The following is a 288,358-nucleotide window of genomic DNA, read 5'->3' as shown; positions in this document are numbered from 1 at the left end:
ATATCTCATTTCACGAAAAGAAAAGCTGCATTAAAATATTAGGTGATATACATTTATATTCCATCAATGTTTGATATATTTTATTAATTATATGCAAAAATTTTAAAAGAATTAATGACATAATACAATATATTATTCTAAATTACAAGAATAATTCTTAAATTTTTTACATAATTATAAGAAATAAAAAATTCAAAGATATATAAAAAAAATGTAGAAAAATTTGATTCAACCTCAAGAAATATGTGACTGTATTTTATTCTAAGTATTCCAAATTTATTTGCTGCACTTAAACTTTCTCATAGATAGGGTTTTGCAAATCATCACTATAAATTATAATGTTCTTTCTATGTTTCTCGGTATAAGACAATGTTCCATGGGTTGTGGAGGTAGTTAACACATCATGTTTATGATTAATATAAGATTTTAATGCTTTCAAAGTTTAGAAAGAAAAAAAAATAAAAGCATAAGAGATTAAAGGAAAAGAAAAAAAAAGTTAAAAACAAGAGATTGAAAGAATTTATAAACTTTTCATTTTTAATTTAAAAATTTGCGAACAAAAATATTTATTGATGACAATCACAAATCGTGTCGCTGAATTAAACGATCTTGAATTGTATTTCACACAATAAAAACGAAGTTATTAGAGCACAAGTAGGAATTGAAATAAGAAGAAAAATAATAAAAAGTGAAAATAGAATAGAGATGAAAAATGGCACTATATTCGCAAGATTGATAAGCTAAGGAACGATTGTCACAAGAGTTTTGGCTTACTCAAGAACCTAGAGTCACACGCTCTCATAAGAGTGTTCAATTTCAAATTGTATTCAAAACTTATTAAAAGTGTGTATACAAGAGCTTATATATCCCTAATGCTTGTAAACTAATACTAAAGAAAACCCTAATGAGCTTCTTTTACCAACAAGCCTAAATTCAAATAAACTAAATAAAATAACAAGATTTTATCCTAAATAAAAACTTAAAATAAGTAATGACTAATATTAAAATAAATAAACTAAACATAATAATTAAATCCTAATAAAACTCGTAAAGTTCAAATTCTCTAAGCATATGTAATTGACCATCTTGGACTTTTCTAACTTCAAATTAAGTTCTCTTTCAATTAGAATAGCAACAATCTTTTTTAAGTCTTCATTTATTCTCTTTACCCTTGTCCTTGTCATTGGTCCTTGAAATCATTCTAATGTCTTCAAGTCTTTGTCTTTGATGGGTCTTCCTTGATTTTCATCAATCCTTCCTTCTTCAAGAAAGTTTGTCCTCAAATTTGACTATTTATTACCTACATCAACGAGAGATAAATCAAATACATTAAAAGTAACATTAACACCATACTTACCTAATAAGTCCATTTTGTATGCATTATCTCCAATCCTCTCTAAGACTTAGAATAATTCATCCCCTCTTGTTTGAAGCTTTGAATTTCCTTGCATGGGAAACTTTTTTTTGCCCATATGTATCCAAACCCAATCTCCAGGTTCAAATTTTACTTTCTTCCTTCCCTTATTGATATACTTTGCTTGTTGCTCCACTTTCTTTTCAATTTAATGTTTTATCTTTCTAATTTAAGGTAGGCAGTAATATACTTTTTTAGGGAAGACATCTTCAAAATCTTGTAGAAGAAAAGAAACACCACTAGGTAAAATATTATTAGCAAAGGAATCCATAATTTTATTATGAGGACTTTCTTTATACAAAGGTAGACTCATAGGGCGAGAGGCCAACAAAACTTTCTTTACTTCTTTTTCTCTCACAAACAAATTTTCTCTCCTTTCATATTAATTTTTCTCTTCACCTTTCTTTTCACTCTCATATTTCTCACTTGTAAGTGTCTTCACTTTTTTCCCTTTCTTTTTAAGTTTGCCCTCAAAGTCACTCTTTTTCTTTTCATTTCTTCTCTCATCTTTTTTTTCTTGCTCTCTTCTTAACTTCATGACTTTTTGATCTTCATGTACTTGACCAAGAGTCATGGGCACTAAAGTGATTGTGCACCTTTTATATACAAAAGTAAACTTGTTGGAATGACCATCATGAATAACTTTCCTGTCAAATTGCCAAGGTCTTCCCAAGAGGATATGACTTGTTTCCATAGGTATTACATCACATAAGACTTTATCCTCATACTTGTCAATAGAAAAAGTAATCAAAATCTGTCTATTAAGAACCAATTCTCCTTCATCACTCAACTATTGTAACTTATAGGGCTTAGGGTGAGGAGTAGTAGTAAGATTTAATTTTTTAATAAGCTTAACACTAGCCACATTGGTACAACTACCACCATCAATAATAAGAAAACAAATATTTCCATGTACCAAGCATCTTGAATGAAAAATATTTTCTCTTTGTGTAATGTCATCCTCTTTAGCTATACTACTCAAGAGATGCCTTACCATAAGCAAATCTTCTTCGTGACATAAAGCTTCAAATTCATTATCTTCTTCACTTGAAGCATGTGATAATTGAGATGAACTTGCACTTGAGATTTCACCATTTTTCTTCAAAATCATAGTTTTCTTGTTTGGACATTGGGATGCAATATGACATTTTTCAAGACATTTGAAGCATTTGATTGCTCTATGCTGAGAAGTACGAGAAACATAAGTATTAGTAGAATTAAAAAAAGTTTTAGAGGAAGGTTTACCACTTTACACAATTATATCCTTAATTGATATTTTCTCCTTTTTTTACTTCTTCCTTCCATCCTTTTGAGTTGTAGAAAGAGACACTCGTCCCCAAAGTACTCTTTCTTTTTAGTTGTGCTTATACTTTAATAGCTTGGTGAACCAAATCTTCAAGTTCTACATAGGGATGAAGTTTCACTATGTCACGGATGTCATGGTTCAACACATTCAAGAAATGAGTCATTGTCGCTTCTCTTTCTTCAAATACATTAGCTCTTATCATGTCAACTTCCATTTCTTTATAATAGTCATCGACACTTTTGCCACCTTGCCTCAAACCTTGAAGTTTTGTATGAAGCTCTCTATTGTAGTATGTAGGAACAAATCTCCTGCGCATTAGGTTCTTCATTTCAATCTATGTATCTACAGGCTTCTCATCATATCTCCTTCGGTTCCTTTGAATTTGATCCCACCACCCCAAAGCATAGTCATGAAATTCTAGGGAAGCCACCTTTACTTTCTTTTCTTCACTATAATTATAGCATGAGAATACTTGATCTATCTTCAATTTCCACTCTAAGTATACTTCAACATCATTCATTCCATGAAAACTAGAAATCTTTATTTTAACTCCACCAATTCTCTCATTTTCTCTTATTCTTATATCTTCTCTTCTCCTTCTTTGATTTCTTCTGTCTCTATTATCTCTCCACCTATCATACCTCTTTTCTTCATCATCTCTCCTATTTCTTCTTATTTCTCTTGAATAATTACTAGAGTCTTTATCGGCATGTGAGGAACGATCATGTGACCGCCTTCTTGCATTATTTGCCAACGTCTCTTGAACATTCCTTATTGCTTCATTTTGCCTCTCACACATGCTTTAAATCTTTGACCAAGTCTTTTAATTTGCGAAGCAGGAGTGCTCTCTCTACTTGATCCTCTTTCTTAAGACATTCTACAAAACAATAAAAGTTAATGCAAAAAGAAAAGGTTCTCTCCACTCGCTAAGTGTTTTCACTCAGTAGATATTCACTCGTGTTTCACTCTAAATTGACTTTTGTGTAAGAATTTCTCTCTTGTCTTTTCCCCCTCAAGTGCTCTCAAGAGTTCTTAAGGAAGTCAACCTCCAATCCACACAATCAATCAAAACCAAGAGACGATCAATCAACGAGTAACAAGTGAAGCCAATAAAAGAAAAATCTATGACAAAACTAAAGAAGCCAACAAGACAATAGAAAAAAAAAGGACTAAATAAGAAATAAGCACACTAAAAAATAGATTGCAAATAAGACAAAATCGAAGAATTTAACGAAGATTATGTAACGTTAAATAACAACTATTTTTTTTTTGGTATAGAATCAAGCAAAATAAATGAAAGATTGAAAGAAATATATCAAAAACACACTTTTGTGTGTTGCAATTTTTTTTGTAGTATATATTTTTTTCTCTTTTTTTTCAATGAGCATTACGTTAACAGTATACGATGAACAGTACCTTTCAATCCAATTCTAATCAAAGCTCTTGATACCAATTGATGACAACCACAAACTGTATCGCCAAATTAAACGATCTTGAATTGTATTTCACACAATAAAAACGAAGTTATTAGGGCACAAATAGGAATTGAAATAAGAAGAAAATTAATAAAAAGTAAAAATAAAATAGAGATGGAAAATGGCGCCACAATCGCAAGATTGATAAGCTAAGGAACCGATCGCCACAAGAGTTTTGGCCTCTTGATAAGATCAAAGAAAATTGACTCACTCAAAAACCTAGAGTCACACGCTCTCACAAGAGTGTTCAATCTCAAATTATATTTAAAACTTATTAAAAGTGTGTATACAAGAGCTTATATATCTCTAATGCTTGTAAACTAATACTAAAGAAAACCCTAATGAGCTTCTTTTACCAACAAGCCTAAATTCAAATAAATTAAATAAAATAACAATATTTTATCCTAAATAAAAACTCAAAATAAGTAATGACTAATATTAAAATAAATAAACTAAACATAATAATTAAATCTTAATAAAACTCGTAGAGTTCAAATCTTCTAAACATATGTAATTGATCATCTTAGACTTTTCTAACTTCAAATTAAGTTCTCTTTCAATTAGAATAGCAACGATATTTTTTAAGTCTCCATTTATTCTCTTTACCCTTATTCTTATCATTGGTCCTTCTTCAAGTCTTTGTCTTCAATGGGCATTCCTTGATTTTCATCATTTATCATATAAAAAAATTTCTTCTCTTATCTTCTCTTCAAAAATCAGCTCAAACCAAATATAATAAGCAGCGATAGTGTCTATGAACGAAAGAACATTGAATATGTTCGAATCTTTGTCACCAAAAACGATATCGTTGAAGCGGGAGCTAAAGTTGTTAGTACCTAAATCTAGATAGAATGATAACTTCACTTTTTTTAAAATTAAGCTTAAAATAATAATAATAATAATAATAATAATAATAATAATAATAATTTATTAGAAATATTTAATAATCTTTTTATATTTTCAATCTAATAAATATTTTTTCATTTTGATTTTTTATTTTTTAATATTTTAATTTAATCTTAAAATTTGAAGTCGATAATTTTTTTAATTTATAACATTTTTTTCCTCGCTTTCAAGTCAAGTGGATGGTTAGTATTTTGGAAAATTATTTCCATTTTCTGACGCATGGAAAGCAAAGAATAAATTATCTTTTTGTCTGTGATTAGTACCTTGTTTGTGTGAACATTGTTGAATGATGATGTTGAAGAGGTGTGAATTCATCACTTTTCTTAGCGCTTGGCTTGAATTTTCTGACTCGTAACATTTTTACGCAAAAACAAATAACGCACAATACAAAGGGTGTTACAATAAAATTCACTGCATATCAATTGATAGATGACATGAAATTTGTTATTCTGTGCATTTGCTCATCAAACAACCGACAATATGAAAATTTATCTTGCATGGTATATTATTTTGCTTGTATTGTTTGTCAATTAACATTCATCAAACGCACTTATATGTATATAAGATATTTCATCATTTTAAATATCAAGCTCAGCCACACAATTATTCTAAAAACGTATCGTCTCTTGTGACCTACGCTTTACATTTGCATCTAATTATATTGCATGCACCATATTGATATGGCCTTGGAATCAAATTAATCGATTGAAAAAAGTCACTGTCAGTTTTGTCACTTTTTTCGGTGAGAAATTGATGCGTCTGAATCCAAATATCCGTTGTTGATGTTGAATATTTGTGATCTACGTGACGCTGCAAATCTTTGGATCTAATAGTTCATGTCGAGCCATTAATTTTTGGCCTAGATAATAAAGGTACAATACGAAACAATAAATAAAATAACGTGGTAAGCAGAGTGCACTACATTTGGGTATTTATGTTGGCATTTCTCTTACAAAAAGCACTTGATTTGCAATTTTCTTTAAGTGCTATTATTATATGATATTAAAAATACATATTTAATCATGATTTTTATCTATGAATTATGAATAAATATAGTTAATAATCGACTTATTAATTAATTTTAAAAAAACTATCTTATAATTTTTTTTTACTTACATTTACGTTGGACCGACCTTGGTTATGACAAAATTGTCTTCGTATATCTTTTAACAGACTATTAATATCATGAGTTTCACTGTTTGAAATACTTTAAATTATTGATAATCTATATGTGTGTGTATTAGTGAAAAAGATAAAAAAAAAATATATTAGAAAGAAAATAGCAGATAAACGATTGTGCTTTATTTGTTTAATTCAGAGTTGAGTAAACTTGATCTTGAGTATGTTGTTATTGAAAAGCATAAGAATTGATTTTTCAACTAAAAAATAAATAAACCGTAAATAAATGTTTTTATACGGGTGTTACATTAAAATATGCATGAATAAAATTTGAATGAAAAAATACGCGAACAAAACTTATTAAGGATAATATCAAATGAGTAGCATTAATATATAAATAAAAATGTCTTATGAATAAATATAAAATTAAGAACATGATTGACGAGGTAGAGTTTTTTATATATGTGTGCTGAGAACTGGTTAGTGAATTAAATAATTAATTAATATTAAAGCAACTTGCAGGTGGTGTGACCATTAAGGATGGAGGTGAAGGCGTGAACAACGTGCGCCTTAGGGTTTGGGTCCCTGTGTCTAACTGCAGACCACACACATCCATTATTGAATCATCTTGACTCTGGTCCGCAGACATCCCTTTCATATCTGCTTCTTAACTTTTTGGTTGACCCAACCTTCCAATTCACACACTCCTCTTCACTCATTCATTCTAATCACCCATTTCCCAAACAGTTTACTCCCAAATCTCAATCTTTTTCTTTATACAATAACTACATATACAAAAGTTTATAGCTAACCGGAGAGGGAGTTTGATTGATGGATTATATTGATATGCAAAAGTGGAGTCTTTATAAAGGATATGTATATGTATGATTTGAAAATGTTATATATACTTAAATATGGAATTCAAAGAAGAATTACGAAATATGGGATTTTTTTAATTTTATAGAATTAACTAGTTTTATATAAAATTTGTCAATAGTAATATTTAAATTTAATTATTTTTCATTTTTGTCATTTTTGAATTTTCATACTTTAGTGATTTTTCTTCAAAATTAATATTTTGATATATAAATTTTTAAACATCATATAAAAAACTTTGTCAAGATGCATATTAAAAGTTTAATATTTAAAGATAAAATTACTACTTTAGTTTCTAAATTTTATGATTTTTATTTTGATATTTAAATTTTGTATTTTATTTTATTTTTTAACTTTCAAACATTAATAAAAAAATATTTGTTTATTAAATACATTTAATTATATCAATCAAATTAGTAAATATAAAACAAGACAATAATGATGATGATGATGATAATCAATAGAATTGCATACAAATAATGAAAATAGATGTTTAAAAATTAGTGGGTGAAAAATAAAAATGTCCAAGTAATGGTTATTTAGTGCTTTAATTTTAAATAATAAGAATAACTTAGGAACAGCATGGCAGTTGTTTATTACAACTTCACAAGTTTTCGCGGGGATTCATTCATATAATAAAACTATACAATAATTTATATAACATTTTTTTCTTAATTATACTATCTATTTTATTTCTCTTTTATAAGAATGAATCATTATATGAATAATATGTGGAACGTTATTGACTCACACCAAACACTGGTACGTACGCGGGGTCGTGGTACTGTAGCGTACCTGTATGTGGTCGGAATTTGCTCTTACGCTGGATAGCTTAATTGTTGGGACATTGAAGTTTTGGGGACCTTCTGAACTTTCAACGGCACATTTTGAGCATTTTGTATGTAGCGAATCACTAACACCCTTCACGTGCTTCCCTCTTTGTCTCGTTCCCCGTACTATTCTAAGCCTCCTCTACTCTTCCCCTCTTCCGTTTAGTTTGGCCAAATGTTGGTAACAACCAAACGTGGGAGACATATTCCAAAATCCATCGTCTCACCTCAAACAACTTTTTCATCTACTCACTCTATATCCACTATATATGCACAGTATTTCTCTTTATTTTATATAGTTTCACTCTTAATATAAAAACAAATTAAGGAAATCACAGAGCTACAAAAATTCAAACACTTGCTTTCAACTCTACTATAGCTTGCTAGCCTCAACCCCACTGTGATAACAACAAACACAGCTAAGCCATTTAAGACTGAAAACAACAAAGAAGGCGCTAGAGGGACATGTGTACGGGCAACAGTACCTGAGCAAGAAGAAGCAATTAAATGCTGTTTTTATTTTATCATATTTTCACTTATAGTTGGATACATATTCAAATATTTATGAATCTGTATTTATTTTAACGATATTAGTTATAATTGTGGGTTAGATTTATGTTTACAAATCTTTTAACATCAACACATACTTAATTAGCATAGTTTTATTATTTGAGTAAGAGAAACTTGATATTACATGTAATATTATATAAATATTTTTTATCTTTTATATTTACACATTTTAAAAATATATTAAAAAATTTAAAAGACATTTTTGTTGTTATGAATTTTGCTCATAAAACATTTTTGTTGTTATGAATTTTGATGTAGTTTTGAATTTAAACACAAAAAGAATACCAATTTAGTATTAACATTTAATTTTAATATTTTTATTTTCGTACCGTATTAATAATCCGTTCTCATAGTCACAGTCAGAGACAAACTGGCACCATTAATGGCGATGCCCAATGATACTACCGTACAATATGCAATGGTGTCTAATACATGACACCGAAGAGTTCTGTTAAGGCAAATTAGAAACAATTTTTATATTTTTATAATTTTTTTATCATATCACTAATTCCATTTTTGTCTCTTTGTTCTACCCGTTTCATCTTAAACAGGCGGTCTAGACCATAAATTTTCAATCTTAGCCTTTTTTCGCGTTAAGAGAAATAAAGGAAGGTTCATGAATGAGGCTGACAATGTTATGATATTACATGAGCTCAAATTATTATTACAGTGATGTAAGTTGAGACTCAACAAATATTATTTAATTATAAATTTGCATTCAAGTATGTTTGATTTTCATGAAATATTCAATATTAGTGATTTGCTGCAAAGTCACGAGTAATACGAGAAATAAAGACTACAAGCACTCCATTTGAATTTAAAAAAAAAAAAGAAGCAAGAGAACAGGGAAATAGGGCATTTGCTTGGGTGTCCGATAAAGAAAGGAAAAACTAGGAAAAAGAGTACGGAGTCCACATGATTGGGCACCGCCAAGTTAGAACACTTTGATTTTTGGCTGTGGAAGACACGCGGCGGCTAAAATAAAAAAGGGAAGAGGGCATGAAAATATGAATCACGTGGAGCTGCAACTTTGTTGCGTGCGAGTAAAAGCAAGAAATGATTGGCTTCTTTAAGCCACTATAGGACTGTAGCTCACACTGTGCGTCACGCTTCCATGCCATTGCCAGCTTCAGTCTTCATCGTCATCAAACCTATATTCGCTGCATCCATTTTTGTGCCTACTCGTTGCCATATTCGGATCTCAATTGCGATTCTCCCTTCGTTTCTTCTTCTTATTATTAAATGCACTATTTTAATGCACAGACTACAGAGAAAATAAATTTAACATATCTAGTTTTAAAAAAATATATTTATTATATTTATTTTTCTAAAACACTAAAAAAATCAATAACAAATTGAAAGTTGTAGCGAGAAGAAAAATATGTTTGATACGTACGTTTGTAAAAATATACATCACTATTAATAGATTTGTTTATGTTAAAAATATTAAAGGCTTATAATACATTCATTAACGTATAATTTATATTTGCAAAAGATAAAAAATATTTAAATATTTTTTTATACAATAACACGTGTGTGATAAATAATGTTTTGTGAGTTTATTTATAGAGATTTAGGTAAATAATTAATTATTTGATTATATTAATTAATTTTTTGATTAATTTTCCATTTTTACTGAAAAAAAAAAGGTAAAGAGACTAACATGTACTGCCAGGAGTAGAAAAATTCAAACCCGAATTATTTTTGAGGAATTTAGAGCTTCCATAGTCATGTCGACACGAGCACCCTCATGCTCCTAATTGTCATGCTTATATGTTTCATTGCAGAATAGTTCTTGACAGAGTCATGCTAAACTAAGCATGACCGCGCTGACGGTAGGCTTCATTATGCTCCTCTTATCACGTCAACGCTTCGTGGAGCAAAGTGTGCTAAATGAGCATGAGCATGACCATTTTTAGTTTAGAATTAAAAAAATTTCAAATTGAAAGTTTGGATCAGCCCTAATGAAAAGTATATTTAAAATTAAAAACACAATATGAAAAAACATCTTATACGTGTCATCACGCTTTTTTTTCTCAAAAGGACTTAGAGTTTCTTAACAATCGAACAATAATAATATTGATTATCTCTAACACTACAATACTTAAATAAAAGAGTTTTTCTTTTTAGTTTTCTTTTAAATATAATTATAAATTATCATCATAATTTGTTTATATTTTTATGAATATGATGAGTAACTAAATTCATAATTATTATGACAAATCTTATAATATCAATTGTGTTTTGACTTCTTTTTTTTTCATTAATTGTAGTTTTTTCCCTACTCTTATTTTATTATTAAGATTTGATTAACTTTAACAACTTTTAATTATTTGAATAAAACTAAGTCATACTGTTCTTTTAGTTACCAAGTATGTGAGATAAATTATTAGATGATAAATCGAAATTCTAGATTTTTAATTAATAAATTCATTAAATCTTTGTGATTTTTTCATTAGTTGTTTTGTACGGTCATTAATGATAGTAATAATAATAATAAAATATTGTTATCAAATGATTCAATAAAAATAGAATTTAAATTAGTGATAAGTAATTGATTAAGAAACAATTCATGAAAATATAAGGTAGAGAAAGTAAACAAAATTATGAATTAAACTAGAGTTATAGGCATAATTAGCTTTTCAGTATTGTTTTTTTTACTTGTTTACTTTTAATTTTATATTATAAATTAAAATTTCATAATATTTGTTTGTCTCAATAATTATAAATTGGATAGATAAAAAATGTTAAAATAAATTTACATAATGATATTAAAAATTTCAAATACTTACGTTTACTTTTTTGTTTTTTTACAAATATACTTATCGTCCGAAAGTTAAAACGTACTACAATGTGTAAATAGATTTTTACACATGAACAACATTTACTTCTCAACAAAATCTTTCTTTTATTTCTCTACATCTAAGAATAAAAAAAAAAAAAGTTTGACAGGCAAAACATTTGATTTTTATTTTTCTTTTTCTTTTCAACACATAGTAGACAAAGTATCATTTTGATGTCAAGCAAACAAACAAAAGCTATGATTAATGATTTTTTTATTTTAATATTAAAATATGTAATGAGTTAATTTACGTATGATTCAGTTCTTTATTTAAATAGTTACTTTTTAAACTTTTCTTAAAATTGGCAAGAGAGGCAAATAATTTTCAAAATAAATCAAATACATTATGCAATTAAATTTTTCTTGCCAAAATAAAAATAAAAATAATTTAAAAAAACTAAAAACACGAGTTATCACTAAATATTGATTCACTTGAACAAATATTACTACGCAAATGTATAGTAAATACGTGAAAACAAATAAATAAATTTTCAGAGTAGTCTTTTCAACAATGATAAGAGTCATGAGTTAAATTTTCAACAGTTGTAAGATATCAATATTTTACGTATACGTTAAATGTCTCACGTTTAAATTTAAGATTGTTAATCATATCATATAAGTTTCTATCATTCTTTGTTTTCAAGGCAAAGCCCTAGCTAGCTTGTGCCCTTTAGTTAGGAAAGCAACTCAATTATTTGTGTAAACAATTTCCAACAGGTCTCAATGTGGATTGATCAGCTAACAAGATTCAATCACCTAATTTGTAGTTTTGTTTCTAAGTCAATTAAACTGGTAAAATAAAATAAAATAAAATATAGATCAAACATTTTACAAAATATCAATTCTTTACAAATTTTTTTGGGGGGTTAAATATGTAAAGTAACTGATCCTACTAAATAAATTATGTATACTGACGATTTAACATTAAAACATTTTTTAATGAATTGAATTATTAATATAAATTTTATAAATTTTATAATCATAATAATAATATTTTAATATAAAATATTAACGTATACTGTCAATATGGCAAATATTAATATTTGATAATTATATTGTTAGACTAAATTAGCTTAACGAAGGTTGAACATAAAGTTTCAATTTATATTTATAAAAAATATCTCAATATTCAACTTTTTTTTCTGGTAAAATCCTATGCTAACAAAGATTAATTATTTTGTGATAAAGACAAAATTTAATATTTGGAATAAGATTAGTTAAAAAAATACATCATTAAATTGGATAAATTATTTTATTTTAATTTTATATACTTTAGAAAAATGATATTATAATAACAACATATGAAACACATAAAAAATATCTATTCACAAGATTAATTTTTTTATGTGAAATTATATTAATATCTAGGTTGTAAAGTAAATATTAAATATCAAACATATTCTAATTATTTTTATAATTAAATATTTTTATATTATTAATATTATTTATTGATAATATATTAGTTTTAATTTATTTTTAATACTTTTATGTGCGATACACATATCTCTTATATGTGTGTATATATATATATATATATATATATATATACATATACATATATATAATATCCTTATATTTTATTTATAACATTTTTAAGGACTGGTATAACGCTAGTCATTAGTAATTTTGTCAAAAATTAAATTATACAACATACATAATTATATTTTTTAAAAATAATAATGTCTTAAAAAAATAACTTAACCATTAAAACATTTCACGATTGAAACATTTTAAAACGAAATATTAGTTATTGTTGCGGACCAGTGTTTTTCTCAATTTTTTAGAAATTAATTTGTATATTTGCTCTTTTATTTTTTTTTAATGAAAAATGTTTGATGACCATATTGTCCATTGGGTTCGTTGGATTGTGTTATTCAGCAATAGTCTAACTTGGACTTTGTGGTCCATGTGACGTCATAAGTTATAATCATTGGGGATTAAACGAAACCTTCATAAAATGCATGATCGTCTTTGTACAAACATCCAATCTGACCAAACATTTTTCTTTTTTTCCTTCTATTTTTCTCACTCTTATATACGCAAATGATTGCATGCAAGCAAATTACTAAACCAATGAATGGATAGCGATCGCTAATTACATACGACAGACAAACTAATTAAGAGCACGCTTTATAAGACCAAAGGTGTTAACACGCCTTTTTTAACATTAAAATAAAATGTCATATGTAAGTATTTTTATAAATATTATTTAAATTTGAAACATGTTATAACACCTTAGTGATTTTTTAAAATTTAATATTTAAACTTTTTTCATAAATAGTGTAAACACTTTATTAGGAAATGACAAATTATAATATAGTATAAAATAAAAAATTAACATAATTATTCACCAGATGTTAATCTTGAAATTGATATTAGTTGAGAGACAATAGACTATATAATTTTAATTAATGCTATAGCTATTCGTATATGATTATATATTTTAAATTTATTCTTATAATTATTGTGTAAAAATAGCCTTATAATTAAACACACCTTATACATATGTGCTTCAAGTCTAAGGTTTTTAAAAATAATAAATTAATTGAATCACAAATAGTACATATAGACACTGGTGTCAGATTTGCACAAGCCATTCAGTTGATTTAATATTATTTAGAGAAAGAGAGTTTAAATGGTAAACAAAATTGAGTTTTGTAGTAAAATAATTAATTTTTACAAATTTGCTGAACAATACTTATTCATAAGAAATATTTGTTCTGAATGTAAGAAATAATCTAACAAAACTTCAAGGAAAAATATAATAAACCTTCTTAATTTATACGTGAAATCACTTTGAGTAATTAAAAAAAATCACAACTTAGAAAGAAAAGGGGGAAGAGAAACACGGTTTGTCGATTTATTTGTTTATTATTTAATTTTAATTTAGATAGCTTTTATATAATTTTAAAAAATATTTGTTTATTATTTAAAAGATATTATAAGCCAAAGTTTGTTATTTTGGGATTAATTTTTTTATTACAAATAAATTTGTAATACAATTTTATTTTTTTTAATTTTCTCTTCTTTATTTTAATCTATTCAAATAATAGTTTTATTGTATAATTTATTTATTTCTTAACCTTATACTGTTTTTCTCCTTATTTCATCCAAACATAGCATAATAAAATCCCATGCATGAAGTGATAACACGTTAATATTACGATGTATGATACTCTGTTATGGTCATTGGAATACTCCAAAATCAATTAGTGGGGGAGTATATTATGGATACCACGTAAGAAGTGAGAAGGTAAGAGCGGTTTTCACATGGGAAGATGGTATTATACTATTGGATAAAATTTAGTTACAGTAAATATTTTTATGTTATTTTATAATTAAAGTTACAATTTTTTTAATAATATGTATTAATTTTTGTTGTCCATATTATTGAAGTAAAATATTAATTAAAATATAATAATAAAAATTGTATATATGCTTCAATTTTGTCTTTCGTTATTATACACACGTGAATAAGAGAAAAAAACAAAACAAAATTAGCAGTTTATATACACGACTCGCATCAAGCAAAACGTGACACAATAATGGTTAGCAATATTCTAAGACAAAAAACAAAATAAAAAGTAGGTTCGTTTTCACGCAAGTGGCAGGTATTTTCTTTTTCTTTTTTTAATCAAAAGTTGCAGAGATCTTATTAAATCAGAACGACCCCTTTATATGGGAGTTAGACGTGAAAGCGAGCTCAGAGGAGTAGAAAGAAAACATGAATGCTGAGAGAGTGTCTAAAAAAAATATATTATGTGAGGCTCGTCATACATTTGAGAACATTTTTGGATCAGAATCATAAGAATCCTCCATTTGAGGCAGCATGCTTGCTCTAATTTAAAAAATTATAACATAATTCAGTTTTTTCTATTAATATATATTTTTTCATAAGATCTGAATCTAAAATTTTACGTAAAGAAAATAAATTTTATATGTGATAACATGTTTAATATTATATTTTATGCATTTATATATTATGAGTTAATTTAATACATGAAAGAATAATCAAGTGACTGGTATATTTGTCTGTAGCCTGGTCTAATGGTTTCCCTGTTGAGAAGCCAGGAATAAATTCTTATATATGCTATTTATTTATGTGTGTATATATATAATCATAACAAGGATACTGGGTAGACTAGTTTTATTTCTCTGTGTTGATTCTGATATTTAAGAATGGGACACTTCTGTTATAATTTGTTAGATATAAAGTTTAAGGTTTATCATTTGAAAAAAATACTTTCATTTGATCGCTGCATAAGTAAAATTACAGGCAACAAAAGTTTCAGCTCATCTATCTGAGAGAGAAAATGAATGAGGTTAAGGGAAAAAAAATGATCTCGTTAAACTTTAAAAGATATAACATCCATGATAGACCTTACGAATCTCTAAAATTTTATCTTTTGTTTTGTTTATCTTTTTTTTTTCTCTTCTACCAAAAAAAAAATCGTCTTTAGTTTTAGTAATTGTCAATTATGTTGATATTTAAATTAATTTTTAATGTTATTAAATCAATCAATTCAGTCTTCAATTTGATGATAATTCTTAATTTGGTCGTTGAATTCAACAACCATTAATCTTTTTTAGGAAAATATCAGTTAATTTAATTGTTATTAGTTACTTATTTTACGCATTGATGTTAGGGATAAATAAAAGACTAGCAATTCTAAATGGATAATCATTAGTCTTAAAAAATAATTCTTTTATTGTTTTAAATATTAAAATTACTAATAATTATAGTTTCTCATATTAAATTAATGTTTATTCTATAAAAAAAATTCAAGCTCAAATTATGTTTGGTCCAATGATACGGCGATTATTTGAAACGCGTAGTGCGATTTTTGGAGCGATTTCAGCGTGGGGACTTTTTCGTGGAAACCCACTCGAGGTAAGCTTCGATTCCGCTACTTTAGTGTGAGAAGTGAGAAGTGACTTGGCTAGAGTGTTATGTGATTAAAACCCAATTAACTAAAATAGTTTTAATCATATGACTAATTAATGCTTATGTATATATACATATTTAATAGTTCAAAATTGTTTCCTGATACTATTTTGCAATTTCTAATCTCTAGTTATTAAATAAATGCAAAGGATTTTAAAAATGGAATTCAAAATTTAGAGTCCTGCCATGATACGAAAGTGGCTTTACACATTATACCGATAATGCATTAAAATTAATATTTTTCAGTTGCATATTTCGAGATTATATAATGATGTTTTTATTTTGTACTGTATTAATACAAATAAGACAATTGAGATTCTAAACTATCCATATTATGGATATTAAGGTGGTAAAAATTTATTATGTTTAAAATTAATTAAATTAAACAGTATTTTACATTATTAATTTATTATTATTGGATATCATGATATAAAATAAGGCGTCCGTGTGTCACGTTATAGGTCACCTGTTAGGATTGAGGTTCTTTAAAGTTAAACTTTAAAGAAGATCTAAAATGAGAAACTGAAATTTTATCCGCTACTGATTGAAATATAAGTATTACTAACTTTTGAAACTATGTCGGAAATAAATTTTCAATTTACCTCGTTTTTTATTTTAGAGGAATACCTCTTAATCTCTATTTTCCTTCTAAATTGAAGTTTATATCGTTAAAATAATAAAAGCATTATAATAACTGTTATAATTATTTATTTGTGATTTTATGTACACCCTATCTAATCGTTGTATTACTTTTAATGTCAAAATTTAGATATTAATAAATTATTTGTTAAGAGCACAAATAATTATGACGCCGAGAATCTAGGGAATTAAAAATAAAGAAATTGAGAAATATAGACTACATATTTATACGCCTTACATATGTACACCTCATCTTAAAGATATAACATTGGACAAATCTATATATTGATAAGTGAGTTTCATAAATAGGTAATTTTACAGATAAGTATTCAGAGAAAAAAAGGTGAAATATTTTTTTTATATATTATTAAAATTTTATGACCAGAATTTTATTATTTCATAAATACAATATTTTAGATAAATTAAATAAAATATATTATAAAAAAGTATAATAAAAAAATATTTTTATTTATAAAAGAATTATAATTTCTTTTATTTTTATTCTTTTTGCTATTTTTATTTTTATCTCTTACAAATATTTAATGAAAATTTTATAAATTTAGACTATAATGTATCACCTTCTTAATTGTTTAAATTATATTTTACCTTACCTTATTATAAAATATTGATAAAAAAAATTAAAAGACTTTTTAGCGAATATAATTTCGTACAAAAGAAATAATAAACTAACAAATATTTATATAGTATACAAGAACCTTACTAATCATAACAAGGTGAGGTTTATTGTTATTTTTGTTTCTCGTTGCTTTTGCTTTTTGTAACAATAATGCAATGATTTTTTAGCGTTATAAAGCGACACTGGTCCTCATTTGTTGAGGGCCGTGTTAAATTTGGTGCAGTCTTCGATAATTGTCCCACGCCGCACCAGGGCAAGACAATTGCAGGTGCAAATTTTTCTGTCTTCCATATAATTATAAGAAAGAAAAAGATATTTAAACGAAGGTCCCAGATTCCCAGTGCCCAACTAACACTTGTTTAAAGCCAAGTGTCATCAGTGCGTTTATAATATATCAATTATTAAAATAAAAGATTTTTAATAATTTTTATAATAAATATTTTTATTATATTCATGAACACAACTTCTATTTAAAAATATATTTTTAATTTAAAAAATATTCTGACATAAAATTGTTATGGAAGTCAAATCCGTTGTATATGTATTTTTTATTTTTATAATAACAACCCCCCGGCAAATTGTTATCAAACGAAAGTTTATTCACTTAACAATAACAAAGCTAACGAAAGTTTATTGAGTTAATAAAATTGAATTTATATTCAACTAAATTGAACTTTTACTTATATGCATACATATTTTTTAGCCTTAAAAGATACCTTAACTACGATCATATCCAACTCACCAAAACATTTACTAAAAAAGCAATAACAGAAGAAACAAAACAAAGACGAGCACAGAAGTTGGATTCCTAAACTGAAGAGCCAAACACATTGCGATACAACGCCGTGTAATTGTGAATAACTCGGCGTGGCCATTTTGGTTTCGTGGAAGCCTCGCACTCACTCTCTCACTCTCCCCTCTCTTGCGTAACCTAAAATTAAATTAAAATTCAACCTAAATGCACTCCAAATAAATTCCAAACCCAAATGCACCTTGTTCTGAACAAAAAACTATCTTCCCCTTCAAATTTTCTCTCTTTCTCTTTCTTCTCAGAGTTCAAACCCCCATTACCAGCGCCACTGCAACTTCGCTTGTAAACTCCGAAACACCAACCTTTAACTCAGCGGGGGAATGAATCTGTGGACGGACGATAACTCCTCCGTCATGGAGGCATTCATGTCCTCCTCCGATCTCTCCTCCATATGGCCAGCGCCGGCGCCGCCACAATCCACCGCTGTCTTCAACCAGGACACTCTCCAGCAGCGTCTCCAGGCCCTCATGGAGGGCGCCAGAGAGAGCTGGACCTATGCCATCTTCTGGCAATCCTCCTACGACTACGCCGGCTCCTCACTCCTCGGTTGGGGCGACGGTTACTACAAAGGCGACGACGACAAAGCCAAAGCCAAAGCCAAGGCCAAGGCCACCTCCTACGCCGACCAAGACTACCGTAAAAAGGTCCTCCGCGAACTCAATTCCCTCATCTCTGGCTCCTCCGCCGCCTCCTCCGACGACGTCGACGAAGAGGTCACTGACACCGAGTGGTTTTTCCTCGTTTCCATGACCCAGTCCTTCGTCAATGGCGGCGGGTTGCCCGGTCAGGCCTTCTTCAATTCCGCCCCCGTTTGGGTCACCGGCGCCGACCGTCTCTCCGCCTCGCCGTGCGAGAGGGCGCGGCAGGGACAGGTGTTCGGGCTGCAGACTCTGGTATGCATACCTTCAGCCAATGGCGTCGTTGAACTAGGTTCCACGGAGCTGATTTATCAGAATTCGGATCTGATGAACAAGGTGAAGGTTCTCTTCAATTTCAACAGTAATCTTGATGTGGGTTCGTCGTGGCCGTTAACTGCTAGCACCGCCGATCAAGGCGAGAACGACCCTTCCTCGCTCTGGCTCAGCGATCCCGAAGTTAGGGATTCCGTTAACACCGTTGCTGCTACCCCTTCCGTTTCAGTTTCCGTTTCAATTCCTACCAATCAAGGAATTTCAAAGACGATGCAGTTTGAAACCCCAGGTTCAAGTACTTTAACCGAAACCCCAAGTTCTGTTCACACGATTCACCAACCCTCGCAGAACCAGAGCATCTTCTCCAGGGAATTGAACTTCTCCGAGTACGGTTTCGACGGCAAGAATGGGAACAGTAACCAGCATTCTCTGAAACCAGAATCCGGCGAGATTCTGAGCTTCGGTGAGAGCAAAAGGAATTCTTTCGGCGGCGTGAACGGAAATTCTCATTTCTTCTCCGGCCAGTCGCAGTTCGTTGCGGCTGCTGAAGAGAATAACACCAACACCAACAACGGGAAGAAGAGGTCGCCAAATTCGAGGGGCAGCAACGACGACGGGATGCTCTCCTTCACCTCCGGCGTGATTCTTCCGGCCACGAATTTGAAGTCCACCGGCGGCGGAGGCGGTGATTCCGATCATTCGGATCTCGAAGCTTCTGTGGTGAAGGATCCTGATATCAGCACAGTGGTGGAACCGGAAAAGCGTCCCAGGAAGAGGGGGAGGAAGCCGGCGAACGGAAGAGAGGAACCGTTGAACCACGTGGAAGCAGAGAGGCAGAGGAGAGAGAAGCTGAACCAGAGGTTCTACGCGCTTCGCGCGGTGGTTCCGAACGTGTCAAAGATGGACAAAGCTTCCCTTCTTGGGGACGCAATATCTTACATTACGGAGCTGAAATCGAAGCTTCAAAGCCTGGAATCGGATAAAGATGGGTTGCAGAAGCAACTTGACGCAGTGAAGCAAGAACTTGAGAAAACCACTGAGAACTCTTCTTCTCCTAATCCTACTCCTAATAAGTCATCGAATACCGCCTTAATTGACTTGGATATCGACGTGAAGATTATTGGGTGGGACGCGATGATAAGGATCCAATGCAGCAAGAAGAACCACCCTGCAGCGAGGTTGATGGCAGCGTTGATGGAGTTGGATTTGGACGTGCACCACGCGAGTGTGTCGGTGGTGAATGATTTGATGATCCAACAAGCGACAGTGAAGATGGGGAGTAGGTTTTACACGCAGGAACAGCTTCGGTCGGCACTGTCGTCCAAAGTTGGGGATGTTCGATAGGTCTTGAGTTTGGTGCATTGGGTGGGAATGGGAGTAATTAATATGTATTTGTATGTGTCTGTCTCGTTAGCTCTTAAGTTTCATGCAGTTGTGGAGCTCTGGGATATTTTAAGCCTTCCCGGTAGCTGTTTCTGTATAATAACCTCTTTCTTTTTTGGTAGCTTAGTCTTCATGAATTTTGAGGTAGTTTCAGTTGGGAAGCTCCAGGGACTAGATCAACTAGCTAGGGACAGTTTTCGTGGGCGGAGGAGATAGGCATAATCAAGAATAGGGGTATTTTTATGTGTCTAGATTGTGTATATATTATATAGCTTTCATAAATGTGATCATCATAAAATTTCTCGATGTTCTTCTTCAGCTTATAATCAGTTATTAATTGCATTCCGTTTATGCCAATCAAGCCATGGTTGGTTCTGCTTTTCTTTTCTTTTCTTTTTCTCTTTTTTTGGGTTATTTTTGGTTCGAGCATGACGACATGCAAAATGAGTCTTCTTATTGGATTTTCTTGTTAATTTGTTACAAAATCGTAGAAGAAAACGTTTTTGAATTCTTGTTGATAAAGTTCATTATGTGTTTTGGTTGTCTGATCTGTCATGGGAAAAGTTTGATTTTTTTGTGATTGAGTTGAACCCTTGGTGGTTGTCTGTCAACAACAATTTTCTATCTGCTTCGAGTTGTTTCTTTTTAGCCATGTGAAAAATGCATACCAACAGAAAATCCTTCATCCTTCTCCATCTTTAGGTTGACGGTAATTCTTTTTGAGCGTGTCTACATCTTTGCTATGTTTTCAAGTTTTTTACTTGCTCGTCCTCTGGGTAATTTTTTCCCATCTGGTAAGCCACTTTCCTGTTCAGGTATTCTGGTAACTAAGTAATGTTCTGACCCTACCAACTTTGACAATGAAAATGTCTTCCGACATGCATGGTAGGATTAAGGGAAAAAAAGAGGGTGTTGAATACAACTGTAGTCCAAAGTTGTCTCTGTACGAGGCTATGGCATGTATGTGTTTGTGGAATCTGAAGCGCCAACATGCACAGGAATGGCCATCACCCCACCATTAGAAAGAGACCGAAAAGGGTGTGGTTCTTTCTCTTTAACTACATTAAAAACAACGTGGAATTGGAATCTGGTTTTGATGCGTTTACCAACTATTTATGCTATGTTAAATTGTTATACATGGAGCCTATTTTATCGATGTATGGCTTTGCGTACTTTACTAGCAACACGCTTGACTTTTTGGCATTTTAGGAATCACGGAATAGAGCTGATTTGGACTAAAAAAATTATGTTCAAGTTATGTTAACATCTTCTAAATATATTATTGCTCACTGAAAGACAAGAGTTCAATCCAGCCATGTGTGTTGTAATGATGGAATTTTCCACTTAAATAAATAAATAATTTCATTACTAACTTATCTCAACAAACCGAAGATGCATTGCCACGATTAATGAAGGCTTTTACTATGTTAATGCTCTTCACAGTTTTCCCCGTGTGGGCGTCTTTAACTGCCTTCAGCAATAATCCTTCGGATTTGTTACCAAAAGTGATGGGTTCCCCTTTCTCTGTTGAGGGTGAGCTGTAAAATCCACTTTCTCCTTTAAGGTCGTAGCAAAGGCACAGGCTGTTCTATGCTTTCCAGTGAAAGCATAATGCATGGCGACAATTATAGAAGGCGTTCAAGCAAAAAGTACCCATCTGGCTTTGACAAAACTGACGCAGGATGCATGATACAAGTCCATCTAGAGACGGAAGAAACATAACAAAGGAACCGCTATATCCTAACGTCCATGATAAGAATTGTGCACTTGGTAAGAATTGGTGGAATAGCAACTCAGCATATGTTTGTTTTATGTTTATGCCCCCTTATTGTTATTTTTCTAAAAAATCTTATATACACTTTTGGTTCCATCTTGACTTTTACCAAACTTAGAAGTTTTAAGCCCTTTACTTCTAACAACCTAAAGTTAAATTCTTTACTTTTGAAGTGAAGCGAGTAAAATCTACCTATCTATATCATTTCCCCCGCATTACTTTGTTTCATCTATAAAATTCAGTGATGACTTTTATGATGATTTGTGCTAGGCCGCCAAGGGAAAATAATGCTTGGTTTGTAAAAGATTATATAAATGTTTCAGATGTCTAAAATTCAAAGGGTCATGTCCCCGCATAATAATGGTATACATATATAGAGTGAACAGAGATGTGATGAAGGGGCAAATAATTAATGGCAAGTAGATAGCCGTAGCTATCGGTAGATGACTGAAAAGATAAGCGATCCCCATCGTTGTTAAGTAAAATATGTAGAAAAATATAAAATTTTCCCACAATTTGTTTAGTAAATTAATTAATCTTTCAGGATCATAGATGAGTACATGCCATTTCCAAGCAACGGGAAATCCCATACAGATGAAAAAAGATTGCGTGCTCTGGAGAAAATTGGGGAGCGTCATGTTTTATCTCCTTTTTGTTCACTTAATCTGATGCGATTGAGATGTATCATATTTAATCTTACGTGGGGTTTGTTTATGCTTTATGTTCATCCAAGCTTAATAATGAAGGCGTTTTGATAAAGTTAGTTGAACAGCTTTCTAGATGTTTATTATATAATCGAATTGGACCTTTGTATGTTTCACGCGTACAAATATGAGTAATCGGGTACATACAACAAAATACGTGAATACAGTACTTTTTTAAAATTATTATATATTTATTTTAATATAGCTGATATTTGTATTAGTTTGTTATCATTATCGTTCTATTGCTAGCTTTTGCCTCTAAAAAGTATTAAAAAAAATCATGATTGAATATAAATAAAAAAAGAGAAATAAGTCATACTTAGTTTTACATGGTCAATAATTTAATATTAAATAAATTTTTTATCACTGTTAAATTATAATTATATATTATCAAGTTTCATTAAAATTGAATAAATGTAATAATGTAATAAAATTTTTCTTATTTTTATATATTTTTAAAGTATACATTACATTAATTTTGATATATATATATATATATATATGAATAAAATATTAAATAATTTTAAATTAACTATTTTTTATGAAAGATTTATGTGATTGGAATTTTTAATCTAAATAGTTGATTTTATGAATAAATTATTAAATAAAAATTTATTAAATAGTGTAAAGTGAGTGTATACTAGTATAATTTAATTTATCTTTGAATAAAAATATTATCGTAAGTTATCAATATCTTTGTTATTTATACAAAATTTAATATTGATATAATTTTATAATAACTATATCAAGTATCTAAGACTTATAATTTTTAAAAGTTAAATATTTCTTTAAATGTAATAAAAAATTATTAGTAGCTAGTTTTTAAAATTAACTATTTATTTATATAAAAAAACAGCTTATTTAAGATAAGGAAAATTTAGAGTTTATAATTAAGAATTATTAGTTTTCTTATTGATAATTAGTTATTTAATTATAAAATTAATTATTAGACTTGATATTATAACTTTTTAAAACAATTTGAACCTAGAAGAATAATTATTCTATATAATCCAAATATAATAAATTTGTTTCATATAATTAATTATCAAAATAGCTTTTTAAACAAATTCAAACATATAACAAATTATATAACCTATGTAATTTTACATCACATCGAAGTTACTTTTATTGAATGATTGATTCAAAATTGAAGAAGTGGACCACAGAATATAAGCCACCATATGTAGCACAACTACACAAAATCCACGTCAAGTTGGCTTTATTATTAGACCACTAACATCCAATGTACCCAATGATAGGGATTAATATCTTCTTGTCTTCTTCATACAATTGATTTCTATTCCTTTAATAACAAAATTAAGTATTTGGCACATGTTTTTCAATTACATAATGGTTATACACAATAAAAAATAAAATCAACTACCCAAAAAAAGTTAGATAATGATATTTTAGCTATGTATAAATATTATATTTATAACTTTCCAAGTTCACTCTATATATAAACTTTTTTTTTCTTTTTCTTTTTAATCTGCTATTGAAAAACATTCAAAAATATAAATCTTACATGAATTCATACGGGTATGGCTGTCTAAAGTGAGCAATAAATGCACGTTTGAAATGTGCATAATGAATACAAGGAACTCTTTTTTTGTTCTTCTTTTAATACGAATACCGACGCATAATTATAAACATTGAACATTTATACATTCATCGTGATTCTCTTGTCAAAACGAAACAATTTTGTAAAGAAAAATAGCAGAATTAGGTGATAAGCCATGCGTAATTGAAGTCATATTGTCGAGGGTACTTGTCATTATATATTGCTGAAATAAAATACACAGTGTCAATGATTGTGACAATCGATCGCTAGGTTAATAGCATTTAGAAAAAAGAAAAAGAAAAATGAAAACACGATACTGTATTGTTAAAAATAGAGTAAAATACCAACTATTGAATTGTATTTGCAAGTGCAATGATAAATTATTAAAATGCATTTTATAAAAAAATATTTTTTAATGGGAGAGTTCAAATTTTAGCAAATTACAAATATATTTTTAATATTAAAAAAATGTCATACAAGAAGCATTGTTACATTTTCAACTCTAAGGTATACGAGGAAATTCTTTTTTCCCCTTTCAAGTGTAAAAATTTCAACCTTCGTACTCTCTCGAATCTTATTAATTCAAGAGAGAATACCCTTAATTTGCTTGGTGGTTTTTATTAAGATTCATGCATTAACAACGACACATGATGAATCCCAAGATTCTGAGAATTCAAAAAATTCTCTGAAGTTTCAAGTTGTTGTCGAAATTCGTTGATTAAGCAGAAAGCAGGATATTTGCTTACAGAAAAATCTAGGCTGGTGGGGTTAAGAGAACTGTATAGATCTTAAGAATGATTTTGAGCACTTTTGTCATAGAGTTATTTTTTTTTCATTTTTTATTTTAAAATTTAAATTAAATATTTTTTGTAAAATATATATTATTAAAAAAATTTTAAAGAAAATTCAAAATTTATATATACAGAGCAAAAAAACTAATACTTATTTAAAAAAATAAGAAATAAAAATATACTTATACATAATTAAAACAAAATCAATTTTGTGGGTTCAAATTAAACATTTTACTTTGTGAGTACATAAAGTTTTGCTCAGTTATTTATGTATTTATTCTTTAGTGTTTGCTGTTTTAATTAAAATGCTTTAACATAATTATGAAATATATACAATAATTACAATTTTAACTTGTAAATCGTACCAAATAATAATATTTTTATTTGAAATATATATATATATATTGTTTTAAATATCTACAATACAGTTAACTTAGGATTTTTAGCAAAGGATTTCTATTACAAATAAGATTCGAAAATGAGACATTATCTGAAAGGAATTAGTCTTATATTATTTAAATCAAGTCCAATTAAGATACACTATTGCCTGTGTGTGTACTTGCATAAATTTAAATGTAGTAATAAATAAACTTAAGGTCAGAGCAGATCACGAAATATTTTACAATTTCACAGGTTCAAGCCTACACGATTCTTTGACAAAAAAAAGAAAAAAAAGAAAAAATATACGAAACACTTGTAGGAAGAAACGATCTCATTACCTTAAAAAACATTATTCTCTCGTCATCAAGGTTGTGGAAAAACCTCGAAGGAGGAAAAAATAATAGTTGTACTAAATAATCATAAAACGCTTCATCGTCTTTATATGTCATACAAGGTGGAACCAAAATCTTTTTTTTTTTTTTACTTGAACTGGCCCAAATGGTTATGTAGTGTCTAACAACCATGTACATTTAATATGCATATTTTCTTACAAAAATTTGATGGGTTTGGACAATAATCTGTTTTATTAGATTAAAAATCTCACTTTGACAAAAGAGAAAGATTAAAAAACTCAAATGAAGCTAGATATTGCCAAAAAAATTTCAAGCTCGCTGAGTGAAAATACACTAGGCCATTGACAATGAGGGTCAAGCCTTTCTACACTACAGGTTGAATAAATTGCGTAGCTAAATATATCAATTATAATAACCTTTTTTCTCTTTTTTCTGAAAAAAATAAAAGAAAAACGAAAAACTGACTAATAGGAGCCTAGGATAACATGAAAGAAACCCACAAAAAAGCCCTCAAGAAAGGGAAAGGAAAGGAGAAAAAAAATACCGTCCATAATAATTTCTCTGGTAGTATTCTAACAGTCAATTTTCGTTATATTAATTTTGGTATTGAGTATATTGGAGTGAGTAAAAGTATTTAAATTTTATAAAAAATATAAAGTAAATAGGTATAGGTTATTAATATGACAAGGGAGTGGACGAATGAGCAATCCAATTTTAGCAAGTTTGTTTGTAATCTGAATTATGTGAGCAAAGAATAAATAATCAATTTTATTTCGTCAACAAAAAAAGTTTTATAATAATAATATTTTGCTTTAGTAAAGTATAAATTTATAAATATATAGATTTATTTTCATTACCCTTATATTAAAAAGCTGTTACTCCAGATTAGACAAACAATTAGAATTGCTATATTGATCTGTAGTACTTTACATTAAGCCACAAACCTGTGTTAATTTTAAAAGCAGCTAAAATAGAGGGAGTTTTGCCAGCACAAATACAAATCCGATTTTGGGGTAGTATAAGTGAAAACGCAAGCCCATTCTCTACCATGGTTAGGACTTGAGTTGGTACCAAGCTGCCAACAAGCTAATTCTAAAATTTATAACTGCAAAAGATCTTAAATTTGGCGTACACCCCGGAAATTGTATGATAAGAAAACCGAAATAATCCCTCAAAAGCCTAAACTTTGTCAACGCAACTTCCAGTATCAAGTGAAAGATCATAAAAAGATAACGAGTTGCATGACAAGGGTGAATGATGTGGCTCTGCTAATAAATCATCATTGACAAAATGACTTGTCATAGAATCTAGATTGTAGAAGATAGTAAAAACAAATCCAAGTGGAATCAAAGGGTCATTGGTCAATAGTAAATGCAACCAACCATATACCCCAATTAGAAATGCATGGCTAAGCTATGTTCACGGATTAGAAATGCATGCTAAAATATAGCAACAACTTGTTCTCTTCAGTTTTCATGATGAAATCCTCCCTTATACAACCCATAACTTGATTAATCCCTTAGGCCTAATTTTATATAAACTCAATCCCTGCCCACATCATCCACCACCAATCAACAAACACAAGGAAGAGGTGGGTTTGGTTACTTGGGACGGGACACAAGAAACACCATAATGAGTCTCAATTGCCTTACCTGCAGCCAAATGCTTCAAAGGACAGACTCATTCACGGAGTTATTCCCAGAAAAGGAATATATGGAAGTGAGCAAAAGGGTTGATAGAACCTGGTCAGGGACTATATCACCACCACCCCAACAATGTGAGCTACCAAAAAGTGGTGCTGTGGGCAAGATTAAAGCCGATCATCGCCGCGCTCATAGTACAGGAAATGCTCCCTTTCCTGGCAGCTCAGAACCAAAATTGGTGAGGAGCAGTGGAATGAGAAGAAATTGGAGTTTTGAGAATGTGGCTTAAAAAGCAAGACCAAATCCATGACATTATTGTTCTATACCTTCATTCATTGTTTCATATTTGGCCTCTTTCTGCATTGTGTATACTTTCTTTCTGGGGGATGTAAAGATTGGGGACCAGGGATAGAGTGGATGGGTGTTATGAAATATGGTGTTTCATGCGCCTTGTGAAAATCATGAGCGCTTTTTTTGCACCATACCATGTATAATTCATGTCCCTTGTAATTTTTGTTTTTCTTTTCTCCAATTTCATTGTAATTCATGATTCAATTTATTAATTTCATTCAAACTGATTATCAATCTCTCTGCTGTGTACATTGGAATACTATGTCTGAATTTTTTGGTGCTTTAAGGTGAGGGATAATGTTTTGTTAAACAATTAAATGGGTCAACAAAAAGATTTTTTTAAATGTATTTTTTATATGTATGTAAATAAAAAGATTGATAGGCACCACGACACATTAAAAACACAACTGTTCATTAGGTTTCTAGCTCGATCTCGTAAATCGATACCCAAATTTTAAACATTATTTTGTTAACTCTAAAACTTCAAAGTTGAGTTTAAACATATAAAAATAGTAACTTAAAAAAAAAAATTATGCCGCAAGCCTAAGGATTTAGAAGATATTTTACAAGCATTCTTGCCTTTTACATGAGAAAGAACACAAGACACTCAACAAGAACGAAGAAGATAGGTAGCTTGTCTGTGAAACATGCATTGCACAAGGGAACATTTGAAAACTCCATGAACACATAGCATGTCATACAATTCACTGGAGAAGATCTTCTGATTCAGTTCTAAGCCAAAGATCAAGCAATGATCTAGGTAAGTTCTTTAATGCCCATTCTACATCTGCAAAGAAAAGTTAGTATGAACGAGTAAGAGAAAATTAGATTTTCATCGGTGCTTATAATTTCAAAGCCTGCCAAGTAATGAAACAGCAGTTATCCAACATACTTTATATTATATAAAGTCTATTATACAACAGAAAAAGTCCACTAGGGTAGATATCATTTAGAAGAAGAAAGGGAAAAAACTAGTTTTTCTTTCTTCTAGCTTCTGCTTTCCAATCTCTACGACCCAACACAACTCTAGGAGTTTCATTATTAACAACACTGGAAGATCCAAACTGAATTTTCCTCTGTAGCATGGTTTCTGATTTGTTTACAACGGCTAAGCATGTCACCTCAGGTATACTAGTTAGGGTCGAAGAGAGACCAATAGATACATTCTTTTCTTGTTGCTTTAAAACATGAGCCCTTCTTGCATCCTTTTTCCAATCGCGTTTACAATATATGCGGGACATGAAACTGTTGTGATTCCCATCAGGTTGTAGTTCTACTTTCACAGCTGCTGTTTCTTCTACAGCAAAAGACTTCTTGGTTTCAGCTTCTAGTCGCTTACGTGCCCGGTATCTACGTTGTCTCTCTCGATTCTTCAGACGTCGTGTCAATATGTCATTACGCCCTTTGCGTACTCTTTGATCAACAGACTTCATGACAGAATTCTCAAGCGTTACACTGGCACTTTGCTTGTTTTCCATTTTCAAAATAGAGCTAGCATCTGCATAATCAAGTTAGCTTAGGATGAAATTGAAAAAACCATTCCAAGTAATTCTCATGCAAGTATCTCATATTTTCATTAGAGCAAGTTATCCTTTTAGTCTGTATTACATCCCTTTAGGCTTTAGTACCCTTTCCAGAATCACAATCATATTATATAATAACCAATAAACAAAGATTCAGCAAACGGTGCACGGAGATAAAATTAAGAGACCACTTTTTGGACTATGCTCCATCCACATCCCCAAAGAAAAATGGACAAGTCAAAATTTAAAATGAATGCACATGTTGTGGAAGGAAAAAAAAAATTGGAGATAACAAATATGGTTTTTGGAAACCTGGAATAAAAGAAAGTCAAAATTAAATAAACAATCATAAAACTAGAAAACATAATTCTATAGTAATCCAGCAAAATGTAAAAAACTATCCTGCTCATGGTGCAAATGGTGATTCTCTTCTCTTAGTTTTTTATCCCTCTTCTTTTTGTATTATTTTCCCTAAAATCTTGTAGAAGGATAGTCAAAGGCAAGCAGTGCCTAAAGAGGCCAGCACCTATCCAGTTCAAGCAAGACGTGCCTCTAGCATCTTATTGATAAAAGTAACAAGCCACAGAAAGCCAGCCATCTAACTTGCTATTTGATAGTCTTTGAGATTCTTAGCAGCAAGAAGCTTTACGATTTTGTAAAATGGTATCATTTTCCAATATGAATTTTATCCTTGGTTGTTAATTTTTATATAAAATCAATGCAAAATTTAACTGTTTCTTTATCTATTGTAATTGTCTTTCTTTAGTATGGCATGCCCTTTCTACCACTCCTCGCCTCAAGGATTTAAAGCCTGTATCACCTTAAGTATGCCTTTGTATTTGACTATCGTCTAATCATGCACTTAGGAATGTGGTTTCTTGTCATGGAATCATATTGGCTCATCCCAAACATGTATTTTGAGTTCATATGGAGCAACATAAAGTTTCTTGTATTGAATGCTGTTTCATTTACCAAAAACGAGCATTATAAAACAAAAGGCACGCATGACTTAAAGAACAGAAACTTAACAACAGATGTAAATGGAATCTCCTGCAAAATGAAGCTGCCACAAATCAAACTTAATAAATCTCGTGCAAAATGAGCTTCCTTTTGAAGTGCCAAGCAAATGAAACACTAAAATGAGCATTATAAAACAAAGGCATGCATGACTTAAAGAACAGAAACTTAAGAACAGATGTAAATGGAATCTCCAGCAAAATGAAGCTGCCACAAATCAAACCCTAACATGCTAGTTAACCATATAAATGGTTTCTTTGCCATGAGCTTCCTTTTGAAGTGCCAAGCAAATGAAACACTAAAATGAAAAATTCGTAAACTAGCTGCCATTGAGACTGGAGACAGTCACTATTCAGATAAGCTTAACCTCCTCAGATGATTAGTCTTATGAAAGCATGGCAAGATGGAACCTACAATTGGCAAATTTACTGCATAAGGTGTGAAGAGGATCACGGCTAGATGCAGGACAGAATGGGTACAAGGTCTGTAAAAAATGATAAATCCCTCTATTGTATTGGACAGTGTATGAGCTAAATGTGGCCTGATGTTCCTCAACTTCAATGCTCCTATTATCCTACTTAATACAACTCATTACGTGGGATTATTGATTAAGAACGTTAGGTGTAATCATGAGAAAGTTGAAATACTTCCAAGAGCTTGCATTAGATGAGAACAGACTAGGGCTAATTCAGCCCCCAAAAGCTAGTTCAAGGAGGGAGGATTGCCGAAGTTATTAATAAAGGAAATTTTGGTAATATAGTCAGGTTGATGCGGGATCTTGACAACTAATCAACCACTCATCTTGTCCATCAAAGCTCTATTAGCTAGAAAGCATGGATAAGGCATGAGACACGGACATGACACATTTTTCTTTTTAAAAAAAGAACACCACATGGTTAGGATGCATTATGTCAAGAAATAAATTATTTCCATGACAAAACAAAATATCTCAAACATAAAAACTCAAATCTTCAACAGAAAAAAGATCATAATGTACTAAAAATATTAAAGAAGATAATATATTATCTTATCTTCATTATTCACTATAATTACTGTAATTAATAGGACTAGTGTCGAAGTATGTCGCTGACATGTGTCGGTCAAAGACGTGTCTAATACAACCTTGTAACCATGTCCGTGTTTCTTAGTCTATTGGAACATAAAGTGCAAACTAGTAAGTAATAAATGCAGGCACTGTAACTGAAAATTCATCCGAATGTTTATCTTCGATCAGCAAGTAGATTCCTTTTTATACTCTCTTCCAAACAAAAGAGAGAAAGACCGAACGACAGACACACTTGGATACGTAAATAAGGACAACTACAGACACAACTTGGATAAATTCTAAGATGCATTTTCCCCTTTCGATTACAAAGAAGCTCAACAACTTGGTGTCTGAAGGGAGAAAGTGGGTTAACTAAAGTACATTTCAGAAACTCCCCATTGGGATTTGGACAAGACCGTCCCTAAGACTCAGTGCCAATTGAAATGCAGCTCCTGTGTGGGTCAGTTCTTAAAAATTTTAACAGAATGCATTCCCTATCCCTACATTTCAACAAGCAATAATTAAATTATGACAAAAACTCAGATCATAGAAAAAGGAACAATCTGTGGCAAAGGGTGTGAGCTATGAAGTGATCCTAGCAACAGTACATAATGTGGCACTGGGAAGAAACCAGACAAGAAAAATGGGAACTATAATTAATGACAACGCGGGCACGGTCACAGTGATATGGTTATGCTACAAAACAAATAACAATTGAAGCGTGGAAAATTAGCTACCAAAAGGGGTTCAAGTAAGAAGGGGTTTCTATCCTCAAATCAGATTAAAAAAGCAAAATCATGGGTGTGCAAAAGAGAAGCTTTGAGGTTCCGAGGTAAAACGGTTGTAGATAAGTTTGATGAGTGGTTGAAAGGTGGAGAAATGCAGTTACCTTGGTGGGTGCTGCAGATCCGCACAGAAAGAAACGGAAACTTGAGGTGTTTGAAACTGTAACGAATGATGAGAGACGGTGTTTGTGTGTCACAGTGTTTGTCTGGTTCGTCAAACACACACAGAGTTGGACTAGTACTTGTACAGGACACAGTTATCTAGCAAATGAAATCACATATCAGATTTATACTTAAATCTTATATCGTCTACAGAGCAAGCATGGGGTGGTGGCGCAGTTGGCTAGCGCGTAGGTCTCATAGCTTCTGAGTAATCCTGAGGTCGAGAGTTCGAGCCTCTCTCACCCCAATTTTTTTAATCGATAATATTTGTTGATATATCGATTTATATTTTGAAGTTGATAAATTATATATATACTTCCTGAAAGTCACTATTTAAGGTCATAAATTGGCTCTAATTCAAGGTGAAAAATAATGTTCTTACCTTGACTTCCTAACTTACAAATGCCTCTAGCACCTCGAAAACATAAAATAGGGAGAAAATATGTAGTTTTGTATTATACTATGAATACGATTCATAAGTTTTTTAGAGACACAATTCATAAATTGTTCATTTATATTTTTATCTCAATTAATTATTTTAAATTAAAAAAATACCTTTTAGAAGATAACATATTATTATACTTCTTAAAGAATAAGGAATATCTAAAATTTAAACAAATTTCTGATTTAATATCTATATTTTTATTAATTTTTCATTTTGTTTTTTCTTAATTTTTTATAATTAATTTTATATATCATAATATATTTTAACATAAAATTTATTTATATATTTATTTTTTAATAAATTTAAATTAATTATATAAACTTATCACAACTTAATACTTTATTATGTTATAATAATGTTGAGGCATTGAAGGGGAACGGGGAAGTCACACCGCCATGTTACCATCAGCATGAAGCAGCATGGACCCCTCCAATTGCAACCGCAGATAATACCTAAAATGCCCTTATCATTCATTCCCCCATTGACCCATTGCTCTTTTCTCTTCTCTTCTCTTCTCTTCTCTTCACCACCGTTAGGTTAGGGTTTTCTTGCTCCTTCTTTGTCTTTCCCTCTTTCCCACTTGCAAAGATCCCGCTCCACTCTCTTTCCAATACCCCTTTTCAAAATCTCTTACTCCCTCCAAAGCTTCAATCTTTCTTGATAACCCTTTCTGGGACCTTCTCTTTCCTATTACTCCCTTTTTCTTTTTTCTCAGCTCCCACTTCCATAGTTTCGATTGTTGATCTGATCCGGTTGCATTCTTGCTTAATTTTACGAATCTGGTTCTTCCAATCCGTGAGTGCGCTTTTGAATTTCTTGTGAAGCTTCGAAAAGGGTATGTTTTCTGCCTCTTACCTCGGCTCTAGGGTTAATTTCGGTGATGTTGGTGGGATTGATTTGTATTTGTGATAAAGGGATGCGGATTCGAATGGGGATTTTCGGGTGTTGATTGCGCGTTTAAAATTCAGGGATGCTTAGATTACAGCTCAAGTTTGGTTTGTTAAGGTAGTGCATAAGAATTGTTTCTTTAGGTTGGTTTATGAGATTAGTGGTGTTTCAGTTTGGATTTTGAAGCTTTGGGTATCTTTTGGAAGCTTATGAGCATTGGTTTGTTTTCTTGGAAGGCTAAAACAAGTGGTGATTTTTCACTGGAGTGTGGTTTTGGATTTGTTTTTGCAAATGGATAACTCCAAAAACAGGCATAATGATAATTTGGGTGTGAACAAAATGGGGAAAAATATAAGGAAGAGTCCTTTACATCAGCCAAATTTTGGTAATAATGCTGCTAGACAACAGCCTCAGCCTCAGGTTTACAACATCAGCAAGAACGATTTTCGGGATATTGTTCAGCAGCTTACTGGATCACCCTCCCAGGATCCTTCACCTAGACCTCCACACAATCCACCAAAGCCGCAGAGTATGCGACTACAGAAAATTAGACCTCCGCCGTTATCGCCCATCAATCGAGCTCGAATGCCCTCACCAATGCCAATGCCTGCTGCCCCTCCACCAATTCCTTACAATAATGCTTTGCCTAGAGCTGCCCAGTTTGGACACCCATCACCAACTCCTTTGCAACCGTTAACACCGGGTGATATATGGTCTAATACAACTGAGTCACCTATCTCTGCTTATATGCGTTATCTTCAGAATTCAATAATGGATCCAGGTCCGAGGGGTAACCAAGTTCAGCCTCAACCATATCCATACCCTCAACCTCAAGTACCAGGCAATGTTCAGCCTCAACATCCTTCTTCATCTGCCTTGCTTCCTAATCCTCCCATGCTCATGTTCCCTTCTCCAAGATTAAATGGCCCTGTTCCTCCAATGAATGCTACTAACCCTCCAGTGCCAGGTATGCCTTCACCACAAGCAAATGGCCCTCCCCTTTTACCTTCTCCAACCTCTCAATTCCTTCTGCCTTCTCCCACTGGTTACGTGAATTTGCTGTCCCCTCGGTCACCTTATCCTCTACTGTCACCTGGCATTCAGTTTCCATCTCCACTTACACCCAATTTTCCATTCTCAACCTTGGGACAGTCTGGTATTTTAGGCCCTGGCCCCCAACCACCTCCTTCTCCAGGCCTTGCGTTTCCATTATCTCCTTCAGGCTTTTTTCCCATCTCAAGTCCTAGGTGGAGAGATCACTAGTCTTCTCAATTTGTGCTTACATGTTTTGTTGGGGTTGCTTCCTTCTAACTGGAGAGGTCTAGTCTTGTTTGTTCGAATGTAATGTACAATCAAGTTGTAGGAGATCTTTTTGGCTGCTTGTAGTGTTCATCTCTCATTTCTTTGTTTCTCTTTTGTGGACAACCGTAATGGTTGCAATCCTTTTACTTTGACAAGTTTTACATTAGGCAATATATTGAAGATCAGACAAAACTCAATTGGACAGTTGGACAGGAGCTGTATGATGAAGGACTGAACTATAACTTGAAGGGAAGTAGGATTATAGACAATATTTGTTGTGTATTTTAGTTCATGTTCTTTTGTAATATAGTGGATTACATCTTAAAATGCATACCTAATTTCATGTTATCTTTCCTATCGAAGGTGTTTTGAAGTACTGATCCTATGGTTATTACCATGTGATTTGCAGTGAACAATGTTGACGTCTTTTGCATAATTTGTTTTTCGTATGTCAAGTAGTTCTGTATTTTCATTTAATAGCTCTTTTGGTATATTTCTTTAGCTGCCTCTTTTGGGGGATAAAGAGGACAAAGCTAAAAAAGAGAAGGAAACACAGCTTATATGCTGATTTTGAGTAGTTTTAGTAATCTTTCTTTGGAAAAATATTCTGGTAAATGATTTTGCTTGGGATCAGTTGTTTATGTTGCAACAGTAGATTGTGTCATTTGGTATAAAGAAATAAATCTTCAATTTGATTTCTGCTTTTAAAGGGGGCAGCAGCTGGTGAGAGATTAATATAGCTACTTCACTAACTATTATGTTGAATTTGTTGCTCTCTCATGAAGCGTTCTAAAATCATCATGTGTAATTTTCACCATTAGGCATTTGTCATCTGGTTTTGACCATCTCATGGACCCTCCTTATGATCTGATTCTTTTGGCTGTCAAATTAATTTAGTGTTTACAACCGAATATGCTTCTTCCCTTCAAACTAGTGAGCATGTGCAATTGTGAATGCTATCCAGTACATGGGCCTGAAGATGACTCAGTTCTACTTGTGTCATACACTGATAAATGCCTTTCAGGTGTTTAACTGTCAAATGACTTTCTTCTATCTGATTTTTGGGATTTATTTATTGTTTTTTCACTATCCATACATTCCTTATTTTGCTCTATCTTCTCTGACGGAAAAAAGAAGAAAAAAAGAACAAAGGAGCTGTGTATTTATTTTATTTGAACTTATTTTATTTAAATGGGTGGAGAAAAACACATGATGCGAAGAACTTAATGGACAGGAAATGTTGTTGCAAGGATATATTGGTAACTTGAAATATTATATAATTTAATAAAAATATTTTTAATTCTTTAAATATTGCAGTGAAGTTGATGTTTTTATGAAGTGCATTTATTGATACATTCAACCGATTAGTTGGTTTTAAATTCGCTGTGAAGTTTGTTTTCAACTCTCCAGACATCAAATTGCATTTTTGCCTTTTGATGTGAGTCGCTTATTGCTGGGAAGGCGGGGTTGGACGTGAATGGTATGAAATCGAGAATGAAGCTGTGTTTCCATAACGTATCAAATTTGGCTTGGAGAAATAATCATTTCACGCACACCTGAAGTGCTGTTTTCTAAGAAAGATTTATTCTTTAAAAACAAATATAATGTTGACTTTTATTGTATTGATTATTAAGATAAAATTTCAATCTTAATTACGTGATAATATTAAAAATATTTACGAAACTGTACCTAAGATTTATATTTTAAGAATACGGTTTGTTTAACTTGAATAATGTTGCATATAATAACAACTTATATATAGCATATTTTTATTAATATTTAATAATGTTAATGTATTAAATTATATGGAATTCTATAATAGTTTAGTCTTACAGGAGATAGTGATACATGCCCCAAAAAAAAAAGTTTCCTTACAAAAGTCAACTTATATACGTAGGCATCATATTAGTAAATTGTTTGTATAAGATAGATAATTTCGAGTTCTGGTATGAAAAGGAAGCAGCGCCGGTATCGTAGCTTGTGCCGATTGATTACGTTGCTAATACTTTTATCATAACTACTCTTATTATGTTGTCCTTTTGTCCAAATCAAACATTTCTTTAATGAGATAATCTTACTCGAATATAAAATATTCACACATTAATTTTATTTTATTTTTGTGAATTTTTATATCTCACTAATGAGATAATCTTAATTCTTAATCCAGCTTCATCTAATTTTTAATTAAGGGAAATTATAGTTTAGTGTCCCAATGGTTGATTTAAAAGCACTGCTTCCCATTATTTGCGTGTGTTCTATTTCCCCGTTGTTATTTATTATTTAGTTCAAATCGTTATTCAATATTTTTTTTATACAATGAATTAATTCTATATAAAATTATATATAATAAAAGTGCTTTGTACATTATAAATAATAATGTGTAATTTTAATACATACATCAGGATTGCTAACAAATATATATACTTTTACCAAATATTTAATAAAACTGTTCCGTTGCAAAAAAAAAAATGCTTCAAAATTAATTTTTAGCATTTATTTATTATAAAACTTGAAGTCAGTTAAAAAAACATATCATTTGTAATTAAAATAATATGTCATGCTATTAACCGATTAATAACATATTATATATATATATAAGTCTATTATTAAGCGCGTAGATTAATTAATATGCAGTTATTTTAACTTAATTAGTATTTTTGAATTTGATCTCAAATATTATTGTCTTACTTAAAAAATCCGTGTTTTAAATATAAAAAGTCTTATTATAATTTTTAAAGTATAATAACTTATCTAAATTTTTAAATAGACATTTACATAGCTTTAATCGTAATTAACCTTTTTATATTTATAAATTTATAGATAATTAAATCATTATATTAAAAAAAATATTGAATATACTATTGAACTAAGCAATGTGAAGATAAAATAATAATTTTACTATTTTTAATGTGTATTTATCATTAAAAATAAATGACAAATATATCAAAGGTCACAACTTGGTAAAAATGTTAAATTTCATAGCAGAGCGGGGCAAACTGTTTTTGAGGTAAACCACGCTGGACTAAATTAAATTTTTAAAAATTTAGGTGTCATATTTTAGATAATTTGATATTTTTATTCAAATTAATTTTTTTAATAACTAACTCAAGAAAACCAAAGTTTTAACTAAAAAGCAATGCAATTTTTTTTTAAGTATTATACATAAATATTTTGGGGGCAAAATTATACATATTTAAAGAAATATTTGTTATTACTAAAATTTAAAAAACTAAATTTAAATGAATGAAAAATTGAAAAAAAAAAACTAAAATTACACGTTAATGATAAGAGACCCATAAGAGTATCTTTTCAATTCATACCCTGCCATCCCAAATATCTAGTTGAAACCTTCCATCTCCCTCTAAAAAAAACTGAAAATTATAATTAAGTCAAATATTAAGGCTCTATTTGATGACTAATTTGGAATCTGTCAAGTATGTTACCAACGGAAAAAAAATAATTTTAAATTTTAAAGTTACATTCAAATAATTAATGACAATAAAATCCTGTTAAGGATTGTTTATTATATTTTTATATTTTTTTTTGTTATTAAGGACTGTTTATTATATTTTTATATTTAACATTACAAAATCAATAAAACATATTATTTTTAATACTTAAACTCAAATTTATAAATTAAGATTAACAAAATTATACATCCATTAAAAAACTATTTCTACTATATATTTATTATTTTTTTCACATTTTTTTAAAAAACATATTTAAATTTACATTTTTATGACTATAAACTTATTTTTATTTTAATATTATTAATTACTATATATTTTTTAAAATTTGTTACAATCTATAATATAAGATGTTGTGTAAAACAAGCATGCGATTGGGCTCATTCAAGGGGAATGGGATAATGCTGCCACTCTTGCATGTTGTAAGCACGTTACAATAACACGATAAGATTCAACTTTAAAGGACGCATGTTACAAAAACCAACACATCCTATTTTAGAGGGAAACAATTTTATTAACATTTTTTAAATTTATATATCTAAGAAAAAATAATTAATATGATAAATAATACAATGTAATGAAAAACAAATGGGTATTACATAAATATTAATTTTATTAGAGTATTTATCTGAGAGCTTATCAACAAATGACTGAAAAGACTAAAATAGGCTCTTTTGATAGCGCACAGTGTTCAATTTGCGAAAAAAGGATGTCTCTGTATAGTCAGAACTCAATAGAGAAGAGAGGGCCCCATTGCATGTTTAGTTATTTTATTATTTAATATTCAACGGTTAACTTATTTACTATATAGTTAATGATGCATTACAAACCATTTTTAAAAGAATTAATTTTTTAAAGTGATTTCGATAAGGGCTATTTATTTGAGATTAATCGAATTGCACATTATTTAATTTAATATAAAAATTTTAGTGGATTTTTTAGTATGCTTTGAAGTGCTTGTAATTAATTTAAAACACATCAATAGATGGTTGGGATTTTACATTCATGAAAATTAAAGCACGCTCACAGGTGATGAAAAATTATTTTACTTCTGCTAAAATAGATTCTTATATTTATACAAAGAGACCCTTAATCTTATTATGACAAGGCTAAAATAAAAAGAAATTATAAAAAATTAAAAGAATGAGCTTATAAAACTTGAAAGATTAAACCCCCACAAATTATTTCCTTAAGTGCTGCTTTTGCTTTAATCTTTCCCAATTGTATTGATGTTTTAATATAAAAAATAAATTTAATAAGGGCTATAATATTATTTAATCTGTCTCCCTTAAATTTGCAACAGCGGCATCTACAAACAGCAAAGAATTATGATTGGACTTCCATTTTACTTTATTGGCCCTACATTTTGATTTCATTGGCTTTTGGGGGTCTTTTACTTGTGATTGTGGCCACTACTTTTCCCTTACAGAAGAGCCAATAATGAACTAGCAAAATGAAAAGAAAAAGTAAATGCTTGAATTTGGACTAAAAAGATTCTTCAGACACAGCAGCATTTGAGCATTTCCCTCATCTAAAGCTAGTCTTTGTAGCTTCTATTCCTCCTTGTCGCTCTCCATCTCCAAAATTTTCCCCTTTCTTTAGTACCAACTTGGCAACTTGTATCCACCCCAACACCCCAATTGGATTATCTCAAAAGGGGCAAGGTCGCTTTCTTCGCCCTTTCTTATCATGCGGTTTAGTGCTCTTCACGTGCTTATGTTTACTAGAAAGAATTTTGGTGAAAAAAAGAAAAAGAAAAATATTGCTATAAATTTAAGAATTAGATATTTCATATTATTGTTGGCTAACGACATATAATTATGTTAAAGAGACAAAATATATTTAATAAAAAATATTTAAATTATATGTTACTCAAAATGATCAAAGGATATCTAATTTTTTTAAAACATTTTCTTCATCGAAGTTCCTTCTATCTACTAATAATGATTATTATATTTTAAAGATTTTTTTTTATATATATATCTTGTCAAATATTGAAGACATGAAAATTATTGATTGCATATCTATGGAGTTAAGAAATTAAACTGATAAGCATCATGATCTAAAAGAAAGTTTGGCATTGGAAGATTTCTCTACTCTCCTACAGGACGTGGCCATGATTTAAAGCTAAATGGCAATCAACTCATCATGTCAATGGGTGAATCAAATCCTTTCCTCTCACTATTGGATAAATGGATATACCTGCCAAAAAGGGGTGTCTCACACGCCAGACCATACATTCAATTTTGACATCTACGTACCAAACTTTCCCAGGAAAATAACTGTTCAAGGGCTCATCCTCAGCTATTGCAAAAGTTGCTTTTCTGCTGCAGCAGCCCCACAAAGACAAAATTTTATTTTTCTTCCTTCTCACCAACCATTGGACTTATTTATTTGCATTTATTTTTTCAAATTTTATTTATTATAATAAATTTGTATACATTTTTTGTGCAACAGAGAAAAGGACAAAAATAGAAGGAAAATAAATGGTTGATGTAATAGGGAAAAATAAAATAAATATTACTGTTGAAAAAAGTATCATATTACTCTGCTACAAATGGTTAATGTGATGGTTGATGTGTTATATAACTCTCAACGATTTAATACATATTATTCGGCAACAAATAGGATTCTGTTGTTTCAATGCCAAATTTCTGAAAACCATCTTTAAAAAGAATGATAAATTGTGTCCCACTTGCTTCATCTCCTTCTCTAAAATTTAGGAGAATTTTTGTCTTCATTAGTATTATTTAACTTATAAGAGCCATGTTACAAGTCCTAGGAACGATGATAATGGTCAATACATAAAAATATATTTTTTAATCATTGAATTATTTCCTTCGCTTATTCAATAATTTTAAAATATTTTTATAAGGAATATAAAATATGATTTAATGATAAAAAATATTTTAAAATGTGTTGATAATTCTTTTGAATTCTGTTTTATAAAAAAATTTATAGCGTCACCCCAATTTACCACCTCTCTTTTTTTTTTATTTCTCTCTTATTATATCACACATTTATTTATTTTTACTTTTTTTTTTCTTTATCTCTCTTCTAAATATATATACCTCACAGAATGTCTAAATGAAATGCTAGTTTCCAACAACAAAGCAGGGTTGTTGGGACAAATAATTGTCTAAGAGGTCAATTGCAAAGAAGTTTGATTGAATTTGTGCGCTGTACTTTACCTCAATTAGCTACAACTTCCATGCAAGTTGTTCATCTACATATGTACATAAATCAAATTAAATCCAAGCAATTGAAGACTAATACGCATAAAGACAAACAAAATTGTTAACATCTTCCTTTCTGTAGAGCATTCCCGAAAACTGTGGAATATAAAGGAATCTTGTGAGTATTTCTCAGTGTATTAATACACGAGTATCATTAACCCATAGAAGCCTCATCTTGCTTGCCACTTAATTACCACAACTTAACGAATCGAACCATTCATATGTTCTTTTATTATTATTTTTAATTAGTATTAGATTTAAATTCACAATCTCATATGAGGTGCCATAAACCAGCATCATATACTAGTATGCGGTAAGCATGCATGATGGAAAGTAGAAACCCTTTTATATATATAATGAAGGTTCTACTGTCATCTATTATTAAATGAACTTGTGAATTTTTCAGGCACAATAAGCAAGATCGACTGGTCTTACGCAACAAAACAAGCTGACCTTACTTGAAACGAATTTATCGATATCATATCTAATCTACCGGCTAACCTTATGCGCCAAACCTTGTTCCATATGTGTGCCTGTCATAAATTTATAATTCAAGATATCAACTTAAATTCCTTGATTTTGACCCACGATGCACAAATATTTTAAATATTATATCATGTATGTGTATTATATTCCTATCTGATATTTTAAATATGTGTATAACATACTTGTATTCATATCTATCATCTACTAGTTTGTGAGTTTCAATTTTTGCAAAAAATCATTTTTAGACGACTTAAAAAAAATTATCACTTAAAGATGACTAAATTAGTTTTCATTTTAACCTATTTAGATATTTTAAAGAAACATTTTTATCTTATATTTTTAAAATTTATAAAAATATATATGTTGTTTTACTTAAGAACATTTATTTGTGATAATCATTTTATTTAACTATTAGTGTAATATTTTCACTCAATATATATAACATACATAAATATAAGTTTATTTTACTTAATATATTTACTCCTCTACTTATATCTTGATATTTTAATTTTTTTTTCATATTACACAGTGTATGTATTATATCTAATATTCGTAGTCATATTCATGCAAAATTTATCTTGGATATGCATTTATAGGCAACAAATTAAGTCGGGTTGGGTTATATAAGGGTGAATGTGGGAGATAATGATTAACAAAACAATGTAAGAGGTTAGAGGCACAATCCCATCCTCTCGATGGTCCCTGTCTGAGTATATATAGATAGATATATATATGTTGCCTAACAAATCCATCGTGAAACGTTCCAATCTGGAAAATCGATAACCAAACATGGAGACGTTGACAGAATCAGCATCCTTGAACAGTGACAACCTAAAAGTACCTGAACAATATATATACTCGTATATATATATACATATACCACTACTAATATAATCATGAAAAACCCTATAATTCCAGCTCTATATATACTGGAAAAACCTTGCATAGATTAGGGTAAATAAAAACAAAAGGCCCACCACATAAATATATCTCTCCTTGCAACACAGTGAACGAGGCATCAATATCATCATAACAGCGACCAGACCATGCAGCTAAACCATGGGGCCCTAGCATTGTGAAGGGATGGTTAAGTAGTATACAACTAACTAGAAGAATTGGGTTGGTAATGGTAATTCCCTCAATAGGATATGAAGAGGCACTTTTTAACCTCAAGCTGGAAATGGAAGCAAGATTACAAAACTAGGCAGAATAAGGGTCCTACTCAAATTTTTAGCTTCCTTAGAAATTCCTCTTTTCCACACTGCAATTCAGAGAAAGATGCTTCATTATCATATCCCACACTAGCATCTGACACAATTTATTTTCAATTTTCCTCAATGCCCACCCATTTATATGAGAAACAAAGGGAGTGAGTGAACCTGCCTGATGGGTGGCTTACCTTATGATTATACCCTCCTCATAATTGGTTGTAACTTCAGTATTTGTTACATTCAAGTTAATGTTTTATTTTGACAGTGGGTGTTGGGTGAACCTTCGGAGTTCTGACATGATTTCTGGTCTAATTTTATACTAAAGTTGCAAGAGAATTAGACACAAAATTAATTCACTTAGTTCAAACCCAACCTATACTGCAAACTCGATCGATTATATAATTATATCATTGGCCTGTCCCCTCACTCTCCTGACATTGTTATATAGCGTTAGGTTTTTTTACATGGCACAACCTTATTCTCATCTACATGATCGAGCACTATTCTTAACCTAATGTAGATTATTCTTAAATATTGTGTTACGATGCATTTCTTAATGTTGATGAGCAAAGGGCATAAAATTTCTGCCTAACTTTAGTTTTACCATTTTCTTCTAAAAGGACAATATTATAAATAATTTTAGCGTTATTTTCTAATTAATGTAAGAATTTTTTTAATAGAAAAACAACAATAAAAATACTAATATTACTGCATTTAATTTATGTTCTTTATTTAAAATCACTTGTATTGTATATCACTTGGACGGATTCGTTTTCTAAGATTGGTTCAGGTCGCAGAAATATCCAACGCAACTCCTAAGTTACCTTGGATATTAAGGGAGATTAAAATGGCGTGAAGTTAAATGGTATAAAATAAAATAGAAAATAATTATCATTAAAGTTCTTCCTTTATTATTTGAGAAGTAGATAAAATAATAAAAAAATTAATCAACAATAAGTCAACGTCACTTTATTGATCTCATGATTTCAAATTGAGAAGAAAAATAACATAATAGATGAAATAAAATTAGGTGAAGCAATTAAATCAATAAAAAGTCTTGTAAATTAAATTTTATTCCCATGAATCCGTGAACAAGCTCCAAGAACATAGAATGATACGACGAAGATGATGTTCATGTTCAGTGTAAAAGAGAAAAGGAATTGATTCTACTATTGGTGACACCTTGTTTGTGAGAGGAAAAGAGACGGTTATGACTATTATTCCCATTTGGATTTCTCAACCCCAAAATCATATCTTATAACGAGGTGCGGTTAGTTATTAGTGCAAAGTTCGAAAGAAAGTATAGCTAAAAAATAATTATAAAGCATTGGATGTTTGAATTAACAATATAAGGATGAATAGAAGGAAGCATCTTCTTTAAGTAGGCTTGCACTCATAGCAGCAAAAAGGAAAAAAAGAAGATATGTACACGGAATAAAATCCAGAAGATGAAAAGCAAAAAGCAAATGATATTCACAAAACGGTTAAAGAGACACATGGCAAGTCAACATTTCCTGTACAAGTGCATTGACACAAATGCCCTCACCCATTGTAATAACAAAAATCAACGGTGCATCCACAGGAGGACATGTTGCGAAAGAAGAAGCTAGCGCGGAAACAATATCATCAAAATTCCAAAACAAAAATACGAGTCTCACCCAAATTAAAAAAGAAAAAAGAATCTCCCAATATAAAGGAAAAATAAAATAGAAGAAAAAAACTTGTTTTTCTCCTTTTATGAATTCGTGAGGGAGAGAGAGTGTTCAAATTCCAATCCCGTTTTTTTTTTTTTTTTTATGAAACAAGGGTTTGAGCTTTGAGGTTTATGGTTCACCGCAAGTGTGACTTACCGTCACCGTCACGATTGGGTCCTTCGGTGACGGACGCGAGCTTCTGGAGATTGAGCCTCACCACGGTATCGGCGAAGAGGCGTGTGTCCTCTTCGGTATTACCCTCGGGCACGTCTACTATATACGATTCCAGAACCACGGTCCAGATCTTACCCTCGTCGTCGTTGAAACCGTGAACGGTAGTGACGGAGCGGTAATTCCGGAGGCGGTGTTCGCCGCCGATGATGCTGAAGCCGGTGACGTGGCGGTCGTCGTCGAGGAGGTCGAGGCGCTCGGTGCTGGTGGCGGCGGGCAAGCCGGAGATGACATTGACGTCTCTGGTGCAGCCAGCGGTCATGTGGAAGGGGTCTTTGACTGCGCAGCTCTTGATGAAGTGTTTGTAGGTTTGGGGCTTGTCGAAGCGGCGCACGACGGACCAGACGGAGTCCGGCGGCGCGTGGACGCGCTGGGCGAGGAGGGAGGAGCATTGGCCTGGGCCCATAAGGTAGTTGTGGTGCTCGGTGACGGAGGGGATGAGGGAGGAGAACTCGTGTTGGGTGAGACCTGAAGGGAGGTTGAGGTGGTGCATCGTGGGGTGCTTGTCGTCGGAGTCGGGTTCCGATGTGGTGGCGGAGCTCTCGCCTTTCTCCATCGCGCGGAGAGAGAAAGCGAAGCGAGAGAGCGAGAGAGAGAGAGAGAGAGAGTCAGGGTGAGGGACGCTAGCTCTCGCACAACGAGATTTTGAGGAACGGACAAGGGTAATCTTGGAACTTCAAGTGTAAACATTTGTTTTCTTCTTAGCATTAGGAATTAGGATTGTAAAAAGATATAGTTAAAACTCGGTTGAGTTTTAGCTTAATATTTAAAACTTAATTTTAATTAAAAAGAATATGAAAATTTTACTCATATTATTAACTTAAAAATTTGGGTTTAATATATTATAAATTATAAAGTTTGAGTTTGATTAACTCAGTCGAAGAGGAAGACAAAAATGTGTTTGGTTTGTTTTAGTTATAGTTTGATTGTTTTTTCATGAATTAAATCAAATGATATAAGAAGTAAATTTTATCAATCCAAATCATTATAATCTTATCATAAAAGTTTTGTATAAAAAATTATGCACTATTTAAATATTTATAAATATACAATGTAACAATAACTATTTAAGTTATATTTTAGATAATGTTATTCATTAAAATTTTGTTGCATGATCACTAATCAATACTAAAATTCTGCAAAAAAAAATTATATAGATATATTTTATAAGAATATTTATTTGACTAATTAAATTAATAAAATATATTTTTGACAAAAATTATTGAACTTGTATTTTATCAAATTTGGTACATAAAGTCATTTAATTTTGTCTTAATTTTTATTTATTGAATATATTTTAAAAATAATCAAGAAAAATAATTTAATATTTAATAAATTTTTATGTTAGAATATGAGATAAAAACAAGTAGAAAAAAAAGACAAAAGAAATTGAGAATAAAAATATTTAAAGATTATTTTTAAAACGAAATTATAACTTGATAAGTGTTCTTTTATTATTTAAATTTTTAATTATTATTTTATACGAATACACCCGTTATTTACCAACTTTTAATATTAAAATTATAAAATTTGAGCTAAATTCAAGTTTTAAAGTCAATTTTGAATAAAATAAATGTTTAACAGAAGATTAATGAATTAAATTTAAATAATTCATAAATATCTTAATTCATTTACCCTCTATTGCTAACCAAGTTAAGTACAAATAATGCAACGAAATTATAGCATACGTGAGAAGATGACGGTTAGTAATATTTCAAGTACAATAATGCAACGAAATTATAGCACACGTAAGAAGATGAGGGTTAGTGATATGTTTTTAACATTAATTTTATTAATGATGTCTGCTTTGATTCTTATTAAATGAGATTTATTTATTATTTAATAATATAAACATATATTTTATTTAATGGTATAAAAAATGTTCAAAATATTTATATTTATATATATATATATATATATATATATCACTCGTTTAGTTTTATTTTATTTTTCTCAAAAAAAGGTTTTGATTTTGTCCTTATTTTTATAATTATAACTATTTTTAATGCAGTCATTATATTGTTTGTTGAAATTTTAGCATAACATGTAAAGATAAAATGGAACATGTGTGTGCATATTAGAATAAAAGCCAAAAGGGAATATGTGCTTTTAATAATCTATCTCTATATATATTAAATTTCAACCATTATTATTAAATACAAATATTTTTAAGAGTTAATTTTTTATTAACTATGTAAAATTTTCCACATAAAACATTTTTTTTATTCAATCTCGATTTTAATAAAATGTTGTATGATTTAATTTTTATTTATAAATTTATTACTTTAAAAATATTTATATAATGTATTTCAATATTTGTATTTATACTTTAAATATAATAATAATAATGCAATAAAAAAATATCACAAATTATTTATAATACTTATTTACATAAGGATATGAGGATCAGACCAAGAAAGAAAAAGGGGTGGTCAAGAGCTTGCACTGACCTAACCTATGAGTTCAAAAGGGGAAACTTCCTCCTACTTAGGCATCCATAGCTATAATTGAAGTGTGGTGAATTGAATTAAGGATTGGATCATCACTAATTAGGGTGTCATGACGGGGAAGTGTGTTTGGTTATTACTGGAAATCCACTCTTACAAGGAGATCATTGAAGGAGTCAAATAGTATTGCTAATGAGCCAAGGAATTCAACCGGGGTGAAATATTTAGTAAGTTTTCGTTTGCAATTTAAACTAATATATATATATATATATATATATATATATATATATATTCTAAAGTGAGGAGAAAATGTTAATTTAAAGTTTTTTTGGATATATTTTTTAAAAATTTCTGTTTTTTTTTTTCATTCTTTTATTTTAACATTTAAATAAGAGGAGAATTTAGTCTCCTTTTCTCCCCACTCTCATCTCAAACCTATTTTGTTCTTTTTAAATTAAACAAAGCCTTAGAAACAACTTAAATTTAAGGAGAAAATTAGATTAATCTTGAGGAAAAGTTTGCAAGGCTTTGAGACTAACTACATGTTTGAATGGAGAAAGGAAGAAATTGAAGAAGGTTAAATGTTTGGATGAGAAAAATAAAGTGGGGGAAGATTTTTATTTTTATTTTTCTTTTGAGACCCACTTCAAAATAAAATTATCTTAAATTGAGAAAACCAGGGAAGACTAAACTATGGATATTTTTTGCAATTTTTGATAAATTATTAAATAAATTTTATATAAGTTAGGAATTAAAAATTATTAAGAAAAATATAACAATAAAATTTTATTTTTTAGTTACAAATATTTTTATTATTTTTAATATAATTTATTTTTTTAGTATTTTTTCACTCATGTAAATAAAAATTAAAATTTTTATTTTAATCTATCTAAATGATACATCTTTTCATTCTATTGTACAAACTATTATTTTTTTTTCTCTATTTTACTTCTCACTCAAACACATCATAAACAATATATTTCAAAATTTAAATAAAAATAGAAAAAATACACATTTTGCTTTTAAATTAAATTACATAGTTTTATAAAAATAATTAATTAATTAATACATCCAATTTTTTTTATTAATTTATCACATTATTTTTTAAACATAAAATTAGAAATTTCTTATTAAAAATGGAAGTTATTCTCCTTTGTTCTTCAAAATTTACCTTCCAAATATATTATAAAGAAGAAACAAATTCTGAATATGATTGAGATGCGTTTTACTGACATAATACTCATTTTAAGTTATTCTTTATAACTTACAGGATTTCATGCCAAATTTGCTTTACATGTATTATAACAGGTGTATTGCTAAATTTGAACGATGTTAATTCTGTTTTCTGTCCATCTAAACCTGAATCTTCAAATCACTTTTCATAACAGAATCTAGTTGGAGTGTTATAATTAGTTAGGTTCTTTCTATGGTTCTTTGAGAAGACAAATTGCACTTCTTGTCTTATTGTGGAATCAGAACTAAAAACTAAATCAAATAAACATGAAAAAAATATTTTGGCTAGCAGTTATTTGGTTCTTGCGATTACATAGAAATTAGGTTATTTTTCAGAGGGTGAAGCCTGACTAAGTCAAAGATTTAAATTTAATCAAAATAAGTCTTGGTTCTAGAATTTGGTAAGATTATGGAATCAATTTTCCTTTTTTTTTTAATTGGTGTATTAATTTATTGTCCCGTTTTAAATACTATTGAGGCTGGTTCAACAATGGAGTTGACATAAATCTTTCGAATAAAAGTTAGAATATTCCTTGTATTCCTCTTAATACGTTTATAGGCTCAAAAAAAATTGAAGACACAATTGCTTAATATCAACTATTTACCTAATCATGGCCAATTAATAACAGGCTCAGGACCAAGATCTCACATTCAAGTGACTTAAAATTTTGATTAAAAAAAAAACTAATAATATAGATATTGAACATCAAAAATTAAATTAGTAAAAAATTTAAGCAATAGTTTTTAAAATTAATTACAATTTCTTTTAAATTTTATAAGCGACCCAATTCTAAACGTGATTAAATGCTAAAAAAATAAACAAAGTCTTTTTTTTTTTTTTTTTAGCTTGACCGGTCAGTTAACTTCATATTAAGTTATAGGTTATCACCTACTCTAAACAATATTTTATGTAATGATTACATTGAAATTTTTTATAAAAAATATTAAATTTAAAAGTATCATAGTATCAATATTTTTTTTTCTTTTAAGTTTGTAACGCAAAACTTAAAACTTTACATGTTTAATGGTGCTAAGACTTTTCTTTTAAAAATTACCATTCATATATTAAAAGTTACTTAACAAATTTAACCATCGCAATTCATATTTTAGAAAATTTCAGTTTTTAGTGATTTGTTCATTGATTGTCCTTTTCAGTTACTTCTTATAATTTTTGATTGGTCAGTGGTACTTAAGCTAATTTTTATAAAATCAGTTTAGTAGAAACGAAGAGTGATAAGTGATAAATATAATGAATGATGTAACACAATAGAAAAGAATAGGGAAAGACAAAAAGTATTAAATAAGTAATTATATTATTAAAATATTTATAAGTTATTGTTAAATTTATAATAACAAAATCATAATAATATATATACTTTCTATCATTTGATATCGAATAACATTGCAAGTGTCACCGAGACTCAGTTGAGAGGGAACGAGAAATAGACTCTGATACTTATAAGAGTTTAATTTAGTGAATAAATCATGAATTGTTCAATGGTTATATCGTAAACATTTGAATTTATATATAAAAACTCAACACAACATGTCACACGCACACAATTTAACTATTTAAGATAAATACAACTTGGCTCTTGGTGATTATTTTAGTATCTTTATATATATATATATATATATATATAATCTCTTACAACGTTTCAATACATTTACCCTTGAAATCATTAGAAAATTTAAACTAAACAATGTAATGATAGTGTCGGTCTAATACATTTTCAAGCTGTAGTTCAATACATATCATAGAACTAATTACAGACAGTTATTTTAATATATGTTTAAGAGTAATTTTGTATTAAAAATTAATAATATTTATTATTATATCTTATAAATTATAATAAATTATTATATATAAAATTTTGTTATATACTTGTTTGAGGTAAGAAAAATTTTCTAAGTTATAAAATTATATTTTTCGAGGAGTTTTTGAGAGTCTAGAGAAGAGCCTTTGCATGTTAAAAATTGTGAGCAAGAAAGAGCCTCATCTTTTATTAAAGAGAGAAATCATATTTCGAGCAATTTTGAAGGAACATAAAGCAGCTCATTGTTTCTTGAAAAATAGGTATGACAGGAAAATATTCTAAGTCTACAAAATTGGAGACTTTTTCAATGAGCTTTTGAGGAGTTTTCAAGTTCTTTACACCTAAAATTGCTTAAAAAATAGGACTGAAGAAGTTATTCTAAGTTCACAAGACTGAAAGTCTTTTCGAGAAGTTTTTAGAGAGTTTTCAAGACCTTAACACCCAAAATTTGTCGAAAACTAGGAAGTGGTCAGAAAATATTCTAAGTCATCAAACTTGGTTGAGTTTCAAATTTCTTACAAAATTGTTCAAAAAATAGGAAGCAGTTAGAAAATATTCTAAGTTCACAAATCTGTTTGAACTTCAGATTCTCTCTAGATTTGTTCAAAAAAAGGAATGAGTAGAGAAATATTATAAGGCCAAGAGACCAAAAAGAGCTCTTAGATTCGTCAGAATTAGTCGAAAAATAAAAATTGAGAAGAAATTATTCTAAGTCCATAATGTTATATGAGTCTCTTAGATTTCTCTCAGAACTGCTCAAAAAATTAGAGAGAAAAAAGATTCTAAGTCTGTAAGAATCATGATAAGATTAAAAAATGATTGCAAGGCTCAGAAGCAGTTACCGACAATTATCACTAGACGAAGGTTCAACAAATATGAAGAAAGATCATGAGCAACAACAGTTATAGAAGAAGCTTCAACCGATAGCACGATCATAAGCAATTGTGAATAATGGACTGCAGCGGTTGAAAGCAAGCATGTATGGAAATCAGCTGCTGAGAAGTGCCCGCAAAAAAAGGAGAACTGTGGTGGTCCTCTTGTCTATAAATACTCCAAAACTTCATTTTACCGAGAACAATTTTTGCACCCAGACACCACACCTAAAATTCTCTACACGCTGAAAACATGCACTGCACCAGACATTATCTACAAGGAGATATACAACTGTTGCTTGTCATTGTTAGGAGTCGTACATTTATTTTTTTGCATTATTTATATTTTTGCATTTATTTTTAGTTTTCTTTGCTTTGCTTTCTGTTCCTGTAATTTTAGTTCTTGTCTAAGCAATTTTCTGTAAAAACTCTCACGTTTCATTCAGTTCTACGTTATTACTATTCATTATCCTTACTCATTAATTTACTTAACGACGTCCATTTAATCATTTTAATCACAACACACTTAAAAGAATCTAAGAAGACCTAAATCCAGTCCCCAAATTGCTCTCAGATTATTTATTTACAAACTATCATTTTTCACTGTAAACAATACTCTTCAACATATATTAAAAAATATTAACCAATACTCTTTTTTTCCTTTCTATCAACATGTTTCTATTAAAAAAATAAAGGTTATTCTTTGTTATTTGTCACTTTAAATAATAAGAAACATTTATTATTATTTTTAATATTCTTATTACTTACCATTCAATAAATAGAGAAAGTTCATTAATTAGAGAAAATAAAATAAAATAAAAACTTAAATAATACTTTTTTATACAAACTAAAATATTAATCATTTTTAAACTATGCAAAATAACAGATAAAAATTATAAAATATAAAATTATTTTTAATAAAATTTTATTATTATTAATTCTTTAAATTCAACGTTAACATTTTCTTTAAATTAACGAAAAACCACATGCATGGGTGATAGCGCAAGTCAAAATCCGTAACATTTACATTTTGAATTAGGAGTATATATATTACGAGTTAAGCTTCAACAATCCCATCAGTTAATTTTAAAAATTATATGTAATTAATTGTAAGTTTATTCTTTATAAATTACCCCAAAATAAATAATCTAGTATATAATGAATAAAAAATAATTAGTTTCGTTGGTTTATTTTATTTTGATTTTTTAAACTCCCTATGCTAGATAATAATTTATATTAAGAAATTAGCAACAGTGCAGGGATCAGGGAATTTTGAGAGAAAATATGAAGTAAAAGGAGCAACACACTTGCGTAGTGGGAACTTTGTTATTTTGATAGTAAATAGAAAATAGATATCTTATATATGGACTGGGTTGAGGGTGTTTCCCGTTACAGCTATCAATCACCCATTTATAGAAAAGAGAAAAAGAATAGTATAACTGCTACTATCCCATCTTATTATAATAATACAATGCATTAATTCATTTTATGGTTTCGGGTCAAAGGGGGCAATGAAGAATCCTTCACGACAAGTTGAATAAAATATGAAATGCTACGCGAAGCATCCCAAGACACAGGAAATTCCCGTGCATGTAAGTGATGACCATGATTAATTGTTTTCATATTCCTTTGCTTAGATTAATGAATGCCTAATGCTTGCTTCGTCTCACACAAATGGTTCTTAATTAACATTTAACAGAAGACAAATATCCTCAACATGAAATGAAACTCTAGGTACTGGAGAATTTATTCATTAGGTACTCATAAAATAGGTATCACCGTATAGGAAAGAATAATATTTTTACTTTTATTTTCTTTTTACCTAATATAGCTTCATAATTAATTCCATTTAGCCCTGGGGATGTGTATTGTGTAAGAGCTTAATGGCCCACAAGGCTTTGCCAAAATGCTCGGCGTTTCCAGCTCCACACACTGTTGCACTACGTCAACAGCAAGTTGCAGAAGCTACCCACCCTTCAAAGCATTTTATGTATTTACATATCCACATCACCATAAATAATATTAGAGTGTCACATTGATTGTTTAAATAAATCGCATACAAAAAGTGGATAAAAGTTGTAGCTCTAATCATGAATTTGACTATCCTGCACCACAAATCAAAGTATAATTATGTTGACTAATAAATATAGGGGTATTAATATATTTATTCTCATACTCTCAGTTACTTGAAAGTAATTAGATTAATGTAACTACAGCACAATTCTAGAAGAATCTGATGAAAATATTATATAAAAAAGCTGAAATCATTTAAGGGAATACATTATTGAATCGATTCAGCAAGTTCAGGATTGTCATTGTGCTCTATTAATAATGGTGCTAAAATAATAGTAAAATTAACTTTGTAGACCCTGAAATGATTTCATTGGTTGGTGTATCCTAAAGATAACTAAAGTCTAAAGATGATGTTCATGTCACAACTAGAAACTGTCTGTTTGTAGCCACCATTTGATTCCATTATGAAGTGAACTCTTTTTTTATATTTTCATTTTCTTATATTTTATATATTTTCCTTGGATATTAATATTAAAAATAAATTGTTTGGGTGATATCGTTGGTAAAGAAGCCATTTCAAATTCCACTTGAACTTTTTAAACAAAAAAAATATCAAAAATTTTCCGGTGACTGTTTATGACGTCATCTGAAGTAGTTTAGCTTAATTAGTTCCTTGCTCGAAATTAAGAAAAAAGAGCCCGAAGCTGGTGTTGTTTCCTTTTTTTAAAAGAAAAACTTGGATGTCCGCATCATTCCACAGGTTTTCCAGCTAAGCGAAACTTGCAGTCTTGGCATACATGATTCATCAATGACGATCATGCTAATCTCTATTTTCATTGTCTGATTTTAATGTTTTCTTTCCCTTTAGCAATATATGTATATATGTATATATATTCTCCTTATTTCCTTTTCAAACTGGCCTATTTAAATATGAAATACATTTTCTAATATTGAAATTTCATTTAATTTTATCATATGAAAATTTTGTGTTTATCCTGGTCTCTCCATAAAATGTTTAAAAAGAGAGAGTATTAAATACAAGATTTTGCATGATAAAATCATATAAAATTTCAGCACGAGAATATCCACTTCATTTAAATAGCAAGATTCACGAATCGTGACCACTAATCAGTTTTAAATTTTGTGGTCACGAAACGACCTCCAAGCCGGCAAGTAATAGCAGGCCTTGTTGTTCATCATGTTCTTTTTTGATTGATACCATGAAAAGTTATGAGCACAATGTCAGATTATTCGAAATTTTTAGTTATTATACATATATATATACATCCTATTGTTGAGGCATGATCATGAAATTGTCTTTAAGCCTTTTATTAGTGGGTGTATCTGATTCCAACTTAACAAATGAATTTTCAATTGCGCTTTCTTTTGGCGCTGGCTGCTCTACGATTTGGCTTTGAGATTATAGAGCATAGACAGACATCCAATACAATTGTTGCTCTTTTTCCCCCATATTTTTTTATATTAATGCCAAGTGCAAGATTGACTCTATTTAATAAAAAAATGTGGCATATGATAATATACCTTTAAATTGAATTATTAGCATATGAAATATGTTACTTATTCCCTAAACACATGGTTAGTCTTTATGTTATTGCAAATGTACATTTAAAAACTCTTGGTCCGTCCAAACGATGAGATCGATGGCATCCCTCATCCAATAATTCGACATAAATAATTAGAAATATTGGGTCGTCTGGATCTGGAATGAAATGTAGTGTTATTACAGTTCATGATTTCACATGGCCTTCTGTCCCTTAAAAATTGTAATGGTTCATTTCCCTAAGCATGTCAAGCAGAAGCAATATAGTATGTATACACAAAACTTAGAAGTAGTTGAATGATTGAATCTACCCCAATCTAACCTCACATACTTTATTATTACTATAAACTATAAAGCAATGAATTACAAAATTCAAACCCAACATCATAATGTCTAATAATGCCAGGGTAACCCCAAAAATAGTAAAATAAATTAACAATGTTAAGAGCATCAACAACCTAGTAGTTTTAAATGTGGCCAACTAATAGGAGACACTCGTTTCTTCTCAACCTTGCATTTCTTTTCATTCTTCTTGGGTTTATTGTTCACCCCCTGCTGCTTAGGAAGGCAAGATTTTTTCATTTCACGCTGCTTACTCTCAGATTTTTCCTGCACCAATATACATGTCAAACATAGATTCCGAGATTGATTCCAATAATAGCATAGGATTCTGTAGCCACTAGCTAGCAACAGCACCATGTAAATGGCTTCTATGCCTTTTTTTTCCCCCTAATATGTATCAAGGTAAATCCTAGTATAATATGACTTGATTATTGTTGTTGTTTTGTACCGAAAGACAAATGTTAGGAAGTATTAAATTACAATAATATGTATTCATTCAATACATATTTTAGTATAATGCTTAGGAGACACCGTAATAAAACTGTCTAATAATAAAACTACACACTCTATGTCTTCTTATTTTTTCAAGATATGCTGCATATGATGTTGGCCAAGGTTATAATTTAAAACAGAAAGGCTATAATACACATTGCGTATGAAGATGCCAGCAATTGATTTCCATTTTAGCTTCATAAACTGATTGCAGGCTCTTTGGACTTCACTGCTTAATTTATTTCGATACAACAAAAAATGAGAAGACTAGAAGCTCCATTCATAATGCGCATGATTTATTTTGTTTCTTTTATATACGCCGTTTAGCAAATAAATGCACAACAACCTAAGCTCCTCGCAATTTTTCATGTAAGTATGCCTAATACAAAGGCTCAAATTGAGTATTCTAATCTGACTGAAATGGGGTGCATTTTTTCAGTGTAAAAGAGACATTATGTTAATTTTTTTCCGCTCATATCAAGAGGTTGTTACTATTTTATTTTGTGTTCTTGACATAACAGGACAGTTAATAAATCATTACAGGGGTTTAGCTGCAAGCCTGTAAACTATAAGTAACTTTTCTTTTTATCGATGTATAGGAAACTCACTACTCTATTTGAGTAAAATTTAATATTATTTTTTCTTACCCGCAATTCAGGTGTCTTAATTTGATTGTCTGGTATTCCTTTCTCTCCATTATTTGGGAGATTGTTGAAAGTTGGAAATGAGTAACTTATTTCTTCTCCCTTGGATCCCTGGCTGGACGAAGACTCCCCAGAAGTTTGTGTGGAAGCACGTGACAAAGGGTGAGAGCTACCACTTGAATCCATCTCTATGCAAAGCTAAAGGAACAAATACATTGTTGAATTAGCTTCCATGGTAGATAAAATATTAAAACTTTATAATAATTAAATTATGTATATAAATATGATGTTATGACAATGTTGTCACACAAAATAGTGATGATTCTCATCAATGTAGGTGTGAATATGACCATGTGATGTATGTAACCATAACATAATTGATGCTTTGTAGTTGATGTGTGTGCCAGGGTGTCATTTTCTTGGGCATATTCCAACCTCATGTATGTGAAGGGTTTATCTATTTAAGAGTGTTCTCATGAGCTACTTCAATTAATTCCCTGAAAAATGATAAAAAATTTTGCAAGTGGTTTATGTCATCAGTTGTGGCACTCCAAAGTCTATGATTAATTCAGGAAGTATGGCGATCAGTAATCAATATATATTCTCTTTAACCAAGACAGCATCCAGTGATCTTAGTTGTCAAATTATGGAAAATGATTTGCTTTTAATTTTAGAAAAATGCCGATTCAATTGACAAAAGATTTAACAGTAAACTTGACTGAATATAATCATTAACCTGAAAAAGTCTATGTTCAAGAGAGACCACTCGATCCATCAATGTTCCTTTAAAGAATTCCTCTTTCGTGGCGAAATCCAAAGATTGTTTGCCTTTATCAGCTGGAACATTGCTACCACATCTTTGTTTTCTTTCCAAATATTTCATCTGTTGTGACAACCCCATAAATATATAAAGAGAAAATTGATCCACACACACACACACACAAGTTTATATAAATGACAAATGCTAATAACTGCTCTTAGAACACTAATTAAAATATCAAAAATAATTCTTTTGTCAGTATATATAATTATAATAACTTTTTTTTTTTATAATTTTCAATGCAGTCCAATATAATTTTAAGAAAAAATCTCACTTAGGATTCCTTAACCAGGCTAGCAAGACCCTATACAAATGAATCTTTGAGAAGATAAGAAAGATATGTGACAGAAATGATTTCATCATGACAAGGAAGAAGGGGCTTGAGAGAATGAAAAGCTCACAATGAACTCCAAGTGATCGAGCCTAGCAATGAGAGGGATGGGGGAGTCATGAGAGGGTAGTTTGGGGCCATCCATTTGGGATTTGTTTTGTGTATTGATAAAAATGATGTGTTATATAATGAAGTGCATTACTTTTGTTCTTAGTACTAACAAACAAGAGAAGAAAATCAATAGAGCTTTCAACTGTGACAGTTACTGGTTCCCTCGTTTTCCTTGGACCGATATTTTTTGAGGACACCTCTCTCTGGTCATACATTAGTTTGTTATGTTACGTGGCTATCACAATTTCTTTCACTTCCTCTTTTTTTATTCCCTTTTTAATATAAGATATACATAATGTGAATATGGGTAAGACTAGGTTTGATGAGTTAACCTTAGACCCGTGTTAAGGCCCAAAGCTTTTGTTATCTTTTCCTTCTCTTTTAGGCTTGAAGGAATATTTATTGATAAATTCTGTGATACTCTTAAAATTTTTTAGGTATGTATATGAAAGATTTTTAATTAATAATACCTAGACATATGTTTAAGTAATAATTTTATTTATTAATAATTTATATATGATAATATATATATTTTTTTAATTTGTTATGTGTTTCTTTTTTATTGATATAATTTTTTTAAGTATAGTACTCATGAAAAAATTTTGGAATACCACTGTACACATCATATTTATTTTGCAAATTTTTTAAGGTGGTTTTAGGTTTACTTTTTTATCATAATTTTTTGCAGTAAATTTGTTAATTTTAGGGGCATTTAGGGTATCTAGTAGAGTGTTTAAAAGAAGCTTATGCATGTCAAAAGTGCCAAAAAAAAAGAGAAACTTATGTGCTGAAAATACAATTAAGTAAGTGTTGTTTTAATGATGTAAATTAAGCTATTGAAATTATACTAGTCATTGTATCAATAGAGGAATTGATTTGTGGTTTATTGATATATTTTTTATATTTCATAATAAATAAAATAATAAACTAATATAAAATTACAAGAAAATTAAGTGGTAAAATTTTAATTTAATACAAAATAATCATATTGCATACCTTAGAATATAAAACTTTTATAATAAATAGTTCAATATAAGTATTTATATGTAGATTTCATATATGAGTCTTTTTTTATTTTAAAGAATATTTTTTAAAAGAAATTGAAAAATCATTTTATAAGAAATATCATTTCAAATAGAAGTTTTGAAACCAATTCTAAACTAATTTTGACCAATTCTTGATTTGTTTTGTTCCGGTGGTTTCTTGACTTCGCTAGATCATTGACTTAATCAGTTCCTAATTCATTAGATTGGCAATCGATTGCTCTAATCTAATTTTAATAATTATGATTAAAAATATAAATTTTATTCCTTTATATTTTACTCTTTTTGTTTTACATGAAATTCAAGACACATAATTAAATTTTATGTATAAAATATCAGTTTATTTAAAGATTCACAATTGTCATGTTTTGTTTGTGACAAAGATAGTTAACAATTTAGAGTAATCATGGAGTTTATATCTTCTTATTATTCTTTAAATATTTTATAAAAAACATTAAGTACAAAAGAAAATATCTTTAATATCTTAAAAATATAAAATATTTGATATTTTTCATTTAGTGAAGGACTAAACTTATAAACAATGCCTATTCTATTGTTTTTTCTTTTAATTAAAATTAGCATTTCATTTTGGTAATCATCGTTAATTTTAATTATTGAAGTAAAAACAACTATTTTCAAAATAAAATGTAGACTTTGGTCGAATAACACTATCGACTAGACCTATAATACTAATTTTAAGTTTTATTGTCTAATAAATAACAGGATTAGTATAAGAGAAAGTTGTAGGGTAATTTTAAATTATCATTTGCCTTTATAACACAATCCTTGTCTTTAAATATTAGGGTTGTTTAGCATTTAAGCAAGGGCAATTTTTAATTACAATATTTTCCCCACTTCAAGTGACTGTTTGTCAGTGTTTGTATAAGAGAGTTCGGATAGGGACATCAACCTTTGTTCATGCCATATTCAAAGAGTTTTAACAAGATAAACTTTTTTTAACATTTTTTCTGTCAACTTTCTCTTTGAATTTCGATTCTAACTTTGAGCTTGATTCAACTACGATTCTCAAGCCTATTAAGTGCTTATTTGGTTTGACTTTTATAGGCTGTTAGCCTGTGTTCACGCTTACGTAACATCATTAATAATTTTCACAAGATGTTATAGTAAAATCTGGGCACAATTCAACGTATGGTGGCATTGACTTTTAGTGTCGTTCTCTACATCAACATCAAACTCACTTTTGGGCGAGCACTGCGCAAACATCAAAGTTGTTTTTACAATTTTCAACCCTCCAGTTTTGATAATTTTTTTTTTTCTCTAGAAGTGATTTTATTCAAGCAAAAATAAAATCAAAATTTTCAATTCACTTTTAGAATATTATATTCAAACGCAAACTTTTTTTACTAAAATCAAAAAGAAAATAGGAACCTAAACCCAAACGTGGAACCTTTTCTACCTGTAGTATTATTCGCTTTGATTACTTTCAAATCGATGGTAGAGTTTTTTTAGGTGGACGAGACTAATTATATTAAAACCCTTTTTTTTGTCATTAATCACAGTAAAACCTAAAATGAGAAAATTAATTAAAGAATATGTCTGTTGTCACTTTTAAGTGTCTATTGTCAACCCTATTTAAGTAATTTTTGTCTAAAATATTCCTACGTTAATATGATTATAAGAAAAAAAATAGATATTTTAGATACATGGATCAACAATAAAAACTCCCTTAATTGGAACTTATTCTTGATTTTGTTAAGCCCAAATAAAGTGATTGTTATTGTAGGGCACGTTTTTAACAAGGACTTCCCATAAGTGAATATAGTATTGGGCCTTGTATACAAAGCTGTCATGAAGGGTTAGTCCAATATATAACACGCACAAAGACGAGTTACTATTTTTTTTTTCAACATAGAAGATAGTAGTTTCTCTTACAGAATAAGTAGTCCAATATATATAATGAAAATTGAACTGAGCATCTGTTGTAGAATGAAGTAGTTTCTCTTCCTCACCAATTTTCACAAACTCCTAACAGCGATCGACTCAGACCAATAATAGTTATTTCAATTTCATCCATAGGACATGCTTATTTGGGATTAAATTGCATTAAAAAATTAAATTTATATGCATTGTCTTGAACATAAATTTCCAACCACCGAAACTGCCAGAATTGAATAATCAAAATACATACTTTCTTTCACATCTCAGGACTAGGTTGAATATAACTAATCGACTTTCACGCTTTTTATTCCGAAAAACTTTCTAATGTATTTAGGAAAGGTTTGGACTAGGGTAAGGAATTTAAAAACGACTGGTACCACTTACATGCCATTGAAATGGTAAGAGTCACTCTGCTCTTCCAGAGCTATGCAACTGGATACACATGCAGCCATCAAATTCAGAATTCATAAGCTTGAAAGTTTTGTCAATTTACATTAGAGTTGTCAAAATAGGTTACTTAACGTGATTCATATAAGCCTTACTAAGTTTCAAGTTCCATAAGGTCAAACCTAAAAGCTCACATGTTATTCGAACTACAGAATAAAAGTTCAAGCCCAGCCCAAACCGTATTTTATACTTAAATAGACCATGCTGACCTGAACTCAATCAAAGAAAAGTTCAAAATGAGCAAAAAAAAATAAATTCTGAATATGGACTCCAACCCACTTTGTCGACTAGAGTTAACATTCAGTGTGTGGTCTAATTCTTGCAAGTTCAAATGATTCCATCCTATTATTGCGCATTTATTATAATATTTCAAGCAAGAGGAAAAAATTACCATAGGTGAAAGAATGATTCCTTGAAGTAAGCCTGTGTGGCCACATTGCAATGATATAAAATAAAATTGTTGTAGGAATTAAGAAGAAATGGAAAAATGAGCAGTGTGTGGAACCCCTATCAGGCTTGTTGTATGAATTAATCATCCTAGAGCTGATCTTGTCATTTCATATGCCAAAAAGCAAGCTGCATTGGCAGGAACACTTCGGGCCATTGCAGGACCAAAACCCTTATAAAGGCCTTTGAACCCCTCAGATGCTAGAATCCTTCTGAAAGCATCAATTGAACCAGAAAACTTTGGGTTTTTGTAATCATCTACTTGAATCACACTCTTAACAACATCAGTTGGGTAAACCATGAACCAGAAAGAAGCTCCAGCCAAGCCTCCTGCAGTAATCAGAGAACCTCTACCCAGTCCAGAGGTATCAGGACCTCCTGCAAGTAATTGCTTTACTGCTTCATATACACCAAACATTGCAGCATTTCCGGGTATTTCACGCGCCATAGTGGGAACCAAGCCCTTGAAAAGACCTTTCATGCCCCCTTCTGACCTAAGAACATGCCTGGCCACATCCATGGGTCCCCCATATTTCACTGCCACTGAAGCTGTTCCAGAACCAGCAAGCACACTTTGTGCTTGCAACCTGATATTCACCATGAAACAAACAAAAGATCAATAAATATCGAGTACTTGTATTTAGCTAATAATGGGAAAAGTAAATTCAGAAAAAAAAAAGTATTCAAGACTTAACAGAAATCAATTCATTCTGCGTATTCTCATGTCTCTTTGATTTCATGTCAACTATGAGATACATGATTACAAAATGAGTACATAAAAAGGAGCTGCTTCATAGAAAACAAGGAAAAAAAAAAAAAGCTCAGTTCTAATTTGAAGAATTCTTGTTTTCAAAAAGGTCAAAATCTAAAGTTTAACAAGGAGGAAAAAAATCAGAAAGATATAGAAGGTGATAGAAGGAATATACAGAAATGCATCTACGTCATGGTGATTAGAAGTTTAAAACATCATCAATGACCTCTGACCTGCATTTGATCAATTCAGTGGGGCAAGCTAGAAAGGAAACAGCAACTCCAGCTCCAGCTCCACAAACAATCTGTTGATTTACTGTGAGGGGTGCACCTGGATGTGGCCTCAGTAATGCCTCCATCTGTCCCCTAACTGTAAACAGGACAGCATTGAAGGCAGCTACTGTGGCGAGTGGGGCTCCCATACCCTTGTATAAACCCCTTGGGCCTTCGGCTGCCACTGTCTGCTTAACAGCATCAATGGCACCAGAATACTTGGGAAGCTGGCCCGGGAGTGGTGTAGGCTGGCTTTGGAGCTTGACCTTGATGGTGTCAAATGGGTGTCCAACTATCAATTGTGCTGCCCCTCCAACAGTTCCAGCGGTAAGGTCCTTAGCAACATCTCCCATCTGAAACACAAAAAATTTTAAGAAGGAAAACAGAGGTGTAAGATAAGCAACTTGAACTTAATGACTCGAGAGAGAACAGCCCATTTAAACAATTCGGGAGAAAAAAAACAGTGGGAATACGCCTTAGTGTATTTGTTTCTTATTAAGTTTGTAATGTCCCTATAAAAATGTGTTTGGAAGTTCAGGGCATGTATTATATTTATCAGGGTAAAATTAAAACTAAGAGGAAAGCTAAAATTCATCAGGTCATTTATTTTACATTGATAATGTCACAGGAGAGGCATACCGTTTCAGAATCCAATATAATGCACAAAGCATAGTTTGGAAAGTAATAATAAACCAAGTCTTTTCTTTGCTTTATATCCTTTGTTCAGAGAGGTAGCAATTAATTGCTAATAAAAGGAAAACATACGAAGTCCTAGAAATTATTCAAAGGTGATAGGAATAATTTCTAGTTTCAGCACATATAAAGCACTACAACAAACCTGAAAAATTATCCTGTAGGCAATAGAGACAACCAAATTGACCAAACCAGTTTTGTAATTCGCACATGGTTTACCTAGAGGGCTCAATAATATCATGACCAATGCATACAACTCAACACTTTCAGTAAAAGCAAAGGCTGAGGTAAATGACTTTCTAATTAGAGATCAAATCTCTGTTTAGCATTAAACAGCTTAAAGAAGGATAAGGTTGAGCTCTTCTATTACTTTATTGCTTCACAAACCTGACTTGAATATAATGGTTATAATGGGGTTTTTTTTGTCTAATTAGCTCAAAACTGCTCTGCATTATTTTCTTATTCAATCCTTATAAACTTGAGCTTAGGAACAAATCTAAACAACTTCCTGTAACAGTGACATTGTTTAGGAAGGATGCAGATATCAAGATCAATGCTCATTCTGAATACCAGCACTGCTTTTCCTTTAATTCCATTTCCTTTCTATCAGACAATGCATTGGAAACAGAAAAGGATAGGAAATTTTGAAACCCCACTTCATGTTAACGTCTCAGATAGCAGATGTGTAATGTATTGAGACACATATCCGCATTGATATAAAACTATTATCATACCAATTGAAACGCATATTTAAAAGAGTTAAAATAAGTATAAAAATTAAAGTTAGAATAAAAAATCATACAATAATGTTCCCCTACACAACATTAAATTTTCTCTCTTAGCCTGATTCGTGTCTTGGAGTTGAAAAGTAATTAAAAACTTCAGCGAAGTGTTAGATGACAACAGTAATAGAGAAGATTCAGCACAAACCACATTGCATTTGAAAAGGAAATCGCAAATGCTAGATGCAAATCTAAAATATTTGGACTCATCATAGTATGTACCACGTTGATCAATGATGCGCATCATTTCACCCCGTAAAGAATACTATGAAAGAGGGAATTACAATACCAAAAGACATATATGTTCATATATGAAATGACAGGGATTTCTCTTTCCTCCTCAATAATATACTTTGAAAACATATAGAACCACTCCGCAGCTACAGAAAACCATCCCATATTCGTCAATCATGCTATCCAGCAGGTTTATTGTAAATTTTTAAAAGAATTCTCATCTTAATTAACATAAAGGAATTTGTATTAGGAGAGATGTCATCCAAAAATTTGATACACAATAAACTAAAAGGATTTGGTGAGGCGCAGCAAAAAAATACATCATAGAATAACATTTGTTTTTCTATCGGCCTTATTTAAAGCAGTACATCCATATGACATTCATCTCCCTTTGGCACGTCAACCATATATGTGACGTCCATTATCCACTACCTCTTTTAAAGGATATACAGATATGCATAAAAGTCTGAAAGGAGAAAAAAACCAAAAAAGAATTTGAAAGTTCATTACAGAAATTTATGGTTCTAATTGAAACCGGTTAAGGAAAGTGACACTCCACCTTCTGCTCTTATTGCTTCACAGATTACAGAAGTAAACACAGATTGCTTAACATTCACTCGTCATTACCACCTTTATAATATATTCATCAAAAGAATAAGTCAACAACAACAACAAAAATGATGGGGATAATAGAATTCTGGTCATTTAACAAAGCACCCATAAATTAGGATTCAGACACAAACACAACACAAGACAGACAAATTCTTAAAAAAACAACAATTGCAACATAGTAAACTCAGTTACCAATGATCATCTAATCAAATTAGATCCCAAATAATAATAAAATAAAAAGGTATAAGGAATAGAATCATTAACGAAACGTTCATTTATCTTTTTTAAAAAAGGAACTTTTGAACAAAGGTAGAATGTTACCGTGCTTTTGGCTGGTTCCCAAATAAATAGACGGAAAAAAGAAAAATGTTGAACAGAACCACACGTTTGTCAGATAGTTGCGGGAGAAGAGAGGAGTTAGGGGTTGAATGAATAGAAGGGGTGTTAGGTGAATGAATCTGCAAAGGTGACGATGGATGATGCAAATGCAAGACAAAAACGCCCGAACAGAGGAACGAAATCTTAAACAGATGCAGAGGAAAGAGACACAGATAATAGGTTGAGATGACGACACAAAGCACAGTCTAGTCTGAGTCTGAGCCTACAACTAATGACACTTTTATAAGCCTATAAATACAAATTACAATGGACAATGGACAATGGACAATGGACACTGGACACACACCCAGAGACAAAGTGCATTAATGTTGTAGCTATTTAATTATAAGTAATTGTTATTCTTATAATAATGTGTATGCGACCAACCATGCGAAATTGCCCAATCACACAAGCAAGTTCACCTAATACTATCGGATTGAACTTGTGCACTTTTGAGTCCAAATCCCAAGTGGTAGGTAATAACGTAACGTTTCTTCCCGTGCCCTAATTCCAAAGGAAAAGGTAACATATCAATATTGGAATCAATCTAGCCTAAAGCTCCCCGTGCCCTCTTTGGTCCAGGAAAAGAAAATAAAGGAAAAAAAATTTAAATTAAAGAAAAATAGAATAAAAATATGAAACTGGTTATTTTTTACTAAATAAAATTATACTATTATTTATACTTCTTTCTTATTCAAATAAATAAGTGATGTTTGAAATTCTTCCCAATTTTTTCCGTGACAACATTTAGGTAATTTTTTTTTATTAAAATATTAATATTTAATGTTATTAATGTATTAATATCATTTTTTGATAAAATTTTTGTTTATTGTTTCTTAATAAGAGAGATAAAGGGCATATAAAAACTTACAAATGATTTTGATAAAAATAAGAAAGTTATTTTTTTTATGTGCTGTCAGGAAATGACAAATAAAACTTCAAAAAAAAAAAATAGACATAGTATGAGATATCAAAGTAAAATTTATCAATCACTTTAAAATTTATAATTTATAATTTTTTATTCATCAGGACTATATTAAGAGAGAAATAGACAAAATATCAATAACTTCATTACAACAAAAAATAGTATAAGAATTAATTGAGGTTGAATCTAATGAAAGAAATTAGTACATGTTTGATTTTATACTAATTGATCGTAGATTTACGATTAATTCAGTTGTAATTTTTTAATTAAATTAACCTTTAATGACTTTTTAACATAATTTCAATTACACACTTAATCGCACCGAATGACAAATCATGATTCATATCTCCATTAAGAGATACATCTGCATATAATGCTCAATCATATCTTTGAAACAAATTTACATTTTATAAAAATACCCATAAAAAAAATATAAGAACAGGAGCATAAGTATTTCATAACATAAATAACATTAACAAAAACTGATTATTTCATGCCAATTTTTAACAGGACAGAGTTATGCTTAAATCTTGAATTTATTTGTCATGTAAATGTAACTGTAAATATTAAATAAATGAAAGTTTTTTAATATTTATTAAAAGTACAAAATTTGAATATAAACGTTCATTTACAAGCTAAGTTTAACAACCTCAATCCGTAACGTCATGCCATTCCCTTTCTATTTAAGGCTCAATATATCCTTTTTGAATAATTTTTCAGAACAAAATGGAAGTCCAAACATTCAGCAATTTGTTCTTAGTGTATTAAACACTTTGAATTCGTATTTCAAATGCGTGCGCGATTCTTGACCCAAAAAGGGAGAGAAAATGCGTGTGCGATTCGTTGCAGATATTTTATGCAGTTTTAAATTATAAATTGTTTTAAAAATCTTGTTATTTAACAAATATTGAGTTAGAATTATTCTTAAACATTTACTGACTTGAACCATAGGGAGTTGTTTGCTTATTTACACCTTTTCTGTTAAAATGCCTTAAATTGAGATAATTATTTAAAGGTAAAAATAATTCTACTTTGAAATTATAAAATGACTATTATTTTAAAAATAAAATTAATTAAAGAGACTATTTTTCAGAGATAAAAAAGTAATTAATTATTCAAAAACATGTCTTTTTGGATAAATGTATGGGTAGACTTGAATTAGATTGGATTTTCTGTAAAGGTCATCCATGCATACATTGATCATCGTTGTTTTAGAAATAGGACCAAAATAATAATAATAATAAATGGTAAGAGAACTTGTAAAAATAATTTTAAAGAATATTATTGTGTTGTCTCTACTTAAATCTTTATTAATTCATCTCTACATAAAGTCTTAAACATCTTTTTATCGATAAATAGGTGCCATCATACAAATGAATCGATCTTTATTAAGTTATTTTAGCTTAATCTGTCATATTAAGTTTAAATTTCAATAAAATTAAAGTATGTTAAATTCTTAGACAAAAAATTTTGTTGTCCATTATAATCGTATCTAATTTAAACAAAATTGTCTCTTATTAAAAATTAGATAAATTTATAATAGTAATATATATCTCATTCCCAATTAAGTACTTATTTTGACTTCTCAGACTTGTCACAATTTTCTCTGCAGTTGATCTCGATTGACGTAAAAAGAACAATCCCATCGAAAAACAATTCCTAAGAAAGGAATTTTGGGCTGTGAATTAAAATTTTGAATTCATATTCAACCTATTAAAATATAGCTTTGATTCTTTTATTGGTAGGATAATTTCATCGTAAACTGTCTAAACATTTACTAGACTTTTACCTACGCTCTGAAACAGTCAATATGGACTAAGCTTGCAAGTTGCCACAGTAATTATCATCACCAGTTTGTTTTAAACAATCCTTCGAATATATTTTGTTCCCCATTTCTCTCTTTAAGAGCTAAGTAATGGTTATTTTTTGCGAAAATTTTTAATGACTTTCTCTGGTATGAATTCCATGTTCGTTCCAATATGTTCCAGTCTATCTCTATTGTTTCCATCATTAAACGTATTTACATGAACGTTGGAAAATCGTCCCCCATGACCCAAGGAAAAAAAAGAAAGGATACATTCGTACGTTTTGACACCGAAAATTCATCTTCCTAAAATTTTGAAGGAACAGGACAAAAACACGAAACCTACTTTTGGGGATGTCACATTCTCAGCACAAATCACAATACATCCGATACTACTTTATTTTTCATGGTAAGACTCTAGAATTACAATAGTTACAAATTGTACAGAACAACAAATTGATCATCATGAGTGGATCCAGCGGTAGTGTTCCATCTGATATGATAAAAGGTGTAGCAATCAGCAGACTTTTCAAAACAAATCATACAAGTTGTCCAATATCCTTTTCTTTTCCTCCAATTTTTTAAAGACTATTGCCATCACATGGTGATCTGCCCCTCGTGTACATATGACATATATCCAAAGTATCAAACTACCATCCACTATTTTCCACACGATTGATGGTAGTAAAGATGCTACCGACTTTACCATCTTCAAGGAACTATCAGGATAATTGAAGCTAATACACTTAAATCATAGAATTAATTTGAAAACTGAAAGAGAAATTAGGCTTGATTGCAGGCATCGCTGCTCCCATCAAGCAATGGCTTCATTTTCCCTCTTCTAGTCGTCACAGTTTGGTCATCGTCATCTTCATTAAACCGATCAACATTGTTCAAAAAGATTCCTGTAATATTAGTAGGATTAATTAACTATAGTGCAGCTATATGTCAACTTTCAACAGCTAACTTTCTTCAGGCAGTTAATAGCAGTTTTCCTGATGTTATTGCTAAATTCTACTGTGTAGACAGTCAACTAACAATTCTCAGTAATCAAGCAAATTTGTATATCTTAGTAGGAGAATCTACCACTCCACTCACTAAGTACTTTTCCCTACAGGTGTCAGCAGATCACCTTTGATCTCTACTGCAACATGCTCTTGGAACAAAAAATTCACATTTCAGGTTAATTACAGAATGACATCATCAAAGAGAAGCCAAAATTAGTATTTCTTTTCATTGATGACTTATAGTTATTCTAAATGCTAAAAGTAAAGGAATGATTACTTCAAATGGTTCTTGAGAGTCTAGGGGACTAGTCCTGGTTTGTTGGATTTTTTATTTTTTATTTTTTGCATCATCCTTCTGAATATTATTATTTTATTTTCAATTAGAAAAGATAAGTAGACAAACAAAAAAAATTGTAGAAGTACTTCAACACATGCCCAACATTGAATTTTTCTTCACCATGTGTTCTGAAGATTTAATTTACAGGTACATTCACAAATTTTGTTTCTTAAAAAAAATCCTAAACTATTTTATCTTAGGCATATCTGGAAGAATTAAGAATAACAAGCTACTACTAAAGCTGCATACCACTTACCTATGAACCATATTCCAGCAGCAAGAAAGAAAACGGATGTTAGACAAAGAGCTGTTTTCCTCCAGTCATTAATATGATCCTGTGCAGGAAAACCAAGTTGCTTGGTGTCAAATAATGCTTCGAATTAAGCTAACAAATTAAGGCAAAAGGCTAAATATGCCCAGAATATCAAGTCAGCAAATCTGGACAATGGCTGCATCAAATGCAAACAGAAATCAGTGTTTTCCTTGCAACAATTTTTGAAATAGACAATCAAGGGGCATACTAGCCGACTTCTAAAAAGTAAGACTTTAATTCACATCAACAGGTAATTAGAGAAGGGGTAAGTTAGAAAGAACAAAGGGCAGTCAAGTGCACAAGGCTCCCACATGGTGAGGTCTAGAGAAGGCATTACGTACTCAATGTCAGGACAATCAGAAAGAACAGTGTTGCCAGATATAGAATCAGGTGAACATGTATCCTACAACTTTCTTGTGAATTGTAGGGAATTACATAATTGAATTATTTTCTCACCTATCAAGAAGCCTAGATGTATGTAACACAGGAAATAGAATTAGAAATTATTAGCCTATTATTTTCCTCTTGAGAATTGTTTTCTGTAATTATTATCTATGTAATCAACCAGTGTATAAATATTATTGTGCTGAGAGCTCATTTCACTCGAGCATTTTCAGTCACAAATAGTATCAAATATTTGCTCCTAGAATCTCAAGTTGATTGATTGATAATACAAATGTTAAAAGAAAATGCTAAACTATCTTTGACAACAGAATACAGATCATATCCAGCATACTAAAAAAGGCCTTAGTGGGTAAGATGAACTTCACCAGAGCACAACCTTTTGGGCATTGTTGGAAATGAGGGTTTTGAAGGAGAGGGGAAGGCAAAATTTATATTTTAAATAGATATATCTAAAATTAATTCTTTTTTAAAATAAAAGATATAAATTGATATATTATCATAATGTATTTGTCATTATAAATGATATACAATTCTTTTAATTTGAAATTTAAAAATATGCCCTCCTCTCCCTTCTCCAAAAACTCCCTCCCAAACATACTCTTGGAAACAAATAATCATCTAATAAACCCCAAGTATGTTAACTGATTATTCCCTATAATATCCATTTATAAAACTAACCAAAACACAGCCATGATATCATGGAAATCTTAAAGTAAGTGTTACCTGCAGGACCCCAACAAGCGGTGAGGAAGGCACATCCCCAAAGATATGGATTGAAACTGTTGATATTGCCATAGACAGTGGCCTCAAACTTGGTTTTACACAACGGAGAGAAACATAATTAACAGGAGCCTGCAAAAATAGTATCATATGATCAACCCAATAGATCAATCTGAAACTAAATTAATAAAATATTTATTCCAAGAAAATAACATCTTCATGAACATGAGGTGATGATATCTCTATCAAACTATCCAAATAAAGGAAGTCTGGAAATGTCGTTGAATCAATTCGGGTGCATTTGCTTTATGGAAATGTGTTGTTTCCACTTTCTGTTTACCTCCTTTTTACTTTATTTTTAATTTCAAAGACTTGTACTAGAAATGGTGAAAATAACACTTGTTTTTTTTTTTTCCACCATTTCCTTACAAATCATAGAAAACAGAGAATAACATGAAACAAGGTGGAATTTTTGTAATTATTAATGAAATGAGGAAATGGAAACAAACAACATTTCCACAAAGCATGATGTAAAGCTGAGACTGATATAATTGTGCTATTGTCTGCACTCCTTTCAAGCTAAATAGTATATGGTTTTACTTTTATCCTAAAGACAGCTAACAGCAGTATCCAATGATTAGTTTGCTGGCTGAGAGCAATAACTGAATCCAACTAAAGGCTCAGGGCCATTCAGGGTAACTACCAAACTTCATACAGGCTTATTTCCACTATTAGTTGGAATTTTATTTTATTCTATTTATATGGAAAGTAGTGAGATTATAGGTAAATTCATCAAAAAAGTGAAAAGGATGCATAAATTTTAAGACTAGATCACGATACTGATCTCCTTATCAAGGGTTTTACGTACGTGAATAGTGGGAAAAAGGTAAAATAACTAAGCGTATGAATCTACAACAGCTAAACCAAGTATGAAACCAATAGAATGCAAATGATATACAGCAGAAATATAGGTGAACATTACCAGTGATAAAAAATATAATCATCCAAGTAATTCATAAAATTACCTGGGTGATAAAAATCAGTATTTCACCGATAGAAAAGAAGACTATGAAACCAGACAAGCTCCTGAAAAGGAAAGCAATCAAGCAGAAGATTGCACCTAGAAAGGTTGCTACAGAAAGAATCTGCAATGACAACAAGTGAACCCAAAGAAGAAATGAAATCGCATATCATCAAAATGAAGTGTAGACAGTAACAACAAAAATGGAACAGTGTAAAATTCAAGAAAAAGAAACTTATAAGGCAATTATATCAATAAACTAGTTACATTTAAGGGAAAGAAAGCTGGGATATGCAAAATTACAAAATTCTTTAACCACATTTTAGTAAAATAGAATCATAGCCTGGAGAATTGATCAAACAGATTGCACCTCTTGAAGCTCTCTTAGAAAGTTGTAAACAACAAGAATTATTACTACCTCAAAATATGTTTACTTAAATGCATACTTGATATTTAAGTCAATGCAAAGTGGGTGCCAAAGACTCATGTACAAGGTACAAGAAAATGCTAAAACTGTTGACAAAATTCAGGAAATCAGGTATTAAATATTCTCTACATAGATTTAGTTAGTGGCCCTATAACTAATAGCCATCGACATTCTAAGTCACTTGTACCACTGATGAAACTGAATCCTTTGCTAGGTCAAGGAATCCATCACCTTTACAAGTTTATGTTTTCCAGTCAAAAGTAGGCAACTAATAAAGTGATTCATGAGTAATTAGAATATAGACTTGTTACATTACATGTAAATGAAAATAAACTGATTTTACCTTGAAAGAATTAGAGATGGTCGATGTTATCCTGTCAAGAATCAAGCCTCCAGCCAATGTACCCAAAATCCCACAAACAATTGTAATACCTCCAAACAACAAGTCAGCATTACTCTGTTGAAAAGAAACACTGTCAAAGAGGCACATTTCCATGAGGACAAGGCCAAAGGCATACCTAACTTGTACTGAAGTGAAGGTAACACACAAATAATATGAATAAATAAGCAACAACAAAAACAAAGTCGTATTTTATTAGGTAAGCTTGACTATATGATTAATAAACAACACAAGGATCTTTGATAAACCAAATCTTTAATAAAACCTTTGGACTAAGACCTGTATAATTTTCTAAAATTTAATATAACGCAACATTCATAAAATTGTTGGATAGCATATGAGAATACCATATGGTAAATACTGAATCCAGCCTTCGGCCCCCAATATGAGTAAGCTCCAATGACAAAATTGTATGATATATACCCTGGCAATGATTAAATTCTTAAGTAAAGAAACAAATAACACAGTTCAAAATTGTAAATACAAATATCAAATGCTCAAGTGAACATTTATTCAATTCATTGGGCAACATCATGGATCATGCTATTCTCAAGTGAACTATTATAGTACAACAATCAAGCTTTATTGCACTAGGTGAGCTACATAGATTATACAACATCATTAAAATTGATTAAAACTAAATTATTTGAAATGTTATTTATCACTATATCTCTTTCAATAGTTTTTTCTAAAGTTTTTTTAGGTTTCTCTTTAATTTTTTTTTACTAAATTAAAAGTTATGTCATTCACTTTTCTCATTAGTGCCTCTAACGACCTTCCTTTGCATGTATCAAAATTACCTTAATCGATTTTTGTCATATTTTTAATAATAGATGATAGTTTAAAATTTTCTCCTATATAGTTATTTCTTATCATGTTTTTCCTTATATGATCACTTATCTATCTTTAACATTTTTATTTCTACAACTCTTACTTCTTTTTTGCATTGTCCTTTTAAAGTCTAACATTCACTGTCATATAAGACAATTTATCATATAACAGCACAATAAAATTTTTCTTTTAGTTTGATAAATATTTTACAGTCATAAATAACTCTCAATGTCTTTTTCTATTTGAACCACCTAACTTGCAATTTATGAGTAACACTTTCACTAATTTCTCCATCATTATATAGAATAAATCTTAAATACTTAAACTTGAAAACTAACCATTCTACATTTTTTTAAAAGTTTAACTTCCAATGCTTAACTATTATCTTGTTTTTTTGTTAAAATTGCAATGAATATACTCTATTTTACTTATACTCAAACAAAAACTATTAAATTCTGAAGTACATCTTCAAAATTCAAATTTAAAATTAACTTCTTTTGTTTCTTAAACTAAGACTATATTATCTACAAAAAATATGTATTTAGTTATAATTGTTTGTATGTCCTTTATAAACACATTTAAAACTAGATAAAATAAGGATTCAAAGTTGAGTCCAAATGTAAGTCTTTAGATACACTTTAAGAAATTCTATCTTTATAGTTACCTTCTCGTGCATGTTTTGTATAGTTTGGATATATGCCATACAAATCCTTTTCTTTTCTCCTTTTGTTTTAGTAATGTCAATTTTTATTTATCAACTTCACATTCAGTAAACAAATGAGAGAAAAGTAATTATCTGCAAGCGGGGCAAAGAAGTACCTAGAACATTTATAACATACACTTGATCATGCAAAAGCTCCTGCATATCTTTTGAGAATCTGGTGAACTGATCCCACAATTTATATGTTGACCTGACAACCAAAAGTCAAGAATCATAAAGAAGAAAATTAATGTTATACTCAATATCTTGGATCAGGAAATCATAAGTGTACTGATCTATTTTGACTATAATCATCAAGAGAACCTCAAATGTACAAGAACTTAACAAGGGGCTCCCACCATGTGAGTGTAAAGTTGGTGGATTTGTAATAATATGATAATATTCTTCTCTCATTTTTAGTTATATTATTGGGCTTTGGGAAAAGGACACATGACACCAAGGGAATCCCCTCTCCAATATGCCATTGTGTATATGCCCACATGTGACTGTAGATCGTCTATTTGCATTCTATATGCCTACCACATCCTGAGAAGTTGTCAATCAGTAGTAGTGCCAGAACTGCTTTGCATGAATCAAGTGACATTGTCCATTATCTCTATTGTTCAGTCAATTTATGGTAAATGGAAATTGAATTCTGTCTTTTTTCCTCCTCTTTTTGGAACTAAATACAAATTTATTAGTGGATTTTGGGTTTTCCACTGCTTGGCATCAGAAATAAGAAACAGAAAAAATTGAAAAACAAATACCAAAAAGAGACAGACTTCAAAATTCAGAATATTAAAGAAAATAGTGCCACTCACTTGGATCCTCTGACAAAGTCTTCATCTTCAGCAATTGTGTCATCACCTATAAGGGAAACCTCTTTGAGCACAGCAATTATTTAGTACTACAAGAAAAAGGCAACTTTCTATACAAATAGCAAGAAAATGTTCTAAACACTAAAAATGTATCATCACTTATCCTAATATGAATAATGGCCTAACACACATGGATTAAAAAATAATACAATAAATTTAACAAATTTAAGAGATAATTCCATTTAAACCAGTGCATTTTTTCTGGCATTTACTACAACCACCCCTGCCCACAAAAAAATCATCACAGTACAAACAGATATGTATTAGATACCTACATGCAAAAATTAAAAGATATTTATTTAATTTTATATGAAGAAGACAAATTTTATCCGCTTCTATTCATTAATCACTAGTATACATCTGCCCTTCAAGCAAACTTTCTTTCTCTTTAAGACATTTGTCCTGCCTTTGAATTTTCTCCCAAGCTAGGTCATACTGTGTGAAATAATATTGGAAGATAATTTATTTATTTATTCAGTTAAATTTCTAAACGATACATAAGAAAATATAGAAAATAAGTTACCAAAATAATAAACAAAATATTCAGATATACCTCCAGTTTCTGAAACATTTGATTCAATAAATTTGGATTCCATGGGAGCAAAACCTACAGTTAAATAAGAAATAGTGTATTACAGTGACAAGGATAAAAAAATTAAGGGCATTCTCAAGTGCATCATCAAACAGAAGAAAATGGTTACCTTTCAATTGCAAAGGCTTAATAATAAAACCCAAAATGGGAAAAGGAAGCATCAAAATTGCCTCAACCCAGAATGCAACACGCCAATTGAATTGGCCCCCAACCTACAAATTATTTGAAAATTTGAAGCTGACTTTTAACACTAAACAATGATCAAGATATGGTACCAAGGACCATATATAAGAGCTCACTTATAATATATACAAGATGAGCATATGCATTAAGCTTCCAAGTGTAGTAATACAAGGGTAAAACAATATAAAATAGTTTCACCTGAAAATGTGGCTAATCAATTTGAGAACATAGCTAAAGGACATTATTAGTTCTACTGCAGAATTCCATCAAATATAGTCAATCCTTCAGAGTCCAACATTTTTTGCAAAGATTGCAGCTTTATCTTTTTCCAGATAAAAAGCATGAGCCTAAGAAAATTAGGGCTCAGCTTAACTAAACTGGTATACATTTACTACCATATACACTCCAATTTTACAATAGCATTTATCAAGCTTATCTGTCACCAACCTGAGTTTTTTTTTAACAAAAGTTGGCAGTAAGATAACTCATTTATCGACATAAAAATTCCTGAAAAGGCAATAATTGGTCGATAATCTCTTCTAAACCCACTCAACCAAAGTCTTCATTTTGTTCAATTTACTTGTGGATCCACTTGGCTGTTTAATTCCTAGAGAAGTGCTTGTAGATACATTGAAAAGGTTAAAGTGGGCTCAAAAGGGGTAATCGTCTCTCATTTGCAGTTTGCTAATCATACCATTTTGTTGTCACAATAAAAATCCTCTAAAATCAGTATGTTTGTAAAGTAAACAAGGAATTCTCTACCATGGATTTAATTTAAAATAGATGATGGTATTAATCCATAAAATTTCAAGGGTAGATAATCTCTTACTTTCTCAACTCACTTTAGAGGATTTTATCCTTGTTTTCGGAAAAGGATGAGAAGTTTTGGAATGCTCTCTCTTCATTGATTTGAAATTTCTTCTAGATTGAGGATTAATATGTCTAAAAGCAGTTTTCTTGACATTTTTTAAACAATTTTTTGTTGAATTTTCTTTTATTATGAGGATCTCTTATCCTCTAATCTCTCTGTAAACTTCTTTATCCTAATGTATTCTCTCTTTTACACCCCAAAAGTACATAAATAAAAGCCAAACTCAGCCAAGACAAATAAAAGTTCCAACCATGACTGAATTTAAATATATACCAGCCCAGGGAAATGACACAACAAATTAATGATCAGGTATAATCAAACACTGTGAGTTCAACACAAAAAATAGATCAATTAGTTCACACCATCAAACAAAAGAAACAAGAAAAACCGTTGTAACACAGCTAAATTATACAAGTATGTAGTCTTACAAATCCACCATAAACATAGCCCAAAGCTGTCCCAGCTGGTATACACATGTAAAATGTAGCAAGCCATGCTGTTTTCTGTAATCAATAAAAACACTATAAAGCTGCAACTCTGTACTCATGAGGGAATAGTTTCCACTAATTATGAAGGGGAACTAAGAAATAGTCAAACCTGTGCAGCAGGGGCATTGTCATCTATGAATGGTGCTGCAAGACTTATGAAGGAAGCCTCACCTACACCAACTAGCCTGCAAAACAATTTTTGTTAGTCTTGACTCAAAATATAGCATGAGAAAATAAAGTATCAAGACATTGAAAAGTTGATAGTGCTGAAACAGTCCCTTACATTCGGCATATTGCAATAGACCAAAAGTCAAATGAGCTACCACATCCAGCTATGGCGAATGTCCAAACAGACAATCCAACACCAATAAGCCGAAATGGATTGTGACTGCAAACATGATAATGCATTAGAACACCATTCAAAGAGAGCAGAAACATGGCAGTTGCAGATATTTAATCCCACTCTAAGCTACCTAAGCCTTTCTGAGGAACATATGATTAAATAGTCAGTTTCCCATTTTTGCATTTCTCTAATATCACTTTGTAATAAAATGTAATGCATTCGTGCACGGTAAATGAGCTGAAAGCTGACATCATTTTTAAATTAATAGATTTCCGAGATGAAAAATATTGGACCACAGCTGATCAATTAAACTCAAACTATACCCAGTAAAGTGATTCTCTTTCTATTTCCTTAAAGATTAGATAAACCTTAGAAGAACAAATATTGTCAATTTATTTATGATAAATAGAAATAATTGCTCAAGTGCAGGAATGCGAACAGCTACTTCTCTTTCTATAATTCTCACACCTCTATGATTTTCATTAACCAAACTTTAAGGAGAAAATTAAATTTCTATGGTGCTGTACATTGTCCAGCTGAAGTTGAAACATGTCCATGGACAGGCTCATATTCAGCGGATATGAATTTCAAAAGCAGGACATGAGAAGATGAGTAACCCACGTGTAGACCTTAGACTCTTAGAAGCAAGAACTTTAGGATTTTGAAATTAGTACCTAGAAAACGCATAGTTTTTCCTTCCCCTTATTGCCAGCTAAATCGTATTCCTGACTTGCCACCCTGATTGGTTCCCCAACATGATTTGGAGCCCCAAGAGCCTATGGTTATTCCATGCAAATTGCAAATGCGATATCTTAGGCTTACACCTAACCACTTAACTTTTGGGATGATCAATCCTCTTCTCCACAAATCACTCCTATAAGAGAAAGTCCTACAACATTGTCTGATGTGGCATATTTAAGCACAGCTAATATTAAATTTGTTTTGCAGAACTATATCAAGAGATTAAAGAATGTGAAGGATCTTCTTCTGATATTTTCATTTTTCCATTGACTCAATAACATGGCCCTCAGCTAACATCAAATTATACGCATGCAATATCTTACAAATAATATCCTCTAAATCTACACCATATAAAGTAAAAACAACTTATCATTGTGACATTTTGACATTATGATACTTAATTCACAAATATTAAGCGCCACGAGCAAGTAGCAGTTCATGCAGCAGGCAGTAATTCACCTTTTGGCCAGAGAAGCAAATATTGGAGAAGCAATTAGAAGTCCAACCATAAATGCAGATGACAGAACTCCATCTTGAAAATTGTTCAAGTTAAAATCCCCCCTGAAATGTAAAAACCATGCCGTAACATGATGATGATGATGATAACAACAACAACAATTAAAAAATAAGGGTCAAGAAAAAGAGCTTACTGAATTCCACTCCCGCCAGTACAAATACCAGAATCAGTGCAAGTAGCAAGACTTCCATTTACACCGTTGCTTGCTATCGCTCCTCGATCCACATAGTTTAGCATATTAATGACACAAAATATCAAAAGAAGCCTGAAAGCACCACATATATTAGCCTTTCTTTCACTGATGTACTACTTCATTTGAACAATTGTGAAATGTAAGATCGTGAATCATGCATTATTCTGAAATTCCAAAAGGAATAAGGCACAAAAATCAACGAAACGCAAAAGTAGGTTTGTGAAAAAGTGAAAGGAAGGAGAAGAAGGACCTTTTGGGCGTAAACCAAGAAGGATTGGGACGTTGACCTGATTCTGAAGCCATATTCGCAGCGCTTCCTCAGCGTTGTTCTTAGATTGATTATGAATTGCAATTAAAATACAACGGTAAAAGAAGTCAATAGTTGGAGTCTCTGCTTCTTTGCTTGTATCGTTACCTAATCATTCCTCCAAAGTCCACCCGCCTAGTGTTCATCCCTTAATCAGAACGCTCTCTCATTTTATTATCTGCATTTCATGGGTTAAATTTTTTGTTTTTAGTTAATTATGCTATTATAAATAATTAATATTTTTTTATTATATGAATGTTATTTTATAATGTTGATATTAATAACTTTTCAAAAAAAAAATATTTATTTGATGCAAATATTTATTTAGATAATTTAGATATTAATTCATAATCATGTAAAGTTTTAATAAACACACGATGTGCATATTTATTTTTCAAATTAAAATATTTACGTTGTGTAATGTAAATGCAAATCGTGTAATTTATTTATTTCGTATGATGCAAATATATTTATTCTTATCATTGTATGAACAAAAAAGTTGTGTGTGGCTTGTAAATTTATTTGATTTCATGTTAAGTATTTATTTCATGTGTAAGTAAACAATTACAATTGAAATTTATATACTACTACTTTGGGTTTTTTATAAAAATAAATAAATACTTTATTAACATTAATATAAAATAATCATATTACCATAAATTTATAGTATATTTTAAAATATTTATAATATTGATTAGTTAAATTGATGACTTAAATAAATAAATAAATAAATTTATAGCTTTAATTTTCATCCGATACAAATTATTATTTTGTGAATTAAATATTTTTTATAAATATTTCAATCATATATAATGATATATTTACCCACGTTTCAAATATTAATATAGTTTCACAAAAACTTTTTATTTACTCATTTATGTTGTGAATATTTATTGTGCAATTTAAATATTAAACCTAAGCGTGTTTTTAATTTCTATAAATATAAGAAATTTTTATTTTAATCTTTTTTAAAATGCCTTTATTAGTTTAGGTTCTCACAAATTGTAGTAGTACAATATGTGGAAAATTTTGCAGAATACAAATTGTAGTATTTTTCATAAAATGTATTTCATTTTGAAGCGAACACTGAATAATTTGCGTGGTCTAATCAACTGCTATCGGAATATTTAAGTACCGTAATTTCATTATTCTGCCCCTTGATAGGGGAAAGGTTAATATTACGCTTTCGATCCTTCATCGTTCTCATTGTGACCGATTTTCGTTGATATCATTCTGGTACAGATTTTACAACAAAAGTTTGACTTACAAATAATTAATAACTATTCAGCTCTATCTCAAAAAACTAAACAATAACTGTTTATTACCTATATCCATATATGTATATCAGACACTTCACAAATTCTTAATTGCTGAGTAAGCTGCAACATGAACATCGTAGCATTCACCATCCCATGATAAGTCATGCGCCATTGCTTGCATCATTCTTTGTTTCCACATTGCTGGGTTAGTCCTCTACAGGCAAATTAAAGTCCATAATTAATGTGTGAACAGAATTGATGAGTTATTATTTCAAGAATAAAGTACATACAATTTCATCAATGGCAAGGTTTATGGACATGTTTCCGAAGGTAGAGTTGATTAACCGTGAATACATGGTGGCCTCGTGGTCATGGTTTAAGAAATTCCTGTCAAAAGGTAACACCCTTGCAGAGATAAGGATTTCAGTGTTATAATACAAGTATAGGGAAAAAAATCACATATCACAAATATTTTTATGGACTACCTGTTTGTGCTAGCATCAAGGGCAACTGCTATTGGAGCTGCTCCATACCTTAAAGCTATGAGCTACACATTCAATTAATATAAATCGTATGATTTAGTTGATATATCATAGAACACATGAAAATCTCCACTCAAAACAAAACTTGCTTAGAGTGTGTTATTCATGTACATCACCAATTCCACAATGAATTTTGTGTATCATGAAGACAAGAAAATAGAAACTTTAATTAATAGAAACAAGCAACTTTCTAGTAGCAGGTCAATCAAATTCAATTTGTACGTGTTTTACTTTATGTGCAAATTAGTGAAGGAAAATCACCACTTTAGGGGATGGGATGAGATGGAATGGACATACCGGGGTTTCATCAGTAGGATCAAGAAAAGATTGGCACAAGATAATGTCAGACCCAGCAAAGACTAAATGCAGCAGAGCTTCATCATATTCAGGCACAAATAAAAGATTATCAATCTGCACATTTTGAATGGAATGGCTGATCGTTAGCAGAAGATAAGGAAAAAAAAGGTTATTAACAAAGCTTTCTAGAACAGAATGTCATAATGATGCAGCTTTATGATCAACTTATTTAAATTGAGATGGTCAATCTGGTGGATAATGAGATATGCAGATATGCCCAGCCAGTTTGCTAAAAAATGGAGCCAAAATGGCTAATGCTCAATGCTTTGTCACAATGGCGCGCACATACATATAATCAAATATAAGCAACCAGTTGCAAGGATTACAAAAAAAAAATGGGAAAAAAAAAAAAGTTCGGGAGCAACCTTGAGTTCCTTCTGAAGTGATTGAAATGTCTGATTCAAGACTGATCTTTCACTGGTCCCCATAAATATAAACTGCAAAAAAATAATTATTCTAAACTGGTTTCAAACCAGAAACACCATGGAAGAAGAATTTGCCATAGCAAGATTCATTCATTCATTCAAGGATTCATCCATTCTGAGGAAGGAAAGAATATTTGAGAGAATACTTGACTGAAATTGCTTGAGTGAAAAAACACACAAAGCCTTGGGATATATATATACAGAATAATTACATAGGAAAAAAAATACAAGATGAAATTTACAAGAAAGAATAATCAGGCTGATAATTCCAAGTTCCAACTACATATTAATGAGGAAGTCTTCCAAGCAATGAAACTACACTTCTAGTTATAAAATTTTTAAGAAAGTAAAAGTTCTATAGAGATGGTAACCTGGACATCATGCTGCTTAGCATTCAAGATAACATCCTTCAACCTTTTATGATCAAGGTCATCTCCTTCTGAAAAAATGCATCCAACCTGCCAAAATTTTCAACAATGAGCAGAAACGCCAAGATACATGACACTTTATGCCAGTCATAACAGGTAAGAGACTGCTCTGAAAAAAATCAACTTTAACCATTAATTTCACTAAAAGAAAATTCATAATAAATAAATAAATGAAAATTTTCAATAAGAGTGATGGAGAATTTTCCAAGCATAAGCATAGAAAGTGGGACATAGGGACTAGTTTCATTCACTTTTTCCTTGTTGGCCTTTTTCTTTATTATGAAGGATCCTGTATCTTCAAATTCCTTGTGATTTAATTCTGTCCTGAAGGAGTTCTTCTTAACGTTGGAATATTCTGTAATTATTATTTCCTATTATATGTTGTATCTAGACATCAACTTATTTATGGTGTAGAATTATATTCCTAATTTAGAGTAGACAGTTAAGAAATAGAATATTTTTTAGTTAATTGTTGTAAATGACTTTGTATTATTTATTTGGGAGAATGGAATGAAAAAGGCATCAAAGCCAAAATTACTCGACAGTTCTTTTATCAAAATAAACAAATCTTCTTTGCAGTTCTCTTATCCATCATGCTTGCCCTGGAGATCCTTTAATCTATGTTACAGTTTTATCACATTCAGATAGTCTATGCTACATTATCTTTGTTTGTTGCATTCATAATGGGATTTTGTTTATTGGGGGAAACTGGAAGCATCCCAATTAATCCCCTCCAGTGGTTTCTTATTCCCACAAATCTGTCCTAGGGGCAGAATTTCAGATTTTGCAAGGTGAACATGAAACTTATATAACTACATCTATTCAGCAATGTAGACTTTAAGGTAAGATCCAAAGGACGGAATGCTAAAGAAATTATATTAACCCCTTGCAGAAGAGAAAGTGTGAGGAATTACACGCAGAAAACTAAGGTGTAAAGCATATAATATAATCATCACGAAAATGTTCAATTTCTAACTACATATATATATCACTGTTTCTTATAGGAGAATTTTCTAATGAAGGGATGGAAACTAATCGACCATTAAGCTTCTTCTCATATATATTTATCATGGTACACAAATAAGTAACGAGAAAAGGGTGATCCACTTACAAGAATAACAGAAGAATGTTCAGATAATCCCAGCTGCTGCAGCAATGCTACTTTGCAAACAGATTTTCCCTTTATATTTTCGGCATTGAAATTTTCTGGAAGAAAATAGTCCGTTGAAGGATCCCATGTTGATTTGTCTATTCCATAAGGAGCAATGATCAACTTGTCCCTTCAACCAAATGAAATTTTCAATTTTGAATACTAATAATGAAAGTCAGAAGGAGAAGGCTTTTGTATGAAACCATGCCATAGAACTGTACAAGGGGCACTTTTTAAAAAATAATAATGTATTTATCAACCAGAACCTATCTGCTATATTAACAATTTGAAGTTAACATTGATTTACAAGAAAAGACAACATTACCACTCATCAAACAGTAAACAACATTGGAAATATGTTACAACAGCATACTTACCTATGAACATTTAAAGTAGGTTCCAATTCAAGACTCAAATTATGAACAAGTCTGTGCTTCGGATAGATTGATGACATTATTACAACTCTATTCGAATAGACTACTCCAGCCTGCAAATTTGATGGAAGTATCAATGTTAGACAGTCATAAGAAAATACACCTCCAGTGGGGGTACTAATCTCGAAAATAAACCAATTTTTATCATTGATTAGCCTGCAAGAACAAGCATTTGTTATTTCCGATAATATGGATCAGACAATAATTACTTGAAACCTTCATCTTAAATGCTCAATGATTAAGCAAAAGAGTTTATAAACATCAGAAGACATGCATATTGCTCAATAAGATTGCAATGGTCTCATTCTTCCAGCAGGAACCTAGGGAAAAATTGTTCTCTTGTTTTCCTTCTTGAATGCATGATGGTCATTCTCTTGCCTTATTAACATGGTGTCACAAATGATCAATGTACAATTTGATAAGGATTAAGGAGTGTTACAATTGCCAACAAAGTAAATTCAATAGAAATGTTAAATCAACATCCCACTGCCAACTCCCAAAATTAGGAAGAATCAAATCCATGACTGCATATGTTGCTGACATTGAGATTTTACTAAAGCAATTGATCACTGCTCACTAGAGACATATAAATAAGCTTTCCTCTGAGATGCAAACTGTAATCATTATCCAAATTCACTAATTAATATTAAGGTGAAAGACTAGCCCAAGGCTCAACGGTTGCAAAGCATCATCTCCAACAATAAGAGGGGAAAAAATACTAAACCTAGAATAGAAAGTCCCATCGATTTTTTCAATATCACCTTGCAATTGTTACAGAGATGAAGAGTAGGAGAAAAATAAACAGTACGAGTACAGTGGACACCTTTAAAATATTGACAAGTTGTGTGTTAGTGTTGTCTTGTAAACGATCAGGGCGATGAAGTCTTAAGGGATCCAGCCCACATAAGGCCAATTTATCTGGTTGCTCAATACCCTATAACATACACGGCACATCCAATGATTACAAAATTGACATGAACAAATGTAAAATACAGCTCCATAACAAACTACATGTAATTTTCCTGCAAATTAATGCAAATTTTGGCTGGCAGAAATAGCACGGATGAGAAAATTCAATACAAAATGCATATCTGACACGGCAACATTTGTGACTAGCCTGTGAATTGAAGCCATGGCATGTCAGTAATATTCTGGTTCCTCCAAGTCCCTAAACAAAACAAATGATTAAGTATATTCCAAATGATTTTTTTTCCTGGTAAATAACTAGAAACAAAAGAATAAGTGATGATAAAAAATAACTAGGTAACAAAGCAATATAAATTTCCTAATCTAAATCATCCCTTTGCATAACAAGCAGAAAACTGCCAAAATTGTTTTTTTTAAATGACAAAGCAATTTAAGTGCAATAAATAATAAAGATGACTATGCCACTAGACAGTGAGTGCAGTATCCAATCAGCTACAGGAAGGAGAAAGTAGAGATATGCTCTCCATCCCTGATGGCAGAAGAAAAGGATCCTCTAACATAATGCCAAGAAAAGGTAAGATGGAGTCAATAAAAACTAAACAATTACATCTATTTCTTTTGAGAAACTAATATCAGGGTCTTGAACTTTCAACAGTTGGATAGTGTGTATTTTGAGGCCATTGGAATTCAATTTCCCTTTCCTTGTCAGCTGTGTTATTCTCCATGAATTAAACAGTATAATGCCTTTTGTGTAACTGTGTTTTGTTATTAGCTTGAGGAGAATAGTTCTGTGATGAACTTTTCTCTTTTCATGTTTCAAATGTATCACCTTCTATGATTGCCAATACTCTCCAATTCTTTTCTCCCTCCCATTAACAAAGACTTCAGACCAATAGAAAAGATTTACAAATTTAAGTTATTAAAATTAAGAACAGACACCTGTTTAACAAATAAATCCCAGAAAAGTGGCCCAACAATGGCAGTCTCCCAGTTATGCAGATGCAATACATCAGGCTGCTTTGCACATTTTACTATATAATCCAGTGAGGCACGACAAAAATAGGAGAACCTGATGTCAGAATAAATCATATCAAAATTATTGACAATTATGTACACCAAAATAAAGGGAGAACCTTAATTGATCAGTCTACTTTCCTCTCACTTATAACTGGAAATTAAGGTGCAGATGAGGTAGTTGTGATCAGAGTATCTCTTTTATTTCTCTCTTTGACGATATAGTTAGTGCAAAAAAATGCCGGTCATAATGAGTTTCAAAAATAGTTTGTTGATATGCAAAAATTATAAAATATTTTTCTTCCTTTTAACTTCTATTCTTTTGATCTTTGCAACTTATGAATTAATTAATCCAATTTTGTTGCAATTGCAGCAGCACTCTAACTATATATTGTCAGCTGAAAAACTAACATGCAAAGAAATTATCCTGCCTTCCAGTCTCTAAGTTTAATTCTTGAGTTTATCAACTTCCCCTTCATAAAATAACATTTCAAAATTATCTGACTAGCTTCTTATATAGACTCAAATTTCTAAGTTTTTCTTTTACCAATAGCAGATGGAAACTAGATAAACCAATCATTACAGAGATATAATTTCACTCACCTTTCAAAATCATCTGGGTATCCATATAACATCTCACGGCTGAAAAATGATGAATAGTACAACGGCTCGATCAAAGTGACTCCAATGCCATAAACAACACTGTCACACACTAATAGTAAGTATAGAAGAAATGAAAATCAGTAAATTTTAAACAAGAGCAAGAAACATTATCTCTAGTATATTTAACTAATTCTTACGTCACTACCAGTACATATTATTTGGCATCCATTTAATACACTCACTTATGGTAATTAAAATGACAAATACCCAAACTAACCCAGTCCAAATTTTGTTTCCACGTAATTGACCATTAAAATATGAGTAAGCCTCTGCATTAACTTCACGCAACCCTTGCACTTCATCTAGGTTCAAACTTGCATACCTACATGGAAATAAGATACATCCAAATTAAATAATTATAAATATCAAGAAACAATAAGACTAACATAGAAATATAATAATAGACATCTAAATGCTTAGATAAAGAGCACCAAATAAATTAAGAAGTCTCATGTTGATTTTGGTTGATAATTAGTTGAAAGAATAACAGAAGAAGCAGGAAAAATAAAAAGGGCATAAATTTCATAATTACTTTGGCAATATAACCTCCACCAAGTGGCCCTTTCTTTGAAGTGCACGAGATATGCCAGTCACATATGATGCTACTGATCCTTTAGGAACCAATGGTGTCATTTCTGTGCAAATGTGAACAATATGAAAACCATTCCTGAATGAAGTTGATACAACAAAGGACAATCAGATTTTTAAAATCCATCCAAGAAAGGAAAACTGGGAGAAAAAAATAAAGAAACAATGAACATAGTAAAACTTATTGTACCAATTATGAACAGCTAAATAGCCTATGTGAAGACAACCCAGAATCTATAAATTATCGTAGCATAGTTCCAGCAGAAAGCTAGACTGATTCAGTATCATATTAAACATTACGTTTCACTATTAATGAGGTAAGCATATACAAATACAAATTTAGTAGATTCAGATATTTATGCCTTTGTGCATGCTCAGCTGCTGTTCAGTAATCACTAATTTGAGTATGCCACATGCTGTATGTATGACACTATCATGCAGTAAAAGAAAATGGTTGCGAATTTTGAAAGATGTTTCCAGAGGTTTGAGCAGGCACATAACACAAAAAATGCTGGGTCATTTGTTGAGAACCTTAAATATGAAAGAATAACATGATCAAATGCAGACAGGATTTACTCTTTGCTTCCTTCTGAAAAGTGACGAAGTTCTCCAAGAAGTTCAGGATCTCTTTTGTCTGAGATCACACTGAAAACATCAGCCACGTTCACTTTGTGGTTTATTACCAAACTTCGTAATTCAGATGCCTCTCCAGGGCTAATCAGACTGCTAAGGACCATTGAGTCTATCCGAAGCAGCAATTCTGAACAAGTTGATAGGCCATCTGGTTTACAAAATACAAGCAGAAACATAAAGTTCAATTGATCATCTAGTGATAAAGTATAAACTTCTAAGACAAAATATTGTTGCTAAAATCACATTAACAATAGATTTTTGTTACTAGAGATATGAAAATTAGCATATAATTCAATTATGTTAGCCCAGAAATCTACAAGTCATTCTAGATAATTCGATATATCAGCCGTAATTATGTTTACTGCTTGATAATAGTTGCAAAAAAATTTAAATAAAAATAGATGCTATTAGGAGAGTAGGAGCAGAAATAAATAGTAGAATAACATATCCAATTTAAGGAATTGAAGTTTAAAAAAAATAATGAGACCAGTAATTATTTAAGCACGCAGAAAGAAATGTATTTCATAATTTTTTAAAGGGAAGAAACCAAATGTAACCTAACGTGTATGGAACCATGTTTCAATACTATGACAGAATATAACCTAGAGGCTTCTAATAAAAATTGACATGCTTTAATTTAATCTACAATTGACCAAATATGTTATATGAGATATAATATAAAAGCACATGCTATTATACTATCACCTTTTACCTTTACCAGCACCAGCCTGCTTTTCTGCCTCCAACTTCTTTATCTTATTGAGTAGTGACTGTTTTTCTTTTTTTGTTTTGTTAAGTTCCTCAACAGCCACAAGGCGTTGTTTGTTTAAGTATAGTATGTCTACATGAGAAAATACACAAGTTATTTAGCACTCTTCTGAACAGCACAAGTATGACTGAGCTGAGAGAACTAACTCTGCTGAGCTTCTTTGAACAACTGCCAAATATTATCGTCTTTCACTTTCTGGTCATCATCAGATATTGACTAAATTTAAAAACGGGGGAAATCAATAAGAAGGCAATAAAATAATTGTGATACAATGAAAAAGGAGATTAAAAGGGAAATGATAAACAAATCATATTTAGAAAAAAAAATTATGGAGTTTTCTAACTTTTGCAAATTGCACATAATAAAAATCTCTAGAGTAATTTTTTTATTAAAAATTACATAATTTAATATATTGATTTTATTTAATGTTACAATTTTCAATAACAATATACTATATATAAGTTAAGCACAAGTTAGACAAAAAAAATATATTAACCTCAACCCTTAAGAGAGTTTAAACAAGTAATAATAGAAAGATTTTATTGAAAAAGAAAACATTTATTACACTTCTGTATCTCAAATATAATAAATGTTTTGTTCATTTAAAACTTACTACTTTTGAATCGATAGAATCCTCCCAAAAACGTGAGATTAAAAAAACCGTTAAAACAAAAGCAACATACCTGGGACATGTCCACATTTTTATCACCCTCTAACCTAAGATACAAATTCCTAAGTTAGTTGCCAACTAGCCTCGTGTATGAACCAGCTAATATACACAGGAAAAAATATTAATTCAAGAAAAAGCTTACCTTTGTTCATGTAAGCCATTAACATCTCCATTACTCCTGAAAATACAATAAGTAAGAATTAAACAGGAAGAAGAGGTTAAGCCACGAATCATTCGTGAGATGAATTATATAAATTTCGAAGGATCAAAGCAAAAATGACAACTTTAAAGTCTCTGAGGCATCGAATTTGAATTTTAAGGACACGCCACTAAGAATATGAATGTAAAATACAAAAAATAGTGGTTAAAATGTTTGTGGAGATAGAGAGGGTGGAGAAGAGGAATTCAAAGTCATACCTTAAACAAGAAAGAGGAGAAAGTGCAAGGGGTTTTGGCATGGAAGGGAGTGTAAGGCGAGGAATCGCTGAATGGAACAAAGACAGTGTTCCCATATCCTGGTTTCAGCTTCAGGTAGCTATGTTTTGGAGCTGCAAGTGACACATATTTTGCCACACTCGTGTCCATGATAATGCTCTCATCCAAATCATTGTTTCATTTTGAAACTACGACCATAAAGACAAAGACAACTTGCCAACTAGGCAACACGTGTCCAATCATGTGCTGCCTGTGACGTTTGTCAAGCTAGGAAATCTCAAACGCACACAGACAACTATTAATGACTGTCGTAATCCCTTAAAATGTTGCTAAACATCATAGACAAATATTTAAGTCCATACCTCTTATGAATCAAATCAACGTCTGAACCAAAAAGGAACAGCACACTTACCCTTCTCTGTAAATTGTTATGAGAATTTATATTCTCACACAAATTATACATTTTTTTTTCTATCACAAAATTTATTTTATTACATATTTCTTTTTCTTCATTTTATCTCTTCTGTAAAAATGTGATATGTCATATTTATTTACTTAGGTTTAGAAAATTTTTCCACAGAGAATAAAATATTTTTGAAGGATGAGTTATGTATATATTTTTACAGTTAAGATAAACATATTAATACATTTACATTTGGTACGTGTAAAAGGTTCAGTGAGCTATGTTAAAAATATTTAAATCAATTTAAAGTCTTTACCCATGGAGCACAAAAACCTGCCTATATTGACTTTGGCTACGGCCAAACTGGAGACTGTCTCAATAATAATAATAATTTAAAAAAAAAAAAAACAACGTTAGAATACGGATTTTGGCTTGTAGGTTCCGTTTCTTAATACGCATTTACTGTTCTTATGAAAAATATTGGTTTTATCATTCACCAAAAAGGTGAGAGACTAGTTGTTACCTTGGGTACTAGATTGTATCTTCTTATAATCGTCATCAGTTTAAAAAAATTTAAAAACAAAATTGAAGCTCGATGTAGATTTTTTAATATATATTTTCTAAACTTCATGAACCATCTTCTTATGTGGATATTTTTTGTTTTTGGGTCCAATTCTTGCGTGAATATAAACCAAATCAAAAGGTAAATAGTAATACCAAAAAGAATACCTTATGAAACGAGAGCCGAGAGCAGACAAACAAGAACAAAGGATGAAACGGCAAACAATACACACTGGCCCGAGGAACTAGACCCACCGAGAGATGTTAGATAAGTCAAAAGACCCAACATCGGAATAGAAACAAATGGGCCATTATCCATTTCGTCTCAATTTTAAATCATAAAAAGAGTTGTCCCAACTTACTCCCCTAGTCGAGTGCTATTATAAGCAGTGTGTTAATTGACCCAAAAAAAAAAAAAAAAAAGCAGTGTTTTATAATGTTTATAAATACCTACCTTTTTCAAATATACGCACTCAAAAATACACACCTATGATGCAGAAAAAAAAAAAAAAAAAAACCTTTAAACCTCCCGCTTAAATGTTTGTAAAATATTTCCCATTAACTGAATTAAATCAGTTAAACCGTACATATTTTTAAACATAAATATAATAAAAAAAATACTATAATAACACAATTATTTTGTTATGATTGGTAATATCCCAATAATTGCGATCGCCTGTTCACCAGCCAAGTATAACCAAATTTCATTACCGTGCCAATGAGTATATATTTTTAATATGTATTAAATTAATTTTAACAAAAAAAATCTTTTTGATGATTTCATGATTTTTTATAAAAATATTTCTTCAGTTAAAGTATTTCAGAACATGCATCAATCGATAATTTTACTAGTGTTACTTTTTATTAAAAAGAATAATTCATTACCGTGCTAATGATAGTATGATGTTATGTGGTAGTTTCCGGAATTTGTGTCCCCGCCCCCCCCCCCAACGGGGGTTAACAAATTCCAAAAGACTTTCTTAAATGTAATCATTTTAGATTTATGATTATAAAAAATGTACTTAGTTCAATAGCTAAAATATCATTTCCAAATTTTGATTCTATCATCACGATGAATTGACTAAATGCAAATCCCAAACTGAAACATCATGAAGATGGGAATTTAATTTCGATATGAACCAAACAATGACATGAAATTAAAATCAAGCATTGTATATGATTGACTACTGGCCAAGCTTACGCTTCTTTAACTTGGCCATTCGTCGTCTCCTTTCTCTTTCTTCCTCCTCTTCTATCATCCTAAGTTGCTCCTCATCCTCTTGTTTAGCAATTTTAGCACTGCATGCACATTACACAGTCATCAGCACCCCAAAAGATAACATTTTTTTCAATGTTTTTACCCCAAAAGCATACTTAATATGAAGAAACGAAAATAAAAAAACCACATCAACATTTATAAGCCAATAAGTAAAATCAAGAAAAAAAAAGACTGATGCAGCAGGTTAATGCAATAATGATTATAAGAATCAAAGGAGCTGTCTACAGAACACTAATTAAATAAACAAAAGTAAAAAGTATTTAACTTAAAAATATTTATTATACTAAAAACATAAAAAAACATTTAATTTTAATACTTGCTTTTTTATGTAATTAAAAACATTTAATAAGATATATTGAATATTTCTTAACCAATATCCTAAGAACAATCATTAACAAAACCCTTATCATAAATCCTAATAATCCTCCCAGTTACTAATAGAAAAAGTATCGAATATTCTTTGTATTTTCATTATGTTAACAACATCCATTTTCTCGTTTAACATTTTTTACTAAAAAGACTGTAGGGAAGATACTTAGGAAGACTAGCAAATTCTTTATCGAAAGATAAAGCAAAGAACAGAAAAAGTAAATGTCATGCACAACATGACAATATATATATATATATATTCGCAGAAAAAAAATTGGCGAGTTTTATGCACACTGAAAAACAGCAAAAGCAGAACCATGAAAAGGTGTACAAGTAGCTAAGATACAGCACAACCATTTTATCGGTTGTTTGATTATCACAAAGTTTTGAGAGAGAGAGAAAGAAAAGAACAAAATTTAGGTGATTTCTTAGTGCTGCTTTCCACTCAACAGTGGAGTTTCACCTCACTAACTTGCGACAACCTTAAATTTCAATCTTCATTGTGCAGGTTACCAAGGGAAAACATTAATTTTTATACTACTATAACACCATAAGTACTTAAAAATCTGCACCCAAGTTTTGTCAAAAAAAAAAAAAAAAAAACAAAGGTGAGATTTGAGGTAAAGAAACAAGCTCAGAAAAATAGACTATCAAGGAGTAAATTTTGTCCTGTGCTTCACTCTTAATAAATCAAAGGTATTGTGTTCAACTAATAAACAAGCAAAAGTATATTCAATAACATGGGAAACATCAGACTTAAATTTTAAGCTTAGAGAAACCAACCTCCTCCTTTCTTCCTTCATTATTTCATCAAAGCCAGCCTCCATATCATCATCATCATCATCATCGACAAATTTGTTAGGGTTGTAACTGCACAAAATCCAATAAAATGATTATTGACCACTTTAAATCACAGGTAATGAGTAGATGACGTTCAGTGACTATAAATGAGTCATTCATAAATTATTTAATAATCAGTAGAGACTTCAAGCACCACCAACCCAAAAATATCATGTCACTAATTACTATCAGACACATGCTAACAAATTATTACGAAAAACATGTTTATATATTCAAAACAAAGAAATGCATATAATTCAGTGTTGGCATTTAAATGAAGATGGAAAACAAAATTAATTCAAGGTTTCAAAATCTACATGTAAACAGAAAACTTACTTAAACATTGATCTGATCATTGATCTGACATCCATTTCATCCTCATCCTCATCATGGCGTCGTTTCCCAACTTTATTCTTGGGACGGTGATCTTGCACATCAGACTGCTTTGGAATTTGTTTAAGTGGCTTATTTATCTGTCAAGCAAGTGAACATATATCTTAATAAGGAGCTATAGAACAAGTTTAAAGGACCCAAAGATCTTTAACATTATGCATGTTTGAGCATATGTATATAGCATTACACCTGAACTTTCATTGATGCCAATGGTTGTTTTGGTATCATTTTAGGTTTATTCTGTTCTCGTATGCCTTTTCTTTGTTCCACACACTGCTTTGGAATAGATGAATGCAACTTTGAAGAAAGTGGTTTCTGCACACCATTTACAGGGTTTCTCATACCAGGTGTTAATGATTTATTCCCAATGGCACTAACAGGCATCTTTGAAGGCAAGCCTTTCAACACCACTGGCCGGCCTAGTCCATTCCCACTATTGCTACTAAGCTGTCTTCTAGAATCTGCTGATTCCTTGCTGGACTTACTGGTAGAACTTAACTTATAATTGGACCCAGATTTAGGAGCCAAATGACCAGCCCCAGCAACAAGTCTCCTATCCTCACCACTGCCACGAACCAGCTTGCCATTATTGACCAAAGGTTGTTTGCTCCTTCCTAAAACATGAGCTGGTCGTCCCTCTTCAACATCAGCAAAAACCCTGTATAAGTTTCCCCAATTACAATAATATGTTCTAACCCCCACAATCAAATATCATATAAACAAATAACCAAGAAGCAACTTACCAGAATTCCATGCGGGTGTATTTCGACATAGGGGCTCTTTTGTAGGTGCAGGAAGCTCCGCATCATCAGACAAAAGAAATGAGTAATCTCTAGTAACCTTGAGTTTCTGAGCTTTAACCTGCTTCTGCTTCAACAAGACAATCCATCGCAATCATTTTAAAAGGTGGTGGCTAAAAGTTACAAGAGAAGTTTCATACAATAGCTACAATACCTCACTGACTTTTGGTCGGTGATTATGAGCAGAAGATTTCAATACACCATTAGATACTTTGTTTGTGTTTTTGTTCTGCAGAAAGGATTATATGAGAAAGCTACATCACAAAATACTACAGGCAAAAAAGACACAAAGGAACACCTAGCTACAGCATACTCCCAGTATTGGGAAAAATAAGGCTCAAAAGGCATTAAGCAAACACAGCTGACCACTTCAGTCTGAGGAATGCTCAAAACATACCCCCTATGTTTGATTTAGTGGGAAAGAAATGGGAGAGAAAATTTTGAATGTTTCAAAAAGGGAACTTTTCTCTTCAACCAAACATAAAGAAGATGCATCATTATCCATATTTTCTTTGCTCTTGTCCAAACAAGACAAATTAGCAAGAAAGTTGGGAGATATTTAACAACTCAGTTTTTCATGCACAGGACAGGAGCAGAGCATGTCAAATCTCCAATCAATTTCATACTTCATTAGCCACTTTTAATAACTTTTTAAGCGAGTTTCACAGTAGGAAGTCAATCTTAAGGAATTCATCATCAAAGTAAAAAACCTAAGCATATAAAAAAGAATAAAAATAAATAAAATTTTATTTATATATAAAATTGCATATAACACAATGAGAACGCATTTAGGCATCCCCCTATCCATCTAACAGTAGGCAAAGGCACGAAAGGAATCATAGCATGTTTAAACAGATCAAGTTTTTAACATAACTTTTTTCCCATTTTGTGTATTATTTTAATTTAATTTGTTGATGCATTACTAAATGGGAAACATGTAGCCACGTAGTTGCCATGAGGACCCAAAACGGTGAGTCAATTTACACCAGATGAAATCACATTTTAAAAAAAAATTACTCGGCATACAGTACTTATAACAGCTTATGTAGTTAGCTGATATTATACAGAACTTTATAAAAAGTATTTTAAAGGAATGCTTAAAAACAAAGGTACTGAATACATACAATGTGGGATGAGTTCGAAAGCCTAGATGTCACATGCTGGTTTTCTAGCAATGACTTGCTCTCTTGGATAACTCTCTGAGCAATAACTGGTCGAGAAGGACCAAAAAAAGACCCATAACTGCAGCAACAATGAAGATTGAAGGCAATATTTTAAATTATTCCTGTTAAGAAATTTCAAAATTTTACCAACCCTAAAAGATGGTTGCAACATTTACTTATCATAAGGAAGTTTCTTATTTATAGCGCTAGAATCTGCAATGGAATTACTATTCTCCTTTTTCATCTGCTTTCTAATCGAATCTTTGAGCTTCTGCCTCAATTCAAGGTACTCCAGTTCTTCCTTTGTGGGCTTAGGAGGTTCTTCCACTTCGTATTCTTCCTCCCCATCCTCTTCATACTCTTCCCCTCCCTCCACTCCATCATCTTCATAATCATCATAATCCTGCGGTTCCTGCACACAAGATAAAAACAGTTAATATACACGGAAAATCATGTGGGGGGAGAAAAAAATGAAGAGGAACAATAACAACAATGGGATTCTCAATCCTTAAAGTTTAAGGCTTACATCTCTATCATAGCCCCGCATTGCGGTTTCATGTATAAAGAGAGAACCAACTGTTACAAAATACCGGGAGACTAACTCAGAAGTTTGATTGATGAAAAAAGGCCTGTTCTGTTGATACCAATATAAAGAGCAAAGCAAATTGAGGTAAGATTCGAAGCTGAATTATTGAACCACTGTAACTGACAGTGTTAAAATAGATAGATACGAGGAAAACGAAAGAACCCAAAACCCCAGTAACAAAAAGTACAGTATTGCTTCAGAAATACTAAAATTAGGGTTACAGGGAGAAAAAATTGCTAAAACTGAAAAGCAAAACTAAGCGTCATTATCCCCCGAATTGTCACACACTGGAACGGATTTGAAAGCTCGTGCAGAAAGAAAAGAGAACAAAAACTAAACAATTTACATTAATGGACTAGCAATATTGTGCCGGGGGGGGGGGAGCCAGGAGTAGAATAAACGTGAATTGCAATAGTGGAACCAAAAATTGGGGTCATGGATGTGGGAGAGGGAATTGAAAAGATGAGAATTGAGAAAGAGAATGAGAGTGAGAGCATACCTTGATGTTTCGCAGCGGTGGGATTGGTGATTAGGGCAAATTGAAAAGGGGGAGGAATTGAGGGAGGGAAGGGGAAGATCCTTTTATCTTTGTCGTTCCAGAAATTTCCATTCCCCTGCCCCCTTCTCCCCCCCACCTTCCACCCGACCCACACCAAAGGTATAAAGGCTATGTGACTATTTGGGCCCATGCACCTTGGGCCGTCCATACAATAATAGCTAAATGACTTGTCCACTGAATTTATGCAAATAAATAAGTTTGTTTTTTACATTTACAGGATAATTTCCTTTAAAGAATTACTAAATTATTGTAATCTAGATAAATTAACAAAAGATTAAATTTTATTTCTATTTTTGGCTTTTATATAAGAAAATCATTGGTAGTTTTAGATTTTTATAAATATGTGGCAACTAACAATTGCTTGACTAGTGTAAATAGTCCCAAATTTGTTTCTGTAAAAAAAAAAAAAGCAATAATTTACCCTAATTTGATAAATTTTACAAAATTTCCACTCATTGTATATATAAAAAACAGCTTTTGTGTGCTCAGGCTAAATGTGATTACTGTAAGTAGTTAAGTTCTTTTAACAAGTGAATTAATTTGTAAAAATAAATAAATTAACTTATATTTTAAAATTACAAATATCTATATCTAGAGTAGAGGTATCAAACTAGTCAAGTAATTGATTCAATATTCAACTTTTAAGGTTTTACTTATTTTAAGTTGAATAAAATTAATTAAATATAACTATTTTTCAATCAAAGATTTTATAGGTGTGAAGTAAAAATCATAAAAAGAGATTGTAAGCCAACTTAACTTATAAATAATTCGGGATGTTGAAAACATGTTTATCGATGTCTCAAGTTAAATTAGGTTCATACCCTTTCGTAATTTTAATTGGGCTTTGCTTTGGATTTCAGATCCTCAAAATTGAATGTCTAAAACCCTAATTTTTTATCATTTCTTCATTTATTGATTTGACTTTCTATTATGAGAATTTTTGCTTTATAAAAATGATTTTGGAATAGTAGTTTGGGTGAAAATAATTTTTTATTTTTCCAGAAAAAGCTGATTTGCAATTAATTTTTGTGCATGACTGTTTAAGTTTATATGCTTAATTAAACACGGTAGATTAACAATTTCAAATGAATTTATGGTAAGTTGTGAACATATAGTCCCATCTTTTGTAATAGCCTGTAATTTAAAAACCAGAATACAAATGGTTGCAGCTAGCACGATAGTCTCTGATAGCTGGGTTCATCCCAAAAATTCATACACTAATATTAGATCATGCAATATCATGTTGATTTTAAAAATCATCCAAGTAAAACAGTTATTACCAAAAATAAGTTGTTTTTACACATATCGACCTATGCTCAAAAGGAACCTCAATTTCCAACCCAGGATCCCAGCTACGTCGTTGTGCATTTGCAGTTGGAATTGGTGAGCAATAGACCAGCTGCAACTATTTCTATTTTGATTTTCTAAATTACAAGATATCGAAAGAGATAAAGACGATAAAAGTATTAAAAAGCGCCGAGAACACCGCAGTATCGGCGTATTAAAATAATAATAAAAATATATTATCTTTCTATATTGTTTAATACACGTTCAGTTACGACACGTGTTAAATTTCAGAATGATATCAACTATTTTAGGATAATAATTTATTATGTATGTACAAAAAAGTATTATTTAAATAAAAAAGTCAATGAATAAAAATGGTTAGTGAAACTGAATCCCCTGGCGTATTTCTCATTGCAATTTTTGCTTTATTTCGTTTTCATTACTTTTACAATTTTATTTAATCCTAAATTGATTTGTCTAACTAATATTGAGGTAGTGAAATAGTGCTTAAAACCTTTCAGTCCTTAGATAGATAATTTTTATGCTAAAAAAACTCAGCTTTCCAATTTTCAAATCAAATATCTCATGCTTAAATCAATTTAACTTTTGGATTTATGCATTATTGTACATGGCTTTCTCCGTAACGTTAAATAGTGGTTCTCTTATTCATGAACAATAAATCAGTCATGTTACACAAAATTAAACAAGATAATAAAGGTATTCAAATTCAATTCAAACAGTTCCAAGCCATTAAATTAATAATAAAAAAAAAAAAAAACAAACCATTGATTGAAAAGGCCTGTTCTTCACTGAGGTCGGACCAAATTACAATTCCTGTCTATAAAAATCGAAAGAAATTGAACTAAACTGTATCTCTTATAATATTATAATACTTTTATTATTTCATTTCAAATAAACTCAAATAACTATCCCTTGTGGTTAATCAAGGTAACAATAATCAATGTCACTACATTTCTATCTAGAACTCTTAAAACCTATAAATAATTTAGGTGTTAAAATATCATAATATCACCAATACCCGTAAACAAGCTTTGATATATATATATATATATATACTAAAAAATCAATTCAAAATCCAACAGTAATAATATGTTCCTAATATTTTGTTAGCTAAGATAAGAAAGTATATATAAGTTGTAATAGAATGAAATACTTCTATTGTTATTCAAACTTGAATGAAAAGCCAATGTTCATCCCCCCTCCCGTCACCCTTTCCCTGGTGAGAACCCACATTTCAACCATAGATGGCAATCACATCAGAATCGAAAGAAATTGACAAGGCCCGGAAGGCACTATAATTCCAGTGGCGACGATAAGAAAGCAATATAATGGCAGACAATGGATGGTGAGGTAGTGTAGATGAGAGCATTTCTGTGGTTTGCATTGCAACTCTTCATAAATATGTTAAAAACTGAATGAGACATTAAGAAAAATTTAACTACTTGAATACAAGTTCCATTCTTACAGAAACTACAAATATCAACTTGAACCCAACAAGGTATAAAATTATTCTACGGCGCGAGATTTGATGTACCATCCTAAGAATCCCAACCACACAACATAACATTGTCTTAGAATATTGGACCAGCTGCCAGAATATCTTCTGTGAGGTTGTCGTCCTTGCCAATCTGGTAGTTGGTGAAGGTTTCAAAATTCTTCTTGAACAATCCAGCCAACTTCAACAGTGTCTCATTGTAGGCCTCTTTGTCTGACCACTGCAATCCATCAAAACCTCAAATGTTAAAATAGAACCCCATGTCGTAGGATAGAAAAAAGGGTAGAGAGGCTTTATAATCACTAACCGTATTCACAGGGTCTAGAATTTCTGAAGGGACTCCCTCCACTTCTGTGGGAATCTCAAGCCCAAAAATCTCTGTCTTATTGTACTCAGCATTCAGGAGGCTTCCTGAGTGAATCGCATCAATAATTTTTCTTGTATATTGTAGTTTAATACGGCTCCCATAACCATAGCTGCAGTTTGACACATGCCAGAACTTGGGTCAGTTCTAGATTTTGTAGGGCATACAATATCGTTCAGGGTCAAACTATGTAATTACAACCATACCTGCCACCAGACCAACCAGTGTTAACAAGCCATCCAGTAGCACCATGATTTTGCATCTTTTCGGCAAGCATTGCTGCATACTTAGTAGGGTGTAGCATAATAAATGCTGCACCAAAACAAGCTGAAAATGTTGCCTGTGGCTCCTTTATACCTTCCTCTGTGCCGGCCACCTTTAGGTAATAAATAAACAGGTGAGAATCACAGATAAAGAAACTTTGGTAAATATAAAGGTAGGAATGAAGCTAGTTTGTTAATGTGAAAAATTACCAGAGCAGTGTATCCGCTGATGAAGTGATACATGGTCTGGGCCAGGTTTAACTTACTCACGGGTGGAAGTACACCAAATGCGTCACATGCCAAAAGTATGACATTCTTTGGGTGAGGGCCAACACAAGGTAACTTTGCATTAGGAATGTACTCTATAGGATAAGCAGCACGAGTATTCTCTGCAATAAAATTATCACAAATAAATGATATATTTATCAGCAGGGATTCTCTTGTAATGGATGATTACAAGCTATATCTACATGAAGCATCCCAAAAACAAATCCCCGTCAATTTAAGACCACTTTTTTTTTATTAAAGACAAAAATAATATTCAAATTCAATTGTTTATCTGTCAAATGCCTGTTTTTTTATTCAATTCCATCCTTATCCCTTGATTAAGGGGATTTATATTTTCAAGTGACCTCGCACAATAATATATTAGTTGTTACTTATCATGAACATCTCACAACCGCGTACGAAGTCAAACTGTTTATTGGCAAGACCAAGTCACAGCTTAATCCGACTCCTATTTCAGAGCAAATAATTTAATTGAATCTGTCAATGTCATTTTACACTCAAAATCGAAGTCAATCACTAAACAAGACAACATATTACCCGTAACTGATTTGTCAGAGTAATCAACTTCGCGAGTATGCTCATCAAACACCACGTTTTCCAACACTGGCAACCATGTGAAAAAAATAATAAGTCAAAATGCATTTCATATTAGGGTATGTAACCAAGTTGAAATTGTCTCAGATCAATACCTGTACCAAACCTGATTGCATTCCAAATATCAGGCTCTTTCTCCCTTGAGAGATCAATGCATTTGGCATAACAACCACCTTCAATGTTGGAGACACCAGTCTCACTCCAGCAGTGTTCATCATCTCCAATTAAATATCTATTGTGATCAGTCGAAAGAGTGGTCTTTCCAGTACCTAAGACAAATAATTACAAAAAAAAACAAAGCCAAAAAGAATCCATTAGGACTGTAGGAAAAAAAAGACATAAGCCATATCAATATACAAGCACGTATCAGTAAGCAGATATAGGTGACAACAGGCATTGGAGAGTATTATTATTGAGCATGGCTGAGTAAGAAGGGAAGGAACATATCGTAGGACAGCTGTTTGGAGCGAGATTATTCCGATGCAGCGTTTGATCCGCTGATACTATACCTGAGAGTCCAAAGAAGAGTGCAACATCCCCATCTTTGCCCATATTGCATCCAGAGTGAAGGGAGAGGATTTGACGCTTAGGCATGAGATAATGCATGACACTGAAAAGACCCTTCTTCATTTCCCCGGCGTATTGTGTGCCGAGGATGACCATTTCCCTCCTAGCAAGATTAAGATCTATGCTAGTGGAGGATGTCATGTAGTGAGTATAACGATTACACGGGAACTGTCCAGCATTGTATATAGTGAAGTCCGGAGTACCAAAATTCTCCAGCTCTTCAGGAGTGGGTCGGATACACCTGTCACCCACCCAGTTATCCACTTGTACACTAAACTAAACTAACATTCACTATTTCGGGGAAACCTTTTCCTCCATTCAGTAGGGATGTATGTTATGTACAATACACATATATATATAAATTAAGGCTTTCAACGATAGGGCACTTATCTGGCGGGGCTTATACCTTTTTGTCTTGAAGGAAGAAGAGAGAAACAATTGATTGCAACTAGTGTTGGCAATGGTAAATTATGCATTAGTTTTCACTTACATGTTGTGCATGAACAAGGAATGGTAAGCTCTGGCTGAGACAATCCTGACTTTGATTTGGTTCTCTGGGTCCCAATTCAAGAATTGGTCATTGACGAAGACCTGCAAATCACAAACAACAATATTATTATTATTTAGAACACTACTATTTGGAATTGCCATCTAGATAAGATCAGGTATGATATTATGGTATATTTGTTGTTTGGATTTGATCAGCTTAAGAAATCAAAATCAGATACCTGATTAAGTTTCGAGTTGAAATAAACTAGGGTACCTAATTCTATTCATATTTTACATACTAGGTCCGGTCATTAGCTCAAACTAAGTCAATGTTATTATTTCAGAATTATTTTACCATGAAACCATTCTGTTTTCAGAAATAATAAGTTCCGCTAAAATTTATTTAAAACAATAACCTAATCACCCAACACAAAGCAGTACAATTGAGTCGGATAGGTTCAGATTGATCGTTTTATCTAAATATCTCAACCTATATATGGATGTATTTGACCTAACCATTTCCGCCCAATCCTGTTGTCAGCTTATTGTACAAGATAGCAGTGTTTCGTGGGGGTGGATAGGATTACAGATATGAATGAACAAGTAGATGCTTTTCTAATGGAGGTAATCAATTCTTCAATATCTTAAAAAGGACAAGCCACGGCACACCACAGGCTTTGGTGCTCTATACTGTGAACGGAAAAGCATAAATCCTTATTCCTTCATGAATCCTGCGGCTTAGTAATGTGTTTTTTCTTACCGCATGGGAACGGATGCATATATTCCATTTCTTAACAAAATGAAGAAAATCCATATCCATATTAAATACAAAGCACCGCTAAATCAGCAGAAACCACGATCCAATCATCCAATTCCAACCATATGACACACGACGACACTGTCGTATCACTTTAGGGATCAATTATACTTCTGTCTCGCCCGCCCATTTGGACAAAACGACAACATAAGCACCATCCCCACGTCACCATCTTAAAAGCCAAAAGATGAGATACGCAGCCCTCTTTTATTATCATGGACCACTTGCTATAAATATTAATTAAAAAATATCATCATTTTTTAAGTAGTTTACTTACTGCGTTTTGAAGACAATAATAAATAAATAAATAATTTTTTTAATCAAAAATCATAATTTTTTGCTGCTGATTCTTTAAGAGTGTTGTTAAGACATTTGTTAGCACTCTTTTTAGAGTAATGAAAGAAAAGAGAAATAACCTTGTCCAAAGAGTTCAAGTAATCAACGGCTCTTTCTCTGTTCACCATGAAAGTCTGCTCGTCCATCTCGATGTTAGGGGAACCCCTGCAAAGTACAACATTTGGCAATACTGTGTCATCAAGTTGAAATAAAGCCAAAGAAAATAAAAAATATAACTTGATAGGGATATATAAGCCGCAAATATTATCACAAATAATTAAAATGGTGAAACACTCGCTAGTTGTTACTCACTTTCCCCACCAAAGCTCGTTCTCCGTAACATCATCTTTGACAACGCGCTTATCTCTGGGAGAGCGACCCGTCTTGGCCCCTGAAAGTGTTGCCAATGCCCCGGTGGAAGTGATGAACGATCCCTTCTCATACTTGATCGCCTGTTCGTAAAGTTCTGCACCAAATCCAAACCCCATAGCAAATTAACTATAATGTATAATTTCACATTAATTATCCAGATTTGTAAGTGATATAATTTTTTAAATCAAACAACATATTCATAGGCTTTTGTCACGTTAGTCACATGAGGAGTGGGGCTTAGTGCTTCATTAGGAAATCTTTGAAAATTGTGTCGGCCACAAAATTGTTGAACTTCTTAACTAAATTAAATTGAATTAAAGGATCTAGTTGAAATAAAAGTTCATGACATTAGTGGGAATAATTCATTAGTCCTTGAATGCAAATCGACCACACATTTTTATCCGATACATATGCCTTCACTATGTTAAATTAATTCATATCATAGAAATAATTAATTAATTATTTTTAATAAAGTCAAATTTTATTTTTTTATTACTAAAAAATTAACTCTCTGAATAACTATATTATCAAAAGCAACACACGATTAAATAATCATCAGAGGTTGACGTTATGAACTAATTTCGTACACCAGATGTACAAAATGATGCTATGCCGACCCGTGCCATCAATTCAAATTGTAATTAGAAAAAAGAATACGACCAAGTCCGATGTAACATATGAAGGAGACTATGAGACCGTAATATCAAAAAAATAAATAAATAACAAGATCATAGAGAGTAACACATGAAGGTTTAGAAAAGCGAGTACCAGCAGGGGAGAGATTATAGAGGACATGGGTAAATTTCAAAGCACTGTCGCTGACAGCAATGGTGGGAGTGACATGATGGTGCGGCACGTGAGCAACCTTCTGGGTTTCTGATTTCCTAGCTGGGTCTCCCCTAACCACCTTCGGTCCAGTTTCTCTAGTAAGTGACGCCAAGGATGCACTGTTTCAAGATGCGAACGTGAGTGTTATGTTTTTACCTCTAATAATATTAATAATGTTAGTTTTTTATCTTTTATCATATATATATATATATATATATATATATATGATTCTTTTTTATATTTAATTTTATATATATACTAATTTTCTATATTTATCTCTCTCAAGATGAAAAAACATTTATTAAACATTCTTCTTAACCACCAATTTAATTTTCTTATAATAGTACTAAACATTACAATTATTTTTAGTTCACATTTTTATTATATAATATATGTAATATTTTAAAATCAAAGTTACATCAATTACTGTCCCCACTTTTGTTTAAAAAAGCATTTTCCTTGTACCAAATTAGACAGGGAACAAAATCCAAAACAGTAAACGAAAATCATACTAGGCCAAAGCCAAATCGGGGTAAGTATATTCTAGAGTGCTTGCATGATGTGCAAATTGCAAGCGTCTGAGACGCCCAACTAAAACTCTGATCGGGTCCCACCCTTACAAAAGCTTGTCAAATACATCATCATCAAGCTCTTTCTACCGTCAGATCCATCTTTCTATCTTAGTCAAGGCTTTTACAACACACGCGGATCTAATAAATATATGGGGCCCCCATGACCATTTATCTTTTACTCACATTTTTTTTCTGATTGCCTGAACGGATTTTCCGCTCGCCCTGTATTGACTAAGTGCTTTTCCGCATTAATTTAAGTATGATTAATTATATATTAGTTACATAATAGGAAATACGCGTCTCCTGTAAAGATATGTATGAAAATAAATATGTAAATATTTGCAAATTATTAATCATTAAAAATTATAACATTAACTAATATCAGTATATTAAAACATTAAATCTTTTGAAGTAAAAATTTATTATATTTAACTTTTTATAGCGTGCAATATTATTATTATGGTTTAAAAAATTAATATAAAAAATAAGTACCGATTTTTCCAGAATCTACATCACCCCTTACCGTTTCTTCTACATTTTGGGCTTGTCCAAGTCTTATTTCTGCTTTTCATTTTTAATTTTTTTTTTGGTTATGGAAACCATATACAATTCTCAGAACATTAGTATAAATGTGGTAAAAATGTATAAACCTGATGGACTGAAGTTGCTGCTGCTTGCGTTCTTCTTCAGAAAGCGTGGCAAACGGACCCTGATTCCCCGTAACGGGTGTGGTGGGTGCTGACTTCTTCTTCTGCAGAGAGTGAAGCTCGTCAATGGTTTGAGCCTTCACCGTTGGAACGCTGTCATCGTGACAAATCCCGTTATGCTTCTTATGCGTCTGAATCATGGCCAGTCCGTTCCCGTTTGCAACGTTGCCATTGCCGTTGGATGCCATCTTTCTCTGCCAAAAATCCAATTTATGAGTAACACAAATAATACATAGCAGAACATCGACATATAAACAGGATCAAAGTAACGGCGTTGATATAAATAATAAATAACCATTACCACGTGTCAATCAGGGAACAAACTAACTAACCAGAGAGATTTGCAGCTTGTTGCTGCGGAAATGAAGAAGCTAGAATAGAAATAGCAAAAAATTAGAACAAGTATTGAAAAACAAAGGAACGGTTTGGAGAAATGAACATGGGAAGTGAAACGTATGTGTTGCGTTTAAGGGTTATGGAAAGAGGAGTTGGTGATGGGAAATTTACATGGCTGGGATGTCCTTATATAGGGTTCAGTGCAACCCCTCCTTAACCCGTGTTAAAATAGATAACCGTGGTAGAGGATAACCATGGTTAAATCCTATCCCTCAGCGGTCAAGCCCCGAAAAGAGAAAAATTCCAAAATCTAATAATTCGGGAATCGGAGTCAGGTATAAGGTCCTCGACCAATGGATAGCTATCCCCTGCACCTCCTATCCACCGTAGCAAACACTCATTCTCCACCCAAAGCATTTTTAAACCATTTCAAACTCTCTTAAATTCAACTATCACTTTTCTTTTTTGGTAAGATAAATATTAATAGGTTTTTTAAAGGATCAACTAGTGATCTATATGCGCACACCCATTTATATATTGTGTTTAAAACTGTCACAGTTTTTTTTTTTAATAACACAAACTATTAAGGTTTCAGCGATTTCCTAAACTCTTCAAATTACTTAAAATATAGAATAAAAATCGTGAATTCATTATTCTCTAATTTGAAAATCAACTTTATCCCTTTTTCATTTTCAGTTTATTAGAAATTATTGATCTACCTTCTTGAAATGATTTGGTCATTTGGTGTTTCCTTCCCTTCTTTTCAATTTTAGTAACGAGTATTCTGAAAACACTTGTTAAGGGATACCCAGTTTTTTCATTTAATGGTGGCAGTGATTATTTAAATTAAGTAATAAACCTTCATTTAATATAATAAAAAATTATTTCAGCTAATATCTTGATCTATAATTTTTTATTCTGTATAATATTTTTACAGGTTAATAAATTATAAATAAATTAATGTTTGAAAAACAACAAATGCTTTTTAAATAATATTTTAAAAAAGCATTAATGCAATATGTAAGAAAAAGAGAATAAGTATCCATGGTTACGTGGCGGCAGAGGGTGGATTAAAAGTTGGTAGGGATGACTTAAACCTCGGATTGTTTATGGACAGCTACATCTGATGTGGCGCTTCGTTTGCCAGTCGTCGTTGCTATCATGACCGAACGTTAACGTGCCGATGTGCATGTATGTAGGCTATAAACATGTAAATTTTATTCATGTCATAGGCTGTATCATGCAATAACATCCGCATTTCGTTATTTACTGGTCAAAATCCCCATTATCACATGAATTTGTTATACGAGGACAATTTTTTTAATAAAATATTTTAAAAATTATGTAACAAATTAAATGAAATATAAAGAATATACACAAAAATAAATTTTTTTCTATTAATAAAATGAAGATAAATATATGCAGTTTCACAATTTAAGATAAAAATTAACTTAAAACTTATAAAGTACTTACAAATAATTTATATTTATCACGTCATTAATTATATATATATATATATATATATAAAAGAATAAAATTTATTTAAAAATTTTTCAAATTTATATTTTTAGGTAATACTTTTTTTGTTTATTTTTTATTAGTTTTATGTGGATACTGAAAGTATCTTCTTGTCAATAATTGTAGACTGATTTTTTAAGGTATAAATATCATTAAAGTAGACTTTTTTCTTTCATCTATGGATGGCAATGGGTAGGCTATAGGTAGGGTACTACAGTACCCATCTCCATACCCGCGTTTTAAAAAAATACCCGTATCCGGCCTCATACCCGCATGGGTATGAACATTAATCCTCGTACTTGTACTCTCTGGGTACCCGCATACCCGTCTTGTACCCATTACTCGCGCTTGTTTGAGAAAAAAATATTTATAAAGAAAAATATATTTATATAATTTCACATAAGTAGCATAATAATACAAAAATTCAATATGTAGTTGTCGAACAAGGTACAAATATAGATAAAAAATAAATATTCAAAAATTATAAATGTTAAATGTATCTTAATATAATAATTTTTTAAACTAAAATTCTTATAAACAATAAGCAAAACTAAACACACAAGTTATTTGTCAGTGATAATCATATCTTGTGTGAGATTTGATTGATTGGTAATGTCAGAACGACAACGAAATATATCTGTACAATAGTTATCCATTCGTGTGGGATCACTTAGTAACCTCTTGTGACGACATTAACAACTAACTCTAATGAATAACATTTCATAGTTATTAAGTTTTAGTGAGACAGACATTAAGAATGAGAATAGAGTTAGAGTAGAGAAGTTCAATACTAACAATAGAAAGTTGATACATAAAATATTTTTTTAACTTTTGAATTTAAAATTGTAAGAAAAATAATAGATTTAATTAAAATAATATCATATAATTAATATATATATATATATATATATATATATTAATACTAGTATTTTTTAACTCATATATTATACGAAAGCATTTTATCAAAAATATAAATTTTTAAAAAATTATTTTAGTGAATTAAATATTTATAATGTATATAAATTTTAAAAAAAAAATTGAATAAAAGATAAATAGTTACAATAAAATTTTATAATAAAGAAATATACATGTATATTAAAAAATTTATACTTTTTTATCTTAAAAAAATTAACAAATAAAAATTAACAATAATTTTTTATATTTATATCTTTTCAAAAACTTCTTTGAATGTGAATAAATAGTAAGAATAATATTATTTAGATTCAATAGATTATAGTTGTGCTTGTAATACATATGTTGCATAGAAAAATATTATTTTAAATTAAAATATTAAAAAAATTTAAATATTATTAATAAATAATAATTTTACAGTAATAGTAAGTGATTGTAAAATTTATAATATATTTATTATTTATCATTCACTTTATGATTTAAACATCAATATGATTTTATTAACAAAAATATTTGTGTAAAAAATATTTTATGTGTGTCATATATAAATAATATTTTTAAAAAAAGTCAATCTCATATTACCTATGTAATAATTAAATTGTGTTAGCCTAATTAAATGATATAAAATAGTAAATAAATTTTTCTATTAAAAATATAAACCAAAATAAATTTTTTAGTTTACTTTATTATTAAATATATTTTTATATTAATCTTATATAACTTCACATAAGTAATATAATAATACAAAAATTTAATTCATAATTGTAGAATAAAGTTCAAGCACACACATATATATATATATATATATATATATATATATATATGCAGGTATGGGGCAGGGTGGGTACTTAGATACCAATCCCCATTAAAATTTGCGGGTTTTTACCCACACCCATACCCGTACCCGTATAGCGGGTAAATACTCTACCCATTGTGGGTAAATTTTGCGGGTGCCCATCGGATACTTTACCCATTGCCATCCCTATTTCATTTTTAATTACTTTTACTTTTATTTATTTATAGTTAACTTTTTTGTCTGACATTAACGGTTTTTCTATTAATTATCTGAATATTCTATAAAAAATAAATAAGAGGGTAATTGTATTAAATATCTTTAAAATATTGAGAAATATTTAATATGTTTTGTTGAAGAATATTAATTTGTAGACACTTGCTCTGTTTAATAAAAATGAAGATAAGGAGTTTCTTACAACTTTTCGTTCAAAAGCACGCTATAAGCCATGAAAAATTTAAAAAATTATCCTTATTTTCCGGATAATCACCTAAATATCTCTCTCCTAATTGATTTTGTCAATTTTCTATAATCTCTCTCTTCACATAAAAATAGAATAATTTATTATTTTTCTTTTGGCCTATGCATCGTTGATGTTGCTTTGCGCATTAGGAAAAAATTCTCACGGTGCAAGTCATAACTATGTGTTCACAATTTTTTTTCATTTGAAGTGTATTAAAAACAAAAATACCATGTAATCGTGTTTTATTTAATAACAATCATTAGTTCCATTTTAATATCATTAATTTTAAATAACATATAATAGTAATTATTACATTAAATATTTAAAATGGTTCCTAAAATTTTTTATAGGCTTAATTTAGACTTTTAGAATATAGAATTCATTAAATGGTAAACTAAATCGTAATATTTATTGCCATTTCATTTACCCGAGATGTTGACATCACTATTATTATATTTTTGTGGGAACAAATATATGTGTTAGAGTAAAACTTATATTTTTATATGCATCAGCCAAATGATAACGTGAACTTATTTTGTTTATGCAAAACACGACAATGAAATGGAATTAATGTGATGTTTTTAATAATTAATATCGTTATTTAGGTTCTTAAAAATTTTGATAAACTTAATTTAGTCTTAAAAAAAGTTAAATGATTTATAATATTTTTGTGAGACAAATAGTCTCTATTAAACAATTTATACGTAACTTACCTTCATAATTACTTGAGTTAATTTACATATTTCAAAATACTAAAACCAATCTCTGGAGACCAATTTCATAAATAAAATACGTTTTTTAAAAGTTATTGATTATATAAAAGTTCGTGAAGTTATCCTAGTTATTTATTGGATTACATAAACAGTTTTGTTAAGTTAAACAATAGTATTTTAATAAAAAGACTAACATGTTTCACGAGAAAAAATTTCAGAACTATTTAATAATTTTCTTTTTTTCAAATATTAAAATTGGTCTAAACAAATTTTTAGGGACCATTTATATATTCACTTTAGTGTTGTTTGCTATTTGAAATTAATATATAATGTTAAATTGGAATTAATAATTATTATTAAATAAAACACATAATATAGGTCATTTACCTTTTCAATATACTGGAAGTAAAAATAACATGTGAAAGCAATATGACATTCTTTTCCTTAATCACAGGGCATCAGAGTTAATTAGCACATAGGCGAAAAGTAGTAGCAAGCTCAATTATTTTAGTGGGAAAATAGGTTATAAGAGATTGAAGAAACCAACAAAACAAATATGAGAGAAATATAAAAGTAAATATTTAACTTCAAAAGTTAACAAAATGTAACAAAATATTTGAAGCATGACACATTATGCTTGTTAATATAACGTGTCAATTGAAGAATTAAATTCAAAATTAGGGCAATGGTCTAGTGATCAAGTGTCTAGTTTGGTTCTATACAAGGGATTTATATTACTCACTTTTGAAATTCAGTTTAATAATAATAATAATAAAATTCAGCACCGGTTCAAACTAGCTTAAGATCCGTTCATACTTATTCAAGTATATATACAACTTCTTTTTAGAAAAAACCTGTACACATAATAAAAATTATCTATATTAATTACGTTATCGATTTATCAGTTATTGGTCTAACTCGACTTATATGACTTTGAGTGAATCAACGCAATTCCTATAATATAAAGACATAAAATAAAAACTAGAAGATTTAACAGCAGTGTAAAACTTTATTACGTTTATATGTGTATAAATAATCTATTTATCTCAAAATTGTGTATTTAAACTTTACTATATACAAACGACAGTTGTGAACCATATGCTCTTAGAAAAGGAATTAAGAAAATATGAACATTAAATTGGATAAAAGAATTTATCATAGATTCATATGTACGAGGTCTCTCTCACAATTCACTATACTCACTTCAAAAGGTTGAAATTTTGTTTCCTCACTTCATGCAAAAATGTTTTCGCTGTAGAATTAATTAGTGATTAATGATAAATGACTTACAGCGGAAAATTAGAATCGGATAAAAGATCAGAGCTCGATTATAGCCTCGGAGTCTCTTTATTAAATAGCATCTTAATTGATCACAGGCTGTCTTAAGACTTGGAAGCATTTAGATTAATTATATTTTGGGTCAACTGAAAAAAACTCAAACCATTAACTAATTTTCTTAAGCACAATTAAGGGCAACCGTTTGTATCTTCAACATTTCGTACATACTCGTTTCAAGACAAGTACAATTGAAGAGTCATACTTTTTACTTATGGGTGCAAAACTATTTATTATTTAAGACATATTGAATTATTTTATGCGGAACTTTCACAGTGTCATCATTGTGCATCAGGTGCATTCCAATTTTACATGACTAATTAATGTTATTACATGAGATATACATTATATTCCCTTAATTTTACTCTATCAATATAAATATTAACTTAAGTGTTGGTTTATCGTATCTATAAACACCACCCCTGCATCCTCAACTCCGAGTATGCCAATATTGGGATAACTTGATCATACGTATTATATTAGACTTGTCGTCCATGGCCCAATCAGAATGAGAGCGATACTAGATCTTTACCCAATTATTTTTCATATCTTATTAAATCTTTTTTTTTTACTTAAAAGATTAAAAAGTAAATATATTTTATTCTGTAGTAACATATTTTATAATAATTATTTGTGCTCGTATCTTCTTAATTAAAAGGGTATGACTTACATTTATTTTACTTTTTATAATCTATTTTAATAATTTTTTTATTTAACACTTTGCTTTTTTAACTAGAGCTTCAACAACATTTGGCAACAATTTTCTTATAAAATATATGAATTGCTGAATCTTGTCAATGAAATGTGCAATATTTAATGCTTTTGTTTTGACTTTTAATTCCTGTAATTTGAGTTTGTTCATTGAATCAAACGGTTTGTAAATTTAAATCAAAGCAAAATCAAATAAAAAATTCACGCACACGTGCGTAACACATTATTAAAAAAATTATTTTTATTGAAGAAAGTCTACGCTAACAAAAAATTATCTTAATACTTAATAAATTTTTGTATGTTATTAAATAATAATTTTTTATAATACAAGTTTGAGTGAAAATGATATTTTGATAGGGTGATTTTGAGAATAAAAAGACACACCTTAAAATTACTTAATGAATTCAGTTTATAGAAATTGTGAAAAGACTTAATTATAATAATTTGAAATAATAAAAGATTTAGTGCGACAATTAAAGAAAAAAAAACTGGGAAAAATATTCAGGACAAATTATAAAAATATAAGTAAATCTTTCTAATGTTAAATTATAAAGACATTTAAATTTTGTATAAATAAAATCAAAATTATCAATTTTTTCATGTTTTAAATAAGTTTATATAATTTATTAAACTTTTTAAGTGTATGTTTACAGGACGTAATGCAAAAAATAACGACTAACAGCATTAAAGTAAATATGAAATAAAATTAATATACCTTAAATTGGTTTTTGATTTAAATAAGTTGGACCCTTCTCTTAAATTATTTAGTGAAAAATATCTGACGTGGATCACTTAAATATATTTTTAAATATAAATCAGCGCAAACAGCCCAACAGTATGGTTGAATTGAGAAAAGGTATATTGTGTCAGTTTGCTGTATATTACCTCATTTAGTAGAACACTATGCTTTATAGTCGCTACCCATTATGGACCGATACTCACAGCGATGGAGAAAAGTTACCAACTAGGAGGGGGACAGTGGAGGTGATGTCATAGCATTAATTCTTCTGCTCAATCTATTACTCTACATTATTGCTATTTTTAACTCATGATTCTGGACAAAATTTAGTTATAATTTTTTAGCTGCTTTTATATTTTTTCTTGATTAAAATTAGAGTTTTATTTTAATAACTTACCTTACAACAACATTAAATACATATTCCTTTTATATAAGTAAGATTATGGTTTTAATTAATGTACAGTACATAAACACCAAAAATTTATCTTTGTTTATGTTGTACAGCAAGCTTCTTTTTCGATTTGTTAATGCGTTCACGTTCTTATAAAATCAAATTCGCGACTTTTAATTGAGTTGTATTACAAGTTACACCGATTGAATTTGGTTCTCTCTTCAAGAATAAATATTGTTGCTTAAACTTTGAAATTTGATATTTTATTTAAAATTTAAAATAAAACAAATATAGATTATGTATTATTATTATTATATACATAAAATATATATTTAAATTACAAATTCAAATTGTTTCCTATATTTTTTTGTATTAATCTTGTTAATTACTTGCGAAATAAACAAAAGTAGGTGGGAATTTACTTATTTCAGCAATAAGTTTTGTCAAACTCAGTTTTTATTGTTTTTCATGGACATTAAATTATATCAATTTAATTATTAAATTAAATTTTTTTGTTAAAAGTATTAGTTTTATAAAACATCCTACAATTGAAGAATCACTTAATAATTCATCAATTAATGTCATTTTAACGGATACAATACTTTTTAAAATAAATAAATACGGATTGTAAAATCATAATATATTTATGGATGTTTGATTTATTTAAAAATTAGTATGCATGATTATGAAAATAACGTACTATAATTTAATAATTATATTTATAAATTTTATAGTTTATTATGAATTATCAAGTAAAAAATAACCTAAAACCCACTCTTAAAGTTAAAAATTTACAAAATATTAATTAATTATAGTTATATTTTTATAACTTTAAATAAAGTTAGTCACTCTTTACTAATTAGTACTAATTAAGTCAGTATATTGATGTATGGAATGCTAGTAACGATATTTTTAATACGTTCTTTAATATAATTTGATCAGAGATGTGCAGTATATTCATCTCAATAGAAATATTATTGATAAAAAAAATTAAATATTCAATTTATTAATTTTCATATTAAAAAAATTGATATTACTACATCCCTGTTATTTCTTACAAACTTTAGTCAGAGACTCAAAATCCTTATTTCATTTCAAATATCTTAGAATTGATAGTTAAGAATTAAAATTGACTATTTTAAAAATTTATTATATTATTTTTGTTAGTTTACTAATAATACTATATAATTTATTTTTTAATATATGTGTGTGTGTATATATATATATATATATATATATATAAGGATATCTGCCAAAAAAAATGATAAATAATTCCTTTCACTAAAAAAATACTATGTTATTGATATATCGTATATATATTTTTTAATAAAAGTTTATAATTTTCAAATTTTATTATGTATATTTAAGTAATATTTTTAAAAATTAACTTAAAATAGGCATATAAATAATAATTATTTATGATATTTTATTACTCATTGAAAAGTTTGTAAAAGAAATAATATTTTCTTTGATAATAATAACCATTGTGAATATTGCCTGTTAAATTTTTTTTTATAATTCATTAATAATAAAATTAATATCTGTTAAATTTATATTTTATAAAATAAAAATATAAAAATAAATAATTCTTACATAAACTTGTTTAATATTTTTGGTCTAGACTTTTTAGAAATTTTAAACACGACCCATTGGACTATGTTAGTGTTTTTAAGACGTAAGTTTTACTGAATTTTCAAATAAGAACAAATTTAAACATGATCTATTTATTTGGATTAATGCTTTTTTCAAAATATGACTTAGCTTTTATTAAAATTTTCACTGATTTGAAAACTTATCTAAAAATATGCTTAAATGATAAAATTTATTAAATAGTATTACAATATATTTTTTAAACAATACGTAGTTTCAAGTTTGAGTATCAATCAATATAGCTATATTAAATCCTAGGATAGAAAACTTTGTTATTCACAACTTACAATGACTTAGTTTAAATAAGATTGCATTGAATGAAAGATACATGTGGTTTAGAAGAAGAAAAATTTAAGCTTATGACCAGCTAATTATTTGAGGTTTTATTTTAAAGTTTAAAAAAAAATATTTGAAAAACAAAAGATAAGAATTAATACAAAATTCCTGAAAATGAAGAAGTTTTAAAACACATAATTAATAAAGTTTCAAAGAGTTTATAAATATTTCTCTCTCGTTCAATATATTATAAATAAAAATAAATATCATGTAATTTTTTTCTTCAAAACCAAAATTTAAACAGTAAATTAATAAATTTATGATGTGAGTTAGATCATATATAATTTAAACTTAAATGTATTCATAATTAAATTTTTTTAATAGTGAAATCATATTACTAATGTCGACATAAAAGCTCAACATTATAGTTAAAGTATTATCAAATCGTGTTCGAATAAAAGATATATATGTTTCAAATTCACCCAATTCCCTTATTTCTGCTTATTGCTGTGTACTTCAAAACATAGAAGAAAAAGAAGAAGCAAATAACACAAATTATAAATTAAAAAAAAACTCTGAAAAGTTATAAAAGCTAGAAAAAAGCTCAACCTCGATTTCATTCCGGGTCAAATCAAATTTTCCTATCAAAATTAAAATGAAACCCAACAGTTACTTGCTATATAAGTTTTATGGACATGTTTACGTTGAAATCTCTTTTACCAACAAAGTGCATATTATTTTCATAATTTATTGTTTTAAGAAATAATTTTGTTAATGGATAATTATAATATATCAATTAAAATCTCAAAAAAAAAACTTTAGTAAAATGAAATTTAAAACATACAAAAATAGTAAAATTTTATTGAAAAATTTATGTTTTTAAAATAATAACATATAATTTCTTAATTTTTTAAAATTTTATATGTTTAAAATTAATTTAAAATAAATATTTATATTTTTTATAAAAATATTAACAATTACATTAAAGGATAACATATAAAAACGACCGGAGTATTTTGTTCGCAGCTTACAAGTCAAACCAACTATAGACCAGACTCAACCTTTATCTTAAAGAAAATTCCTTTGCTAACAAACGTAATAGCGATATTAATTAAGAAGCTAGTAATAAACATTGATATTTTTTTAATTCTAATTTTATAATAAACATTAATTAGTGTCCATAATGCATTAATTCGGGATTTAAAAGTAATTTTAATAAAAAAATGTTAGTAATATATTTTTATTAAGCTTTTTAATTTATCGATTTCTTAATTAATGTTTTTAAAACACTAATTAAAAAATGTTAAAACTCTTATCAAATAACTTTAAAGATACCTGTTACGATTTCATTTTTGAAAACTTCCATCTGTTCACACTCGCGTTTGGATTAGAGTATTACAAACGTGCAATGAAGTTCGATGGCTATAAATTTCTAAAAAAGACATGACCAACTAACATGAAAAAATTCGAGCCAACGAAATAGAGCTATTAAATAAAGTTGATTCGTATTTAGTTGAGAAAATATAAAATTTAAACTATAAATTTCAAGATTGGATTACAGTCAAATTTTTTAATTTGATTTGATAAGCCTGAAATTGATAAAAATCTATAAAAAAAAAAAAAGGTATTTAAAAATTTAGCACGTTAAAATTGATCATTTGCAACAAAGTAATATGAATAGACGGAGTGGTCTGGTTTGGTAGTTATAAATAAAATGCTTATTATAAAAAGTGAATGGATTAAGAAAAGTTGGAATGGCAATAGTGGTAAAAAAGGAAAAGAGAGGGATAAATTAATAAAGTGGGGATTTCAGATTTGGTAATTGGCAATGAAGAAGCTTTATGAGAGTAGTTGCAAACTGGGGGAGGGGATATGTGGTATAGGGCGCGTCGTGAGTCGTGACTCGCTTTTTCTTTTCACCATTTTCGTGACGTTGATGAGTCAAATGGAGGTATTGTTTTGCTTTGGGTCGGTATGGCCAGGATTTGTTTCATTTAGGGGAGGTTATATGTATTATGCCTATATCGTATCTTCTTGGACCAATAAATAACTTGTAATTATTATTATGTTACGGAAAGCAATACCACGGTATGGTTCAGGTGAGCCACTTCCAAGCTTGCCCAATTCTCTCTCGTTTTCTTCTTCTATTTTTAAGGTTCTATTTATTTTTAATATTTTTTATTTAAATATATTATAAAAACCAATACATTAATAATATTAATATTATATTAAAAATCGTATTTTCTTTATCATAAAAGACAAAAACAAACCCCACTGCCTGGAACCCTGTAAAAATTTCCAAGTGTTTTAACTCGAAATATATTATGTAAAGACAAAAGCGAATGTTGACATTCTCTGTGTTACATGATAACGGGGCATTTTTTTACGGAGGTTAGGAAGGTTCTTGGGTGTAAGGAGTCTCTTTTTTAAACTCGTATTCACTCTTTTATTTATTTTAAATTTATTGATATGAAACTTAGTTTTTAATAATTTATATAATTTTAGGATAACATGATTACATGAACATATAAGAATTAAGATATTTAAACTACCATTGTTGTTTTGTATCTGTTCAGCAATGTGAAAAGCTCAAGGTTGCAACAATGGCAGATATAAGTTGAAGATTCTTACAATTACATCTAAATCAGTTTTTATTAAATAAATTTTATAGTAACGAACAAACTTCAAACTTAATAATAAACCATTAATGAAAGAATTTATTTGGTAGTGGCAAAACCCTATTGGTTAGCTTCCTAACTAAAAAGTATCATACCTAATTAAAGCTTCGTTCATCATCAGGATCTCCATCCATGAGTGCATTTATAAACAACATACTCCCTGGGAAACACGTGGAAATTTTTTTTAATGTAAGATGGTCAATATTATTCACTATCATAATGATATTAGTTTAAAAATATTATTCATTTATAACTATTGTATTTTTTAACATATTTTTAGCATGGTCTTTAACAAGTTTTTAATTATTTTATTGTAAAAGCCTTTCAAGACTTTCCTTATTCTATCCTTAACACTAGAAATGCAAAAAATATTTTTTTAAACAAAATATATATCTACTTAACAATGTCAAAAAATCAATATTATCAACATATTTTCTTTTATACTATCAACCAATTAAAAAATATAACATATATAACTTTAAGAATAGTTATTATAAAATCAATTTTATGAATCCACGCATCACATAAAAATATATATAATAATAATAATAAAACCATAGTTATAGTAATTTGCATTCATTATTTGTAAACGATTCTTGTTAGTTAAATGACGAGTAATTTGTATGTGAAGAAATAGATATGATTTGTTTGTATGCGCTTTGTTAAAAAATTGTAGCTAGCTAGTCCCTCAAAGTTGCTTGAAGAAGGTCGATACCATTTAAACATTTATGACACAAATACTAATTCCTTGTCATTTTCGTTCAGTTTTGGTAAGCAAGTTGCGTTGGAAATTATAGTTCAAATTGAACTACCAATTGCGTCAAATTTCGCCAGCAACTTAATCACCTGAAAGCAAGATATCAAGGAAGCCTATATGCTTAAACTTTATTTCTAAAACATAGGGACGTGTTTACACTTTAAGTTGGTGCTATATTTCGTGTTAAATAATTAAGCATTTTGTCATCAAACACCTAAAAGAACGCAAACGAAACCTAGGAAATGGGTCTAGTGACTCAAGTGGATTGTAGGACAGCTTTTTGTATTTGATATATCTCGTTAGTTGACTTTTCAATTGCCCTTCTTGAATGTAAATTAAGTATAATTTTTGTTAATATTTTTTAATTCTGTTTATTTTGTCAGGTTAGGAAACTAATTTTTTTCTCAAAAGATAAAAGATAGAAAAATTGAAGAGTAGTATATGTGGGGCTGTGAAATTAAATGTTTAAGAAGTGTTTTTTTTTCTTTCAATATGCTATATGATTTTTCTGAGATTAAACATTTTTTTAATTAAATCTTAATTCAATTTTAAAATTATCCATTTATCTCTTTAAGTTAATATTGTTTAATGTTAAATATTTATTATTATTAATATTTTTATTTATAAAACTATTAATTCAAAATAGTTATATAATATTTTTAAATTATATTTTAAAATATTATTTTAATTTAATAATACCTGGATAGAAATATTAGTTTTCTGACATGTATCTAATAAGTTTTTTAAAAAATTATTAATAAAAATAAGAACATTTATTATCTTAAAATCACAAAAAATAATAATTAATACATGTTTTTAGAGGTTAACTTAAAGTATTTAATAAGATCTCTTAATATATACTTTTAAATGCGTATTTTGAAAAAATAGAAAAAATAATAATAAAACTAGTTTGTTTAGGCTACGCTCTTCTTGAAGTTTCAAAAAGTATGGAAATTCTTGGGGATCTGGTGAAGACGGGATTTAATATGATGTTTATAGTTTTGAAATTTAATAACTTTATGTTTGACATTTGACAATAAGGTAACTCGACCATTCTACATGCACCAGCCAACAAAATAGAGGTATTTTCCAATTCAATCTGTTGATATTTTAAAAAATGTTAACAATTGAATTTAAATAATTCAAAGTAAAAAATTATTTTAAAAAATCAATTAAAATATAAATGTATAAAAATATTATACTTTTTTATAAATTTTATTATTATTATTATATCCATAAAATGTTACAAGGATAGAAGTTAAATATTTAACAATATCAGATAGGTTATTTTTCTTCTATAACTTTATTATACTTTTATCTTTTATATTTTAATGAAAAATGTAAACTTTAAATATTAGGATTGGTTGACAAGTAATCAAAAGTAAAAAAATTTTACTAAAAATTTATTATTTTGAGAATATAAAGTATAATAAATGTTATATTTTTAATAAACTTTTTAATTTTAGATATTTAAAATTAGGTACACGAGTTGAAGTTAATATATATATATATATATATATATATAAATTTATGGATAATTTTATATCTTCAATTTTAATTGTCCACATCTAATTTTCATAACTTTTTAATTATTTAAATTAAATTTCTCACTCGAAGATTTCATCCAATAATTAATACAGACATAAGATATCATTAATATATATCGATTTATAAAAGTAAGGTATATAAATAATTAAATAAAAAAAATATTTTATATATTTTATTGAGATATTTTATGCATTATTCGTCTAATTCATACAAATTAATAGTATGTCACATTTTTAATTATAATATGAGATTTTGGTACACAGCAAGTCAGGCTAATCAGCCGTCCATAGACCAAGTTAGGAGTTGAGCAACAAAAAATATATAAATTAATAAAAATGTAAAAAATTAAGTAAAATTTTTAATCAACATAAAAGGATCATATTATATGTTCTGTAAACTAAAAGTTCACGATAAATAGTAAATAATATTAACTCGCAAAAAAATATTATATACGAAGCCTTGTTTATTTAAAATAAAAAATAATAATATTTTTGCTGAGATAACTGGTTCATACCATTGTTTGGGCTAATTTTAGTTGGTTTATAACCGATATTTTTCTTTTATAAATTATTCAACTGTTCGAATTGGGATCCAATTGATCTAAACAACCGATCCAATTTAGTTGTTAAAATAATCATAAAAAATATTAAAGGAAATTACATCTTGAAGTCAATAAGGAAGATATTTCTCTCATAAAAACAATGTGTTGAAATGAATATTTTGCGCTTGATAAAAAGAGTAATATAAGAATAATTAAACCAAAAGAAAAAAAAAAGACTCTGACAAATGAAAATAATTTAAATATTGTAAGAAATTATAAACTTATATGGCATTCAAATATGGTTTTTATTCTAATTTTGTTTGTTTTAACGTAATACTTCAATAAAAAAACGCGTAAAAAAAAATACAAAAACTTATCACCAATCTCTCTTTCTTCCGTATTTAAGAAATGACTCAGGTTACAATATTTTATTATAGTAATAATAAAAATAATAAATATAAATTATTATTGTTTATTTAAACAGTGATTGATATTTTTGAAAAAAAAATATTTTTAAGTAATTACGTAATTATTATTTAATTTTTAATTTTAATTATTCATTCTCGATTTTACAGTCAAAATTTATAATTTTTATTAAGATTATTTTAATAGATACATTCTTTATATGCTTGTGCTAATATCTCTACTATAATTCTATGAATCAAAATTCACACACATTAAAGCATATAAATTAAAAATGTAATCAAACCTTATGATTACTTAAAGCATAACAAATTTTGATTATTAAATTATTTAAATTTTATTATACATAATTACTAAGATAACATTATACGATATAGGTAATTTTCTTTTTACAAAGTTAATTCTCAGAAAACGTATGTCAATTTAATGTGAATTATATTTGATATCCATTAATTCAATCTGTTTATCAACTTAGTTGTTCCTTCAATCATTGACCAATTTGTTAATTTTGGGCATAAAACAAAAAAAGTGAACTCTCAACTTGTTGCACAACTGGGATAATTGATATGCTTACACAGTACTTGCATGGTCACATCACCAATTTGCGAATGCAATTTCAGCGGCAATGCATAGCTTGCACGATTTACCATCACCGATTTGGATATGCAGATAATATAATACAGCTCATACCCATTTTGCGATTACAAATTAAGCACTCACCACACGACAGTTCATTTTTTGGCAACTAAATTTGAGTGCAAATATTAGTGTGACCAAGTGACAGCCAGATAAATAATAATTAAGTCATTAGATACTTTCTCTTACCATTAATTTGGTCTAAGGGGGAGGAACGTGTCTAATTTAAAATTATATTCTACTGAAATTAAGGGGAGGTCGTGGGTAATCAATTTTTATTTTTAAAATATAAATTTAAAATAAACATATAAGATTAAAAATAAAAAAATTTTAACCTCTTGAAAGATCCAAACAATTTTCATCATCATTAATATCACCATAGTAAATGACCTTCATTCTTACACGATCATTGCTGATGTTGCTGTCGCTTTCCCACCCTATAATTGCCTTCCCTATTAAACAATTCCCAACAAAGAAAGTAAGGAGCACTCTATAATTTAAATTTAATATAAAGACTTAAACATTTTTAAAATTTTAAAACTAATAACCATACCATAGAAGACCTAATTTTATAGTCTTTATTAAACCACCCTAATTATGTCGTTAATCAATGACCGGACTATCGAAATTTACAAATTTAGAAATCATGTATAGTTGAATTATGAATTTTAACAACAATAAATTAGATTATGATTTTTTTACAGTATACGTTTTTTAAAAAATTTATATGATATAAACATCAAATTAGATTAACATGGCCTAAAAGTTTGATTCGAATACGAAAAAAAAAACTTATCGATTTCTCAAAAATCAAATTAGTGCTATTGCTAATTAGACAAAACGAGTATCGAATTGAGATATGGCAAGTCTTGAAAGGCTCTAAAAATATGAATATGGTAATGAAAAACTTATGGATGGGTGGTCTTTACAATAAATCTATAATTAAAACATTTTAATTAAATATCATGTAGTGTTTTTAGGAATTAAACCGCCATTATTGAAATAAAAATGGTTTTGAGAACTCTCAAATTGGTAAATCATCGTTAAGGTGGGCCAAGTGAGACTACTTTGCAGCCCATCACAGACTGTGAACTCAGCACTTTTGACTACGGGCCAGGCTTTCTGTATGTAGTCTTTGTGAAACCTACGATACACAAAAAGCAATTGATCGTCTATGTTTTAATGTTTTATAGTTGGGTCCTAAGCAATTGAGAGTTTTGATAAGTATATTGACCTGGGCCTGACAGAATCAATAAATGATGTTCGATTTTGACAATTTTTTCAGAATTGATGATTCATACGAAATAATTTCAACTCAGAGTTTAACAAAAAACCTTGTTAGTGTTTGAAAAGTTAAATAATGTTGACAAAAAGAAAAATGATGTTTGCCGAAAATCACTGTCGATATTGATATTCAGTTTATTTGTCATTTTTCGGCAGCTCTCTTTCATTCTTAGCCATTTTGGCTTTTTTATTTCACATACTATATCCACATTCTATTTTTTATGATAAAGAAAAGGGAGAAAAATATTGTAAAAGGATGGGTGTAAACGTTGTAAAAAATGGACGTGAAAGAAATGTTTTTTTTCAAGGTTTCATCTTTTTCAGTTTCGGGGCATATTTTTAGAAATAATAGTCTTGAAATTATTTTGATAATTTTAAAACTATATTCTTAGAAATATTTGATGGCAAGATTAAAAAAAACTCAAAAATTAAATAAAATTTCATATATTTTGTTCTTTTTAAAGTTAAAGATCATTGATAAAATTATCAAATGACAATACTTTCTTTTTAAAAAGCAGAAGCTAAATCACGGAAGTATTACATTAGTGCACACACGTAAAGTTTCTGCTGAAAATTTTGACAAGCATTTCGTAGATAAAAAAATTTAAGTCAACTTCTTGTTTTGGATCACCCAAGGTGAGCAGGGATTGTCTTCAAACAGTAAAATCATGCAAGTTTGATTATTTGTTCACCAAGAAAGAATTTAGCCTTAAATATGTTTTGAATTTTTTTATTTTTAATCCCTCCTGTGACATAACAAAAAATTAGCCCATATATATTAATTAGATACATTATTACTAAAAATTAAAAAAAAAAGAGCACTAAAATATATATTTTTAAAATATTACAAAAATATAAAGATAAAAAAAATACTAATCTAATAGCCTATGCCGACATTTGTTATTTGTATGGACTATCCTCGTGGTGAAACATGTACGTGTAAATGTAGAAGATATTTAGGATTTAAATACTAGAAAGTTTGGTATGCACAGTCAAAAATAATAACTAAAGTATGGTGAAGGATTAGTCGAGCACAGGTAGAATCTTCTATCTTACATGTCACAAATATAAGTTATCGTTAAATGAATACAATTCTTCTGTAATATTTTTAAAATCGGGTAACTTTTTGTCATAAAATGGAACTCCTTTTTTCTTAAATTATAATAACAAAAAAGAAAAGTAATAACTAAAGGAAGCACTCATGAGGAGCACTTAAAAAGGGTTCTAAAAGTGCGCGCAAATTAAGGAATTCCTTAGTATCCCCCAAAAGTGAAAGAAATGCCCTCTGCTTCAGCCTAAAGATTAAAATTTAGTGCATTGAAGGGGACCTCTCCGAAGCTTAAAGTTCGTAGTTCATAGTTCATAGCTCATGCTCAGTTCTCACATTCCCTTTTCTCCATTTCACGCATATTTAGGCTTCATATATCTTCCCTCAAACTGTTCTTTTATTTTTCACAAATTTGTGACAAGTCGTAACACAGTCCACCTTTTGTTGCACAGAATAATGGAGTGTCATTTCACAAATAGGAAAAAAAGCTATGAAACAAATATTTATTTGATTCAGATGTTAAAATATGAAACTATATAGGATAATATTTATCTGTTAAACTCAAAAAAATAGTTAGCATAAGATATTCGTTTAAGATAAGGATGTTGATGTGTTGAGATGCAAATTTTTTTACCTTACTCAACGCGGATACTGAGGTTAAAGCATGCACAAATAAATGCTTAAGGGGTAATGATCGTTTTCATATTAAGATTACGTGTGGGTCCAATTATTGAGTCTATGCAGCCACCCCTATTCAAGCTATGGTTGATAGGTGGAATTTTTTTTATCTCTATGAATAGAATGTAAAGATTTAAAAGTAAAGACAATTTCATTCTTTGATAAATTTTAAAATGAAATGTGTTGTATGTTTATCTATAATATTCGTTAAAAATGTTTATATGAAACAATATTATTTATGGAATAACTTGTAATTTACTCAAAAATAAAATTGATTGAATTTACACAATATAATTTTATTTCCATTATCTTCTATATTTTTACTTCATAAAATACATTTAAAGAAAAGGTATGGTACGGCTTACCCTCTTTATGGATTCGTGAGTGTAGTTATAGTCAATTACACTTAATTGGAGTAGACTTCTTTCCCGTTGTAACGATATTTTTCTTTGTATTCTTCCCTTTAAATAAATCTTATCTCGCATCTCATCAAAATGAATAAAAATAATTACATGCCATAAAATTAATAATATTTAAAAAATTCATCATATAAAATAATTATTAATAGCTTGCATGAAAAATAAATGAGTGTTTAGTTAACATAACTTTACAATAAATTAAAGATATAAAAAATTAATAATTAATACATTTGAAAATAATTTTTTATTTTTATAATTAAGACAAAAAAAATTTAACAGTTATTTCTTATAAATAAGACCAAAAGTAGTCTCAAATATTTCTTATAAATATCTTATAAATAATTAATTATTAAAAGTAACTTTAGCCTTTATAATTTTATTTTTGGATATTTAATTTTATAATTTTTAATTGTTAAAATTAAATTTTGTTTCATAAATAACGAGAATGTAACGAATTTATGACAGTGATACAACATTAACTTGTACAATTGATAGAAAATTGTTTAAATTAAAAAATGAACCTCAAAGTTAACACTCTAAAGCCGTTTTATTTTATTTAAATATTTCACATGTTTTAATGATATAGATGAATATTATATTACACTTATTTTATTTTTATTAAATATTAGACACAATTTGCTACAGAAAAATTAATTTTAATAATTAAAAAATTTATAAAATAAATATAAATAATTAAATATAAATAAATAAAATGTAAAATATTTGATTAAAATAAATGAAGTCCATATTTTACTGAATTAACATATATGTTTTTTTGTTTATTATTCTTATTCCGTTGTGCTTGTTAGAAAGGAGGCTCACGAGTCTCAGATCTGGATTCCAAACATCGCACATCAACTCAGCAACTTAAATTCGGTGCTGACAGAGTAGCGTTGATGATTTGACGCACCATCTTATGATTTGTTTGTTTCCACTTTCTATATTTTGCTCCTTTTCTTCAAAAAGATAAAGCACTTACACGTGGTTATAGGCTTATAGCCCCAACCCAGCATAAGCCAAACTTGATAACCAGGAAAGCATTTTCACTGTAAAGTCGTGGTACGTGTAAGCAAACTACGAATTTTCTCATTTTAAATTAATAAAAATGTTTTTTAGATATATATACATATATATATATTTATTTATATATATATATAATAAGACATATGCATAATTATACAAATATTACATTTTAGTTATTTAAATAGCAGAATTGTTAAATTAAAGAAAAAAAAAGTTTACTCTAATAATGTGAATCAATAAAAATATAAAAAAAATTAAATAAGGAGAGTGGATAATTTTAATTTTTATAGAAATTTTTTTTCCCCTCCACCAGAGTGAACCTGCTTGGAGCATTTTTAGATGTCATGAAACGAGTACTCCCTTAAGGATAAAAGAAAGAATGAGAGGGGGAGAGTGAGAATGCACCCAATGCACCCCTCTATATGTTGCCGTATATTTTAGTTTGTAAGGAGTAAAAATAAACTCTCTTTTAATTGACCACAAGTGAGGTACTCTCTCCCATGTCATAATCCTAACTTAGCACCATAACTTTGCACTTTGGAATTGCCTGTTTGGAATGGCCCCGTCATAATTCTACTTGCAACTTGCAAAACATTACTTTCCAGTTTGGAAGTACTCGTTTGGCAACTCGGAAGCAAACCCCCGACTAGCTATGAAGAGTTAGCCATATGGAAAATCCAGAAAAGGTTTTCATTCTCCTGGGTTTAATACTTCAGATAAAATTATATTATTCAAACATTTTTTTCTTATCACTTTCTTTTGTTTAACTTAAAAAGTTACAGACTAATAGTATACATATAACTTTGTCCTAAAAATAGAACGCAGATACAGTCAGATTACCGAACAAAATCTCACATGTGGCTTTGGATATGATTAGGAAAAAAAATTCCCCCCCATCCTAAAATTCTTAAAAGCATGATCAACCATTAATGCCCGAATAATGCCAAGTAATACTGAAGCACTTGCATGGCATTATCCTTTGTCTTGATATGCACAAAGTAACAGGCCCCGACCTTCTGCTTCTTTAACCTTATGTAAGAGACCTAACAGCTCATGCAAGCAAACAAACAAAGCTCGTATTACTAATTTTTCTTTTCACATTCCATTGATTAGACCCACCAACAGCAACTAGCATTAATTGGTCTTTGAACACAAATAAGCAGCTATTTTTAACTTCGATTTTAATTTTTTATTCTCTGCATACCTTTGGATGGATGTGATCATTTGCATACATGAATTTTGGGGTTTTCGAAAATTATAAGGGGAAGGAGTAAAAGGACAAAACAGAAGAAACAGGGCCTCACTGCCCAATCAACTCATGTGGGTTCTTTGCTATCACTATCCGTTCCTTTCTTACACAGAAAAGGGTCTAGGCTTCTGGTATTAGCATGTCGCTAATATCATTGCTTGGGTCATCTCCAATTCCATTTTCTCTTTTAAATTTCTAAAAAACAATTCTCTATTAATAATTTTGTTCCTCTATACACAATATTATATTTTTTAAAAATGAAGATTAAATTACAACTAAAATCTGGCATTCTCAAACCCATGCAAATCGCTAACTCTGTTCATAGACTTCCTCATTATAGCAACCTTAGCCAACCTCTCAGCGGCTCGCCAAGCCGAAGTAGGCGTGAGAGGCTCCAACTTCTCCTCGGCGCGGCTGTTTCTCTGCCTTTGTTGACCCTGCATCCGTTGCTGCCTTCGCCGCTGAAGCTCAGCCAGCTCAGCTTCAAGCCAGCGCAAATAATCCTCAGCCGGCGTGCCCGACTGCAAGAGAAGGGCTCGAGCCGACGAGAGCAAGTGATGAGCTCCAGAGAGATCGTTGTGTTCAACTAGCCGGCTTGACTCAGCTACGGCTCGAGCGGTGACGTGGAGGTTTCTCAAGCGTTCAATTTTGGGACACGAGGATCGTACGGTGTGGGGACGAGGAACGAGCATTGCCTGCTCAACGGGATTCAAAACCTCTCGAGTAAGGGGGTCCCGATAGGATGAACGTACTGTTAGAACGTGGTGGGACCCAGCGGATGCGGCGGGCACTTTCAGCTCCACGAGCAATTCCCGTTCTTCCTCGGCGTAAAGATCGCCGAGTCGGATCGAACCCGATCCCAGCGCAGCGGGTCGACCCGCTAACGAGTAAACAGCAGCGATATCCACGGGGCGCGACCGTGACACAACCCCTAACTGAATCCTAACGTCTTGAGCAACGACACTTAACAAACCACCCACGCATTTGGCAAGCGCGTCGTCGTCCGGGAGTGCGTGTTCGCTAGGAAAACGCACCGCGTGGACAGGGACTTCGAGGTGCGCGAGGCGCGTGGTGGACACCAGGGAGGCTTTCTGAACGCAAGCGGCGGCGCGTGAGTCGTGAATATCGGATAGAATTATAATGCTGGCGACGGCGTTCTTCACGCGGCGATCCTCGAGCACCTTTGCGGCCTTTTTCAGAGCGTCGTTCCTGACCGGAGCGCCTTCTCGGGATTGGTCAATCGGGGCCAGCGCGTCGACGATCCGACGCGCCGATCGCTGACCGCCGCCGGTCATCCGGCGTAGCGGAAGCAGTCTCTTGGATCCGGCGGAGAACGCAACGATGGAGAGACGATCAGTGGAGCCGAGGGAGGATATCACTTGACGCATGGAGTTCTTCATCAAGCGAAGCTTGTGGCCGGACATGGCTCCGCCGACGTTGAGCACGGCGACGAGGTCAATCGGAGCCCGACGCGCCGACGTCAGAGACTGCGGCGGCTTGAGCTTCAAAACAACGACGTAGGTCTCGTAATTCTTATTGGCGGCGACAATGGCAGCCTCCGGCAACAAAGACAACTCTAGGTTGCGCCTGATTATCGGCGAGGATGGTAAATTGTTAACAGGATTGACGTTGAAACCTTGGAACTCAGCGTTGTCTTCGTCTTCGTTTTCTGATTCGGGAATGGGATTGAAGCGGGAAAGGGAAGTTGGAGACATGAGAGGCTCGTCGTCGTTGTAGACCTTGAAGTTTCTCTTGTCTCTGTTATTGTCGTTGTGAATGGAAAGCACCGGAAGTTCCTTCCAGCTTGTGCTACACACGGGGCACACGAGGACTGGGTGCTTCTTCGCGTGTGTCGCTATGCAAGGGAAGTGGAAGGTGTGAGAGCACTCCGCTGTGAAAATTGCGGTTCCTTGTCCACTCTTCACGCTCTGCATACAGATTCCACATCGACTCTGCGCAAAAAGCAAACAATAAAATTCAATCATTGGTAAAAGGGAGAGAATGAGAAATATTTTGTTTGTTTATAGTTTCGTTGCTTACTTTGGATAAGCGCAGAGTGGCTTTGAGAAGCGAGAAGCTTGATGGTGACTTGGGTGAAGAGGGATTGGAGTTATGGAACAACCTTGGTGTTTTGGGGTTATTGCATTGGAGTTTTGGGCTGTTTGGGACTGAACAAGTGGTTCGGCACCGGAGGGATGACCCGGATACAGGCTGTGACTCGCACCGGGGCGTTGATGGGTTGGAGAAAAATCCAAACTTGGAAGTGATTTTGGGACTGTTATTGGTGTCGCAATGCTGTTGTTTCTCAGTTAATACTTTGGCCTCTCTGTCTTTGGGGATGGATGTGCAGAACGCTCTTCTCCACCCTGTAACCATTCTCACACTCTCAATGAATTTGGGTGATGGTTGGTTGTGATTGAAGGGGAGAAGAAGAGGTTTTGAGCATACGGAAGATGATTGATTAGAATGGAAAGAGAAGAAATGGATTAGATTCAGAGACCCTTTTCATGTTCCTCTTTTTCTTCTTTCTATTTCCATTCCCTACCATCTATTTATCTATGTCTTGACCTAGGTGTATTTTCTATATTTTTGTTTGGAGAGCCCCAAAAAGACCACCCCAATTGAAAAAGCTTTGGTTGTTGCTTCCAAATTGAACTCTCTCTTAAAGGGTGTGTATTAATAATATCATAACCACATTAAAACCTAGAAAGGCACAAGGTTTTCCCATAGTTGGGAATATTATTATCCGGGTAAAGTGAAAATGGATGCCTTGGGATTAACAAGGTAACTGGCAAGTGGAGGTTGCTAACTACAGTAACAAGTCAACGCCCTCCTTGGAATTGTGCATCACTGTCTCATTCCCACGTTACGGTCACCGACCCATGCAACAGTGCAAGAGACCCATCTCCATCTCTGCCTTTGCACGCACACAGGCTTCATTCATGGTTACTCTGATTCATCCCTTTCGCCTTAATCTTCGTCAGTTTTCCCTTTTTCCACAAACAAAAAATCCCCGTTCACCATATTCATTCGCTACATTTCTCCTTTTATTTTTTTTTAACCTGCATAATTTATTGGTTGTGCATGTCATGAATTACTTACTGACGAATTTCAATGAGCTGTATGTATGTACTGTGATTCAGCATTGAGTAGCTGAGCCATCTTTGATACCTATGATCTGGTTCGTTCGTAGTAGTGGGCTCCATTTCGTTGGCCATTGATATTAATGGTGTGGGAAATTGTGATGTTCAGGACAAAGACCGGTCCTTCTCCAGCCAAGGTTGAATTCGTCATTTCATTTCTGCACCTCATTAATTACCATCACAATAATTATATTAATTTGTGTTCTTTGTCATTGAATTGAATAGAATAGAATAACGGCCATTGGTTGGGTATATGATTTTTTGTCTTTTTTAATTCGCATCGATCCCAATGGAATGCCCAACCCAAACACTGTAGTAATTGACCCACCACCAACGTTATTAACCTCCTCCAATATATATATAAAAAAGCAATTTAAAAATATTAATTAAAAGATTAATAAATATAATAATTTTTATAAATGTATTGAATTAAATAATAATTTTTATTTTTTAATCAATAATTGTTTATCAACATTAAAAAAACTACCCGCTTTATCGTTTTAACATCAACGTTAATGAATCATTCATTAAGATAACTAGCAACTTATTGCCGCTTATGGCCCAAGAGTTACTTCAGAAACGTTATTGCTGAAATTTGCCAATTGGGACATATCCTAATGATACACCATAACTTTAGTCATATTCTTGGCACCTCTTCGTTTATTGAGACTCATGCATAAGATCAATCTGTCTTTCAAAGGAGTAAATACAAGCTGCCAAAACAAAGGGCAGTTGATTGTAAGTGAGGTCAAGATCGTCAAGCAATAATTTTAAATTCCATTGATGCTAGTATTTGGCACTGATCTAAACAGAACGTGTGATTCGACCTGATATGAAACTGGATATTAGAAATTGGTTGAGTTTAACATATTCTTAAAACTTAATTTTAAAAAAATACTTATTAATTTTTTTTTTCAGAAAATGTTTGTTTAATAATTTTATAAAAAAAATCTAACATAACCGCTTCAGACCTCAAAAAACCTCCTCTATCCAAACCCCTGTCAACTCTTGATTAAAGTCTCATTTCTTAAGTTTTCTCTATAGCTATTATTCTTTTAGACAATTCCGGAAAAATAGTAAATAAGTTAATTGAACGTTGAAAAAAATTAGAAGTTAACAAATTATTTTACTGAATTGATTGGGATTTTATAAAAATAAAATAAAATTCCAATATTTATTTATGCTAAAGAAATATTGGATGAGAAAAATAGTTGAAAAAAAGAAAGCCCTGAGCTGATAATGTTGACATTTCACTATCACGGTACTCTTGAAGTTGGAAAGGTTCAGGTGTTTAACACATTTTAAGGAAATGCAGAGTTGCTTATTATGCTCATAAAAGGCCAGGTCTATGAGGCCTTGTGGTGTAAATTTTACTCAAATTTCCCTGTAAAGTTCCCATCATTATCGCAAAGCTTTTTAATTAAATTTAAGTCCTTTCTCTATCCCCATCTTTACCTTCTACATGATGTCTGATCTAAATGGTATAGGCATGGCTAGTTGTAGGCACACATACATGAGTTGGCTCACCCCCTCCATTCTCTGTTTTGCCTCTGTAAGCTATTACATCGGTGTTCGTATCTTTCCAACAGTTAAATGTAAATAGAACGATTTGATTGATAATTGATCCGTGTCAAATGTCAATGGTACGATTCATTGCATTATTCATGTGGTAGTGTCTATTTACATTTCTATAACTTCCTTTATTATTATTTTTTTTTATATTTAAAAGTTTTTATTATTAAAAGGAAGGAGAATAAAAAAGTGAGATCCATTAATTTTTGTTTTTCTCCCAAAAATAAAGATAAACGAAGAGAAAGCGAGGGCTAGGATGAGAGTGGGAGCTAGGGTGGTGTTTTTTATATTAATCAACATTTTATATAATATAAAAAATACTTTATTGATAAAAGTATTATAGTAAAAACGTATTTAATTTAAATATATTATTATTATAAAATTATTTTATATAATTCTTTTCATTTACACAAATAAAAAAAATTCTTATCCATATGAATAATTGTTTTTATATATTTCTGTCATTTCTTTTGTCCGTTTCATTCTTCGTCTAAACGAAGTGTTGAAATGACATTAGGCACTTTTACATTTAATACGATCGAGTCCTTTTTATTACAAATAAGAAGTCCATAAAACGTATAAGGGATCTTTCTCTCTCAACGGGCCTTTTAAGGGCACATAATTTGGTTATTATGTATAACTTTATGACATTGATTTAAACATATTTAATTATAAATTTTTATATAAATAAAAATTATTAATTTTTTTAACAATTAATATAAAAATTATATTTGTGATATGTTTAAATTAATTGGTAATGTAGAAGCTTTTTATATTAATTGTATATGAAAATTAAATTTTAACCCTTTTTTTATATTAGAGATAAAAAAAATTCGACATTGATGTTCTTTAAATAGTGATTGACAATGATTTTTTATTGTAAATGAGTTTTAATAATAAGTGTTTTTGCAAAAAATATTTTAACATTCAAGAAAAAATTTATTAAATTTATAATAGAATATGATAGAATGCGTGTATGAGTTACAAAAATTTATTTAGTAACTATGGAATGTTTATGCATTTTGTCATTTTGCACACTTATAAGTGTGTTCGTTAGAATAAGTATGTGTCCTCTTCTTATACGATATTATATAACGAGCTAATAAAGTTATAATTTATGATTTAGAATTTAAGGTTAGATGTATATAAATGTGATATTATGATTTAATTATATATTAGTTAAACCATCTAAGAGTGTGTAACAACTCATGCTAAGGTTTATCTAAAATTCACCACAATGTTTATAACTTAATTACGATGAACTTGAGTTTGTTACAGTAATATTTTAGTTGTTGGACTTTATTTATATATTTGATTTTAGATCACTTGCTATTTTATATATAAAAAGTTATATGTATAACATTATTTTTTAACAAGTCATTTCTTTTTAGTATTGGAGATCAATTTTTACAAGCATGTTGAACTGCTTTTCAAGTTACAAATTGGTTAGATAAAAAAAAAATTGGTAAATTATGTTGGCTTAAGAATTTAGGGTTTATCATCAAAATTGCCTCTAAAACTACCAAATCATCCCAAGTACACCTTTGCCACAATCAATGCCATGGCAACACCTCAAAATTAAAAAGCCCCCCAAAATCTGTGTCATTTGCATTAGTTGATCTCATTGTGGAATTGAAAATCCTCATCCTCGGTGCTAGCTTTGGAGGGTTCATTCCTACATCTTATGTCTGCAGCGAAGTCAATAGCAAAATTATACGTATCAAAATATAGTATTTTTGAAAATGTCACAGAAATATAATATTAAAAAATCATCAATAACAATTTTTAATATAAATACTTACATAACAATGGAAAGTCATACATTTTCAAAATTAACAATGGTAATTTTTTTAAAAAATTGTAAAAGTTAAAATTTATCAATGATGACTTTTTTTTTATTTTGGCGATTTTTGTCGGTAATACAAATAGTACACATCCCTACTTCTTTCAATATCCAAACTCGCATTTTAAAGTTGGTTAAAAGATATATTCTTAATAACTTTAGTTTTCAATTAGTGTTAGCTTTCGTTGATCTAAGATTCGAAACATAAAAAATATAAAGATCTAACTATTTACATTTTATTTAGTTAAATATTACCATGTCATTAGTTAAAAACATGTTTTAACATTTTAGTATTTTTTATTTAAATTCCTCCAAATGAATTTTTTATTTTGAGTATTATTTTTAGTTATTTTAACTCGTGTGACTCAATTAAAAATTAATGTTTAACAGTATTTTAATAGGTTAAATTAACAGTAAATTAAAAAAAAACACTTTATAAGAAAGTAGGAAACAAAATAAAAATATATTTAAGACTTAGTTAAATAATTTTAAAATGAATAAAATGACTTATTTGTCCGAAGTCCCGTTTCTTCCAAACTTTGTGTGTATGATTCCCGAGAGATTGAAGACGAAGCCGCAAACTTTACTATCAGGTTCTACTCCATTTCACTTTTGTTGACGGTGACGCCTCTTACTCTACCTCAAACATTCATCGGGTTCGTGATGGGAGCAACGTTCATCATGTTCATAAGGACTCAACTATTTTAATACCTGTGTCTAAGTGTATTTAAAACGAATACAAATATTTTTTAATTTTTAAAATAATAAAATGGAGAAAACTGAATGCCTCACTGCTACAAGCTAAGTCCCTTAATAATTGGTATTTGTCCTTTTTCTGTGGCCTGAAATTGTCCTCGTAAATGAAATATTGATTTTATTATTTGGTTCTCTAAAATGGAGAAACAAATGGAATCTTATGGAGTAGAATTTTCTTAAAATAGAAAAATGTTCAATCAACCAATGAATTATTTTGCTGTTATCCATTTCACTGCTTCTTGATTTGTAGGTCTCTCCCAATGAATGCATGTAACAGAGTGCGTTAATCTTATTTTTAAATAATTAAACTCAATCTTAAAAAAAGTTTATTAAATTATTCAAGTTATTGTAGAAGCTGAATGCATTTGACATTTGACGCTGGATAGTCTCAAAATGTGTTTTACTTTTGCAAATATCGAAGTGAGGTAAGGCAGAGGCACACTGCACCACTTGCCATATGGCACCAGGGATTTGACGCCGTTAGTGCAGCCTCGTGTACGTACCATTGGGAAATGCACAGATAAAGGACGGTGTCAGTTAGTCAACTCTCCCGTTGTTTAGCGAACTCAGCTGTCAAAGTTATGCTCCGTACGTTTATCACATCAACCTTTCAGATAATTGGAAAATGATTGTTTCATGTCTTATTTTAAAGGATAAAATGTCAAGCAAGATAAAATTAAAAAGTAATAATAAATATAAAAACCATAAATACAAAGCTGTAAATATTTATGTTTAAGGTTGTTTTCTTGAATAAACGTGTATTTTTTAAAAATTATTTAGGATTTTGAAAAAAATATAAAAGATTATTAATCTTGAAAATATAATTTTAACATATTTTAGATGTAAGATTTAATAAATGTTGCGTATTACATTTTATTTGCAAATATTCTTTCGCTGATAGTTAATAATTATTTCTTTTGACTCGAGGTATAAAATTTTCTATATTCATAAACATAATTACCTACTAACATTATCAAGCTTGGTTACTTTACTAATACTTTTATTTTAATCAGCGGGATATTTTATTTGTATATATAAAGAAAGATAAAAGAAAACATATGCAATGAGAATATTTTATAGTAATTTTTTATCCTAAAAATAATATTCAATATTATCAATATATTAAATTTTGTAAAATTCTATAATTTGTTATAAAATCTTATTATATGTAAGTTTTTATTACGTGTTAAATTGTTTTTTATAATAATTAACTATATCACTTAAGTAACACATAACACAAATATTTCTATAATTATATTCATTTGTTATAAAAACTTTAATTAAAATATATTAATAATATAAAAATTTATATTATCATTCATTTATAAATTGTTAAATTAAGAAAAGATATTAAATTTTATAAAATTTATAGGTCATACTTACTTATCTTATAATTAATTAATAAAAAATTAAATCTAACAGTATATTAAAATTATTTTTTAGATATACGCATGTATAATGTTAATATGATGACATACTCAGATACTCTTACTTTAAATAAAATAAAATAACATAAAATACTCTAATAAACTACAGTTTTAAAAAATATAACTTGTAGTTTTGAGCTTTTATTTAGGGGAAATAAGTTAGATACAATACGTCAATTAAATTTTGTTATTCTGTAATTAAAAATTAAAAATTACCATAATTTATACCAACTTTTGATCATTGATTAAAAGAAGAAAAAAAAAACATCATCTTAAATGGACAGAGCCTTACGTATCATAGTTGACCTTACCACAATTATTCTTATATAGGGTCATTTCCCATCACCCTAGTAACTTACCTACTACGAATAATGCGATGATTCATAAAATTATAGCTTTTACTTAAAGAAAATTGATTTAAGTATTATGGGCATAATTTTTATCATGTTTTCTTTCCGGCTTTACTTTAGTTTGCATGTTGTGATAAATTTTCATATGAAAGACACACCAACCTCCTGTATATATAAAACATTCTACAACGTTTTTACAAAACACAACGCCCTATCCTTAAAACCTAGTATTTGGAGTAATTAATTTTTTAACTCACATACTCAAAGTCACACAGTAAATAAGCTCCGATTGATAATGGTAGCAAAATGTTATGAAAATAGTAGATAAGTGATGGTTGATTAAATTTTCTTTTGCGAATAGTTTAACTCTAATAATAACGTTACTGTTTAAAATTAGCCGGAGCAAAGAACACACTTTGTTTTGCCTGCATGAAGATTATTTAACATCGTATTTTATATGTTGTAAGTTATAGTATGGAACAAAAGGACACATACTGCGATCAAGAAAGGTACAAAAAATAGCAAAAGAAAAGGAATGGAAAAGTTGTTGTCATTAATTTGGGTACAAAGACGTGGACTACCAAAAGCTCCATTAGATTATGATTCTCCATAACCTAAATCTGTATACATATGTTTCACACCTTCACCAACTCACCTCTTAGGTTTATTTGCACATACAAAGTCACCACCTAAGCCCCTCAACCTATGTACAATTTTCTTCTTTCATCTCTAAATTTGCTATGATTCCTATCCCTGGGGCAAACGCTTTTTCAAACAATCTACTATTTTCATTACACCTTCCACCATAGGGATGGCAATGAGTAAAGTATTCGATGGGCACCCACAAAATTTACCTACAATAGGTAGGGTATTTACCCGCTATACGGGTACGGGTATGGGTGTGGGTAAAAATCCGCAAATTTTAATGGGGATGGGTGCGGGTATGAGTATCTAAGTACCCACCCTGCCCCATACCCGCATATATATATATATATATATATATATATATATATATATATACTTGAACTTTATTCTACAATTATGAATTGAATTTTTGTATTATTATATTACTTATGTGAAATTATATAAGATTAATATAAAAATATATTTAATAATAAAGTAAACCAAAAAATTTATTTTGGTTTATATTTTTAATAGAAAAATTTATTTACTATTTTATATCATTTAATTAGGCTAACACAATTTAATTATTACATAGTTAATATGAGATTGACTTTTTTTAAAAATATTATTTATATATGACACACATAAAATATTTTTTACACAAATATTTTTGTTAATAAAATCATATTGATGTTTAAATCATAAAGTGGATGATAAATAATAAATATATTATAAATATTTTATAAATTTTACAATCACCTACTATTACCGTAAACTTATTATTTATTAATAATATTTAAATTTTATTTTTATATTTTAATTTAAAATAATATTTTTCTATGTAACATATGTATTACAAGTACAACTATAATTTATTGAATCTAAATAATATTATTCTTACTATTTATTCACATTCAAAGAAGTTTTTGAAAAAATATAAATATAAAAAATTATTGTTAATTTTTATTTATTAATTTTTTTAATATACACGTATATTTCTTTATTATAAAATTTTATTGTAACTATTTATCTTTTATTTAAATTCTTTTTTTTAAATTTATATACATTATAAATATTTAATTCACTAAAATAATTTTTCAAAAATTTATATTTTTGATAAAATACTTTCGTATAGTATATGAGTTAAAAAAATACTAGTATTAATATATATATATATATATATATATATATATATTAATTATATTATATTATTTTAATTAAATCTATTATTTTTCTTACAATTTCAAATTCAAAAGTTAAAAAAAATATTTTATGTATCAACTTTCTGTTGTTAGTATTGAACTTCTCTACTATAACTCTATTCTCATTCTCAATGTCTGTCTCACTAAAACTTAATAACTATGAAATGTTATTCATTAGAGTTAGTTGTTAATGCCGTCACAAGAGGTTACTAAGTGATCCCACACGAAGGGACAACCATTATACAGATTTATTTCGTTGTCGTTCTGACATTACCAATCAATCAAATCTCACACAAGATAGGATTATCACTGACAAATAATTTGTGTGTTTAGTTTTACTTATTATTTCTAAGAATTTTAGTTTAGAAAATTATTATATTAAGATACATTTAACATTTATGATCTTTGAATATTTGTTTTTTATCTATATTTGTACCTTGTTCGACAACTACATATTGAATTTTTGTATTATTATGCTATTTATGTGAAATTATATAAACATATTTTTCTTTATAAATATTTTTTTCTCAAACAAGCGCGGGTAATGGGTACAAGACGCGTATGTGGGTACCCAGAGGGTACGGGTACGGGAATTAATGTTCATACCCACGCGGGTATGGGGCCGGGTACGGGTATTTTTTTAAAACGCGGGTATGGGGATGGATACTGTAGTACCCTACCCATTGCCAATCATATTCCACCATCAATTTTGCCTAATATCATGATGTAAATATTAAAACATTCTCCATTATCAAAAATATTGAGAAAAACAATTTCTGTCACTAATTTTTGTCTCTAATACATAAAATACAACTTTCCCTTTATTCATTAAATCCTGTCTTCAATAAAAATTTTGTCTCTATTTCTGTTTCTAATAAAGACAAAAATATTTTTGTTAGTATTTCAACTTTTTCCAGTAATGCGATGATCTAAAACGAGATTATGCTTACTCCAATTACAAGATGCAAATAAGATGATTAAATTAGAATTTATATGTCTTAAAAATAAAAGAAAATAAGTAGTTATTTAATCTCTTTAGAATTATTAATTAATTAATTTTAAGTTTATTTAGCCTAAGAAAGAAGGCAATTTAGGTCATTATACTTATGATTAAATCGTAATATTTCAAGAGTTAAATGAATATTAAGATACGATTCCTTCTTCTATTTGTGAGCATTGGTTTAATACCTTTTAATTAGTTTAAACCCTTCAAGTTTTTAGGATTTTATAAGTGTGTATTTGTACTATTTATTTAATTTACTTCATTCAGAACCGTGTGGTCTAGTATCCAAAGGATGAAGTGAACTTCAGAAAGAATTTCAAGTAAAGGGTTCAAATGCTTATCTAAGATGAACAAAACAAAGATCAAAGCCTTCATTGGATTTGCAAAGAAAGGCCTCTATTGCAATCAAGAATAGGACTTTTAAGGGAGGTGAACCTTTTCACCATTGAAGTCCAACATTAACTACTGAATATTTTTTTGACTAATATGTTCAAAGTTATTTTATATCATTATCAAGTTACATGTTTAATCATTATTCATGTCTATCATATTTTACAAGCAAGAGAACTTGAAAAAGACGTCTACATGGATAACAATTGGCTTGTTTGTAAATTCACGCCCCCTTGTAATTAATTTTCCTTTAAACTCGCATATATTGCACGTTTAGCGACGTTATTATTTTCTTGTAACATGTAACCTTCTCATAAAAATGTGCATTTCAGAACGGGAAATTTGTATTTTTAGGAGGGAAACTAAGAATTTAACTTTGAAAATTCACGTAAGATAAAATAGTCAATTATTTTATCTCTCAGCTCAATTTCATTACGCCTCTTCTCTATGTGTGATAATTATCAAGATCAAAATTTCAAATTTAATATGTCAAAATAAAATTTCATTGCAACTTAGTTAGAAATCCTTAATAAATCCGATGTGTATCTTCATACAAGATTAGAAGGCATAGAAACTTATTAAATTGGTATGACATTTTGTGGGCGCGTTCTTTAAGCAAACTATCGTAAGCAAAATCATATTATAATGTTGATGCATTATATATGCTCACTCCTTCATGACAGATTCACACAGATCTTTCTTTGACTTCACCATATACTTTCAATTCTTAAAACTTTTTTTTTGTTGTTGTTGAAACTGTTGCCGCTCAACATTAAATCCTATGATTTTTTATATGTGACCACTAAACCGACCTCCATCTTCTTTTTGACTTCATATTGAATACTTTGTTGTTTTCAAACTTGGATGCCGGGTTTTGATTTAAAATCTGAATTAAAAGTATAAAGTTAAATTGAAATTTAAGTAGTCGACGCTTTAAACTTGTTTTTTTTTTTTAATTTTCTGTTAGATAAATAAAAAAGAACATGATAAATAAATAATGAGTATTATCTTAAAGGCTTAAAATAATATAATAAATAAAATAAGAGAAACGGAGCGAACAATCAATACATAGCTTAATCAATTAAAATGTAATATGATATTTTTTTAAGAATCATGCGTCACGCTTTAAAACCAAGAAAAGAAATAAAATAAAAAGATTTCAAATTCCAATGTACCTGACTTGATAATAACACATGGTAGCGATTTGGATGGCTCCTCAATCATAATGGTAATGTGGCAGCGAGAGCACAGAGGTGGCTATACCAATTTTAAACATTTTAATTCCCCATAGTCCTTAAACATAACAGAGTATGCCATTTTTTAAAAATACTTTTATATGTTAAAAGAAATGACTATCCCCGAGAAATTTGGACAGCCCCATATGGATCCTACTGACCCACAAGGGCTTGGAATTTTATTTTGAGAAGACCAAGATTTTCTTTTAAATTTCAAGTTGAGTGCAGCTTATGGCATTCAAACTTTGCATGATTTCAACAAACACCTCTGCCATCAAATTAAGTAGCATTGAGAGAGGATCAGGCATTTTGCTACCCCTTGTTTAATTTTAAGAGACAATTGGGAACCACAAAATCTACGTGCTTTTATTTACTCCACAAAAATCTTTGTATATTTAATACATCTGTATTTATATAAAGTTGATTAATTTACAGTCCCAATTTTGTTACGACTAGTATAAAGCGTTTTGGCACTACTAGGAGTGTAAGATTGAATGAATCCAATCATCCACGACATGGTTGTGCCGTGTGAGATCCCTCCAAAAACGACAGGGACACCAATGATAGGACTGAACAAATTGCTTGACCTGACATGTCCATGCACCCAGAACACACCAGAAAAAAATACGATATGATAAATCGTCTTCTTCCCCTAACCTTTTATTTTGTTTCCATTAGCCTGCACATGATTAATTATTATATTCCACTAAACCACCATTTTAATTAATTGTATAATTTAAAAGACAAATACTGGACATACTAAGAAATTTTTAAAAATGTAACAATGTATTCCTTTTATAATTTTTAATTTCTTAGCTACGGATAAGTAAGACCTAGCTTAATTCCTATCATATGTGTATGACGTACAAAGGAACAAGGATAGCTATAGTTTCACCAATATCTGATGTGTTGAGGACCAATAATAATCATTTAATATTGTGCATAATGAGAGGCTTCTCCTAAGGAAGGGTGAATGGTTACATTGTGTGGCTGCCATAATTGGGGCACATGCCTTGACCCGTAAACGCTAGGATCCCCACCAACCAATTATAATTAATCTCACAATGTATATAATGGAGCATTCTATAAGTATTGTCATATACAGCAGCATGAATTATATACGTCAAGTACAATTGCCTGGTTAAAAAGCAAAACAAGATGCTCTATACAATGTTCTCAATAATTAAAACTCTTTTGTTTTTTTTTTTGTTCCTCCTTTTACCCTCTTGCCTTATTCACTGTGGGATAAGAATTGAATCATTTATCTAATATCAGAAAATCTAGATGGGGTCATGTCAAGTTGCTCTCAAACATTTATAAGTTTGACAGTATTTCTTTGCCAATTCTTTTAAATAGCACTGTGTACAAGTCCTGTTCTACATACTATAAAGATGTAAACAAGCAACTGTTCTCTGCATCAAACTATACCACAGTTGATTGAATCTCAATCAATTATGCTACATCAAAACGATGCATGTGTAGAATGTTTGTATGACTTTAATTTCTGTCATGATCCCAATGTATCACAAGTGACACATGCCTCCTACAAGGGTGGTAGCTGAAGGAACACGTGGAGTCATTATTGGAGAACACCAAAGGTAATAGAGAAAGAGAGATTTGCAGCCTTAGCATAATTTTTGGTTTGTGTATTGAGTTGTAATGGACAATAAGGCAGCCTAAGCTACACAGATGAAAATGATATCAAGCTGATCTCTTTATGATCTGATCTAAATATTTTGCTATAAATTAAATCTAAGAAAAATAATTGAAGGGTCTAATTCCTTCTTATTATTATCATATTAAAATTCTCATCACAGGAAAAACATATTGGAACTTGATTGAAAAAGATTGATAAAGCAACCAAACAAGTTTTGTTATTTTCTACTGTTGCTCTTCAGTTCAGCAACATAATGGCGTTTTCATTTGAAACATGGATAGACAATGTGCATGCTATTGGGGACTAGATATGCTAACATTTAACAGTTGTTGCTAAGCACATATATAAGATGTTGCCAGTAGATAAATGAATTGAAGTGACTTGAACGTTAGCTACAACCATTTGAAACTTATGGGCCACTGTTTTCTTGAAAATGAAAGGTAAAAGTCACAGTTACAAGAAAAGCTGTTTGATCATCATTTCTCCTTCTGAGGTTCCATTGTTAGGCAGATTATTAAGAGGAAGGGAGGTATATGCAAATAGAGAGAAAACAGAAGATGTTCCTAGAATATTAGATTGTGTGTTGGACAAGCTATTTAAGTTACCTTATAACTGATTTGATCAACTTGTAACTTTATATGAGTAAAATAGAGATATTTAATAAATGAATTCTTATAACTTTTTTTACTACGTTATCTGAAATTGTATTTGAACTTAGCTTATATTTTTAAAAATTATTTTTACTATCAATATTGTTCTATTTCCAATGAGTACCCATTTTAGCTTAACTTACTAAACAATTTATATTAATTTTTTTAAATAAAATATTTGATCCTTTAACAAAAAGGGATTCAAAATAAAAATTAATTAAAAAATATGAAATTTTAATTACCTAAAAATATTTTTTAAAAAAACTTTTAACTAATTTATGAGTTATTTTTTGCCAAACTGATGTCCGGTTTCATACTATCATTTTCACTCCAACAGGCCTAACCAAGAGCACCCCACTATCTAGGATCATAACAAGATCATCCCCAACACTTTTCCCCGTGAAATTAAATTGTTAGTGGGTTTTTAAAGAGAGAAAGAGAGGGGGGGAATTGTGATTTGCATTATGAAACTTGGAATTAAAGCTTTTCTTAATGTAGCATAAGTTATTATACTATTCTTTGCATAATTATTATGAGGATCTTGTTGTTTAAAAATAGATTGTTTTCAACATTCACACAGTCACCACCTCTTTGGAAACAGCTGCTTAGTGCTATTATTTTATCATGTTGCTTTTGAATAAATGGAAGGAAACAAAATCTTGTGTCATTTAGTCCACCCCATTAAAATTTCAAAGTAAAAGAGGAATATCAACATTGATTACCACTAAATTGCTCACTTTGTATGGCTCTCAAGCATCTTCATTCTCCTTTTTTTTTTTTTAATTTATTTTTTATGTCTACAAATTTTTCTAATTATTAAATTGAAATTTATTAAATATCTATTATATTGCAAAACTGCAGACAATATTACCTTGCCCGGATGTTCTAGAATCACTGTCTGCTTCAATAAGACTTCAATTAATGCTATAGAGATTTTATTTTCTAGTTCCGTTCAGCAATATTAAAGTTGCAGCTTTAATAATTACAACCGCAATGACAAAAACATTACCTATTAAGCTTCATGAATCACATCAAGAACACTATAATAGGTCAAACATTATTATCATCCACACAAATTGAAGTTTGGCTCCACAATGGATACTTACAACAGCAAGCCTAATAAATAAAGCTGGTGGTTACTTGCCCTTGTCACAATTTGATTTCAGTCTTGAACACGATGATGTGCACTGCGATGGTTCCTATTTTTTTTTGTTATCACTTAATGAACAGCTGATACTGTGATTAATTAAAACGGTTAAATAATAATCGCACCAAGAAACTTAACTTTATATCACATCCGGGTAAGAATTCCAAACAAGTGACATCCAACTTCAATAAATCAATAATTGATACCTAACCTCTTCAGTACAGCTTTTCTCCACCATTAGGTAATGATTACAATTAATGCTTCCAACATTACTCCTTTCATTTTTAGATGTCTTTTACTTTCCTTTTAAGATTATCGATTTGGGTTATATCTCTTAGACACTACTCCTAAGTCCCCCTTTACAGTCCCAAAAAATCAAGATAAGATGAAAAACTTGCTGGAAAATAACATTTGGTGAAAATAGGACAAAGGTTAGGTGTTCTACGGTACCCTTGCTATTATTCTTTGATCAGAATTAAAATTTCACATCAGTAATCTACGTAATAAAATTTAACATTAAAGGTCAATGCACCAACATTAAAGAATGATACAGAGATAAAACTCTAATACTGATTTGAGAATAACACTAACATTATTTATAGTATTACAGTTTAAATTTTGTCAATAAAAATAATACATTTATGCATAGTGTGGAATACAAAATTCCAATTTTTGTAGTATGATATCTACCATTTCCCTCACGATTCTACCTTTAAAAGCTATGCGCACTAATGTCAAAAGCTTTTTCATGTTAATGTTGTGTTTCCTTCAAAGGGAACGCCATTATATTCCCATTAAGCTGAACATGATTAAATTCAAATAAGCATTATAATCCCCATAGAATCTAGAAGAAATGACAAACTACCATAAGTGTACTTCTAAAATTATTTAATGCTTTTGGTCAATAATTAATCTTGCACTAACCAGGGAATAATTCAAATCCATCATGCATCACTAGCAATGTTTAAACTATTAAATCATGAAGTCTGATTAGTAATGACAACCATAAAGTTCAACAGTACTAATCATAAGTCAAAACAAGCTGACAACAATGCAAGTTCACACGTATGTATATTTAACCTGCAATAAGATGCATTAAAATTTGATCGAAGAAAACCAGCGATAAGGTAGCAGTGCACCAACTCAAAACTTATTTGCTTCTATTGCTTGGATGGATCATACTTCAAAACAGAAGATGTCTTAAGCCACTAGGAATGAACTTATGATGAGCTTGGATAATTTGCATGAATTCAAAAATTTAACCATGTTGCCACTGTTGTTAACTTAAAAAATGAAAGAAAAAATATATGTATAAACATAAATTGTGATTTATATTTTAACAGTTTTATTTTCTTTCTTTTGCATGGCTTGTCAAATTAGATGACATTTCTTAAAATTAATTAGGCAAAGACCGAATTCTGACCATACTATATAAATACAAAACATTTAACACGCTGTATCCGATAAATTAAGGGGTAGTAAAAGATTGTTATCATTGTATAAAGAAAAATCAGGATTGCTATTTCCTTATAAAGAATAAAAGCTATGCCACCTACTAATAGTAAGTTTGGATTCTACTAATTATAAGATAAAAATGTAATTTTTTTTTCCTTTCCAAATGCTCGCTAAGAAAGTTTTTGAATAAAGATATTATGTTTCTTGCAACAGACACGAACAATTTGGGAGCAAGTGAGAAACAAACCATTCATATTTTGTATTCCATCTTGTGCATTGTGCTAATAAGCATAGCAAGCAAAATGAGGTCTCGATATGGACCATACCATTCAAGGAATTAAATAAAGAAATCGAAAAACGCCAAAACAAGGCTAACATTCTGGTTATAAAATGAAAAAAAGAAAAAACTTACTCAACAAAAATACTGCGTGCACTAGATGAATATTCGCAATGACTGTATACTATGTATATCCAGACAGCCCAGATCCTTCAATACCTGTTTAGCATTTGCAGTTGAATTACTTTCTAGATATCGCATTCCCAAAAGTTAGGACTGGAGTGCGCTACTTTCAATTAGTTCATTTCTTTGTATAATGTTTTGACGGTAATTCATTTGACATCCTAATGGTTTTAGGCTAGAAAGGTCAAAGATCATGTTCCAGGTAATGTAGATAACAAGACGATCAAACAAGAGAAAAAAAAATGAAGCTAGTAATGTGGATGAGCCAAACAATTAAGCCGCATAATTTATTTTATCTCGGCTAACATAGACCAGATATGAAAAAACTAGGTATATGTTACACGACGACCCGCAGTCTGGTCTAATTAAACGACAGATGCGGTAGAGAACAATATATTTTGGAAATCTTCAGTGTAACGAAACATGCAATTTTATCCTAGTAACTGAAATTTTGGTTTAATTTGCGATGTTACTATCTCAAGCGTATCTTAAATATAAACTCGAGATGAAGGATTCTCGTCAATCCGCATCATTTAGCCAACGGATGCCATAATGGTAGATTATCTATTTTGATTCCTTTACATGAACCAAAGCTGTTAAAGAATTTGCGAAAAAAATAACGACGAAAGATAAAACAATATAATAAGGGGAAAAAATGGACGAGTGATGACAAATCACAAATAAAATGTTAGAACAGTATGTCGGTTGTAACAGACATTCAATTCATCCAAACAAAACAGGGTTCCTATAATGATTACAGACTCCCACAAATACAATCATTCAGGGTAGCTTCATATGATATTATGATAGTAACAAATATAACAAACAGATCAAGACAAACTCTTACAGGACTTAAAATCATAAATAACATTGGAAGTGCGTTTAACCACCAATGCCGGGGAATTCAGTCATCATCCTTCGCTTTTCACACTCCTTCGATCAGGCATTAAAACTTGATTAGACAAAAGGCAGTCATCGGTCACGGATACCCTCTAACACCTGCTTTTGGACTTTTCCATGGCCCTGGGAGCTGTGAGGCAAGAAAATCTACTTAAGAAAACGAGGCACACTAATTGGGAGTTAAAAAGGTACATATTAGTTTGGTTAAAATTTAAATTGACATTCGTGAACGAAATAGAGGTACTTAACAAGGTCATGATAGAGTTGCCAACATAACAAGGTATTTCATGAGTTCCCTCGTTACAAATTACACCCTTTTTTGGGTGGATAACTTAAAGCAATTTAGCACTACGTTCGCAAATCAAAAACAACTTAAAAACAGCAACTATATATCCAATACACATTGGCTTGCAGAATTAATTTTTAATGATTAATCGACTAAAAACCAGGGTAAAAAAACAGTCCGGAAATAGAACAATATTACAAATCAAAGAGGTACAATAATTTTTTCGTTCTCAACTTTGCATTTCTAATTCCTATATAATGTTTGAAATATTCCATGGAACAGCATACAGCGACATTTGCATAGATTCAGTGATCTCATTTGAACACGTCAGGGTCATAATCTGTTGCTGGTTATTAGTTCTTAGACATGGCATGTGTCTAAGTTAAGCAGGTCACAGGTTCACTTGATAGTCTTCAATGTTAGGTATAATTACTGTAAAATGAATCACCGCTGAGAATACATACCTAAGCCAATGGCATCAGAACCCTTCATGATTTTAAGCCTTTTGCAAGTGTCAATGAACATCCTGCAACAAAAATAGAATTAACATTGAGTGGAAGAGGGCTGCGAACTAGTAGAATAAAGAGAAAATTGCATTCCATAAGTTCATTTTCTTGGTAGAGTAATTTACATCAACCTAGATGCCTACAAAGACACAAGCACATTAAAACAAACTGAATTAGACTTTAAAATCTTATTCAGCATCTAAACCGTGGCCATGGTTAAGCTTTTTAGTTGGATAATATTGAATATTTACAGCATAAATCAAATGTTAATGCTTTGATATGAACCATTTAATAAAACGGAGATTAAGTCCTTGCAGCAGAGGAAAACCTCTAAATCCCTCAGAGATGGAAAAATAATAGAAACAGAAATAACAATAAAAGATGGAAAAGAATCAGACTACAGATTCCTCAAGGGGTAGGCATGTTTCTCCTCCCTTCCCAAAGGCCCTAAATCCTCAACAACCACTGCAAACCCCTTCTCCTCTCTCATCACATTTATTCTCACCAACTGAAGTCTCCCTTCCTCGCTCATTTGTCACTGCCACTTGGGCATTCTTTTGTGAGGCATCATTATCAATATTTCCCCATTCTGTCCTTTTCCACATCATGTGCAAAACATCCTACTCCCAACTACATCTTTGTAGCATACATTCGTAGAATCTTCTCAAAATCAAGTACCACATCACAAAAAGAATCAGAAAAATTACAATATTCAAATTACCTAATTATAAATACATTTAAGTACTTTGCATTCCATTCACTTTTAAATTTGAACTAGCATGAAAATACTGAAGTTTGACAGCAAAGAGCCATATACATGGGGCAAGCTAAACATCTCAATTACATATACTTTTCTTTTTGAAAAGGACAACTTTCTGGTTACTTGAGCGTTGCCAGTATTCATAAGCTATACATTATTTAAAATATCAGGTTTGCCAAAATAGCATATTTCTCATTTTATATGTTATGAACAAATAACTTAAACATTATTTTGAATACGAAGGATGTAAGTGGCTGCTATTTTTATACAAATCACAACTATTTTGTATCCTTCAATTTTCTCTAATCTCTCTTATAATTGGAAGAATTAGTTGAAGAAAAATTAATACACGAGTGTTGTATTAAGTACTGTACATAGACTTTTATTTTGAATCAATTATCATATCCTTAAGCAAATTAAGTTTATTACCTTCTAGGTGATACCAAAACACAAAAGATTGAGCAAAACTCAGGAAATTACAATCAAAACAAGACTCGGAGGACTTTTGGAAGTACTTGAAAAATAAAAATTAATCAGTATCAATGTTGCATGTTTTGAACAAGTATATGATTGATCACTTGACCGAGTGTTCAAGGAACAAACACAAGCAATTGATCTTCTAAACCACAAATACTCTCCCTTTTAATATACATTGCTAAAATAACCTAGAATTGATTTTCAGTTTGCCAACTGTTTAGACTCCTGAAAAAATGGCAACAAATTACATGTGACTGATTAATAATGATTACACCTTTTTTAGAATATAAGTTTGTAAATCACTAGAATCACCTTACTAAATAATTTTAAAAAGTACTATAGTTACTATTACTTGAAAACATATGAAAAGAAAAAAGGACAAAACAAATAGAGAATTTAAAAATGACTTACTCCCATGGTACATCCCCTACAAGCATCCAGTCTCCATCTTTATCTTCATAAGTGAGGACATACTCTGAACCATGCAGAAGGTCCCTGAGCTTGCTCTCGCTCAACACTTCTCTTCCCGGTGCTCCATCCGAACCACACTGACCTGATATTGTACAAAAGGCATATTCCAGAAGAAAATTAAATTAACCACCAAATTAATTTAAAACAACTAATTAATATAACCAGTTCTAATGCTAAAGTAAATAAAAATTGCAACAGCTCACCTAGGGTAAAACAGCTGAACATCTTTTCAAGGGCAGAAGATAGTTCCTGATAAGTTGTATAACTTCTTAGATCTACCTTCCTAAGATAGGGGGCACCATCCATGCTGACCTTCACAAAGAGTGCAGCAAGACCTGGTTTTCCATCCACTTCATCATTGTTCTTGGAAGTGCTGGCCATCGAATTTTTCCTGAATGATCTTATAGGAGGCCAACCAACAACCTGTGCCCTGTCACATACGAGATTTTACTATATTAGCATAACTTAAAAGACATGGTAAATCACAATTAAGGTGTTCATTCAACTTTAAGTTTCTCTTGAACATCATGGATCCTTGAGATGGCAGATTTCACTTACTTAGAAGCCGGGCCACAGCCACTGATTGAAGCACCTGTATGGTTATGACCGGTTCCATTAGCTGCACAAGGCCTTTCTTGCAACACCTTGCTAGGCATTTCTTTCATTGCAGTAGGCTGAGCTCCAGATGATCTAGGCGAAAGCATTGCGTTCATCCCTGTATTTCCTGTAAACTTCGCCTGCACAAAATATTTCTCAGAATCAGGCTCAAATACAGCAAGAAACATCCAATTCTCACTATACAAAGATCTTCAAACTTCTCACCTGAGAAAACCCGTCCATGGTATCATCAAAACCCCTTTTGTTGCCCGAAACAACAGCTTTCTGCGACGACGAGGATATTCCATCTTTAGTAGGAAGCAAGGGGAACAGTGGCTTCTCATCAAGCTTTGCTGTGCTTAAAGTGTAAGGATCCGGATCCGAATCCCTTTCGGGCGATTGGGATCCGGGAAGACCCAGCCTCAGCTCCGTAGCCTTTAAATTCAAATTTCCCTTTTTCTCATCACACAAGTTTGGGACAGTAGAAGCACAACTATCCACTGATGAGCAATCCGACAACCCTAAGTAATTCCGTTCTTTCAATCCTCCCCCATTCTGGGAGAAACAATCTAACGATTGTGAAGAAGCAGATTCTCCTTTGCACCGCCCTTCCTCCTCCGTTACCACCGCCGGCGATGACATCACACTCCTAATACACAACAGAACTAAACAGCCAGACAGAGAAACCGTAAAAGTTAAAACCACCATCCACTTCACATATAACAAAATCACCTCCAAGACTTCAATAAAAATTAAGCAGAAAATACTCAGTGCAAATTAAAAACGCCCCAATCATAATGATCACGCCATTATGAAGCAACTTGAACAATTTTTTACAGAATAATGCAACAGAGCGAGAAATTAAAAAGAAAAAACATGCATGCGTTATGTTATTACAAACTGCAGAGCTAAGCACAAAAATAAACAATCCTTACAGAAGCAGAATGACACGTCAACAACCTAGCAAGTAGTTAACTAAGTAATTATCAGAATAGCATACTCTCCTCTCTTCCTATTTCTGGTTCAGTTTTCTTCATAGCCTCAGTTTCTTCCCAAAAAAAAAAAGCAAGACTGAAAGCACTGCAGCAGCTAAATAGATCCACACACTCACCAAATCCAAACCGAAATTTTTCAAAAAACAAAAGGTGCACATTCTACTGAAAGCGCCAAGAAACAGAAAATCACAGGAAAAAAAAAGCAGTTAGCAGTGGGAGAAGAAGCATTGGAAGCACGCACCTAAGGAACCAAGCTTTGGTATATGCACAGAAAAAAAAAAAACGGATACTATTTGTGATGATGAGTTTTGTTCAGAAGAGAAGAGTGAAGCAGAGAGAGAAAGAGAGAGAGTTTAAGGGCCTTCCATAAGCAGAAAGCAACAAAATCTTGTGAGAGGAGAAGCTCAATGAATGAAGCCTTAAGACGGAAAACCCAAACGAAAATAATTATTCGTAGTAATAACACTGAGACGAGAAGGGCAAAACGGAAAATAAACGGCAGAGGCAGTGTCGTTTTGTTAATTTAATAATGGTGATATGGGCTCGGGAATTTGGACAGTGGAATGGGGTTGAACGGTTGCGATTGATTCTGACGGAGAAATCAACACCATCCATTCTCTCGCTATGTTCAGACACATAATTAAATATCTTGTCGCTGTTAACAGGTGCTATGAATTATGAGTCTGACCCCGCCACCCCCTTTTATGTTTTTTCCGGTTTCCAATTTCCAAATCTCGCTTTTACCCTTATGTCCTTAACAACCACTCTTAACTGTTTGTGATTACTGATTAAACTAAAGCACATAATTATGAATCGCCAACTCGCTTGTGATTCAATTGAATTATCCATTGTTAATCGATCGGTTTCACATGCTTTTTTAGCGAATGTTTTCCAAATGTTCAATCTTTTTTAGCTATAAATAGTTCAGATTATATTTGAAAATAAAAGAAATGCAAAATAATATTCACTCGTCTAGTAAACCCGAAACGATAGAACTCTCTCTTTTGTTCGAATATATAAAATCTATTTTTTCAGTTTCAATACATTTTTATCCATTCGTAGTAGTCTCACTTTAAATTAAGTGGTGGAACTGAAATTACTGTCGTTGTTTTTATCAATTCAATGCACGTAGTCTCACTTTGAATTGATTTATGAAATTGAAAATGATCGACTTTGGGAGTTGCATGCGCAAATTGAAAAGGTTAAGCTCATTTTCTCTATCGCTATTTTTCATTGACGTCCTTTTTGTGCTGAGAAATATCAGGATGAAAGATATCAGCAGATAGACATGCGCAGAAACTCAGGGAAAAGTGTTATATACGCATACAACTTGCACATACGGAGATACCCTTATCCTACCAATGGTCTGTTTCAGTGTTTCATTTGAAAAATAAAGGTACGTGTGCTCAAATGCTTCCAACGCGTTTCTTCAACATCACATTCCCCTGTACGTAACCTTTTTCATCACGGACATGAATGGTTTCTAATTTCTAATTAAATAACAGCATAATCTTCTGTCTCACACACTTAATTTCATATCATAAGTCATAACTAAACAACAATATGCATCGGATAAAAATGTTTAGAATGCTTTGATAATCTTATTAGACTATATCGATGCAAGTTTCATCCAACGGGAGAAGAAAACAAATCCAATTGACAAAGTGTCATAAAGTGTATTTAAATTAAACTAGATTATCTTTCAAATTATTAAATAACATTTAATATTTAAGTCGTGTACATTCCTAAAATGCTGAAGCATCTTTAACTAATTAATCTTCTTAATAGAGTACTATATGTCAATGAATTTGGTGTGGTTTTGCATGTTTCACCTGTCAAAAAGCATGGAGCACAGTATATATTATTTTAAGACTTTGTTTTATGAAGTTTAGGAGCGGTCTACCAGATACAATGTTATTTGCTACATTATCGACTTTAGTTCTACCACCAAAAATTTGTTGGATAAAAATTTAAAGTCAAAATTTTATTTAAGTTATTATTTGTTACTTAAACGGATTCAGATCTCCTCATATTTAAAAACGGTCATATTTGTGTATTTTTATACATTTGCTTAAGCGAGAGAAATTTCATTTAAGTAAATATATAAAAATATAAAAACATGACAATTATGTTTAAAATTGAATATAAAAAGATCTGACGCGTTACTTAGATAACATCTGTTGATAAATATTATTATTTTAAATGATTAAAATCTATTATCTTTAATAAAATTCAATACACGTGTGATCGGGTGAATTGAATGTACTCACTAAATAAATAAAATATAGTTTTATTTTATCTATTTCTTTAAATATTTTATAATTTTTAAATAATTGCTACCTAAATACTTATTTTTTATTTATTTGTAATTTACTTAAATACTTAAATTGATTTAAAAATATTTTTAATTGTTTTAATATAGATATTTTGTAGAAAATATTTTATCATATATAATTAATATTTTTCATAAAATAGGTAGCAATATAAAAGCCATAGTTAATATGTGTGAATACCGGAATTAATTAAATATTCATTCAATATTTTTTTAAAATGATAACTTATGTCATAAATTTAATCATAAAATTTATTAAATTAAGACAAAAATCTCATTTTAATAATTTATAACTAAATAAAATTAAAAAACTTATAAAAATCACAATCTTTTCAAAAATTAAAATAATGTCTAGTACGATATAAAAGAATAATGTTGAATACATGAGAAATGAATTGGTGAAGATTTGATAACTTGAAAGAATGAAAAAAAATAAAAAATAAAAGTAAAGAAATGATTAGAAAGGAGTGAAGTAAAGGGAGGGGGGGGTGAGAGGTGATAAAAAGGAGATGGGGACAGGGGAAAAGAGGGATTGGGGGAGACAAGAATGCGGCAATGGAAAGTGGGTTTGCCGGGTGTTGAGTAGGACACATAACAATTCTCATCACTCATCCTTTTCATCATTATCAATATTTCTCTCTCTCTCTCTCTCAACCTACACACTATATTATATAGATCCTACTCGCAATGGTGTTGCTAAAATGTTTCATACCCATCATCATCCATAATCATATCATCACCTTACGTCACTCCTCACTAATTTTAATTCCTAATAATCATGCCCCCCCTTTCATCTCAACCCCCTAATTAACATACCACATTATTTAAATCTTAATTAATTATAATCAAATTATTAAATTTTCTCATCGTATATTTTCTTTTATTAATAAATAAGATATGGTGTATTTTAAAAATTACATATATTATAAAAATTAATATAAAAGACTGTAAAAAGATAACTATAAATATGTCACAAAACTCTTAATCATTCTCAATCATGTCATATTTTTTATTTGTTCGTTAATTTTCTAAAATAACTGAATTTTAAAGTAACATTTTTCTATTACGTGTATAATAAATAAATAATAATGATTTTTGTATTAAAAATTATAATATTTAATGGCATTCATACATTAGACTCTATAATTTTAAAATTATTAAAATAATTATTATACTTCTTTTATCTTAAATTAATTTTATTATTTAAAAACAGTATTGGTGGTGATTATTTTTTTATTTTGTATTAAATTTAATAATTATTTATTTAGTATATCACAAATAACTAGATCTCTTGCTATCTGTCTCTCTCTCTATCTATCTATATATATATATATATATATATATACTTATTTTTTTAAAAAAATTTGGTGAGTCCCGTGTCATTTTAATCTATAATTTCTTTCTAATTTATTTTCTCACTTAAACATATAAACCTCCACTCTTCCTTAAAAACTTTCCGCTCTTAATTTTCTTTTGCTAAATACATCTGACCAAACATAATATTAATATAATATCTCATTTTTTTCCCCTTATAAAAAGTTTTAGACGTAAGGGGAAACAACATTATCCACCAGAGCAAACGAAACTTCCGTATATGTAAGATGTTAATATTTTGTTTTGGGTAATTTGACGATTAAATAATGCAAATAATAAGTAGTTTATGAATGTATTGGTATCGATAGGGTTGAGAAGGATGTTGAATGTATTGACGAGAAGGACAAGGGATAAGGTTATGGGTGAGGATAGAATTAGATTAACGAACCAAAAGCTGAACAAAAACACGTAACCCTAATATACATCGATTTATCGAATCTAAATCTAAATAATTCCACAATTAATAATTCGACATAATTATTTATAATGTGATTCCAACAAAACAAATAAAAATAAAAAGATTTGCTTTGGTTAAGAGCCACAGGTTTTGCGGGGCTGTGTTGCGACACAGGGACCCAATGCCGGATGAAGTCCACTTTTGCCGCTACCCTATTGTTTTTCCTTTATTTTTTTATTATTTGTACGTTCATATCTTCGAAGATTTTTCTTTTTTACCTATTAATATGGTCAAAATTAATTTTACTAAAATATTTATATTAAAAATACCGAAATTATTACAGTAATTAAGTGATAATTACTTTTAATGTTATTTTAGTTATTAGTTGACAGTTTAATTTTTAAAATTAAAATTATTATTGAAAAAAAGTAATAATCAGTTTTTTATATTCTAAAATAACAAAGTGATAGCCAATGTGAAATTATATATAATAAATGATATAATTTTAATTATTTATAATTTTTTTTTATTATGTGTCTTTAGATGTGTATTAAAAAGACCAGTTATTTTCAATTTGAATATATTTAATTGTAACGTTGACGTTGAGGGTGAGAGTTTGATAAAAGCGAAAATGGGTAACTTAAGGCGTTGGAGTTATAAACGGAGTTTGAGGGTGATTGGCACGTGGGTGGCTCGTGACTGACAGGGAAAGCAACGATGCAGTAGGGTCAAAACCACTTTTTCTAAGTTTTGTGGTGAACGAAACAAGTGGGGTCCACCCTAAATTCCTAGGCTAGACTCACGTGTGAAAGCTTTAATTAGTGACCGTGACCGTGACCGTGCGTGCGTGCGTTCTCTCTCGCTCATGCTGTGGTTACACTGTGTTCCTCTGATGAAGAGACTAGCGTGTACCACTATGCTCTTTGTTTTTTTGTTAGGTAGACCCTCAACACCATTGCAACTTCAACAATGTCACCCATGTGTTTACTATTGAATTGAAGCTAATCTTCTTCTCGTTCATTTGCAATCCACTGTTTCGTCTATTGAATCAAATCTTAGCTTCCAACGGAATCAACTTTCCTGCAGCTACAAATTTTCTAGTTATGGGCATAGGAATGGAACCTTTGAATAAATTTTATATATCAAAAGTTGCACCAGTTTAATCCTATGCCTTGTTACAAAGTTTGTGAATGAATGCCATATCGTGATGCCAGAATACTCTTTTCTGCTTTTACTCCTATCAATCAATTGTTGATTTCCTCTAAAATTGAGTATGATTAATTTTAATGAAATTAAGTTTTATATAGTGTGTTTTTTTATTACCTTTTTTTTGTCAAACTATAGTGTATGTTTTATTTTGGGTTAACAACTGTAGTGTACTTGTGTGTGTGTTGTTTTTGTTCAACAGCTATAGTGTGGGTCACATCTTGGAAGTGGGCCTTTGCTTCTAACAGCCCATTCTTGTGGCCCAAGCATTTCTAGCACAAAGTGATCCAACGTGTTGGGTTTAGAACACCAAAAAGAGTTGGGTTTCTTATGACAAAGTATGGGAAAAAATATTAGGAAACGTATGACAATGTGGTGCCCAGCAAGATTTTATGATATGACCACACCCATCCTAGCACCCAAAAACAAAAATAAAAAGGAAAGATCTTTATCATTAACCATGTAAAATGTTTGTGAATGATTAATGGTCGAGGTTTATTATTTTCATACTCTTATAAAAACAATAATAGTTCTCACTGTATAGGTTTCTTACATGTACATATCTATCCAAATATTAAAATTATCTTAATTTTCATCAATAAGAATTCTGACAATAACCTTAAATAATACGCAAAGCTATTTATAAATAATTTATTTAATTTATGAATAAAGTGACCCATCATACTTAATTATTATACATACAAAATCAGGAAATGATAACTTTTCTAGTTTTATATTAATTAACTGAAAGAAACAAAAAATAATTCAGATTATTTGTTAAATTATACAATTTTTTTTTATGGAGAGCATAAGAGGCATAATATTTGTACTGATATATGCAAGCGAAAGATAAGTTTACAAATTTGCACTATAAACTGGTCGTTTAATCATATAATATTAATTGGGCGAAAAGCGTAACCATGTCGATTTCCTAATCTTATAAATTAAAGTCTTTATCAAATCAATGGGCAGCACCCATAAAAAATAATAAAAAATCTTATCGTCTATATTTAATAATTTGATTTCAGCTGTAGCCTACTTGTAGGTATAAACGCAGTGGAGCCATCAAAGACATGATGTATGTGATGTACATTGAACATTATTAATAAATAGCATATTATAAGTGCATGTATATAGTATTTTAGCTAAAGGTTAAGTGAAGTGGAAGCATCATATACCTCTTTGATTCTATGAATTGGATAATGGATGTTACTGAACTGGTCCCAATTAGCAAAAGATACATAATAAGTAACCAAGACTTTCACAAAAGGTATTTGCGTGCACAATGCGAGACAGAACAGAAATATCATATAGATGCTAATTTTCATAACATAGATCTGTAAATCCAAAAGTAGTACATAAAGTGCCCGCTACTTAAGTTTGTGCTCAAAATGGTCCCGGAATCCAATCATGAATATGAAGTAGAAATGGAGAATTTCTGGCGAATTAGTACCAAAGGATAAAAAAGACCCACAGTCCTGGCAGCATTTCAGGGATTTTGGGCACCATCCACCTAAGAACCCACTCTTTGCTTACGAAGCATATATGGTACCATATATCATTGATGATATTGTTGTTTCCCTACTTGGAAAGCAAGCTAGCGTCCACTTGCTCCAGCTAGTAGTCCAATTGGGGATAAGACTTGACAGTAAGAGCCAGAGAAACATAAATGCATATGCTGCACCCCCCATAAAATATCTAATATACCAAGTTGGTTTATTTGTGATATATCAAAGATTTAATACTATTTGATTGGAAACAAATATTTTTTATTAGTGAATTCCATCGTGTCTTGACCTTGTTTTACAAGTGAGGTTTGCCTGTGTCAGCTAGCTTTGCTTGCTAGTGTAAGCAGCCTTTTCTTTCTTTTTTTAACGGGAATTTAGATGTATGTATATCAGCAGAATAATAGATAAAGACTTGCCAATGATTTGCATAGATTGGGACGTGTTTATCTCATATAATGTACTTTGATACCATACATTGAATAATGAAATTCCTTTGGTACCCATTGCAGGTATTCTTTTAGTGTCCATCAGACCTAGGTCTAATTGCCATTTTAAGTCTTTTAAATTAAAGGATGGTAGAAGCCAAGTGTTCTGAAGTCAAAATATAGATAAAGGATTTCGTAAGCACGCAAAGTATTTGAACTTCACACGGCATATCAATTTTGGATGGTGACAATTATCCATTGCTGTGAGCGCCAGCCATGTTTTCTTTTAAGATACATCACATAGCCCAGTCTTATATATTTTCTTCATGGGTGTTGTTAATCATTTTAAAATAAGGATGGTAACGAATAAAGTACTTATGTTAACTCGTAAAATTTACTTATAATGAATAAAATATTTATCTATTATATGAGTACAATTATGGATATAAATAAATATTTACAAATTTTAACGTGGATAGATATAAGTATGAGTATCTAAGTATCCATAAAAAAATAAAAAAAAAATATAACTTTTTAACAGTTAAATTATTTAATTTATATGGTTTGAAATTAATATAAGTCTAAAAAAATTTACTTATAATGAATAAAGTATTTATCTATTATATGAGTACAATTATGGGTATAGATAAATATTTACAAATTTTAACGTGGATAGATATAAGTATGAGTATATAAGTATTCATAAAAAAATAATAAAAAAATATAACTTTTTAACAGTTAAATTATTTAATTTGTACAGTTTGGAATTAGTATAAGTCTTTTAGACTTATACTAGTGTCAATGGATCCTATTCCATATATATATATATATATATATATATATAAACTTTATTTTACAACTATATATTAAATTTTTGTATTATTATACTACCTATGTGAAGTTATATAAGATTAATATAAAAATATATTTAATAATAAAGTAAACCAAAAAATTTATTTTAATTTATATTTTTAATAGAAAAATTTATTTGCTATTTTATATTGTTTAATTAGTCTAATATAATTTAATTATTACACAGTTGATATGAGATTAAATTTTTTTTAAAAATATTATTTATATATGATAGATAAAATATTTTTTATACAAATATTTTTGTCAATAAAATCATATTAATATTTAAATCATAAAGTGAATGATAAATAGTAAATATATTATAAATATTTTATAAATTTTACAATCACCTACTATTATTGTAAGCTTATTATTTATTGATAATATTTAAATTTTATTTTTTATATTTTAATTTAAAATAATATTTTTCTATGCAACATATGCATTACAAGTACAATTATAATTCATTAAATCTAAATAATATTATTTTTACCATTTATTTATGTTTAAAGAAGTTTTTAGAAAGATATAAAATATAAAAAAAATATTATTAATTTTTATTTGTTAATTTTTTCAGACAAAAAAGTAATTTTTTTATATACACGTATATTTCTTTATTATAAAATTTTATTGTGAGTATTTATCTTTTATTCAAAATTTTTCTTTTATTTATATACATTATAAATATTTAATTCATTAAAATAATTTTTTAAAAATTTGTATTTTTGATAAAATACTTTCGTATAGTAAATGAGTTAAAAATACTAATATATATATATATATATATATATATATTTATTTATTTATATTATTTTAATGAAATCCATTATTTTTCTTATAATTTCAGATTCAAAAGTTAAAAAAATATTTTATGTATCCACTTTTCGTTATTATTTAATACTTGAACTTCTCTGCCCTAACTCTACTTTTATTATCAATGTCTAACTTATTAAAACTTAGCAACTATGAAATGTTATTCGTTAAAGTTAGTTGTCAATAACGCCACAATAAGTCATCAAGTGATCCTACACAAAGGGTCACTCATTGTACAGATCTATTTCGTTGTCGCTCTGTTGCTCATTGTGCATATCTATTTCGTGATCCTACACAAAGGGTCACTCATTGTACAGATCTATTTCGTTGTCAATCTAATGTTGCTCATTGTGCATATCTATTTCGTTGTCGCTCTGATGTTGCTGATCGATCGAATCTCAAACAAGATAAAATTATCATCGACAAATAACTTGTGTATTTAGTTTTGTTTATTATTAATAAAAATTTTAGTTTAAAAAATTATTGTATTAAGATACATATAACACTTGTAATTTTTGAATATTTATTTTTTATTTATATTTGCATCTTGTTCGCCAACTACTTATTAAATTTTTCTATTATTATACTACTTATATGAAGTTATATAAACATGTTTTTTTTTAAAATATTTTTTTTCAAATAAGTGCGGATAATGAGTACAAGATGGGTAGGTTTGCAGATATCCAAAGAGTATAGGTATAAGGATTAATTTTCATATCCACGTGGATATAAGGCTGAATATGAGTATTTTTTTTAAATATATGTATAGAGATAGATACTATAGTATCCTATTCATACCTTACCTATTGTCATCCCTATCCTGAAGACACAGGTTAAAATAAAGAATAAATAAATACTAAAATTTTATTAATATATGAAAAACTATATATTTATGTTTTTTGGTAAAATATTTTTAGAATGCTAACGAATATATATTTTCTTTATAGCCTACTTAACGTGCATAGCGATTCATTGGATCCTACATGCTTGATCGGATTGAAATAATCATACTATTATTATTATTATTATTTTAAAAAATTACAATTTAACATTAAAATAAAAAGAGAAGAGAAAGGACTAATAAATAAGATGATGTAATAAAAAAAGTTATAAAATTATGATAAAATTTATTGTATGTGCATGATTGCTCGTTGCGATTCTACCCTTGTCGGTCTTCTTTCCATATTTCATGGATCTGTTTCTTCTTCTTCACTTAAAATCTGTATATTTCAAAGTTAGTTCAGAATATATATGACATTTTCCAAGACACTTCAATAATATCCTTCAGCCAAGCTTTTGGAGATATAGACAAACATATTATTAAAATGTTTAGCGTCTCGCAAAAGTTGTCAGTTTTAGTATAATTTTGTAATGGAATTATACGACATATATTATTAAGAGACCTTAATTTCATGTTTCAGTTATGCAAATGCCATAAGTATAAAGCTGAAGATTACATTGCCCAATTTCCTTTACCGTTTTCTATTGTTACCGTACTTTAGTGTTTATGAATATGAGAAATGTATTAAAATGCGATGATATTTTTATGTCAAAATAAGAAACATAAGTATTAACTATTATAACTTTTTAATATTAAAATATAAATATTATACAATTTCTTTAATGAATTACATGATATTTTAAATAGTTATGATATTTTAAATATTTAAAGATTCACATTAATTACAAGTGGGTTTTTTTTTATATATATTAAAGTTGAGTTTATACTCTTAAAATAATTAATTTTTTTAACAATAGCATGTCCTATTTTTAAATCGAGTTCAAAATTTTAATAATTATGCAATTTTTTTAAAAATATTATTACCAAACTAACATGGATTAACCAGGTTGTTTTTTTATTTTTTCTGAACCAGGCTATTTATTGCTTGTGATTTTGAATTGATGCGGTTGGATCTCCACGTTTTTCGGGTAGCCCGCCTTCGTGCATAGGACATCATTTTTTTTTTCAAGTTAATTAAATTAGTAGATTATTTCTTTCAATTTTGATTTTAAAAATTTTTAACAATATTTTAAATAAGTTTTTTTTTAAAATGATAATTCCATTAAAATTATTCTTCACCATTTTCTTTCATGCAACTTTTTCTTTTTGTGCTCCTTTTCTTAACTTTGCTTTTTTTTTTTCTTATCATTTGTTCATATTTTATAGTTTTTTTTTAATTTGAACTCCAATAAACATGCAATATATTTCAACAGTTTGTTTATTGAATCTTAAGATCGTATGAAAAAACAAAGAATAAAATAATGAGAATGATATCGAGACTTTGGGTGAAGGTGACAGCATGAGCTAAATACAAGTTGATCATTGTACTGTTTAAAAATAGAATATTTATTTCATTATAAAATATCAATGGTATAAAATGTTATTATTTGATTTTTATAATAATATTTTAATATATACATATTTAAATGTATAGTATATATTATATATAATTTTAATTCATTTTTTAAATTTAAAAATCATTTTATATTATTTTTTATAATTGCAAACTGTTTATTTTATCTTTGTAATTGAAAAGTATTGAATATTATTGTATTGTAAAAAATACAAACTTGAAACTATTAATTAAATTAAAATAACTTTGTACTAATTAATTTACGTGTTTAACAGTATATATATTAAAATAAAATGATTTTAAAATTTTTAAAGTTTTACGAATTTAATTTACTTTAACTAGTTTGTACAATACTTAGTGAATCTATTGTCCTAAGTAAATTTCATTTTAATAAAATGAAATTTCAACTATAAGCCAAACAAATATTGAACTGGCGCAAAGCATATGAATAGTATAATACTGTTTAAAATCACAGCTATATTTATCAACATATAAAATCTTTAAAAAAAGAAGAAGAATTGACATTAAGGTGCTCTGATCAATAACAAAATAAATTGGGGGAATGAATACTATTTTTATAATAAATTATATTCCTTTTATAAATGTGATTATAGCAAAGAAATTAATATTTATCAAACTTTGCTGATGGTTATTCTAAGTATATCTTCCTATCTTGCAATTTTGTTTAAAGAGGTAATCCGTTACCGTAAATTTTCATCTAATAAAGAGTTAATCGATTAATTAAAGATTGAGGGGAAACTAATCCATCATTAGAAATCACACAAAAGAAGGCACGTGACAAATAGGGAACAGCATACATGTACAAATGCCCGCAGCCTTTCGTACCTCTCAATAGTCGCAGTGGTTTGTTCGTTTGTTTCCTTGCAACCCTATTCATGTCAAAGTTTATTATAATTTTTTATCCAAGATTTAATATTCAAATACTACATTAGTTATGTGATTATTACAGTTGAGTGCAAAAAGTCTTTTTAATTTTTATTTAGTTTCAACGTGACTATAATTTTCAAGGTCTCAAAATTTAAAATTCTAATTAAAATAAAATAATGTAAAAACAACTGTTGTTTTTTTTTTATGAATTTAATTTAATTACACTGACAGTGTAAACAAATTTTATACTATCTTCAATTATGAATTGTTAATATTAGTAATATTTTTCATTTTTATAAGGTACACTAAAATTAAGCTTTTTTAAAAAAAAATTATTAAAGAGTATATTTTTATAATATTTGTATTACACCTACTTGCATGATGTGAGATGGGTGAAAGAAAGAAAAAACTAAACGATAAAATCATTTTTTTTCATGCATATAATCTATCAGAATAGATTTTAATATCTATTTAAACCCTACTAACCTTACGGAATTTGCTAATAAATTAACGAATTTTTATTTAATGCAATATTTGTGATTATTTATTAAATTTAAAAATATTGATCCGAAAGTTGCACCAAATCCTGGGTGCGAAAGAATAAAGCAGCGTTCATTAACGATCATGGCTCTCAAAGATGACTATTCAACAACCGTTCTTCCGTACCGTGGCTTGGACACGGGACAAGGGATAATATCGTACCTTCACATTTAACTCCTTACGTCGTCTCAAACACTTTATATATCCTCATCCATTCCTCCAACTCCAACCCAAACCCACACTTCCAAATTCTCCATATTTGCCTCGTTCCTCATTAATATCAAATACATGAGCATAAGAGTAAAATTAGCCACAGTAGCAACACCAACAAGGAGTGTGGATGATGGAGGGCCAAGATCTTTCCCCACCCCGCATGGACTCATCTCGACCGTCCCTTGGCTTCCCCTTGGGCACTGCTCTGCTCTTGATCATCATCTTCAGCTTGAGCGGCATCTTCTCTTGTTGCTACCACTGGGACAAGTTCCGTTCTTTACGTCAATCTTTATCTCAACCCGACCCTGCACACTCCCACACCCAATCCTCACCCTCTAAACCCAAACTTCACTCCGCGGTAATTATATGCTTATAAAAAATTAAGCATTATTTTTAACAAACTCATGTCGTAATTGCCACTTTAAACTATACTATAAATTAATATGTAATTATAGTGGTACGTAATTTGAATTTCCAATTTTTTGGTGGGCAGGATTTGAAGCAGAGCAAGGGTGAGAGCTTGCCCGTGTTGATGCCCGGGGATGAGGTGCCTAAGTTTATAGCCATGCCGTGCCCGTGCCAACCTCCGCGGCTAGAGAACATCGTTATCACCGTCGAGAAGCCACCGCCAAAACCGCCGCGACTGGCGGTGCCTTTGTATTGATAAATTAATTAGCAACCGAAGCATGTTAATTAATTGTTGATGTTGATGCGTGTATATATGCATGTTGCCCCCCATTTGTTCTATGACCGTGAGGAGTAAAAAAGCGACCATGGGAAGCATAGGTGGCAGGTCAATTTCCTCATCGAGACCTTTTCATCGAATTTGATATTTATGTTCTTGTATGTAGTAATTATTAACTTAAGGGACTTAAAGCGGTTTTATTTCTTGACAGCTTCTAATTTGGCTTTTCCTTTGCTTTCAGCTTCAGAACTACATATTCCACCTACAAAGTTTAAATAGCTTTACGAAATTTAATTAATTCTGATCAATTTTTTGTTAAAGCGGTATCCTTTTAAGCTAGAACGCTATTATTAACAAGAGGCAAACTTTTCCTACTTGTCACTCTACTTATTCCCCACGCCGAGCTACGACAAGAATTTGTGCTAGATGAATGGGTTAGTTTGTCTATTCCAATTAATCAAGAATAGATAAAAGGTTTTCGCTAGCTAGAATACAACAAAATTCAATTTGTATACCTGTTACTTGCAAGTTGCAATCTTAACGCAAGTATTTATATGGTTGGTTTGTACTTGTCTGTGAATTCAATAAAGCCCACGTTCCATGTCTTGGTTGGTAGAGTTTATCGTTTCGAAAACCAAGCTCTTAATTGGCATGCCTGATATATGAAAGGTAAGCCTCGCAGGTGCATGTGAAAATAATTAGAAATGTGAGCCTTAATTAGTTAATCATATCCAGTTCTGTTAGCTACATCCTGAGAATGGCAAATTGGTGATGCATCTTCATAATGCAGACACGTCCAAACCCAAAAAAAATAAAAAGGTGACTGTAATATTCTTATAATTATCACCATACCCGATATCAATCAATCAACCTCGGATAATTTTGCATCAATCCAATCAAGAATCAACGTGTGCGCTTATATATGTATGTATGTGTGACTTCTATTAATCAATTAAATTAATCGCCTATGTTTCGGTCCTATGAGAAGGTGCCACCAGATGTGCCAAAATCTTTAGAAGACAAAGTATAGGCGAATGATCCCATCAAGCACGCAAATGGAACCAATGAAACTATTATAGGACGCATTCACTCATCGATTCCCTGGTAAAACATAAGAAGCATTAAGAAGGGTTCGAAACGTACGTGTGAAAATGAGATTAGACCTAGTGGAGAATGTTTGGCCATTGTCCCCCTTGGGGAGAGGCAGTCGGAAAAACATGATGACTTTATGACCCGCACCGAATTATTTTGCAATGGGGACCCCAAGCCAAACCAAACTGCATTCTCCTGACCTAATTTTCATGTTGGCTTTAACACGAAATTTTTATAATTTTAAACTTGTTTGGATTCACGTTAAATTTATTTAAATACCATAGGTTATAAAATCGACGTTACATGATTTTATTAGATTTTCAAAGCAGCTTGCGGTTTTATTTGTTGCAGCCAGATATGTGTACTCTTCCGTGATTATTAACCAGTACTTATCACTTTTTCCACCTTTCCCTTCTACTTCCTTGGTACGCTCATTTTGATTCACAAGTGAGTCTATGGCGCTCTCTGCACACGATGTGTCCCCACACCCTATGTTTGAACAAAGTCATGAAAAAAATAAAGGGAAAAGAAACATGAAAATAAAAAACGGAGTAGAAATAGGATGAAAGAAAATTTTATTTGAATAGATAAAGATAATAACAAGAAAATTTTAATTGCACTTCCTACCATTTAAAATTCAGCAAAACACACCTCTATTTAATATTTTTTTTGCACTTATGGAATTTTTTTTACAACATGCAAAGTGTATTTTTAATTGATAATAAAAATAATTCCTTTTTCGTGTTTAAGTGACAATTATGTACTAGTTGTAATTCATAACCTTGTTAATATACTATACACCATGAAATATCAAAAGTAAAACAAAAACATGTAAAGTGAAAGACTAGGAATATTTGTCCAGGTAGTTAATTTTCAAGCTTTTCCTTTTTGTAATTTTTAAATTTTAGATTAAAATATTTTACCTACACAACTTATTTTAAATCAAGAATTAATGTACACTTCATTTTAATTTTCTAAATATATTTTACTTATTTAAAAATTTTAAGATGTACAGCTTTGTTTATTATTTTAAGTTTTTAAAGTAATATAATGCTATAAAAATTTATATACAAATATCTTTTCGTAAATAATAATATCTTTTTTTTCCATATTAATGACCAAGTTGACGAGACGTAGCGAACGGGCCTACATTTACTCTTCCTTTCAATTTTCCTTCTCTTAATTATTTCCCACTATTTCTTCCATGTCCTACTGCAGGGTTTTTTTGCCGGGTCCACCGGAAAAAAAACCATAACACCTTTAGTTCAAAAGGTTTCTTCTTTAAAATGATGTCGAAAAATTCTGTAAATATCAAATGGCCTACAAAAATATCTGTAATGTTGTTTTTAATTGATATATTCCTCAATCTATTAGCAAAATATTATAAGATGAAAGAAATAAAATAACATTTAATTATCTAAAATGACATATAAATTAAAACTAAATATTTTTCTTAACGTGACTTTTTTTTTTTGGCAAAACTATATGTATCTTTTATAAGAGAGGTAATCTTGTTTCATTTTAAAATATCATTAGCATGGCGAATGAAAAACAAAGGTATGAACTTGAATTCAAAATCTTGCTTAAAAAAGTTCAATAAATACAGATTGATATATATATATATATAATACAAAAAAAAACTAATGTAAATATGAGTTATATTAATTTATAGACCATTAGTAAATTTTTATTAAATAATTTAATCTGAAAATCGATCATTATAAGTTCCTATGACACAAATTATCTTCTATTTTTTTTATAAAATTTAATACAAATAATATACCTAATATATAATTACAATCAAATAATTAGATGATAAAATAACATTTTGTATAAAATTATTAACAATATTTTATAAATACAAATCACATTGGATAAATATATATTGCTAAAAGATAATTGGTGGTGGAGCATAATTTTCCCATTGCTGAAGCCCTGAATAGATTACTGATGCAGCAAATAAACTTAAATATCTGAAATGGCCCATCATGCCTCAAATGAAATGATTAAAAAACATATAATATACATAATGGAGTCCTGGAGTTTGTCCCTGGCCTTATCAAGGAGCATAATATAACCCAGTCTTTTGGGGACTCATAATGAAGTGGGGTTTATGCATACATATGAAGATGAAGCACAAAATATATCTTGTTCCTGTTAGTAGTCCCTCCTACGATGATGAGATGAGTACTTATTATACATAGGAAATCCTCCAAAAATTAGGTATAAATCACAGATCATACACTGAAATTGTCTATATTTTTATATTTCCGTCCCTTTCCCACTCTGCTTTCCTAGCTATCATGCAATACCCCAATATCCCACCCCTATGTATCTTCCCTTTACATTAATTATTCAAATATTCCACTTTCCATCCTCATCATTGCCCGCTTCTACTAAAGACAACCAATATTAAGCGAGTGGTTTGATTTTAAGAAATATTTTTTACTCACATTAAAGACTAAAACAAATGATATTTTATAAAATTAAAAATTCAACTTAAAAAATTATAAGGTCAAAGATTATTGGATTAAATTAAATTAACTTTTAAAACTATTTTTCTTTAAAATAATATTTTAAATATGTTATAAAGTCTCATTAAATACCCATAGAGGGAAATTTATAAGCTTATAGCTAGGTTACTTTAGTACTAAGTACTAACTCCATCTATTCAATTGTTGAAGGAGTTGGATTGGTTTAAGGAAAAAGTGGGAAGCAGCGAACGAACAAAATTTAGATAAGTGTTGTTGCTGTGTCAGATCAAACTGTATTAGTTTATGGGCAGCAGGAACATTGGACAACTAACATAGTGGAGTTCTTACATCAGCTTTAGATGTTAACTATTTGATTATTTTTCATTTTTGTCCTTTTTATTGTACTAATTGTTCTTTCAGTGCTTTACTACTAATCTATCTTTGTTATATACGGTTTAATCCTTATTATAAACAATCAGCTGTTTGCTGACAAATATGTTGTTGGGGCGATATCTCATTCAACTACGTACACAATGGAGTAATCAGGAGTACCTAAGCATTTTTAATTAGTTAACAAAAGCATTAGCTGCATATAAAAGAATATGAAATGAGAATGCCTAGTGCATGTCTTCTACGATAACAGGACATGGCTATTATATCATCCTATAAAATTTGAGTAGGATCAGATGCACATGCTTTTGAGATAGATTCTTATATGTACCTTTCTTTCCTCGTCCTGAGGTTGTTTAAGCATGGTGGCACTAACAGTTTACAGATAAAACTTGAAATTTATAATTCGAAAAAGCATGTATTATGTAACGCAAGTTGACATGTATTGGGGGCAAGGGGAAATAATATAGTAGGGCACAGCAAAATAAGAATACAGATAAGTGAAATAGTGAATCTTTCACATGAAATTAATGCGTGATTAATTAAATTTAAAAGAGTGGGACCTAGCTAATCGATTGTTTGAGCTTGATTGAGATTAAGTTAAGAAAGGGGAAAAACTAAAAGAGTAAATGGAGGCTCTAATTATATAAAATGTTTCTATTTATTCTTTTTGGTAAAATTTTATAAGAGAACCACATTTACTAAAAAACAATGTATACAATTTTTTTAATATGAAATGGTATGTTCTTGTAAAACTCGATGGTTGGTCTTATCAGGACATAAAGTGAACAAACAAAGACGATTTTGGGGCGTTTATTTTGATTAACATAAAAAAGGTAAAACAACTAAACTCTACAATGAGAGATCTACGTGACATCAGAAAGGACCCAAAGGCCTAAACAGCGCGGAAATGAAGCGTTTTATATATATATATATATATATATATATAAAATAGAAAGAAAAAGTTACTAAAATATAGTGTTTTATAAAAATTTAAATATTTTTCTAGCGATTTTTGGCGTGACGTCTTTTTCTACTTTTAAAAAAATTATTTTTTTAAAAATCATCATTTTAAAATTTCATAATTTGTTATTATATCAACACCTATAATAAAATTTTGTTATTATATCTATTTTTTAGAAGGTAATTTTATTTAATTTTTTTAAGATTTGAAAAAAATAAAATTATTTCTAAATTATGAGATAAATTTTATTTATTTTTTATATTTTGTTTTTTCTTTTACAATGACTTATTTATCAGTTCATTTAAATATGACCAATGTTATTTTATAAATATATTATACTTATAAAAAATATATATGTTAACAAAAACAATCAATTTCATTAATAAAATTTATGTAATGCTTTTCTTTCTTTTGCAAATAACTATCATTTCAAAAGATATTTTCCACATACGACGTCTGGTGGAGGACGACAGTTTATTGACGAGGAATTTGATTTTATTAATGCAAGCACCCGCATGCATGGAAGACGAACAATCATCGGAAAAGTTTGGCACGCGTTATAATAGGGTGCTACATGTCACAATCTTTTTTTATGAACAATGATATTTTTGCTTATCTTTCTGAATTTATTTATTTAATTTATATATATGGGTTTAAAAGCATAACCCTATGAAAAATGGATCTTCGGCATTCATGTTAACAAAATAACGAAATTTTTTTAATATTTCCATATAATATTAAAATTTACACAAAATTTATATATATTTACAATATAATGATTCAGTGAGGGTCTAAAAATACAATAGTTTAAAATGTAATTACATTCCTTGGCCAATTAGTGACTCAATAGTCTAGGCCTAATACTCAAATCAAACCCAACAAAATGGTTAACTCTATGTTCTTCTAAAATATTAACTCTAAAATCTCTCAGGTAGACCTTTCAGCTTGAGAAATAAATGCATTTCATGTACCTTCTAATCACATACCATTGTATGATCATTGTAGCACACACATACCAATACAACAAAATGTAAGGATGAACTTATATAATCGACTACATTATTAATGAAATATAGATAAAATTATTTAAACAACTCATATTAGTCAGCACACAGCATTACACAGCTTTAATACAACAATGCAGCATTTCCAGCCCATTCCCAGCCCATCTAATACAAATGCAGCGATTCAGTTTTCATCTGATTTCACAGCCTAAATAATCCAGAGGAACTATTTTCCAGTTTGAGAGCAACTCATCCCAATATCTGGATCCAGATACAGCACAACTTAACATCCTAATCAGTTCTAAATGATGATAATGAATATGATGCAACAAAGTTAAATCAGCATATTACAACGCAGCAAAATTTTTGTTTTCAGCCTCAGCAATACAACAATAAATACATTTTTATTCAGCATTAACAACACAACAATTTTTTTTTTTTTATCTTTTCAATTTCGGCAATTTCAGTCAGACATATTATTTCACCTAGTTTCAACAACTCAGCTATATACATATTCTAACAACAATACTAAGTATTTAAGTACATATTAACACTTTCAACTAATATATCCCCATATTCTAACATATTGTATTTCAACACGATTTTCTAAACAATCATCAGACAACAGTGGAATCTACTTAAATCCACAGAATCTGAATTTTAGTCTAAAGTTAACTCATATTGCCCATTATTCTCAGCTAAAATGAAATAACTTATATAGACATCACGATTTCTATTAAATGGACTGGATTAAATCAGGTAAGCTCCCCTCAACTAGAGTGAGTTCCAAAATAGTACTCATAGTGAGTTTCGTAGAGATATCGACCGTTTTGGGTGTGAAATACAACTTGATCAGCTTAAATATACTCAAAATAACCCGATTTAAGTCCCTTGAGGAAGAGAGAGAAGAAACAAGGTAAAAATTGAGAACTGAGTTCCGAGAACTCACCTAGACCTCAATGAGATGAAAGATCTCGCTTTGATCGGGAAGAAATTCAGCTTTGAGAAAGTTTTCTCTAAGAGTAATAAGAGAGAAAACAGAGAGAAAGTGAGAGAGAGAGAGAAGCTATTTGGTAAGAAAATAAAGTTTCTAAGCATTGAGGCCCCCTTTAAATACCCCTCCAGCCCGCACGCTCTCGCTTAAGTGAGCCAATTCTCGCTTGAGCGAGATCTGTTCTTGCTTGGGCGAGTGAACCCTCACATGGGCAAGAAAACCAGACAGTGGAACCTCTAAATTTTCTGATATTCTTGCTTAAGTGAGAAACACGTCGCTTGAGCGAGAAGCATCTCGCCTAGAGGAGAAGCATTTTCGCCTGGGTGAGATTAGATCCAGAGAACTACTAAATTTTCCTGCGACTCCTCGCCTGAGTGAGGTCATGATGAGTCTATAACTCATATAGGAAATTAGAGATTTTTGGCATATTTCATTAGATTTAAATTATAAGTTAATGCAATTAATTAGAAAATTCAATGGTATGTTACAAGTATTGAAAATTTTTTATAGATCATTTATATTCTGATGTTGGTAATTGAATTTTTGAAGGAATTTAGACAAAAAGTAGCAATTGGGCTAAAGGACGAAAGTTAAGTGCTGCAGGACATACTTTGTGGGGACACAGACTTTTATTTGTGGGGACACGATGCTGACTGATGCATATAAAAGTGAAAAAATTCTAAAAATGCGGCATATTTTATCTTTCCTTTTTAGAACATTCTGGAGCACGGTTTTTTAGGTTTTCATACAGTTTTACGTAGAATAGGAAACGAGGGCTATTTCTTGACATCTTGGTAGAAGGATTCTCATGGGAACTTGAATTTCCTTTTCATCTTCTCTAATTTTTGTAATAGAACAGTAACACTTTCATTTTATCCTTTTGCTGTAAGCTTTTCTATAACTATGAATTTCGTTTCTGCAATATATCTCAGTTTTAATTCATTTCCTTTCATAATGTCTAGCTAAATCTCTTTGGGTTGACTAAAGATGAACTTATACCTTTACCCATTACAATGAACTAAGCATTGTATGTGACTCAAGATGAAAGCTTTAATCTAACTTTTTAATTCTGAACTTAATGCCTCGCTGTTATACGTGAATGGGGTTGATGAAAAGGAGTTTATTGCTAGAAAGTTGTGGACTTTCTTGGACTGTGGTTAAAATACTTATTATGAATTGTCTAGAAATAGAAATTTATGATAATGTGGTTATATAGGTTTTATCCTTAATGCTGAACATTTTTGGTTTACCTAAAGGATTAGAAGATTAAAAGTCATTTTAGAACCAATTACCAAGGGATTGGAGTTGGATAATTTAGACAACCTGACCATTAGATTGACTATATTTTGAGTTACAATTATATTTTAAGCAAGGGGAAAGGGATAAGGGATTCTAAACTCAACCCATTTATTAATCTTTGCAAAAAAACCTATTTTCTCTACTTGAGTTATTTACATTGTGCAGTCTTGTTAATTATTTTCTATATTAAGTTTTACTTTTATCCATTTATTAATTGTAATTCCAACATCTTTACTTTCAGTTTTACAATTTTGCTGTGTGAATTTCATACTAGTATATATACCCTATTTTTGGTGACTCAACTAGTAATATTCTTGTGGTTTGATACTTAACACTTATCCCAGTGGACAATAATCTTTGTAACTTCAACGATTTGGTGCACTTGCCAAAAAATTTTATCAAGTTTCTGGCGCCGTTGCCTGGGATAATGATTGTTAATATCAACGGTAATGAGAATATGTTAGATTGGGTTAATAACGTTTGTTATGTTTAAGGTTTGTGACAGGAACCTAAGTGCAGTAGTTGAATTGGTTGATGCGAGGCAAGGAGAAGATCAAAAAGAGTGATTCATCTTCAGAACTTGACCAGCCAATTATTAATTTCAAGAAAAAGAACAAAAAGAAAGGACAAACTTCAGAAAAAGAAAAAGAAGAAGACCCACAAGAGCAGAATTCTGCAGAAATGGAAGGAAATCCCAATGAAGAACGAAGGACTGTGGATGATTATGCACGTGCAAAACCGAGAGGAAACCCCACCTCCATTGTTCGACCTCCCATTCAGGCAAACAACTTTGAGATCAAACCTGACCTTATGAGAGTGGTCTAGCAAGAGCAATTTGTTGGACATCCTTCCGAAGATCCCCACTTACACATTCAGAATTTTTTGACCATTTGTGGAATGATTAGAATGAATGGTGTGAGTGATGAGGCTATCCGGTTGTCTCTTTTTCCATTTTCTTTAAGGGATAAGGCAAAGAGTTGGTTGTTATCCCAACCGGAAGGAAGTATCACTACTTGGGATGATTTAGAGAGTAAATTTTTGACGAGGTATTTTTCAGCCTCTAGAACAATCAAGTTGAGGCAAAAAATTCTGGCATTTTCTCAAAGGGAAGATGAAACACTTCAAGAAGCATGAGACATATTTAAGGAACTTTTGAGAAGCTGCCCTTATCATGAGCTACCTGAATGGCTTCAATTGAGAACCTTTGATGATGGGCTGAATGTAGCAACAAAAACAATGGTAGATGCAGCAGCTAGAGGCTCATTTGCTCAAAAGACCTTGGAAGAAGCACGCCAACTTATTGAAGTTTGGCATCCAACAATTACAATCATAGGGAAATAAACTCTTCTAAAAGAGGTGTGTTGGAGTTAAATACATTGGATGCACTGCTGGCCTAGAACAAATTAATGTCACAATAGTTGAATTCTCTCAATGCTAAGTTTGAAAACATGAAGTTTGAAGGGAATAAACTAGTGCACTATGTAGCTCCCATCAGCCAAGAGGAATACAATGAGGGAACAAGTGAAGACAGAGTTGAATACACGCAGCAACAAGGGGCTGAACAGGTGAACTTTATGAATAACATGCCAAGGCAACAGAATTTTAATTCAAGATTGCAGTGGCAGCAACAAAACTTTCAGCAGAAACCTGTTTATCCACGTCAACAGCAGTAGTTCAGACCAAATTCCAACTTAAATACCAAGCCACTGAACCAATCATACTATACTCCACCTGCACAAAGACCGAACTAGCAAGGAGGACAGTGGCAGCAGCAAAATTTTCAAAATTCAGTACCAATGAAGCCACCAAACCAACCAGCAAATGATTAGTTATCATCTCTTGAAAAAAAGCACTTGTGCAATTAACTCAAACCACGAATTTGTTTATGCAGGATGCAAGCACAAGGATGGCAAATCAAGAAGCCTCAATGAAGAATTTGGAGAACTAAATGGGGCAAATTATAAAGAAAATAAATGAACCAGCTCAAGGCTCTTTTTCTAGGAATACAGTGAAAAATCCAAAAGAATTCTGCCAAACAATTATTACTAGGAGTGGAAAGGTGATAGAGCCACAACCTAAGAAAAAACCACTTGAAAAAGATGATGATGAAATTGCTGGATAAGAAAAAGAGGTAGCAGAACAGCAACCAGAAGCAGAATTGGAGATTGCAAAAGAGGAAGAAGAGGAGAAAATTCCACCAAAACAAAAACTAGTGGTGGATGAGGCATATTGGAATAGATCTAAGAAACAGATTTTGGGAGACTCATGCAAGCCTCAAATTCCTCCTCTTTATGTTAAGCTACCATATCCACACATTCCCAAGAACAAAGGGAAGGAAGAGCAATTTTCTAAATTCCTGGACATTTTCAGAAAGCTGCACATAAATATTTCATTTGCAGAAGCGTTAGAACAAATGCCTTTGTATGCCAAGTTCATAAAGGACTTGCTTTTAAAGAAGAGAAAATTGAAGAAAGATGCTACAATAGCTTTAACCGAAAAATGCAGTGCAATATTGCAGCAAAAGTTGCCTCATAAGTTGAAAGATCCAAGAAGCTTCTCAATTCCCTGCACTATAGGAAATGTGACTATTGGAAAGACTCTATGCGACTTGGGAGCCGGCATCAACTTGATGCCCCTATCTATTTTGAAGAAATTGGGAGTGGGGGAAGTTAAAAGTACCAAAATGGCTCTCCAACTAGCTGACCGGTCCATCAAATACCCATATGGTGTAATGGAGGATGTGTTGCTGAAGGTAGACAAACTGATTTTTCCAACAGAGTTTGTTATCTTGGATATGGATGAAGATTCTGAGGTGCCTGTGATCCTAGGAAGACCATTTCTAGCCACTGGAAGGGCTTTGATTGATGTGCAGCAAGGACAATTAATGTTAAGGGTGCATGATGAGAAGGTAACTTTTAAAGTTTTTGAGGCTATGCAACATCCGAATGATGAGAAAGACACTTGTTTTAGGATGGATATGGTAGATTCCTTGATTTCAGCAAAAAGCTTTGGTGCTGAAATTTGTACAGACCCACTGAAAAAGACTTTAGTCAATGTTGTCATGAACAATGATGAAGAAGTCGATGAAGAGTTGTAAGAAATTGTACGGCAGTTGGATGCTCAGCCTGAGTTGCAGAAAAATACAAATGCTGAAAGTTTGGAAGAGTCAAATTCAGTGGATGCACAACAGCTAGAATTGAAACCCTTGCCCCCACACTTAAAATATGTATTTTTAGGGGAAAAGAAGACTTACCCAGTGATAATCAGTACCAAACTCTCTTAGTTGAATGAAGAAAAACTAATAAGAGTTTTGAGGGAGCATAAGGCAGCCATTGGATGGTCTATTGCAGACTTGAAAGGAATCAGTCCCATTTTCTGCATGCATAAGATTAAAATGGAGGAGAAATTTACACCAGTTGTGCAGCCACAAAGGAGACTGAATCCAACAATGAAAGAAGTCGTGAAAAAAGAAGTACTGAAGCTTCTAGCAGCCGGGATGATTTATCCCATTTTAGACAGCGAGTGGGTAAGCCCAGTGCAAGTAGTGCCTAAGAAGGGAGGCATGACAATGGTCAAGAATGATAATATTGAACTCATCCCCACTCGGACTATGACAAGGTGGAGGATGTGTATTGACTACCGAAGGCTGAATCAAGCTACTCACAAGGACCATTTTCCATTGCCATACATGGACCAGATGCTCGAAAGACTGGCTGGCCAAGAGTTTTATTGTTTTTTAGATGGCTATTCCGGGTACAACCAGATTGCAGTCAGCCCGGAAGATCAAGAGAAGACCTCATTCACTTGTTCCTTCGGTGTTTTTGCATACCGAAGAATGCCATTTGGGCTGTGCAACGCTCCCGCTACATTTCAGCGGTGCATGCTTGCCATTTTTGCTGATGTGATTGAAAAGTCCATAAAAGTTTTCATGGACAATTTTTCTATTTTTAGACACTCTTTTGATTTGTGTTTGACTAATTTGTCTTGTGTTTTGCAAAGATGCATAGAGACTAGCCTAGTTCTCAACTGGGAAAAATGCCACTTCATGGTCCAAGAGGGTATAGTGCTGGGACATAAGATTTCTGCAAGAGGAATTGAAGTGGATAGAGCAAAGGTGGAAGTCATTGAAAATCTGCCACCTCCAACGAATGTCAGAGGGATAAGGAGTTTCCTGGGCCATGTTGGTTTTTATCGCAGATTTATTCAGAATTTTTCAAAAATTGTTAAACCCCTCTGCTCACTTTTGAACAAAGACACTCCCTTTATTTTTGATGAAATCTGCCTGCATGCTTTTAATGTTATAAAAAGGAAACTGATCACTGCACCTAATTGGAATCTTCCATTTGAAGTTATGTGTGATGCTAGTGACTTTGCTGTAGGAGCAATTTCAGGACAGAAAATAGGCAGAGTTTTTCACACAATTTATTATGCAAGTAAGATTTTAAATGAGGCACAAACACATTATGCCACAACAGAAAAAGAAATAGTTGCAGTGGTTTTCGCTTTGAAAAAATTTAGATCATATCTCATAGGGTCCAAAGTGATTATTCACACAGATCATGCTGCTTTAAAATTTTTGTTTTCAAAGAAAGAGTCTAAACGAAGACTAATTCGTTGGATTTTACTGTTACAGGAGTTTGATCTGAAAATTTGTGATAAAAAAGGCAAAGATAATGTGATTGCAGACCATCTATCAAGGCTTGAAGGGACTTCATCTTCCTATGCAACAGAGGAAATTCAAGAAAATTTTCCTGATGAACAGCTATTGGTTATCGCAGAAAGGCCATGGTTTGCTGATATGGCCAATTTTAAAGCATCCAATATCATCCCAGAAAATCTGACATGGCAGCAGAAAAAGAAATTTTTCAAGGACTCAAATCAATACATATGGGATGACCCTTTCCTGTTCAAAATTGGAAAAGATGATATACTTAGGAGGTGGGTGCCACAAGCTGAAATTCAAAACATTCTATGGCATTGCCATGATTCCCCATATGGAGGACATTTTAATGGAGATAGGACAGCTGCAAAGGTGTTGCAAAGTGGATTTTTCTGGCCAACAATTTTCAAGGATTCTTTTTCTTACACTAGAAGCTGTGATAAATGCCAGAGGATGGGAAATATTACTAAGAAGAATGAATTGCCTCTGAACAACATTTTAGAAGTGGAAGTTTTTGACTGCTGGGGCATGGACTTCATGGGACCATTCCCATCGTCATTTCAGAATAAATATATTTTGGTAGCAATTGATTACGTGTCAAAGTGGGCTGAAGCAGTAGCAGCACCCCTAAACAATGCCCAGACTGTGATCAAGTTCTTAAAGAAAAATATTTTTGTGAGGTTTGGGGTGTTAAGGATTTTAATCAGTGATGGTGACACTCATTTTTGCAACCAGCAACTTTAATCTCTTCTCACCACGTATAATGTCAAGCATAAGGTGACAACACCTTATCACCCACAAACGAATGGGCAGGTTGAGGTGACAAATAGAGAAATCAAAAGAATATTGGAGAAGACAATGGGCAACACCAGAAGAGATTGGTCAACAAAGCTAGATGATGCTTTGTGGGCCTATCGAACAACTTACAAGAGCTCCACTGGCATGTCTCCATATCAGCTGGTATATGGAAAAGCTTGTCACCTGCCTTTGGAATTAGAGCACAAGGCACATTGGACTATCAAATATTTGAATTTGAATAAGAATGTGTCATAAGAACAAAGGAAATTACAGCTCACTGAGTTAGAAGAATGGAGGAATTTAGCTTATGAAAATGCTGCAATCTACAAGTTGAGAGCCAAGACCTATCATGACAAAGCAATCAAACACAGAGTTTTTCAGCCTGGACAAGAAGTTTTACTATTTAATTCTAGACTGAGGTTATTTCCAGGCAAATTAAAGTCAAAATGGTCTGGCCCATTTGTAATCAAGGAGGTCTCTCCCTTTGGAGCAATTACAATTCAAGATCCTTCATCTGACAGAGAGTTCAAAGTTAATGGACAGCGGCTTAAAATTTATCTTGGAGGAGAAATTCAGAGGGAGAAGGAAATTGTTCATCTATCAGACTCTCCATAAATTGGAATACCAGTAGTAGTAGGATAGTTTATAATAGCATTATTTTCTTGCAATTTTAAATTTTTTTAATTTTAAGTTATTAAACTTTTAGTAGTTTTTGTTATAATTTTTGGTTCATTAATATCCAATTTCAGGGTTGATAAGCAGCAGAGTGCTATTAGGAATGAAAAAAGAAGATCACAGGAAATTTAATTTTAATTGGGGCAGTTGTCTACTTTGTATCATGTGGCTACATAGCAAGCCATTTGTGGGGACGCGACACTAGGACTGGGCTCTTCTTTTTGGCCTATGGACTTGAAGAATTTTTCCAAGTTTAAAAATATCTTAAGGGAGGTACCAAAGAAGCGTCACCCAGGTTTTGTTTTGTCGTTTAGTGTATAAATATAGTTATTATAATATATATATATATATAATTAAATATATATATATAATATATATATATATATATAAATTTAAAAAAATAATTATATATTTTTATTATTTTATTTTAAATGTTAATATTAAAAATTTAAAAAGAAAAAGAAGTTAAAAAGGCGGTAACGTGTGCTCAGTCTCTGAGTAGTTATTCACCATGTCCTTGCAGCTTCCATTTTAATGCTTCCTCATTAATCCATCAGTACCATTCACTTTACTTTTCATTTTCTTAACCCTCTCCATTCCTGGTTTCTCTCTACACCCTTATTTTCCCCTTCCGGTAGCCATTTTCAAAAGTTTAGAGGTTCCAAAGGTACGTATACCCCTTACTCTGTTTTTAGTGCATTTCTTCTTTCTTCTTCTTCTCCTCCATTCTTTCACTGTGGTGCTGTACAAATTTTTTTTCCCCCATTGTCGCGCTTGCTTTCATGCCCTATTGGATTCATGCTAAATGTTTGTCTTCATTTTGATGGTACACTCACATGATCAAAGTTGTAAAAAAAAAAAAAGAGGTGAGAATATTTGTTTAAAATGCTTGGTGTGTACTATGCGTGATTATGGCATAATATTTTCTTTCTTTTTTGGTTTATTCTGCAACAACAACAATATTTGAGTGTTTTCAAGATGATCGTGCAAATTTCTGAATGCTTCTTTGAATTTTATTATGATTTTATCCTGTATTCACTATGCAAAGTCGTGAAAGAGATTTATTTTTTTTAGTGAGGCTGGATCTTTATTTTTATCCTAGGTGCAGTTTTCTGAAATTATTGTAGCAGTATTCAATGACCCGTTGAGTGCAGTTTTCATGTTTATACAACTCTTTTTATTTGCAAACCATCAGATTTTGGGGACTCCATTATTGCTTAAGTTAACTTTATATTTTGCATATTTTGGAGTAAAGATTGAGTTCTTTGTAATGCACTCTTCTCCCTATTAATGGCCCGACCCTGTTTAGGAACAATTTTTGGCTTGAATCTCTCCCTTACTTTCCTTATTCTAATTTTTTTTAGTTAATGGAGTTGAATGTATTTGTCTTTACTTCATGCTCACTGTGCGTTAGAACATTTTGGGGCATAGAATTTTATATTCATTATTCTTTGCACGCACATTTCACATCTTAAAGGTAATTTTTAATTTTTGTACATATTTCAATTTTAAATCAATTGTGTTTTCCATTTTTCTTGTTTCCTATCTTCCATCGCATTCTTACATTGTTATTGTCGTATTATATGTTAACTCTTTGAGCGCTTCACGATTGTGTTGCACATTCTGGTGTATCATCGCTCCATTGTGTTTTTCAAAATTTTGCTATTTATGGGATTTAAGCTTTTCATAGTAAAGTGCAGAATTTTGGTCTCTGTTTGGTGCTTTATGAATTAGGTAGGCACTGTGGGAGTACTAGATAATGTCTTAATAGTCCATATTATTGCCTTTGTGAATTTTGCCCAAATTCTGCGATAAATTGGAATATCTTCTGTAATGAATTACTTCTTCTGATGAGAATTCCTAATGTTTTGGGACCTTAGTTACATTCTCTATTGAATTTTTTTTATTACACTTGGGAATAGAATTAATTCATTGTTCCATTGGTTGTTGTGTTCACTGCATGGTTACAAATCTCATTGAGTGACCCAAGTGTTATTCTGAAATTTTTATGATGTTTTACCATGTTACTTGCAACCTTTTCACTGCAGATTTTGTTTTTGGATATGCTGTGCAGTAACAAGTTCATTATTCATTGTGTTCATAGATAATCTTCACCTTTGAGCTTTTGTGCCTTTTTGCTGTACACTTTCCTAGTATGTGAATCTCTGAAAAATATATTATTGTTCTTATAAAGTTTGCAAAATGACTGATATACCTCTGTTCATTCTCAATATTTGAATGTCAATTGCATTCTTGTTAAGCAAGCGTTTAGCATAGTGAGTTGCAATATTGCAAAATATAAATTGTGAATAGAATTCCTGTTCCCCATAGTCCACTGTGTTGCCTTTTAAATTCTACACCAATTTTATGATGATTGAAAAATTTTATGTGTTTTTTTTTCTGAACTCTGTTCACTGAAAATACATTTTTGGAAATTTATGTTAACATTGATTTCTTCTTCAATTCATTGATTCAGCCTGCCACTTTTACACAGTCTTCATGTATGTGTTGTTAGTGCTAATTTTCTGATAAATTGCTTTGAATTGCAGGATGAGAAGAAAAACTGTAGCTAACCGACCGAAGAGGGCCAGAGTGGACCTCTATGATTCTGAGATTGAAGAAACACTATCTGAAGGTCCTTTCCGTAGCCCCTTCCACGAGGAACATCATAACTCTAACATTAAACTGCGTAAGATTATAGAGGATCGTGGTTTCAAGCTAGAAGAGGGAGAAGTGGACCCCATCCAGATTGCTATTCAGGTGTGCAACTGGGAGTACTTCTGTGGATTAACCGGAAAAGGATTTCAATCTTTGGTCTAAGAGTTTTACACAAATGGAAGAGCAGACCCTTCAGCTGAGAATAATCTTTCCCCATATCACACTATTGTCAGAGGAATAAAGGTGTCTTTTACACCAGGGGTCATAAACAGGGTGCTACAAATCAAACGCATTATTGTCGAACCACCTAAGGTTGAATACACTGCTCTCCTAGAGCAGGAACCTGATTTTGAAGCTATCATTCGAATCATATGTAAGCCTGGATCAGAATGGAGACCACTAGGTGGCCCAGAATCTCGCAGTCTACTGGTAGATGACATGCTACCTCTACCTCGGGCCTGGTTTCAGTTTATGATAGGCTCCTTGATCCTTGTCCTGCATGACACAACACTGCTCCTACGTCGTGCACAGCTCTTGTATTGTATAGTCATAGGGAAATAAATTAATGTGGGAAAAGTCATCCATCAAGAAATGAGGCAGATTATGGACGATGATAGTCAAAACTCATTGGCCTACCCCTCCTTGATCACTTTATTATGTGAAGATGCTGGGGTCACCATTGATCCCAGTGATGTTTCCGTCCAAAAGCCAAAGTGGATCACTGCAGTCACCCTTTCCTCTTTTGTTGAGAGCTCCCACAGGCGACCAGAAAGACCTTCCATTAACCCTACTGCTCTAGCCTCTTCTTCATCCACCATGACAAGCAAGCAATAATTAAACTTGGTTCTTAGCAGCATTGCTAAACTTCAGAAATCACAAGAGCAGCTGCAGAAGTCCACAACTAAACAAACCCAACTTCTTATGCAAGGTATGATGCAGCTGGAGTCAAAAGTAGATCGCATTGCCCAAGATCTACAAGTTAATGATGAGGAACCAGAGGGCCACTCCTGTGCTAAACTGCTGCAGTTGCTGAATGATGAAAACCCAATGGAAGATGAAGATGCTGTAGAGGATGAAGAAATTTGACCTTGTTGTTGTTTTTGTTTCATGTTCCTTTTGATTGTTCACTTTATTTCATTGTCATCTTATTTTTCATGTTTAAAAGTCTGAACTTTTGTTTCTTCTTTCGAGGCACCTTACTGCCCATGGACAAATTGTTAATTTTCAGTCTTTTTATATATTTAATGCTCTGTTTTTCTCTATTTTTAAATCTGTCCAGGAGCTTTAACAAAGGAGCAGAGGCAAGTTTCAAGCCTCAGATTGGTCCACCACTCAGAGGAGTCCCCCTCTGCATTTTCTTTTTATTTACTTTCACTTATGTATTTTATTTTATTAACTGGTTGCTGTATTGTAAACCCTACTAAATTCAGTAGATGCCTCTTTCACTCTTGCACAGTTTACACAGTTAAAAACATCACAAGCAAAATTTGCACATTGCTGAACATCATGTTGAATTAAATTCCATAAATTTCCTGTGTTAGCAATTGAGCCTATTTGTCATTTCTGTGAGCATGCTTACTGTGATTGTTATTTTCTTTGCAAGATTTATCAATTTTCTGCTTTATCTTAAATTACTTTCATGTTATAAGGTGATTGAGGCCATTTTTTGTTGAACATTCATTTAACTATATTGCCTACCCTTCTCTATCCCTTGCTGAACCCTTTGAGCCTGATTCCTTTCTTTCTTGCATAATTTCACCCTCAACCATATAGAAAAACTGGTATTCCTCCATATGACTTAGAAAGTATGAGCTTCTCTTTGGATAACTTAAAAATTCTAAGTTTGGGGTTGTATTAGTGGTTGCTTGAGGACAAGCTTTGTTTTCAAGTTTAGGGTGGTATATATATCTGGAAAATTAAGTAATCAGCTGATGTTATTGAAAGAAAACAAACTCAAGTATCTAAAAAAAAAAAAAAAGCTGAAAAGAAGCAAATCGAAAAGAGAAATTTGGGTTTGCATTATTGAAAAAAAAAATAATTTTTGAATTACTCAAGGAAGAAGTACACACAAGTATTCCAACTCTTAGATTTTCTAAGTTGTCCCTCATACTTTCTTTGATATAGGGAATGACCAGCAGCCAAAATATTGTCTCACCTGAACCCTGACCATGTGTTAAACCTTATGAAGTCCTCTTGATTATAACTAATTGCATGAATAGATGTGAGCTAGAAATTTGCCAAATCTAGAGCAAAGAATAACAGCAAATGCATTAAAGAGAGCTAAACACAAGCTAATACATTGAGAGAATGGAGTGAAAACAGATTTCCTGAGAGGGAGTTTAATTCAATCCTTGGTGTTAAGAAAATTGATGCATGTTTGTGATTTTCAAAAATTTATTTTGCTGTTACAAGAGAGAAAAAGGGGACAATTTGCTAGAATACAAAATTTCTGTTCATATGAAAAAGAAAAGAATTTGCTTGAGGACAAGCAAACATTTAAGTTTGGGATTGTGATGAGTTTATAACTCATCTAGGAAATTAGAGATTTTTGGCATATTTTATTGGATTTAAATCATAAGTTAATACAATTAATTGGAAAATTCAATGGTATGTTACAAGTACTGAAAAATTTATATAGATCATTCATATTCTGATGTTGGCAATTGAATTTTTAAAAGAATTTAGACAAAAAGTGGCAATTGGGCTAAAGGACGAAAGTTAAGTGCTGCAGGACACACTCTGCGGGGACATGAACTTTTATTTGTGGGGACACGATGCTGACTGATGCATATAGAAGCGAAATTTTTTTGAAAAGACGACATCTTTTATCTTTTATTTTTAGAACATTCTGGAGCACGGTTTTGTAGGTTTTCATACAGTTTTACATAGAATAGGAAACGAGGGCTATTTCTTGACATCTTGGTAGAAGGATTCTTATGGGAACTTGGATTTCCTTTCCATCTTCTCTGATTTTTGTAATAGAACAGTAACACTTTCATTCTATCCTTTTGTTGTAAGCTTTTCTATAATTATGAATTTCGTTTCTGCTATATATCTCAGTTTTAATTAATTTCCTTTCATAATGTCTAGCTAAATCTCTTTGGGTTGAGTAAAGATGAACTTATACCTTTACCCATTGCAATGAACTAAGCATTGTATGTGACTCAAGATGGAAGCTTTAATCTAACTTTTTAATTCTAAACTTAATACCTCGCTGTTCTACGTGAATGTGGTTGATGAAAAGGAGTTTATTGCTGGAAAGTTGTGGACTTTCTTGGACTGGGGTTAAAATGCTTATTATAATTGTCTAGGAATAGAAATTTATGATAATGTGGTCATATGAGTTTTATCCTTAATGCTGAATGTTTTTTGTTTACCTAAGGGATTAGGAGATTAAAAGTCGTTTTAGAACCAATTACCAAGGGATTAGAGTTGGATAATTTAGACAACCTGACCATTAGATTGATTATATTTTGAGTTACAAGTATATTTTAAGCAAGGAGAAAGGGATAAGGGATTCTAAACTCAACTCATTTATTAATCTTTGCAAAAAAACCTATTTTCTCTACTTGAGTTATTTACATTCTGCAGTCCTGTTAATTATTTTCTATATTAAGTTTTACTTTTATCCATTTATTAATTGTAATTCCAGCATCTTTACTTTCAGTTTTACAATTCTGCTATGTTAATTTCGTACTACTATATATACCCTGTTTTTGCTGACTCAACTAGTAATATTCTTGTGGTTTGATACTTAACACTTATCCCAGTGGACGATAATCTTTGTAACTTCAACGATTTGGTGCACTTGCCAAAAAGTTTTATCAGGTCACCTCTTGCCTGAGCGAGATCTCTTCTCGCCTGAGCGAGGGGACAACTGAGATGATCCTATCTGCTCTCACTTGAGCAAGGTTTCCCTCACTTGAGTGAGACACCCTACACCAAAAACTCTCAATCTCTCTCTTGGATGAGATTATATTGGTTCTCGATCATACTCTTTAACTTACCTCTTGTAAAACACACTTAACAACTAATTTCTAATCGTTCTGCCCATCACACTCGACAACATCATAATACAGCATTAATATATATATATATATATATATATATATATATATGCAGCTCATCACACGATAATCATATAACTTTTACATTCACATTCTAATATATATGGATAATTCATACACTTTAAGCATACTCAGCACAATTCAATTAGAATGATAAATACATCGATCTAACACTACATGTTATATCTATTTTGTTTTAACATATTTTAAAAATGAACAAAATAAGTTGTAAAATTAATACAAATGATATATTTTAATACCTTATATAAATTCATGTTTTTTTAAATGCTATGTTCACATATTTTTTAACTTATTTTCAAATATATACTTAATTTAATAAAAAAATAAAAAAAGTGTTGAACATTAATTTTAATATATTTTAATGTAAACATTTTTATACTACCAAATAATTAAAATAAATGGTGAACATGTCTTTTACTGATTTAAATTAATGATTTTGTTATTAGAACTGAATTTCAATATTTTGAAATTCATAAATTTTTATTAAAAAATATTTAGTACATTTAAAATATAAAAGTGTGATAAATATTTTATAAAATTTTATTATTGTTAATTATTTAAATTAATTTGTAAGTGTTAATATTAATATTTTTTAAATTAATTATTATAAAAGTAAATGTTTTTATTCATATGATAATTTATGATAAATAAGAAATAAATGTTGAAAATTATAATTAACATGTAGGTATTTATATAATATGAAAGGATTTTGTGCAAGTTTTTGAAATATAGTTTTATTTGGGTTTTGATCTTGGAATAAGGCACTCATAACTCTTAACGGGTTTGTAGCCCATGTCATGAGGACCCAAAACGAGACTCTGTTTTGTGTTATGGAGCAACTGAATTCAAGTTTGAATTAACGGGTTTCCCTCTCAAAAAGGGTGCTTCGAATTTTGTTTTGTTTGGTAGAAGTGACCCCATCAAGTGTTCGTGAAAATGCCAAACAGAAACTCCATCGTCCACAACCAATCCACCATCCTACGAAGGTCACCCAGACTCCTCCTCCAACAAAATCACAACACCACAGACCCTAAATCCGCAAAATGGAGCGATTCCACAAAGAAACCTTCGTTCAAATCAAAAATTTTTGCTGTTGGGTCGAGAAGATCTCCCAGGTTGAACAGTGGGTTTCCGTCTCCGAGACGATCTCCCAGGTTGAATAACCGCAAGGACCCTTCCAATCACCCAAGCGATAACAAATTGAGTAAACGTTCCGGCGGTTCCAGGAATCACACGAGTGCCAAGGGTGCTGAACCCAAAACGAAAGAAAATCGTGTTTTTTCGGATGAGGGGTTTGTGATTGAAGGTGGAGGAACAAAGGCGAAAAATGAAGAGAGGGTTGAAATGGGAGTGAAGAGAAAGCGCGATGGCGAAGAGATTGCGAAAGGATGGACAAAGGAAGAAGAATTGGCTTTGCAAAGAGCGTATTTTGCTACTAAGCCTAGCCCCCATTTCTGGAAGAACGTTTCTAAGCTGGTATATGTTTCATTCTCTCTCTATCTCTCTGAGCGTCACGCTTAGGGTAATAATAGTAGAAATTAGAAAATGTTGACTTGGGTTGACTTCAATTGGGAACTAAGGTAGAGAATGTTGTTGCAATTTAACCCTGGTTGGTGGTTGTCTTCTTTCTGCCTTGGTTTGGTTGCCTTTTCAAATGTTAGAAAATAAACATGATGCTAGAACTAGAAGTCACACTTGAGAAATTGCATGTTCTATGACAGGTCAAATGTTGATAATTGTTTTTGATTGGATTGGTGGAATGAAATAAAGTGGAATGGATGGAATGCTACTTAGGTTCGATTTTTTGTATGATTTAAAATAGGATGGAATAGAATGGAACCTAATTCTATTCCATTCTATTCAATATTTCTCTGTATCTTCCCCTTAAATATGAAATGATAACTTTATTCTTTCTATTCCACTGATTTATATCATTTCATTTCACTTCTTTCTATCTCATTCAATTCCATTTCACTTACTTACCATTAGATGTCCACACATTAAAGGATTTGTTATTGAAAATATTACTTTTCTGCATGTATATATCTCTTAAAGGACAAATGTGATTTTATAATCTTTTGGTAGTCAATTACTTGTATTCACTGAATCATTTCCATACAAAATCTATTACAGGTGCCTGGAAAGTCTCAACAAGATTGCTTTGATAGAATTCACCGTGACCATATAACACCGCGTCAATCTCAGCCTCGGTCAAGGGCGAAGACATTGAAGTCATCACCCCTTCATCAATTCTCAATATCTGCAAGTAAACTGCTCAAACCTATCGATGAAATGGTTAGAAGATCAAAAGTGCTAAAACCAAAGAACATTATCACCCAGAAGTCTGTAGAGAAGCTGTTACAGTGCCATCTTAAAGTTGATCAGGACCGTGAAGGGGACATTTTTTCTGTTCTTGAACCAAACATTGATTTTTCTACTAATGCAGTACAGCCTAGTGAAATACTTTATACTCCAAAGCAGCAAAAGGAAAACAAAGGGTTCCTACAAAGTTGCTCTGAAAAATCATCATCTTCAAGTCATAAGAAGCCCCTTTCAAGATTAAGTTCCTCGAGTGTAGCAGATCTTGTTAGCCCCCCAGTACTAAAGCATGTAAAGAACAAGGTACTACATGAGAAATATATCAATCAATTGCGCTGCAGGGAAGCTAAGAGAAGAGCAGCCTCTTTACAAACTGGGAAAATGATAGAAGGAAACAGCATCCAGAAAAGGGATGTGGTTAAAGCTGCAAAAGTTGCCTTGGTTTCTGAAGCTAGAGATGCTATCAATAAGTTTCAGCAGTCGCAAGTCAATTTCGTGGGCAACACTTGTAGTTCTGATGAAGACAATGATGATGAAATTGGATTGGATTATGAAAGTCAATAGATTTTCTCGAGCTAATTGACTAATTGCATGTATAGTCTGACTTAAAGTTTTAGACACTGTAGCCTAGTCACAATCTAACTCTTCATAAATCCTAGTTTGTTAGTATTTTTTGTAGTTTATGAAAATGAGCAATTCAATTTCATTTTTGCTCCATACTTCCATAATGTTCTGGCAATGATTTCTGTTCCAGACCCATCCAAGGCTCCCAGCTCATATTTCTAGATGCTATACATTTAAATTGGGTTTTATTTGAATAATGGTTTTGTATTTGTCTAGGTAGTAGGTACTTAGCTTGAAATGTATATCACAATGGGCGAGAGCTGCTTCGATTATCTTTTAATAATAAGCTCTTTCTATACCACTTTGCATATAGCTGCTTTAATAGTGGTTGCAATAGATCATATGATAAAAAATCATGCTGACATATAGCGATGCTGTAATAGTAGGAAACTGACATACTAATTCACATTCTAGATGTTCCTTCAACCGGACTATCACATCTTACAATTATTGAGAAATTATAAAGCAACAAGCCAATTCTTGTGTCAGGGTCCATTGGACAGGTTGAATGAATGGTCGTAAATTATCATCCTCATTAGACTGATTAGTCCGATTGGGTTCTGACAACTATGATAAATGGCACTGGTGATGGGTTGTAGATCCGTGAACACTGGTATTTATAAACACAACTAATTAAAAGTTTAAGGTGTATCAAAAAAATAATAAAGAAGGAGATCAAAGCTTGTGCTAGAGTTATCTTAATACTTTCTTTTTTTAACTTTCAATTGATTTAATTTTGGACACTGCTCATGTATGAAATTTTTTGTTTCTTTTGGGTTTTGGTCATAGGCTTTTTCCATAGGTAAAAGCAGCAATTGATTTAAAAACTTTTGGAGGTTGTTTTTCACTACTTTTATGGAAATTAAAAAAATTTAAAAGTGGCTTTTGAAATTTAATTTTTAAAATTGACATAACATTTCAGATTTTTATTTTCAGAAAAAAGGGTGACGTGATTAGAAAAAAGTTGTCAAAACTTGTAGGCCGGGCCACCAATTCTTATGTCCACCAACTCCCATCACAGTCCGTTTGCAACAGTAGTTTGGGGTCCTAACCCACAAAGTATAGGCCACTAAAAGAAGAGATCCAAACTTCCCGGTGCTTCGATTCCAGCTGCAACTGTATAGGTTTCTTAAAAAAGTATATTATATTAATTTGTACGTGCTTAATCTTATACTTCAGTTCACTGTGAATAAATTTAGGGTCGTTATCTTAAGTAAGATTTCCTTTTTTGCTTTCATTCGTTTTCTAAGTCTAAATTCCCTCGCGTTTTAGAAAATTTCCTTTATAATCAAATTATACGAAAAAATATTATATAAATAATTATCAATTCCTGACATTGTATGATTTATAACTCTCTCTAATGTCCACTGCGTCAGTAGTCCAACGGTTAGGATAATTGCCTTCCAAGCAATAGATCCGGGTTCGACTCCCGGCTGACGCATTACTTAATCTTTATTTCCAAAGAATCAAAATTGCTTAAGCGGAAGAATAAAAGCGTTGTTTATGATTTTTTAAACTTTTATATCATTTGTGACAGAAATATTTTATCTTTACCAATTATATTTTTACTAGTTGGAATCCGTTTGACTATATCCGTTTCATGTCTTTTACCTTGTCGATATTTGTAACTCACATATGATTATGTTGATGTGAACATAATAATATATTAACTTGATTTGAACTGCAAATCTTGAAGTTTGTAGACTCTGTACAAAAACGGTTTGGTATTTAATTTTTTTTGGAAACTATCCTTGCTTGTCTGTTGTAACAAGTTGCCAAATAGGTTAAGAGAATATTTTTGGTCCCACTATTTTTTAAGTTATATTTTCTCCTCATGTTTTGGTAACATTTATTTTAAGAAATAATCGTTTTTCTTTAAAAAATATTTTTAAAATTTAAAAACTAATAATTGTTTTTCTAAAATGAGCTGAACTAGACTCTGCTGAAAATGAAAAAAAAAAAAATGGTCTGTTCCATGTTGAACATCAATGTGATGTTGAATTCTATTTACATCTAAAGTTAACTCGTATTTCAATCAGTGAAAATAGATTATTTGATCACGGACTTTTCTCAATGATGCAACATGCAAACATCTAACATGGTAATGTGGGAAATAATACCTTATACTATAAGCAAAAGAAAAGAACCAAATCAAACATGAAAAGCAAGCCTAATTTTCACTTTTTAGTCAAGGGGTTTGCCTTTCATGGCTAAGATTGCATGGTTCTCTATTTTGTGTTGACATTATGACTCACAGTCGCAGTGCTTTGCTTTAGGGTTGACTCAGCATTAGAGTCATAACAAATAAAAAACCAAATTAGCCATATTTCTTGTCATTTGGTAAGCTATGGAATTAAACCTTATGTGATTCATTGATGAGTAGTTTTTTTCTATTTAATCTTTTTTGGTAACATGATGAATAGTTTTTCAAGTGACTAATCTTGGCTCATCATTGTTGTTGTACTTGTGACTAATCAGGATCAATTAGAATTCTGCAGTTACCTTCAGTTAGCAGTTAAGTTTAGCACTTCAAAAGGCACTAAGCTGTAACTTTCCTTGTCTGGAAATAAAGAGGATCATATTCATTTCATTTCAATAGTAATGCTTTAAATAGAAAGGAGCCGATATATACAACTTAACATTCTAGTTGGTCCTTGGAGGGGGCTACTTGCAATTATTGAGAAATCATAAAGCATCATGTCGATAATTCATTTTATAAGTGGTTGTTATGCAACTTAGCTACCTTACTTCTCATAAAGTGTTTGATATCTGACACACCAGAATCCTTTTAAAAGTGTATCATCCACTTGTTGTGTTACCACAGCCACAGGATACAGATGACACAATTATTTGTATAATAATGTCCGAGTAAAGAAATTTTGATGCAACCGCATATTCAGGAATCTATTAAAAATCAGGTTGATTCCACTTGTGGGTTTGGCAACAACCGTTCTTCATTATAGATTACTACTAAAAATAATGGATTTTTATCACAAAGAGAAAGTGAAGCTTGAACTAAATATACCCCACTGTATGTTAGAATACAGGGTGAAGCTGTTAGAATTGAAGCATCAAAGGCCAACTTATTTGGAATCTCATTAAAACTTTTTAACACCCTAGTTCCTTGAATTACACAAGAGGAAAACTTTGCTTCTTTTTCACCATCTGCAAATTTTTATATCAGTTTTCCATCTTTCTCCTAGAGACATCTTCCACCATAACCTGCATTTCTGAATAGTGCTTGCTTTATATCTTCCGGGCTCATACAATTTGTCTGCTCTACTGCCTAAGACCATGAGAACAATAGGTTAAAACAGGGAACTAAAATGCTTTATTTCAAATATGTAACAAATGTTGAGGCCACTTAAATATGTTATAAACCTCTGAGCAAGATGCTTGCATTGAAAAATCATTGAAACTGCTTATAACACACTGGTGAATCTCAAGGCCTAATGCTTCTAAGGTGTTCACTGTTGACAGCAGTAATCCTGGCTTTGTGGCACAGCAGATGCTGATCCTTGTGTCTTGGTCTCTTCTCTCAACATCAAACTGCAAAACCATTATAGCACATATTTTTAATGTAAAAACATTATGCATCGGTTACTTCTGGGGTTTGACTGAGTAACTAGAACTAAACCATACCTTGGGGGAATTTCTTACCATTACTTCATTTGGCTTCAGCTCCTTAGAAATGCCCAAAAGGTTTATCTGATTAGTTCCCTCCTCCATCTCTTCTTCTTGCAACTTACCTATCCTTTCTAGAAGCTCTTTCATGTAATCAATGGTATCTCCAAGAATGGAGGTCCTGTCCATCTGTCAAGTTTGTATTATCATGTTAGTTCAAAGGTTAAGATCAAATCAAACAACAAATGCAAGTGTTGGTAAAAAATAATCATGAAAAGACCACCTACTGGAGAAAGCCAATTTGATTTCTATTGATTGAGACATTCATAAAAAGGATACCATATGACAAGGTGAGAATGATGTAAAAGAAAAAAAAGAAAACATTATATTATATCTTTTGAGTTACCTTGCTGATCTTAGGGACTATTGACCTCAGCATGGAAAGGCGATCATTCAAACGCTTTCTTCTCCTTCTTTCTGCCATGAGATTCTTTGAAGGCTGCCCTTCTAGTTTCTTGGATTTGGGCCTTTTCTCTCCACACATGCCCATGTTGAAGACCGGAATCTCTGTCACTTGTTCCTCAATTTTGCAGCCACTTTTTGTTTGTTCCAAATTCATGTTATCGCTACCCAGAAAGCCAAACTCTTCATCCTCCATTGAGGGATTATCTTCTTGAGGTAAAAGTGGTGCAGACTCATCATTCCTAGTGTATGATGAATCAAGCTCTGGCAATGTGAAGCCATCAACAAAAGGGTATGCTGTTTCACTTCCATAAGGACATTCAAATCTTTGGTCTATTGGAGTCGAAAATGCAGCAAATGATGGATTCAAAGTTGCTAAACTTTGGTTCTCATCAAAAGAGTCAAAGCTCCAACCACTGGGAAGTAACTCATTCAAGCCAGTGGACAAAGCATTCCAAGTGTCTTTTCTCGGAGCAAGTAGTTCATCAAGAAAACCAAGTTGAGAAAGCTCCATCCTTGTTCTTCTTTCTTTCTCTCTCTCTCTCTCTCTCTCTCTCTCTCTATTCCTCTTCCCTAGTGTCTAGAATGGAAGTGAATTGTGAAAAGAATAGGCAAATAGAGAAGGCTTGATAAGATGAAGTTGAAGCAAAAGGGAAGAGTTAGTTTAAATAATAGTGTAATATGTTATAGCCTAAAAGAGGGTCCATTCTTCATCAAACACCTATCATTACAGAATGTATTACAGTGAAAAGTCTAGTGAAATAGCACCTAGAGGTAGCCTCGGATTAAAATGGAATCTCTTTCTCTTTCTTTCTTTCTCTTTTCTCTCTCACTCTCAAGGTGAATTAATGTCCTTTTCACCGAAATAATCACCCAGACAGAATTTGTATTTAATTCCCATTCCTTGAAAACTTTGACCCACAATTCTGTCTTTAACGAAAATGGGTGGAATTAGCATCATAGATTGTCAGGTACTTCTTCCATTTTTAATGCAACCCCTCACTCTTTCATGTTCAAAAAGAAAATAATTCATCTCTCCTTCCCATGATGCTTTAAAGTTTAGACTCCACCTGATACACAATAGTCAATAATTTTGATTATTCTATAGAATTTTTAAAATGCTATGTATGCACTACTTAGAAATGTGATAATTTGGAACATTGCTCATTTCATTAACAACCGTTGCATGCCTTTTTTTTTAAATTTCTCCTTGTTGATCAGTTTCCTTCCATGCCAGCCTGTTTTTTCCTTAAATTTTAGCCGGGGACTAAATTAAAAGTGGGCCAAGTTTTAGCATAAATATATTTTTAGGAAAGAAATTTATTGATTTGAGTCTTTTTTGTTTTGTTTTCATTTATTTTATAAATTTTATATCTTTAAAGAGGAAAGAATAAAAAAATTGTCTTTTTCTTTTACCACATTTAGTGGTTTCTTTAATCAGTTAAAATTTATATCTAGAGCTAATTTTATTATGTGTATCCTCACACGGTATAAAAATACATGGTTCCAATCATTCATTGCACCGTAAAGCTTATTTCAGGCTTAGCTGATAAAATTTCAAGTGTGGTACGGAAATCTGGCCTTTTGAACTATGTAGGTCCAACATAAGTTTACAAGGTTCAGAAATTTTCACTTGAAAATCTTCAATGTTCAACAATTTTCACCCACTCCCCGAGGCAGAGATGAAGTGTGTGATCACGTTGGTAGAACTAGAAGTACTGCTACTCACTACTACACGACAACTTATACATACAACAAGCATGCATGGGTCTGGATTTTGTGAAATCACGATACAGTTCAGAGTGAGAACATGGTAATGAGCAAAACCATGTTCATTAAATCATGAGCTTTTTAACTTAAAAAAATGTGAGTTAATAATAAATTAAAAAATATATAAGCAAAAAAATCGTAAAAATTAAATAGTCAATTTTTTAAGACTAGGTTGCTCATGTTTAACTCTATTCTATCCCTTGTTATTCGATCAAACCCACGCTTAAAGATCTAATAAGGATGCTAGGTAAATTAACTTGTTTATTACTTAGCACATTCACATCCAGATTAGGTGACCAAATTGCTTTCTCAAATGAATGATATTATATCCTATTTTGTCAATAAGCAAATTACATGTTCATATTTCACCAGTTGATCTCTGATTTGGGTCCAGACTATTATGAACTACATAGGTTGTCATATAAAGTTAAAATTGCTCATCTGTCAAAATCAGCTATGATGCACCAAAATTGTGTCTAGGCCCACCACTGATTTTTTATTGCGTAAATGTAATGGCAATTCAATATTTTGTGCTTTGTTGGGTGGTAGACATGTTAGAAAACAATGGTGGAAGGAGAAGGAGAATTGGGTCGTAGCTGATGATCATTGATGTGCATTTAATGTGAACAGTGATCATGCAGCCCAGAGTCTGCATTCTTGGTTGAAAGCAATTCATCAGTTCTGAATGTCTGATATCACATTATGGACTAGTCCTTCTTTTAGACCCTGAATTGGTTTGTGAGGGGCATTATTGTATCGGTTCTTTCCATGGAAAGATGCGAATTGTGAAGGCTGTGTTTATCTCACTTTTACGCTTGATGTTTATTCTTTTTGTTATAGTGAATTCATTGTGGCTAAGTTGAAATAACTAAAAGAAAATGCTATTAATTATTCTTACCCTTCATTATTACCACTAAAATACTTATTTTGCTTGATAATTTCTTTTCTATTATAGATTTAGATGATTTATGCACTTTTTTTTTTTCTTTCGACATGCAAGTGGGAGCCATTTATACATTAAAAACATATTAAAGAATTTTTAATTATAAATTTAATGCATAAAAGTTAAATTATATAATAAAAAAATAGTTAAATTATTTTTCATAAGGACTTTCTTTAATAACGGATAAAATTTTAAAGGTTGAATGTAAAAATATTTGAGTTAACAAGACTAGATGCAACCCATAACTTAATAAAAAGTATATTTCATGTATTACAGCGACATGAAAAATTTAACAACCAATATTCTAAATTTGAACATAATACACAACCTCGATTTTAAAACAACATTTCAACAATTGAATGTTGTCACATCTTTTGTATTGTTTTAAACATCATATAACACACACACATGTATATATACCATCAAGAGAGAGAGTTTAATTCCAGTTTCATTCGTGCTAATACAATAGAAAAACAGTAACCATGTAATGTTCATGATTGGAAGCATATGAAAGCGCAATCCTTCCATCCTTAAAGTAATAAAAATTATTAATATGCGTGTCTTAATAAAAATAATTATTAGAGATTTTCCTCTCATGATAATTGGATATAATTACTACGTATGTTTAAATATTTATTATAAATTTTTTATTTCGAAGATAAATACAATTTTGATAAAATTTCAAAGTTAATATTAGATGTATTTTATTTTTGTTCTTCTGAAATAATAAATCAATGATTGTTGTGATATTAAAATTTATAAAAAAATATAATTAAAAGTCATATCCATTGTTAACCTTTTGCCCAAAAGCAATGCCCTGTAAGGAGATACTATTAAGAGTACCATGCAAACCTCCACACTGAAGCTTTTCAATATATTGGCAAGAACATTTTTCAAACAATTTTATAAAAAATACAAGAAATACTAATAACATATTACACACTTTTAAACACTATTATTAGATAAGCAAGATTATAAATAAGACTTATAAAATAAGAAATGTGATTTACGTCATTTCATAAATATCAATAGATTTAAGTTAATAATAAGTGTATTAAAAATATTATTAACATTCATATACCAAATAATATCTAGAGAGAAGAGCTTAAATTAAACAAGTTTTAAATAAATACTATTTTCAAAAAAGATAAAACTTAAATTTAATAATATAATATTATTAGTATTTTTTAATTAAAATTAATATCTTAAGTCATTACGATGAATATCGATTATGATTTAAGAATAAAAAAAACACATAGTGATTTACATAATTTCATTACACATCATTCAGATATATAAACCAGCCCACATACATGACATTCTCCATCATAGCATTCCTATATTTTTAAGACAAAAGTTAATTAAATAGCATCTTGAAAGTACTATTGGTTAAAAAATAAAAGTAAGTATTTATCACATAAAAATGTTTAATATTATTTATTAATAATTAAAATTTTGTTAAAGAATTTTTAAATTATCAGTACCTTTAAGAAGCACCTTAACAAGGCCTACTTTTAATAAAGAGAAAAAAAATGCAGGCATACACAGAGTACGGTGCTCTGTAAAGACCGTTAGGGAAACTGCTTTTCAACACCAAGGCAATAAATTATAAATTATTTTAACTAGTTAATATATGTAAGTAATTTATTAAGTTAAAAAATTAATAAAAAGGCTAAATTATCCATTAAGAAAAACTATTTAATAAGTTTTATTTGTTCAAAGATTAAAATGGGTCTAATATAGTTGAGTACATTTTGAATACGTGTCACCCTCATTTAGCCACTTAATTCTTGAATATTTAATAACTTTAATTTTTCCATCTTCCAATAATTAAATCATTCAGCTCTAGTTAATTAACTTGGCATGTTTTGCCACATTAATTTGCTCCTCATTTGGCACCACACCAGACACCTTATGTATCTGTCCCTTTTACTCTCTTTTTTCACATTACCAAAATTCGTATCTGCTGTCATTTTTGCTCAATTTTCCTCTTAACATTATCAAAACTCGTCTATTTCTACACTTAGAGGCTCTGTTATTCACCAGTACTCCGCATTCTATAATTTTTCTTTGCATGCATTAACATTTTTATTTTTGTTTTTTTTCATCCGCCTGCATCAGTTATAAAGGAAAAAAAGAAATCAATAAATTCACTCGGAGTTAAACAAGTGATGGTAAATCTATAATTTTATAAACTAGTAAAAACTGACACAATTCATAAATAATAAAGTTATTTAAACATTTAACGATGGGGAAATTCTTAATTTGGTACAAAAAAAGGGGCAAAATTACCTTATCCTTTTTTGAATATGCATTTTAGTTTTCCAACAAATGATTAAAGAAGAAAATGAAACTAATAATTACGGATGGTTCGATAGCTTTAGAGGATTATTAAGCATGCGAGATGTGAATTATTGAGATGTTAAGTGGGTTAAATATGACATTAGTGATTGATGAGGTTGGATAAATGAAAAATGATGAAAGTGGGGGTCGATGGCTAAAAGGAGATGATGGTGACGGAAATAGCGAAATAGGAATGGACGTGACACGAGTCTTGTGAAAAGGGATGCATACGTAGTTCAGATAACAAAGACATAAGCACACAAATAAGCAAGCAGCGCCCACAATATTCAATATCCCCTTCAAAACCGCTATCTTTTGTCCATTTCCTATGATTTTTGGACCCACTCTCGTTCATGCAGATCAATGTACACTACTCTCTAGACACCTCCTGTACTTTTTTGCATGCAAGATGTTCTCCATATTCCTTTCTTTATTTTATTTATCAATTCCTCAACATCAGAGACATTCAATTTTTAGGATAATGCTCAACTCACAAAGTTTATATCATCTCCTTTAATAATCTATTTTGTTTAAGCTTTTTCCTTTCACATTTGTTTATGTTGTTTCTGATGATGGCTCTCTTGTGACAACCAAAACGTTGTATACATACAATACATCCTTGTTAATTATTTCACGTTATTTTTGTATGCCTGTTGAAAAACAGTTTCTTTTCTTCTCTGTTTAGTTAGGTAAATTGAGTGGTACATTTTACTGTAATGATGCAAAACAAAAATGACGTCGTGAAACAGACATACTAAATTTATAATTCTGATACGTTTAATGTGTTGGAAAGAAAGGAAATAAAATGGGTTAAAGAAGTAAAACAAATCTATATGTCTTAACTCTTTCTTTTCTTTTTTTTTGAAGTTTACTTATCTGTGTACAATTTAATTTCAATTTATATAAAAAAGTTATTCATTTAATTTTCTTAATTTTATATTATTTTCTTTTATTAGACCAGTTGTTAATTATATATTAACTGTTGTGTATCCGTGCAACACTTGCGTGCTTGATGTTACCTTTTGCAGCACCCCAAACATACGTTTAGGAGTTTCAATTGGGATTCTAAGAGTTTCAATTGAGAAAATGTGATTGAGCAACAATATGGCTATAGTAAAAAATAAATGTTCTATGACCTTGTCTCAGATTGAGAAATTTTAACATTAGTTTCATCTTTAAAAAATAAATATAATTCACTGTTTAAAGCTAATTTAAAAGAAAAAAATAGAACTAAATATATCTTAATATCAATAGTATATATTTTTTAAAAAACTATAAATATATTTTAGGTTGTTGATTCACATGTTCAATAATTAATACTGATAGTATATTAAGAAATTAAATTTAATTAATTCTAAAAATTAAACTAAAATTTGTAAGAATATTCTAACTTAAAATTCACTTAGTGGCATTGAAGATTGAGGGAGTGAGGGGTGGGTAGCTGTTGCCTATTTTGGGAAGGTGTGGTATGTATTTTGTGGGGCAGAGACACACTGATATATGGTCGTTGGGTGAGAGGACTCATCTGATGGGTCCAAGTCCAATCCCATTTTCACCACAGTATAATGCCCCCAAATAATGAGGGCAAAAAGTGCCATAAAAAGACGAGATTTTTAACTAACATTCAGCAGGGGACAAACCCATATCCTTCAGGGTCTTCATTCCTCTTCCAACTCCCTCCCCTTTTCTTTTCTTTTCACAATCAGTTCAATTCAGATTTTTGTTTAATTTAGTTTAGCATTTCACATATATATTTGGATTTTCTGGGATATGATGATGTATATTATTGAATTCTTTGGCATTGCCCTCTTTCTTTGATATGAGGAAAAATTAGTCATCATAGGAGACGGAATGGTACTAAATAATGATAATAAGAACAAAATGAATATATAATATAGATGCATATGCAACAGAATAGAAACATTTGGGTGTCAATAATGGTTGTTCTATACTCTATAATTCGATATAGTAGCAACAAACAGATGACGACAAGTATATGTCTATTCAATTTTCCTTAGCAGAATTTGCGGACTGGGCAAAGTTACGAGGTCTTGCCTGGTCGGTCTGCAAGTATAATGCATTTGTATGTATGGTCGGTAAAGTAGGAATAGGATTGTCCTCTCCCCAACTCTTACTTCTAAGAAATTATGGAGACTATTTTTATAATTATATCAAATCTACACTTAAGTTTTGATATATTAATTCTTAACTGTTATTAAAAAACTGAGTACTAATTTTTTATAAAGTTTATGTGTTGACTGTTATATTTTTATTCAATAATAAGAATCATCGTAATACTCATTGAAAATAAAATCAATTTAAACTGAGAGAGGATTCTTGTTTCCAAACTTGAGCTTTGTTCTGATGGTGCGATGAAATAAAAAGAAAATAAACAATTAAGATAAAAAAAATATGGTAAAAATACATGTGAAGAAATATATTATTTAGATGGAGAACAATAAAAGTGAAAGAAATAAAGAAAATTATTTGTATTTGTTTAGATGAGTAAAAAATATAATAAGAAAACAAACAAGTTGTATGAAAATAAAAATGTGGAATTCACTCTGCTTGTTTCTCTTTTTTTTTTTCCACAAAAAGTTAAAGTAACCAAACAAAAAAATTACACAAAATAATCCTTTTAATTTTCTCTCTCTCAAAATTACTCAATCCAAACAAACCATTATTTTTTTTAAACAAAAATAATAAAAATTTTAAAATGAGATTAAAATAATTTCAGTATGATTTTCAATGTCTTTGTCATTATTTGTTCTTTAACATGATATATACTTCTTAAAATTCAATTAATTATAATTGTTTAATAAAATGAATTTTTTTAGTTAAAATGTAGTTTTGAATATTTAGTTGATATAGCAATAAGATGTAAATATTATTAGGCAAAAAATAATTAATATTTTTTATTTCTTAAGATGTTAAATATTTTAAGACAAATAAAAATAATAAAAAGATATATAATATAACAAATGCTATAAAAATATTAATTAATGAATCAATAAATAAAATTTATTATTTAATACAGTGATATGACACATTAATTATTTCAATAAAAATATATTAGTAATATATCTTCTTAAAAAAATAACTCTTTAACCAATTATTGATAGTATTTACTTTATTATTATGTGTATACTAGTATATTTTAAACATGCACTTGATTTTTTTGGAAAATATTCTTTTGAGACTACTAAGAAAGAATGCTAGTTTATTTCAAAATATAATGTTTTTCTTATAAAAGATTATATATAATGTTATCTTGCTGTAATTTAAATAATAATAATAAAAAATGTTTGTTTTAATTAAGAAGAGAAGTATTGCAAACATTTTTTTAATATATTTTTATTTATCAGTTGAAATTTATTAAAAATTGTAAAATATAAATAAAATTTATTAAACTAAAAATGATACTCATAATTTTGATCAAATTTTAATTAATGAAAAAAAAAACTTTTAAAAAGTGTTACTGCCACTTCTCTTTTCAAGTCTCCTGCTTCATGAGAGGTCTACGACCTGTAGAACAGAAAAAAAGACATTTCAGCTTTCTAGTTCCGATGGAAACTGAACACAATCCTACATACATTATGACATGTGGAACACACTTAGGCAGTGAGCCACTCACTATTCTACTCTACAAAGGCTCTCCATAGTTAAAATATTAATATGGTTTTTCTTGAATACATAAGAATTAATATATATAAATACTATTAAATATTTTAATAAAAATATAATTTATTAATTTTTAACATATATTTTTAGGCATATGTTTAAAAATTAATATTAATAATTTTACAATTTTTTATTCTTAATTCTTAAAGTTAATTTTAAATAATTAAAAATAATATTATTATACTTTTATGTTATTGATTGAATAAATATTTTTTAGATAAATTTTATAGAAACGGACATAGATAAGATATATAGACATTTCATCTGTTGTTTTTAAAAAATGAGGAAGTATATTTATTATGAAAAAAAAAGTTCTACAAGTTTGACAAGAGACTGCAAACGCAAACATTAAAAACCAGATAGCATAATCAAAAGCAATGCACACTTGTTATATGCTATCAATCATATCTGTTAGATTTAAATAACCAAGGCTACTCGTAACTTTTAATTAAGAGCACACAAGAGATTGCAATTCCGACACTCAAATTCATGGCTACAATCACATGAAGCAAATAATCAAAAGCAGTGCATAGTCATTATATGCTGTCAATCATACATGTAAGTTAAAATATTTAAATAACACAGACTACTTATAACTTTTAATTAAGAGCACACGCAAGTGATTGCAACTTGCAACACTCAAATTCATGGCTACAATACGATGCCATGAAAGAAAAATGAAAAAAGTGAACCAAGGGAAGGCAGCGAATTAAAGTAACCTGCATTAAATGGAAAATATAATGAAATGTTAGTGGCAATATAAGAGAATTTTATATGAAAACCCTACATTGCTGGCTAATGATGAGAGTAATGTATGATTAAATTTCTATATATAACATCATCATATCGAGGTGACTGCTAAACCAAAAGGGAGATAGAGTTGAAGAACTCGCCATTTAATCAATAAACTGAAGTCAAGGCTAAACATGTTAATGTGTATTTACTAAACTTTATAAAAGTCAACATTATACAACTATTCTTTTTTCCACCTTTGGGTGATTCCTTTTTGTGTGTAAGATGAGCCAAATAGCTGAATACCGACCACTAAGACCTCTTGAAAATGCTATTAACACAGGGTAATAATCATGATCATGCCTAGCTAATGATTGCATCCAATTTGTTTGGATTTAGTTAGGACTTTAATGCTGATTCAAAATGGCTTCCGAGAGATAAACCATTTCACACATGACATTGCTTATACCCCAATTGAGTTTTTGTATTTAGCTATCATTTCCATTTGTTTTCTTTGCTATATAGTGATATTACATTTGGAAGAAATCTCCGATCATTGTCACTATCGAATAATTCTCATGGTTTGAAACTTTATAGGCTTCTAGCTACTCATGAAAACGTAGCTTCATGTGGAGAGACATATCCAAGCCTTCAACTATTTATATCGCTCGCTTTATATCACATCGAATTGAAACTTCTATATGTCTTTGTATACTTGTTTGCTTTCACCTGACACTAAATTACCAAATCAAACCTTAGACATCATTGCCATATGCTATGTCAAAATTCACATGCCAGATTTGTTTCCACAGAATGTGTTGAAAATGGGATGCTCCATTAACTAAATTCCAAATATGAGATCGTGATCATTAGATTCCCGCAGTTTACTTGCATTTGCATCAAGAAAACAAATTATATATGTGCAGTTGTAACTTCTGTTCACAGTCATAAATTCATACACGAAATGGATTATCTCACAGGTGAAATTTATTAACATTTTCATTCCTTTCTATGGACCATAGAGTTGCAACCAATTGCAGCAAAAGTAATAGAGTATAAAGTGGGTAAAAAATTCATATACATGTTGGATTTATGCTTTGATCGCCAATGAAATTTTAAAAAGATATAAATTATAAACCATGTTATGTGGTGTGATCTAGACTTTCTTAATTAAAGTATATTATTGTCTTTGACTATCCTAATTTGTTATTATAATTTATTGAATAACCAGTTATACGGTTATCCATGCACATAATTTGTTTCTTCTGAGTCTTGATTAGATTGGGTATGGGAGCATCAAGTTGTAAACTACGAAAAATTCCAGGACAAACACTAAAAAACCTTGCTGGAAGCATCCAAAAGAGACAGGGGCCACCCAAATCAAATTTTACTCATAACTTTTCCTGACACGATTTACATTAATTTGGGTACAGATAATATATATATCTAAAAAATTTTATAATCAATTTAAGCCTTTCATTTAATTTATATTTAACATTACAGTGAGATCTAAGTTAAAATATATATATTTTCGAACTAAAATAATTGGGAATGCCATTTCCATTTGTAGAGATTGCGGAATCTAACTCATTCCAATCCAGTAAAGGGCTTTGTTTTTTCTATTAGAATAATGTGAGGAGAATATATTCCCTAGCTCATCATAATACCTTATTCATATATGTTCAAGATGTTTATGAAAAAGATTGTTTATTAATTAATTAATTATTTTTTTATTTTTGCGATGGGTGAGGTCTTTGATCGAATCAGACTAAGACATGACTCCTTTTTGTTTTTGGATCAAGATGATTAAGACAAAGCTTTCTTGGTTTTGGTCAACAAGCATTTGTCCTTAAACAAAGGCAGAAGGCCTAAAAGACGAGAGCCAGACAAAGCTAAGCTCGCCATTCAAGTTGGGCCGAAAATTATATTCTGAGTTAAGCCCATACTGAAGTAGACAAATTTGGACAAAAAAAAAACTAAACTACCATTATGTTGACTAAAAAAAATGAACCCACCTAGCTAGCTAGACAGCATTGCTTGCAACACCAATGAATCATGTTTCATGGCTATCTTTTGACATTATCATTCTCAATAACGTCTTTGATATTTTATTAAAAACGATAATTTTGTTTGGGATACATTAAATAAATATTCCATTGTTGTCTACTAATCAATTTAGACTTCGAACAATTTCTCACACACCAGATTCATTTAGTGAAAAAAGGTGACAAATTAAGGAAAGAACACACAAAGCTCGTTCAACACTTGACCTTGATTACATATATTTAGAAGGACAACCTTATCCACGAATACATTGTCCAATCCAATCAAAGCAGGTCAATCACTGATGAGTGTCTCAACTTATCGATAAGTAATTAACACTACCGACTAATTAAAGATATACAAAATAATTCCTTCATTTTTTCTTTACTTGTCACTCAAAGTTATTTTAGATAATTTTAAAAAAAACTAATTAATATTTAATTTATATAAAATTATTATATAATTTTCAACTTTATTCTTACTTTGATTAATCACAACAAATTTATTTTTAACAACAATATATCTTTTACTCTTCTCTACTATTATAGTATCATATATATAAAATACGTGTACTTATAAATATTTATATATTTCTCAAATAATATTATATATAAATTGTAATTTTTATTTAAAATATAAACTATAATTTATTTAGTATTTATTAATATATTATATTTGATTGGTTTTATAATGATACACAATTATAAATTTTTATGTTTTTTTTATTTTTATAATATATTATAATGATTTATATTTATAATTTTATTAATTTTTTATTTTTTCACTTGATTTATTAATATTTATTTTTTTATGTAATTTTCATCTTTGATATAAATATCATCCGTTAATAATTTTATAATATTTTATTATATAGTTTTTATAATTAATTTTAAAGACATGACTAAACTTATATATATATATATATATATATATATATTATTGTATTTGAGTATATGACTTTTTTTAATTTAGAGTTAAATTTTAAGAATATTATTTCTTATATTTATGGTTATTAATTAATTATTGATATTTAATTAATTTTTTTGACACAAAATACAAAAAGTTATTATTTAAAAATAAATTATATTTTAAAATTATTTAATTATATTAAAAATTTATCATTTTAATACAAATTATTTGCATTTACAGAGTTAAATTAAAATAATTTCATCATATATATTCATATATATATATATATATATATATATTAAAACTATAAAAAATATTTTTAATTATTAAACTATATGTGTATTTATTTTAAAATAAAATACTTGTATATTGGACAAGCTACTAACTAACACTAGTTCTTAATTATTTTACACATTTAGCATAAGATGAATAAGTAATTATTACAGAATTCAAAATTAATTAGGCAAAATCATAGATCTCTCGGTAACTTACTTGGACATTAATTTATAAAATATATTTTATTTTCAATATCAAGGGTTAATAAACAAAATTAATAAATGGACAAAGTTAATTAATTAGAGAAACAAGAGTTGAAATTAGAAATTAGATAACAGTTATTTCATAAGACTAGGGAAAAATTTAAGGCTAATATGCTTATGAGTGGAAGACATTATGGGTTTTAGACTCTTTTTTTTTTACTCGGGGAATTAACAAGTAATTCGAAACTTTTCACTGTGAGATTCTCATCCCCTGCGACTTGTCTGAGAGTGTTGAGTTTTGCTGCAAATTATAACATCCAAAGTACAACAACAACATCATACAAAGAATCTTTATCACCATTATTTTTAACTAAGGAATCTGGAATGCCAATATTGCTCTAAGATTAAGGCACACACTAAAACTTATGCAAAAATGCACAGCTTCCGCTTTTCTGTCTGATGTTCTTTGGTTGCCAACTAAAGCTTAGAAGTAAAACAAACCCAAAACTCACAAACTTGCTAGTAGGACAACACTTAATTATTGTTTTGTTGTTTGGGATAAGAAAAATTTTCTAAATTAAAAAATTATGTTGAAGGAAGTTACATTTACGAAATTGTGAGGGTTAGAAAGGAGCCTAAAAATAGGTCTAAAGAAGTATTAGAAAGTTATCCAAAACCTTTTATTAAAAATGACACGCTATTTTAAAGGTTTTTGTCTCCTCGTTGATTTTCTTCTAAAATTGTTCGAAAAATAGGATTGACAAGAAAATATTCTAAGTCCACAAAACTGAAGGTTTTTTTGAGGAGTTTCCAAGTCACTGACACTAAAAACTGCTCGAAAAACAAGACTGACAAGAAAATATTCTAAATTCACAAAATTGATAGCTTTTTCGAGGAATTTTGAGAAGTTTCCAAGTCCTTGACACCCAAAAACTGCTCGAAAAATAGGAAATTGTCAAAAAATGTTCTAAGTCTACAAACCTGGTTGAACTTCAGTCCCTCCAGAATTGCTTGAAAAACAGGAAGTGGTCAGAAAATATTCTAAGTCTACAAACCTTGTTAAACTCCAGATTCCCTCCAGAATTGCTCGAAAAATAGGAAGTGGTCAGAAAATATTCTAAGACTGACAGTCTAGTTGAGCTCCATAATTGCTCGAAAAATAGAAATGCGCAAAGAAAATATTCTAAGTACACAAAATCAAGACAAGCTCTCAAAACTCCAGAATTGCTTGAAAAGAGAAGTCAAGGAGAAACTATTCTAAGGCCATAACACTAAATGAGCCTCTTAGATTTTTCTTAGAAATACTTGAAAGATAGAAAAACAAAAGTCTTGATAGGTCAAGTCATTGCAAAATCCAAAAGCGGTTAACGGCAGTCATCAACATTCACTACTACGCAAAGGAGATTGTAGACGATAGCAGTTACGAAAGAAGCCCTAACCAACAACACGATCAAAAGTAATCGTGGATAATGAGTATCAACAGTTGAAGGTAGTTATTAAGAAGTGCCCGCAAAAGGAGGAGAATGGTGGTGGTCTTCCTGACTATAAATACTCCAAAGCGCCATTTTACAAATGGATGACTTTTTGTACCCTGACACCACACCTAAAATTCTCTGTACGCTGAAACCCTGCACTGCGCCAGACACTAGCTACAAGGAGACTCACGGTGGCCGCTGTCCGTTGTTGTGAGGAGTTGTACGTTTACATTTACCTATTTTTACATTCTTGCACATTTATCTTTTTGCAGTTTATTTTCAGCTTCTTTGTTGGCTTTTGTTCTTTTTTCTGCAATTTGCTTTCTATTTAGCATATTTCTGTAAAAAACTTCTACGTTGTGATTCAGTTTTACATGTATCATATTCATTATTCTTACTAAAGTGTTTAATTTGTGACGCCTATTTTATTATTACGTTAACAACACACTTAAAAGAATTTAAAAAAGATCTAATCCAGTCTCCAAATTAATTTTTGAATTATTTATTTACAAACTGTCATTGTAAATATTTGTATAAAAAGTGTTATTCTTTTGTGATACGAGTGGGAGAGTTAATTTTTAAAAACCTAATAAGATCAATTAAACTACATTTTATCGTGAAAGATATAATTGAATGGATTTCAACCCAACAGCGCTGTAAGTTTAAGCAGAAATGGGATGCATTGTAATAGTTAAGTGACGAAATAGGAAAAGAAAAGTCTGACATGAAGAAGAAAATGGAACAATGAGTTTAAGACGAGGATGATGTGTTTGTATCTAAATCGTCCGTGAGTTGTTTTTTATAAGAATAAATGGTTAAGATTTTACAAACATGACCACACTGCAGTTTTTGCCAAAAGGAGAGGATCTCAATCCAAAAATAGGCTCTTTTTTTTTTAAATAATATTTTTTTAAAATAAATTATCAAATTATAATATTTTTAAAACTATTTTTTTAAAGTCACGTGTTATAAGTTTTGTCATGATTTTAACGAAAATTTTATTTTTAAATTTTAAAAAATAAAATTTACCACTAAAAATATAAAATTTATAATTTTTTTATTTTTAAAAATAAGTTTCGCTAAAAAAATATGAAACTTAAGTGTGTCAAATTATTATAATTTTATAATTAAAAAAATATTTATTTTAAAAATAAAAAATGTTTCGCAATGGTGAAATTTTACCCGTGTCAAACTAGAAGTTTTGCTTTGCAATGTCAATTTTTTTTCACATAGATTTGCCATCCATCTCGCAAATTTTTTTTATTTTTTAAATAAATATTTTTTAATTATAAAATTATAATAGTTTGACATGCATAAAAATTTTAAAAATTTTGTATTTTTTATAGTAAAATTTATTTTAAAAGAATAAAAAATTATAAATTTTATATTTTTAGTGACAATTTATTTTTTAAAATTTAAAAAATAATTTTTTTAATAATTATGACATAATTATAACACATGGCTAAAATTATTTCAGACAGATAAATAATTTTAAAAAAGTTATAATTTGATAATTTGTTTTTTTAAAACATTATTTAAATAAAAAAGCCCCAAAAATATCTGTTTGTTTAATCGTTGACCCTGAGCTCTGGGAATCTGAATTTTCATTTGTGTGTTACCAAACTGATAACAGAAGAAGAGAAAGAAAGAGTTGAGAAGCAGAGAGAGAGAGAGAGAGAGAGAGAGAGAGGGAGAGAGAGAGAGAGAGAGAGAGAGAGAGAGAGAGAGAGGGAGAGAGAGAGATGTCAAAGCCATGGCAATGGAGTTGGACGCTGTTCATCTTCTTCCATCTCTTTCAATTATCCGTAGCCATTGACTACGCGTGCAAACCACCGCACCACTCTTCATACTCATTCTGCGACCTCACTCTCCCCATTCACGCGCGAGCACGCGCTCTCGTTTCTCTTCTCACTCTCCACGAAAAGATCCAACTCCTCTCCGACAACGCTTCCTCCATTCCCCGCCTGGGAATCCCCTCTTACGAGTGGTGGTCCGAATCCCTCCACGGCGTCTCTCTCAATGGTCCCGGCGTCTCCTTCAACGGCACCGTTTCATCCGCCACAGACTTCCCCCAAGTCATCCTCTCCGCCGCTTCCTTCAACCGTTCTCTCTGGTTCCTCACCGCTTCCGCCATCGCCGTCGAGGCCCGGTCTATGTTCAACGTGGGCCAGGCCGGCCTCACCTTTTGGGCCCCCAATATCAACCTCTTCAGAGACCCCCGGTGGGGCCGTGGCCAAGAGACCCCCGGCGAGGACCCTATGCTTGCTTCTGCTTATGCTGTTGACTTTGTTAGAGGCCTTCAGGGTGTTCGCGCAATCCAAAACGCTGTCATTTACGATGATGTTGACGACGACGACGGTAATGCCCTTATGGTGTCTGCTTGTTGCAAACATTTCGCAGCTTATGATTTAGACATGTGGAAACAGTTCTCTAGGTATAACTTCAATGCTGTGGTGAGTGTTTTTAGAATATAAAACGTTGACGTTTCATATCTTGTGTTTTTCTAATTCGTGCATGATAAAATATCAGTAAAAAAATAAGTTTTTATAAGAAATTGTAGGATTTAATTACACCAATGCATTGATTTGTTTTTAGTTCTGCATTTTTTTTAATTGTCTTACTTATGTATAGATAAGTATTATCATGTGTAATGTTGCACGTGTTAGAAAAAAGTGATAATCGAGAATATAAAAGTGGTTGAATGCTTACTTTATTGAGTACATAAGATAATTGATAGGAAGGTGTTTTTAAATTGGTATGGTGTTAAGTGAGATTGGTTTTTTTGTTGGTTGTGTGTCTGTTGTAGGTATCGGAGCAGGATTTGGAAGACACTTATCAGCCGCCGTTTCGTGGCTGCATTCAGCAAGGGAAAGCAAGCTGCTTGATGTGCTCCTACAATGAGGTTAATGGGGTTCCTGCTTGTGCTAGTGAGGATCTCTTGAGACTGGCTAGAAACAAGTGGGGGTTTAAAGGGTAAGACTTTGAGGGACTTTGGAATTCATGTCATTGTGAAAATTTGAAATAAAAAAGAAAAGAAAAGAAAAGACAAGGATCTTTTGTTGATTATCAGGATTGGTGGTTTTGATTTGAGTATAGGTACATCACCTCAGACTGTGATGCTGTAGCTACGGTTTATGAGTATCAGAGGTATGCGGAATCCGAAGAGGATGCTGTTGCTGATGTTCTCAAAGCAGGTCCTTTTGTTTGTCTATTTAAACGAATGTTTTCTTTGCAGCAACTTTATATGAATTGGATTGTTTCCAAGATTTTTTCAATTCATCAGTTGATTTTTTAGGTGTGGATATTAATTGTGGAACCTTTATGCTTCGACATACTGAATCTGCTATTGAAAAAGCAAAGGTGAAAGAGGAAAATTTAGATAGAGCTCTTTTCAACCTTTTTTCTGTTCAACTGCGCCTTGGATTGTTTGATGGAGATCCCATAAAAGGCAAGTTTGGTAAATTGGGACCAAAGGACGTTTGCACCCTCGAACACAAAACACTGGCACTTGAAGCTGCAAGGCAGGGAATTGTATTGCTGAAAAATGAAAAGAAGTTCCTTCCCTTGAATAGGAATTTCGGTGCCTCCTTAGCTGTCATTGGCCCAATGGCAACTGTAACTAAATTAGGTGGTGGGTACTCAGGTATGATTTTCATATTGGAACATTGCAATTTTCCTATCTTCATTGATTGTTTTGTTTAATTTTGCTTGCACCGTACACCCTTGGTTAGGTTATCCATTCTTCGAAACCCTGCTCTCCAGTGTCAATGGTATATGTAGCCAGGATGTTCAAGCTGAAGTACTAAATATACAACTATTATGTTGTTTTTCCTGAAATTCAAAATCTATTTTCTTGCTATCTTGATTGTTTGATCAATTGAAATAGTAAATATATAATACATCGTATTCAGTGAGAAGGAAAAGTTTTCCATTGTAAATTATAGACCTATTTTATTGATTTCCAAATATCCCTGGAAAAACATTGATGATCACAGTGTATACATTGATGATCACAGTGTAAGGGACTGTTAGGAGTTTCTCAGTATCTTTGCTAATGACCTGTGAGTACAGACGCTTGTTCTCATATATGATTTCGTACTGAATAATGTAGGAATACCTTGCTCCTCAACAAGCTTATATGATGGACTTAGAGAGTTTGCAAAGACGATATCACATGCTCTTGGTTGCCATGATGTACCCTGTGATTCTGATGATGGTTTTGCTGAGGCTATTGATATAGCAAAACAAGCTGATTTTGTAGTTATAGTTGCTGGGCTTGATGCAACTCAAGAGACAGAGGATCATGATCGAGTTAGTCTTCTCTTGCCTGGTAAACAGATGGACCTGGTATCCTCTGTTGCTGCCGCTAGTAAAAGTCCAGTTATTTTAGTTCTTACTGGTGGAGGACCCCTTGATGTCTCTTTTGCTGAAAGAAATCAACAAATCGCAAGTATTCTTTGGGTGGGGTACCCTGGTGAAGCTGGTGGAAAAGCACTGGCTGAAATTATCTTTGGAGAGTTCAATCCAGGTAAGTATGGTTTATAAATGGATATGCTGCCATACAATGGCATCTATATATATTGTGAGCATTTGAAATTAGGATGAGGCTCTTTACACTGCTAGAGTCCTAGTTGTTAATTTACACTTTCCGCTAAACTACCTTCAATTGCATTTTTTCTAAATTATCCTTTACGTAAACGTGAATAGAGAAATAAAAATATTGCTGAGGTTTTGACTAAAATGAAAAGGCTATGTAATTGAGTGCGATTCTGGAAATTGCAATAAGTAGTAGTTCAGAGGAAGTATAAATAGACAATGAGGATTTTTTTTTAACTAGGTTAAGGCCTAATTAGAAACTAATTATTGACATAGGGTAGGTGAAAAATAATTTATTACTAGAGCGTAAATTTTGCCATGTGGCAATCCGTCCTAATTTTTTATATTTTTTTTATCTCAACATGTAAGACTCAAGTTCACTTAATTTATAAGGTGCCTCGTGGACTTGTGTCTTGAACAATAAAAATTGTGTAGCTTGGCATGTGACTGCATATTGTGGGAGGCGCAAGTCCCTGTTACATGTCCAATATGTGTAAAACAAATACCTGCGTGTGGGCCATGTGCCAAAACCTCATGAAAGTGTCTATGCAATGCCGTACTAGGTTCCACCTACCCTCAAACCTCCACCTCTGTCCCTCTCTCATGGCTCCCTCATTCCCTCCCTTTTTTTATGTAAGTCCTCCCCCTCTACCTCCCTCCCTCTCATGCACCTCATTCTAGCCTTATTCCAAGACCTCCAATTATTTTTTCCACTCTTTAAACACAAGTCAATTAATTGTTTTTGTCTATTAAATTAAAGAAAATTGCATAGGCCATAAGATCACAGTCAAAGGCAAAATGAGATCATTTAAATAATACATGGTGTTAGTTATAATTTGCTTAAGAGAAAGATAGCCAAATTAAATGTTTAATCCAATCAAATAATTTTTAACATGTCATACATTTCTGATATCTCCAAATAAGAACACTTATATTGCTCTAGAGATATTCAATGATGACGTTTAATGCATGATTAGTGCTTTTGAGCAATAGTACTGACAAATCATCAATGGATCCTTTCCTAATCACTTGGATCTCAGTTCTCATCTTCACTGCATGCTAAACAACCAGCCTTGTCCCCAAGGCTTAAAAAGAAAAGGCTTCTTCCTTATTCTCATCATCCACTTTAATAGCAGTCACCAACCTCAACTTATTATCCCTGCATTGGTGTAGAGGATGGAATTTCTCTCCACATAAAAAAGACAAACCTTTGGCTTTTATCTCTGTAAGTTCCTGATAAGTTAAATGTCGCAGTTCCTTATCTTTTCCACAGAATTTTCTTTGATCTCCCTCATTCTTCCGCCTTGTTTACACCAAAGCGGAAGCCAGATCTCTGTTTTGGAAGAATTTCTTTCTTACTAATTGAAATTCTCATTTTCTCCACTGATTTCGTCGCGCACAACCTCTATATCTCTGAGAGAAGCCTCTCTTCCATACACCCCATTCTCTCATCCATCTACACCAAATCATTTCACAATCATGTTACTTGTTCCTCCAATAAATCTACACAATCAAAAACTCTAGTCATTGTCAAATGATCAACTCGCTGGCCTCATGGATCTTCCTTGCTAATGATTCGATAGATCAGGCCAAAATGATAGAACACCAATTAATAAATTAATAAAACATATGGAACAAAAATCACACACAATGCAACAATACACTTGCTGTCTCAAAGACAGTCATTACGTATGAAATACTTGAATTTAAAATTTGCTTTGTCAAGTCTACAGCAGAGTTTTAACCATCAAAGTTGGTATTGATGCAGCTGGAAGGCTGCCAATGACTTGGTACCCTGAGGCATTTACTAATGTTCCCATGAATGACATGCGCATGCGAGCTGATCCTACACGTGATTATCCAGGAAGGACCTACCGATTTTATATTGGAAGTAGAGTATACGGATTTGGGCATGGTTTAAGTTATAGTGACTTTTCTTACAAGTTCTTATCAGCTCCAAGTAAAATTAGTTTGTCTAGAATCATCAAGGATGGTTCTAGAAAAAAACTGTTGTATGAGGTAGAGAAAGAGATTTATGGAGTTGATTATATTCAAGTTGATGAGTTGCAAAATTGCAACTCACTGAGTTTATCAGTGCATATTTCTGTGACAAACCTTGGTGATTTGGATGGAGGCCATGTTGTAATGTTGTTCTCTAGATGGTCAAAGGTTATAGAAGGCTCCCCGGAGACCCAACTAGTTGGATTCAGTCGTCTGCATACAATTTCTAACAAATCTACTGAAACAAGCATTTTAGTAGATCCTTGTGAACATTTCAGCTTTGCAGATAAGCAAGGAAAAAGGATATTGCCATTGGGCCTCCACACTTTGAGCGTAGGGGATGTAGAGCACATTGTTTCAATTGAAATTTATTGATTGCTTGTTAGATCTCAGTTGTGTAATTTATTGATGGGTTGACATTTTACTAAAAAGTTTAAGTATAGATATTATAAAATTCAAATGTCTTATTTTTGATAAAGAAGTGAAGAGAGAAGGTTCTATTTCCGGGTCATGGTCACTGGTCCCGGTGAATATTCTTACTAGAACTTATTAGTGATTATTTGGTTTTAGAAAACAAAACAAAATCACAGATTTGTGATTAAAAATAAAATAAAAATATTTTTTGAAATCAAAGAGTTCATAAATGAATGACTAATAAAGGATGTCATGAATCGAGCATGACACGTTATTCGTAACAGTTTCAATTTTGTATTAGGTTCTTTTTTAGGTATGACGAAGACATGTATTCTTTTTTTTCTCAAGGACATATTAAACACAAAAAGAAAAAAAAAGTAACAATGAATGAACCATCACATTCAATGTGTAGTATGAATGATATGATGCAAAGAAGAAACTAATAATATGATGTAGAAAGTAACAAATAAAGGAGTAAAGTAACTTAAAAATAACAAGAATTCAATAAGGTGTAACCAATAAGTGCAAATAAACTACGTAAAAAATGGAAACTAAGTTGGTAATAGTTATTTGTTTCGTTTAATTTTACAGTTAACATATAAAGGTTTATAATATGTAAAACTACCAATCTAAATTACAACAGCGTAGTCTTTCCTGAAACAGTTATGTTATTTGCACGCTAAAACTTTTACATTATTATTATTGATCAATAATTTCAATTACGACTCACCAAATATTTATTTGCACTTGTTCATTATTGTAGAGGTTACGAAAGGTCACGTAAACCCAACTTAGGGGTCCAGGCTTGAATCCTACTTTGAGTTTGGGGTGACAAATTCGGGTTTATTTAAGAAGTATATATTAAATGTCTTTTTTGTTTTTAATCTAATAAATGTTTAATTTTTCTTTTCTCCCCAAAATTGAAGTATGGTGAAGACCAACAATGCATGTGTTCTCTTGCATAGCCATGAGTGTAGTCTATGTATTGCACTAGTTAGCCTCTTTTTAATCTAATAAAAGGGAAGAATCTAACCCTAAACAATGGAGTAGTTGGAACTTTTCTTAACATCGATATTAATCAATTCTAATTAAATATCCCAGCTCTCATCATATGGTCAGTTATATATGTTTGTCTACCTCATTGAAGATTGTGGCTAGCAATTAATTGTTTATAAAGTAAGCAATTTCAAAGCCTAAAAGAAATTATGTAAGCGATTGGGTTTTGAGGAGTTGGTGACTCCAACTCCAACTCCAACAATATAATAAATTTATTTATGATAACTTTAACCGAAATTAAAAGAAAGAGGTAGAGTGAGAGAGAGTGCATTTGGGTAGCACCTTATTATCCCTATATCATTAGTTTAATAATAATAATTCCCTTAATTTCTGCCGAAGAAACTCGCGAATTGGTAATATGAATCCTAATACACCCAACATAACGGTAGCGGTGAGAATATGTTGAAGAATGTGATTATGTGAATAATGGAAACCCCTTTACTGATTATAATCGCCATTGTCTCTTGAGAGTTGAGATCTATCAGTACTGTATATATATTTTTAATTTATATGAATTTAATAGGAATATAATCGCATAATTTAATATAGCTTATATAACTACTAGAGAAAAACCAAATGCTTAGAATTCTATTTAGCACTTAGCTTGTTAAGGCAATTGCAAGATCATTGCTCAGCCCTACCGTGTAAAAATTACAAAAGAAATGCACTTTAAGTTGTTCTTTTTTGAATGGGGTTTTGATGTGCTTACTTTGCCAAACATCAACGATCACAATTTCAAATCTCGTCGTCATGCTATTTGGAAGTTTTCGTCACTAACAGTCAATAATCAAAGATCAGCATCTCAGCGGTGGAAAATTCAAGCGTCCTTTTCATTTGGCTTTGTGTATTTTTCTGGTATATTATTTTCAATGAGATGAAAAATGAAAATGAAGCGATTCTCATTGGCATAAAGGGATTTGAAATTTGCAATCCAATCTTTGTCAGCGCTGAAAATAATGCAAAAGAACAGAGAAGAAGGCTTCAATGTACATAAGACACCTAAACAAGTGGTGGTAACAACCCCTCAGTCTGCGGTATAAGGCTCTTTCAGGGGAGTAAACACCCAATTACTTGCTATTTCTTATGCTTTGCAATATACTCTTCCATCCATTTCAAAAAGGTTATTCTTAATTTTAGATTAATCCTTTTTACTGAGTATATGTTTTGATTTAAAATCTATAGTTTATATTAATTTGAATACATGTCTTAATTTACATTCAATAGTTTAAAATTATTCTTTTTTTAAATAAACAGCTCCAAAGAGAAATTGGAGCCCGGAATCATGGCCACAAACATGAGGTGTAATAAAGATGGATAATCAACAAAACAAATAACTTCTAGAAGAAGTAACCCTTCCACAGCCCCAAGCCTAGGATCCTTGTGCAATTTGTTCAACACCTAATGTGTATCATATGGCCCACTTGAAAAGAATCATTAATTTATTTTACTTAGAAGGATAATTTTTTTAGGGTTTTTTTTATTTACCAAAAGTAAGGAAATTTTTTTGACACCAAAAATGGATATTTTACAATTTTTTTTGAAAGGTGGTTTTACAATTTTTTTTTAGAACTTCATTCCTCACTCGTTATATTTATTAACTTAGGGGGATAATACATATATTAATAATATAATTAATATTTATATATTTATATGTTCAAATTAATTTTAATTTAATCATGACTTTCATTATTAATTTTTCTTATTTATGATAAGTGTATAAAATATTTATGGATTAAGTAAAAAATAATAATTAGTATTATATACAATTTTAAATAAATAAATAGATTTTTTTTAGAAATATAGACAAATAAAAAGTAAAAGGAATGTTACCTTATCAAACCATGTTTTAAAATTATTTAATATATTTTAGTAAATATGTTTGATCATTCTAAAAAATAAATATTAAATCATCTTCATATTTATAAAATATTATTATTTTTCTTTAATCGATCCCAAAAGAAAACATATCTTAAGTGTTATATCTTAGATATTTTTAGTATTATTTTATAAATTTAATATAAAATTTATCTTCATAACTAATTTTAATTAAAGAGTATATCTAAATATACTTAAGATAATATCTAATTTTTTTTCTCGTTAAAATACTAATTACTATAGTTTAATTTCACAAAAAAATATTGCTATATTTAAATTTTATTGAAGTATGTTTTAGAATAAAAAAAACTTGTTATTGAATATCTTTAAAAATTGTAGAAAAATAGGGATTAAAATTAATTTGTTTACGGACTGACATTAAAATTTTATGAAAATATAAAGATTAAAAATAAATTTAAGCCCAATTTTGCTATAAATAAAGATATTAATTATATTATTCAACCTATATATTATTTGGTGAGAGGATAAATTGAGAAACAGAAAGAGTAATAAACGAAGGAATTAGTAGAAAAAAATTAAAAATATTTAGTATTATTCTTCTGAAAAAAAAAGTGAAAAAATAGTAAATGTAGCAAGTGATGTAATAAGAAAAGGATAAATGAAAAGATATAAAATAGGTCTTTAGGTGGAAACTTAGAATAGTGGGAATGGTTGGAAGGATAGATCCAAACTAGGGAAGGTAAGGAAGGGGTTAGAGGTTTCTGCGTGAAGAAAACTGAGTCCCTTGTGCTTCGTACATATTACAACAACTGTGCAAAGATTGTGTTGTGCTGTGTTTCATATTTTAGAGTGACAAATATCTGTACTTTGTCCCACAAATGAGTGATCCCAAGTATGCTTATCCATACCCTGCTCAAGGTAACCAACCTTCTCTTCAATTTCATTATTTTCTTCTCTTCTCTTGTTACTTCATAACACATGTTAATGTTTCACTCTCATATGATCATAGTTACTAGACCTTGTTGATTATCAAACAATTGTTGAGGCCTTATGTTGATTTTCAACTACACCTTATTTAAATAAATAAAATAAGACCTTCTATCATATTGTACTCACTACTCAAAAGTTGATATGATATGGTAGATTGATGATGGAGAGTACTGTTCCCTTCCCTTTTGTGGGATAAAGATTTTTTTTTCTTTTTCCAAATTTGGTTTCTTTATCCATTTCTTTTTCCATGAATCATTTATTTTGTTGGCAGGGTACTATCAAGGTCCTCCTGTGATGGCACCACCACAATATGCTGCTCCACCACCCAGAAGAGAGGTTGGATTCATTGAAGGATGGTAAGTTCCCAACTTTTCATTCCTATTATGCTATGTAGGACAGCTGTTTGTTTTTCTTTTCTTTTTTCATTATCATAAGTAATAAAATAATAAATTTCTCAATTTTTTTTCTCAACTTCTATTAATTTGTGTAATTAACACAATTCTCCATTTTTCTTCCCTCAGTCTTGCAGCTTTGTGTTGTTGCTGCCTTATAGATGAGTGCTGCTGTGACCCTTCAATCATATTTATCAGCTGATGATATATGAAAGTTGTTGCAACTAGAAAAATAAAACAAAGAAGCTTCAAGAATATGCAGAGTGATGCTTCGAGTGGGCTTAGTTATTAGAATAAGTGTAATTGAACAGTTTTACTTTTTCTAGGGGTCATGCTTGTGTTTGATGAACCTGTTACCATTTTCCAACATGTTCTTGGTGTGGTTCTGCCTCTGCCACTGATTCTCTTAGTAATTTGATTTGTAATGTGGAATGGGAAAACAAAGAATTCTTGTGAATTAAATTGGGCCCCTCTGTTCCACAGTTATCTTTGTCTTGCGTCTCATCATTTTGTATTTTGAATTGGGGTTCGAATTTCGAAAATAACATCGCATACGTCAATGTGAATGATGCGACTTTATCCTTAGCTGTATGTGCACTTCGTAATAAACTAATGTTTCTGCGGGGTAGAATTTATTGGACCCCATCTCTTTGTAATTCCAACAATTAAACTTGTTTCTTTTTTCTTTATTTGAATTTCAATTTTAAATTATAAATTCTATTAATCACAGAGAATACTGTTTCCACAAATGAATAAAAATCAGTAAATTTTTAAAGAAGTATTTATGAAAATAAAAAAAGAGTATAAATAATTTGTTGCCTGATATGATAATTTGAATGAAAAATTTAAATTATGAGTGTACAAAGGAGGCTTCGAGAATGTGGACCATGATATGATTGTGGAAGAGTGTATTAATTAAGCTATTAGAGTTCAATATCCCATGGGCGTGGAATTGGCAATAAACCTGGACACGAGCTAGTTTCTCCAACTAGAATTTTATGCAAATTTGTAAAAGGTGTTTGGTTTGCATCTGCCCCACCTATATAGTGCTGCTGTCTTATTGTCCTGGTTCAGTGAATTATTTTCTTTTGTTCTAATAAAGGTTTAGTTAATACTGATAGTTATACAATAATTATTAACTTTTAATCTTTAAGATTAATATAAGGACATTAAAATAATAATTTTAATTAAAGAATATATATTTTTTAATAAATATTGTCACTTTTATTGGTTAAAAAACTCCTAATAATTAAAGTTAATACTTTTCTTAAAAAAACTTTTTTATGATGAGTAATTTTTTATTTTTTTTCTAATACTACGTATAATTCTAGCATCATTAGTCTTTTATAAAATTTAAGAATAAAAAGAAAGAAAACTCGTGTTAATTAATAAAATAAGAAATGTTGAAAAAAATGCTTTTTCTCAGTCTTTTTACCGTATTATTCATCGTTGTATCAAATAAATTATATTTTTGTTTTTATTAGTGATATTCATTAGTACAAATTCAACGTATACTTACAGAATTATTGATTACTTTTATTATTTTAATTTAATATATTTTTATTTTTTATTTTTGCTCTTAATAAGTTTTTTTTTAATGAATGCATGTAAAAGATATATTTTACTTGTGTCACAAATTAGTACATAACTCATTGAGCTTGAGCAACTTGTGAACCTACCTAAGGTTTGATTTACGTTTTTAAATATGTAAACAAGATTAATTAAAAATCATTAAAAAAATACCATTAACTAAGCGAAATATTAAGAGTCATGATCAAGGTAGGAAGTTGGCACCACTCACAATTGAAGTGTTTACAATATTCTCTTGTTAAATTTTGGGAAATAGCAAAATCACCAGCATTTTTGTTTATTTTCAAGTAGCGAAATTAGCTACCAAAATCTACAAGTCGATAACGAAGGAGAAAAACTTTGAAACACAAGTAGAATTTCTACTGCATGAAAATATCTTAATATCCTTACATATTCAGTGCATATGCATAAACTTAAGGAGCATAAATGCATAATTAAGGACACACACGGGAAATTAAAATGGATTATTACATATATTCAACTCTCTCCTCTTTATTTTTCTATTTTCTTTGAAGACATAAATGGGAGAGAAGCGAAACTGGGAGTGAGAAGCTCTCAGACACACGTTGATATATACAATGGTAACATGCATAATCATGCAACATGCTTCATGCAGCTACTGCTGCTTCTTTAGCATAGTTTGGTTCCTCACTCAAAAAGTGTTCAATGCTGCATTTACTATCAACAAGATCACCACCACATCCTCCACCGCACTCACTGCTCTTCTTCATGTTGTCATTTCCACACCCTCCGCCACAACCACCGCAGCTACCACTCTCCATCACACTTCCACACCCTCCTCCACAGCCTCCACCACAACCACCACCGCAACCACCACTCTTCACCATACTTCCACACCCTCCTGCACAGCCTCCACCACAACCACCGCAACCACCACTCTTCACAAAACTTCCACACCCTCGTCCACAGCCTGCACCGCAACCACCGCAACCACTACTCTTAATCATACTTCCACAGCCTCCGCCACAACCAGTACCACACCCCCCACAACCGCCACTTTTCACTGCATCTCCATTACAATTCAACTCCATTCCAGTCAAGACTGTCCTCATATTTTCCTCGTTCGGGACATTCACCTTCATATCTTTACTTTTAGCTATGATGCCTTCATATCCTTCCTTTTTCATTAAGTTAGAAGCAATAAAAGCCAGAATGATTCCAGGCAGCACCATCCATTTTTCCTTAGACTATTAAATTTTAGAAAAATAAGGAGGGAATAAAAACGCAGAAAACAAATTAATTAATATAAAACAAACAACACTATGTCTCTATAGAAAATGTTAAATATTAGTAGCAAGAAAGTAAGGTACCTTGACAAATCTAGATCTCAAGTCAAGCAATGCTACTGCTTTCCCATAAGGATCTACTGTGGAGAATTCAACTGCTGTTAAGAAGTCCATTTCATTTCCCCTTTTCCCATTGTGACTCAGTTCATATTCTAACTTTCTTCCGGGAAAAATTTTCACCTGTAAAACAAGTCACATGAATTTAATGTTAGAACTTTGAATCCACATCCCATTTTCCACATGTTCATCTTTAACAGCCTTAAGTCCAGTGCAGCTACTAGAGTTCCATGATATTGAAAAGATGTACTGGTCATTAGGTTTGCAACATCAAATGAAGGACCATTGGTTACTGGAGTGTAATCAAGATCCAAGATTCAAGAGAGCTCTTGGCATGACAAGATAATTTTAGAACTGAATAATTTAGAACCAATGCATACCGTCTTGGTACCCGTAAGCTCAAAAAGATGCCCATCATTTGTGCATTTGTTTGGAAGGTGAAACAACCAAAGATTCTCCAAAACAGACCATCCATTTTCCATAAACTCAGCAAGAGTGCGAGTTTCACCAGACTTCATGAGGCCAACAACCTCTTTTCCAGGATTTCCTGCGTTCTTTGCATTCTTCAAATCCCTAAAGTGTAATCAGAGATAGGAAAGACCACTATTGAGCTTAATTAATTAAGGAAGATTCATGACAAGTGGAAGCAATTCTAGATAATATATAGAAGATAGACTATGTAGTATACTAGTATTCAAACATGTATGGCAAACATCAAACAGAATCAGATCTTTGTTCCATGAATTATAAGGCAGCTATATGGAAAAGTTTGCTACAGGCAGATAATTCAGCTCGATGCAACAGAAATCTCAAGTGCTCTTTGTATAAATATCTTCTCTCTCTTCTGTAGGTATATATCCATTGTATTTGTAACATTTGATATTTATATGAGAGAATGAATTTGTGCTCAATGGCCTCATGAATTGATGATCTCATTTTGACACAACTTGTAAGCATAATTATGATTGAAGGTTAAAAGTTGTATTGAAAAGGGAATCAAGAAACTGAGACCTATATCAATTGGAATTAAACATCGCTCACCTGTTTATTAGTTATTACATACTAAGATACACAGAATGGTGAACAATTGAAGTTGGCTTTCAATTTACACATTAACAAGCTTTTCAGATTGATCAACACATTGATAATAAAGGAATTAGATGCCAGCAAGCACTTGAGTCTTGACAGTTGGAACATTATTCAAATGCAACTAAAACAAGTTGATATTTCTAAGACAGTAAACAAGTAGCAACAGAAATCACGTTTGAAGCAGTAGATTACACACATGAATAACTCAGAGATCAGTCCCCAACATGACCACAGGAAAATGATGTGCATAGAGTGCAGGGAGTTTCTATTTAAAATTTGGCATAAAGTGTATAGACTATACCTCATTTGAAGGCTGATGATTCTGGTGCCACTTTCATCTGTGACATGTGTCCAGCTCTTGGCATGTTGAGGCTTAACAGGAAGGTTGAAGAGACATGTAATTTTGGAAAATGGACGAGATTGAGTCATTTCGAGTGTGTATGGGGCAGGAATTGGGACAGTAAATGAGATGGCTACTCGTAGCAGGATTGGCTTTGAGCTCATAGTACCAGAACTTGGCACCAACTCCAACCATTTCTCAAAATAGAGTTTTGAAACTGGGTCAAGATAGTCTTTCATAGAGAAAGAAGCAGAACCAAGCGTCTTTGTTGACTTCCTTATTGATAACTTGGAAGAAGAAGAGGACATGAGTTCAAAAATCAGCTCCCCTGTAGGTTCACACTGGAAAGATGCAACTTGTTTCTCTTTAGACTCTGACAAAATACTCAGTCTCCTTTTAGCATCAAAGAATAGATCAGGCTGTGATTTTGAAAATAAAACAAATAGATCTCCTTCATGTCCCTCTGGCAAGTTTTTAACCCCAACAAACTCCAAAAGAACCTGGTTGGATGCAAGAAGCAATCACAAATACTCATAAATGGAAGCTGTTTCAGTGATAGTAAAAAGATCCTCAAAATGAAAAAATATTGCCATTACTATCCACAGATTTTTTTTCCCAGTTGCTGAATTGCATCTTTGCTATCTTTAACAACTACAGTTCCATGTCAAAGCAGATAAACATTTTGAGAGAGAGAAATTGTAGGAGGCATTAATATAACACAATTAGGCTCTCCTTTTCTGTATTTATATACACAAGAAGAACTAGTTATATTTTGTAGCAGCGCATAGATCAGTTCATTATCCTAATAGTCCTCCTAAAGCTGGAGCATAGATAACATGCCCAGCTTGCTGCTTACGAAATCTTAACTCTGTTAGTGCCTTTATAAACAAACGTTCCAACTTTCCTAGATTCAAACAATTTAAGTTCTTGTTATGATGAAAAGCTTTGCAAGCCACCCACTATTCTAGGGATCTGAAAGGAAACATTTGCACTACCGATGATCCTGTGAAACAACTTAGTTAATACTTATCATATGAGGCATGGACTTGGTATTTGGATATTCTTTTACATGACTCGACAAATATTGGATGGACTTATTAATACTTAATACATGTATGCACATAATTCAGAACTAGAGCTTAAAACATGTAACATATAGCACATAAGAGGATATCTTAAAGTACCTCAACAACTTTCCGTTCTTGTAGCAAAATTTCTTGTAGGTGCTCATTGGAAGAAACAACCTTCTTGCAAATCATGCTAGAAGAAAAAGGGTTACTTGTGATAGGAGATGGTGCATTACCCCTATACATTGCTCCAGCCTTCCAATATCCTGTACCAAATGTGTCTTTCCACTGTTTGGTGGTTCCAGAAAAACCAACATCCAGTTTCTTTCCTTTAGTTCTGTCTGAGTCTGTATCATCGTGTTCCAAAACTTTTCCAAGTGCTTCATTCAGGTCTTTACAATATGAAATCGGATGTAACTGGTGAGAGTGCCAGATTAGGTCAATGTCATATGTCGGAACACAAAAGAATTTTATACCCTTCTCCTTGTTTCTCTTGATAAGATACAAAAAGCCTTTATATCTGGCCACAGCTTCCTTGATAAAGAGATCATTTTTCATGTGGGATCTTGATACCTATCCCAAAGACAATGGACATAAAATCCATTTAGAATATACAGCATCATGTACTACCCATGCACAAGAAAGACCATTGGTAAATGAATTTCACAAACACAACTAAACCAACCATTGGTAAATGAATTTCACAAACACAACTAAACCAAACAGATACATAACTGAACAGTGTACTGATACATCACAATGTATTAATGTCATTTGGAGATGCTATCATACGATTAAGGATGTTAAGAATTACATTTTCTGAACTTAAGATTTTTGAAAACAAAGTATATTGAAACTACACGGATCTATTGGCATCTTGCAAAATATAGCCAATCTCAAAGTGATAAAATCAAAGATGAGTGATATTAAAAAACTTAAACCATGATAACATTCAAATCATGGCTTTGGCAAACAGAGATAGAGGTTACAAAGACTAGCACTAGCCCAGTAACTTAAATTAATTCTGTTAGAATATCAAGCATAGAGTATATCAAACATTAACTGCATTGGTTGTGCAATGTGAAATAGGACAACTGAACAAACATTAACTCTCTTCTACCTGGTAGAAGAACGGACTCTGCCTCTTAGCAGCTGAAATCAGATCATATTTGGTGTATTTTTCAAGCTTGGCAAATCTTTCAGAGATATCCTCTGGAAAAACACTAATCAAATCAGCATGGTAGGGTTCATCAGGATACAGTTTATTCCAGATTTCTTCAGTTTGCTTGACACAAATTCCTTCAACAGTAGAGACAACATCAAAGTTGTCAAGTATCCGTCCATAAAGTTCTTCACAGTCAGATATGTACCTTACCTGCGTAATAGAATGGAACCAAATTTTATTACTAGTAACTCAACCCCATCAAACAAACAGTATTGCCAATAATCATGAAAATATAAATTTTCTGGTCTGAAGCATACCGGGTTAAGCCTGTGACAGTGCCAAACCCATTCACAGTCAAGAGGAACTACCAAAGGGCCTTCAAAAATCTGAGACTCAGAATGTTTGGCAAGCAAAGGAAGCCAACAAGCATTATACCTGATTACACACTTTGTTGTAAAACCCGCAAAAGAAACTAAGATTGATTTTCTTTTTAATAGATATAAGAAGAGAAAATTCATTACACCTACATCACATTAACTACACTAAAAAGTGCAGATAGATAGAAGATATGAAACTTCATAAACTACATGGGACAAAAAACATGATATTTCTCTGCAATGATGAAGCTAATCTGGTGTTTCGTCCTGATAACTGATATAGATGATTTCGCTTTATTATAATCCATAATACAGGAATGTAAAGAGATCCTTCCTTTTAAAACCGTTTATAAATTCTTGACTCGAATTTTCATGAAACAAAACTAAAATATTGTTCTTTGTAACTATTTTCAAGCATGAAAAGCTATCTGCATCAAATACTTGAAATACTTCATAGTATAGTCATTGAATATTCACCTATAGATAGCCCTCTCAAGGGCAAGACCATCATAGAGTTGACGGTTCCTATCAACAGCAGCAAGAAACTGAAGCTGCTTTTTTGCCACAGCTACAAGGTCAACACTCATTCCAATCTTCTGGGCTTCATTCCACTCCATTTCTTGTTGTGGTTCCATCTCTCAATTTAACCTCAAAAACTGCAATCTTCCAGAAACATTTTGGTGTAAGTTAAAGTGCCTAACCTTAGGCATGTTTGTCTCAATTTTTACAGTCAAAATGGAAAATTCATCCATGAGAAAAATACTTCACAAAAATCTTGGTAGATCATTTTTTTAATTTCACGTTCTCCACATCTATATGAAGGAATCTTATCAGAAATATAAAAAGTATTATATTTAAAGCAATGTCTACAAGAACACACACAGTCAACCAGAAAAATTGAAGAGAAAAAAAGGGAAAATTTGAGATCCTTTGATCATTGAGAAGCCCAGAACAAGAAAATAGACATTGAGATCATCCACAACATATACCAATACAAAAGTCGTATGTATCAAAATCACAGGAAGAGAAGGGAAAAAAAGGCACTTGGGATTACGAGTTACCCAGAAACTGAGGCAAAGAGGCTGCAACAGGGAACTGCTCAAAAGGAGGATCTGTAACAGAAACAAGCTTATGTTACGTTATGTACTTCTCTGTTTCTCTGACATTGAAATAAGCATCTTAACATAGAACTAGTGTCTTACATAAGTTCTATATACACTTGTACTGCAACTGAAACTAGTACCAAAATGCACGTCTGATCTAATTAAATGAAGAGTAGTACACCCAACTACTCTATCCACAATATGTCTTGTACCTCAATGCAATAATTTTTGTTTTCTAAGATAACAGATATGGAAATATATCGGCTAATCGTTGATTAAAAAAATTATCATTATTTTCCTTTCATTGTCACACAGGAAATATTGGATTTTAGCCAAATGATTTATTTTTTCGATATTTAATCGTACTTTTAGTTTTCATATTTTAATCTATTTATAACATTTTTAATTACTGATATTTAATCTTTCGTTTCATAATTATTTAAATTAAGCTGGCTTATATAAATTAATAAAGAAAAACTAAAACTAGTCGCTGGTCGGGTTTCGAGGGCAATTCATTTGCATAAGGTAACTTATTTTCATGAGAAATGGTAAAAAGAATACAATATTTTTCTTTGAGATAGGCGTGTTTGATAAAATTAGTAGATAAAGTATTAAAAGATGAAAAATGAAATCTGAAAAGTTAATTAATTGAATTGAAAATATTTAGTAAAATTAGTTATTAAACTACTTGACAAATGTAAAATGATAAATAAAAACATTTTATTTAAGTTTATCAAAATTTAAAATTTAACAATTATATTTTCAATAAATATAATTATCTATCATTTGTAAATTAGGATAATCAGTTTTAAATTTTATTTTTACTTATAAATATTTTATTATAAAATAAGATTTAATGACTTTGTGAAATTCTTCTTAAGACATTAACAATTTATTATTTTCTAAAATAATGAATATTGTGACATTTATTTTTTTATTTTTATTATTTGTCACATATTTTATCCTTTTTAATGTAACATAAGTAAAGAAAATAGTTTAAAAAATTAAATATCTGAAAAAATCACTTTAGAATAATAAAGACAAAGATAACAAAATATCTATTGCTTAGTAGTTGAAAAATAAAAAAAACACTACTAGCTATCAATTTCAATTACCAAACAATGTTATTTTTATTAAATAAATTTTTCAGCTAGTAAAATAAACTTTTAGCTAATTGAAATGTTTTACCAAACACAATCAATGTAAAAAAAAAATTTGAGAAGTGTGAGCAATATATATTTTTTAACATATTTTTAATCATTAAGTAAAATTTATGGAAACTATTAAATTTGGATGAGAAAGAGGAGGAATCGTTTAATTTTTGTAATTTTCAATAAAATATAACCTATAATTAAGAATGTATTAAAAAGCGTGTTGCTAACGTCCTTCAAAAATTTGTACACAATAATTGAATAATTAATTCTCATATCAATAAAAATAATTTATTTATGTAATAATTAAAATAAAAATTATATCAACTACGTAAATGAGGTAAGATGTTGGGGCCTATTTGGTTTATAATTAAAAATAATAATTCTCATGCTGTTTAATAAAAAAAAATAAACCTTTTTTAATAAAAGTTTATGGTTAAGATTAACTTTGACACATATTTTAATTATGCATAGTAATTTATAATTAATTTTATTAAAATTAGTTCTATTCAGCTTAAAATAAACAACTCTATAATTCACTAAAGTATATCTTAGTATACTTGGGCTATCCTAAGTCCCTATCCCTCTTGCTATCCTTGACGATCTAATCTTTTTTATATCTTATATTTTTTACAACTTAATAGATATTTATGGTTAATACCCACGCTGATAATAAGACACGAATAACGACAAAAGAAAAAAAGATAATACAACACATGAACATGATATGCTTTCATCCACAAGACAACCGTAGTTATTTTTTGAAAAAAAAAAAAACTAAACTAATTGTGTTAATATCATAGCTAATGAACCTGATCTTTTCACCATTATAGGCTTTACTCATAGAATGAGAGGTTTTGGTAACTTGCAACTCTTCAGTAAAGTCAGGGACATTGTTTCCTGGTTCATTAAAATATTTTAAAAAAGGACAAGCATGAGGTTGTCATCACGAAACTTGGCCATGTCCAATGGTAACGTTGAGTTCTATATTTATGTCGGAAAACGACCATGATCAGATAAATAGAGATATAGAAATATAATCAGAAAATGACAAGGCCCAATAATACGTTAAAGGGCATGGTTGAAGCTTGATGCTTCACGTTACTGCTGAGTCATGCAATGATAGCCGCTGAGTTGATCCCGTGACAAGATTTTCATTTCGGTTTTCCTTCACTATCTGGCTGAAAAGAATAAATGGCGGATTATAAAACTCACAAGTCAATTGTGGCCCCCAAATAAAACTAGTAAATGATAACTTGTAAATCATGACATATAGTCAATGAGTGCTAACCCGTTATGTGCATAGACTAATGACTTTTTATCAACCAATGTCCTATTACCCAACATCTTGTGTTTGGTTTAATTTTTTAAGAAATTTTCCAGAAGAAAAATGGAGGGTTGTTTATATATAGAGAGAACTACTCACTTCCTACTGATATTGATTCTATTCTAAGTTACACCTCAAAATGGTGTTGTCACTTGTCATCCACCTTGCTCTGGTGGATACTTTATAGTTTACACCTATAAGTGCAATCCTCAACTTTGCAATGAAAACCTGGTGAACTAATACACTGTAGTTTACATATCTTTGGAAGGGTAGTTGTAACTTCATTCACTTTGGTCACATTTAGTTGTCTTCTCTCCACTTCAACCCTTAAAACACTTCTGATTTAGAGTCATCTTCCGTTTCAGATTTCTGAGTTGTGTCTTTTCCTATATATTCGTGTTCAATAGTATCTTTGAGGATAAACAGCCTCTGAATTACTATAGGATCAGTCATCTGCCTGGCTTCTCTGAGATCTGTTTCTTCCTTGTTCAGATGATATGCATCAAGCATGATCTTAATCCACTTGTGCAGCTCCTTTGGGGTACTGCTTAATCACATAAAATGAAAGGAATGTATGACTAACCACAAAAAAGTATTTATTTTATTTTAGAATGAACCAGTAGGAAATTCTCTCACGTGTATAAAGCATTAGGGTCCTTGGCTTCGTGTTCGTCAGCAGGGGAGAAAGCCCTTGCCAACGCAGAAAATCGCTCCTCAGGATCTATTATATTCAACAAATGCTTGAGTAGCTTTATTTCTTTTGGAGTAATACTCCTAAGGCTGCTCTTTGTGGCCTTGTACAACTGGTACATTATATCTTTCACCTGCACAATATAAAACTGGGTGACGCAAAATGCAATCGAGTCTAGTCACAAAAGGGTAAAAAAGAAACCCCTGCTACACCCAATGATATGGCTTCCTTATTTGTGATTTTGGGTATCTAGACCACTGATTATCATAATAATAATAATAATAATAATAATAATGAAATAGCATGACCATATCCATCCAACAGAAGCTAATGATGTGAAGATGATAGTCAGTTAGCATTTAGCAAGAAACCGTGGCATTGTTTTCTAGTGCATCTTGTTTTTCCATGCCATTTGATTAGGAAATCTGTTGCATCAACATAAAGGGGTGCAGAACAAGTCTGACTATTTCATAATGCATTTAACCTGTCTAGCTACCTAGATGGCTAGTTGTATGCAATCAAAATCTTCACGGAATGATCTTTACAAAAAGAGGGGTATGTGATTTGAAAATTGAAAGTCTTTCTAAATCTGCAATATAACATCAACCAACAATTTCATTCAAGTCCTGTATGTTAAAACTTGAAAAATAAGAATGAGCAGCCAAGACCATCTTAAAATAAGCTGAACATGCAGATAGCACCAAAAAGAGGAATTGTAGATATGCAAACATACACCCATAAGAGGAACAAATTCTACTTGGTTTTAAGTTTTATAAAACCTTATTATATTGGCTGGGCACAATTAGAAGCATCTGTTGGTCTATCTTCAAAGAGGGTGGAAGAACATTAACAAAACCACAGAGCATCATATTTCAACTTCATACCTCATTCTTCGTTGTGGTAGATTCTTTTGCTTTAGCCCAAGCACTGCTTATCAACAATATCAATGAAGAATCAAGTTCCTTTGCCTTTGCCAGGCTTTTGATCTTCTGACAAGCAACATCAATAGAAAGAGAATTGAGGATATCATCAAATTTAGCCTGAGCAGCATCTAATGTCTCAATATTTTCTAGAGTATTATCATATGCACTGACAGCTGACAAGCATCTACTCCCCAGCCTGGAAATCCCTGTTCAACAAATACACCAATGCCAAACATAAGAAACATCCAACATAGGAGACAAGATCATAAGTATTAACTTTTTTCTGGGTGCCAGAGGGGAGGGGGGGGGGGTTCATTAAGAAAATTTTATACGTGAGACTAAGAATAAACCATCAAAGCTTAATTCTACAAGTTTTTCACCTCACCAGGCATATTTTAAACATTCAATATCTTCTTCCTTTATAAAAGAAATCTAATTTTCCATCTTATTTTAAGAAAAATTTAAAGAATCAATAGTGCAATTTTATTGTGATCATTTTTTTTTTCTAATTACAAGTTTCAACTATAAACATTCTTAACTATCAAATTTTATCTCATTCTTTCTGATGATTACTTGCTTTAGAATCAATAATCATTGAGACCAGAAAGCTCATAATCAAACAATGCTTTTGCACTCCTATATAATTACCATCACGATCCTCCAAGCTGTTATATGTATCTGCAATAAGAGAGAGGTAGCGGAAGAATTCTCCTGTAAAGTCTTTACGCCTCCGTGCAACAATGGCATTAATGTCAGTTGGACTATCTTGAATTTCTTTGAGAAGTTCATAGTGTCCTTCCATTTCATCATCAATCTGCAATGCTTACTCCTGATCAAACAAACCGAGGAAGAAGCTCTAAAACCATGCAAGTGCCTAGATATGAAAGTAAATTGGTTTGGGCTTTCTAACAACAGTAACTAATTAACAACAACAAAAATAATGTTATCTTATTATTAGTTTAGACAGAACCCGAAGGATAATTAATGTATGATTACCATTTCTACAAAACAAAATCTAGATTAGTTTTTGTTTTATACATTCTGAGCGGATAAAGGTCTAACACAACAGTTTTAAAAAAAAGGTTTCGTCACCTTTTCCAACTCTCATTCATCAATAGAAGAATCTATTTCCTAAAAGCATTGCATAGGGGCATGGTTGTTAACATCGTAAGAAACATAGAGTAATACCTTCTTCATCTTTCTCTCCAATGAAATAAATTTTTCCTTCATAATAGGGTCATTCTGCAATTCTGCTCTTCTTAGGCACCTACTGTAGAATCTATCCCTGTATTTTTTCCACTCCTCCCTAAATACCAGGTAACTCCTCCATTCCTTGGATTTGGTTTTCTCATTCAGAAAGAAATCTATCATTTTGTCACAAAATTGAGTCATAGTGTAACCCTTTGCAATTTCAATCTCTTCTTGCTCCTCCACTTGAACATTGAAAGCACTGCTAGTCTGTGGACCTAAAAGGAAATTCACTTGTTAGTGAAACACAAAAAAATTACTCAGAAAAAACATCAGAAACAAGATAGGATAAAGATGTCCAATAAAAGGAAAAAATATATAAAGATGCTCACTCTTGTTTGCTATTGTTAGCACAGCAGGAAAGAAAAAATCAGCGGCATTCTAATATTTAACACTGTCAACAATTAGTAAACTAGAGTAAAACAAATTCAGACAACTAAAATAAAATAGAAAAGAAAAAAAAAGCAGATGGAACATGTCACTGTAATCTATAGTGTGAATTTTGCAGTTCTGCTCTCCCGTTCCTATTATATAGCTACCCAACCCTATTGACGCCCTTATCACTTCAAATAAAGACCAAGAAACTTTTTTCATAAACCCATGTTCAGAATATAAAAAATACAGCATATTATAAAATAAACAATGGGGAACAAAGTGGGAAAATGATACTCACTGGGCAGAGAGCTGCATATAAGAATGTGGGGTTTGAAAATCTGAGCAACAAGTTTTGGTCTTTGGTTTTGGAAGCACTTTAAGGTAGAATAGGAGGAAGGAGTTATGGGGTAGCTTTGGAAGCGATTGTTATTGAAAGGGATGAAGGTGTTGGTAGTCTTGAAGGTTGAGGTCCATACCTTGTACCCCTTCATGTTCATTTTTAAGGTTGTTCCTTCAGCAAGAACACTAATGTAAGCGCCCACACTACACACTCTGAACTCTTCAGAGGACAACAAAGCCGAGCCCTCCCCAATCTTTATCATATATCTTATCCGGTTCATGAAACAAGGTCTCGGTATAATATCCTTTCCCCTGTTTAAATTAAATTAAAAAATAAAAGGAAAGATTATTTTTTAATTAAACAAAAAAAATTGTTATCTGCGTAGTTTTATCCAAAAAATATTTAGTTATGAATATTTTTAACAAAGTGGTGATGCTTGTATCTTTGGAAAATATAATCCACGAATAATTTAGTATGATTTCTCTAAAAAATGGATTAGTTTTTCATAAATAGTACTTGAAATTATTAAACATAGTCAATAAAAAATATTATGTTTAGGTGGTCTATTTTTTATTTTAAAAATTCAACTTTATGAGAGATTTTTGATAAAAAAAATTTATTTGTTTAAAATTAAGCACTTTATAAACATGCACTTATATTATTTTAAAAAAATATTATTCATACGTTCGAATACAATTTTTAAAATTATTTTCTATTATTAGTTAAAATTTATTAAAATTATATTATTTTTTTAAAAATTTTGTATTATTATTTATTTTTTAATTAATTTTAATAAAAAATTGTATTTAAAAAATGTATATCTAACGATAAAAATATTATATAAGTGACTGTTTTTAAAATTCAAATAGTTTTCATTTCTGGCTTTTACATGCTTTCATAAGAGTAAAATATAAATAGCAATTACTTTCTTATTATCAATTCCTTCATCCAGCAACCATTAACGATGTTTTATTGGAGTTCGCTAAACTGATTGTGTGGATATAAAAAATAATAATGAATTATTTTATCTTAAATTGAATGCTTTTAAAATTAAAATGATGATTAAACCAATGGAGAGATCAATTTAAAATTCAGTTATGGTTAATATAACTATTGGAATTTTCCTAAGCTATTAACACTTCGTTTACAAAAGAAAATAAAATAAAAAATGTGTAAACTTTTTAAGTTATCTAATTAAAAAAAGAAAAAGAAAATGCAATCACGTTGAATGACATCTAAATGCTTGCAATACAACAAAAATATAATTGAATATGGACATATTTATCGGTTACCCTTTTTTTTATCTTTTATATTTTATTGACTAATTAGTAGAGTTATTATTATTATTATTATTATTATTATTATTAAAAAGACCTGCCACTAATTTTTTTTCTCGTTCTATTTCTCTTGCTCATTCTAAAGAAAATTTAATTTATTTTGCATTTTTTCTGGTTTTTTTAATATTTTTCTAACATTTATATACTTTTAAATAGAAAGTAAATAAATAATGCTAAGTTTAATTTTATGATTTGTGTTTGATTTACACCCAAATTTCTGATTTAATATGCAATTAAGGGTTTAGGAGGCATTTAGGAAAAAAAATATAAAAAATTTATGAAAAAAGCTTATACTTTTATAATTTTTAGACATGTTTTGATATATTTTTTTTTAATTTTTAGATATGTTTTATTATTTTTATAATTTATAAATATAAATTTTTAAATTTTATATTCAAAATTAGGGTATAAACTTTCATTTAAAATTAAAAAAGCTTACAAAATTGTAAAAAAAAAATACTTAAAAAGTTTATTTAATGAAGATATAAAATGATAAATATATTAGCAAGAGAGAAGTAATAGGTTTAAATGTAACTTTAGTTTTTTTAATTTCAATTATTCATATTTAGTCTGTTTAAATTTTTTAATTATTTAAATTAATTTTTTCCTTTTAAATTCTATTTAATAATTAATACAAACACAATCACTATGTGACGTATCATTAGATTAGGTAAATTATATATATAAATTAAAATAATTTTATTAGAATATAAGATTTGAATTTTAAATCTATTTTTTATTAGATTCAAATTAGTTTAATTTATTTAAGTATAAAATACAAGTTTAACTTAAGTTAAGATTTTTATGTTAAGACTCAATATAAAGAAAAGATTATTTTTAATATTAAATATTTATTTAACATAATTATATTGACTAAGACTCAACACACAACAGATTAAACTGAAATAATATCTACTAGATAATTCATGTGATGGATAGTCAGTTATTTCCTTTTTTCGAAGATATAAATATCCTATGTATGATTAATTTAATTAAACAAATTTCATTAACACTCATTAAGTAAATGTAGAATGTATTAGCAAAAAAATAAATAAATGTAGAATGTGTGATAAAAAGAGAAAAATAAAATAAATAATGTAATAAAAAAAAGTAAATATAAAATATAAAAAGTCATTTAACGGAATACGATAACAACTATAAATACTTCACAATTAATTATCTTATCTTTTTACCTTTGGATTCTTTCTTTTAACTTTGTACCTTTCTCTTTATCTTTACAATTTTTTTATTTTTTTTTATTTTAGTTCTAACGTTCTTTTAATCATCACATCATTGATCTCTTTGTATATTCATTCCATATTTGGCTGGTAGAGGCAACTTGCCTACTTTAAATGGAAAGTCGATATTGCACAGAGAAATGGGAGTTTTATTTAATTAGTATCCTATGATCGTATAATTGAGAAATATAATAGTTTTCTTTCTTCTGATATCATTACCAAGTTTAATTCGTCTTTGTGTTTTGGTCTGACTGAAAGCAGAAATTTTTTTTTGGGCCAAATTATTATCAATTCTCTTCTTCAAATTTTTCATTGTAATTTTTCTTTTTTACTTTTACTTATCACCTTAAACTAAGCTTTATGCTGGAAGATAATGCTACCATCGGTTTGTTGTGATGTATATTTCATAATTGAAAGCTCATTTAAATGTGTAAATAAATTAAATTAATCGTAATTTATTTAAACTCAATTTGTTAAATTAAATACTTGCTCAAATTTAATAATTTATTTTACTGAAAAAAAATCAAGTTAATTTAAATTCAATAATATAAACGAATTTTTATATTTTATAGTTGGTATGTGTAATGATAAAAAAAAATGTTAAATTTCTTATAAGAATTCGTAATTCTATATAAATGTTATGGTTACCTAATTTTCATGTTTATGGATTCTTTTATTTCTTTTCTTATGTTATCTTTTATCTTTTATTTATCTTATAAAATAATTTTTTTTATTAAATATTGAATTAATAAATAGTTATACTTAAAGAAGAGGTTTCATTAAAAAAAAAAAGAACATTTAAAATAAAAATAAGGTTAAACAAAATAAGTTAATTTCTATCCAATTTTAAGTAAATTAAGCCTAAATTTTAAATTTAACTTATTTAAATACACAAATTAAGTATTATTTATTCTGTAAACCCTTCGAATACCAAATTTGCGATTCGATTTATTTACATTATGTACACTTGTCGTCTTCATCATGTCAATTTTAATAAAGGTATATTTGAAAGTTGTATTCTAGAAAAAGAAAGAGGAAAAGATCATAAATATATTTTTTAAATTTAAAGATTATTTAATACTTATAACAATAAATAAAATATTAACATATTAAATCTATACAATCTATTAATTTGTGGCTTATATTTTAAAAATTATAAAATTGAAAAATATCAAATAAAAATAAAATTTACTATTTTCTCTTGATGCTAAAAACTACTCTTTTCTCAGTTCCTCTTCAAAATCTAACTCCAATAAACACCCCGAAATTGATAAAGAAAGTTTCAGACTATTACAGTAAATCACCTTATATCATGGGGACTTTAGTCTTTCACTTTTACATGTGACTCGTGACAACAAAAGGTGTAAAATTACCAAATTTAAAACAAAATTATTTAATACTAGGAAAAGACTAGTAAGTAAACCAACGGGCAACGCCTATTGATTTTTTTCTTTCTAAATTACAATCTGAGCAAAATTACTAGGAATCAATTTCGAAACCATAAATTAAATTAGAACATTTTGCAAAGGAAAAAGAAATCTAACAAAAAACATCTCTTCAACATTTGTTCAACAGCTAATGGTAACTTCGAAAGGAACATGAATGAGGATCTTATGCCGAATGCAGAAGCATAACGGCTCAATAACCATTGGTGAAAAAGATGTTATATATATATATATATCATCATCATCATCAGTAAAACTTATAGGTTGACATTTTGTAATATAAAGTGAGTGAAAAAGAAAGAAAACACTGGAGATGTAATTTGCCTTTGGTAGAAAAAAGAAACGAAAAGTAAAAAAGAGAGGGTAAGAAATATTATAAAATAAATAATAGTGTAAAAATAATAGGAGTTGTATGATCTGTTTCACTTTTCCAATAAATTAAATCTTATTGCATTGTTAAATAGCAATTAATATATCAAGTATCCAAAACAGAAAGTAACAAAAGTTTTTTAATAGTTGTTTTATAAAATTGGTAAATCCGTTGCGTGTTACACACAATAATGAAACATATAAATCCAAAACAGTATGGTTAATAGCCAGGCTTTCATTACCAAATTATATACATAATGCATGCTTTTAAAGTCTACAGGAATATAATCAACTAAATGATGAAGAAAACAAGAAACCATTTTCACCTTTTCGATAGAAACAACCGCAAATGGATTCTTCAATGAAGACAACATTGTGATTATCTTTGGAAGCACCTCCTCAAACATTCCCACCGGCTAAACAAGGACCTTTTCTCACTTCTTTCCTCTCTTTATATACATACACAACCCTTCATCCCTTCAGTTTCGGAGCCCTTCTGAATAGGCTCTAACGCTTAACATATATTTCCTCAAACACTAAACTTACAGTGACACCCTCAAACATGATTCAAGCCAATGGCCATCGTCTTGAAACAGTGATAGACATAAAGAAACCCGTGAGTTTCACTGGGGGTCTTGCGTTTGAGTGCCTTACGTACACAGTAACAAAAAGGAAGAAGGTTGAGAATAAGTGGTCAAAAGAAGAGGTGGACTTGTTGCATGATATCACTGGCTATGCACCAAAGGGTTGCATCACTGCAGTGATGGGTCCTAGCGGTGCAGGAAAGTCCACTCTTTTGGATGGACTTGCTGGGAGAATTGCAAGTGGGAGCCTTAAAGGGAGGGTGTCTTTGGATGGAACAACAGTGAGTGCAAGTTTGATCAAAAGAACTTCAGCATATATAATGCAAGAAGATAGGCTTTTCCCAATGCTTACTGTCTATGAGACTTTGATGTTTGCTGCTGATTTTCGCCTTGGCCCGCTTTCACTTTCTGATAAGAAGCAGAGGGTCGAGAAGCTTATTGAGCAGCTTGGCTTATCAGTAAGTGCTCTTCAACCATTAGAAAAAGTGTTCCATGCACTAAATTCTGCCACTAAGTTTAATTGTTTCACATCTTTTAAGCTATTTTCTTAAATGGATGTTGTCATGAACCAACAATTCAGAAGCTTAAAACTGATAGATAATGGCATCGATAATTTTAAGATTTGGACTCATCTGAAATACACTAATAATAATTGCTGATTCACAGTTCAAGTTAAGTTATGATTGACATATTGGACATACTTAAACAAACGGATTTGTTTAACATGTGTTGAAAATATAATAAAAAATTAATAAATAATAAATTTTATAAAAAATATTGTAATTAATATTATCAATTTGTAGTAATATGTAATTTTTTATAAAAATTATTATTTATGGGTTATTATTATATACGTTATATTTTTTTAAAATAAAATAAAAAGTACTAAAATCTTGATTTTAAAATTTTCAATCAATTAATTGTTATTTTATACTTTATCTTTTATAGTATACCCAGCAAATCCATGATTTTATATTAGGTGTCCTTGATGCAAGATTCATTTGGACTTGAAACATGAATAATACATAAATTTATCAATTTTGTTGACATAAATTATTAGAATTCATTTAAAGCATAAAAATGATAAATTTTTATTAAAAATATTGTTTTTAATAAAATCATACTATCTTAAATATTTAAAATTAAGCCTACAAATTAATCTTAATACTATCTTAAATATATTTATCTTGTTTTATAATTCAAATTAATCTTAATCTTAAGGAAATGTGTTTTTAACCATTAGAAAGATACATCTTTAGTTAAATTTCTGCAACTATGATATATTTTTTAAATGTATATAAATAAAAATTGAACTAAATAGTTTTTTAACATATACAATTAAAATGTGTATAATAACTTTTTATTAAAATTATGTGATATCATAAAATTAAATATTATAGTTTTTAATGAAAAAAATATTATTTATGATTTTTTATTAAATATGTTTAGTCATACATTTAAAAAACTACAAAATAAAAATAATGACAATGAATTTTGAATCATTGAAACACCATATCTAATAATTCTAAGTTACATAGTATGTTTATAATATAACTTGAACATGGGTGGTGCAGTCATCTCGAAACACGTACATAGGAGACGAAGGGACAAGAGGACTGTCAGGTGGAGAGCGTCGAAGGGTCTCAATAGGGGTAGACATAATCCATGGCCCTTCCCTTCTCTTTCTAGACGAACCAACCTCAGGCTTAGACTCAACAAGTGCTCACAGCGTCATAGAAAAAGTGCACCACATTGCACGTAGTGGCAGCACCGTAATTCTCACCATCCACCAACCCTCATCAAGAATCCAATTGCTTCTCGACCACCTTATCATCCTCGCAAGAGGCCAACTCATGTTCCAAGGTTCTCCCAAAGACGTGTCACTCCACTTGGCTCGCATGTCACTCAAAGTCCCCAAAGGAGAGAACCCCATTGAGCATCTTATTGATGTGATTCAAGAGTATGATCAACGTTGTGATGTTGGTGTTGAGGCTCTTGCTGAGTTTGCACGCACTGGGGTCAAACCTCCTCCTTTGTCTCATTTGGAGCAAGTGTCACTCTCTTCTATTGCACCTTCTCACTCTCATCCAAGCCATGTGTATGAGGATAACTCTCATGACTTCTCTCGCGTGTCACAAGCGAGTAGACGAGTGTTAAATGATTTTGATCATAGCTTGAGAAGTCCATATAACACTTCTATGTCGTGGAGCACTGGTAATAGTGCAGCGTTTCTAAAATTCACTCCTTCAAGACTTAAAAATGATCAGAAGGTCCGGAATCCCGCAAGGTAATTAATTAAATTAACCCTTTTGTTAATTTTAATTTTTAAGACCAAAGTTTAAGTATTTAAAAGTAGTGTTTTTTTAATTGAAAATATAATAATTGTTGTCGTTATACTATATATTCAGCAGTATTTATATGAGAATTTTTATCATATAAGCTTAAGTTCTATTTGGTTAAGCAAGTTTATATCTAGAATGAAACTTAATACAAGTTCTTAAATGATATCATGTCATAACAAACTGTTATTTTTTAAGTTATTAGATGAAAACATACAAAAAAATTTTATGTTCAGCTTGTATGTTATTTTTTATGATATATATGATTGTGTGATGAAGTAAGACGTGACATTAAAACTAAAACTGCTAATCCTATTTTTGTGTATTTGTTATTTGAATCACAATTATTTTATACAATTCTATGTTATTTGCATGAAAAAAAGTGATGTGACAAAAATATTTTTGTTGTTATGCTTAATCATTGGTGTGATGCGCAGAAATGCTTCCCCTGGGTACTACCAATACTCAAGTGAAATCATGGCAGCTACTCCAACTCCACACAGCAGTGACTACACAGTGAATGAGAACGATTACCTAACTCCCCAAAATGGCACAAAAGAACACCTTGGCTCAAAATTTGCAAATCCATACTTAGTAGAGACTTGGATCCTCATGCGCCGTAACTTCATTAACATAAGGCGCACCCCTGAACTTTTTCTATCAAGACTAATGGTTCTCACTTTCATGGGCTTCATGATGGCCACTTTGTTCCTTAGACCAAAAGAATCTTTGCAAGGCATCACAAACCGTCTCAGTTTCTTCATCTTCACAGTGTGCCTCTTCTTCTTCTCTTCCAATGATGCTGTCCCAGCCTTCATCCAAGAGAGGTTTATTTTCATAAGGGAAACTTCCCACAATGCTTATAGAGCTTCCTCTTATACCATAGCAAGCCTAATCACTCACATGCCATTCATTGCTCTTCAAGCAGCAGTGTATGCAGTCATTGTTTGGTTTGCTCTAGAGCTTCGAGGCCCTTTCACTTACTTTTTGCTTGTTCTCTTTGTTTCTCTTCTCTCAACCAATTCATTTGTTGTGTTTGTGAGCTCAGTGGTTCCAAACTACATCTTGGGTTATGCTGTGGTTATCGCTTTCACTGCCTTGTTCTTCTTGTTCTGTGGATACTTCTTGAGCAACCATGACATACCCACATATTGGCGTTGGATGAACAAAGTTTCAACCATGACATACCCTTATGAAGGGCTCTTGATGAACCAGTACCAGACCAATGATATCTTTGGGAAAGTTGGTGGTATACCCATTACCGGTTTTGATATCTTAAAAAGTCTTCACATTGGAATTGATGAACATAAGAAGATGACAAATGTGCTTATAATGTTTGGTTGGGCAGTGCTATATAGGATTTTATTTTACTTTGTCCTTCGTTTTGCATCAAAAAATCAGAGGTCGTAGTGCACTGTTATGGAAAAGTCTGTGACAAAGTTCACCATTTGATTGGTTTTGCATTGCAATCATATTGTTTTATGGTGGAGGAACTTTTGGACCTGTTGGTTCATTGTATTGTATTTGCATCAAGCTTTATAAACCATATACATAACTTGAAGGACATATATTGTTCCTCTTGTAATAAAGTGAATCAAGGGGACTAGAGGAAGCTTTGACAAAAGTGATTTAATTTGTCATTTGTAGCAAAGAAATGAGGGAAAAAAAAAAAGACTCATTAATGATCTAGCTTCATCCAGAGAAAAACAGATATTGGTAGCACAGCTTTCCAAAAGGGACAGTGTTTTCTTTAAATGATTGTTGTAATGTGTTTATGAGTCAATGAAAATCTTACTGAAGTTGGGTTTTCAGACAACAGTATACTTTAAAGTAGAATTCAATATAATTTTGATCTAATCAGTGAATTATATTATATATGCATCGCCAGGTTTACAAAATTTTCTGTCTCACCTCAAGTCGGTTATGTAATCTGAGCCATATATGGATATAAAATTTAGAATAAAAAGTTGAAAGAAGAATATGGCACCTCGTAGAAATGAGTGAAAAGCAACAATTGCTCCATTTTCATAATTTTAGGATTTTCCATTGACATATAATAACAATAATTTTGAGTAGAAAATTCCAATTTAATTGACTTATTTGTGATGAATGGAACTTTATTAGTTGATTATGATAAATTAATTCCTATATCCGAAAGGTCTTCTAGCTACAGTGCACAGTGGTGTTCGTATAAGCATATATATAATTTTTTTTTGTCAAAGACGATATGGAGAGATCATGTTTGGCCTTATGATAGAGGTTTTGGCCATATGTAGTATTAAGTGACAAAGCATAATAGAGAAATATGCCAATGAATCCATTGGAAGCACCAAATTCGTTTTGTCGGGTATAGGCTAGCTTACTTGACTTTATCATTATGAAATAATATTAAAAAACTTTGGCCAAAATAATAATATACAATGAGGAAAACCTTTAATTATACCGAAAAGGCTAATTTAATAATATACTTTCCAGGATTATTTATCATTACACGTCAACTTGGATAGCATTTAAAAATTTTGGGTAATTCAAAATATCAGGAAATTGAATTGCATTAGTTTAATTCTTATTATTTTTATTTTAATTTTAATTTTCATTTGATTTTCTTGTTATGAAATGAGAATCAAGGATTACGAAAATTTCCCAATAAACTTGTGCTATGGGACTTCAATTTTATGTCTCTATAGAGTCTTCCCATTAACAAACTCTTCCTCCAAATAGTCAATTATATATAATCTAAATTAAAATATTTAAGCGTACAATTATATATATAAATGGATCAACCAATAGTGGTTAGGTACAACGGAAATAAATTGTGATGATTTCGAAATTCAAATCTTAAAGTTATTACTATAAAAAAAAATTAATTAATATCAATATTTACGACATAAAGCTTAATCTCATCATTTGTGCGGGTTGCAGGCTAAGTTAATTCTAAAACTCCCTCCTTGAACGGGGAAGGATAAAACAACTCATAAACACTCCAAGCTCAACCTTACCTAAAATATATGAAACAAAAAGTGGCTTTGGAAAGATGAAGAAATTCATTTTCCAAGTTTTAAATTAATCACGGTTTTCTTTCGTTTTTCAAATTTCGAACCATGGTTTCAATTAACTTATATTAGTTCTAAACTCTAATAAACAGCTAAAGTATATAATATGTTGCGGTACTCTAATAAAGAACAATACTATCCATAGTTTTTAAGAATTAATCTCATAACAATACTAATAAAAAAAATAATAGGCATAATGGCTGGTGTATGATGATGACTGCATCAAAATTTTGAAACTTAAAACATTAGTCTTCAATAAATTTTGAATTCTTTCTAACAACTTTGAAATTACCGGCAAATATATAGAATTTTCCAAGCAACGTGTTATGCTGACTGATACTATAAGTAACACATTTTATTTTTGACACAAAAGAACAAATTTATATTTGTATAATAAACAGCTCAACTGTCCAAAAGTATGCTAAGAGATTGGCTAAGCAAAACGTTATATATATCAGATATATCAACATCTATCCTTTCTGTATTTACAATGCATCCAGTGACTGGATTTTTGTGCCTCTGGGTAGATAAAATTAGAATAATGAGAAAATTAAAAGATTATTGGAATAAGGAAGAATGCATTCACTAAGCGTTAGAAATTTTATTTCCACTGTTTCATGTTATTTACCTTTTAAGGTCAAATATACTTTTTTGAAAAAATATTTATTACATAAATTTTTATGATAAAATAATTTTTTTTGACAATACTATCTTTATTTAAAAATTTGAAATATAATTATGTATAAATATTTACGGAAGATATCAATAAATGGGAATATCACTAAAAACTATTACTTTCTTAATCTTTAAAAACGACTAATGTTTTTAAACCAAAAATAAAAAATATAATTTAATGAAACATATAAAATGAGACAGAATTAATACTTGTTAGTAGTTGTTTGAATTAAGAAAAAGGGATTAGTCAGTACAACATAATTAGTATATATAACTTATTAATTACAAACTACATAATTTCTTGAATCTGTATTACCAGTCCAATTATATATGGCACTTTTGGTTTCCTCAACGTGATAGTCACTCAAACCTTTACAACTTGATGGCATTGTTTTCAAGAACTTTCACTTCTTTTAATTTAGTTCTCTATATTTTTGTTTTTGTAAATAAACCTTTTTATAGAGGTAAAGTGGCAGAAAATAATAGTGTTATAAGAAATAAAGTGATAAAAAAAAAGGAATATAAAAAGGTTTAATGACATAAAAAAATGAATAGAAAATAATTTTTTTATAAAAAAAACAACAGGAGAATGTAGTGTAATTAACTCTATACGTGATGTACTAAAACTGCTACATTTAAATGAAAATAAAGATGGACTAAAAATAACTAAAACGGATAAGATGAAGAATAAATTCAATTATCAGTAATATTATTAATCTGAAAAAAAGATCATATCTACATTCTAATATACCTTCAGGTATAACCATCTGATCTGAACACTGAAAATGAAAACGGATTTAATCATGATAATATTCTGTGCACAGTTGACCATCTGATTTTTGACGCAGTATGGAGATTTTTTAATCAGTATATCCAACAACCTCAAACACAAAAGGGGAATGTTCTTTTTATATACTATGAAGCTATGTATGGGATTACATAAACAATTATAGGGACTACATTCACCACAAATTCTGTTAAATTTTGGTAGATGGATGATAATTTAATTTGTAAAGTAATTTTCAGTCTGTGCACGCTGAACAGTTAGACTGTTACTACAATGATGTCAAAGGGTTACTCTTTTAAGGTTTCCTTGAGCCACTCCCTCTTAATGTTTGGTTTCAAATTTTCATCTAAGCAAAATATTAAAGAGATTAAATATGAAAAGGAACAATTGGTGCGTTGATAGTGCTAGGCATGATATTGAAGTCTCAGCTTTGAAACTCTTTACAATTGCTCTATTTTAGTTTTTTTTTTTCTTTCTTTCTTTTGTTTGAATTTTTTCCCTATAGAACTTTATTACCTACATCGTGAAATCAGATACATGAGACTCTCAAAATAATGCTCATAACCATTAGTGAAAAATGCATTGGTCAATATTAGTGGAAACTGGAAAACTAAGTATATAATATTATAACTTAAAGACGCTTCAACAATAATTCAGTAACACTTGCTAAGTCTGTATACCAGAAAAGTTGAAAGTAGTTCCAAATTACCACTCCCTATTTTGATCATGTTGCATCCATGGTTACAAATGAGAGAGAGTTGAAGGCGGAAGAAGACGAAGGACTGGTCTGTCCAATTATTTTAAACCATATGAATATTTAAATGCATATAATCAAGCAACCACCACCAAAACAATATGAATAATAATGCTTAACATCAATAATAAAACTATTAGAAAATAATTAACTATGGACTTGTACTAATTCAATCCCCTTACTCGCCTTCCATCTCTTTCCTAGCTACTACCTCCTGCAGTTCCCAGGCTTGAAGTCAAACCCATATTTCAAGGATCTTTTTTCTTCCAACCCTTCATCCAATTAAGCACTTTTGCAAATGGCTTCAAATTCTTCCACAACGGACAAGTTCTCAAAATTATGGGATTGACCAAAGTTTCTTTTCTTCTTTCCTGTGATATAGGGAAACTCAATAGTGTTTGTTGTCAAGGCAAATAAAGAAATGGAATTCAAAAGAAAATTTATGGTACTAGATGGAAGATGAAATGTTAGTTGGCATGGATTCATGTTTGACAACCCCATGGGGTAACCTCTCTTTGAGATTATGATGGAGTTAATGCATATTTGGATATTAAGACTGGTTGTGGCATGTGCTCTTTGTCTGCATATATCTATCAGATCAGCTTATGCAACTGAAGGTTTGCAACTTGATAGTATAATTCTTTTAGATCATTATGTCTCCGGATTTTTTTCATCTTTAGTTATAGTAGGAAAATATAATATATCTACTGAGGATCATAGTTATAAATGGGAAAAGTAAAACAAACTTCTTTGCAAGGATACCGAAATAGAATTGGTAATTTCATACTTTCAATACTGATAGAATCATAAAAACATTTCACACTTTCTTTTCTTGGTGTTGCTCAAATTTCTTTAAGGGAAAATCCAATTTCTACAAAATGAATATAATCTGTGACATTTTCTCTGCAGGGTTTGAGAGTATAGCTTGCTGTGCTGATTCAACTTACACAGATCCTCGGACCACCTTAAATTATACAACAGATTACAGGTGGTTCTCTGATAAAGGAAGTTGCAGACGAAGAACTGGAATTGCGTTAAATCAAAGAAGCAATGAAAACTTTCGACTGTTCGATATAGATGAGGGAAAAATATGTTACAATTTGCCAACAATTAAGGATGGAGTATATCTGATAAGGGGCACATTTCCATTCGACCATGTAAATTCTTTCTTTAATGTTGCAATCGGTGTAACACAATTAGGTGAAGTGAGATCATCCAGGCTCCAGGACTTGGAAATTGAGGGAGTTTTCAGAGCTACCAAAAACTACATAGACTTCTGCTTAGTGAAGGGAGATACTAATCCATTTATTTCTCAGCTTGAATTAAGGCCATTACCTGAAGAGTACCTAAGTGATTTGCCTGCCAGTATTTTCAAACTGATAAACAGAAATGATCTTCAGGGCACGAAAGATGAAATCAGGTATGTGCTGTACTTTATTGAGGTAAATTTCGCCTCCATTTGTCAAAAGAAGTGCATGTCCTAGAAATCTAAAAGGCATAGGGATTGTCACTTTGTGATTTTTATGGTAGCATCATATTCATACTTCGAGTAGATATTAAATATAGATATATATTGCAATTTGTGTTATGCTCGAACTTGTTTTAGACATAATGAATTTTAGCAGCATGATGCATGAACCATACCTACACATGTATGACATAAACTATGCTTCACTTTACATAAAAAACTGTAGATGCATGAACACCTTCATGTTAACTTTTTTCTTTATGATGCAATGAGATGCATCTGAATGAAGATAACAACAGATAAGGAAACAATAATCCAGAAATCCGTCACTCAATCCGTTATAATATGCAACTCACAAGAATTATTGTTGCAGTTTTGTTTTGGATACCTTAAGTGGTGCAAACTGCAAAGAGAAGGATGTCAATGACGTGTATCATAGTTTCTATTGAAGTGCTTTGTGCTTAGTGTTTGTCTGTACCTTCGTTTTGTTGCTCTGATTCTGTGGATTATGTACATGGACAGAAAGGTCTTATAATGCTGCTATTTACCAAATTTTAGGTTTCCAACTGACCAAAGTGATAGAATCTGGAAAGCAACTTCAGGTCCATCATCTGCTCTTCTATTGTCTTCCAGTGTCAGTAATTTTGACCTCAAATCTAATGTGACACCACCACTACAAGTCCTACAAACAGCTCTTACCCACCCTGAGCGATTGGAGTTCATCCACAATGACCTTGACACTGAGGATTATGGATATCGTGTGTTTCTCTATTTCCTTGAATTAAATAGTACTGTCAAAGCAGGCCAAAGGGTGTTTGACATCTATTTTAACCGTGAGATTAAAAAGGAAAGATTTGATGTATTGGCTGGAGGGTCCAACTACACATATACTGTCTTGAACGTTTCAGCAACTGGATCACTTAATGTAACCTTGGTCAAGTCATCTGGCTCTGAGTTTGGACCCCTTTTGAATGCTTATGAGATCTTTCAGGTGCGATCATGGATTGAAGAGACCAACCAAATAGAAGGTAAGAGTGCATATGCTGTTATTTTCCTCATTTTTCTGGCTGGGGTTGTCACATTAAGCTGTGTTTATACATTCCAATTTCTTATTAATTTCTGCACCAAGTTTGTCGTATTGATGAATTTTATTCCAAAACTAAAATCTTCACAAATAACTTCTACTTCGTCAGTGGAAATGATTCAAAAGATGAGAGATGAATTGCTGTTGCAAAACCAAGACAATAAAGCACTGGAGAGTTGGACTGGAGACCCTTGTACTCTTTTTCCCTGGCAAGGAGTAGCATGTGATGGTTCAAATAGTTCATCTGTTATCACTAAGCTGTAAGTCCTTTTATTCCTTTTTAAAATACTACCACAAGTATATCAGACTCAGATTGTGGCTTTAATGACCCACCAGTAGTTGGTTATAGTGGAAATGGACTTTGACCCTAGGCAAACTTTACCCACAATGTCAATGATTTCAAAAATTCTCTCAGCTAAGAGAGCTTTTAGAGCAAAAATAGGCAATTTTTCCCTCCAAAAATACTCTTCCAAACATGCACTTAGGGTTGTGTTTAGGAATAAAACTCAATTAAACCATTATTCAATAAACTCCTTTTATATGAAGACTTATCCTATAAATTTAACCATAAAACATCTTGGAATAAGCTGAAAAGAGCTTATTTTAACAAGTTATTTTGAGAAACTTACTGAAATAAGCTGAAAAAAAGCTTATGGGAGCTATAAGTTATTTTCATAAGCTATTCTAAACGCCCCTTTACTATCACAGCTATGTCTATGAGAATACCTAATCAAAGACTGAAAAAGATAATGGCTTTAAAGTATTGATATATGCTTTTATCAACCAATCAATATCTGTAGGTCAGCAGGTTCTATTTCAGATAAATCAAGCCTTATTTTTATCTGCTCATTCCCCTTTTCATAAGCTCTTTATTATTATCTACAATTTTTATTTACAGGGACCTTTCCTCAAGTAATCTCAAAGGACCAATACCTTCCAGTGTGACAGAGATGACCAACTTAAAAATACTGTATTGCCTTCGAAAATCCTGTTCAATTGCTTCTGCAATTATTTTGGTGGATAAATTGGGACTGTCTTATGCATTGATGTAATTATTTGTTATATGCAGGAACCTGAGCCATAACAGTTTCGATGGTTACGTCCCCTCATTTCCACTGTCCTCCTTGTTGATATCAATGTAATTATCCCTTCTCGTGTTTAACTATGATACTGTCTGAGCTATAGCGCTTCTAATATCCTTGTCAATGTTACATAAACAATAAGCACAACCATGCCACTTTATTACTTAATGGAATTGCAAGTAAGCTTCACTGTTATATAGCTCAACAAGCATTTACTTGCAATTTGATGTAGATGGATGGCAACAAATTGCACGCTTTAATAAACAAGTTCCTAGTCGTCCTTCATTCTCCTTCTTGAAGCAGAAAGGGAGCATAACTGTATAGTATTTGATTTAGTGTCCTATACATATATATAGACATAACTGGATGCTAACACTCAACTCAAATAATCCGTCTAGATTTTTTTCGTATATACGTGCTCTAACATTTATCCTCTTGGATTTGTATATCCATAACTCTACAACATCTCGTCAGTAACAAGAAGCAGAAAATATCAATGCATTAAGTATTATCTATAATATTCATGTGCGTCAGTAATTAAGGCCCTTCTCTATGATACTTTAGTAGTTGCAGAAATTCTATATGATACTTTAGTAGGTGCAGAAACACATCAATGTACAATGTCCTTATGAATAATACTTGAGAGGATATGCTTAGACATTATCATGTTACATATATTGCTCCATTTCTTTCTTCTCCCACAAGAAAATTACCGCTGAAACATTTTCAAATGTTGATTGCTTTAAATTTACTGAGCAGGGATCTGAGCTACAATGATCTTGTGGGATCGCTTCCAGAATCAATTGTCTCACTGCCACATTTAAAATCATTGTAAGTTTTATGTGTTGGCATCCTACTTCTAGACCAGGAAGCCAATTTCAAATATTTTCAATTTTTTGATATAATTCTACACAAATTTAGCTTGTATGTTATTCATTTACAGGTATTTTGGCTGCAACCAAATGAGCGAAGAGGATCCTGCAAATTTGAATAGTTCACTAATCAATACTGAGTATGATACACTCTTTGAAACATAACAACAAAAGCTTAAAAGAAAATGATTTTTTTTAACATTAGCCTTTATGCATGATTTTAAGTATCTAAAAGTAATACATTTTTATTAAAAAAGAAAGAATTTATTACATAAAAAATAATTTTTTTAATAAAAAATTACTTAAGACATTTAGATTTTTAAATTTAGCCATAAGGACAGATGTTAACATTTTTTATAAAAAATAAAGCACACTTTTGTTTATTTTTATCATTAATATTTCAGTTATGGAAGATGCAAAGCAAAGCAACCTAGATTTGGACAAGTATTGGTTATTGGAGCTATTACAGGTGGATCACTTTTGATTACCTTGGCTGTCGGAATCCTTTTTGTTTGCCGGTATAGACAAAAGTTGATCCCATGGGAAGGATCAAGTGGAAAGAGCTACCCAATGGCAACAAGTAGGCATTTTGTCTTCTCTAACCCTTGATATCCTAAGTGCCTCTGCATTCTGAGGCAATATATTTTGCATTTTAGATAAACAAACAAAAAATATACTCACATCACTCTTTAAAAACAATGCCAGATCATAACATCAATGGTCTTGAAAGATGTCACCTTTATTATCACACATGGTTTTACATTAAGAGAAAATTAGTTTTCAACTTCTATTGGCTTCTACAAACATGCACGATAAATATGAATGAGCTTCTGCTGAAAGGTTTATGTGGGTCTTACATCTTTAAATTATGCATCCTTCACTCCATTTGTCCACTGTTCCCTATGATTAAATCCACTTTTGTTCTATAGATTTGCATGTAACCCATACACATGACTAAAGCAAATGCAGGGTAAAGCTAGCATTTCAGTAAAAAAAAAACTCACACATAATGGTGTGTCTAATGATTATAGTAATGAAGGGGATAGTACATCAGAAAATTAACATATCTTATGCAAATTTTTACCTGGCTACTACAAGTATGCACTCCATAATTGTACACTTTGCATGACTAGTAATGAGAAACTTCAAGGATGACAACAACGATCATATAATGATAGATGATATTTGTGTGGAAGAGTATCTATTGTCTTGTTCTTTTGTTCTGAATGAGGGAAATGTTTTTGTTACCTAGGTTTTGTGCAATCAGCATTGCATATGTATGACATATTCTACTACCAAAACATGCAGATGTAATATTCTCTTTGCCAAGTAAAGATGATTTCTTCATAAAGTCCGTATCAATTGAAACATTCACTTTGGAAGATATAGAGGTGGCAACAGAGAATTACAAAACTTTGATAGGTGAAGGAGGGTTTGGCTCTGTTTACCGGGGCACTCTAGCTGATGGTCAAGAAGTGGCAGTGAAAGTCCGGTCAGCCACATCAACACAGGGAACTCGAGAATTTGATAATGAGGTACAATAAGCATTTTTAATTTTTAGATGTATCAAAATTCCTATGAAATGTTCCTATTTAAGAATATACAGTCTGCAAGTGTAATTCAAAATCTGATGTTTGCATCCAGTCAAATGCTGAAGAATATAAAATCTCCTTTTATCACTACATCCCCAGCTCTTACATTCCCCAACCCATCTTTCATTGAAATGTTAACAGTGGCTCTCTTTTCACATCGTACCATCTGACTAGTCTATGATGTATCTTGCAGCTGAACCTACTTTCTGCAATACAGCATGAGAACCTTGTGCCTCTTCTTGGTTACTGTAATGAAAATGATCAACAAATTCTAGTATATCCTTTCATGTCTAATGGTTCTTTGCAAGATAGACTATATGGTAAGCATTCAAAATTTCTTTCAGCTGATTCATTTTTGCACCCGGTAATTCTAAAATTCAACTTAACAACAGGGGAACCTGCGAAGAGAAAAATATTAGACTGGCCAACTAGACTCTCTATTGCTCTTGGTGCAGCTCGAGGCAAGTAATGTTATGTTTTATTTTTACTAAGCTGCACCAAATATGCCTAATCAACTCCAAAGCTTACATCATATTAGGAAGGAAAGATAAATGAAATCGTATTCACTCCTTAATGATCAAATCATAAAACTGATTTAAATGAAAAGTGGACAAGGTGAAGCATATGCAATAAGCTAGGTGTGGACATTATGCATTGACACTAGAATATGAAGAGAAAAGGCATATTGATTTCTCTAATGAATAAAAAAACTAGAGGAAATCATTAGCAAATTGATGAGGCTTTACAGATTGATAGTGATAGAGCAATCATATTTGTTTCTACTTTTTAGTGATTAGGATGACATTGCAAAGATATCTGCAGGGGAACACTGGAAGAATATGAAAAATCACATGCACTTCATAATAGTGTACTTTTGATACACTCCTCCAATAGTATTTACAATATTAAGAAATTTCTTAATTTTGGTTTCTATAAATTTTTATGTTGTTATTGACAATGTTGAAGTCACTCTTTTAAAACATTAAATGTACAAAATACTGGCTGAAAAATTATTAGAAACTGAAGAATTCTGCACATCAATTGAATTCTTGATTGATACTAATAATTTCAAAAAAGATAAGATTTGGTCAGACTATCACTTCATAAGAGATATCTAATGCTGCAATGGAGGCTATAAAATTATGGGAAATTTGAGCCTACCATTCCTCAAATAACATAAGTTTCTGTACTTATTATCTTTGTTCAAGCAATATTGACACAAGAATAAGCTTTCAACAGAATTCAAATTCTAGCATAAAAGCAAGTTATTCTAGCATAACTCAGTTTATGACCTAATTGACTTCACTACAATTTTCATTTATAACATGTTGCAGTTGCAGATCATAGAATGTTAACAAATCTTCTAATTGAGCAGGTTTGGCATATCTTCACACATTTCCAGGACGTTCAGTAATACACAGGGATGTAAAGTCAAGCAATATACTTCTGGATCATAGCATGTGTGCTAAGGTGGCCGATTTTGGTTTCTCAAAATATGCTCCTCAAGAAGGAGACAGTAATGTTTCCCTTGAAGTAAGAGGAACTGCAGGGTATTTGGATCCTGAGTAAGTAAACTCCTTGGATCATGTCTTAACCTGAACTTCTCATACCGCTTTATCACTTTGAGAAAAAGATTTATTACACTTCCCACATAAAGGTTTCTAGGAATCATCTTGAGAAAAGAAAAGGCGTAAAAATCCAAAATCACATGCAAAAATAATTGCCCAGATTCTCCTATTATTTACTGCATTTATGCTTGTTTTGTAGAGGCACTTCAATCACAGGGAGATTGAAGAAAGGTTTCTCATTATATTTCCTTTATAATATGTATATTTATTTATAAACATACAGAAAATAAATTGTTCTGTTAGAATGTAAATAACCTTAGCCGTTAAAGATTATTAGAATGTAAATAGCCTTAGCCGTTTCAGATTTTATTCATAATTATTAGGTAAAATTGTATTTGATTCTGTAAATGAATTAAATATATACTGTGTGGTCTGTGTTAGACACAACATATTCAGTAAACACACTCTTCTATATGTTCAATATATCAGTAACTGCAGATTATGAAGGATAATTATCTGTGAATTGAAATGAGATGAAGAAGAAGCTGACACTCCTCCATATGTTTCCTTTGTAATAAAATGCAACTATGATCTGAACAACTTTCACACTAGCTGAAATTTATCCCTTTGCAGGTACTACAAAACCCAACAATTATCTGAAAAGAGTGATGTCTTCAGCTTTGGCGTGGTTTTACTTGAAATTGTGAGTGGTAGGGAACCTCTCAACATAAAGAGACCACGGAATGAGTGGAGCTTGGTTGAATGGGTACGGATCATGTCTCAAAAATTCATTTTTACTGGATTCTACTAATACCCAAAATCACATTTTGCTTTAGGCACTAAGAAATAACTTTGCATGCAGGCTAAACCATATATAAGAGCATCAAAGATGGATGAAATTGTGGATCCTGGCATCAAGGGAGGATACCATGCAGAGGCAATGTGGAGAGTTGTGGAAGTAGCATTGCAATGTCTTGAACCCTTCTCAGCATATAGACCATGCATGGTTGACATTGTACGTGAGTTAGAAGATGCTCTTATTATAGAAAACAATGCATCAGAATACATGAAGTCCATAGATAGCCTTGGAGGATCCAACCGCTACTCTATTGTCATAGAGAAAAGGGTGTTGCCCTCAACTTCATCAACAGCAGAATCAACCATCACAACCCAAGCCTTGTCCCACCCACAGCCGAGATAGTAAATGGGTCAATGGAATTCATTTGATTCGTTTTTGATAACTGCTTTAGTCATAATACATTCAAAATGGTAAAGGAGAAACTTGGGATAGTACTTTTTTTTTACTCTATGCATCTTGAAACTTAATCTCTCTTGCTAAGCCTTATTTTTAGCGAGTGAAAAGAATAAATTTGGTCAAATGCAAGTGAAATAATATGGTGAAAAAATCAAAGGTCACATAATTTGATAAGTGCAAACTTGACGTGTAAACTAATTTGATGGTGATTTAATCTAGGAGAGTCAACCCTGCATTCGACAGAGCTATAGACACATTAGTTGAATTTTGACTGATTAGATAGAGCTGGACGAAGACCCGAGTTTGTGAGGAATACTCTATGTTCAGCTTACAATCAGATTGGAATTATACAATTTCTTCATACAATAAAGTGCATAACAGACAGAGAAAGAAAGAAAACAGAAAAACGTACGTGATAAGATAATTGTTATGAGGAGAAAACTAGACAAATAATGTTGTATAAATTTAATGTAGGAATAATATTACTCCAATACCTACTGGGAGTTCCTTTAAATCTTCTTTGTTTGGGTCGAAATTTGTGAACACATAAATGAAAGCGAATTATGTGTTTTATTATTATTAATTATTGTTTGCTAACCTTGCCTAAAGGCAATGTTTAAAAAGTAGAAGTAAATTTTTTTTTATTAAAAAATGTATTTAATGTTACCAATTCATCTTCATCGTAATTTTAATAAAAAAAAGTGTTTATTAAATCTTTAGCAAGCATTCTAACACTTATTATTATTATCATTGAAACACTGGAGATAAATTTACAACGTTGCGTTAGTATATTCGTAGATCAATGTTTTCAGAATAATGGTGTAATGTATCGAGCAGAAAGGGTGGGCACGTTTAGCTGAAACGGTTATTTCCTGAGGTAGCATTCGTCAAACTCAAATGACACAGGGTCAAATAGGTTTTATCATATTTTGCGAAGCAACTCTATTAAAAACATATTTAGCAAAAACAATTTTATTGGAAACCATCCTCTTTTATTTGAACTGAATGATTGATTATTAATAGCTTGAAATAGATACCTTCAAAACATAAAAATATTACACAGGTAAAAAAATCTTTTAAAGTGAATTTATTTGTAAAGTAAAGAAGTAGAGAGTAGTTCACCTTTAAATTTTTATATATTATTATCATCATGTACTTCAAATTAAATTAACCATGCATAATTTCTCACTTTTTAACTTTAGAGGAGCGAGACAAAATAAATCATAGCTGAACTAACGTCCTTGTGCTGGATTGTATGGAATGATGTACGGCAATAAAACCTTGTCAGTGGCACTTGATTGAATGAGAGAGACTTTTTTAACTTATCGTTTCGAGATTAAAAAAAAGGGGGTGGGGTGGACTTCAAGAAATTATTTGTCCTCTTTTGATTTTTCCACTCCAAGAAAAACTTGATCTACACGCTCACATTGAACGACTAATCACTGAAATTTTTATGCCTAGCTTCATAAACGCCATGTGGACTCATGTCTTCTTAAAAACATTAAGATTAGAACTAGAATGAGAAAAGGCAAAAGAAAACAGGAGGGGAAAATGAGATTATGTAAGGAAAATGAGATAAATCAGAATCTGAGGCATTCAGAAGAAGGCAATCAGAAGAATGAGAACAAGTAAAAGAGGAAGGAAAGATATTACGTAAGGGAAATGAGCTTGAGCAGAATCCGAGCTGTTTCAGAAGAGAGTTAAGTAAGGCCTAGTTGTTATCCAATGGCTTAAAATGAATGTTGTTAAGAATGTGCAAAAACTCTTTTAGGGACAATAATAACACTCCTTACCGTGCATATGGAAAATGTCAAAATTCAGGACAGCTGTGGACAAAAGAATGGTGTACAAATGAAAGCTAATGTTATGTGAGTATGACTACGTCACATATCATCGAATCCATTTCTATCTAGAGTACAAAATCCAGATTCTGCCAACTGAGCTTCCTTTTTCCTATAAAATGGATGGTACCGCCGATTATAACAATAAAAGGCATAGTCACATTGCAAACATGGTAAAAAACTAAGAATTGCAAGACCTAGTGTTTTGGATCCATGGGAATTTGTTAGTCCAAAGTTGCAAATGAAGCTTAACTAACTATATGATCAACCAAAAAATTGCAGAATGAAGAGCTAGACTTGCCAAAACAAAGCATGACACTAATAAAAAACCTCACTCTTGATTTAGAAAAGACTTACAGATCAAGAATTCCGTTTAGATTTTACATTATAGGTGAAGAGCGCTCACTTGAAAGCTGAATTACAACACAAATCATGTGGCAAAAAGAGAAGGGTTGGCTGAAGCATTTCCCACTTGAACTTCAAGGAGTTCCAAGCGACGCTCCAACACATCAAGCTTCTCATTCAAAGACGCCAACTTGCTCTTCGTTGTAGCCTCTGAACGAACCAAAACAAATGGGTATGTTAGGTCACATCATGAACCCAGAAGAACACACACCAGAATTTCAATAACAAGGAAAAGGGGCGGAAAAAAAAAATTCAAACTTGAGATGATGTTGGTGTTATTCAATGAGCTCCAGCATTCACGGGATAGATAATAACATCAAAGACAAATTGATGACACTGTTTCGTGGATAGACGAAACGACATCATGATAGGTCGTTTCAGAGGATGAGAAAGAGAGAGTGCGTACCGAATTGGACAAGGAAGTCGAAGAGACGACGAACATTGAGAGAAATGTGAGAGATGAATTCGCGGTTTTCCCAATCAGCTTGCACCGCTATTCCCACGTTTACTGCGTTTGTTATCCCTCCTGCACGAGCCATTGCTTCTTCTTCTTCTTCCCCGCGATTCCAGATCCAATGCCAATGCACTTGCAGATTGCAATACAGAGTTTACTTCTGAGTCCACATTTTTTGAAATAAATATTCTCTTAATTTCTTCTTTTCGAAAGAGTTTTTTAATATTCTCTATTTGTTTTTACCTAAATAGTGAATGAAAAATGCTAAGAAATTAAAAGTGAATTTTTTTATTGAAAAGTTCATGTTGCACTCCCTCATAAACATAATTACAAATAAAAATATATATTATTTTTTAATAAATGCCTTTAAAATTAGTGAACAAGACCTACAGTTATTAATTAACTGTTTTTATTTTTCAACTAATGAAGATTATTGAAACATTTTCTCTATCAATTTTTAAGATATTAATTTATATATTATTCAATTGAAAGATATTTCTTTTCTCCTTTTTTTGACAGAGCAAAAAGGATGTAAAGATTTTTCTTTTATTTTTGTGATGGCAGTAAGTTATAAAGCGAGTTGCATAATGGCAGGTAGCGAGTAACTTGCCCCGCCAACAAAAGGGAAAGTAACGGAAGAGTTCATTATGTGGGGTCGACTTCATAGTCACAACTGACAACTTACTTTACTTGATTGTCAGAATAAGAAATGAGACATAATGCTCATCTAATCTAAACCCCATCTCTGAATTGCAGGTTTGTAATGATACATAATATGATTATTTACAAAGAAATACTTAATATTGAAATACCATAATTTTTCAAATAAAATATATTTTAAAAATAATTTACAACGATATACGTAATATAGAAACAGCGAAAATTTGCTTTGAACTTGCTTCTTATTTGATGATTGCAGGATCCTTTTAGAATGTTGATATTTTTTGTGTTAGATTCATTTAGCCATACATAATTTATGCTGAATTATAAAAAGCAGCTTTAATCCTATCTTAAATTTGAGGCTCTTGCTCTTACTCGTGTAATTTCCTTCTCCTAATTCAGATAAAGCCGCATATGCCATTAGATCAAGGATCCCGATGTACTATTTCATGTGCCATCAATTGCCACCTCAAAAGTATCAAAGATAATTTTTTAAAAATAAAATTGAACAACTGACGTTTTACATGTTAGATAGCCCGCCCACCCACCTTCACTTTAATTTGTCACACATACATCCACTTTCAGCAAGACGTGAAGGCACGGAATACAAGTTGGTAGAACGTAGCTTTCAGTATTCCAACAATTGTCCAGCAACTAATTATTTTAGGCACATTGTCAAGTGTTGGATTTTTTGGGGGAAAGAAAACGAAATGATTGTTGCTAAAATATTAATCGAGAAATAATTAATTTAAAAATTAAAATTCCTTTAAAAAATGTAACAACTATATCTCAAAAAAGTTGAGTCCCATTTATTTGAATACATATGGTAGTGGCCATCTATCCTGAAGCTGTAACTTGTAAAAGGCCATTGTGCCTAAGCAATGCATCTGGTGTTGGTTCTCGCCCACGGAATTGCACAAAGACCTGCACAGTGCAGCATTACATGTTTCAACACACAGGATAGCCATATATATATTGAACTTCTTTTATTACAAAACAGATTGAGTTGTGATGTATTGTCTCACCTCCAGTGGTGCCTTGCCACCTCCAAGTGCAAGAATGGTCTCCCGGAACTTGTGTCCTGTTTCTTTAACAGCCTGTTTAGGTGTAAATACATAATAATCAAAATCAAATGTGTAACAATCCATCAAAGAGAAGCACTCTAACAAAAAAGGGTCCAGGGCAAGATCATAATTGGCACCCACAAAAATCACAGCCATGTTTGATTAATTATAATAAATATTGAACCATTCAAGGAATGGTCTATTTGCACAGGATCATCACTGAGTAAAAGAAGCTGGAAGGTCAGGGGAGTGTGTCTGTGCACGCGCTTGGGTATGAGTATAGGGGCATATCTAGTGAGAGCATGAAATATGAGGAGTTAATTTCGACCATACAATTATATGCAGGGCCAACATAGTTTTACTTGAATCTAAGTTTCATCATTTATTTTAGTTACATGGCTAAGATTTATTCCTTATACTTTCATCTCTCACCGGATATGCTTTCTACACACATCAATTTACATGTACGACGACAGGCTGAACAAAATGGTAGTTTGCTCTCAAAAGATAATTGGTAAGATGAAGTGATAAGCTATGCTGTTCATTCAATCGTAATCATGAAAAATAGGGATTTTGAAGATTAAACAAAAAGGAAGTTCACAAACAGTAACGCTAATCCATATTGGCAGCATTTTTATTCCCAAAAAATACCTTGTCATTCTCCAATCCAGCATCCTCAAATGCAGAGAAGGCATCTGCAGACAGTACCTCAGCCCACTGCATAACAGACAATTCACCATATGATATAAATAGTATTTTATTTTTTTTCTCCCCTTAGTTGGACCTGGAGGGACAAGGGGAGGGGAAGGGAAGGCCTTTAAAGCAATGCAGAATATATATATATACCTTGTAGCTATAGTATCCAGCTGCATATCCACCTAACAAATGCAAAACCCAGAAAAATAAATTCATTTTGTTGAGACACTTGCATAATAACAGCGCAATAAGAGGCGCAGCAAACCTGCAAATATATGACTAAAGCTGCAAAGGAACCTATCCTCTGGTAATGGAGGAATCACTTGAGTTTTCTCAGAAACTCTGCGGTCAACATCATAGATGGACTCAGGTCCTCCTGGAACATATTTTGTATGAAGTTCCAGATCCACACATGCAAATCTTAACTGCACATTATATTTATGGACATAGATTAGAAGGCAAAACATGTATTTTAAAACATAAAACATAACACAATAAATAAATAAACAGAACCGGAATTAGAAACTAGGTACACGTAATAAAATATTGAAGCCTTACAGACAAGTTAGTACTTTCACTTGGTGCATGTTTGGAAAGCCCATGAAATCACGCTAGACAATGTTTTAGTGTCAAAGTTATAAGTTATAACTTGTAGCCTTGAAATTGGATTTATGTTTGAGTGAATTTGGCGTCAATCCAAACATGCTATTAAAAATAATCAAACCGAAGAAAATACATTTATGAAGCAATACAATTATAACCAAATTTGAAAATAACTAATTGCATCAAAAATCAATTTCACACCATACACTAGAGACAAGCAACCATAGAAAGAATAAATTTGGGTTCACAGAGTATTTCCATTGAGCAGATTTTACAGGAGGAAAAAAGTGCCTAAGTACTTAATTTATTCAAAAAATAATGGAACAAGAAGAGATGGCAGAACCCCAAAGTACCTAAGATGATGAAAAATACTAAGACTACCTAACCCACAAGAACAAAATAGTTATCCCATAATACAGTTCAGAACATGAAATGATTAGATTGCACAAAAATCATGATATGCCCACAGCATAAATTGGAAGTTAATGAGAGTAATTAACCAGTACATTCATACTGACCTGTCGAAGACTTAAAGAGCCAGCACGAAAAGTCCTGGCAGCAACAAGCTTCAAATATATTTCTTCAGGGAGACTCTCCCCAGTTTCAAAATGCTTTGCAATGCCCAATAAAGTTTCTCTAAAGGAAAAAAAATGCCATAAATATGAAAATATATGATGCTCCAGTTAAGAAATCATGACGTTATGAACAGAAGATACTTAAAGGCACCTCATATAAAGGGTTAAAATGGATCACGTCACTCAAAACAAACAAGCCTAATAATGCCCAAACCCCATGAAGATGCAACGGAAAGAAGTTGAAATGGAGAATATAAAACCATTTACAAGCAATGCTGATGTGGACAGTCAATAGTTGGAAAGAATAAATTTTTCAAAGCATAAGGTCAAAGTTATTCAGAAGACATTGATCAAAAAGAGGATGAAGCATAATCTACAGTTGGGAGAAAGAAACATACTGATTTCCTCTTCACTCTGTTTATAACAGAGAAGAATCAAAGTAACATCTAAGGAAGACAAGGGTATAAACCTCACATGGAGATATTTACTTACCTATGGTAACACCAGTTTTCCATGAATTGAGAAGGTAACTCAACAGCATCCCACTCTATCCCTCTAATACCAGCAACCAGACCCTCATCTTGCTTAGTAAGCATATGTTGAAGTGCATGGCCAAATTCATGGAAGACAGTCTCAACCTGAAAAAGATACCCAACATGAATTTTCAAGATTGAAATCCATTTTAAACCGCAAGTTTATTAAGATTTTGATTGCTCTATCATCAAGATAGTGTAGATCTTTAAAATGTTACTAATCTGGATATTTTTCATTCAGGTTAAAATCTTTTACATAATTGACCTGACACTATAACCCAAGAACCGGAGGTTCCCATGTAAGGCTGAATACTACCCAAATGGGTAAAAATCTCAAATAGTTCTCTCAGAAAGCTTTTGGAAAAACAAACTTCTTTTTTCCACCACAATAAGTTAATCCAAAGTTCAAATACTAATTATTACAAAGTTTAATCATTCATTTATTTAAGAGGAAAATTTCAAGAAATGTCTTCACTTGAAAACATGGCCAGAAATGGAAAAATATTAATAGAGCATTCGTACATTCAAATCAAATAGCATAGCTCAGGAGACAATAATAAATGCAATGCTGAGTGTCTGACCCAATTCCTTGGGTAGTCTGACTCAGACTAGAAGATGCAAGCACATCAATAGCAGACACCACCAGAGGCAAGCAGCGTGTGTTACCATTAGCATAGATATAATCTAATCAGCTCTTTTTAATTGCACAGATAATAATCATAGCAAACATATATATATATATATATATATATATATATATATATATATATATATATATATATATATATATATATATATATATATATATATATATATATATAAACACATCAAGTACAATTGAGGTTACCTCACGGAATGTCATTAGACTTGGCTTGTTTCCAACAGGAGGGGTTTGATTGCACACCATGTGAGCAACAGGCAACCTTGCTGAGGTACCATCACGTGATAATACACGACTACGAGCAAGGACTTCATCCATCCATGCACCTTGCCTTTTTTCAGAAGGACGACTGTAAGGATCAAAATAAAAATATGCAATTGGACTGCCTGAAGAATCCTTGACACGAAAGAATTTGACATCATTATTCCAGACCTGAATAGCAATAATCATGTGTCAGTAATTTTAAAATAAATGCTTCTCGGTACCAGAATAATAGCTAACCAAAAGGGAATTTAGTTACCGGAGCTAGACCATCAGCTGGCTCAATTTCAATGCCAAAAAGTGTTTTTGCGAGGTTAAAGAGCCCATCCATAACCTTTGGCAGAGAGAAAAAGGGACGCAGTTCTTCCTGTGTGATAGCAGCAGAAGCATGAGCTTTTCCAAGAAAGAGTAAATGTTTAAATTACAAAAGAAAGACTAGCACATAATTACATAAAAATAACAAAATCTTGGAACAGCAGTTACATTAGTCAATGGAGTAAACAAGGAAAAGCAAATTATAAACTGTAATTAGAGGGTGGGACTGTGGGAGTAAGAAACTCTTACATGTGGTTGACAATTGACATGAATAGAAATAATATAAGAAATAATACCTTTCAGAACTAAGTACAATAAACCAAAGAATGAAACTTTACCTTCAACACTTGTGGAAATGTGTATCCATAGGATACTTTAGAACAGTTACAAACATTTTACAGGCTTATGATAAAATTTTGTTACTTTTCTATAATAAAGAGCCATTTCATGTTCACCGTAAACCTTTACAATTCAACAGCTAATGCAAATAGTTGTATAAAAATGTTGATTGCACAAATAATTCTATGCACGAACAATTTATTAAATACTAACTAATGTGGAATGGAGATTAATCTTTCTTCTAATCATTCGAAATTTCTTTATCATCCAGTGTCACAGTTAATTGTCAAAATTCACCTTGTTTTATAAAAGTGTTTCTTTTTTCCTGAATGATAATTGAGTGAGTAAGTGAGAGTGAGAGAGAGACCTCATTAATATCATATTTTGACTCACGAAGCCTCTCACTCCAAAAGCCAATGTCCCAGTGAGTCAAATCACCAGCTTCCAATGCAGCCTGACTTTTGGAGAATTCCCGAAGGTCTACCATATCTGCAAGGAAAAAACATGGAACACCCAAATTATTACTTGATTGAAGTAGCCAACACACACACCACCTATACATAAAACCAAATTTAAATAGACAATGCAATCACCTCTAGGGTATATGTCTAAGTGATTAGCCATTGGAAATTTAGAATTCTTCCAATAGGACATCTACTTTTTGTTATTTAGAATATTCAACGACAATGAAGAGCTAACTCCAGAAAGCCTATATACAATAAATTTTTCCCACACATAACAAATGAAAAAATCACATACAATTTAAAGCTCAATCCAAACACTAAAAATAAATGCATCTTATACACTACCTTGGACTGCAGAATCCCAGGAGGCTTTGCGGAGCTTTTCAAGAAGTTCTTCTGCTTTATCAACAGTTGCCATTTTGGTTGCCATGCTAACCTGATAGATTATACATCAGCAACCTACAACAGGATTGTATTCTTAATATAGCAAATGAATCATACCTCTGCATAGTTATTGTAGTTGAGAAGCTTAGCTTTTTCCAACCTAAGCTTTAAAATTTGCTCAATTATTTCTGTATTATCCAAATCTCCACTAGATGCACGTGTTATGTATGCACGGTAAACTTCTTCCCGCAAAGAACGGTTGCGAGCATGTTGCATAACAGCAATATAACTGGGAGCATCTAATGTAATAACCCATGGCCCATTCTCAGCACCGGCATTATCATGCCCCTGCATTTGCCCATCAAGTAATCAAAACTCAAAAAGACTAATTGTCATAAGTTGAGAATGATAACATAATGTCAAAATGAGATACCTTGGACACTGCACTTTGTGCAGCCAACCCAAGAGCAGTAGCAGGTAATCCTTCAATTTCCTTCTTATCTGTGATTAGCTTTTCAAACTTCTTTGTTGCATCCAAAACATTCTCCCCAAATTTTTCTGATAACCTTTCCAGCTCCTGTGATGAAATATGACAATATACATATATAAAAATACAATTAAAAAAAAGCAACATTACTTGAAATATTGTTGGTATAAAGTTTTATCACTTTACTTCTGAAATTTGAGAAAAAGAGAACCAGTATTTAATCAAAATCTTATTACTTGGTTTAATTTGGAGTTGGGATATAAAGCAAAATCCTCCACTGACATGTGCTGCTAATAAAATTGGGATTTCAAACTATTGCATATGGATCTTTTTCCAATTATAAATATCAACATTTTACCAGTATATGTTGCCTATTCTGTCACTTACAAGACACACCCAAAACTTCAAAATAAGTATAATTAAGATCCCATTTTCCACCCTTGTCTGAGAAAAGAATAGGCCCAGTTGTTTCCATCAAACAGACATCAGAGATAGAGATATAGCTATAGCCAAAAGCCTAACACATAATTATAATAAATGATGGGAATCAAATAGCATGTGCTACTAATAGCTACCATTTAAGTTTTTTTTTTTTTTTTTTTTTTTTTTTTTTTTTAAATAGCACACCTGTTCAATTTGGTTAAAACGTTCTCTTTTATCATCTTCCAGAGAAACTCCATTCAGAACCGCCTCCTTTATTTGGCCTGCAAAGGCACAAGTATATTGTCATTTTAGTTTACAAATGGAACAAGGAAAGCCCCAAATAATAAATTTGTTTAAAATCAAGTGAATAGTAAATGGAACAATAGTTTGACATTTAGCATGAGTATAGATTAGAGAACTACTTCGTTGACATGTAAGACAAAGTCACAAATATTCCATGTTACAAATCAAACACCAAAAGTAGAACCCGCACAATATCTGATATGATCCATGAAGAGGAAGAGGGTTTGGAGCAGGAGTTGGACCCAGCTATTGAGATGGAGGAAGATTATCATCAGGCCCAAGAAATTGAGAAGCCCAAGAGGAAGAAGACCAAGTCCAAATGGCTTAATGACTTTGTGGTTCCTGAAAATAGGCGTAAGAATAGTGCTAGGGGTAAAAAGTGATGGTTGTGTTGCTCTTTTGTTGCCTTATGCAATTAGTTAGTTATGCTCCTAACAGACTATAAGTGTAATTGTTTTGCCACATTTTTGTGGGTGGAAAAAAGATGATTCTCCTCTCATTTTTCTGATTCTTCTCTTCTCTCTCTCCCTTTCTAATTCTTCTTCTAAATTCCTCTTTCTTCTCCCTGTTCTGCTCTTGTCTCTCTCTATTCTTGAGCTGGGCCTATCAATATCTCTCTTACACTAAGAAGCTCAGCATCAAATTGGCCATAGGGTGGAGCCATAAATCAGAAAATTTTATGCCAAATACACACCCAACATCTTTCACAGTTTTTCATCTTATTAAAAGAAAACCTAGAAGCTGAGAAGCATCATCATGATGTAAACCAAAGCAATTTCAAGCAACTTTTAGTATAAAAGTTAACATGCCAATAGCAACAACAATAGCCTTATTCCACCCAGTGAGATCAGTTACAAGGATCATATAACGCCATTGAACTCGGTTAAAAACTAATTTGTTAGAGATACTTTTTACAATGAAATCCTTTTTTCCTATATTGAAATAAAAATCACATCACAAGAACATCATAGCAATAAGATATTCTAGTAACTTACTTTCAACTATACGTTTGCGAGCATCACTAAGTGTCTGCCAATCAGGAGATTCTTGAATGGCTTTGAATGCATTATAAATAGGTTTGCTTTGACCCAGTCTAAGCTGAAACTTAACTTTATCTGCCTGCAAACAAAAGTAATCCTCATTAGCACACCAAAACTACTGAATTCATGAACCAAAACAGAAATACACACACAGAGATAGCCAAAAATAAAAGAAAACATTTCAAATAAACATCTTCCAATGTTGCTCATGCGTTAAAGAGTGAAGCAAATAAACCAAGAGTTTTGCTATATCCTCCCACAAATTCTCCTAATAATTCTCGTACTACTTTACAAAACATGCATCAAATAAAAAAGTACATGCATCTATTATCTTGAAAACATAACAATCATTTAATACTTTTTCATTTAGCAATTAGAAAGATTAGTAGGCATAAAAAGTAAGAGCATGCTAACCACTGAATCCACTGATTAAGGAACTAAAAGAAGAAATTTTTTTATCAGAAAATATAATAAATAAGCCTTTCTAATTTTCAATAAAATCTTTTTACTTCCAATTCCTTAACAAATGTGTCAAGGGATAACTTAGTATTATTCATAAACTAACCCCCGTACAGTTTTTCACCATATCCCAAAAATGCACAAAAAAACATTTATATTAATATAAAAACACAACACTACCCATCAACAGCAAAAAAATAAAAATGATCGAAAAAATGCACAAATAAGCATAACAAAAGCAATACCTGCACATCTTCAATGGCAGAACGGAGCTCAGAACTATCCTTAACCGACTTGAGATGATTCACAGCGCCCCAAACAACAGACAATCGATCAACAATCTTCTCCAATGGTTCCACCAACTTGGGCCACGACGGTTCAACGGTACGTTCCAGTTCCTCCAAATCACGTTCCTACAAAAACCACCCACCAAGCAAACGAACCCAAAAACACCGAATTAACCCATACCCATTACCCAGAATCCGATGAAGAATCCAAAACAGAAAAAAAAAAAAAAAAAAGGTGGGAACTTGTTACCAGCTTGCTGAGAAGAGCGCGAATGCCAGGTCGCACGTGTTTGGGTTCGATGGCATCAAAGGGTGGGAATTCAAATTCCTGCAAAAGAGGGTTTGGTTCGACGACGTCGTCGAGAGCGGAAGAGGCCATGGGGCGAGTGGGGAGGGAAGAACGAGAAGAAGAGCGAAAAGGGGAAGTGGACTTGTGCAGTGTGTCAATGCAGAAAGAGAAGGATGAGGACCAGAGGGGACAGGGATGGGATTTTGGGAATTGTTTGGGGTTGAAAATGGAATGAGTAGTGCGTTTTAGGAGTGGGTGAATGGAACGAGAGATGGGGAGAGTGAGGGTAAAGCGTGTAGCCATTAGCATATTTGCTATAAGAAGGGTACCAACCAGAGCTCCGTGCCTCATTTTGAAATGGGTCTCTCTCTGTATAGTGTGATTTTTTTGGTCAGGTTCATGAAAAATCTTTCGATTGGGATACTTTTGTTTGCTTTTTTACCTTTGATATTTATGTCACTTTTTTATTATGCATTTCGTTAACCTCATGTATATAGTTATTGTGTTAAAGTTATTGTATTATAGTATTTATTTAATTATTTATAAATAAAAAATTTTAAAATATATATATAAATATTATATTAAAGTTATAAAAATATAATAAATACTCTTTTTTTTACATTTTATTATTGTTAACTATTTATTCTTAATCTTAAAAGTTAAGATTAATAAAAAAAATTTATTATTATGAAAGTTTATATTTCAATTAAAGTTTATTAGACTTTACATTATGATTTAATAAAAAATACAGGCTACGAATCTTAAACGGCACATGAGAAAAATTTATAAAAAAAATACATTATTGTTGTATTAAAGTTATAAAAATATAAAAAATATTTATTATTACTAATTATTTATCTTTAGCTTTAAGAATTAAGGTTAACAAAAATTTTTAATTATTATGAAAGGTTATATTTGAATTAAAGTTTATTAGACTTTACATTATGATTTAATAAAAGATACAAACTAAGAATCTTAAAGAAAACCTGAAAAAGGGTGTGGATACGTTTAGAAATATAATTTAGTTTAATATTTACTTAGTATTTTTTTAATGAAATTTTATACTATAAATTCATTTATAAAACCTTTTTATTAAATAAGGTAAGAATAATGTATTATGAGAAATTATATCGATAAGTTTATTAAAATAAATTGAAAAGATTTAGTAAGGTTAAAGATATTTTTGTAAGTTTATTTCAAATACTTTCAAACTCATAAAGGATGTATCTATACGTAAAAGTCGCATAAAGGATACAAGTTAATGTTTTTATGTTATCATCTTCTTCCATGAATGAGGGAAATTGATCACCTTGAACTCTTTACCAATAAGAACATAGCGTTACATGCAACTATCACAACCATATAAGCAAAGTACGTGAAGAGCTCAACAGTTATTTGATTCTTGAAGATTACATTCGTTTAACTAATTGAAAACCCTCTTACTGGCTTTTCTTTTCAATTTTTTGATTAATTTGTCAACCTGCTTGAAAAACTAAAATTAGAAATTTTTTGGTCAACAAACTAAAATTGAAATGGAATTGTGCTTTTTCTTTTGTCAGAAAATTGAGTTATGCTTTCTTTGTTTTGAGGTCAGAAATTGACAACTAATCTAACACGTGGGCCTTTGCCACAGGAAGCAAATAGCCCATTCAATTTGGTGTAAGCCCATGTCTACATAAAATGCACCAATGTGGGCCTTTATCAGGAAAATGCTAAACGAATCTTAAGTTGGCCTAAACATGATCCTAGCAAGGGAAATTTTAAAAAAAGAAATTGATTTTCGCTAGAAGGAGGGCTTGAACCTCCGACCTTGTGGTTAACAGCCACACGCTCTAACCAACTGAGCTATTCCAGCTTGATGGAAGTCGTCCTAGTTAGGACACCAATAAACGTGAAACACTATAATAATTCATTCATTCTTGGTCTTCATGAAATTTACTGAATATAGTCATGTTTTCTAATTTAATTTATCCAAATGCAGCTAATTAAATTTGGTTTTGTTTTTTGTCGATTGTTATAAAGGCAATTTTTTTTTTTACAAAATTATTCATTTAAATAGTTCATTTACAACCTCGTTTCACTAAAAATTAGGGATCCTCTTTTCTTTTCTCTGGTGTAAAAAAAAAAACTTGTAAACATATAACAGTCCAAATACAAAGTTCATGACTTTCAAGTGTGCAACCAAAAACAAAAAGAACTGATGAAGGAGAGTTTTAGTTCATTAAACATGGCCAATAATTCTTATGTACTTCGGAGGCATGTGCTAGGAAGGTCATGATATCTGTTGCAGCCTGTGCTTGGGTCCATCATAGCCATCTCTTACATGTACAATATAGCTAGGCATACAAAGTTTTCAAATGTGTGGGGACAAGCATATTTTGGATCATATGTTTAGTTGTTTAGGATTGCTATCACCATTCATTACACACTTGATAGCCATTTAAGGAGCAGGGACGCGGTGATCAAGCAATCCCTTCTGTAGAATTTTCACCATATATAAGGCAAGCCTATGTTTGAATCAATGAAAATATTATATTTGAATGACCCTTAAAATATCTAACTATAACTTACCATACATGGCCAGGGTATAGGGATTTACTATTCACTAGGTGCATGCATGTGGGCTCACAATCTTTGTGGCATTCTTCAGCTCAGCGATCAACATGTGCATAAGATTCTTGGCCCCATATAGACCTTATGCTTGTCTACCTTGGTCATGACAACACATCCATACGATAATTCAAGTTTATAGCATCGAGGGTAATAATATTTATTTTCTATAATAGCTAATTCACAAACCAAGGGACTTGAGTAATGTGAACGAGTTTATAGATTTAAAACTCTGTAACACTACTATGTGAAAAAAAAATCAGTCACTAAAGCTAATATTATTAGCTTAACTATAAGCCAAAAAATAAGTTCATATTTACATTGGTCAATCACTCAATCCTAGTTTTAAAACATATGTTAGGATGGGAATTGAGAGATGAAAGGAATCCAACGGCATTTGAAAGTTGAAACAAGGAAATCAACAAATGGCACCAAAACCAAGCAAGGGGCTGAAATTTTGTTTAGCTAACGACACTTTCTTCCGCTTCGCCCCTTTGTCAGTTAGAGAAACACGACAGATTCCCAAGTCCCCACACATAAATACAAGGGTAGATGTGGCTTGTGGAGTTGTGATTGTCCCAAAATCACATGCCCCACTCTTATTATTTGCACTTTTTTAAATATATGATAAAAACTAAAATTTAATAAATGATAATTTTTTATTAAAAATTATGATATTTGATGTTATTAAATTTTATAATATCTTATAGTTTTTAATAAAAAAAAGTTTATGCATAAATTTTTATGGTGCGTTATTAAATATACATTAAAAAATCATATTATTTGTTGCTTTTTTAAGCTTCCCATCATTTAATTTTCTTTTAATTTTTTTACCTTCTCCTTTGAGTCTTGACATAATGTTTTTCTAAAATATTTCCGTTGACACGTTTGAACTGCTAGTTTAGAAAGAAAATATTCCAGAGATTTGCTCGGCTCATATTGTGTCCTTTTTATTTCCCCTTTTATTCTCATCGTTCAGGCCAGTCAGAAAGGGCTTATGCATGTCCTTTTCAATTCCATATTGTCTAACATTGATTCAATAATGAAAAGCTTTGATTTACCCTCTGTCAATAACTTAGAGTTGCACTTCTAATTGGTATAATCCAATATCTGTTAACCCCCAAAATAAACTTCCACCATTAAGAACTTTTTTGGGAGCAACTAAAAATGCCAAGTAAAACCCTTATCTATCGTTATTTGCCGTTGTTCTGTAAGTAAAACTATTAGCTGTCTCTTACATTTAAAAATATAACTAATTAAGAAATATAATATAAAAAAGGTTATACTACATATGTTTCTTTATGTCAAACAAATAATTAACATGATGTTTTACTATTAAAATTTCAATTCATCTTTCAGATTTGACTGTATACCTTACACTTAGTTTTCTTTTGTCAGTTGCAAGCTTGTTTATTTCCTAATCTATGCTGTTAACTCCAATCAGCCGAATAGGACAAACATGCAAAATAATAAATGAACAAATAAAATATACATTTAACAAAGCTCAGAAAAGCAGTAGAAAACTGAATAAGAAATACCCTTTTACAGTATGGTACTAGACTACTAGGTACATATGGTAGCAGGCACTTGTATCCTCAACCATATCATAGCCAAAGAAAATAATTGAGAAGATAAAGAAGCATACCCACATCAAGAAAGAAAAAAAAAAAAAACACGATTAATCATTTCAAACTCCATTCAAATGGAAAAAGATCTCACCATCACAGTGCAGCAATCCTCATACATCCCCAGGTGCATGATGTCCCCCTCATGTTTGCCAATCCACAACGAGTTCCAGTACTCTCGAATCCATTATTGCAACAGCCACAACAAGAGGGTGTGGAGGTGGAGGAACATCCTTAGAAGGTTCATGAGGGAGAGCAAGACCATGTGTAGATCCAAACCTATGTCATTTCAATATGATCCTGTTAGCTACTCTCAGAATTTTGATGAAGGCTCCCATCTTGAGGAACCTAGACGCCTTTCCCAAGTGTTTCAAGATGTTAGGTGGGATTTACATCACTGATTTTATAAAATTGTGATTCCTTGTTTAGGATTGAATGTAAGAAGGACAATGACCTTTGTTTTGACAGATGACAACAAATCTATCTTCAAGGTTGTATATGGTATCTCATTCATAGATATGTCATAATACCAAGGTTTCCTATATATATATATATATATATATATATATATATACTTAAACTGGATCTACTAGTATTGATGTCATTAATTTTTATTTCTGTACTGTGCAGTCTTTTGATTGTTGCAATTCTGTTTCATCGGTTGGATTCTCATTGAGAAACATGAAGTGGTACTTGGGTACCTATGTCTTATCACATGATGCTCTAACTTTCTGGTCAATGAACTAGAGCATGCCTAGCCTAACTCAGAAACATGATACCCTTTATATTTTTTTATGGGGTAAAATTTGAGAAAAACTCAAAAAAGGGATGGTATGCAATTGAAAAAATTATAGAAGAATGCAGATTCTCAGGTGTGAAATTAATGTCTTTCCCTCAGTGAATGATTAGGAACATCATTTTCTTTGATGGGTTTATGACTTGTAAAAGTCACCGCTCCCTTGACAGGAGTGAAGTTGTTTAAGATGTATGAAGTATAATGCGTTTGCAAAATTGTACTTAGCCGAGCATATTAGCTTATTTGATTGTCATTTTGATGAGGTTTGGTTGTGGGGTATATACACTTAATTTACATGTACAAAACTACAAAAAGAACATGCTAGTGGTATCCAGAATCATTGTATGCAAAAATCAGCATAAAGTGACCACTGTATGCCACGATGGTCCGTCTATGTTTGATGTTAGAAAAATTATATTTGAATATTTAAAAAATGACACTATACATGACATTCTACATAATTGTTTTATTTTTATGTACATATTTTAAAAACACTTTTCAAAATTAAAAGAGATATTAAAAAGTGTCTCGCTTTAAATGTATAAAAAACTGTTTTTGTCCTTTTTTTATTAAAAAAAAATCCCTTGGACCATGGAGCGTGGAGGGTCCGTGTATGTCACCTGCAATTGTAAGTTTTTTATATTTATAATAGCATTTTATTTCTTTATTAATTGTCATTGAGGACAGAGGATAACTCAAGTAAAGGGGAGATGGAGAACGAAAATGTACTAATAAGATGACATCTTTTGCATGATTTGAAAGTTTATTGCTCAAGACCCGTCAATGCTTTATGCCCAAAATTTTAATATGGTTTTATCTTGATCGTTTTGGCAACAATGAGTTTAACTCAATTTTGCAAATTATGGGTTTATGGGAAGTGCACGCCAAACGTTTGATGAAAGTCCCTTCAACCATGCATTTTGTTGATGATGCCGCTTATATACACTAGAATCAATGTTACCATTACCAGAGGGGTTGCTTAATGATGTTTAGTATGTGGAAAGCCATGTAGCCGTAGCCATTTGCTGTCGCTGAGCCATAACCTCTGTAGGGTTTACATCCCTAATGAATTTGATTTCCTTCACTTCATTGAAATTTTGTACAAAATTTACAAAAAATATATATGTATCATTATGTTTGAAATACAAAATAACATAAATTATTTGGTTAAAATTGTCGGGCATAGATGCTCACACATTTGGTTGGAGCATTGTAACATTTGTCATTTATTTAACCAAAAAGAAAATGGGTTAAAAGATCATCCCGATACCAAAGCCTAAGCTTAAGGCAAAAAAAAAAAAAGGAAAGCTGAAAATCAAGATTTTTAAATTTGTTTTGAGTGACCTGAATAAAATTAATTATCTTCCCAACTTATTTTTGGAATTCTATTTATCATGAGATTAACTTTTCTTCTCTTTACTTATGTAATATCAGATTAATATATGTTTATATATTATGTTAATATTATATTTTTTAATTCATGTGATTATTTAATTTTATTATATTATAAATGTTTTTATACGGTACGTTCTGAAGTATGAAGTGAGAGAGGAGGAATTTCCTAATTAGGGTTTTGAATAAGATGATTTTTTCTCTTAATTTTATTTATGGGTTTAACTTGTGTTTGTTTTCCTTAAATATTGCTATGTATTTCTAAAAACCCTCAGTTTAATTTTAAAACCTTAAATTTCACTATTTTGTATTTTGAAATACGTTCGTTATTGTTAAAGCATTAATTTGATGTTGGCCACAATTTTTTTAGTATGTTTCAAACTCCTACACTATCATAACTTTTTTTTCCCCTTACAATAATACTTTAAATGATTAAAATTTAAATTAAATTTTAGTATGCAATATTTTAAATGTAATCCAACTATGTGGGTGCGTTTTATTTTAATTATACTTTAGGTGAACTACATGGAGAACCTTTCAGTAATACATATATTAGCCTGTCAATTGAGAGCAGTAAGCAACTCACATTTTTGGAGCAGTTATGTTAATATAAACTCAATTCGAGATAAAATTTAGGTTATAATATTTGTTTTAGGAATTCAAAAGATTATGTAAAATATAGAATAAATATCCTTAAAATATTTATTCACCTTTTGGTTTCATCAATAAATTTAATTAATATTTATGGTTTAATATTTAATTTATAAGAAATATATTAATTTATTCTCTTTTATATCTAACTTATAGTTCACAGAAAAATCAAGTTTACAAATTTTTAAAATATAGGTATTAATTTACAAAGATAATTAGATATTAAAATTAAATTGATAGTATTTTTTTTAAAATGCTATGTCACTAGAGTACTCGTTAGAAATTATAAATACGTAGATCTTATACAACACGATAATTTATAATTAAACCTGTGTATAATTTAAATTTAAATATTTATTTTATATATCTTGCTTTGAAATTAAAGATAAATAAAACTTCACTTTCTCACTTTATATATTTACATTTTACGGGAACCAAATCCGTTATCCTATATATATAAATTTAAGAGTGAATCCAAGCTTTTAATAAGATATTTGGTTGAGAAAACGCATATTTAGAGTGGATTAGTGCTAAACAAAAAGTAGAAGGCAATCATGGGAGGAAGTAACAAAGAGTTTGATTATCCTTGAGAGTTTTATTCTCTTATTTATCTAAGTTGATTTACATAAATCAAATGCTGAATGCTATAGCTGATGAATACCGATACTTCTAATTCTAAAAACAGTGTAATTCCGTTAAATTAGGCCGGTGAAGATCAAAATTCCTCTTATGGAATCTAATTATTCCACATCCAATGTATTTTTCAAACACTGCGGGTCACAAATCAACCAAGAAGTTGAAGGTAACGTGTCTGGCACGGACTACACGTGGATGGCATGTGTAGATTGCAATGTTTTGAGACCGTGAGAGTTAGACTTGGCTTGGACCACTCGTTTCAATGATTAATTATTAATCAATTAATTAATTAATTAATTAATTAAAGTTGATTTTGAGGACAGATATTTTCTGCTCCTTCATTTTCTCTTGTTCATTTTGTTGTTTGATTGCTCTGTTTCACATCCACATATGTATTTATATTTTATCTTGAAGGAATTCTTGGTTACAGAAGGACAATTTTAAGTCAATGCTGTTTTATTTAAGATTTTTCCATATGCAGTTTTACAAGTAAAAGCCATGTTACTGATTAGATGTTATATATCTAACCCATACAATATCTGGAGCTGCAATGTTCTTTTCTGGGACTTTCTGAGTGAAGTAACATTCATCCACAAGAACTCTTCACTTTAGATGTGTGACCATTATGCTGCAATATCAATATATCTTTCTTTTCCAAATGTATTACTAAAATATTGAACCAAATTAGACTTGAACTTCATTTTGTGGCACTGCCTGATGTCTCACAAGCTTCTTGCTCAGGCTGCAATAACTGAAGTTGAATCAATTCTTGTGGATGCCCTCCTGCATGTATAGCATATGGAAGTGGAACAAATGCATTTCTGCTTGTTGCAGCCATATCTGCTGTACCATAAACCTGGGATTTCAAGCCTCAATGTTAGGCAATTTGTGCTTTTTATTGTTGCATTTCATGGCCTAAGTGAATATAAGTCTCTTGCAATTTTTGGGGATGCCATACTTATTAACTAAGCTTTGCTACCTTTTTGCATAGTTGTGCGTGATATTCATGTTGAATGAGGTTTACCTTCTTGTAAAGTTCCACATTTTCTTGATAGATTAGGTTTCCCTGCATTTGTGAAAAATAAAATATAAAGGTTAGTCAATTTTATAAAATTTGAGGAGAAAATTAGTGAAGGGCACCGCTTAGAAAGACCTTTCGGTTCAGCTCTTGGATTTCGTCTCTTAGAATTTGCTCCTGCAGAAATTGATTAAACTTGTTAATTGCTTCTAGTGTTTAGCTTGGTCATCAATAAGATTAATCAAGCAAGCATATTTATCTTCATTCATTCTTTGAATAAATCTAAGTCACTTGACCTTTTTCATGCGAACCCCTTGGAGACTCATTTCCAGTTGATTCTCCAGATCTTGTAGGTTTCTGACACTCAAACCATAAAGTTGTTCTCCCATCAATTGCCTGTGTAAAAGAAACATGTTACTGCTCTTGTTTTCATAGAACTTAATGTGATATGCAAATTCATTCTCGTTTATTAGTCACCAGTCACCACTATCAGCAAAGAGGGAAATGTTTTTGTTTTACTATTTTGGACTGTATGGTGTGGTGTATTAGAATAGTGTTTGATTGATGTGGTATCTTCATAATAGAATTTGTATTGAATTGTACTGTTGTTACATAATCCTTAGATAGACATTTAATGTTTTCTTCTTTATTTAATCCACAAAAAAAGGAAGAAGAGTCATCACTTCAATGAAAATCTTCCTTATGGTTGGTGTCTAGTGGGATTTAGTATTCATGTTTATTGAAAGTAGTCTGAGATGGATAGAAAAGTGAATACTAATTTTGCATGGACTATTATTCTCAAGCTATTCTGAAATAAAATAAATAAATAAAACTATAAACTTCTCTGACTGATTTAGAGCAAGCCTTTTTTTTTTTTTTGTATGTTTCAAATATTTAAGTTTGTCTCTTCCAAGGAGGTCATGCATAATGATCTTCTATTTTGTTGAAGAATCTACATTTTAATAATTTGAAATCATCTTGTGATCTATAAACTCACTGATGACACAATACCAGAGGATTTCAATCTGCAAGTCCATGCTAATAAATCAATCTCACATCTATAATATATATATATATATATACACACTAAAAAAAAAGTAAATTTAGGCTTTCTTTTATTTATTTGAGATATTTATGTTGATATCTAATGCTTAATTTGGTTGTATTGAGAAGGTAACAAACAAAAGTGGAGAGTTGATGGTAGTTTATGGCATTGACGATTGCATTGTTTTTTCTAGTTCCAAGGGCTCTATCAAAGCATTTATGCAACGGAAATATGAAATGCATTTGATAAAAGGGGTTAATAACTAACATGCTTTAGTGTGGAACTTTGGATTGTCTTTGCTTACTTCATTGTTTCTATTTTTTTTTTTATCTAATTTTTAATTTCCTGCAAATTGGAAATGGAAGTTATTTCTATTCGTGGGGATCAGAATTTTATTTCTAATGATTTGAGACTAAATGGAGTTTGCAGTGACAATCAAATCTTAATTATATGTCATAGACATTTTGCTGGATTCAATCCAGCATGCCATGACACAGCCAATCTACTGTAGTATGATAATACCTTTTTGTCTGACACTGCAGTGCTTCCAAAACAATACCTGTTTTGTTTACTTTATAGAATTATAAAAAAATTGCTAAATAAATCAACATTTAGTAGAAAGTTTGTACCGATGGTTTTCTTGTAGATTCTGTAGTTGCTGCCTTAGAAATTCTGCCTCCCTCTGCCAAAACTATCAATTATCAAGTAAAACAACGTAAATAAGTAATGCAGGATGAATGGTTTTTATCATTTTGAGTTAGTTCCTAACAGAATACTTCAACATGATCCACAATAGAATACAAATCATTGTGATGTCTGGTTGTGTCACATTTATAACATGCATGGTTGTGTCATATTTATAATATGTACTAACCAGAAATAGGATTTAATTGTTTTAAAATTGGATAGAATTGATTTTAAATCATTGAACTTAATTGAAACATGTGCTTAAAATAATTTAAGTAACACATTTTACATTGAAATATGTGCATAGTGTAGGAAATTTATTCTTACGGTAAAACAAATAGGGTCATATTTGTTCCTCTGTTTATAGTAGAATTATAGCACTTTTCCACTTGGAATCTATTCTAGAGACACTATAGATAGTATAGACTACTCAAAATCTTGACTCCATAAATATCAAGCAAAAAACCCTAAAAGTTTAAAAGGTGGTGCAGTTATAGTCCCTTCAAATCCCCAGGAAATAAAGTTATTGTCTTAAAGAGAGAAAATTAGGACAGATCTATTCAATCTAGACATATCATAAATACCTATCCCTGTGTAGTTTATTTTGGTAATGCTTGGGATTCGATTGATTCACTTGGCTGACGCATGAGAAATCTAGCAATTAGGTGAGATAAAATTAGTAGTCTTTAACACTGTAATAATGAGTTTCTAACAGTTGAGAGATTGTCCAAAGATTTTTATTTTTATTTTCCTTTAAGGGGGAGAGGTTTGATCTTGCTTTTCACATATAAGAACGGAACCATATACAGTTTTGCTTTAAGGTCCTAGAAAATATTTGTCATTTTAATTAGGCATTACTACACGCTTAATGGGACTATTTACTAACTTCATGAAAATCAGAAAAGAAATATGGTAAACTTCAAATACACTTTGCTTGTAGCTGCAGTTTATGGCCGGAAAGAAAAAACAAGGCATGGGACAATTCTGAGTGGTTAACAGACATACCTTGACTCCCGGTTCTGAATTTGTCAATTGATCTTCCTCCTTGCATGTGTTATATCTCTCGATCATTGATTTCATGCTGGTCATATATATATAAATGAATCTTTATATTTTTTATATTTTATTTCACAAAATTGTTAAAGAGTTTCATTTGATTATAGAAGGCTAAATGAGGATAACACATTGTAAAAACATTCAGAGCATATCACACCATCAAAAGATATATAATTGAATAAGTTTTTTAATTTTCATAAATAAAATTTGGTTTTAATATTTTTAAAATTTTATTTATTTTGATATTTATAAATCTAAAATATTTTTTAAATAGTCACCGTTAATATCTAATGATGATTTGACATATTTTTAGTTATGACACATTAAGGATTATTTTAAGAAAATAACATGTTTAGATGTATATCACGTAATTAATAAGTGATGATAGAGAATGTTCATAAAATTTACAAAAAAAATTAACAAAAAGGTTTTAGAAAACTAGAATTAAAATTAAGTATATTTATCAAAATTAAAATCATATTTTACTAAAATATATAGTTATCAATATTACGTTTTTATGAAAAAAAGATTAAGTAATCTGATTAAAAAAATCATCTGTAGCAACAAATATTATTGAGAGTGAAAAAATAGAAGGAAAAAAGTAAGTTAATTTTTTTTTACTTATATTTTCTAATTTGATAAATTTTTAAAAGAAAAATAAATTAATATAAATTCAATGCTTTAGAAAGGTCATGCTTAATATAAATTTGATGCTTATCTAAAGAGCAATGGTTAATTTCAAAGATCACATTTGGATTTCTTATTGCAGTATACAAATCATGATCCTAGATAAGAAGTTGGCTATGGTGGATATCTAGCACCTACGAGTTTGTAGGGATACAGCCATCATAGTTTCACAATATGAACCATTAATTCATAGTGAGCTTGTTGTATCAGTTATCTGTCAGTTCAATTGTTAGTGTAGTGCATTACTCAATTTGTTAGTCTCAATAAGAAATGCTATCTTGTCTTCCACGGTGCATGTACTCTACATTGCACCAAATTGCCTCCTATATACTCCAAGTGTATTGCACATTATGATAAATCAGTCAATTTCTCTCAGTCACATTTAAAACAATTTTTTAAAAATATTATTTCTTAGAAACCGTGGTATTAGGATCCTATGATAACGCTTTTGATTACCTTTTCTTTTTAGAAAATATTATACTAAGGGTAGGTTATTTTAATATTTTAAATCATATTAATAAATGTTTTGTTAACCCCAGCCTTTAAAATTGAGGATAAATAGTTAATAATAATAAAATTTTATTAAAAAGAGAAATATTTATTATATTTTTATAATTTTAATACAATAATTTTATATTTTTTTTATAAAAAAAATTATTTATAAATACTTAAACTCAACCTTAAAAGTTAAGGTTAACAAAACTTTATTAATAATAATAACATCCATAAAATCTTTGAAGTTAAATACAGTTACTTGAAAAATGTCAGTAGTATATTTTTAATACACTTTTTACAAGTTATTGGTTAAAATTTATTTAAAATAATAAAATTATATATGAATGTTATTTTTGATTTAGTAAATTATAATCATAATTTTATTTTTTTAAATTTTAAGCTAATCACCCTTCCGTTTTAGAATATTACAAACAAGATATTCGTTAAAAGAACTCTTCCTGCAAAATTATTGTTTACTCACTATGACTCCCGCTCTCGTGGGTTAATTAGCTAATTATTCAAATTGAAAAAAAAAAATATCTTATATTTACAGTTAAAGTAATTTTTTTAATAGTGGAATAAAAAATGAGAGATACTAACTACATTTAAAACTTATAAAACTATTCTAATATTATGTGATTCATTATGATGTATTTAGAAAATACGGAATATGGTTAGGTTTAAATTTAATAATATTTATAAAGCTTTTACGTAATAGGTATTGTTTTTATTTATCAAATGACTTTGAGTTTGAATATGAATAATTATCTACAAAATTTCATAAGTATGAATGATAACTCAAGTATTATAATACCCAATTCATACCTGTATAAATATAATAGATATATTTGCATAACTAGATATTTTTTTTTATAGTTTATAACTCAGGTTTAAAAGGTTTTTCGATATTTTCAAACTGAGTTAAATGTTCTATTTTTATTTGATATTTTTATATTATTAATTTTATGACAAAATTGAATATTAAAAATTTTTAATGTCTTAGTTTATTAAAAAAAAGACACACTAAAATATTTCATTTAACTAAATTGTAGATAATAGATTTGAGCATGGTGTCTAAGTACCTATAAGGTATGGATGAACAATAAAGTTATTAAGAAGTAGAGGTAGTTTTTAAAATTATTTTAGGTAATTCAAACCAAATTAATCTAACTTAAATTAAGTTGGTTTGGTAAATATATTGTTAAATTAAATTAAAAGGACAATTTTGTATTTTTTTATTTTTCTATCTTAATTAATTATTTTATTTATAACTTGAAGTTTTCTACCATTAGAAATTATGATGGAAATAGGTCAGGCCGGTCATTATAGCTTAATTTTTTAAAAGTCTAATCTATTTAATTAACAAGTTTAATTTAAATTTTTTAAAAAGTTTAATTAATTAAATGGGTCAGACTTGAGCTTAAGAAAAAGCTTATTAAGCCTATTAGAATAGTTTATTTAAAATTTATAATAATATATTAAATCAATTAAATTTTAAAATAATAAAATATTAAATTAAAAACTTTAATTTTTTTTTATTAAAGTTGAAGGTCTTTACTATATACTTTCTAATAGTTTATTTAGATATAAGCTTTATAAATTTTAAAAAACCATATTTATTTAAATGATTTAATAGTTTATTTATAAATAAGCTTAATAACTTATTGAATGTATCAATATAAAATAGATATAAAGTAGGTTATTAAACATATTAATAAGTTAAATTAGACTTTTACAAAGATCATGTTAAGTTCAATAAAAAAACTTATAATAAATAATAAACTAAGCTTAGACTTTAAAATTATTAAATAGATCAGACTTATTTATGCAAGACATAACTTAATCTAACCTATTTTTATTCCTGAGATACTGGCTTTTTGCTCTATCATAATCCAAAAGAGCAATAAAATCACATTCGGATGTTGCTATTGCATTTTATTAAATTTTAATAACTTTTACCACTATGTTTTGACATATCTATTTATTTTACTTACCCAAATATGATAACAAGATTGGATAATAAACATTACAAAAATATTCGATAATGGTTTGGGCACAAAGAAAGGTGACAAAAGAAAATTAATTACTAAAGTTTAAAACGCACAAATTTAAAAGATTAAAAAATAGAGCTAATAAGTTAGTTGGATTGGGGGTTTATTCTCCAGATTTAAAATTCATGAATACATCTAACTTGATGAAATACTCCTATTCAGCATGTAGTAGCCTGAACTAATATTTACTACTACTTTTTTTCATAAAAAGAATTTATGTTATCTCTTACCTTCCTCTTTTTACTGTCATTAAACTTTATTTAAAAAAGGCACGCTAGACTTACCAAACAGGATGATTAAAAAACTAAATTTACAACACAGTGCTTCATATATATTAAACTATAATTAGAAAATCCTTATAAGGAAACGAGACTATATTATTTAAAAAGATTTTTTTACTAAATTTTCATTTTCATTAATTAGAGAGACGGAAAATTAAAAGGGGGGGGGGGGGGGAGGGATTAAGGAGACATATTTGAATTTTTCCTCTAGATAATAATAATAATAATAATATGGTTTTACAAGCTATTATTTAGAGACAATAATTAAGAAATTAAAATATAAATAATATATTGAAAATATTAAATATTATTCTTTTAATAAAAAAATATTATCGTTTCCTTTATTATTACCCTAAAGCTGTGAGGCAATGATTAGTAAAACCAGTAATACAATACAGCAAATTGATATTTAACTTCACATTTATGAATTACACAGTAACGAAACTCGCTGTATGTTTTTCTAATGTTATATCAATAAGTATATCAAACAAAAATGTTAAATAAGTACAATATACTTGTAATATAGTGTCTGTTAGTATCGTTTTAAAAGAACAGTATATTTTTCAATTGAAAAATATGTTTTAGGAAAACATTAAGATAATCAGATATATACTAAAAAAAAAAAAAGGAGCAGTTTTAGTGATTTTTATAATTAAATCGGTATGTTTTAGGGGGGGATTAGAAAAGCTATATTATAAAAGCATTTCTTTAAATTAGAAACGTATCCAAAACCGTAATTCTGCATGACGTTATCGACTTTAAGGAAAAGCTGAAGGATTCAATGCATCTACTACCTTGTAAAGCAGATTGAGGTTCAGTGATTACCATGGGCTAAGACTAGGAAGCGTGGATACAAGAAAGAAAAGTACTCACTTCAAGTCGGTGTAAAAAGAAAATACAAAACAAGAATGATATTACAATGAAACCTGCCAAAGCAACTTGCTTAGTTAGCTACGTTTATTTATGTGATAAGGTTGTCTATATCAAAACTAGGGGAGACAACACTTTATCCAATGCATGCATGTATTTGCCAGTGATAATGATCCTATATGGGACTTGACTATTTGCTTTTGGAATGGAACGTTGCTCTAGCGACCACTACACTGCTACCTAACACTTCCAAATCCTCAATGTTATTTGACATGACTAATTAAAGGCATGTATCAGCTAAAATCATTTAGATTGACAATGGCTAAAGTTATACAAAGATTGGAATCGTGCATATATACTTTTATGCAACCTTCTAAAATAAGCAAAACTAGGTTGACATGGCGATAAAGATATATAAAAAAGAAAAAGAAAAAGAGGTATATAAATTGATTAACTACTCAAAATGAATTGCAGTTCTACTGGCCATGGATTGGTGGATAGTACGTTGAGATACCTTTTTCCTTTAATGGGCTTAAAGTTCTAACTTAAATATATAGTGTTTCACCTATTAATGTTCCCTGGATCTGTCTATCGTTTTGCTGAAACCATAATATATCTGCTTGAGAAATTGAATATTGGTATGAAAACAGTTTTACAACAAAGAAAAAGATGGAAAATGAGAGAATATAAGATAATTGTGATGGCTGATCCTGATGTGATAAAGAGAAATAAAATAATAATAATAATATTATAGATGTTATGAAAATTTTGTTGCATGAATAAGTGATCTTTATCTGCATGGTCATATACTGTTTCACATATTTTGCAGCTACTTCAGTACTTTTGTTGGATTGACGAGTTACGACTCAAGAATATAAATATTCAATACAGTTAATGTTTGGAGAAAACTAGTGGAACTATATTGGTGAATACTAGCCAATATAGATCTCTTGTCGGGGGCTCTGCCTTTGGATAAGGACACGAGAAGGACAGGTTCGGAGGTCTGTTACATCTACTCATAAGTCTTTTAAGTATCAGTTTTAAAGTCTTGTTACTAGATAAGAAAATAAAATTATTTTTTTAAGTATTAAACTTACGACAAAAAATATATTAATAGTATATTTTAATAATTTTTCACTTTTAATTCTTTAAATAATACTTTGAAAACACTGATTAACATTAAAACAATTTTTTAAATGGTCCTAAAAAATATTATCATAATCAAACTGCAGTTCTTTTTTCATTTATAGACTTATTGAGCTTAGTGCAGTATGATGGTAGTATCTTTATTCTGTTTCCAAGATGATACTCTTCTAATATCCTACTACATCTGGCAGCTGCTAAAACCCTTCAGGTTAATTATTGTCAGAAATTTGAGAAAAGTGATGATAATTCATATGGCATCCACTTGAAGTTCAAAACATTATTAATATATGCTATCTAGCTAGGACTGTCAAGCACATGCCTGAATCCTGGTCTCTTTGAACTCATAGCCATGCATTTACATATGGTGATAAATAGTCTTCAATAAGTTAACATAAATTAAATAAAAACTAATTAAAATCCATTAAACTGCAGTCAAATAGAGAGGAATTAAATTTAGGTTCAGATAACAAACGACATGATCTGTTCATATCATGAGTATATTTATATAACAGAAATATCCAAACATTGTATTAGCAAATTAAATAATAATGACCAAACCTGGTGCTTGCATATTCGTAAAGCTTTCCTGTGCTGGAGAATATGACAACTCCAACTTGAGCATCACAGAGGATTGCAAGCTCTTTGGCTTTCTTGATCAAACCCTTTCTCCTCTTAGAGAAAGTCACTTGGCGGCTAGTGGAATTGTCGATCCTTTCAATCACAATCTTCCCTCTTCCCATTATTCCACCTCTACGCACCTAGGGTTTATGAAATAATAAATTAGACTAATTGATTTATAGTAATAGAAAAATTAACACAAAGTTCAGTAAAGCTAAATCGGAGCATAACAATGAATTCTTACTTGGTAGATATTCAAGATGAGTCAGAGGCTTTGGTGGTGCAAGAATTGATAGTGTGAAGCTGGCTTTGCATTTTTTGGGTGGGAAGTGGTGAGAGCTTTATAAGCAGAAAAAAGAAAGCAGTTTGTGGGTGGAAGAGAAGCGGCTTGTGGCAGTGGGGCAGGTTACTATGTGGGTTTAAATTAAAAATTGGATCACTGCTACGTATAACTTGTGAGTTGTGACTGTGTAGTGTACTTTCTACAGTGCAGTATTCAAGGATATGAGTTGTATTTGTTCTATAGTTTTGAGATTTTTTATGGCGCCGCCAGCCGTATAAGCCCCTGACACGTTACAATTACAATAATTCATTTCGAAAATGCTCCTTAAATATTAACCAATCGCTGCTTAATTTCTTTTTTTATATGTAAATTAAATTATCAAAACGTATATTAAAAATATTATTTTTATTCTTTAATGCATTGTTCAAGACAAAGTGTTATTAAATTTGACTTTCATATACATTTTTAAAATATATGTATACAAAAAATAAAAAAGATAATTATATAAAATACTAACTTTTAATATTGAAAATTTTTAAAAATTAACAGTAATTATTTCCTGACAAAAGTAAGTGTAAAAATGTCAAAATTGTATAAATTTCGGCTAAATTAATTTATTAATCTTTCAACTTTTTATTTTTTTCCTTTTTTTTCTATTTTTTAAAATTGTTAAATAATTTTTTTCTATTAAAAACATTAATTTTTTTAAAAAATAAATCAGTTGCATCTTCTTCCTCTTTAAGTTCTTTTTATTGTTCTTTCTTCTTTTTTTCCTTCTTTTTCTTTTTCTTCTTTTACCTTTTCTCTTTCACTCTTTCATGAATGTCTTCTAAATTTGATTTTCTCATCTTCCTTCTCTTGTTTTTCTTTTCTCTTCTTCTTCCTCCTCTTTTTTTTTTCCTTTTATATATAAGTTCACTTATATTTTATCTTTGCTCATTGTTATCATTTTCATTACAACTATCACATCCGTTGCACTCAACTTGTATACGATCAAATTAACAAATCTATTATGTTAAAAAAATTTGTCAAAATGTACTGTGTGTTTGTTGAAGTTTAAATTAAACAAAAAAAAAATTGTGTGGTGAAAACATGATTGAGTAAAAGGAAGAAAAAAGAAAGAAGAAAGAAAATATATTCAAGAGAACAGAAAGTGCCAAAAAGAAGTAAATAAACAATGAATTTTTAATAGAGTTAATGTTTTTATAAAAAAAAACAACTTATTTAAAATATTTTTAAAAGTTAGAAGAATAAATTAAAATAAAATAAAAAATTCAGAGACTAATATATTAATTTAGCCTAAATTTCAATATATATACAAATAAATTTCATATTTCACAATTATTTATTTTATTTCATATTGTTAAAAAATCGGTTCATTATTTTTCAGTGAAGAGATGTATTTGTTGACTCTGAAATAAAAGGTTCAAGAATATAAATTAGATTAAAAGAGAAAAAACATAAAAATTTATATATATCCCACCATAGATAATTTTCTTCAAGTGAAAGGTACATTTGTCCACCCTCAATCATACGTAGATCCACTTAATTATGGTCACGGAGCGGATTAAAGTTTGCACAGAAGCTCCTTTATTGATTTTGATTTTCTTGGTGGTAAAATGACTGGCTCTAGATTCTATTTCCACCTGATTTGGTGAGATTTTTCACAGCTTTGAAGTGGCAACTTGAGTAGTTTAAACTTCATCTACACGGGCACCACCCACTCTCTTGAGAACGTGAATGGCGAGCAGATTGTCAGTGCAGTCAATAGAAACATTTCGTACTTTGGAGTATCTCCTGACTCCTCATGTCATACATGCGACGTATGATTCTACGAAAGATTCCGATAACCCTTCTTGCAACCTCGGTAATGAATGGTCATATAGCACAAGTGTCTTTAACCTCTATAGGGTGTTGCTATTAATTAGTTACAAATTTTAGTTAGCCTATAATCTTTTTTATTAAAAATCATTATAGAAGATTATTATAAATTAGCTACAGGTTTTAGTCTTTTATTATTTTTTATAAATAGATTCACAATAACTGATATTTATCGAAAGACGAAAAGAAACACAGCTTGCATATGTCTTATTATGTGAATTTATTAATTTTTTTATTTGAATGACCTTGATACAAAAAGTCATTCAATTAAAATTTGTATCCATCTTCTTTTATATTAAAAAAATTAAACGGCCTATTAATCTTTGAAAATAAGAAGAAGGTAAATGCTAGTTTTGAAATGACTGATTATATGCATGAGAAAGATTTTTTTTTTTTATACATGAATAACTGGCTATTTTATAAATATTGTTGCGAATTATTGTTAAAATTTGTAATGTATTTTAATTTTAAAATGAGATATATTTTTTCTTAATCTCATCCACAATAAAATACATTAAGAAGTTCATTTTTTATATTATTATCCAATAATGAGTTGCTTTCTAATTAAAAATTATGGACTCCTATAATAATTATTTTAAAATTTATATTCAAATAGTTTTGAATTAGTTGATAACATAAGTAGATTTAAATTAATAATATAGCTCAATAAAATCAAATATAGCACGAAAAGTTTAAGGGTACCCCGTGTTAGCACAAATTTGTCATTTACC

General features: G+C 30.7%; 23 protein-coding genes, 1 long non-coding RNA gene and 3 other non-coding genes across 58 annotated transcripts; 10 read left to right on the top strand and 17 right to left on the bottom strand.

Annotated features, from left to right (window-relative positions):
- The first annotated feature begins 18,471 nt into the window (after positions 1–18,471).
- LOC113869102 (transcription factor MYC2-like) lies at positions 18,472–22,310 on the top strand. Its single transcript, XM_027505247.1, has one exon. The coding sequence runs from the start codon at positions 18,691–18,693 to the stop codon at positions 20,623–20,625; it is 1,935 nt and encodes a 644-aa protein (XP_027361048.1). The 5' UTR covers positions 18,472–18,690; the 3' UTR covers positions 20,626–22,310.
- Positions 22,311–29,164: 6,854 nt separating this feature from the next.
- LOC113869334 lies at positions 29,165–32,803 on the bottom strand. Of its 3 annotated transcripts, XM_027505612.1 has the most exons (3): positions 32,697–32,753; positions 29,934–30,057; positions 29,165–29,720 (listed from the first exon to the last, which is right to left on the bottom strand). In XM_027505612.1, exons 2-3 carry the CDS (start codon positions 29,959–29,961, stop codon positions 29,194–29,196), a joined length of 555 nt encoding a protein of 184 aa, XP_027361413.1. In that variant the 5' UTR covers positions 29,962–30,057; positions 32,697–32,753; the 3' UTR covers positions 29,165–29,193. The 3 variants fall into 3 exon arrangements, 2 of the variants coding, with proteins under 2 accessions (XP_027361413.1, XP_027361414.1); XM_027505613.1 differs by lacking the exon at positions 29,934–30,057 and having other exon boundaries at positions 32,697–32,803; XR_003505474.1 differs by lacking the exons at positions 29,165–29,720; positions 29,934–30,057 and adding an exon at positions 31,866–32,307 and having other exon boundaries at positions 32,697–32,791.
- Positions 32,804–33,583: 780 nt separating this feature from the next.
- LOC113868951 (protein HAIKU1-like) lies at positions 33,584–36,508 on the top strand. The gene has a single exon (XM_027504974.1). It carries the CDS (start codon positions 34,379–34,381, stop codon positions 35,348–35,350), a length of 972 nt encoding a protein of 323 aa, XP_027360775.1. The 5' UTR covers positions 33,584–34,378; the 3' UTR covers positions 35,351–36,508.
- Positions 36,509–45,104: 8,596 nt separating this feature from the next.
- Positions 45,105–46,328, bottom strand: LOC113869568 (abscisic acid receptor PYR1). The gene has a single exon (XM_027505954.1). It carries the CDS (start codon positions 46,268–46,270, stop codon positions 45,620–45,622), a length of 651 nt encoding a protein of 216 aa, XP_027361755.1. The 5' UTR covers positions 46,271–46,328; the 3' UTR covers positions 45,105–45,619.
- A 15,350-nt stretch (positions 46,329–61,678) lies between these two features.
- Positions 61,679–66,477, bottom strand: LOC113869068 (mitochondrial carnitine/acylcarnitine carrier-like protein). Of its 6 annotated transcripts, XR_003505463.1 has the most exons (5): positions 65,899–66,230; positions 65,021–65,111; positions 63,218–63,609; positions 62,178–62,820; positions 61,679–61,771 (listed from the first exon to the last, which is right to left on the bottom strand). XR_003505463.1 is itself a non-coding variant. In XM_027505199.1 (3 exons), the coding sequence occupies exons 2-3, from the start codon at positions 63,607–63,609 to the stop codon at positions 62,319–62,321; spliced, it is 894 nt and encodes a 297-aa protein (XP_027361000.1). In that variant the 5' UTR covers positions 65,899–66,230; the 3' UTR covers positions 62,096–62,318. The 6 variants fall into 6 exon arrangements, 1 of the variants encoding a protein (XP_027361000.1); XR_003505464.1 differs by lacking the exons at positions 65,021–65,111; positions 65,899–66,230 and adding an exon at positions 66,378–66,477; XR_003505462.1 differs by lacking the exon at positions 65,021–65,111.
- Positions 66,478–69,057: 2,580 nt separating this feature from the next.
- On the bottom strand, positions 69,058–80,139 carry LOC113868935 (probable sphingolipid transporter spinster homolog 2). Of its 3 annotated transcripts, none has more exons than XM_027504947.1 (16): positions 79,902–80,139; positions 79,592–79,723; positions 79,401–79,502; positions 78,141–78,245; positions 77,967–78,042; positions 77,798–77,872; positions 76,425–76,527; positions 76,277–76,330; positions 75,667–75,712; positions 74,965–75,056; positions 73,662–73,738; positions 73,258–73,371; positions 72,492–72,611; positions 71,470–71,598; positions 70,285–70,363; positions 69,058–69,589 (listed from the first exon to the last, which is right to left on the bottom strand). In XM_027504947.1, the coding sequence occupies exons 1-16, from the start codon at positions 79,952–79,954 to the stop codon at positions 69,468–69,470; spliced, it is 1,479 nt and encodes a 492-aa protein (XP_027360748.1). In that variant the 5' UTR covers positions 79,955–80,139; the 3' UTR covers positions 69,058–69,467. The 3 variants fall into 3 exon arrangements, with proteins under 3 accessions (XP_027360748.1, XP_027360747.1, XP_027360749.1); XM_027504946.1 differs by having other exon boundaries at positions 75,667–75,727; positions 79,902–80,102; XM_027504948.1 differs by having other exon boundaries at positions 79,939–80,079.
- A 933-nt stretch (positions 80,140–81,072) lies between these two features.
- Positions 81,073–90,493, bottom strand: LOC113868934 (probable starch synthase 4, chloroplastic/amyloplastic). 6 transcript variants are annotated; one of them, XM_027504943.1, is made up of 20 exons: positions 90,235–90,493; positions 89,960–89,995; positions 89,831–89,864; positions 89,294–89,342; positions 89,091–89,219; positions 88,322–88,526; positions 87,690–87,824; positions 87,375–87,479; positions 87,098–87,196; positions 86,420–86,549; positions 85,671–85,721; positions 85,377–85,487; positions 84,497–84,606; positions 84,081–84,249; positions 82,913–82,999; positions 82,482–82,553; positions 82,057–82,170; positions 81,703–81,764; positions 81,508–81,604; positions 81,073–81,431 (listed from the first exon to the last, which is right to left on the bottom strand). In XM_027504943.1, exons 1-20 carry the CDS (start codon positions 90,327–90,329, stop codon positions 81,312–81,314), a joined length of 2,010 nt encoding a protein of 669 aa, XP_027360744.1. In that variant the 5' UTR covers positions 90,330–90,493; the 3' UTR covers positions 81,073–81,311. The 6 variants fall into 6 exon arrangements, with proteins under 6 accessions (XP_027360744.1, XP_027360743.1, XP_027360741.1 ...); XM_027504942.1 differs by having other exon boundaries at positions 89,294–89,363; positions 90,235–90,490; XM_027504940.1 differs by having other exon boundaries at positions 81,092–81,431; positions 81,508–81,622; positions 89,294–89,363; positions 90,235–90,492.
- A 1,570-nt stretch (positions 90,494–92,063) lies between these two features.
- LOC113868937 (protein SPT2-like) lies at positions 92,064–97,279 on the bottom strand. Of its 5 annotated transcripts, none has more exons than XM_027504949.1 (10): positions 97,146–97,279; positions 96,587–96,694; positions 96,237–96,472; positions 96,022–96,139; positions 95,052–95,126; positions 94,841–94,964; positions 94,287–94,735; positions 94,041–94,177; positions 93,648–93,734; positions 92,064–92,515 (listed from the first exon to the last, which is right to left on the bottom strand). In XM_027504949.1, the coding sequence occupies exons 2-10, from the start codon at positions 96,605–96,607 to the stop codon at positions 92,401–92,403; spliced, it is 1,362 nt and encodes a 453-aa protein (XP_027360750.1). In that variant the 5' UTR covers positions 96,608–96,694; positions 97,146–97,279; the 3' UTR covers positions 92,064–92,400. The 5 variants fall into 5 exon arrangements, with proteins under 5 accessions (XP_027360750.1, XP_027360755.1, XP_027360751.1 ...); XM_027504950.1 differs by having other exon boundaries at positions 92,200–92,515; positions 96,587–96,636; positions 97,146–97,273; XM_027504953.1 differs by having other exon boundaries at positions 92,200–92,515; positions 94,287–94,723; positions 97,146–97,271.
- A 2,610-nt stretch (positions 97,280–99,889) lies between these two features.
- Positions 99,890–106,701, bottom strand: LOC113869009 (phosphoenolpyruvate carboxykinase (ATP)-like). Its single transcript, XM_027505089.1, has 13 exons — positions 106,507–106,701; positions 106,149–106,399; positions 104,867–105,045; positions 104,039–104,192; positions 103,807–103,891; positions 102,575–102,675; positions 102,027–102,325; positions 101,613–101,786; positions 101,461–101,526; positions 100,846–101,024; positions 100,579–100,748; positions 100,316–100,484; positions 99,890–100,228 (listed from the first exon to the last, which is right to left on the bottom strand). Exons 2-13 carry the CDS (start codon positions 106,391–106,393, stop codon positions 100,085–100,087), a joined length of 1,965 nt encoding a protein of 654 aa, XP_027360890.1. The 5' UTR covers positions 106,394–106,399; positions 106,507–106,701; the 3' UTR covers positions 99,890–100,084.
- Positions 106,702–128,538: 21,837 nt separating this feature from the next.
- LOC113869645 (E3 ubiquitin-protein ligase WAVH1-like) lies at positions 128,539–130,945 on the bottom strand. Of its 2 annotated transcripts, none has more exons than XM_027506078.1 (2): positions 130,367–130,945; positions 128,539–130,278 (listed from the first exon to the last, which is right to left on the bottom strand). In XM_027506078.1, the coding sequence occupies exons 1-2, from the start codon at positions 130,700–130,702 to the stop codon at positions 128,602–128,604; spliced, it is 2,013 nt and encodes a 670-aa protein (XP_027361879.1). In that variant the 5' UTR covers positions 130,703–130,945; the 3' UTR covers positions 128,539–128,601. The 2 variants fall into 2 exon arrangements, with proteins under 2 accessions (XP_027361879.1, XP_027361880.1); XM_027506079.1 differs by having other exon boundaries at positions 128,602–130,286; positions 130,360–130,884.
- A 17,187-nt stretch (positions 130,946–148,132) lies between these two features.
- On the bottom strand, positions 148,133–152,679 carry LOC113868456 (auxin-responsive protein IAA9-like). 4 transcript variants are annotated; one of them, XM_027504047.1, is made up of 7 exons: positions 152,473–152,678; positions 151,463–151,910; positions 151,199–151,377; positions 150,844–151,070; positions 150,581–150,722; positions 148,891–148,952; positions 148,133–148,270 (listed from the first exon to the last, which is right to left on the bottom strand). In XM_027504047.1, exons 2-7 carry the CDS (start codon positions 151,877–151,879, stop codon positions 148,233–148,235), a joined length of 1,065 nt encoding a protein of 354 aa, XP_027359848.1. In that variant the 5' UTR covers positions 151,880–151,910; positions 152,473–152,678; the 3' UTR covers positions 148,133–148,232. The 4 variants fall into 4 exon arrangements, with proteins under 4 accessions (XP_027359848.1, XP_027359850.1, XP_027359849.1 ...); XM_027504049.1 differs by having other exon boundaries at positions 151,463–151,902; positions 152,474–152,678; XM_027504048.1 differs by having other exon boundaries at positions 151,463–151,915; positions 152,478–152,678.
- A 12,499-nt stretch (positions 152,680–165,178) lies between these two features.
- LOC113869904 (uncharacterized protein At5g65660) lies at positions 165,179–165,798 on the top strand. Its single transcript, XM_027506423.1, has 2 exons — positions 165,179–165,492; positions 165,628–165,798. Exons 1-2 carry the CDS (start codon positions 165,262–165,264, stop codon positions 165,796–165,798), a joined length of 402 nt encoding a protein of 133 aa, XP_027362224.1. The 5' UTR covers positions 165,179–165,261.
- An 8,919-nt stretch (positions 165,799–174,717) lies between these two features.
- On the top strand, positions 174,718–177,133 carry LOC113870454. The gene is made up of 5 exons (XM_027507046.1): positions 174,718–174,816; positions 174,862–175,082; positions 175,197–175,341; positions 175,455–175,601; positions 176,168–177,133. The coding sequence occupies exons 1-5, from the start codon at positions 174,718–174,720 to the stop codon at positions 177,131–177,133; spliced, it is 1,578 nt and encodes a 525-aa protein (XP_027362847.1).
- Positions 175,108–175,214, bottom strand: LOC113870554. The gene has a single exon (XR_003505576.1). It is a non-coding gene; the product is annotated as a small nucleolar RNA R71 (small nucleolar RNA).
- Positions 177,134–187,851: 10,718 nt separating the features above from the next.
- Positions 187,852–189,798, top strand: LOC113870453. The gene is made up of 2 exons (XM_027507045.1): positions 187,852–188,391; positions 189,049–189,798. Exons 1-2 carry the CDS (start codon positions 187,852–187,854, stop codon positions 189,796–189,798), a joined length of 1,290 nt encoding a protein of 429 aa, XP_027362846.1.
- Positions 189,799–191,227: 1,429 nt separating this feature from the next.
- On the top strand, positions 191,228–191,299 carry TRNAG-UCC. Its single transcript has one exon. It is a non-coding gene; the product is annotated as a tRNA-Gly (tRNA).
- Positions 191,300–193,034: 1,735 nt separating this feature from the next.
- On the bottom strand, positions 193,035–194,458 carry LOC113869811 (transcription factor bHLH93-like). Of its 2 annotated transcripts, none has more exons than XM_027506294.1 (4): positions 193,889–194,458; positions 193,501–193,671; positions 193,240–193,407; positions 193,035–193,144 (listed from the first exon to the last, which is right to left on the bottom strand). In XM_027506294.1, exons 1-4 carry the CDS (start codon positions 194,456–194,458, stop codon positions 193,058–193,060), a joined length of 996 nt encoding a protein of 331 aa, XP_027362095.1. In that variant the 3' UTR covers positions 193,035–193,057. The 2 variants fall into 2 exon arrangements, with proteins under 2 accessions (XP_027362095.1, XP_027362096.1); XM_027506295.1 differs by having other exon boundaries at positions 193,519–193,671.
- A 15,455-nt stretch (positions 194,459–209,913) lies between these two features.
- LOC113869134 (probable beta-D-xylosidase 6) lies at positions 209,914–215,378 on the top strand. Its single transcript, XM_027505296.1, has 7 exons — positions 209,914–209,977; positions 210,058–210,772; positions 211,126–211,292; positions 211,416–211,513; positions 211,615–211,962; positions 212,431–212,847; positions 214,684–215,378. The coding sequence occupies exons 2-7, from the start codon at positions 210,062–210,064 to the stop codon at positions 215,289–215,291; spliced, it is 2,349 nt and encodes a 782-aa protein (XP_027361097.1). The 5' UTR covers positions 209,914–209,977; positions 210,058–210,061; the 3' UTR covers positions 215,292–215,378.
- A 3,548-nt stretch (positions 215,379–218,926) lies between these two features.
- Positions 218,927–220,087, top strand: LOC113869878. Its single transcript, XR_003505494.1, has 3 exons — positions 218,927–219,140; positions 219,484–219,568; positions 219,734–220,087. It is a non-coding gene; the product is annotated as an uncharacterized LOC113869878 (long non-coding RNA).
- A 1,355-nt stretch (positions 220,088–221,442) lies between these two features.
- On the bottom strand, positions 221,443–227,929 carry LOC113868604 (glycine-rich domain-containing protein 1). Of its 9 annotated transcripts, none has more exons than XM_027504336.1 (10): positions 227,799–227,929; positions 227,658–227,708; positions 227,074–227,252; positions 226,537–226,654; positions 226,175–226,429; positions 225,172–225,627; positions 223,949–224,487; positions 222,939–223,131; positions 222,526–222,681; positions 221,443–222,402 (listed from the first exon to the last, which is right to left on the bottom strand). In XM_027504336.1, exons 3-10 carry the CDS (start codon positions 227,229–227,231, stop codon positions 221,803–221,805), a joined length of 2,475 nt encoding a protein of 824 aa, XP_027360137.1. In that variant the 5' UTR covers positions 227,232–227,252; positions 227,658–227,708; positions 227,799–227,929; the 3' UTR covers positions 221,443–221,802. The 9 variants fall into 9 exon arrangements, with proteins under 9 accessions (XP_027360137.1, XP_027360140.1, XP_027360141.1 ...); XM_027504339.1 differs by having other exon boundaries at positions 221,451–222,402; positions 227,641–227,708; positions 227,799–227,918; XM_027504340.1 differs by having other exon boundaries at positions 221,451–222,402; positions 227,658–227,724; positions 227,799–227,837.
- Positions 227,930–230,076: 2,147 nt separating this feature from the next.
- Positions 230,077–234,041, bottom strand: LOC113869272 (uncharacterized protein At4g37920). Its single transcript, XM_027505515.1, has 6 exons — positions 233,713–234,041; positions 232,980–233,257; positions 232,440–232,605; positions 231,753–231,997; positions 230,814–231,001; positions 230,077–230,721 (listed from the first exon to the last, which is right to left on the bottom strand). Exons 1-6 carry the CDS (start codon positions 234,032–234,034, stop codon positions 230,505–230,507), a joined length of 1,416 nt encoding a protein of 471 aa, XP_027361316.1. The 5' UTR covers positions 234,035–234,041; the 3' UTR covers positions 230,077–230,504.
- Positions 234,042–238,705: 4,664 nt separating this feature from the next.
- LOC113870452 (ABC transporter G family member 17-like) lies at positions 238,706–242,476 on the top strand. Its single transcript, XM_027507044.1, has 3 exons — positions 238,706–239,185; positions 240,302–241,014; positions 241,504–242,476. The coding sequence occupies exons 1-3, from the start codon at positions 238,706–238,708 to the stop codon at positions 242,474–242,476; spliced, it is 2,166 nt and encodes a 721-aa protein (XP_027362845.1).
- Positions 242,477–246,667: 4,191 nt separating this feature from the next.
- On the top strand, positions 246,668–255,202 carry LOC113868785 (nodulation receptor kinase-like). The gene is made up of 15 exons (XM_027504681.1): positions 246,668–246,952; positions 247,245–247,755; positions 248,362–248,831; positions 248,997–249,147; positions 249,786–249,857; positions 249,957–250,025; positions 250,729–250,800; positions 250,913–250,981; positions 251,246–251,421; positions 252,150–252,376; positions 252,627–252,753; positions 252,826–252,894; positions 253,809–253,998; positions 254,635–254,767; positions 254,864–255,202. Exons 1-15 carry the CDS (start codon positions 246,859–246,861, stop codon positions 255,200–255,202), a joined length of 2,769 nt encoding a protein of 922 aa, XP_027360482.1. The 5' UTR covers positions 246,668–246,858.
- Positions 255,203–255,784: 582 nt separating this feature from the next.
- On the bottom strand, positions 255,785–258,215 carry LOC113868369 (protein BRICK 1). Its single transcript, XM_027503836.1, has 2 exons — positions 257,909–258,215; positions 255,785–257,652 (listed from the first exon to the last, which is right to left on the bottom strand). Exons 1-2 carry the CDS (start codon positions 258,039–258,041, stop codon positions 257,528–257,530), a joined length of 258 nt encoding a protein of 85 aa, XP_027359637.1. The 5' UTR covers positions 258,042–258,215; the 3' UTR covers positions 255,785–257,527.
- Positions 258,216–259,230: 1,015 nt separating this feature from the next.
- Positions 259,231–268,182, bottom strand: LOC113868368 (probable cytosolic oligopeptidase A). The gene is made up of 17 exons (XM_027503835.1): positions 267,761–268,182; positions 267,469–267,636; positions 266,720–266,843; positions 265,626–265,702; positions 264,945–265,088; positions 264,629–264,859; positions 264,473–264,563; positions 264,031–264,152; positions 263,269–263,376; positions 262,935–263,180; positions 262,047–262,192; positions 261,498–261,615; positions 260,642–260,801; positions 260,527–260,558; positions 260,332–260,397; positions 259,642–259,713; positions 259,231–259,540 (listed from the first exon to the last, which is right to left on the bottom strand). The coding sequence occupies exons 1-17, from the start codon at positions 268,148–268,150 to the stop codon at positions 259,454–259,456; spliced, it is 2,382 nt and encodes a 793-aa protein (XP_027359636.1). The 5' UTR covers positions 268,151–268,182; the 3' UTR covers positions 259,231–259,453.
- Positions 268,183–269,580: 1,398 nt separating this feature from the next.
- On the bottom strand, positions 269,581–269,654 carry TRNAN-GUU. Its single transcript has one exon. It is a non-coding gene; the product is annotated as a tRNA-Asn (tRNA).
- A 6,552-nt stretch (positions 269,655–276,206) lies between these two features.
- Positions 276,207–285,585, bottom strand: LOC113869586 (MADS-box transcription factor 23-like). Its single transcript, XM_027505981.1, has 7 exons — positions 285,404–285,585; positions 279,265–279,340; positions 278,202–278,263; positions 276,824–276,923; positions 276,663–276,704; positions 276,534–276,575; positions 276,207–276,365 (listed from the first exon to the last, which is right to left on the bottom strand). The coding sequence occupies exons 1-7, from the start codon at positions 285,583–285,585 to the stop codon at positions 276,207–276,209; spliced, it is 663 nt and encodes a 220-aa protein (XP_027361782.1).
- Positions 285,586–288,358: the final 2,773 nt, after the last annotated feature.

This window comes from Abrus precatorius, unplaced genomic scaffold, assembly GCF_003935025.1.
Source record: "Abrus precatorius isolate BTA unplaced genomic scaffold, Abrus_2018 Scaffold6, whole genome shotgun sequence".
Lineage (NCBI taxonomy): Eukaryota > Viridiplantae > Streptophyta > Magnoliopsida > Fabales > Fabaceae > Abrus > Abrus precatorius.
Note: the sequence above shows the minus strand (reverse complement) of the source record. Positions and strands in the feature narration are given on the sequence as shown.

What these genes read in the sequence shown, in the direction of transcription:
- LOC113869102 (XM_027505247.1), top strand. Translation starts at nt 18,691, where the DNA reads ATGAATCTGTGGACGGACGATAACTCCTCCGTCATGGAGGCATTCATG.
- LOC113869334 (XM_027505612.1), bottom strand. Translation starts at nt 29,961, where the DNA reads ATGTGGATGGAGCATAGTCCAAAAAGTG. An exon ending in GGAGCATAGTCCAAAAAGTG is followed by an intron (nt 29,721 to 29,933) that starts GTCTCTTAATTT and finishes TTGATTATGCAG; the next exon opens with ATGCTAGCTCTATTTTGAAA.
- LOC113868951 (XM_027504974.1), top strand. Translation starts at nt 34,379, where the DNA reads ATGGATAACTCCAAAAACAGGCATAATGATAATTTGGGTGTGAACAAA.
- LOC113869568 (XM_027505954.1), bottom strand. Translation starts at nt 46,270, where the DNA reads ATGGAGAAAGGCGAGAGCTCCGCCACCACATCGGAACCCGACTCCGAC.
- LOC113869068 (XM_027505199.1), bottom strand. Translation starts at nt 63,609, where the DNA reads ATGGGAGATGTTGCTAAGGACCTTACCGCTGGAACTGTTGGAGGGGCA. An exon ending in ACTGAATTGATCAAATGCAG is followed by an intron (nt 62,821 to 63,217) that starts GTCAGAGGTCAT and finishes GGTGAATATCAG; the next exon opens with GTTGCAAGCACAAAGTGTGC.
- LOC113868935 (XM_027504946.1), bottom strand. Translation starts at nt 79,954, where the DNA reads ATGGCTTCAGAATCAGGTCAACGTCCCAATCCTTCTTGGTTTACGCCC. An exon ending in TCTTGGTTTACGCCCAAAAG is followed by an intron (nt 79,724 to 79,901) that starts GTCCTTCTTCTC and finishes TGGTGCTTTCAG; the next exon opens with GCTTCTTTTGATATTTTGTG. An exon ending in CCATCTCTAATTCTTTCAAG is followed by an intron (nt 72,612 to 73,257) that starts GTAAAATCAGTT and finishes TTGTCATTGCAG; the next exon opens with ATTCTTTCTGTAGCAACCTT.
- LOC113868934 (XM_027504940.1), bottom strand. Translation starts at nt 90,329, where the DNA reads ATGGGAACACTGTCTTTGTTCCATTCAGCGATTCCTCGCCTTACACTC. An exon ending in AATGGCTTACATGAACAAAG is followed by an intron (nt 89,865 to 89,959) that starts GTAAGCTTTTTC and finishes TTTGTATCTTAG; the next exon opens with GTTAGAGGGTGATAAAAATG. An exon ending in GCAGGCTGGTGCTGGTAAAG is followed by an intron (nt 88,527 to 89,090) that starts GTAAAAGGTGAT and finishes TTTGTAAACCAG; the next exon opens with ATGGCCTATCAACTTGTTCA.
- LOC113868937 (XM_027504949.1), bottom strand. Translation starts at nt 96,607, where the DNA reads ATGCGGGGCTATGATAGAGAT. An exon ending in AAGAAACTTCCTTATGATAA is followed by an intron (nt 96,140 to 96,236) that starts GTAAATGTTGCA and finishes TTGTTGCTGCAG; the next exon opens with TTATGGGTCTTTTTTTGGTC. An exon ending in ATGAAGGAAGAAAGGAGGAG is followed by an intron (nt 92,516 to 93,647) that starts GTTGGTTTCTCT and finishes ATGTGCATGCAG; the next exon opens with TGCTAAAATTGCTAAACAAG.
- LOC113869009 (XM_027505089.1), bottom strand. Translation starts at nt 106,393, where the DNA reads ATGGCATCCAACGGCAATGGCAACGTTGCAAACGGGAACGGACTGGCC. An exon ending in CTATAATCTCTCCCCTGCTG is followed by an intron (nt 104,193 to 104,866) that starts GTACTCGCTTTT and finishes GATTTGGTGCAG; the next exon opens with AACTTTACGAACAGGCGATC. An exon ending in TTCTAGACCCTGTGAATACG is followed by an intron (nt 100,229 to 100,315) that starts GTTAGTGATTAT and finishes GATGGATTGCAG; the next exon opens with TGGTCAGACAAAGAGGCCTA.
- LOC113869645 (XM_027506079.1), bottom strand. Translation starts at nt 130,702, where the DNA reads ATGGTTACAGGGTGGAGAAGAGCGTTCTGCACATCCATCCCCAAAGAC. An exon ending in GCGCTTATCCAAAGTAAGCA is followed by an intron (nt 130,287 to 130,359) that starts ACGAAACTATAA and finishes ATTGTTTGCTTT; the next exon opens with TTGCGCAGAGTCGATGTGGA.
- LOC113868456 (XM_027504045.1), bottom strand. Translation starts at nt 151,945, where the DNA reads ATGGTGGTTTTAACTTTTACGGTTTCTCTGTCTGGCTGTTTAGTTCTG. An exon ending in GGCTGTGGCCCGGCTTCTAA is followed by an intron (nt 151,071 to 151,198) that starts GTAAGTGAAATC and finishes CGTATGTGACAG; the next exon opens with GGCACAGGTTGTTGGTTGGC. An exon ending in GTAGGGGATGTACCATGGGA is followed by an intron (nt 148,953 to 150,580) that starts GTAAGTCATTTT and finishes TTTTTGTTGCAG; the next exon opens with GATGTTCATTGACACTTGCA.
- LOC113869904 (XM_027506423.1), top strand. Translation starts at nt 165,262, where the DNA reads ATGATGGAGGGCCAAGATCTTTCCCCACCCCGCATGGACTCATCTCGA. An exon ending in AACCCAAACTTCACTCCGCG is followed by an intron (nt 165,493 to 165,627) that starts GTAATTATATGC and finishes TTTGGTGGGCAG; the next exon opens with GATTTGAAGCAGAGCAAGGG.
- LOC113870454 (XM_027507046.1), top strand. Translation starts at nt 174,718, where the DNA reads ATGGAAGGAAATCCCAATGAAGAACGAAGGACTGTGGATGATTATGCA. An exon ending in GAGAGTAAATTTTTGACGAG is followed by an intron (nt 175,083 to 175,196) that starts GTATTTTTCAGC and finishes ACTTTTGAGAAG; the next exon opens with CTGCCCTTATCATGAGCTAC. An exon ending in AGCAACAAGGGGCTGAACAG is followed by an intron (nt 175,602 to 176,167) that starts GTGAACTTTATG and finishes TAAGAAAAAGAG; the next exon opens with GTAGCAGAACAGCAACCAGA.
- LOC113870453 (XM_027507045.1), top strand. Translation starts at nt 187,852, where the DNA reads ATGCCAAACAGAAACTCCATCGTCCACAACCAATCCACCATCCTACGA. An exon ending in GGAAGAACGTTTCTAAGCTG is followed by an intron (nt 188,392 to 189,048) that starts GTATATGTTTCA and finishes AATCTATTACAG; the next exon opens with GTGCCTGGAAAGTCTCAACA.
- LOC113869811 (XM_027506294.1), bottom strand. Translation starts at nt 194,458, where the DNA reads ATGGAGCTTTCTCAACTTGGTTTTCTTGATGAACTACTTGCTCCGAGA. An exon ending in TAGTCCCTAAGATCAGCAAG is followed by an intron (nt 193,672 to 193,888) that starts GTAACTCAAAAG and finishes CAAACTTGACAG; the next exon opens with ATGGACAGGACCTCCATTCT. An exon ending in TGGTAAGAAATTCCCCCAAG is followed by an intron (nt 193,408 to 193,500) that starts GTATGGTTTAGT and finishes ATGGTTTTGCAG; the next exon opens with TTTGATGTTGAGAGAAGAGA.
- LOC113869134 (XM_027505296.1), top strand. Translation starts at nt 210,062, where the DNA reads ATGTCAAAGCCATGGCAATGGAGTTGGACGCTGTTCATCTTCTTCCAT. An exon ending in GGTATAACTTCAATGCTGTG is followed by an intron (nt 210,773 to 211,125) that starts GTGAGTGTTTTT and finishes TGTCTGTTGTAG; the next exon opens with GTATCGGAGCAGGATTTGGA. An exon ending in AACAAGTGGGGGTTTAAAGG is followed by an intron (nt 211,293 to 211,415) that starts GTAAGACTTTGA and finishes ATTTGAGTATAG; the next exon opens with GTACATCACCTCAGACTGTG.
- LOC113868604 (XM_027504336.1), bottom strand. Translation starts at nt 227,231, where the DNA reads ATGGAACCACAACAAGAAATGGAGTGGAATGAAGCCCAGAAGATTGGA. An exon ending in ACTGTCACAGGCTTAACCCG is followed by an intron (nt 226,430 to 226,536) that starts GTATGCTTCAGA and finishes TCTATTACGCAG; the next exon opens with GTAAGGTACATATCTGACTG. An exon ending in ATCATCAGCCTTCAAATGAG is followed by an intron (nt 223,132 to 223,948) that starts GTATAGTCTATA and finishes ATTACACTTTAG; the next exon opens with GGATTTGAAGAATGCAAAGA.
- LOC113869272 (XM_027505515.1), bottom strand. Translation starts at nt 234,034, where the DNA reads ATGAACCGGATAAGATATATGATAAAGATTGGGGAGGGCTCGGCTTTG. An exon ending in TGGAGAGAAAGATGAAGAAG is followed by an intron (nt 232,606 to 232,979) that starts GTATTACTCTAT and finishes TAAGCATTGCAG; the next exon opens with ATTGATGATGAAATGGAAGG. An exon ending in GACCCTAATGCTTTATACAC is followed by an intron (nt 230,722 to 230,813) that starts GTGAGAGAATTT and finishes GTGATTAAGCAG; the next exon opens with TACCCCAAAGGAGCTGCACA.
- LOC113870452 (XM_027507044.1), top strand. Translation starts at nt 238,706, where the DNA reads ATGATTCAAGCCAATGGCCATCGTCTTGAAACAGTGATAGACATAAAG. An exon ending in TTGAGCAGCTTGGCTTATCA is followed by an intron (nt 239,186 to 240,301) that starts GTAAGTGCTCTT and finishes TGGGTGGTGCAG; the next exon opens with TCATCTCGAAACACGTACAT. An exon ending in AAGGTCCGGAATCCCGCAAG is followed by an intron (nt 241,015 to 241,503) that starts GTAATTAATTAA and finishes TGTGATGCGCAG; the next exon opens with AAATGCTTCCCCTGGGTACT.
- LOC113868785 (XM_027504681.1), top strand. Translation starts at nt 246,859, where the DNA reads ATGATGGAGTTAATGCATATTTGGATATTAAGACTGGTTGTGGCATGT. An exon ending in ATGACCAACTTAAAAATACT is followed by an intron (nt 249,858 to 249,956) that starts GTATTGCCTTCG and finishes TGTTATATGCAG; the next exon opens with GAACCTGAGCCATAACAGTT. An exon ending in AGTTCACTAATCAATACTGA is followed by an intron (nt 250,982 to 251,245) that starts GTATGATACACT and finishes TTAATATTTCAG; the next exon opens with TTATGGAAGATGCAAAGCAA.
- LOC113868369 (XM_027503836.1), bottom strand. Translation starts at nt 258,041, where the DNA reads ATGGCTCGTGCAGGAGGGATAACAAACGCAGTAAACGTGGGAATAGCG. An exon ending in CGACTTCCTTGTCCAATTCG is followed by an intron (nt 257,653 to 257,908) that starts GTACGCACTCTC and finishes TGGTTCGTTCAG; the next exon opens with AGGCTACAACGAAGAGCAAG.
- LOC113868368 (XM_027503835.1), bottom strand. Translation starts at nt 268,150, where the DNA reads ATGAGGCACGGAGCTCTGGTTGGTACCCTTCTTATAGCAAATATGCTA. An exon ending in ACTACAATAACTATGCAGAG is followed by an intron (nt 264,564 to 264,628) that starts GTATGATTCATT and finishes ATAATCTATCAG; the next exon opens with GTTAGCATGGCAACCAAAAT. An exon ending in CAGCTGATGGTCTAGCTCCG is followed by an intron (nt 263,181 to 263,268) that starts GTAACTAAATTC and finishes ATTGCTATTCAG; the next exon opens with GTCTGGAATAATGATGTCAA.
- LOC113869586 (XM_027505981.1), bottom strand. Translation starts at nt 285,585, where the DNA reads ATGGGAAGAGGGAAGATTGTGATTGAAAGGATCGACAATTCCACTAGC. An exon ending in ATTCAGAACCGGGAGTCAAG is followed by an intron (nt 278,264 to 279,264) that starts GTATGTCTGTTA and finishes GATAATTGATAG; the next exon opens with TTTTGGCAGAGGGAGGCAGA. An exon ending in AATCTACAAGAAAACCATCG is followed by an intron (nt 276,924 to 278,201) that starts GTACAAACTTTC and finishes TCTTTTACACAG; the next exon opens with GCAATTGATGGGAGAACAAC.